This window comes from Arachis ipaensis, chromosome B8 (assembly GCF_059453495.1).
Source record: "Arachis ipaensis isolate K30076 ecotype BB chromosome B8, ASM5945349v1, whole genome shotgun sequence".
In the NCBI taxonomy this organism is placed as follows: Eukaryota; Viridiplantae; Streptophyta; class Magnoliopsida; order Fabales; family Fabaceae; genus Arachis; species Arachis ipaensis.
In genome coordinates this window covers 2,132,888-2,354,705 of record NC_142443.1, presented here as the reverse complement: position 1 = coordinate 2,354,705, position 221,818 = coordinate 2,132,888, and the positions used below count along the sequence as shown (strand labels likewise).

At 33.9% G+C, this 221,818-nt stretch overlaps 26 protein-coding genes, 1 long non-coding RNA gene and 4 pseudogenes across 49 annotated transcripts; 17 read left to right on the top strand and 14 right to left on the bottom strand.

Annotated features, from left to right (window-relative positions):
* Positions 1-5,227: 5,227 nt before the first annotated feature.
* Positions 5,228-6,984, bottom strand: LOC148546991 (protein SHORT-ROOT pseudogene; annotated as a pseudogene). The gene has a single exon (XR_015895728.1). The product of XR_015895728.1 is annotated as a protein SHORT-ROOT pseudogene (transcript).
* Positions 6,985-13,438: 6,454 nt separating this feature from the next.
* LOC107614072 (RNA-binding ASCH domain protein) lies at positions 13,439-16,882 on the bottom strand. The gene is made up of 11 exons (XM_016316298.3): positions 16,630-16,882; positions 16,342-16,541; positions 16,170-16,230; positions 15,948-15,996; positions 15,614-15,668; positions 15,448-15,535; positions 15,107-15,225; positions 14,638-14,763; positions 14,396-14,489; positions 14,035-14,189; positions 13,439-13,765 (listed from the first exon to the last, which is right to left on the bottom strand). Exons 1-11 carry the CDS (start codon positions 16,775-16,777, stop codon positions 13,706-13,708), a joined length of 1,155 nt encoding a protein of 384 aa, XP_016171784.1. The 5' UTR covers positions 16,778-16,882; the 3' UTR covers positions 13,439-13,705.
* A 6,406-nt stretch (positions 16,883-23,288) lies between these two features.
* On the bottom strand, positions 23,289-26,828 carry LOC107614556 (uncharacterized). Its single transcript, XM_016316746.3, has 10 exons — positions 26,316-26,828; positions 25,980-26,104; positions 25,708-25,820; positions 25,424-25,626; positions 25,036-25,320; positions 24,901-24,959; positions 24,697-24,733; positions 24,534-24,605; positions 24,300-24,450; positions 23,289-24,203 (listed from the first exon to the last, which is right to left on the bottom strand). The coding sequence occupies exons 2-10, from the start codon at positions 26,086-26,088 to the stop codon at positions 23,646-23,648; spliced, it is 1,587 nt and encodes a 528-aa protein (XP_016172232.1). The 5' UTR covers positions 26,089-26,104; positions 26,316-26,828; the 3' UTR covers positions 23,289-23,645.
* A 5,506-nt stretch (positions 26,829-32,334) lies between these two features.
* On the bottom strand, positions 32,335-36,051 carry LOC107613975 (uncharacterized). The gene is made up of 7 exons (XM_016316183.3): positions 35,438-36,051; positions 35,011-35,110; positions 34,400-34,465; positions 33,609-33,723; positions 33,356-33,438; positions 32,999-33,060; positions 32,335-32,887 (listed from the first exon to the last, which is right to left on the bottom strand). Exons 1-7 carry the CDS (start codon positions 35,611-35,613, stop codon positions 32,776-32,778), a joined length of 714 nt encoding a protein of 237 aa, XP_016171669.1. The 5' UTR covers positions 35,614-36,051; the 3' UTR covers positions 32,335-32,775.
* Positions 36,052-40,617: 4,566 nt separating this feature from the next.
* Positions 40,618-42,241, top strand: LOC107613420 (Peroxidase superfamily protein). The gene is made up of 4 exons (XM_016315399.3): positions 40,618-40,874; positions 40,954-41,136; positions 41,236-41,395; positions 41,486-42,241. Exons 1-4 carry the CDS (start codon positions 40,638-40,640, stop codon positions 41,917-41,919), a joined length of 1,014 nt encoding a protein of 337 aa, XP_016170885.1. The 5' UTR covers positions 40,618-40,637; the 3' UTR covers positions 41,920-42,241.
* A 701-nt stretch (positions 42,242-42,942) lies between these two features.
* Positions 42,943-47,557, bottom strand: LOC107613421 (Ypt/Rab-GAP domain of gyp1p superfamily protein). Its single transcript, XM_088497172.1, has 10 exons — positions 46,859-47,557; positions 46,429-46,527; positions 46,195-46,298; positions 45,257-46,044; positions 45,007-45,129; positions 44,808-44,896; positions 44,522-44,722; positions 43,811-44,248; positions 43,528-43,611; positions 42,943-43,172 (listed from the first exon to the last, which is right to left on the bottom strand). Exons 1-10 carry the CDS (start codon positions 47,030-47,032, stop codon positions 43,131-43,133), a joined length of 2,142 nt encoding a protein of 713 aa, XP_088353298.1. The 5' UTR covers positions 47,033-47,557; the 3' UTR covers positions 42,943-43,130.
* Positions 47,558-54,693: 7,136 nt separating this feature from the next.
* On the top strand, positions 54,694-60,935 carry LOC107613413 (protein NLP8). 5 transcript variants are annotated; one of them, XM_021108523.2, is made up of 7 exons: positions 54,694-55,260; positions 55,379-55,443; positions 56,145-57,187; positions 57,821-57,865; positions 58,057-58,803; positions 59,318-59,438; positions 59,813-60,935. In XM_021108523.2, exons 3-7 carry the CDS (start codon positions 56,243-56,245, stop codon positions 60,565-60,567), a joined length of 2,613 nt encoding a protein of 870 aa, XP_020964182.1. In that variant the 5' UTR covers positions 54,694-55,260; positions 55,379-55,443; positions 56,145-56,242; the 3' UTR covers positions 60,568-60,935. The 5 variants fall into 5 exon arrangements, with proteins under 5 accessions (XP_020964182.1, XP_016170874.1, XP_016170878.1 ...); XM_016315388.3 differs by having other exon boundaries at positions 55,379-55,482; XM_016315392.3 differs by lacking the exon at positions 55,379-55,443 and having other exon boundaries at positions 54,829-55,260.
* A 780-nt stretch (positions 60,936-61,715) lies between these two features.
* Positions 61,716-64,636, top strand: PEX13 (peroxin 13). 2 transcript variants are annotated; one of them, XR_001613932.3, is made up of 6 exons: positions 61,716-62,073; positions 62,571-62,804; positions 62,912-63,240; positions 63,498-63,590; positions 64,073-64,495; positions 64,563-64,636. XR_001613932.3 is itself a non-coding variant. In XM_016314967.3 (5 exons), exons 1-5 carry the CDS (start codon positions 62,046-62,048, stop codon positions 64,286-64,288), a joined length of 900 nt encoding a protein of 299 aa, XP_016170453.1. In that variant the 5' UTR covers positions 61,733-62,045; the 3' UTR covers positions 64,289-64,636. The 2 variants fall into 2 exon arrangements, 1 of the variants encoding a protein (XP_016170453.1); XM_016314967.3 differs by having other exon boundaries at positions 61,733-62,073; positions 64,073-64,636.
* Positions 64,637-65,420: 784 nt separating this feature from the next.
* Positions 65,421-67,058, bottom strand: LOC107613112 (uncharacterized). Of its 2 annotated transcripts, XR_015895943.1 has the most exons (3): positions 66,558-67,033; positions 65,798-65,940; positions 65,421-65,713 (listed from the first exon to the last, which is right to left on the bottom strand). It is a non-coding gene; the product is annotated as an uncharacterized LOC107613112 (long non-coding RNA). The 2 variants fall into 2 exon arrangements; XR_015895942.1 differs by lacking the exon at positions 65,798-65,940 and having other exon boundaries at positions 66,558-67,058.
* A 4,166-nt stretch (positions 67,059-71,224) lies between these two features.
* On the top strand, positions 71,225-72,569 carry LOC148546990 (protein FAR1-RELATED SEQUENCE 5-like; annotated as a pseudogene).
* A 9,316-nt stretch (positions 72,570-81,885) lies between these two features.
* On the top strand, positions 81,886-86,094 carry LOC107613056 (uncharacterized). 2 transcript variants are annotated; one of them, XM_088496826.1, is made up of 11 exons: positions 81,886-82,092; positions 82,214-82,500; positions 82,865-83,018; positions 83,125-83,308; positions 83,444-83,514; positions 83,861-83,998; positions 84,096-84,187; positions 84,661-84,932; positions 85,098-85,183; positions 85,383-85,484; positions 85,684-86,094. In XM_088496826.1, the coding sequence occupies exons 2-11, from the start codon at positions 82,403-82,405 to the stop codon at positions 85,843-85,845; spliced, it is 1,359 nt and encodes a 452-aa protein (XP_088352952.1). In that variant the 5' UTR covers positions 81,886-82,092; positions 82,214-82,402; the 3' UTR covers positions 85,846-86,094. The 2 variants fall into 2 exon arrangements, with proteins under 2 accessions (XP_088352952.1, XP_016170386.1); XM_016314900.3 differs by lacking the exon at positions 81,886-82,092 and having other exon boundaries at positions 82,177-82,500.
* Positions 86,050-87,410, bottom strand: LOC107613057 (protein THYLAKOID ASSEMBLY 8-like, chloroplastic). Its single transcript, XM_016314901.3, has 3 exons — positions 86,914-87,410; positions 86,430-86,822; positions 86,050-86,346 (listed from the first exon to the last, which is right to left on the bottom strand). Exons 1-3 carry the CDS (start codon positions 87,265-87,267, stop codon positions 86,311-86,313), a joined length of 783 nt encoding a protein of 260 aa, XP_016170387.1. The 5' UTR covers positions 87,268-87,410; the 3' UTR covers positions 86,050-86,310.
* Positions 87,411-87,436: 26 nt separating this feature from the next.
* Positions 87,437-88,051, top strand: LOC107613058 (uncharacterized). The gene has a single exon (XM_016314902.3). The coding sequence runs from the start codon at positions 87,437-87,439 to the stop codon at positions 87,938-87,940; it is 504 nt and encodes a 167-aa protein (XP_016170388.1). The 3' UTR covers positions 87,941-88,051.
* Positions 88,052-97,143: 9,092 nt separating this feature from the next.
* On the bottom strand, positions 97,144-98,172 carry LOC107610275 (uncharacterized). The gene has a single exon (XM_016312342.1). It carries the CDS (start codon positions 98,170-98,172, stop codon positions 97,144-97,146), a length of 1,029 nt encoding a protein of 342 aa, XP_016167828.1.
* An 81-nt stretch (positions 98,173-98,253) lies between these two features.
* Positions 98,254-99,414, bottom strand: LOC107610276 (uncharacterized). Its single transcript, XM_016312343.1, has one exon. The coding sequence runs from the start codon at positions 99,412-99,414 to the stop codon at positions 98,254-98,256; it is 1,161 nt and encodes a 386-aa protein (XP_016167829.1).
* Positions 99,415-100,915: 1,501 nt separating this feature from the next.
* On the bottom strand, positions 100,916-102,288 carry LOC107612867 (endochitinase PR4). Its single transcript, XM_016314633.3, has 2 exons — positions 101,746-102,288; positions 100,916-101,498 (listed from the first exon to the last, which is right to left on the bottom strand). The coding sequence occupies exons 1-2, from the start codon at positions 102,170-102,172 to the stop codon at positions 101,095-101,097; spliced, it is 831 nt and encodes a 276-aa protein (XP_016170119.1). The 5' UTR covers positions 102,173-102,288; the 3' UTR covers positions 100,916-101,094.
* Positions 102,289-106,084: 3,796 nt separating this feature from the next.
* On the top strand, positions 106,085-112,745 carry CID3 (CTC-interacting domain 3). Of its 3 annotated transcripts, none has more exons than XM_016314632.3 (15): positions 106,085-106,348; positions 107,471-107,628; positions 107,728-107,889; positions 108,186-108,322; positions 108,528-108,718; positions 109,238-109,415; positions 109,543-109,776; positions 110,224-110,351; positions 110,479-110,545; positions 110,665-110,698; positions 111,095-111,408; positions 111,526-111,672; positions 112,077-112,172; positions 112,258-112,317; positions 112,428-112,745. In XM_016314632.3, exons 2-15 carry the CDS (start codon positions 107,493-107,495, stop codon positions 112,455-112,457), a joined length of 1,914 nt encoding a protein of 637 aa, XP_016170118.1. In that variant the 5' UTR covers positions 106,085-106,348; positions 107,471-107,492; the 3' UTR covers positions 112,458-112,745. The 3 variants fall into 3 exon arrangements, with proteins under 3 accessions (XP_016170118.1, XP_016170117.1, XP_016170116.1); XM_016314631.3 differs by having other exon boundaries at positions 111,089-111,408; XM_016314630.3 differs by having other exon boundaries at positions 111,080-111,408.
* A 2,418-nt stretch (positions 112,746-115,163) lies between these two features.
* On the top strand, positions 115,164-117,750 carry LOC107613794 (nuclear transcription factor Y subunit A-8). Of its 2 annotated transcripts, none has more exons than XM_016315949.3 (6): positions 115,164-115,575; positions 115,903-116,179; positions 116,270-116,421; positions 116,501-116,575; positions 116,922-117,074; positions 117,357-117,750. In XM_016315949.3, exons 2-6 carry the CDS (start codon positions 115,933-115,935, stop codon positions 117,564-117,566), a joined length of 837 nt encoding a protein of 278 aa, XP_016171435.1. In that variant the 5' UTR covers positions 115,164-115,575; positions 115,903-115,932; the 3' UTR covers positions 117,567-117,750. The 2 variants fall into 2 exon arrangements, with proteins under 2 accessions (XP_016171435.1, XP_088352133.1); XM_088496007.1 differs by having other exon boundaries at positions 115,171-115,601; positions 115,900-116,179.
* Positions 117,751-118,319: 569 nt separating this feature from the next.
* On the top strand, positions 118,320-121,701 carry LOC107612905 (PHD finger protein ALFIN-LIKE 3). The gene is made up of 5 exons (XM_088496006.1): positions 118,320-118,601; positions 118,769-118,801; positions 119,810-120,038; positions 120,346-120,481; positions 121,043-121,701. The coding sequence occupies exons 1-5, from the start codon at positions 118,517-118,519 to the stop codon at positions 121,307-121,309; spliced, it is 750 nt and encodes a 249-aa protein (XP_088352132.1). The 5' UTR covers positions 118,320-118,516; the 3' UTR covers positions 121,310-121,701.
* Positions 121,702-122,697: 996 nt separating this feature from the next.
* On the bottom strand, positions 122,698-124,571 carry LOC107612904 (uncharacterized). Its single transcript, XM_016314687.3, has one exon. The coding sequence runs from the start codon at positions 123,971-123,973 to the stop codon at positions 122,951-122,953; it is 1,023 nt and encodes a 340-aa protein (XP_016170173.1). The 5' UTR covers positions 123,974-124,571; the 3' UTR covers positions 122,698-122,950.
* Positions 124,572-134,345: 9,774 nt separating this feature from the next.
* On the bottom strand, positions 134,346-136,689 carry LOC107613363 (alcohol dehydrogenase 1). Its single transcript, XM_016315329.3, has 10 exons — positions 136,456-136,689; positions 136,241-136,377; positions 136,125-136,174; positions 135,726-136,051; positions 135,484-135,566; positions 135,314-135,389; positions 135,153-135,214; positions 134,958-135,053; positions 134,719-134,880; positions 134,346-134,610 (listed from the first exon to the last, which is right to left on the bottom strand). The coding sequence occupies exons 1-10, from the start codon at positions 136,493-136,495 to the stop codon at positions 134,494-134,496; spliced, it is 1,149 nt and encodes a 382-aa protein (XP_016170815.1). The 5' UTR covers positions 136,496-136,689; the 3' UTR covers positions 134,346-134,493.
* A 6,728-nt stretch (positions 136,690-143,417) lies between these two features.
* LOC107613024 (AT-hook motif nuclear-localized protein 14-like) lies at positions 143,418-144,867 on the top strand. Of its 2 annotated transcripts, XM_021108518.2 has the most exons (5): positions 143,418-143,550; positions 143,913-143,980; positions 144,069-144,197; positions 144,302-144,460; positions 144,542-144,867. In XM_021108518.2, the coding sequence occupies exons 1-5, from the start codon at positions 143,523-143,525 to the stop codon at positions 144,701-144,703; spliced, it is 546 nt and encodes a 181-aa protein (XP_020964177.1). In that variant the 5' UTR covers positions 143,418-143,522; the 3' UTR covers positions 144,704-144,867. The 2 variants fall into 2 exon arrangements, with proteins under 2 accessions (XP_020964177.1, XP_088352131.1); XM_088496005.1 differs by lacking the exon at positions 143,418-143,550 and having other exon boundaries at positions 143,861-143,980.
* A 1,897-nt stretch (positions 144,868-146,764) lies between these two features.
* LOC148546989 (uncharacterized) lies at positions 146,765-147,480 on the top strand. Its single transcript, XM_088496851.1, has 2 exons — positions 146,765-147,088; positions 147,214-147,480. The coding sequence occupies exons 1-2, from the start codon at positions 146,765-146,767 to the stop codon at positions 147,478-147,480; spliced, it is 591 nt and encodes a 196-aa protein (XP_088352977.1).
* Positions 147,481-152,900: 5,420 nt separating this feature from the next.
* Positions 152,901-167,076, top strand: LOC107613022 (disease resistance protein RUN1). 6 transcript variants are annotated; one of them, XM_088497202.1, is made up of 6 exons: positions 154,099-154,693; positions 154,786-154,883; positions 155,535-156,335; positions 156,513-157,605; positions 157,700-157,993; positions 165,816-167,076. In XM_088497202.1, exons 3-6 carry the CDS (start codon positions 155,806-155,808, stop codon positions 166,848-166,850), a joined length of 2,952 nt encoding a protein of 983 aa, XP_088353328.1. In that variant the 5' UTR covers positions 154,099-154,693; positions 154,786-154,883; positions 155,535-155,805; the 3' UTR covers positions 166,851-167,076. The 6 variants fall into 6 exon arrangements, 2 of the variants coding, with proteins under 2 accessions (XP_088353328.1, XP_088353329.1); XM_088497203.1 differs by lacking the exons at positions 154,099-154,693; positions 154,786-154,883 and having other exon boundaries at positions 155,591-155,726; positions 155,825-156,335; XR_015896646.1 differs by lacking the exons at positions 156,513-157,605; positions 157,700-157,993; positions 165,816-167,076 and adding an exon at positions 152,901-153,656 and having other exon boundaries at positions 153,799-154,693; positions 155,535-156,422.
* On the bottom strand, positions 162,314-163,579 carry LOC148546988 (uncharacterized; annotated as a pseudogene).
* Positions 167,077-167,229: 153 nt separating the features above from the next.
* Positions 167,230-172,485, top strand: LOC107613764 (disease resistance protein RML1B-like). 3 transcript variants are annotated; one of them, XR_015895939.1, is made up of 6 exons: positions 167,230-167,854; positions 168,395-169,496; positions 169,594-169,887; positions 169,976-171,428; positions 171,916-171,967; positions 172,054-172,192. XR_015895939.1 is itself a non-coding variant. In XM_088496002.1 (5 exons), exons 1-4 carry the CDS (start codon positions 167,376-167,378, stop codon positions 171,425-171,427), a joined length of 3,327 nt encoding a protein of 1,108 aa, XP_088352128.1. In that variant the 5' UTR covers positions 167,230-167,375; the 3' UTR covers position 171,428; positions 172,361-172,485. The 3 variants fall into 3 exon arrangements, 2 of the variants coding, with proteins under 2 accessions (XP_088352128.1, XP_016171384.1); XM_088496002.1 differs by lacking the exons at positions 171,916-171,967; positions 172,054-172,192 and adding an exon at positions 172,361-172,485; XM_016315898.3 differs by lacking the exons at positions 171,916-171,967; positions 172,054-172,192 and having other exon boundaries at positions 169,976-171,625.
* Positions 171,289-175,802, top strand: LOC107614376 (disease resistance protein RPV1-like). 4 transcript variants are annotated; one of them, XM_021108509.2, is made up of 5 exons: positions 171,289-171,428; positions 172,361-172,874; positions 173,046-174,141; positions 174,230-174,523; positions 174,595-175,802. In XM_021108509.2, exons 2-5 carry the CDS (start codon positions 172,402-172,404, stop codon positions 175,708-175,710), a joined length of 2,979 nt encoding a protein of 992 aa, XP_020964168.2. In that variant the 5' UTR covers positions 171,289-171,428; positions 172,361-172,401; the 3' UTR covers positions 175,711-175,802. The 4 variants fall into 4 exon arrangements, with proteins under 4 accessions (XP_020964168.2, XP_016172068.1, XP_088352130.1 ...); XM_016316582.3 differs by lacking the exon at positions 171,289-171,428 and adding an exon at positions 172,127-172,262; XM_088496004.1 differs by lacking the exon at positions 171,289-171,428 and adding an exon at positions 172,199-172,277 and having other exon boundaries at positions 172,393-172,874.
* A 1,875-nt stretch (positions 175,803-177,677) lies between these two features.
* On the top strand, positions 177,678-180,665 carry LOC107610277 (disease resistance protein RPV1-like). The gene is made up of 7 exons (XM_088496850.1): positions 177,678-178,113; positions 178,261-178,745; positions 178,950-179,233; positions 179,282-179,575; positions 179,652-180,040; positions 180,130-180,423; positions 180,563-180,665. Exons 1-7 carry the CDS (start codon positions 178,111-178,113, stop codon positions 180,650-180,652), a joined length of 1,839 nt encoding a protein of 612 aa, XP_088352976.1. The 5' UTR covers positions 177,678-178,110; the 3' UTR covers positions 180,653-180,665.
* A 10,832-nt stretch (positions 180,666-191,497) lies between these two features.
* LOC148546987 (disease resistance protein Roq1-like) lies at positions 191,498-195,731 on the top strand (annotated as a pseudogene).
* Positions 195,732-200,390: 4,659 nt separating this feature from the next.
* Positions 200,391-202,575, top strand: LOC107610279 (Pyridoxal-5'-phosphate-dependent enzyme family protein). The gene is made up of 2 exons (XM_021108510.2): positions 200,391-201,169; positions 201,303-202,575. Exons 1-2 carry the CDS (start codon positions 200,555-200,557, stop codon positions 202,242-202,244), a joined length of 1,557 nt encoding a protein of 518 aa, XP_020964169.1. The 5' UTR covers positions 200,391-200,554; the 3' UTR covers positions 202,245-202,575.
* Positions 202,576-203,259: 684 nt separating this feature from the next.
* Positions 203,260-205,274, bottom strand: LOC107614319 (hydroxyproline-rich glycoprotein family protein). The gene has a single exon (XM_016316529.3). The coding sequence runs from the start codon at positions 205,061-205,063 to the stop codon at positions 203,411-203,413; it is 1,653 nt and encodes a 550-aa protein (XP_016172015.1). The 5' UTR covers positions 205,064-205,274; the 3' UTR covers positions 203,260-203,410.
* Positions 205,275-221,818: the final 16,544 nt, after the last annotated feature.

Sequence of the window (221,818 nt, the reverse complement as noted above, 5' to 3'; positions counted from 1 at the left end):
ATGAAAATGACATTTAAATCAATATTATATTAGATGCATAAAATTGAAATACATATTCAGATATACAAATATAATTTCCGTTATGGATATACACTCCTCCATTTCTTATTAATATTGGTGTTATTATACTCTACTTCCTTGTGTTTCAATTGCTTAATGCAAATTCCTGTCTCCTTGTAATGAGTAATGGTTTATTTGCTTGTCTTTTACACCCAAAACTCGTTGCACTTGCATAAAATTAGTTATGAATTAGAGGAATAATAATAATAATATATAAGATTTGGTTTGTTATGTTTGCACTGATATGAATGTATATATCTATGAGAACGAAAAGGAGAAACAAAAAATGAAGTGATTGTGGCATGGCAGTGATGATAGACAAGTAACGTATAAAAGAGTACTAATGGTACCAAAACCAACAAGTCCAATCCAAAGCAAGAAAAGGTTTCATTGCTTGCCACTATGTAATGTTGGCCTATTAAACACTAAAGAGCAATGCAAGGCAAAGAGACTCGATTACTTAAAAGCAAATAATCTTTGCTATTCATATCAAATCAATGGACCATAAAAGCCACAGTGCATTCAGTCGGCTACCATCTTTGCTAGCAATCAACCCCTCCCATGGGGCCCTCCATTTATAAACAAAGCTCATTAAGCAGGAAATTCATTTAATTAAATCATGTTCATTTTTTTCATTAGGGGAAAATAATGTGATTTTTGTTCCATAAAGCATATAGTTATACTTAGTTCGATTTTATTAATAATTTATTAAAGATGGTATTTGAAAAAGACTTTTTTTTAATTATAGCACTTATATTTAATAAAATCAAGTTGAAAATAAATTTTAATGTTTAAGTAATAATATTTGTATTTAACAAAATATTTTTAAATTTAAAATATCATAATATACATAAATAGAGAAAAAATTGATTATGAATAAATTTGAAATAAGAAATTTAATTAAAAATAAATCTAAATATTTATTAATATATAAAGTTATTTTTTAATTTTAATAAGTATAAACTAATTTTAAAAAGATTCTTTTAAAAAAACTTAAATTTTCAAAAATATAAATACAAATATATGATCATTTTTATATTTACCAACTACAAAATAAGATATTTTAAAAGAATTTACCAAACGACATCGATCTTATATGTCTCATTAGTTACATATATAGGTTGGATTTGTAATTAAAGTGTTTAGTAGTGATGATGATTCCATATAATATATTATATGAAATGATGATCAAACAACCCAAAATGGGTATGAAAACTTAGTGCATGTTTGGGCGCCATTATTTTGTTAAAAAAAGATCTTTTTTCAATGAAAAAAGATCTTTTTTTTTATTTTTTAACATATTTGGCAAATTTCTAGTAGTAAAAGTAAAAGCACTAGTAAAATCAAAAAAAGATCTTTTTTGAGAAGCTGTAATTTACATCTTTTTTTAAAAGATCTTTTTTCCTTAAAAAAAAGATGTTTTTCATGTAATAAATAAACAAAAAAGTACTTTTATATTGTTATACCCAAACATAATTGATTGATAAAAAGACCTTTTTACATGAGATATCCAAACATAAAATTACTTTTACTTCTCTATAAGATCTTTTAAAAAAAGATAACTCAAAAAAAGATCTTTTTTTAAAAGTTCACCCAAACAAGCCCTTAGTCTTTTTAAAAAGATCAAATTTTTCTATTTGGGTTGCTTTGCATTTGGTTCTTTCAACGAAAGTGTTTTGTTTTAAGCGTTATCTTTTTCGCTTCAGATGTTTGCAGGAGATGCAGGGTAGAGATTAAAACCATAGAAGATTAAAACCTTTCATTCTTTGATTGACTACAAAGTTGCTACTAATGCTAAACCCTTACTCTTTAATGCTAGTATCTTTTTCTGATTTTTGGGTATGCTTGAATTTGGTTGTATATTATTATAAATTCTGATGGTACGTGAGTTTCGGGTATTTAAAAAATATTTTTTCTTGAAATATTTTTAAATGTAAATTGTTTGTGGTTTGGAGAGTTCTTGTTTTGGTTTGAGAAAATGATACTAAGAAAGTTACATGGAAAGCTTATTAATTGCTTAGATGTTTTCTTTTTGCAAAGTCTCCATGGTTTGAACATATGTGAAGGGTATGATTTTGTTTTCAAAATTCAAAAACTCCTCTTTCGACAATCGGATATTTCAATTTGATTGGATTCTGCAGGAAATAAATAGAAAGATAAATTGATTAGCTCATTATGGCATCAAGACTAATTCTAATCATGTAATTCGGTCAGTTTCAACAAACGATATTTTCACTAATTATCTGTTCGAATATTAATATTGTTATTTAAGTTTATTTTGTGTTCATATTTTGGCGCACAAATTAATTAGGTTAAAAAAGAATAAAGTCTAATCAACACTCTAAATAAAACTTAAATCTACATTACTATCTACTCGATTTTATAGAAGTCGGACTCAGCAACATGGGCCTAGCCTTATTTGCTAATTTAAGTATCGGCATCCTTTATAGGTATCACTTCCACCTTTTTACGAGAAATTCAAACAACTTTATTTCTGTTAAAAAAAATGTTGAATCTTTTACCTCAAGGCATTTGAACTTTACATTCAATCTCAAATTACCCTGATTTTAGGTAAGCCTGAGAACACTTTGTGTTTTCCCTTCGGAGATGTTTGGAAAAAAAATGTATGGAAGCAAGGCAGGTGACAATAAGAGATAGATATATAAAGAGAAAGAGAAAGGAATAGAAAACTGTGGAAATTAAAAGTAGCAAGATGGGCCATGAATGAATTGGAGAGGATGATAACTTTTGAAAATTATAGCACATGTACGTTTCCATGTTTCCCACTGAGATCTCACTTTCCACCAAGTTGCCTTTTTAAAGCCTGTACATTGGGTTCACTCATGCTACTCATCTATGTCTTTCTCTTTTGATCCTTTCCCCCAAAACCTACCTTCTTTTGCAATCCAATACAACATATAATACACACAAACATACATACATATATTATTATTATGAATTATTAATGGTCATGCATGGCATCTAATTCATCAAGATGTATTTATTTATTGTCAAACATATTGTGACATTGACTAATCGATTTTTTTTTGTTGACTCGTGAATTTAAAGTTTTACTATATATAATATGAGAATAAATTAAACCCTTGACAACATTTAATTAAGAGGGGATGGCCAATTGTTAAATTTTAAAATGTGTTTTATATTATCAATTATTAAGAAAAAGTATATAGAACCAAGATGTGAACAGCCAAAAATAAACAACTTAATTAATTTATAATTATATTTAATTAATTTTATTTGTTTTTAATTTATAATATTTGATATTAATTGCTTCTCACCCCAAATTAAAATTTTGAACGATACCTTGGAGAAATAGGGGCAGGAATCACGGAACTTCCAACAATTTCGATTCTTAGTATATAAATTTTTTTTAAAATATATAAAAGAATACCCATTTAGTATGAAAAAGAAACATTCTGATACTTAGTAGAAGAAACATCCTAATGCCTAGTATAAGCACCATCCACGTAGAGGTTTTAAATTCACCAAGAGGCATTTGGCTGGTTTTTTGCTGGTACCCTCTTGGTTCCCTAGCATTGTTGAATTATTAATAGGTATATTATATTAGAAATATTTAGTAACCAAAGAAAATCAGCCAAAACTTTTCTTATTTAATATTTATTAATTGTTACGATAATTAATAAATACTAAATAAAATAAATTTTAGCTGTTTTTTTTTGTCTCCCTATCATTACCCATATTATATATGCTAACCCTGAGTCGTGCAATGGGGGAACCATAAATATACCTCAATTGTGATCAATAGAATCCACATCATCGCATATCTTAATTCGATTTTAGTTTATCTTCTTGTTTTGTTCTTTTTTGGAACTGAAAATCAGTAGCTTACTATGCAGTGAGAGTGATGCGTTTTAGTTAGATGACGTAATGATGTCATTAATATTATATAATCCATTCTATTATCTATATTATTCCATTGTTTGAAGCAAAATAAATAAAGAGAATAATGGTGCTTTTCCTTGTCTCTGTTATCTTATTTACCCTAATGCACCATGTTGTTCTTATATATGCTTTATGCTATTTTAATACTGGATAGACACTTATAGAGAGTGACCTAATTGACAATATATAATTAAATTAACGACTATACTAAGTGTATATTAAAATAAGTCATCAAAATCAATCACCAGTATAAAATATATATTAAAAATAAATTAAACCACACATGTATTTATACATAAATACATTAGTCGTAACTTATTTTAATGACTAATTTTAATATACGTATAAAACATTTTTCTTAAACTAAACAAGGGAGAATTAATCTTTACTATGTCAAAAAATCTTTATTCTATTTTATTTTTTACAATATTCTTCTCCAATTTAATAAGTTAAAAAATAATTTGTTGTAGATCTAAATTTTACTTAAAAATTTATTGTCGAATAATAAATTATTGTATATACAATATATGATAAGATTGAAACTTTAAAATATGAAAAGAACTAACTATTCTAACAAATCAAGTTGATTATAAAAAGATAATTAACATGCAAATTGATATCGAAAATGTTGGTAACCAAAGAAAATCAGTTAAAAACAGTCATAATTTGTCTTGTTTAACATTTATTAATTGTTGCGATAATTAATTAATACTAAATAAAGCAAGTTCTGGCTATTTTTTTTGTCTACCTAGCATTACTCAATTGATATAAATGCACGCAAAATGTTCCTCAAAATCCATAGTGCAGATCAACATGGATATGAGAATGCTATATGTGAATCGGATTTGGATCTTCTAAAGTTTAAATTTCACTTTAGAGAGTAAAGTGTGATCTCTCACCATTGATTTCATAGGTGGGACCAAATAATAAATATGAAAAAGAAAATATTCAAGGGTAGAAAATCACATTTTACTCTCTAAAATGAAATTCAAACTTTAGAGGATCCAAATCCATGTGAATTACTTTGAAATCTTGATCTGATCTGACAACATACCACCAATGCACTTAAAGAAAAGAAAGTTGATGAAACAATAATAATCATCCATCGTATTGATGATGGATGCGCAAAAAGGGGGAAAGTAAGCAATCACCATGGAATTCATAAAAAGAGCACAAGTTCAAACACCTTCAAACAAGGAAACCATAATTATATAAATAAATTAAAGAACACCAACCAACCCTATAACAGCACAAATTCCGATGCAATATAAAGCTATAAGAAAACTTACAAACAAATGCATGCAATATAAATCATAATAGAAAGTCAAAAACAAAATCCATCCATATATATACATATATATCCATTGCTAATTAGCCATCCTCATCAATTTTGAGTTTTCTAATTAAGAATTTAGCAACCTCTATATATATATATGAAAACAATTTCAGTGATAATATATAAATACACATTCAATTGAATTATTGAATCATCATAAGCAGCTATATCTAGGGTTTCCATGCTGATGCCCAAACTACAGGTTCCTCCTTCCATGTCAAGTAAATTCCTGAGAGAGTATTATTATTGTAATTACTATTATGTCCTTCTTCTTGTTCTTGTTGTTGTTGTGGCAAAACCAGTGACCAACCTCCACGGTATCTCTTGAGCAATGCTTTAACATCATCAACGACGTCATCGCTGAACTTTGCGGCTGAAAACTCCTTCTTCAGCTTCTCACACCACTGTGTTCCTCTCTCTCTTCTCTCACAACAATCTTCAAACTCTTCTTTATTATTATTATTATTTTGATCATTATTGTTTTGTTCATCACCACCGCCACAAGCCAAAACCCTAACTATGCTTCTAGAACAATCTCTCTCTAACATCAACCGTTCGTTGCTCGTTAATGGAAAACTCTCTTCCAACATCTCGAAGTATAAGCCGTAGAATTTAAGGCACTCTTCGAAGCACTGAACGAAATCGTTTCGATTGCTGCTGAAATCGGCTTCTTCCTCAACGACGGTTACGACCTTCGGATTAAGCGATCTGAACATGCGAATTGCCGATTCTCTTTCTTCAACCTCGATCCTTCTCAACGCTCCGATGCAATTCACGGCGATGGCTTCGTCGTTTGTAATCCCTAACGATTCCTTCGTGAGCTCTCCGAGGCGATCGAGACCGTTGATTACGTTGAATTCAAAGGGAACTCCCATGAGTCTCGCGAACTTCTCCATTCTCTGTCCGACCTCCTTCATCACAGAACTTACTGTGGCGGAGCTGAGCGCCACCACAGTAAGTCTGAGACGAGGAGTTTCGTCGTTCCTGGTGGCCAGCGCTTCGAACAGCGTTGGCCACTGGGTGCAAAGAGTGTTGCTTATGTCAATTATGTGGAGGTTGGACTCGCCTTCCAAGGCCTCGAGTATTGCTCCGTTGGCTGCCACGTGTCCGAAGGTTGTCCAAGGGGAGACTTCTTGGAATTTGAGTATCAATTTTCTGGCGGAGTCGAAGTTGTTGCTCTTTTGAGCGACGGTTGAGAGAGTCTTGTAGCAACGGTGGCCGGATTCCGTGGCCTTGCAGAACAAGGCTTGCAAGAAGTAAGAGGCGAGCTTCTGATCCAAGTCGCCGTAAGGGGAAGCGAGTTCGTTGAGCATCCATAAAAGGTGGTGGATTTTGGTGGAGTCTCTTTGTGAGATGGCGATGGCACACTCCTTGAGGAGCTTGCAAGCCCATTTACCATCCTCACATGGCTCACCGGAATCGGAGGAACACCGGCTGGTTGAGTTGGTGGTGGTGGTGTTGTTATGCATGTCTATGGTTGAAGCATCATCATCATGGATATGATGATGATGATGAAGATGAGGAATGTTGTTATTGAAGTGTGTTTTTTTGTAAGGGCTTAGGTGCATGGTGGTAGGTTCTAGTATTCTAATTCATTATTCTTAGTTTGTGAGGATTTGTGCTAATAAGGAGATATTGTGGTGGAAAATTTAGATTTCACTTTAGACATTGATGATTTGGGAAATTATATATAGGGTCGTTGTCACAGTTTGTCATTGATACAGTACTTTATTTTATAATATTAATAATATTAATAATAATAATAATAAAAATAATAATAAGATGGAAGTACAGGCTAAGGGAGTTTGTGGTGTTAGGGATATACATTGTGTACTTAATGGCCTTCTCTAGCCTGCACGTAGTGGTTGGCACATCCATATACATCTTTGCTGTTTTTTTTTTTGGGATGGTCATTACAATGATCCTTTTCACATATTTCTTTTAGGGTTTAGAACAAAGTATATTTTTTATTTGCTTGTGTTATAGATTATTATTTTTATAAAATTATTGCTGAATTAGTCATATATTTTTTTAAAAATTAATTATTATGGATGAATTTGATGTGAATCAATTTTTTTTAGGATAAAAATAAAATAAAAAATAAAATAAAATAAAATTTATAAATATTTTTAATAATTTAAAAAAAAAATATTTTTTTGTCGTCTTATAACTTATAAGTATAGAATAAATAAGGTATTATTTTTTTTCTTAAGAAGAGAAGATTGAATTACCACGCGAAACTTCAATAGAATTATTTATTTATATTATATTTATGTCCTATTTGAGCATATTGTAGCTCAAATGACATAGTCTTTCCATACTCAATTAAGAGATTGCGGGTTCGAGTCTTATATTTTTTGTAAAAGAAAATTGAGCAGATTGTAGCAGAAAAAAATTTATATAGCGGCTTATACATTTGTTTGTTGCGAAGCAGCAGGAATATAAATTAAACTTGCGTGAAAAATAACATCATCATTCATCAATGCTATGTATATATCTCTTAGTTTAAGCAGAATTAATTATCTAGCTATGAAGTGACAATGACAAAGTTTATATTGCGGCTCCGATCCATGTTTCCGATGATGATTTATATATATTGCTCTGATTCGGAGGTGACACCTAGATTACTTGTAATAGCAGAATATAAATTTGTAGGATTAACAATATGTAAATCGCTGTAGATTAGTATATTCATGGTGATGGATTGTATTTATAAGAGATTTAATTATAAGAATTATGGATAAATAACGTACTTAAAGTCCTTTATTTATAGCGTTTGAAAGTAAAATTTAAAAGATTTAAAAAAAAATATGTAAAATATACCGAAGATCTTAGGTGAATAATATGATTTAGATTTTATTTTTTATGGACTAACATATTTCTAAAACAAGCGTTGTTGAGCTTATCACAGTTTTATAATTAATTTGGGAGAAAAATCATTAAAAGTTTCTACTTATTTTTTATGCTCATAAAACTAATAATTTATGTATCTCTATTAAGATAGAATTAGAGTGTCTATTATGAATTATGATGATTAGAATTGAAGACTCAAATTATATTTTTTGTAAATAATTGTATCTTTTTTATCAGAAAATTAACTAATTGTCAATATAATTAACTAATAAATTTTTTAATAATTATAATACCATCGAAAATTAATTTTTATATTAATAAATTAGATCATAATTATAATAAAATTCTAACACTGATCCGAACGCCCTAGATGCTATACAGTGTGAAAGCCAGGCACATATGTCTTTCTATAATTGATATACTTTATACTTTATGTGATGATACTAATTAATTAAGATGCGTTAGATTAGATAAGACATTTATATATTTGCCAATGAAGATTATTATTAATTATTAGCTAGTTCGTTACCTGTAGTGTGTGGAAAGTGTATAATGTCTCATTATTCGTTACTTCATTTAGCTTTAACTAGACAACTAAGCTATATATAGCATTAATAGTTTAAACCAATTAACAATATGACACAGGAGCATATATAACTCTGAATTGAAAAACGACCCATCATGATGTTGGTATGTAGCTTATTATATATATAATTAATTAATCACAGAATTTGTTGGTTTATTAATGTGGAAGGGATAGAAATCATAGAACATATATTCTCACACACAAAATATGTGGGTGAGGAATCCTCAGTCACTGGATGGCAATCAGATCACGTTAAATGAAAAGTAACAAATAACATATTTCTTTCGGGGATGCAAACAAAGAGATAATGATAAATACATATTATATAATTGATAAATACTATAACGATATTGTAATGTGACTTGATCTTCTTGTATTATTATTATAACTTCATTATTGTTGACTTCAATTCATCACTATCTCAATGATCTATCTTAGCTATTAGCTTACACAAATATTTATTCATATACACTCCATGTTGATACTAATTAATTAATTGATAGTTTAGATTGAAGGGGAAAAAATAGCACATCACCATTTAAAGTTAGGACATACATTTTAAACTTATTAAAATCTTAACAAATCTTCTATATATTAAGTATTAACTAATAGTTGCTAATTAAGGATTGAACTCATCAAATTTTGGCATTACATCAGCGGTAGGCAGATTATATGAATTAACTTTTGGCTGCTGCTGGTGCTAATTATTTGTATCTTGTCTCACTATTTTTTTTTAGGAATCAAAATTAATTTTTTTTTTCAAAAATACTATATATATATATAAATCAGTTATATGAAGTCGGTCAATGTATATATATTTGTATATAAATATATGTGTATTTTAATTTATTTTTAATATATAATTTTTTTAATATATATTTTATATTAGTGACTGAGTTTAGTATATATTTAGTATGAGTATTTTTTTTATAATTTTTTTAATTAAATTAATAAATACTATATAGAGATATATAGTTAGAGAAATATTTTAAGTACATCGGGGAGTACCGGTATACCAATTGTTTTAACTGTTGATTTCAATTAATATATATTATATATATTTTTTTATAATTCAGATCAATGGTTAAAATAATTGGTGCACCAGTATTCTCGGTACACTTGAAATGTTTCCTATAGTTAGTTGGTTACTTAATTATAAATTGAAATTGATTAGTTGATGCTAACTAAAAGACGATGATGATAGATAATAATGAGAGAGAAGCTAAGGGTGAAGATGACCTCTCTCCCTCTGATTGGGCATCTTGAAGGTATATATCATCACCTTGTAGTAATGTAGTGTTTAGAATATAATCAAAATTAAAATTATTAATTTGTTGCATGCATCCAAATTAAATTAGTCTATAAAATACTTCCCACTTCAGGTAATCATTTGATCTTATATATAACACCAAATATATAAGTTACCACATATCACATCCTAATAATATGAAACACTGCCATAATAATATTATTAAAAAATAATGCTAGACTACTAGCAGAATTTGTTATTAGTTAGTAATGTTTAAAATATTAATTAAAAGTATGTTATTAAATGAATAGACTAATGATATTAGATTAATAATTAAAAATACTAGATATAAAATAAAATTATTGATCCTTGAACATTTCTTATTACTAAATATGTATCAAATAGCACAAGACACACAACACCTTTGCAAGCAATATAATAACATGGTTTTTAAAGCTTATTTTAAACTATGCAAATAATATAAGTAGATCTTGATGGAATAAAATATTTTCATTATCCTTTAATTTATGCATAATTTATTAATCAATAGCGCTATATATACGTATACTAAATACTCTCGATAACCTGTATAAAAATATAATTATTATTAATTAATTGTATATTTATTTTTTATTTAACAAAAAAAAAAACACAAATTAATTATTAATAAAATATTGATGTCAAAATAATATCTACAAACGAAAGGATGTATGAGTAGCGAAATTGTCAATTAATTATCCATGTCAAATAATTTGAGATTTAATTATTTTGTTAGTCTCTATAATTTTATTAAATTTTTAATTATATTTTTTTAATTGGATTGTTACACTACTTTTAGTTTTGTAATTAGGTGATTTTCATGTCAAAAACATTAAAATTAACAGAATATTTCTCCTAAAATACGTGCGATCAAAGATCTAATTATGTTTTTAATTATAAATATTTTTAATTTGCAAAAAAATATTCAGTTAACTCTAATATTTTTTATACTAAAAAGGGCCTAATTATAAAATTCAAATCAGTGTAAAAATTCAATTAAAAAAAATATAAAAACTTAATTACAAATATGATAAAACTATAACATCAATAGAATAATTAAACCTTAATTTGGTTTCAATTTCACTGTCCATGTATATATTAAGAAGATGAACTTATCAGCAATGCAAATACTGAAAATTATGTGGTATCAACTGAACTTATTCCATACCAATGATTAGACAAGACGACAAGGTTGAGAAAAATCTTGTACTGTTGGCAACACAACACACCATCTAATCATTGGAGAAAATTATGTCTTTGCCATATCCCCCCCCCCCCCCACCTCACCCATTTCTAAATTATTTTAACTTTAATTTGTTAGAAAGAAGGTTCATATGGGCGATCCTATTGATGGTGGTCCATGTCTTCATCATATATTGCTATCTTTCCTTGTCTACTATACAAATAAAGTTTGTGTCACCACATTTTTATGGGACTATACTTCTTGACATGATTTTTCAACAAAAAATTAGGATGTTGCTTCTAATTATCATCATAATAAATATATAGCTAAATCTGACAATTGCATGCGTAGTATTGACGATATAACTTCGTCAATTTTATTTCATTTTCATTATAAATAAACACACACTACTAACAAAATGAGAAACTGCCTCAGTGGTCACAGAATCCGTTCTTCTAATAAGGCTCGGAAGATACGTTAAAAAAAACTCATCAGTTCATGGCTTCATGCCATTGCCACCCCTTAATCCCACAATAGTTGGTCGCAGTCATGCATGCAAACGGATGAACTACGACTAATCCGTCGCAGATCTAAATTCTATTTAAAGATCTGCCGCTGGAAAATGGATTGCTGCATGCACAAAGCAAGATTCGAACTCTAACACTTGGTTAAACGGATGAGTGAATTAACCACTCGACCAAATCAAGTTGATTCTATTTTATTTGTAATTTCATACTGTAGTTTTGTACTATTATTCATTTATTTGTATTTAGATATATCCACTGGTGGTTGAATATAACGTTGTAGAAAATGAAATGTGCACAGAAATGCAGATACTGAGAGACATGAAGTTTCTTAAACTGAGAAAATGGGACAAGAAATTTGGGGGCACATGCCTTGTTTCACAGATATTAATTAGTAAATGATAATAGAATAGAAACAACCACCAAGTAGCACTCTCAGGCTGACACTACCTGCCACCACTAACTGTCTCTGCCAAGTATAGAAAATTGAGAATTTTCGTAAAATAAATAAAATATAAAATTGTAGCAAAATTTAAATCTTAATAAAACTCTCTAATTAAGTAAAGTTTTATAAATTGATTTAGTCATTTAAAATTGAAATATCAAAAAATTTTAAGAATTAAATTGAGATTCTTTTCTGTTCTTTATCTTAGTAGCACACACATTAAAATAATTCTTACCATTCTAAGCTTCCTCTGTAGTTCTCTTTCCAAGATCACTGGTAGTGGTGTACCTATGTATTCATTCAAGAATTCCTAGAATAATAGCAGGATTTAATAAATGTATATAGTTAACTGACATCATCATGTACTAATAAATAAAAAGACTTTGTTGTTGTTTTCTCTCAGATTTTATATTTGGTATCTCTCTGTTTTTTGTTCACTCCTAGGAATCTACAATTTCAACATGTTGAAATAGAATATATATATAGCAAACAACTCTGCAATCTTTAAAGAATATGAGAATTAATCAGAACAAGGTTTAGTATTCTCCCAAGTTGCCTCCAGATCAGAATACAAACCGTTCAACCCAATAGAACACTACTCATTGCAGTGGCAGGCCAAGGTTCAAGCTAAGCTGTGGTGGTGCTGGCACACATGCATGCATGCTATCATCATCCTCAACCACAACAGCTTGCACCAAAATAGCTAGCTAGCTAGATTATACTACTATATAAATCCAAGAAAACATTATTATTTGTAAATGTAAATGCATTACAACATATGGTGATGCATTGCATTGAGACTATCGCCTCCTTTAGGTATATATTAAAGAAAACAAATGATAGATACCACTGTCGGCTGTGCCCTCTATCAAGATTCATTCACTTTAAAAATATTATAAGGACAAATTATAGGGAAAAGGAAAAAGAGGAGGAAGATGTTAGAACTTATATATAAAGCCAAAGAATCTCATTCTTTGCATGCTTAATTTTAAGGGAAAAAAGGACGTTTCCACTTGTTTTCCTCACACAAGTGTTTGCAAATACACCAAAGAGGTTTGCGTGGTACACCATAATATGAGTTGTATACTATTTTGGGGTTATAGAAAGAAACAAAGAACTAGCTAGGTAGTGATCCATATATTGCATAGGGAAATCCATACTAAGATTTAAGAAAAAGAAAATGACAACAATTAGTGACAAAACAAAATAGGAAGAACCGAACAAGTCAACAAGCAAAAGGATGAGAAATATTTTGTATATTGAATTGACATACACTCTTTTATCATTAGATAGAGTCAGACTCATTATCCCATGTGGTTACCACACATTCCATTGAATGGTAAGAGATATGTGTCTGCTCGGTTTAAAAGACAGAATGAGTATAAGTAACAAATTTATATACACTAAAAAAAACTTTACCATCAGTTAAGGCCCCATATTTGTACTTTCAAATACCCATAACTATCCATCAACACTTTCGATTTCGAAGCTTTAATTGTTGCAGAACTAGTGTTTCCATCCTTTTGAGTGACCATCTTCCATGTAGGGCTCTAAAAATCCAATAAACTGAAAAGGTTGGAGGCACAAAAAAGAAGGGTTGAGAAAAATTATTTCAATGGACAATTCTATTTGTTACCAAGGCTAAAGAAAAATAAATCTTGCAAGTTGAAAACAGAAAAAGCTTTTCTCCAGGCTAAAACCTTATCCGCAGCTAGGGAAGGATGAGTATAAAGAAAGTTAACTTGAGTCTTAAGTTATGCAGAAAAGACACCATACTATGTTTGAACGTGCGACGGAAGCAAATGAAAAACAGAGTTTAACGATTACCCACATACCTTGCTTCCATCTTCTGTCCATCGTGCGCCATATCCTTCAGCAACCCTTATTTCGAACACGGTTCCATGCGGCGGGACAACATGCATATTCACCCAACAACAATGTGCTATTAGGCGCTTAATTACATCCATTGCAAGTCTATTCTTATTAGAATCTGCAACGAGTGGTTACAAATACAAGAATTAGTAAAACCAATGCAATCAACTTGTTAGACACACTATTAATCAATAGCATTTTCGTCAACATATTAAAATAACATGCAGAGAAACATAGAAAGCAAAGCGCAAAACGGAAATTGCAAAGCAATTATTATTGCAAATCTATTGAAAAGTTTCTGAAAAAGGGAAAAATATTCCTTACCACCTCCATCCAGGGACCCCCAATAACCACTGCTACTCCTACAAGCATGTTTGGCCAATGCACGAGCTCCAAGAGTTAAGGAACTACCTTCAACCTTAAGCAGTCAAGCCAACAAAAGGTATAATTTAGTTTCAAAGTACACAGATTTTTCACTGCATCATATTAGCTAAACAAACTCACCATCAAACAGAGACTAATGAAACCTCGAAAAAAAAAAAGTATGAATGAAGTCACTTTCTTACATCTGGATTGCATAGCAAACTAAATGATGCTAATAGAGTTGATCTTGGTGGTGGAAGCGCATCTGGAATTGTCCCTGCTGTATGCATCAACCCTAGAAGGCCTTGAACACCTTCATAACTTAATTCCTATATAAGATGAAAACAGCACAAGGGTCAGGGCACTTATGTAAGTAAATAGCCATTTACCAAAGCAAACATTTATGACTGCATATGATAACTTCAAGGAAAGAAAATGCAGGACACTTAAGAGGGAGAATATGGGGTAAAGCAAAAAATATATATGTGATTTTAATTCCAATAGGAAATAACATAGTTCTTACTTCTTAAGGTCTAACTCCACTTTCATTGCAGTACATTATTATCAAATAAAAGGCAGAACATGCACAGTAACATAATTGTAGAGGGTTCTTAGATGATGATTCTAAGATTGCAGATCAGTTGCAGTGGTTTTACAGGAGAGTGAACTCACAGAGAATAAATTGGCCAAAGGAATGTATGGTTGAAGGGTATGTTTTGAAACACCAATTGCAAGAACACCATTTGACTTTTCCTTCTCTTCTGTGTAAAACCTCCGGTAGATTTCTACTCCTGCAATGCTATGCAAGCTTTATTCTGGGGTTATCAGTATAAAATCTGGAAATGACTTAGACATCAATGTAACTGAGGCTTCTTTCATCTTAAGAACTTTTTGGCTGCATAATTACAGGGAAGGAAGAAATTAGCAACTCAAACTAGCTTAGTTCACTTTGATTCTTCATTTTGAATCAATTAATCATCCTGCTATAGATACTAATACAATATCTCCAGTACCTTTTTCAACACTGTCAACACCTGGAAGAACTTTCCCGAGGTTTTCTGTCTCCAACATGTCAGCAAAGGTAGGATACCAACGTATTCCCTACATATTGATTATGTTAAGAAGCAGAGCAACCGCATTACAGAAAGATCCTCCACTAATAACAAAACTAGTCATTACCTGAACTTCAAACACGACAGATTTGTTTACCAGAATCAGGTTTCCTAGTCCAATCCTGGAAAGGGAAAACCAAATATTCCAAAAATTAAAAGGAAATATGAATAGAAGTGAAATGGGCAACATGTAACTCATAGTAATCCAATAGCCAACTATTAAGAGAAAATACAATCCAAGAATCAAGTAACAAGATACTATGCATCCATGGTAAGACAACTTTTTTGTTACATTGGAAGGACAAGCATAACACCTAAGTTTCTAAGACTTATTGGAATATAAATTTGCATACAACCTCATTGGCATATCACATATCTTTAAAATTGTAAAACATTGAAACCTGCTGTATTTGCCGCCGGCGCACCTCCCTTCAACTGTTTTCAGGCCATCTGCAGTCAATAACTACATCATAATTCCTAAGACTTCATAAAAGAAATAGGACTCTACCGCATTACTTCAAAGCAATTCATTCTAAGCAATAGAGAATTTTTCTACCTATCAACATGGCTTGGGAAAAAAACAAATGCTTTAGCAGTGATTACAGAGTGATAGAACTTTCTACCTTTGAGCTGTGAGAAAAATGGTTCTTGAACATGGATTTCAAAAGAGAGACTCTTCAAAATCTGTTGAAACAAAATGTTAATACACTATTTAAGATCTGTTGCAACTAGCTTCAATCAAAAGACAAATAGAAAGAAGCAAATAGAGGCATCAAATGTTTAAGTTCATTTTACATTCAGTATCTCAGATATCTTATCCAAAATCAATTTGTGCCACTCGGAATGCTTCTTCTGCACGGAAGCATTATCAATTTCATTAGTCACCGATGAATTGCATGATCCTGTCCAGAAAAACGTTTGAGAATCCATGCATTTCAAGAGAACTAATGCTAGACGCTTGTACAATGGATACAGTGGCACTCCTTCCAACAAATCTGCACACAAACACAAGCATGTAGTGTAAGTAGGAGGACAAAAATGGAAACTTTTTTTTTCAATCGAGAGTGATATAAATAGTTGTACCGAGTGAAGAAGATGGTTGTGTGGGATCATCTTTGAGAAGGGTGGAGCAGAATTCAGTGGAAAGGGCAATATGGTAATTCTGAGAGTTGGAGAGAGTGAACTTCACGAGCTCCTCTAAACAATCGCTTCCACACTTCTCCATTTTCATTTCACAATCAAACTTCAAACCCTAATCAAGTCAACGCATCTTAACGATTTTTGCACCTTGGCCCAAAATACCTAAAATATAATTTTGATTAAAGTCAGTGACAATGAGTATGAAAAAGATATAGTTTTAGACTTTGAGTATGGAAATTTATTATCTTTTAAGTTTTTATATAAATTTTATTAACTGTTCATTATTTATTACGTATTTTATCAAAATAGATGAAGTTTCATTCCAAAAGTTATTATCTACTAATTTACATGACAATCTTTTATAAATAAACATATCACAGTAGATAAATAATATATATAAGTATCCATTAATTGATGGAAAGATATCATGTACCATTTACCATCATGGAAAGTCAAATTAATACTTTTTGTTCTTTAAAGCTAATTAGTTCAAGTTCGAGCCAATGAGTAATAGCTCAAATGGTATAGTCTCTCCATACTCAATTAAGAGGTTGTGGGTTCGAGTCTTCTATCTTTGATAAAAAAAAAATTAGTTCAAGTTCGAAATTTTTAAGAGTTTAATCGTCGTTTTATTTTTTTATTATTTTTGTTGTATCTTTATAAAAAAATAAAAAATAGGCAAATAATAAAAATATAAATTATAAGTACCCTGATAATTTATTTGTATATTATTTTTGCCAATTTATGTGTAAATTTGTGTAATATAAATGTAAATTCAATAATACTAGAGAACCAATAATATATCTGCAAAAAATCAGTCAAATATTTTTGGGTTGAGACCCAAAAGCCCAATTCACTTCAGCATCACCCCAAAATTGATCCAGAGTATACAAAAATCACCCTCCTAAAAACCCTACCTTTGCTTTCACCGTTTTACCACACAGAAATTTGAAAATTATCTACACCCGCACCATGCTTCCGGGAACATCGCGCAACCCTCTTCCCTCTCTTCTCCGGACGCTGCGACGCTACTCCGAGCCTCTCCGTGCATTGCGCCTCCACGCACGGTACCAGAGCCACGCGACTCTGGCACTGCATGCGTGTTTTACCGGCGCCACTGAAGCCTCCTGGTGCAGTTGCGCCGTCCGCCAGTGGACCTCCACTTCTCCAGCCTGGAATCCTCCCTTCGTCTCACTAATTGGCAAGTATGGTAAATGTTTTCTCTGATTTCCTATGCATATTTTGAAAAGAGATTTGGACATGGTTTTGTTGTATTGGTTCCGGTGAATTTTAATTGAATGGATGTTTTTTCTATGTTGTATAGCTCAGGTAATATAATCTTGGTGCATCACTGGCCCTTGTCAAAAATATCAGCTGCATGTTTTCCTGTTTTTGGAGTTTCACAAAAGCCTGATCACAGGTAGGTATGTTTTTTGTTTACTAACTGGATTTGGGTATGTTCTAATTATATGAAACTCCAGCGAGAAAGTTTGATTTTATGATTAAGATTTGTACGAGGTTTTACACAAAATTTGTTTGGAGTTTGTAAGTTACCAAGAACATAAAATTAGAACTTTGATAAATTGTGATTTGTAATCTATGCTTAGGTTCAGCAACTATGGTTATAAGATTAGTTATTCACTATTTTCTCATTATAGGTATGCACGTGTTGCAAGACTATATATTGTTAGCGTCCTAATTTGTTAACAATTATGATCAATTACTGTTAATTAATTTTGTACCTGAACTGCATCTAAGAGCTGGTGGAGGTACTCTATAGCTGTTTTATTTATTTTTATTCCTTGATGATTTTGAAGAGCAAAAAAGATATCCCCCAAGTTTAATTTCTCTAAAACTTTTCGAAAACATCTCAATCAAAAGGTAAACTTCACCTATTTTTTATTGTTTTGTTTCTTTGCCGGTTTTGCATTGTTATGGCATGAAGTTGCTTGAGACATGTTGCTATATACGCCTAAATGAAAAACCTTTGGAAGAAGTTATGTTATGACATGTGTTATTATAGACTAATAGGTTATTTTTGCATATTTGCTAATTGGTTGTACTTTAAAAAGGTTTTTAAAGGACTGTCCCTGGGATGTTAATGATAAATTATTAATAGAATTCATTGAAACAAATAGATAAAATTAGTAAAAAGATTGGAGGTTGATTTTCTCACCCAATTATTCTATTTTGCTTTCTCAAATTGGTCCGCTTATTAATAAGTATTCCTTGAAGTAATTAGCAGCGAGTCCTCCTATACAAATATAGTTGCAAATCACTGCCATGCTCTTGGTTAAGCAGTGTTTTTTTTTTTTTCGAATTCACAGGGAGTAAGAGACGTACTTCACCGGTAATTACGATATTTTTCTAATTGAACTGGGTCTAAACTGAATTTGTCAACCTCCAGCAAGAAAATTCGATTTTTTTGGTTAAGATTTGTTGGTGGTTTTACAACATCTATTGGAGTTTATTAGTTACCTAGAACATAAAATTTGAAATTGTTTATTCCTGTGTTGTAATCTATGCTTAGCTTCAAGAACTATGGTTGTAGTCGATGTGGTTTACATTTGCTATTTTGTTGGATGTTGTTTAATTGCTATAACTAGCGAATGGATGATTCTGTAATTAGAAAGCCAAAGAGGTTGTTATTGGAAATTGGGTTTTGCTATATTGACTTCAATTGGTGATTGATTGTTGCTGTTCTCTTAACTGTGTTATGGATTTTGGATGGCGAAATTATAGTAAATGTTGGCTGATTTGTTTCCTATGATGTTTGTTGGCAGTATCCGTTAAAGGATTAGGGGTTGTTTCTTGTGAGACTGCAGCAGGATTGATTTGCAGAAAAGCCAACCAACATGGGGAAAAAGGTAAAATGATATCTACCATTCGCAGATTTAACATTCCACATTATCTTATGTGTGACTTACTGCTAGTGTAACCTCTAACAGAAATTGTTAGAGTCTCGGTGTTCGCCTAGCTACATACATGACATGATGAGCACGCTATCTAAAAACAACTCCGTCGAGAAGCTTGCGGAGATTGATGAGATCGGATTCGGATTCTTGAGGCTTGTTCCAAATTGGTCGGTAAAGCAAGCCATCATGGTTCATCTGGCTGAGTCGTATCAAGTTAAGCAAAGAACTTTTATACTCGACATTGGCAACATCCGCCTCAATGCCGAGTTAATCGGGAAGGTTTTCGGCCTTCCGTCTCGAGGTAAGTTCTGCTATCTTAATTACCTAGTCTTGCATAGGCGTGCTGGCGTAAATATCTTTGGGTATGGATATATGACCATGCAATAACAAATGAACATGTTGTAGTGGATCCATTTCCAGTCCTGGATGACTGTAATCCGTGCCACGTGGCCATCAAAAAGAGGTTCCATAGACGGACAACAACCGAACTCCGGGATTTAGTTTATAGTTGTCCAATGGCCACAGAATCAGATAGGATGGAGTTCAGGAGATATTTCCTACTGGTGGTGATGAAAATGTTCCTGTGCCCCACCACTCAACAGGTACTTTCGCCATGGCACATCTATCCCGTCTTAGATGTTTCTGATCCACGGAGATTCAACTGGCCGTTGGAAACTCTGAAGTGGTTCGACAAGGCAGTCGAGAAGTATAAGCTGAAAGGGAACAAAATGTGTGAAGGCTGCATGTTCGTCATGCTGGTAGGACGCAATGACCATTACTAAATTCAGTATGCCGTTTTTTTATGAAGAACATAACTTGTAGAAAATTAATTTCCTATACGTTAGTTTGGAGAGTTCAGGCTCTAGTACTGTTATTTGTATGATTTATACTGATATGTTGCTGAATTACTTGAATCTTTGTTTACTAATTTTAGATGGTTCAGTGTATGTTTTCATCTGAATGTTTCCTGTCACTAGTTATGTGTCCCTCGATATATACCAGTTGATTGCAAGCCTTATACAATCTTGAACTATATCTGATGCTAACTGTTCAACTTAATAGTATATTCAACTTGATTTTCCGTCATGTATAACAAAACTTGCGCCCATCCTCTGTGTAGATCCTCTATTTTCAGCGGTTGCAATACAGTCTGCTCGACAACTGTCTTGAGCATGAGCCATGGCTCGATGCGTGGGCCTCGGAGAGGCTAGAAAAGAAGGCGTAATATATTCTATCCGAGGTACTCATTTCCCTCTCGTAATCAGTTAATTTATGCAATTATGTAAGTTGAAGCTGCTTATCAAATGACTCAAGATGTTTTTTATGTTTGCTTTTTTGTTGTTTCTAAGTATATTTTTTGTTTGTCAGATGTGCTAGGTAAATGTCGCTGACCCCATGTGTTTGAGATTTTATTTATTTATTATTTATTTTGCTGTTTCTAGTTTCTATTTTGGTGGTGCTTCGGGGTTTTATTAAGATCATTGATTCTCTTCGTTTCTTAAATCAATGGCGCCTTTTGACTAGACAGGGAGAAGGTGAAGACATAAAGGGCCAGTCACCGCAAGCTGCAAGGAGAAAACCGGGAAAAAAAGCACCACAGAAGCGTGGGCAAAAGGATTCGGTGCCGCCAAGGGTAAACACGTTTTAAGGCTTTAGCATGTTAACAAGTTTACTTCGCTATTGTTAATTTGGTTCATGCTATTACTTCAAACAGGGGAGCTCAGTCGGTGGAGAGAGTAGGCAGGTATCAAAGGAAAGACAACCAAGTGGACGCACAACAGCTCCACATCCAACCAGAAGAAGTTCACGGCGCGCCGAAGGATCAAAAACTAGCCCGAGAGTGAGTATACGTTTATTGTTGTGTATGGTTTAAATCATCGACTAGCTTTGCATAAGTTTATTAGGTTCATTTCAATGTACTTGGATATTTCTTTACCCAACATATTCGTTATGCATAAAACAGCCTAGCAAGGGAGCTACGCAAAAAAGGGAGCCTAAAAAGGACCGATCACGTAGGTCCAGCCCAAAACAATCTGAAGAAAAATATCTCCCAATTAGCACAGATGATGATGAGGAGAATGAGCCTCTTGCTAAGAGAATTTGTCGACTGTATAACCAGGGAGTTGACCAACAAAAACCAAGTGCCGATTCACCGAAGGCAACCTCAATCAGGATAACGTTCCCAATGAAACACCTGTCTCTAGAGTTCCCGATGCAGGAGCACTCTCCGTTGCGTTAGTGCAACATGAAGAATGGGAGTTCGACGGGCAAGTCTCTTAGGCAAAACTATTTCATTTTGTGGTCTATTTTGCTTGTTAGTGAATTAGGGATTATATCCGTATACAACTGCCTTTTCTCTAACATCGGTTGAGTTTCTTGCAGTAATCCCAATTTCCTGTCGAACCGAGACCCCGAGAGTGAACGAATATGGCAATACTTTGAGCAACTGCAGAACACGAGGCCACTGCAGACCGTGATGTCAGCCACTCCGTCTTGCATGACTCCTAGCCCACCAAGCAAGAAGATTTCACCAGGCATGACTCGGACGGAACAGCAGTCTACCCAATGTACTCCTATGTCCAGCTTTCGCCCTTTCAGCAGTGGATGCACCTTTATAGGAGTACATTGGGTAGACTGCTGTTCCGTCCGAGTCATGCCCGGTGAAATCTTCTTGCTTGGTGGGCTAGGAGTCATGCAAGACGGAGTGGCTGGCATCACGGTTTGCAGTGGCCTCGTGTTCTGCAGTTGCTCAAAGTATTACCATATTCGTTCACTCTCGGGGTCTCGGTTCGACAGGAAATTGGGATTACTGCAAGAAACTCAACCGATGTTAGAGAAAAGGCAGTTGTATACGGATACAATCCCTAATTCACTAACAAGCAAAATAGACCACAAAATGAAATAGTTTTGCCTAAGAGACTTGCCCATCGAACTCCCATTCTTCATGTTGCACTAACGCAACGGAGAGTGTTCCTGCATCGGGAACTCTAGAGACAGGTGTTTCATTGGGAGCGTTATCCTGATTGAGGTTGCCTTCGGTGGGATCGGCACTTGGTTTTTGTTGGTCAACTCCCTAGTTATACAATCGGGAACAACACTTGATCCGCGATCGGCGTTGTCACCTTCAATTGCGACTTCTGGATAATGGTGGCACGGACTAGTGGAGGCAATCGGGAAGAAGAATAACGATGGTCAACCGCAACCCAACATGTGGTGGCACGGACCGACGGAATCCAAGAAGGGGTCGGTGCTTGGATGGTTGAATGGAAGAGCTGGGCGCCGCTTGGGATAGAGAGCTTGATTCGGGATACAGCCGCTTGGAAGAGATGGTGAAGAATCGGGATTGTTGGAAGCAGAGTTCCGTGATCCCCGTAACTAATTCTCCAACGTATCATTCAAAATTTTAATTTGGGGGTGAGAAGCAATTAATATCAAATATTATAAATTAAAAATAAATAAAATTAATTAAGATAATTATAAATTAATTAAGTTGTTTACTTTTTGGCTTATCATCTCTTGGTTCCATATACTTTTCCATGTAAATTATACAGTAAACTCATGTGCATATGTGTGTTAAAAAGAACTAATATGTGAAGTAATTCTCTAAGCTTGGAAAATAATAAAAATTTGTTAAAAATTAAAGTATTTGATTTGAATTTCGTTGAGACTAATAGAAAAAAGTGCAACTTCTTGAAGCAAAGGAGATTATAATAATCTTGAACTAGTATTATTTGATGAGTTTGGTACATCTGTATGGTGTTGAGGTATATATAGTATGGGGTTGGTTCCCTCTTTTTTATTTATATCATATATTCTAAATGAAATTTTTACAAAAAATATGTCACAATTTAGTGTAACCTAAAATTCATATCACCAAGGTAACTAAATTCTAAACACCTTTGAGGACTAAAAAGACTGTGTGTATCAGTGTATGTACAATTTGGAAGTTGTTTGCACATTTTGCTTTCTGATATCTTTTCTCTGTTTCTAATCTAAGTATAAATTGTCTTACTGTAGTCGTTTAATCCATGTAGTCGACTCTTTCTAGTGGGATACGACTTTGTTGTTATAGTTGTTATTAACAACTTTAGTGGAGCCTAATTCCAAGTTACTGGGTTGTGTTGCACATTGTGGCTCAACAGAACCATATGAAACATGAGCCTTTAGAGTCCACAGTAGAACCAAAACCAGCATGATCACAGCAACAAGAACCATTCCAGACCACACCATCTTTGCATATCTCTTCAATGGATTGCAGTGTTTGACAAGAATTTCAGAGAATGCATCCTTCACAAGCTGGCATTCCAACAAGTTCTCCATGCTTGGATATACATTTAGTAAGTCCTGAATTGAACTTGTGAATGCTTCAACTCTCACATATTCACTTCCACTTATTATGAAACTGCTTCCACTTTCACTGTCACATGTTCCATCAGAACATGTAAAAGGCTTTAGTACCTTTGCAATGTCTCCTATTCTTATGGTGTTGGCAGGGCAGTTCTGTGGCTGGTATAGATACTCCGGCGGCGCCGAGAAAGGGTTGCAAACATGAACAAGATTTGGATATGATGTTGCCTGCATGCCTGATATGTTTTCATTCACCTGCACAATTACCATAACATGTGACACCAATACTAAAATAGTTACATAGGGATTACTATTAGTGTTGAATCAACATTTGATTGATGCAAATTATACCTTATTTACAAGGTTATAGATTCCAGCACTAACACCAGACAGGACTGATTTTGCTGAGAGCAATTCATCACAAGGAAGTATGGAACTTAAGCTGTTATTGTATGGATTTTCTTGAAAGTTGTCAAGTGCTGTGCAAGCATCACCAGAAAATCTGCAATATGGTGGAACTTTTTTTAGTTAGTTAAGGTTGAGAACTATTGAGAATGAGTAATGCAGATTGGAATTGGAGTTTACTTTTCTAAGAAGAAATAGATCCCAAAGAATATCCAGCATATCACTGTCATCAACCAGCAAAGTGTGATTAACCTGTGAAGAACAAAAGGGTAACACAAAATTTAGATTTTTGACAGATAAATAGCATCTAAGCTTCCAAGAAAATGCAGTTCAGCTTGCTTACAAGTAAAGTGCTCGTCGCAACCTCAGTACTCCGGAAACTGTTCACATAAAAATCCAAACATTTATGAGAATCATGTGTCATATACAAAAATTGCTTGAAGCAAGAGCTACAAAGTAGTCTCTTAGGATTTGAAAATGATGAATTCATCCCACACAATTCAAAAACTTGTATAGGAGAACTAATTATAAACCAAGTGGGACATACCTGACAAAACTGTCACTGCAACCAAGTTGAAGCTCATAATCACAATGGTAATCACAAATCTGCAATTAGAAGCATTCCACTATTATTGCAATGTACTGCATTATTCATAAGAGACAGAGAGGAATGAATTCTTACACAAGTTTCAAGCCCTTGTTGATAAGGCGCCTATTCTTGCTAGCTTCCTTTTCAATATTTGCAGATGCATCATCAAGCCTCTCAGTTGTTGAGTCAAGTCTCACAGAAACCACAGCATTATTGACATTGTCTTCCATCAAGTTACTTTCCATGTCTTTTAATGCTCCTGCTGTGTTGTTTATTGTCTCTGATGCCTCATTTGCTGTCTTTATTATAATTCCAACTGAACTTTCTGCTTCAGAATGGAATCTTGCACTCCCAGCAAGAACAAGCCCAGTTGCAACTCTACAAAATCAAACATCCATGCATACATGAATTGTGGAAAGCCATGGAATTTGTCAAGGAGAGTGAGTTGGCTCGATGTCCGAGGACGAAATGAATAACTTACATGGCTAATATGGTGAGCAATATAGCCAAAGGGATAATTGAAACATCAAAACTCTTGTAAGGAAACACATTCTTCACCCTTTTTGGTTTCTCACTTTTGCCATAGAACTTGGTTGTTACTAACAAACAACCTCCATATAATGTTCCACAAAAAAGGAAGAGGATCCCAATTGCATATCCATAAACTCCTGTGAAGATCACTGACTACAAAACATTAAGGAAGTGTTAACAATATTTCATATATATCATTGGTCTATGAAACTTAGAGTTGAGAAAGATTTATACACTCCAATAGTGCTTGTTGGTGATGTCAAATCCTCCTTTGTACTTTCTTAAATTATCTAAAGGATCCACTCTAACAGTATTATCAAGCTGCCAAATCTGTTCTGGTGCATTATCTGCAACAAATATAGACATAATGTTCCTCATTTTTAGACAATTTTGAAAGACATGGAGAATATGCAACATTAATTATTATTAGTCCTTCAAGTAATACAGCTTTCAATGTGAATAAACACAAAGGTATAAAAGAAAATCTGAAAGAAACCATATATTACCTGATGGAGAATCAGCTGGTGGAAGAACTTGAGCAGCAATTTGTGGTAAAATCAACACCATAATCACTAAAACAGAAACTAGGCCTTTGATTGCATTGGCTACAACCATCTCTTTTAAGAATAATCTGCCAATCATTGTTTTCATATCCGTTAGATAATTTGATATGTCTATACAATCATGTCAGAACCATTAGGTAGAAGGAGTAATGGCTTAGGAAAAAGAAAAAAAAAACATTTGAAGGCTTTCCTTTTTACATAGAATAAGTTGGTTACAAGGAAAGAACATTTGTGACTGTTGTTTAGTGCATGAATGTAGTCTTTTTCAAAGTAACTTACCTCAGAAAGAAACTGAGAGAGAGAAAACCGAAAGTTACTGGAAAATTATTAAACTGTTCCCAAAAACCTGCAAGAATCTCTGCCTAAAATTTTCTCTTTGGAGAAAAAACTTGGCTTGTGGCTTAAATGAACCATAAGACACTCAAAAACCCTCTTTAATCTGCAGAGTTTGCATGTGATGTGAAAACACCCATGTAGCTTTTTTCCCTTCTCAATATTCTCCAAAACTAATAAGTAATAGTGTTATAGAAACCTTTCACACTCTGATCTTTCAAAAATCAATAGGGTGCTTAAAAAGTGTGTATATATATATCTACATATATGTATATATAACATATGAAAACACCTGGAAACTCATCAAGACTACTATTCAAGTGCCAAATTGTTTAATAAAAAGTACAAGAATCCAAATCCAACCTCAACTAGAACACTTTTAAGATTTTTCTGATGCTCTAAATCGTCATTTCTTATCAACTAAAAGACCTTGATGGGTTAGTTGGTTAATTAAATATTAACCAAGATTAGATTTTGCATAGTTTTGGCACAACTTTTTTAATTTATAGTCAACCCCTTGTCAGCAAAATTGAATTTTACTGCTTTAAACTTTAATTGGTGATTAAGAAGAAGAAAAAAATTGCTACCTAAAGTGATAGGTAAGGTTTCAAAACTTGTATAGTAACTTTACTGAAAAAATAAGAATCCAAAAACAGTGTGTCAATGAAATAATATTAGTGATAATAAAATAATATACAAAACCGTGTCAAACACTCTAGTCAGAGGGTTATGTTCTCATTTCTCAGTGTCCAAATTTTCAACCTAAACCACTTCTGATCTGATACATAACAACTACAAAGAAGTCAAAAAAATGTCATTTTTAATTTAAAAAATCCTATGTGTATAAGGTCCTACTTTTTTGAAGGTGGTGCATCTGGTATAATTCACAAACAAAACCATAAATTTTCTTCATTTTTTCCCCTCTTAAAGTCAAATGATGACAAAGGGCTTGACTTTCTCGTCAAGGAAACAAACTAGCTAGTGGAATTAATATGTGGGTAGATATTTTTTTTAAATCCTCATTTTTTTTTAAACTTTAGAATTTAGAGTTAGGATTTAGAATTTAGAATTTATTTTTTAAATTTAATATTTAGGAATTAGAATTTAGAGTAAAAGAATAATTTTAAAAAAGTTGATTGATATTAGTTGAAAAATAGTTGATTTTCTAGTTGAATTCATATTATATATGTAAGTTAATTTCTATGCATTACCTAAATAGAATTGCACAAATATATAATGATTTTTCACCCCCTTTTTTTTTGTGTAATAAGCATATAATCTAGCAGTAGGTGTGAAATCTGTTAGATTTAATTATTCTATCAGTCTTTATAGTTTTTTTAAATTTTTAATTAGATATATATATATATATATATATATATATATATATTTTAATTGAATCCCTATATCATATCAAATATTATAATTAAATCCTTACCATGACAAAAATATTAAAATTAATAGAATATTTTGTTAAACAGAACGAATATATCTAATACTTAACTGAATATTTTGTATAATTTAATAGAATATCCGGTTAATTCTAATATTTTTGTCATAGTAAAAATTTAATTGCAAAATCTGATATAATATAAAAATTTAATTAAAAAATATATATAAAAACTTAATTAAAAATTAGATAAAACTATAAAGATCAGCAACATAATTAAATCAATCTGTTATATGATAATATTAATACTATATTATATGGTATGGGTTATTTATGCACGAGGAAATCGAATTAGTTCATTCCATGAATTGCAAATAGCAGCCATTTTCTGCCGCAAAAGTGGAAGGGTATCTATCTAATATATCAAGCAAGTTGCAGCAGCCAGGTTCTATAAAGTAGAAAACTAAAAAAGGCAGACAAATAAATCCCAAAATGATATACATATTATTAAATTAGTTATCCTTTAATAAGGTTCAATGAACAATTACTCATTTTTGGGTCTAATTAATAGTACATATGGTCATGGATCAAACACCTATGCTGACGTGGCATGAGTATTTTGTCAACTTGGACCAACAGGCAACAGTGATTGCCAATTTGACTAGTACGTACGAATCGGTTTGGAACATATTAAATGTCTATTTAATTCATGTTTGTATTAGTATTTTTTTTACTTTTTATTAATTTATATAAAAATTATTAGAAGTTTTAACTTATCTTTTTAATTATTTTTTTATTTTTTAAAGAGATAAAAATTTATATTTTTTATCTTTTTAATGTTTAAAAAAAATTAAATATATTTAAATTTTTATTCATTTAAGTATTAGAAAGATAATTAAAAAAATAAATTAAGTTTTTTAATCATTATTCATATTTTATTATTCTAAAATGATATTATTTGTAGATTTTATTTTTTAATAGATATTTGACTAACTAATTCAAACAATGATTTACAATTAATAGAATTTTAGAAATTAAATATCAATATTTATATAATTTCAAAGAATATAATTTCTTAAACAAAAATACTATTTTTATATCAAAATCAACCACTAAAATGTATAAATATATGTGGTGTTTAACTTATTTTCAATGCATATTTTGTATTTTAACATATATTTTATATTAGTGATTGATTTTAGCATACGCATAATATAGTTGTTTTTTAAAATATTCCGAGAGAAGAGAGATATATGCATACTGGAACCAAAACGCGTTGTGTCAATCTTTTTTGCACTCGAAAAATATAATATAATATAATAATATTATTTGTAGATTTTATTTTTTAATGGATATTTGACTAATTAATTCGATAATACATAAGATGTAAATATTTTATTTAAAAATTATATTAATTAAGGTAGATACACAATAAAAAAAAGATATAAATTAAATTTATTAGGATAATTTAATTTTCATATATTTTTTAAAAAATACTTTCTTAAAATATTACGAGAAGATAGAGGTATACATACACTTTTTAATTTGAATATGGAAGCAAAAGTGGTGTTGGATTCGGATATGGGAAATACAGGTGCTTTACAGCTATGTGGTGTCAGTGGAATAGAACTCGAAAACTATGTGATGTCAATGGAATAGAACTCGGACCATGCGAGTTCTCCATCAGTAAACGGATGGTCCGTTTTCTAGCTTCCAAAATTCATATTTGCCCAACCACAAGTGGGACCATGCGATTTCTTAAGGAAAATTTTAAAATCAAACAACTCGCATGGTCCGATTTGTGTACTCCGAGTTTTTTCAATTTTTAACATAAATCGGACTCTTTGATTTGTGTACTCTGAATTTTTTTCAGCTTTGTAGACACAAATCGAAGGGTCCGATTTGTGTACTCCCACAATTTAAAAAAGAGTGAATACCCCATCCGGCCCCTGACAATTATCTCGAAAGGACAACGAGGCCCCCAAGAAAAAAAAAACACCCAATCCGGCCCCTGATAATTTTTTTGGGGACTGATTAGCCCCTGTGCCAAAATATTTTTTTTGGCACAGGGGCCTCGTTGTCCTTTCGAGGTAATTGTCAGGGGCCGGGTTGGGTTTTTTTTGTCAGGGGCCGGGTTGAGGTTTTTTTTTGTCAGGGGCCTCGTTGTCTTTCGAGGTAATTGTCAGGGGCTGATTTGGGTTTTTCTCTTTAAAAGAACACCAAAAATTACCATATTAAAGTATATCACTCGTTTTGCTTCCATATCAAAATTTTTTAGCCGTATACATACTAGTGTCATAACACTTTATTTCGATATTTTTAACGCAAAAATATTATCTGTAAGATAATATAATGATGTCGGTATCATCGGATTAAATAAATATCATTAAAAGTGATTTTGTTCACTCATGTAGTTTTTTTTAATCAACTATCAAAGATCAATTGTAACTTTTTTTTTTTTAAATGTATTATTTTGAAATAGATAAAAGACTTGTTATAAGATTGCACTTTTATAACCTAGCACACGAATTTTGACCATGCAAGGAAGGTTATTTTTCAAGAAGATAATAAAAGTGATTCCAACCGTGTGCTTTATCAATTTATATTTTGTTCTACTTAAACACCAAGAATTATATAGTTATTGGAATATCTTACTTTAAACGTTTTGATATTTATTAAATGATAACTTTGCCGAAAGCCATAAATTCCATTGCATGTTGCTACGTGAGACCACGCCATTGCTTCCAATTAAACTTCATCTTTCATTAACCGAAAGTAAATGCAAAATAGACTCCATCAAAAGCATTACAAGGAAGGTTCCAACATATTTGAAGTTTAATGTTCAATTGAAAGTGCAAGAAGAGCCGTTGAAAAAGTCAACTAGTTAGAACTTAGAATTAAAACTTTTTACAAGCACCACAAATATGGTGTGTACTACACGTACTCCTGAAATGAAGACTAAATTCCAATCACAATTAACTAGTAATAATCATAATGAAAATGCTTAGTGGGGTAATATCAACCATCAACTCAATATTTGTGGCAAACTTCTTTGTCAAGACAAAGAAAAATAATGGAACAAATCATATTTCACTTGGGAAAACAATGAAATTTAACGTTACCCAGCATATAAAAACAATTATATAGTTCACTATAACTAAAAATTATTTTATCATTATTATTATTAATTGTTTTACAGAAATAGTTAATGTCTTAATGACATAATACCATAACTTCTTGGCTAAGTAACCTAAAACCTAATTCTTATATTTGGCCCCACTCTTAATAATAATATTATTGTATATGTTCATAAAAATATATATACACATGTTGAACAAATAAAAATTTGAAGTCAAATTCCTTTCTTTTACAGAAGTATTTTTAGTATTACTAAACTAATAATTCAATTTGCTAATAAATCATAAATAATATTTATTTTTCGCACAACGATTAAATATTGTGATTGAGTTCAGATTAATGAGGGATTTATGATCCACATAGAATTTGGGTTAATGGGTTTAAACCTGCAAATATGTTTAAAAGTAAAGTATTGTTTTTGTCCCAACATTTGGGATAAGTCTCAAAATTATCCTTAACATTTGAATCGTCCTATTTAAGTTCTTAACGTTTTAAAATTGAAACAATATTGTCCTGCCGTTAGAAATCTGTTAACGGAATTGACGACGAGATAAAATTGAGACGATTTTGAAACGTTAAGGACTTAAATAGAACGAAAACATTGGGGACAAAAATAATATATAAAAAAAATTTTAATTTTAACCTTCACCAATATCAATCTTTTACGGTACATAGTTATTCAATTATTTTTTAATCATATTTAAGTAAATTATACTTAATCACATTACTTTGATTCTAAATAATTTTTTTTTTTATAATTTTACTCTTAAAAGATTTTTACTCATCATGAAATGTTTATAAAATGATTAGAATCACATTATTTTATTGTATATGTATCATTTTTTTCCATAAGTTTATGTACTAGTTATTCTACAAATATTTTATGATGAGTAAACATTTGTAAGACTAAAATTATAAAAAAAAAATTTATTTAGAATAAAATTAATGTGATTAAGTGTAATTTACTTAGATGTGATTAAAAAATAATTGAATAACTATATACAGTAAAAAATTGATTTTATTAAAGGATAAAATTAAAAGTTATTTCTATATATCGTTTTTGTCCCGAACTTGTTTATCCTATTTAAGTCCCTAACGTTTTAAAATCGTCTCAATTTTGTCCCGTCGTCGCCGTCAATTCCGTTAATACGGCAGGACAACATTGAGTCAATTTTAAAACCTTAAGAACTTAAATAGGACGATTCAAACGTTAGGGATAACTTTGAGACTTACCTCCAAACGTTGGGAACAAAAACGATACTTTACTCTGTTTAAAATGAAGTTTAAACTTTAAACTGAATCTTACCCTGTCCAATGCTTACCCTTGTCTAATCTTTAATCAGGTCAAAAAATTATATCTTTATTATCAGTTCAAATGAAAATTGGAAATATGGGATTTGCAGGGGGAGGGGAGAATGCAATCCAATTACACTTGAAGGAAACATACAAGGTAAATACATCTATAATTTAAAACAATATGAACAACATTAAGATCTGCAAACAAAATACCATGGACGATAAATGGAATTATAGCACTACTTATTGATCAATCATCTACTAAATTTAATTGAACTCAATTAATAACAAAAACACTAATAATTCCTATAGTTCCAACTAAGGTTAGAGCCAATAAGAACAAGAGAAAAACAGCCAACATTTGCAAAACAGAATTAACAAAAAAAAATTGAAGACTAGTACAACTTAATTATCAACAATTATTTCATTATATCTCTCCTTTTTCTTTTCTCTTTTTTCCTCCAACTGGTAAATCTTGAGTCAACTTGATTCAGTGATTGGCAGTTATTATCCCGATCAGAGGCAGAATATGAATTGAGTTCCACTGAAGGCAGAAATATGGAAAAAAGGGATGATAAAGTAGCATCATGATTGTGTTGGGAGAGTAGTTCTTGGAAGTATGGAATTCGCTAGATCGTCGTTCACCTTCACAGGAAGAGGCGGCATTTGCTTCATCACTTCTGGCGAATCGTTCAACCTGCCATGAAAATAGAGAAGAAGAAAGCAAGTATTTATACTCGAGTCAAATTAAACTTAAAGAAAATATTAAATAATATAATTTCAAGATATATTAAACAGTATGACTTACTCATTCATGATTTTAAGGATGTTGTCTCTGGTTTGGCAGAAAAGATTGATATTATCTTGTATCTGAAAAGAAAATCGGAAAGAAAAGGAAATTCGAAGTCAGCTGCAAAGAATGGCCTAAGAATGGAAAGGACACCGATAGATGAGAACCCTAGTTTCGTAATAACAAGATATCCCAACTATAGTCATTTCCGCTGTTTTACAAACTCTTAAAAGATTCATGATACTAGATTGTTGAATAAATTAGAACAGTATATGGAAAAAAACAATAACATGAAAGAGAAAATATGCAAATCCTGTTTTTGTTCATGTGGTCATTTTCATAAATTAAAATCGGTCAAAACTGTTATTAACCCACCATAAAAGAAGAAAGATTAGCAGAGATCTGATTCAATGCCTGTGCATTTTGTTCCAATAGCTCGCCAGTGGGACCTCCGATTGCTGCCAAAAGACCAATTCAAATAAGATAAAGCTGCTTGAACATTCAAAAACTACGTAAAGTACATGAGATGCTTCAAAGGTGAAACAAATGCTTATGTTGGAAAGAAGCCTGTAATCACAAACCACACCATCCTAAGCAATGAGACCACTCAGAAGTTACGGAGCCTGACCTGTACAAGGGATACCATCATCATTGTCCATTGTAATCATAGGAGGAGCATACGGGGGAACATTGGAACGAGCAGGAAAGTGAGATGACTTTGCGCCAGCATCTGAAACTCTTTCCTGGAAATAAAGATAGATTTTTGCTAAGCATCTAAATTCCCATTGAGAATGAAAAGGGACATAAAGAAAGAAACTACAGTTGTCCAGTATTCTACAAATGATTTAATATTTGTTAAATTTCTGCTTTGTTTTTTGTACACCAAGTGTTGGAAATTGGGGAATAGTGTTTAGGAAAGTAAAAATTAAGCAGCATTTTTATTCAAGAAGAACAACAGTTTTCTAAAGATGTACTATGAATGAATGTCACAAAGTTTTGGTTGGATAACTATTGCTCATAACATCATGAAGTGAAATTTATTGGTGTTCACCTTAGCATTCTGGAAAACCAATCAATTATTTCACCAGGACTAAAAAATAAAAATTAAGATCATCAGTTCAAAGTTAAAAACTTGATGAAGATGAAGAACCTTGGTACAAGGGTTGAAGATTATTCTTATTTATTTTCCACTTAGGCTAAGGGAAAAGGGGTTTAAAGTCAACTAAGCAATCAACAAGAGAACATAAAAATAGGTCAGCCCTCAATCCACATGGCACAAGCATACACCAATGCAGAAACGAACAGGTAGACACTAAATAGCGCCTTTAAATGCAAGGACAGGGCAGAATATACATACCACAATAAAACTAATATAACGATTGCAAGAATATTGAAATATTAAATAAATGTTAGTAGTACCTTCTTATCTTTACTTTTCCTCGTCAAATTGTGATCATCCTTCCTTCTTTTGCTATTTTCTTTCTTCTGCAAGAAAGCACACCAAACGTGTTACCAATAAGAGTATGAAGTAACCAAGTTTATTAAGGATGGGTTGCAAAAGGAATAAAAGTTCCTAACACAATTTTAATGAAGGAACCAAATCCATAGTTGATGATTCTATTATACATGAGCACAAAATATCTCCATCAAAAAAAAAAAAAATCATGCAACCATGAAGTAGAACCATAAAGCCTCGAACGCTTCAATGACAATTTTCTAATTCGAATAACAGAAAAGCTGCGTGTACAAGTAAAACTAAGCCAAGTTTCTAACCAAGAGACGAAGAAGAAAAACAAAAAACGAATTGCCACTTGTTTTTGGGGCCGCCGCTTGGCTGGAACTTGGTTAAATTCACTTGTACACCTAGCACCGATATTCTAATAAACAACGAGGAAAATCAGAATCAGCTTCCTCATATGACATGTGATCCAAATGGCTCAATGGTCATGCAATCATATGTAATGATAGAAACATGATCAACCCAGAGGAAATAAAATTGTACAGCATTCCATAGCACAAATGAATCTTACATTCATCCACCTAACTCGCAGCGCAACATCTCGGACGGTCTTGCTTTGTAGTTGAAGGGCTATCTTTGCATACCGCACTATATTTGTTTCCGAGGCATACCTACAAGTAACACATTAAAATTCTCATCAATTCAAAAACTATTCATTTTTCTTTTGTTTTCTCTTCTCTTCTCTTTCCCCGGAATTAAACAAACACCATTTGCTATTCAAGAGCCAGTTACTAAACACTACCACAAGTTCACAAATTGATTTTGATGTGCAATCTAAGTATAAAATGCAATTCAAGCTTGAATAATTAACAGCTCAATTAAATATCATTATTAACAAAAAAATAAAAGTATAAAACATCATTATTTAAGCACAACAAGTCACATATCCCAAATTACACAAAACCCCAATAAAACTACATAACAGAAACTGTACTCACTTGCTGAGTCCATCTTCAAGAATGGCCTGTTCTTCGGGGGTCCAATCGAGAGAGATTCCAGGGTTGTGCTTCATGGCGAGAGCTGAAGCAGAAGCCGAAGCCTCAGGGTTGTTGTTGCCGTTGAGCGAAGAAGAAACATGAGTCTGTTCTTGGTGGTTCCCAGAAGGGTTCGCCATCGATGACAAACCGATAAACCCCGTCAACTTGCTCAATTAACGAAAGCAACTTTTTCACCCGAATCCGATTCAAAGCGTTATCCAAAATTAACGGCTTGTTCCCGCCAATTGCCGCCAGCCGCCGCCACCCACCCAAAAATGAATTCAGAGAGAGGTGTTGATAGTGATAGAGACGATGAAAGGATAAAATAACAGACAGAGAGATAGAGAGAGAGAAAGAGAGGGTTTTGATTTTGAGGTTTGAAGTTTGAAGTTTGAAGGAGGTGGAATTGCAGGGTGTGGAAAATTGAAAAGGGAAAAAGGAGGAAAATTTTGCCTTTTTAAGGAATAGGGATTTTCTGGAATTCCAATTTTGCTTTGCCCCAATGGGTCTACTCTGCAGGATGAAAATCAATGACACTGCTTTCATGGCACCCTCCAATTTACCATTTTGTCCTCTCTTTCTTTCTTTGCCTTATTTTTCTTTCTTCTTTCTTTTCTTTCTTTTTCACAACTATCTTGCTAATAGTAATATGTTAAGGTTACTTTAAGGAATTTAATTTATTGTAAATATAAAATAATTTTACACGTATATTTAGTTATGTAATATTATATTATTAAAAATAATTATTTTTTATATTAATAATATGAATTATTATTTAAAAAAATAGATGTAATTATATAATTATGTAAAATATTTTATATTGTATATCAGTATATTAAAATTAAACTATAATTTAAGACATAAATATTAAATTTTTTAAATAAATAAATTTATTAAAAATACATTAAAATTTTAAAATTCTTTCGTTTTTTAACATAAAGGTTTTTGTATTTTTAATTCTATTAAATTATTTAACAAAACTTTTTAGCAATATATATTATTTGAACATAAAAAAATGTGACTATTTATTTGTACAATAACTTTTTATTAATTTAATGTCACAATTAAAGTTTGTAACCAAAATTCCAAAAGAGCAAGATTTCTAACCACCTAAACAATGTCAATTAATCTATTTTCAATTGACAATTTAGAGTAAAACATAATTGGAAATTGCCACCTTTAGTCCTTTACCACTATGAAGAGAAGTTCAAAAATCTTATCATATTGCATGGTTGAGTTGAATGTGTTTTATATTATAATTAATATTTATAAAAAGAATGTAAAGAATAATAATATATTGCACCGAATTACTACCTCATCGAGTTTGATTTTATGAAATTTAATAAACAAAATCAATAACTGTTAAGTTTAAAATGTCATAATCTCTCTATTCTTATTCCTAATTTAAAAAAAAATAATTTCAATCGGATTTTACTCAAACTAATTCGATGACTCAAACCAATCCAAAATCATTTAAATTGCATGGTATAACTATAATTATTGATCCAATACTAATCATCCAGATTATAGGTACCATGTCCATATTGGTACAAAATCTAAAAACCAAAATGATTATTACAGTTTTTTTTTTAATAATTATATAATAATCAAAATTAATCCTTTAGCCCTTGCCAGCACAATGCTTCAAGAAGTGATTTCATACTACAGCTTTGTTATTATGAACTAACTAACTTGGGCTTAAATTAAGCACAGATTTTCAAACTCAACACAATCGAGGCCAGCGAATATATGTGGATGTTTTACGTAGATTCCTTTCCATTCTTGGATAATATATATCAAATGTTTAATGTTCTAAAAGATAATAGTTACGATATTTAGAGATTCATTTTAAATTTTTAATATACTGAAAATATAAAATATTTTATATAATTATTAAATGATATATGTTTTTAATCATTATTTATATTATAGTTATAAAAAAACATTATTTTTAACAAAAAAATATTAAAGAATTATTAGAATTTATTATTTTTAATTATTATTTTTAAATATTAATTTAATTTTTTTAGTCTAATAATACATATAATAATATATTTTATTCTATATTTTTAAATATTAATAATTAATTAATAGTAAAAGACAATAAATTTTAATAGTAGTCTATTATTACTCTTTTAATAATATAGTATTACATAGTTCAATATTAAGATAAATCTCTTTTACATTTATTTAAATTCGTAATAAAATTTAAAAATTTATATTCGTGCTAGGCCAAATGTTCTAAAGATAACAGTTACGATATTTAGAGATTCATTTTAAATTTTTAATATACTGATCATATAAAATATTAGTCATAAAAATAATTATTTTTAATAAAAAAAAAGTTAAAAAATTATTAGAATTTATTGTTTTTAATTATTATTTTTAATCATCAATATAATTTTTTTAGTCTAATAATATAATAATATATATTATTCTATATTTTTAAATATTAATAACTAATTAATAATAAAAGACATAAATTTTGATAATAATCTATTATTGCTCTTTTAATAATATAATATGAGAAAATCTAGAGGTAAGTACTTTTATTAAAATAAAACCAACACTTAACCAATAAAAGAAAAGTGAGTAATCTTACACTATTAAATATAATCCTACATCATTAAAAATACTAATAATAACTAATTGATGGTTACAAATCACAAAATCGGCTGACCCCTAATACTTCTCAAAAGCCTTAACTAATGTCCTAAGAATATATCTATGTATCTATGTATATATAACTATAAACACACACGCTAACGAACTATAGTTCAAATGACATAATTTTTCCATTCTTACTTAAAAATCCCGGATTCAAGTCTCAACAAAAAAAAAACACGCACACATACACGCCCCAAGTCCAACTAGTTAACTTGTACCACCTTGCTTGATTACTACTCTTCTTAAACATGAGTATAAGACTGTTATGTGTACAAATTACAACACATTTAGAAAAAGCCCCTTTAATTAGCTTTGCTTTTGGTGCTTAAAATGCCTTTATTTTAAACTCGTTTTCTAATTTCTGGGTCTATACCCTTTGCTTGGTCTTTATATGTTTTTTTTTTTTTTCATATATTATATCAACTAATAAAAAATTGTTATATAGTTTATCTATCAACCAACATAATAACATATTGCATACTATACTAAATTAATTTCATTTAATTTTTCCATTTTCGAGTTAATTATGTTCGGCGACCTGGCTAGTTTTTTAAATTTAACTTTTTTTTTTCTTTCTAATTTTTGGATTTTAGCCTTTAATTGAAATCCCCACTATGATCCATCTCGAAGCATAGCTCTACTTATTCAACAGTCAAAACCTTTGAAACTAAGTTACCACAAAGCAAAACATATATGCATCTTTACTCTAAACTCTAAAGTGCGTAAAATAAGTAATGACTACAAATATAAACATAATCTATAGACTATTACTTCAAACTTGATCTTTTTTTCCTTCTAATGTGTATAATAATAATAATATATAAAATATATGTATGATTTAATTTATTTTCAATATATATTTGTATTTCAACATCTATTTTATATTGGTAGTTGGTCTTAGTGACTAATTTTAGTGTTGTTCCGTTCTGGCTGAGCCGAAGTATACGACTCCTTTGGTGACTGCTCGATTCTGGGCAGAACTATACGTCGTCCAAGGAGCAGCGTCTTAAATAAACTTCGGTTATGCGAAACATGGCTGCAGGAGCACCTGCAAAAAGTACTCTGACGTTCAAGTCAGTGAAAAATATATAACAGTATAATGAAAAGGATATGAGAACGATTTTGTGATCTGTCTTCTCGTGAGCTATTTGGTTTGATTTTATAGATGAGTGAGGTGTTATCTTTTGTTTGTTTGTTCCGATATTATTGGTTTAGATAATGAATTCTGTTGTTGTTGGTAACGGCTAAGAGATGGTGTTTAACTTGTGCGTAATTGTGGTCAAGTTGTGGTTTCAGTTCTGCTTATTTCCAGATTATATGGTCGGTTTTGATATTGATCTTGTTTCCGAGTATTATGGGGTACACGTCAAGTGTGTACGTAGCATAATCGATAATAATAATATATAAAATATTGCCTATTGACTTATTTCATTTACGAAGGTCGTTGATCAGTAACAACTAACAAATCCAGTTACAATTAATGCATGACTGCACGTATGTAGTTGTAGTTGCATGATGTAAACTGTACAGAGATCCATCTCACACAGCCATGCCCATAATTAATTGTGTACAAGGCACATGCCATATGGTATTAGTCAATAATCACATCATCATGGTATATATATACTTTCTCATAATAATAAAAATTAATTTTTACACTATAATTCGATAACTAATGAACGATTTTTTCTATCATAATTATATTATTCTTAACTCGGTAAATAAATATTTGTAAAACAGTAATATACTCACAAAAAACTTTTAGAAAACACAGAAGTTGTATTTTTTTCTTGCCGACTTAAACCTTGGAGTGCTTTTCGTAGAAACTTGTAATTTATGTTCTTTATATATACATTGGGAGTGGATCATCTCCAGTGAAAAAAAAATTGGATGGTGTCAATTGTGATCTCTCACTCTTCAATGTTCTCTCTCATATTTAATTTTGACCCCACTTATAAAGTTAATGGTAAAAAATCACACTGCATTTTTTCAAATGTTAAAAAAACTGGAGAGGATATCGATGTGCAGAAATTATTGGATCACAAAAAAAGGTTTAGCGTTTCTCGTAGTTAGGGAGGGAATTGAAATTTGAAAAAGGGAACCCAAAATCCCAAGTAGAGATCACATGAGAGCACGTTGCTTAATACAAACTATAATCATGGCTTGTGAATGAAGCATAATAACTCACAAATGCACCTTGGTGCATGTGAACAGCTCCATGCCTCACTCCTCAGCCACACGCTGCCCGTAATCCTTGGAATAATATTCTACACCTTCAAACTTGAGTTGATAGATTAGAGAGCACAAGGTGAACTAATAAATAATCCAATTGGAATCTCGTTTTATTATTCTAAACTCTCTTCTCTCTTCCATTCTTTGGAAGTTGTCGGTTATGCCAACAGGACAATGTGTGTATACTATATAAGGTAAACGTTGTTGGAAGTACTAGACACACAACAAGCTATTAAGGTTACTCTTAGTTGCATAACCCAAAATGAGGAGAATGAAGTGCATGGCTTTGCCCTTAGTAGCACTTGCATTGTTGAGTTTGTTTCTCATAGCAGATGCAGCTGGTGCACCTCCAAAGCCCAGGTTGCAGTGGCATCACTACAGGAACTCGTGTCGTTATGCCGAGGTGTACGTCCGCCACCAAGTCGAGGAGTTTTGGAAGAACGATAAAAGCATTACTCCGAAGCTTGCTCGCTTGGTTTATTCGGATTGTTTCGTCCATGTATGTCCTATTTCCTTCTCTCTCTATTCAAATCATCTTTGTTGTTCTAAACTTATCAAGTCACATTGTTGTTGACTAGGGTTGTGATGCGTCGATATTGCTTGACGAAGGAGCCAATCCGGAGAAGAAGGCGCTACAGAACCAGGGTCTTGGAGGTTTCATATTGATTGACAAGATCAAAACAGTGCTGGAATCGCGATGCCCCGGAGTTGTCTCTTGTGCTGATATACTCCAACTTGCTGCTAGGGATGCTCTGAAACTGGTAACTCTTTTCAACACCCACTTTGTATATTGGAATGGATGAAAAACTAACACAATAGGGGGGCATAAAAGTAATCAACTTGAGGGTTGATGTGAACAGGCAGGTGCACCAGGTTATCCAGTTTTCACAGGAAGAAGGGATGGCATGAAATCAGATGCTGCATCAGTAGACCTACCATCACCATCCATCACATGGCAACAAGCTCTATCATACTTCGAATCAAAGGGCTTGGATGTACTAGACATGACCACACTCCTAGGTAAGACAAGCTCACAATACACAACAAAAATAACATCCTGATAATTGTGTTCTTATTATGAATGTGTGTGTTGTTTTGTTATCAACACAGGTGCACACTCAATGGGAAAAACACATTGTAGATATGTTGTTGATAGGCTGTACAACTACAATGGTAGTGGAAAGCCAGACCCAAGCATGAATGCTACTCTTCTTAACACCTTGAGAAATCTATGTCCACCTAGAAAGAAGGGAGAACATGACCCATCGGTGTATCTAGACCCAGAATCTGGACCCCATTACAGCTTCTCAGAATCATACTACAAGAGGATCTTAAGGCATGAAGCTGTCCTGGAAATTGATCAACAATTACTGTATGGTAATGACACTGTACAGATCACTGAGGAATTTGCTGCTGGAATTGAAGATTTTCGGAGAGCTTTTGCCGAATCAATGTACAAGATGGGGAACATCGATGTTTTAACAGGAAACGAAGGAGAGATACGCCAAAATTGTCGATATACAAACAAGGCCAAAAGCAAATGAGTGCAAAGTGATATATTCTGCTGTTGATCAAGGCATGCCCAGTTCTGAATTTAAACATAATTGTTGTGTTCTCAAGGTAAAGAATAAAACATGAATAAGTAAATGAATTCCAACAGTTCAAGAGAAGTCACTTGAGAAAAAAACAGCTCTCTGTAGCATGTATGAATAATTTCTTCTGCCAATATAACCATTCCAGTTGTTATCATTAACAAGAATGATCTCATCCTTACAAAACCCCTCCCCCCTTTCCTCTCTCTCTCTCTTTACATCTATGGTATGCTTGTGTGCTTTTTCTAAACTTGTTACACCCCCTATATCTATGGCAATAACAGAAACATGTATGATTTTTTTTTTTTTTTCAAATTTAAGAGCTCAACCAAAAGGTTAAAGAAAGAAAATTTGTTCGCATAACATATGCAAGTATTCAACACTGCAAATTGATCAGACCCGGGTGCAACCAGAGTGATGAAAAATCCCCTCCTTCAATCTTCACACTGGCTACATGAAGAGGAAAGAGAAAGAATATAACATAAGCAATGGAAAGAAATATTTAATATGATATTCCTAACAGGAAAACAATCATATTCCTCACATAACATACTTCTCACTAAAGAAAAAGGGGGGTTATTCAGGGATTTTTTTTAAATTAAAGAAAAAATGAGGTGGGAGGATATGTTGTTTCGAATCTATTTAATATTTGTAAACAAAATCTCTAATAAATTGCAAAGCTCGCAGATTCTGCCCTCCAAAAACATTAAATTGGTTTCAAAATCTCATCAGCACTACTGATGAAGTTAGTGAATCGTCCAATTTGGATATTCTCTGGTGCTCTTGGTGACTGGATATTGTTTAACTCAGCAACTTAATGTGCGTAATTCTGAGAAAAATCAGTGTTTTTCTGATACGATAGAAAACTGTACAAATTCCTTATTGGAGTAGATAAACTAATTTCCTAGAATCCCTTATGCAAACAAAATATAAGGCAGAACAAAGTGAAATTACCTTGTAAAAAAGAGTAGATTATAAAGGTACAACAGCTGGATCAGCCTCCAAAAGCAAAAGCACTTTACACTAAAACGTTTCCCATCCAAAGTGGATAAGTAATGCCTAACAAAAACATTATACTCCGATTTGAAAAAGCAGAGTCATTAAAATGATGCTCTGCGATTCAGTGCTTTCGCTGCAAGGATGTATTTTGAAATGATATTACCCTAGTCCTCTTTCTCTGGAACATACTTCCTTTTCCTGATAACCTGCCAAAGGATGAGACTTTAATATCAGCATCAAGGAATGATAAACTCATAAGAGTTGTGTATTTGGTGAAAGCATCACTCAAAACCCACTGCACAGAACTATAACAGAAGAAAGATGATTTGAATTTAAATTTCCCCTTGCATATGAAACATCATAAGGAAACAAGAATTAGATCTTTTAAGCATGTTATACATCTGCTTCATTAGAATGAAATAAAGATGAAAAACACATTGCTGCCGTACTAAAACAAATTGTTTGATAAATAAAAATACTTTTAAAAAAAAAAAAAAAAGCATATCAAACATTCACCAAACCAAAAAATAATGAAAAGTTTGCAAATATTAGGACTCTCACCTTGTTTAAATATTTCTTTCGGAGCTTAATTGCTGTGGTTATGCATCTTTTTACATTGATCTTCAACATGTTGTCATTGAATATCTGTAAATGGAACATAAAATTAGAAAGACAACATAATTCACACGAAGCAAACAGAATAAGGTAACCAAACATAGACATTATTAACATAGAAAGCAAAAATAATGCAACAGCATTTTAGTTATTCCACTAAAATACTAATATGATGTTCATAACAGCAAAACAATTGGGAAAAAAAAAAAAAAAACATCAGTGGACCTGCCTTTATCATATCATCAAAGGAGTGGGTTTCTCGAATGATCTTCTGGCGGTTTAAAACAAGAATTGCTGCAACGCAGAATATGGACAACTCATCATTTCCTCTCCTTTTTGAGGAAATAGTGCCCATTTGAACTCCATGACGACTTGGCCAAATAGACCTCGCCAAACCACAAAAGGCATAAGATGATAGTGACTTTAATTTGACATCAGATACAGAGTGATCAGTATTCACATGATTGGACTGCAGGCTGGCATTTTTGCTATGATTTTGATTGTGCTTAGATTGAGAACCACTCTTCACGCTACCATCACCAGGATCTGCACTTTCTTCTCTCGTATCGTGAATTGAGTCTCTGGGTAGATGTACATCCAATGCTTTCAGACATTTCTCTTTTAAATCATATGACAAGGATTCCTCAAAGTCAGCTGCCCACATCATCTGTCATTATGCCAGAGCACTGAGACTATGTTTTGACAAACTATACCAATAATGTATCAAAAGGATTTATTATAGCAAATAATCTAAAACTAGGATCATATTTCACTTATTTCCAACATCACAAACCGTATCTCCCCACGCAGAGGTGGACAAAGAAGAAAAGTGTTACTCAAAGATTAAACTTTAAGGCTTACATTTTAATTGATTTGTAAGAACTTGAAAACAAATAATGGGATTCTCAGGTGGAGAGAACTGGAAGCATAAAGCACCAACCTCCCACATTGAAAGAGACTCGGTAAAGGACAACTCCCTCCGGAAAAGAACTAGCAACATACGGAACGCAAAATGAAGGCTTTCAGCACCAATTTTTGCCAGGTGCGCAAACATTTCCTTGTCTGTCATTTCAAGGATATGCCATATTGCACGTAACTGCTTCATCACCCTAGTTGGCCCTTCCATTTGAAAATTTTCTCTCTGGATTTATGTGAAAGGAAGCAAGTTAGCCACTGAAAATAAAACGATGGTAACTTTGTTGAATCTAAGCTAAATTTGATAATACCATTCTCCTTAAAAGCATCTCAAAACACCAAAATGCATCTGCATTATCCTCAAAGATAACGACAAAAGGCGACAGCAAATCACTCATACCTGAAATCCAGTGTCAGTGAAAAGAATGTAAGTTTTGGTTTCCAAGGTCAGTGTAACTTAGAGAAAATAGATTCATAATCATGAAAAAATTCCCAGGAAAAAAACACAACCTTGACAATACCCTGTTGCAGGATCAACCCAGGCATAAACAGCAAGAATATCAGACATCCTAGCTAAATTTCTCCTGTCCTCATAAAATTCAAGGTGGCTATCTGTCCTCACAACATCAACAACTGGAAAGGAACAATCTCATTAACTAGAAAGAAGAGCAGTTTTAACATATGATGTCATCAAGAAGAAAACCAATGTCATCTCAAACTAAAGGGAAGACAGGGGAGCCACAACATAAAAGATAGATACCTATCCTGTGCAAGGTCCAAAGCCACTCTGATACCTTGTCTTCATTGGCAGACCATCCCTGAGCAATTGAGGTGTTTATAATTGCTGGCTGTGGTACATCTGATATTTTTAGTTGATTAATCATCCCCGATTCATAAACTGGATTGGAGGACAGAAATTCTGGTTCATCATCTTCAAGTGAAGCAATCTCAATTTCAGAGTCCACAGCGTGCAAGGTAGAAAGTGGTTGTTGACCATTTGATTCAATAACTAAGTCTTCATTGTTGCTTATTTGAAAACTATGCATTCTGCCACCTTCAAAACTTAATTTATGTTGTGCAGAAAATTTGTCTCCATGCTCAATGCCTGACCATTCATCTTTACCACTCTTTTCAAACAGATTAGTGACAGGTAACGGAGGAAAATCAAAACAACTGTCAATCTCATAATGTGATGCATCCGATTCTCTTCCAAAATTTGGGGAACTGCAGTTCTGTTGAACAGAAGAATTATATGTTGCAGTATCTGTGCTTGTTCTCAAACCAACTAGTTCAACACAATTATTGGAGCTCTCCCGTTGGCTTGCATTTGCTGCCTCTGTACAAGTAATGCTCCCATCACTATGTTTTCCTACTTCAATATTATTATTGTTAGAAGTCAATCTTCCTATTTTAGCTTGTGGTTGCCGATCATCTCTAGAAGAAGTCCTCATATCCATAACTTTGGATCCGACAACATATGCCAAAGAACCAGTTCCAACACTTGAATGCATCGCTTGGCATTGTTTAATCAAGTCCCTATAATGTTCCCTGTAAGGAAAGACCATCAGAAATGTCCATAGTAATAATATTAATAATTATATATTCAAAAACTCAGAAAGATGCAACACTGAATGAAACAAGATCAATTTAACATCCAGCAACTGATGAAGAAAATGAGGAGAGTGGATGGACCCTAACCTCCTAGCTGCTCTCAAACTTCTCCGATACTCGGTAGTGCTGCTCAGTGCATAACAACCAAGTAAAAACTCCCAGACTTCAGGTCGTATCGATGGATCTACACCCTAATGTAAATAAGGGATTAAGCAAATGAAACACATTACAAAGATCAGTATATGATTATGATGTCGAAATACAAGAAAAAGAAGAAAAAGAGGGCAAGGGGAGCGAGCCATGAATAGGTAACAGACATACCCCAAGCACAATCAGCTTTAATGCCTTCTGGAATCCAAACAGTTTCCCTTCACTATCAAACATACCTTGCCATTTGTCTGGCTTAAGAACTCTGTGTGCCTGCTTCATATCAAACAATAGACCTTATAACAAGAACAAGACTTCCTTTTTTCTAAAGTAAACAACATTATCCCCTGAATGCTGAGCAGTTCAAATGAGAAACCAAGAGGAATCTCCACTAATACATGTTTAGTTTACATAATAATAATGCTGAAAGTAGCTAATAGTGCGATCATATAGAGAGATAATCTAAAGTGGTTCTAAAATCTCAATATGCATTTCACTGAATCCACAACACAATAGTTCACAGTTGAATTGAAAAACATGCAGGATTCTTCAACAATTATAACAATGGAAATCAACATAAACAGCATAAATTGAAAGAACAAACCTTTACAGGGGAGTGAGATAGGCATGGATCCCCAATGTCCCGAACGATGGAACTCACTTTCCTCAAATTCACACTGCCAGCTCTTCCGCCGCAACTCCATTGCCTCTCTTCTCCACACATCACACTCTTCTCCCTCTCTTCCCTCTTACCCTCCTCCCCAAGCTCCACCACCATCACCGCGCTCAACTACTAACTAAGATAAAAATAAAATAAAAATTTAAAAAGACAAAAACTTCATGCACGTTTCGTTTTTTTTTTTTTTTTTTTTTGTCTTCTTCCTTTTTTATGATGTCAAGACAAATGGTGAAAGCGAACGCAGAATAATTCGTGCTTTGCACAGAGAGAACGCGAGATATAGTTGCCGATTTCTCGGTTCTCGACAATTAGATGAAACAGGGAGGGGAAAAAATGGCGAAAACACGAGAAATTCAAAAATTGAGGAACTTGTTTCAAAAATTGCAAATTAGAAATTAGAATCGAAATGGGAAGAGAAGGATGCGTTGCGATCTATGCTATTGAGAGAGAGAGTGAAGGAGAGAGAGAAATAAATGAAAAAAGGAGGGAAAGGGTTTTTCGGGTTGAGGTAGCGGTGGAGCTCCACGGTGGCTCCGTCGCCATTATTCGCTCTCAAAATAACAATGAGAAAGACCGTTTCTTAATTTCTTATTATTTTTTCTTTTTATTTTTAATTATCTTGATAATGAAAATTTGCTTTGATTGAATGTTACTGCAACGAAAGCGAAATAAGAGTTTCTTCTAGAAGGTCAATATTATTATTAACCATTTTGCCATGCTTGATTAATTTTACTAATTCATATTTTATTGTTAACGTGATTCTGCTTAGATACATATATAGTCCGTAATCAAGGCCACAAATCTTTTCCAAAAGATATCATAATCATAATCATTAAAAATATCTTGTTGCCAAGTGAAGATAATAATAAAAAATTATTTAATATAGCAAGTATTTATGTTTTCGTCAACTAAATCTAATCCGTTGTTTTCGCCTTTGCATCAACAATGTACACAATTTAATGATAATAATAAGAATTTAATTTTGATATATTAATTGTATAAAAGATTGTATATTATTATTTAATTATATTTATATATTTAAATAATTTTTAATTAATAGATTTAAAAATTAGTTACATGATAATACACCATTAATTATCTCTTGTTTATAAAACTTAGCATGAAATTTAATTTGTAATAATAATATATAGAGAAAGTATAATGAATCAATTGTTAGTTTGATTATACTATGTATATATTAATATTAGTTATTAAAATTAGTTATTAGTATAAAAATATATATTGAAATATAAATATATATTAAAAATAAATTAAATCATACATATATTTATACACAAATATATTAGTAGTTAATTTTACTATTTTAGTATACGAAAAATATTTTTGTTTTTTTGTTAAATTACAAAAAAAAAATTATAACTTAAAGTTTAAAATTTAAAATAAATAAAATAATTTTAAAAGAATTGACTAATCTTGACTAAAAAATTAGTTTTCTACTACTAGTCTAATATAATTCCTCATGCTCATAAATTTCGCATCAAATAATTGTAGAAAATCAACATTATAACCATCCATTTTCGTTAATATTATAACAAATTATTAAACAAATTCAATATAAAATTTACTGAAAATAAACTTTTGTTAAGTTTAAATTTTAAATTATTTTTATTTTTTTAAATTTTTTATTTTTTTAAATATTAATTATACAATATTTGCTCCGAAGAAATTCTCCATGGCATGCATACACCATATACAAAGTCAAGATTTAGTCAATGTCTATGCAGCCAATAATCCAATAATAATTAATAAGAATTAATTTAGATTCGTCGAATTGTTAGTGCACTCATTTGTTTAAATAAATGTCGGGATTTAAATTTTATTTTATGTATGTAATAATTTATTGGTCAACGACATACTATTAAATAAAGCACAAATCTGTGACGAATTAATCATTGACCTGTCACTCTGTCAGACTAAAAGATATTGTGGGCAACAACTATAAAAAATAATCATAAACGGGCACGCTACACATCTATATAACCATATAATCAAGTTGGCCCAAATTCAAATAGAGTCACACGCATTAATGACGAGTGAAAACACGCGCTTGAAAATCTTTCGTTACTTCGCGCTCATTATGAAAAAACGTTACTTCTTTCTCAACACGAAACTGCTCTTTCTCTTCGAATCTCTCTCAAATTTCAGTCATGTTTTCTGCGAAAACTACTACTGGAGAAGAATCGCGAGAAGATTTGGCAAGGAACAACCAGAAACGAACGAAAACAACAATAGAGATTCGCCTTCCTCCTCCTCCTCATTCTCCTCCTTCTTTTTCACGTTCCTTCTTCTTTACTTGTTTTCTCCTTATCTTCATTCTTTTGTTGTTATTGCTGCTGTATTTTTTTTTTTTTTTTTGTCTTTTCCTCTTTCTCTCCCTGGTGAAGAAGCAGTAGAAGGTGAGAAGGAAGAGTTTTAAATTGTGCAGAATAGAAATGAACCGAAATGGCCAACTTCACTGAACCGAACATCATTAATGTGCTGAAAAAAATGTTACAAATATTTAATCATAAAAAAATATATTTCTACATGCACAAGGACTCAATTGAACACACTAACAATCAAGTAAATCAAAATGAGCAACTCCACTGAACCGAGTAATATTCATGTGCTGGATAAAACGTTATAAATATTCAATCATCAAGAATAGCATTTTTCCATGTAAAATAAGTCAACTAAACACATAACAATTAGGTGAATCGAAATGACCAACACCAGTGAACCGAACACCAATAATGTGCTGGATAAAACGTGATAAACATTCAATAAGTAAGAAAAATATTTCTGCATGCATAAGGACTCAACTGAATACATTAACAATCAAGTGAATCAAAATGAGCAACTCCACTTAACCGAACAAAATATTGGTGTTGTAAGAAGGATCTGCATGCGCGAAAAAGAAGAACCTACGTGCGCGAATTTGAAAGAAGAAGGAGGAGGAGGAAGAGGGGGAGAAATACTATTCTTGTTGATTGAAAGTTGATCATCATTTATTCAGTATATGAACATTGTTCGGTTTGGTGACCTCTGTGATTTTGATTCACCATTTAAGATTATTGTGATAGCATGCAACAATCATTTCATATCTGTCTCAACGTAATAACCTCATTCAACTTATTTGAAGTTGAATTATTCATTGTTTCCATTCATAAGTATAGATCGAAGAAGAAGAAGAAGAAGAAGAACGACGGAGCTTATTACGTTGAACTCAATGCAGATCAATAACGAAGAATGTGAGCGGAGAAGAAAAACGCGAACAGAGAAGAACGACGAATTTGATTAGATTGAAGAAAAAGAAGAAGAACGCGAACAGAGAAGAAGAAGAATAATGAAAACGCAAGAAGAGAACAAGGTTTACGTTATAAGAAGTGCGTGTATAACAAACGCGTAAGGAGGTTGGGGAGGCGCGTCTGATTGAAGTTACTTGGATAGGTTGGATGACAAAATTACATGGATGTAGAGCTTTTTTGAATAATAAATAATATGATTCAGAAAAAAATACAAGAAACCAATTAGTGGTCCAGGCGTATAGCAACTTGCAGTTAACTAGTGAAAAAAGTTTAATTATAAAAAAACCACAAAATTAACCTAATTTCACTCGCATTTTATTTACAGTAAAAAAAACAATCTCACAAATTCTTATCCCTCTCTTGTCTCTTCCACCACAGTTGCACGCTTTATCCCTCTCCCAGAGTCGTCACACGCCGAACCCCTCTCTCAGAGCCGCCGCCGCACGTCGCGCCCCTTCTCAAAGAGGAAAGCGATGTCACACCATATCCAAAGATACCAAGATTTTCTTGATTTTAGATGATTTCTTTTACTAGTTTTAGAATTTTTTTCTTCTAAATTTTGGATTTTTTTTTATGTTTTGAATGTTTTTTTTTAATATTTTGTTGGAGACCTCATTTTGTTAGGTATTGAAATTAGAAAAAGATTTTAGATATCTTGTTGTTTTTGTTAGGTTTTGAATATTTTTTCGTTACGTTTTAGATATTTTTTATTTAAAAATTTTAAAATAATTTTACAATAATTTTAGATGTTTGTTATTATTTATTTTTTTTATTTTGAATAATTTTTTCATTAGGTTTTGAATTTTTTTATAATTTAAATTAGAAATATTTTTTGAATATCTTATTTTTTGTTAGATTTTGAATATTTTTTTGTCACGTTTTGGATGCTTTATTTTATTAAATTTTTTTAAAATAATTTTATAATAATTTTAAATATTTATTATTATTTGATTTTAGATATTTTTAAGATTTTAAATATTTTTTATTTAATTTTAAATGTTTGTTGTGATAATTTAAATTCACGTTATTTTTAAAACAAAATTTAAAAGATAAATTGTTAATCACCTGCCAATGAGTTATAGTTCAAATGACATAATCTGTTTATACTCAATTAAGAGGTTACAAATTCGAGTCTCCTATCTTTGATAAAAAAAAAAATTGTTAATCACCTAACCAGACTGTATGATTAAAGTTAAACAGCGCAACTATTTTCATTTCGGCTCGTTGGTTGTGTCATACAAGTTTAGTTAAAACTTAAAAGTTGTATGACACTATCGTTTCGTTAGCATAATGGAAGTGAATTTTTATTTTATTTTTTTATAAAGATTCGATTACTAATTTTATTTGCAGTGTAATTTGAATTGGATATTTTTTTTTAAATTCTGATCCAATCTTATTTCAAGTGGTCTGGTTAGAGTGTTAGAGTGGATTTATAATTTTGTAAATTAAAAAAAATTAAATATATATATAATAAGTTTTAACATTAAATTTCAAATAACTAATGACATAATAAATCTCAATAATATCTTATCTTAAAAAACCAAAATAATATAAAAATAAAAATAAAATTATAGATTAGTTAAAATAAATAAATAAATTATATTTTGAATATAAAATATTTATTAAATAATAATAATACATGAATAATATAAAAATATATAACAAATTGAACATATTATAAACATGATTGTAATTATAATAATAAAAGAATAATAATATTATAACATATTGTTTGGTTTAAATTAGATTGGATCGATTATAAAAAATAAATATGAAATTCGATCTGATCCAACTTTAAATTAGTGCGATTTTAATATATTTTCAATTTGAATTAAATTAAATGAACGGTTTAATTTTTTTCAATTTAGATTTGAACACCCTAATCCATACATATATAATCCCTTTTTCACTCATAATTACGTAAAGTGTCATAAGTCTTACCCAATTATGATGGTGATTTTCTTTTAACACATAGTAAAATAAAAGCTAGGAAGTGCAAGGAATTCTGTTAAAGAAATTCCATAGGATACTACTCCGTTCAATATTTATTATGTGTACTTTTTACTCCAATTGTTTTCCGCAAATCGTGGTCGAAGATCGAACAGTTTCAAAGACACCACCATTTGCATCATCAATTCAGATTGACCACAACATCATCCCTTTTAATTTCTGCATAGAATTTATAGTAGTGTCCTTCAACCTTTACGTGAGAACCAACCTTGTGCCATTTAGAACCTTTGACTCGCTAGCTAGCTGTGTCACAGTCTGTCTGCATATAAGTCTTCATTTATTTAGATTGCGTTTGTTTTGAGGTATTGAGACAGAAATTGCAAAATTTAGATTCAGTATCATTTTTGTTGGTACTTGGTATAGAAACTGTTACTAAAATTTTTGTCTCTGTCCTTAAAATTTCAGTATTTCAGTACTTTCAAAAAGTGAGAACAGAGGTAACTAAAATTTTTAGAGATAGAGACTGAAACTTTAATAACATTTTATACCTAAAATACCTTCATTTTAATTAATTAAGTCCAATTTTACTCTTTGTATAAATTAAATTAGAATTTCATTCTTGTTTTAATTTCTGTCTCCCACTTTACACGAAACAGAATACTAATACTGAGATTTATTTTAATTTCTGTCTCTTAGTCTCTGTCTCAGTCTCAATCTTTCTGTCTCTGTCTCTCCACCAAACGCTATATATAGACACAAAAATATAAAATTGTGTTTAATAAATGAGACATGAAAATATTGTACCAAAAATATTGAATTAATATATTTTGTCTTCATCTGACAAAAAATATAAAGACATTAACAAAAGATACAAATTTTTTTTATTTTTTTAATATTTTATAATTATATTTTTTCTCGAATTTTTTAAATAAAAATAATTATTTTTATTTATTACTAAACAAAATACAGTGTCTTTTATTTCTTATTTTGAGTTTCGTGTATTGTTCTTAAAACCAAACACAGGAAGTGTATTTGTGATCCCTTGTCCTATCATTTTTTTATATATTTATATATGTACATTGTACAAGACTACAAGTAAGGTTAGGTAAATAATTATTTCGAAGACCCTGTTTATTTGTTTGTTGAACTAGAAAATGTACTCTGTTTTGTACAGTTGTTTTGACCAATCTGTGTTTTATTTTCTTGCTTCCTGTTGCCACTGTCACACATAGGGTTCCATAATTAACAGCTGCTCGTATATATGAATATGACTCTATCTTGTCACTATTTCGGAGCCTTCATACTTCACTTTGCTAAGTTTAAATTGATTACAGATATTTGGCCTTTCTTTTAACCAAATTATATAAATCACTACAGGATAATAATCATCACTATTTATTCATAAATCATGTTATTCTGCCAAAAATTGTTAAAAATATTCAATTATATTATATATACATGAATTAAAATCCAATTACCAAATCAACCACTTATATATACATATGCTGAAATATAAAATATATATTAAAAATAAATTAATTAAAATATATATTTATATAAAATATATAGTGACTTATTCAGTACTAATTTTTTTGTGGTTATAGCATTTTTGAAAAATATTATAGTGCCATTTTAGTATTTAACGCATAAATCATAAGATGAATGAATAAATATTTTTGGGTCTTAATGCTTTGTTTGCTGAGTTAATCTTTTTGGGTCTGGATTATTGGGCCCATAAGCCTTTTAGTAGGGCCCACAAGTAAAGTTCTTCAAAATTATGGGCCTGATAGTATATCCCCATGGGCTTATATATTAGGCCGTGTGATCCATTTAGCTCTTAATGAAGTCAAACCATCAAGTCATAACGATCACCTCTTATTGTCAACGTTGTTTAGGGTGGTTGGCATAGAAATTAGGCTGCGTTTGTTTACAGAGATAGGATACTAATATAGAAGTACAAAATCATGTTTTATAAATAAGATATAGACAAAAATATTATGTTCGGACACTAAATTAATATATTTTATATCTATATTAAAAAAAATACAAAAACACTAACAAAAAATATAATTTATTTTTTATTTTTTTATTATTTATGTTAATTTTTTATAATTAAAATTTTTATTATAATATTTTTTTAAAATTTTTTAAATAAAAAATAAAAATAAATTAAATTTTTATAATTTATTTTAATTTATTATTAAATAAAATATAAAAACACGAAATTTATATCTCTATCATCGATATCTTGTTCTTAGTATCTTTATTATCTAGTGTTGTGTTTTCCAAAACAAATCCAACCTTAAAAAAACGGAGAAATCCCAAAAATTACAATACAAAACGGAATCTAATTTTTTAGATTCCAAGTCCAACTTGCCTTTGGTTCAAAGGTTCTCTTTCTCTACGTGTTCACGTCTCAATCAATATTTCTTTTGCGTCACCCATTACAAATTTAAATTATTACTATATATACATATATCTTCTTTAAACATAAGATTCACCAACAACTTATTTATACCCGAGAATAGATATTTTTTTATTTAATTGATGAAAATTGAGTTTTCTACTGATTCTTTCTGATCATTTATGGAACATGTCACATGTATCGTTATAGAATTGGAAAATTCTAGGAGAGTATGGGCACCATGGTACTTTCATTCCCAAAGCCTTTTAATATTTATAAATGAAAATGGCAAATGCCTAATGAAAGTTATTTCATTTCATAATGATATGGGTGGCTTAGGAAAGAACACCGTACGTAGTTGAAAACACCGTCGTGCTATTTATAGTAAAAGAAAAACTTGTGTGATAGTTTCCATCGTAAGAGAACTTTTAACTGTTTAGTCTTTCCTTTTATAGAAGCAACCGAAACACTTACCAGTTATTACCTACCTTTTTTATTCACCCTGCCAACTGTTTGATAAAAGTTCAACTTCACTTGAGAGCTAAACCATGTCCTCTGCTGACTTTTATGGACAAAAACATGACGTCATTTTCGAGGATTTTGAGGTCGGCGATTTCTTGGCCATACTATTTCATTGACTATTCCAATCAAAGCCACTTCTCTTGGTATGTAATTGGACCCCCTCAATTACAATTTATGGTTTCTCTGATTTTGTTGTTTCTTTTTTATTTTTTATTCATTTTATATGCGTATTTGTTTTTGTGAACTGTTCCCTGCAATTAGGATTTGGGTCATTAATGTCAAGCTTCCCAATTCCACCTCTGTGCCATTCAGTTACGACTTACGTGGTTAAGTTTACTTCTGAGCTCAAATCCCCATCCTTTCAGGTTCTTGGGAACCCTTATTCCCTTATTTTCTGTGATTATGTTTCAGCTTTTTTTGGAATTGGCTTATGGTTTAAGTAAAATGTTTGAAGTATCTTTTCTTCTTTTAGTTTATATGTTTATTGAATCTCTCTTTGGGGATATTTTATGCACAGCCTTGATGCTTAATTTGGAAACATGCAGGTTTTAGGCTGTTGTTATCCTGGTACTCTCTAGTCGCTAGATTCAGAAGAGAGGACTTTGATGATATATTATTATTTTTTTTATTATTTATTTTTATGTTGAAGGTGGTTTAGAATGAGCTAGAAAGATGACTAATATTTAATGTACAGAGGACTTCAGACCAGCTATAAAGGGCAGTGTAATTATCAAATTTTATATCTTCATACAAGCATTCTAATTTGCTTCCAGGAAAAACTTTGATTGAAGTTTCTTCTTGAGAGGGTCAAGTTTAACATCACCAGAATTTTTTGTAGGCATTCGTTTTCGCCTGATTGCTTGGGTCTGGGGAGTTGAGATTACTTTGATTTCCCCCCTTTTTTCGTGCTTAACTTTGATTTCTATCATGCCCTTATGATAATTACTTATTCAAGAAAATTTATTTCTTGGATTATGCTTAAGCGTCAATTGTTTGCTGATGCTGAATTGTGTATGCTAACTTTCAGGTTTCAAGAGTGCTGTTGAATAGGGGAGCAATGTTTTTTGTGCAAATTTGGGACTCTTAACGTTGGCCAAATTTCAATTTTGATATCCAACTGTCAGTATGGAACCATACCCTTATTCTCCCAAGAGAAGTGGTGCCTCGTATTGGGGATCTTGTAGAGTTCAGTTGGAGGGATCAACATCGTTAGATGGTGATATGAGCAATTCAATTTCAGATGATATGGCTTGTAGCTTCTCCGGGCTCATGAATATTGATCCTTATGCCGGCTTGTACAATAGCCCATCGATAACTGATCAGGTTTTCAGTAATGGCCTTCCATCATCATATCCATCGACCCCTGGGTTCAATCTAGAGGAAAACAATAGTAGCCAATTCTTCATGACAGAAATGAATGGATATTTCAACACTAAACAAGGCTCCCCTGGTTATGGGGAGAAAATTGCGTTTCAACAAATGGACCCCTTACTTGGTTTTTTTGATGGTACAGATGACACACATAGTTTAAGTTCTATGCAAAAAATTAATGGCTCTTCTCAACACCTTGATGCCATTGGCAGTTATATCATGTCCAAGCCAGCTAGTTTGTCACTTGATGAGAGAATGTTGAAAGCCTTGTCCGTCTTTAAGGAATCAGCTGGTGGTGGAATATTGGCACAGGTTTGGGTTCCTATAAAGGATGGTGATCAATTCTTCTTGACCACAAGTGAACAGCCTTATTTACTAGACCAAATTCTTGCCGGATATCGTGAAGTGTCAAGAACATACACATTTTCTACTGAAGGAAAACCGGGTTCTCTCCCAGGACTTCCTGGTCGTGTGTTTATGTCCAAAACTCCTGAGTGGACTTCCAACATTGGTTATTACAATAAGAATGAGTACTTGAGGATGGATGATGCGATTAATCATGAGGTTCGTGGATCAATTGGTTTACCCATATCTGATCTGCACTCTGAACTGCCATGTTGTGCTGTACTGGAACTTGTCACTACAAATGAAAAGCCTGATTTTGAGAAGGAAATGGATATTGTTTGTCATGCACTACAGGTAGGTTTTTCCTTTGCTATTTACTGCTCAACTTCAGTTCTTCACTTTGCCTGCCTTGCTACTTATGTTGAGTCTGACAAAGGTTTTATTCATGTCTGAATTTTGAGCTGTTATGTTTGAGAGTTTGTTTGGCTGTCAAGTGTTACACTATTTAAGACTTATTGTTTTCACAATTCACCAATAGGGACCTGATGTTATCATACAGAACTTTCAATATTCTATGTTGTTCTCAAAGTGCAAAGGAACTCTATGGAGGCAGAGGAATGTCAATGGATGATGTTTTTTGACACGTGTTTCCCGTGATCACATTTTAGGAATCATCCAAAAATTTGAAAAATACATATTTTATCTCTTTATAGTCTATAATTTTCCCTTAGAAGCACTTTATTTTCACTAGGGCAGATACTCTAGTCATTTCAAAGCGCATCTTGTGTTCATTTGACTTTGGCCAAGATCTTAAAAAGAACATGATGTATATCACTTGATTCAGTTATGAAGGCACCCTTCAATTGCTTAGGGAAAGCAAATCTCTCTCTCTCTCTCTCTCTCTCTCTAAAAAATTGTGTTATAAATTTTTACATTATATTACAATTGAAGTAAGTAATGATAAATGCATTATCATGACTTCTGCAGAATGTAGATCTAATGGCTAATATGCCTCCTCGACTTCTTCCTCAGGTATTTACTTGAATTTTTTCATTAGTTTTTTTTCTATAATATGCAAATGAAACATAGGAGCATGAATACCTAAACTAACATGAAAATGCATTTTTTTTTTGTTTTTTTTTTTGTGTGTGTGTGGGGGGGGGGGGGGGATGTCTTTTTATCTTGTTTCATAATTTCTTACAATATTATTTATTTTTCTTCAGTGTCTTTCAAACAGCAAACGTGCTGCTTTAACGGCCATAGTTGATGTCTTACGTTCCGTTTGTCATGCGCATAGATTGCCAATGGCACTGACATGGATTCCTTGTTGTGTCGCTGAGGACGCAGAAGGTAAAGATACAAAGATACACATTAAAGAGGGTCATTCGAGTCCTCGTGAAAAGAACATACTATGCGTTGAAGAATCAGCATGCTATGTAACTGATAAAGCAATGGAAGGATTTGTTCATGCTTGCATTGAACACCATCTTCAGGAAGGGAAAGGTATAGCTGGGAGAGCTCATCAATCAAATCATCCTTTCTTTTGTCCTGATGTGAAGGCCTATAATATTAGTGAATATCCACTTGTTCATCATGCGCGCAAGTACAATCTGAATGCTGCAGTTGCAATTAGGCTGAGGAGTACTTATACTAATGATGATGATTACATACTGGAATTCTTTTTGCCTGTAAACATGAAAGGGAGCTCAGAACAGCAACTTCTCTTAGACAACCTCTCAGGTACCATGCAGAAAGTTTGTAGGAATTTAAGAACAGTTTCAGATGAGGAATTATCAAGAATGAAAAGCTCACAAGTAGGATTTAAAAACAAAAATGTCCCTAGAATTTTTCCTATGTCCAGGAGAAACTCCCAAATACCATTAACAAACAGTAACCATGATTCAGTCCGTAAGATGTCCATCAAGGCATCTAACCAAGGAAACAATGGAATTGAGTCTTCTCATAACCAGGTATGTAAATTATGTCATTTGATCCTAACGCATTTTCACTAGCTTGATATTTGTTATAGCAATTCCTTTGTAACCAGTAAGTCTCTGAAAAACTTCAGTCCAAAAATGATTGACTACCTGAGGCATGTGATCAGCATTTTCAAAGTTCGTAAGATTATCTATATATTCCAACTAATACATTTTCGTAGTCAAGCTTTTCATATTATTAACCATTATGAAAAGAAGAACTTTCTTACCTCTAATCTGTTTTTCAAGACCAACGAATGCAACGCTTTGATGGTTATTTATTTATTCCTGCTGAAATTATGATCTAGTATGTCCACACCTTCATAGTAGGCAATTAAAAATTCATTATTATAATGATGGTGAAATTTCGAGCAAGCATTTGTTAGAATTGAATCAAGTGATCTTTAATCATGGTACAGAACATTGGAGCAAAAATCCTTGATGTATAATTTATGGAACAGCTTTGTAAGTTATTGTCCTTTAACAAATGTTGGAATTTGTCTTGCAGGAAAGAAATCGATCAAGAAGGATGGTTGAGACAAAGAGACCAGCTGAGAAGAAAGTTAGTTTGAGTGTTCTTCAGCAACACTTTTCCGGTACTCTGAAGGATGCTGCTAGGAGCATTGGTGGTTAGATTCCAACATTATTTGTGCTAATTTCTGTATATTTGTTGAACTGTATACGTTTAGGTTGTCAAAGCCATTGTGAATTTCATGCTTGTTGATTTGCTACCAGTACTCACTATTACCAGAGAAATAATGATGAAATTAATTCAATCGAATTTTCTATAATAAAATTGTTTGATTAGTGCTGATTACTCAATGACCAAATTGAAGTGATGTACAGTTCATTAACAAGCTTGTTAATGACAATTTAATTTTTTACCATTTTTACGGCTGGTCTATCTCAAACAAATAATGCATTTCTTTGTCCAAGAAGAAAATGCTTTCTGAAATGTAATTCTAGTTTGTTCTTAACCAAAAAACGTTTCTTCCTTGAGCAGTTTGCCCGACAACTCTGAAAAGGATATGCAGGAAACAAGGGATTTCGAGATGGCCATCCCGCAAGATCAAGAAAGTGAACCGATCGTTAAAGAAAATACAGACCGTGCTCGACACTGTCGAAGGACTGGAAGGAGGGTTGAAGTTTGATCCCTGTATAGGGGCACTTGTATCAAGAGAAGGAGAATCAATCATCCAAGAAATTGATGCACACGATACTCTTTTGCACCCTGAGAATGTTACTGCAAAAGAAAAATGGATTCTGAACAAGGGTGGTTCAAGAGAAGACAAATCAAAACATTCAAGTATCTTGGTTAATAGGGATGATGATGGAGCTGTTGAACATAACCACCCTTCTTCTTCAGGCTTTACAAACTCATCTAATGATTCTGGTTCAAACCAGAGGCAGAACTTGAAAGGCAAATCAACCTTTGCCGATAAAACTGGGTTGAAACTTCAAGCCAAAGCTACCTATGGCGAAGACACGGTTCGTTTCAAGTTTGATCCATCCTGGGGTTGTTTGAAGCTATATGAAGAAGTTGCAACAAGGTTCAAATTACAAAATGGGTCGTTTCAACTCAAATATCTAGATGATGAACAAGAGTTGGTGAGGTTGTTAGATGACTCAGATTTGCAGGAGTGTATTGAAATATTGGATGAAGCTGGGAAAAGTTGTGTCAGGTTTGTTGTTCGCGACATACCATGCAATTTAAGCAGCTCCAGCTGCAGTAGTTGCTACCTAGGATGTGACTCATAGCATAACATACGAGGTTGTGTTGGATATGGATACTTCAATACAAGTATGCAACAATTTATTCAAGTTCTTCGTTTTCAGAGTCTTGTTGATCTCAGATGGAAGCTCAAGCACTGCAATGACACGTTAAAGTTATAGGTTAGAAGCAACATAGAAATTCATTCACATTAGTCTCTAATTAGGACATAGGCAAATAGCTTTGAAGTTCAGTATATCAGTTAATAGTTATAGATTATAGATTATAGATTATTTGCCATGAGATAATAATGTGTAATTACGACAAGAAAATAACGATTGTCGTGTGTGTTTGATGGTTGAATTTCCATTTTGTTAATCCTTCTCTAACCAGTAAACGATAGTGAAGGTAAAAAGCGTAGAGAATGTATTTTGGTGAAGTTTCGTGGAAAAAAGTGTTTGGCGGAGTCAGCGGTCAACACCGTGAAGAAATTAACACGGTCTAAAATCTATTCTATCACGTGTTTAGCATGTTTGTTTCAGAAATTTACACCAGAAATATTGCCTTTGAAGTAAAAAATATATTTTAGTAATTTAAAATTCCACTCTATTTTTATTGAAAGAGGACATCGTTTTATTAGGAGGAAAAAACAGTGAGAACGATGAATTTTTTTCTCAAATCTCAACTAAAATATTATTTTATTGGTTACATTATAATATTTTATCATTAAGTAACATAATTCTATATATTTGAGAATTAATCAATTAAAAGTATAAATTATTAAATTTATATTTTCTAGAATAAAAAATTAATAAAATGATAAGATAAAAAATTGATCATTATTATAATCTAACTATCATAAAATATATATTTTATTATCTTAATTTAATAATGATTAACTTTTATTTTATTGTTTTACTGAATCTTTTATTTTAAAAGATCTCGATCCTAAATTATTATCATATTGTTGTTAAGATAAGAGTTGCTTAATCTTTTTAGATTATATTTAATCTTTTACAGTCAATTTCATTATCTGTATTTTATTTTTTCGTGATAAAAGACAATACGATTTCTTCCCAATAAAAAAAATAAATTTAAAGAGAGAGTAATTTTTTTTGATTTGTTACGGTATCCCTCGATTCGACAAGTCAAGGACTAATTCATCGCAGATCCGAGCTCCATTTAAGGAAGAGAGAGAGAGAGTAATCTGATCTCCTAAAAGGTGGATTGGGCTGAGGTGAGTGGCGAGTGCATTACACACAACCCAAGGTGCGTGGGGGCCACATAGGGACAGAAACAATTTGGAGATGACGATGCTTATGCGGATGAATGAATATGCAACCAAATACCAATAATTCTTCTTCTTCTTCTTCTTCTTCTTCTCGGAGCCCCAAACAGAACGATCGATGAGCTGATATCACGAGACTCACCGCCCACTCAACACACATCACAGAGAGAATAGAATTGTCGTTCGGAGCTTCTGATTTCAACATTCGCTGTTCTTCTTTTCTCTGCAATTACAATCATGGACCAATCTAAGCCTCAACCATCAGGTATCTACCTACCTACCTTACTCTTCCTTCACCATGCTTTAGATTGCCAGATTCTTATACATGTTTGTGTTTGCGCTCGCTCTTCATTTTCTAGGTTAGGTTATGCTCTTCCTTTCCGATTAAATTCAATTGATTTTATCAATCAATCAATTTCCAGCGTTGTTATTCCCCCCTTCTCCCTTCGCCGAACCCTAGAAACGTAGGCATCCTTCCCCCTTCCGTTTTCCCCGTCGTGCTTGTGTGGATATATGTCTGATTCGGCACTATTCATGAATTACATGTCGTGGATTTTTTTTTTCCGGTTGAGTATCACTATGATAATCTGAGCCTTCCCTAAGTGGTTTTCTGCTTTATATTTTTATAGGAATCATGTATAGGTAATAGGTTCTTAGCCTGATTTGATGTTTGAACAGCCGAGATGATAGTTCAATCTTTACAAATTATAGCCATCAGTAATTTCTGAGGGTTTTTGTTGTGTGCTTGAATTTGTGTTGCAGGGAGTGGTCCTCCGCCAAAGCCTTGGGAGCAAGCCGGTTCCTCGGCTGGCCCGTCACCCTTTAAGCCTCCGTCCGCGGGCAACACTAGTAATGTAGTGGAAGCTTCTGGGACTGCAAAACCCGGGGAAATCGTTTCCAACCAGAATGCAACTGCCAACCAGAATGCTGTTGGGAGGCCCCTTCCTTCAAGGCCATGGCAGCAACAGCAGAGTTATGGAAACAGCAGCTACGGAGGTGAGTTTTGTTATCATGTCATCTTGTAGCCCATTGAGTTCTTTCAACATTTTCCTAGTTTTCCTGATTACATTAGATTGATCTTTTTATTTTTGGGGTATCTTCAGGTTATGGTTCTACAATGAATTATGGTTCTGGATATGGCTCAGGACTGTATGGATCTTCTTACGGTTCTTCTTATGGTGGGGTAGGTGGGGGAATGTATGGTGGAGGAATGTATGGTAACAGTATGTATAGGGGAGGATATGGTGGTGGCCTTTACGGGTCATCTGGGATGTATGGAGGTGGGATGTATAGCGGTGGGATGGGTGGTTATGGCATGGGTGGTATGGGTGGTTATGGCATGGGTGGTGGTCCTTATGGAGATCAAGATCCTAATAACCCCTATGGAGCCCCTCCATCCCCTCCAGGATTTTGGATTTCTGTTCTACGTGTGGTGAGCCATTTGTTATATTGCATATTAAGCTTTCCCTCATTCTCTGAGTGCAAACTTATTCCAAATTTCTGATGGGTTGTTGGTTCTGGATTAAACTCACTTTCCTTTCCTGAATAAATTCTATATTGTGCAATTAAAAGAAAAAATTACTTGTCTCTCTCTCCTCCATCCCCTTTGGTTTCATTTGCCATGAACACATTCTTTGTTGTTGAAGACTTAACATTGCATATGCTGAACTGATTTCCTTCTAATGACAGATGCAAGGAGTGGTTAACTTTTTTGGTCGGATATCAATACTCATTGACCAGAATACACAGGCTTTCCATCTGTTCATGACTGCACTCCTACAGGTTTTTGTTCATGATTATCCTATTATACTGTTCTGTTCTGTCTATTTGTAACAGCAGCCAGTAAGACAATCTTGGCCATTATTGTTCTTTTTCTTTCTGGTTTTTGTTTCGAAAGTCGTCTAAATTCTAAAAGGTGCATTTTAAAATTGTCCACTTTTAGAACCCCCCCCCCCCCGGGCCCACTCCCTCCCTCTTCCAAAACAAAAACCCCATCTTCCTCTTCTTCATATATCACTTTCAGCGTGAAAATTTGAAAGCTGTTTCCTACCTGCCTTTCCATTAAACAATCTATTATAAGTGACCAAACAATTTAATTAAAAGCAAACTGGCCTTTGGTGTAGTTTAGACTCGGATACTACTGTCTTACTGGTCTTTTGAACATCGCACATTGTAAAATCTGGGAACCTGCTACATATTCACTTGCATTTTATCAAGTGTGACGAGAGTATTTAAATCTTATATATTTACCTGGTCTCATGCAGCTTTTTGATCGTTCTGGTTTATTGTATGGAGAGCTAGCTAGATTTGTGCTGCGCTTGCTTGGGATTAGAACTAAACCCAAGAAGGTTGACCCACAAGGTCCAAATGGACAGCCATTGCCTGGACCACACCCCCAAAACATGAACTACATTGAGGGACCAAAGGCGGCTCCAAGTGGTGCTTGGGACAATGTATGGGGTAACGACGGCAGCCAATGATGAGGAATAATATATTTTGTTTTGCATGCAGAGCACCTCCGAATACAGTCAAAACAAGAAACATGACAGTAGCATTTCAAATGAACATACTCAGAAGCTGCAGAAAGTCATGTATAGAATTCGCGGATTTTAAGTTCGGTTTGCTGTTTTTCTTTGCTATATTGGATCTTAGAGTTTACTGGAAAGTGGAAATGGGATCTTATAATAATAAGGCACCATCGGTGCACATACCTCATAAGCATTTACTCGGAATCTGCAGTATCCTATTTGCTACATAATGTATTGTTCTGTATTCAAAATGTATACTTTGCTTGCATTAAGACTTAAACTATAAATTATGTTTCTCTACGTGTACTAAGGACTTGGTGTTCATCGATCGTGCTTTCTGAATGGATCTGCCCAACATAATATTTAATAGTTCTATGGATCATGAGTTGGATTTTATTTCCATCTTTTTTAGGTCGAGATTTTATTTCCACTATTAGGATATCAAGAAATATTAGTTCTTAATTTTGGAGGAAATGCATTCTGCAATGATATATACAAGAGATGCTTGTAAACCATAAAGTGTAATTCAAAAGTAGGCTGGTTCTACTATGGGGAAAGAATAATGTGGTCCTCTAAGGACCTGAGAGGTTTTATAAAATAAAAAAGTTATAGGGGTTAATTTATAAATATTAATTTAATTCAAAAGCTGTGTTTAGGAAAGTGTTTAAAGATAAATTTGCTGATGATTTAGATGACTAGTGTAAACACTGGAAACGAACAAAACAACGTCGTGTGTAGAGGCATATACCATCGAACAAGAAAAAACAACAGCTGCAGGGAGAAATGGCTTCGACTGAGCTACAAGAAAGGAGTATCTTCCGCGACTTGATCTGACGGACTAGGGTCGAATCTCAGCACACTCATATCAACATCTCTTTGTTCCGCCTTCCATCCACCAGATCCACGAGGTTAGTGGAATTTTTTGCCGTATGAATGTTTGAGGCAAGGTTCTGAAAATCGGACCGGTCATCAAATCGTTCTACACTGGTTCACTGGTTTACTGGTCCAACCGGTCTAACCGGTGGTTCAACCGGAAAAACCATTTTAGAATAAAATAATAAATAAATAAATAAACATCCTAAAATATCTTCCAAATTTAAAACACTACACAAAAAATCATCAACCAAATTCATATGATCTTATCAAAATACAAACTCAAGTTAAATAGTGAAAAAAATACTCAAAGGATTATCAATTTCAAAAGAATGTTGAGCTAGTTCAGTTAGAAAATGTTGATCATTCTGTGGTATTATGCTAACTGAACATGAACCTGAATCTTGCAAGATGACCTTTTCGGTTTAATCTTAGGCAGCGTTGCGTTGTAAGAGAGCTCCCTTAGCAACAGATTCTTCTTGCTGAGCAAGCCATAAACAGGATCTAGTGTTGTTTCCAAGTTGAGGTATCAACATAACAATTAACAAATAGTCATTGAATAAGAAAGCATAACATATCACCAACTACCTATACACTTTGACTCTCCTTCCACTACCATCATCATCATCATTCATCAGTTTATTTATATATGGCATTGGCAGGCAGCTAAGCTACTCATTCAGCAACAACCAGCATTTGATTTGATTTCCAGTTTTAGCATTCAGCAACAACTATTACAAAACAGCAGCATAACAACAACAGCAGCTTAACAAGTTATTAATCACAAATTCCAAATTCAAAACACTGATCAGTGATCACACAATCGCAGTGCCATAACAAAACGGCAGCATAACAACAACAGCAGCACAATAAGGGGAAAAGAACAATGAAAGTCACAAAAGAAATTAGCAATCCTATTCCTGTTTCGTGCATTTAATTACTCATAAACAAAACTCAACACAGAACAACACAAAGAACAAAAACAGGACTAAAATGAATCAACTAATCAGTAATCATTCAATCCAAAACAGAGCTAATCATTCCATGATTCAAGTTTCAATTAGTAGCACTAACAGAATCCCCCAAAAAAATCAATGTTCTGATCAGAACTAAGAACAGAGAAGGAATATTCATTAAGGTGTCCAAATCCTCATATCAAGTCTTCAGCCACTAGCAAACCCAGAACACAAAAACACAATAAACAAAACTTTTGATTCTAAAACTAATAAATCTCCAAAAAAATCTAGACCGATTTAAATACTCACTATTTTCAACAAAAACTAAGGCATATCAACCCTCAAATTCACATGAAGTTCACCATTTTAGAAACAAGTTCACATTTTGGTACCTATTGGAACAGGTGACAGCAAACTAAGTCCAACCAACTTCATCTCCTTCCCACTTTAGAATCCGGCCATCGGCAACGTCGGTATATGGCCCTCCGCCGTGACAATCGAACACGAGACTCTCAGGACCAAGGGCTCCGGTGACGTGGAGGAGGCGCGCGGCGTGGAGGAGTGAGCAGTTTGGGCAGAGTGTGAGGAAGATCTGTTAGAGTGCGACGGACACGACGACTGACGACGGCAGAAGTGCGGCTGAGAAGACGAAAACCAGACGCGAATGTCGATCTCAACGAAGAAGCTGCAATTGGCGAGACTGTGAGAATGAACAGGGGTTGGAGACCTGGAGCACGACGACAGCGCGATGGACGGCGGTAGTGCCTCACTCCCTGCGCCGGTGGTGGAGGTTAGATGGCTAGGGTTTGTTTGAGGGCAAAACCAAAAAGCTCTGAAGAGAAAACGTGTGAGGAGGGTGTGTTGGACTGTTGGGGGAAGGGGGGTGAGTGAGTGAGTGAAGGGGCTGAACGTGGGTTTTTTCCTTTTTTTTTTAATAAAAACGGTGCGTTTATTGCATAGTTGTAAGAACCGAACCGGTAATCGAACCGGTTAGGTTACTGGTTCACTGGTTTATTGGTTCAACCGATAAACCGTTGGTTGAACCGATAAAACCGGTTTCACATGAATAAAAATAGCAATCCTAAATTCCCTAGTTCCTATTCTCTATTCAGCAAGACAGCAACCTTAAATTCTTAAATAGTTAAATTCCCTATTCAGCAAGACAAGCAAATTCATATTTCATAGATTCAAATCAAGCATATAATCCAACAGTTTCATATTTCCAGTACAAATCAACAAAACATAAATTGATTTACATGAAAAATTTGATTTACATAACATGAAAAATGCAACAGCCAACAGTTTCATATTTCATGTCCTAATCCAACAGTAAATTTACAAGGAAATTCAACAAGCATATTCAACAAGGAAATTCAACAAGCATATTCAAGTGTAATGTATTCAACAGTTTCAAATTTCAACAAGCATATTCAACAAGGAAATTCAGCTTAACAGAACTTACAGTAACAGAACAGAGCAGGGTGTAATGTATTTCACACAACAATCATTAAACTTCAAGTGCAGAACAGAGCAGAAGCAGATTACAGAACTGGAGCAGTGGAGCTTACCTATTGACAGAGTCACAGAGCAGTAGCACTAGAGCAAAAGGGCGATGGGGAGGGCGACTAGGCGAGGGAGACGGCGCTGGAATGGCGAGTTCGACTGCGCGCAACGGCCGACCGGCGAGTTCGCGGGTGGCGGATCTGCTGTTCGGAGAGGATGACGGGCTGAGTTGGTTGAGTTGGTTTCTTCAGAGCTCAGACCGCTGGTGAGACGAAGAGGATGACGGGCTGGGTGAGTGAGGTGAGGGCGGCGGACTGGCGGAGGGCTGGTAGGGTTTCGCCGTTTCGCCGTTAGGGTTGGGGGGAATAGCCAAAAAGGGAGGGAAATTGGAACTGCAAACTGGGATTGGGTGGGGCGTGGGGGTGGTAGCCCGTAGGGCTTTTCTTTTTTTTTTTTTTTTAAATAAACCAAAACGACGTCGTTTTGGAAAAAGAATAAAAAAAAAAATTTCCTGAACCGGTCGGTTAACCAAAAACCGCCGGTTTTCCGGTTTTTATCAAAACCGGCCGGTTCAACTCGGTTCAAAACGGTTCTATTCCTTATCCGGTTACATCACTCAACCGGACCGGTTCTGGATCCGGTTCACCGGTTTTCTGGTCGAACCGGCCAGTCCGGTCCGGTTCTTACAACTATGGTTTATTAAGAACCGGCCGGTTACCGATCCGATCCGATCGACCGATTCTCAGCCGGTTCAGCGATTTTCGAACGGTTTGTAGATGGGCAGTTATTAGTAGCGGATCGGATCATTTTCATTGTCGGTTCTCGGTTTGACCGGTCAACCGGCTAATCCGGTCCAGTTTTTAGAATCATGGTTTGAGGTAGGAATTGGGGAACCCTATAACGACAACCCTTAATTTTTAATGAGTGCCGTATATTTCACCTTGCTAATTTTCTTTCCTTTGTTGGAGCAAAAAGACGTGTCATGGGGTTGTTTTTCACGGTTTTAATGGGTTGTAAAGTAAATTTTGTGTTGAAATGTGATACTGAGTTGAGGTGTTGTAGATTTCTTTGGTTCAGGGGAGGCTTACCCTTTCATAGCAGTGCAAGCTGAGATATTTTGAGCAAACTTTTCAATATTGATAAGTGGTAACTAAGAACTTTATTACACTCTTATGCTTTTTTAAGGAAAATTAAAGGGGGAAAAATAGAGAAGGGTCTATACAAAATATTGGCTTGAGAAAAAAAAAAGTATTTGTTTATTTATTTATACAGCCCTACATCACCAAACTATAGTCCTACTTCTCCTTATTATAGTAGATTATCTGCAGAGTATAGTTCCACATCACCATAGTATAGGTGAGTCATTCTTTGGATTCTTTTGATTGTTGAACTTTGCTAATGGATGCAGAAATGGAACTTGCCAACACTAAAATGAGGATGAGCCTTAACCTTGGTTCTCAATAGTAGCTTTTTGGGTAGTTGAAAATGGTCTAGTGACTTTGGTTATCAACTGCACACTTGTTTTGTTATAGTTCTTCACTCCAAGTAACTATGTGCCATATTATTTTGCAGCCCCTCATTTAGTCCAAGCAGGTAAGTTAAGAACAATAGTACAAATGTTCTCTCTATCTTTCTTTCTTTTCTTTTTTCTTGCTTTCTTATTGGTGCTAAAATTGCAAGAGGTTGCATTTCTTCTATTGTTTGACTAATTCACATTTTTGCATTTTACAAGTCTGGATTTCAGCCTAACTTCTCCACAGTTCAGGTATGCATCTATAGATATCATTATTTTAGTTGCCAAATATCTGGGCATGTCTATTAATTTTGCCATTCTGTTTCATCATTTGTAGTGCTTCAATGGAATACTCGCCAAGTTGACCTGGTTACTCACCGTCATCAACCAGCCAATACACTCCATAGACAAGTGCCAAGGATGAGGATGATAATACAACTATGAGGTAAACTCACACCTGAAAAAAATTAATATCTGTCATGCTTTCTATCTTTATTGGATGGAGTATTTGACAGTAAACATAATTATGAAAATCTTCACTAGGTATATAAGGTGATTCAATATTCACTTGATTCTATTTTGCTCGCATTGATTTAATAAATGTGCATTTCAAAATAAAAAATCTTTAAATAGTCTCTCATTTTTTTCAAAGAAAAAAATAGTACAAGAGGTGTTATTATTTTTAATGTAAAACTACTTTATACTAAAATAATAATTAAAGATATTTATTAAACAAATTTCATGAATAAAAAAATTACTATAATATCAAGTTTATAGCTTTTTAACATAAAACATTTGTACTCTCATTAGTTATCCTATTTTTCTAAAATATTTTCCAAACACAATAATGGCCAGATGTTTGGAAAATTGGAGGATATTTATTGTTGCTAGTATAAGAAATCGAGGGAAAAAGAAAGAAGGTTTTGATGTTGACATTCTTGCACTTTAACTTCCCTTGGGATTCATGGTTGCACAACAATAATAAGTGATAGCATTTGGTCCTAGCATTATTAGTAGAGTAATTAGCTATAAGTAGAAATGAATTAAATAATAGTTAGAAGACTTATGATGGATTATGATAAGAAATGAAATTTAAGTTTTACTTTCTTAAATTCTCTTTCAAATGCTTGGAATTTGTATTGGATTTTTAATTACTATATTTTAGGTGAAACTTATGAGTATGCTGTTAGCATTCAATAAATCATGAGTTTCTAAAGGTGCACAATTTATGAATGCAGACTACACATATTCTATGCCTTGAGTTTCTTAATTTTGTTGCTTATGTATTTCTGATTGCACTGCTAGCGACAGGTTAAGCATAGTCAGAATTTTGTAGTCGTCTTTCATTTTTTTTCTTTTTCATATTTTCCTTTGAAATCAATTAAGATTGGTTAGATCAATTTATGATGTCTTGTCTTTGTTTTCTTATCCTTGGGTTTTTTCGTTTCCGATTTAATAATATCGAATAACCAAGAAGATAGTTCTTAGCGATTTGGGATTTAGCGAGTAACAATGGAGGGGACCGAGGAGGTTTCATCTAATTTTCAGGAGAATGTCACTCCAGAGTAAGCATATCATCGTAATCTTGATGGAAAATGAAGTAAGAGTATTTTTTAGGACAACCTCTTGGCATCAAGTGTGTATTGCTATGGTAATGGATTGTTTCAGGTGGACGAGGACCCGATAGAAAATGAGACCTTTGTTGCAGAAACAGAATCCGTTCTTATTGGTGCTAGTCATTCAGACGATCAAAGAGATGTCATTGTTCTCGACGGAATAGGTTTGTTTGGTGCAATTGATTTTGATGCAATTGATTTTGATGCGTTGCGAGCTGAGGAGATTATGATGATAGAGTTTGTAGATTTGAAAACTGCTTATGACTTCTATAACGAGTACGGTCGAATTAAGGGGTTTTCCATACGGCGGTCGAAGGTAGGGCGCTGCAAGAAGGCAGGATCTGAGGGCGACATTATATGGCAAATTTTTGTATGCTCGCGACAAGGTGAACGAGATGCAAAGCATATTCACAGAAATGATAGGAAGATGGATCCTAGACCAGTAATGCGATGCGGGTGTAATGCGCGGATAAAAGTTCATGTTGACTCAAAGAACGGGAGATGGTACGTTGAGTTCTTCTCGGATGAACATAACCATGAAATGTTGGAGGCAAGGTTTAGGGGAATGATGCGGTCTCACCGGGCAATAAAAACGGGGGATTTACACCAGATTAATACTATGAGAAGCTCTGGCCTTCGAGTTCCGACAATATTTCGGGCTTTTGCAAACCAAAGTGGCGGATTCGAGATGGTTGGGTTTCAGGTGAAAGACATCTATAATGCAATTGATAAGCAAAGAAGAGTTGGAGCCAGCGACACGGATAATGCACTCAAGTATTTACAAATGTTGAAGAGTCGTGACCCCTGTATGTTTTGGAAGTATTCGTTTGATGAACAACGGAGGCTCCACAATATATTTTGGTGTGATGGCGCAAGTCAGTATGATTTCAATGTTTTCGGAGATGTTATGGGGTTTGATGCAACGTACGGGAGGAATAAGTACAAATGTCCCCTTGTGATATTCTCTGGTGTGGATCACCACATGCGCACTGTTGTGTTTGGATGTGCGGTTCTCTCAAAGGAAGGGGAGGAAAGCTATGTGTGGTTGCTTCGGGCATTTCTGGAGGCCATGAAAGGAAAGGCTCCTAAGTCCGTTATTACCGACGGTGATCAAGCCATGAAGAGTACAATCAAAGCTGTATTTCCAGAAGCACATCATAGATTGTGCAGCTGGCACTTGCTACGCAATGCGACCGCTCGAGTAGGTATTCCACGGTTTATGACCAAGTTTCGTCTTTGTTTAATAGGGGATTTGGAGGTCGATGACTTTGAAAATATATGGAATGATGCAGTTGAAGAATTTGGGTTGCAACAAAATTCATGGGTCAATGATATGTATGAAAAAAAATATGTGGTCAAATGCCCACATTAGGGGTAAGTTCTTTGCTGGGCTCAAGACATCATCAAGGTGTGAGGCGCTAAATATGCAAATAGGAAAGTTTATACACAACGGCTACAACTTGAGGGAATTTATTGAGCATTTCCAACAGTATTTAGAGTTCATGCGTAGGAGAGTAGTGGTAGCTGATTACAAATCTGCTTATGGAGATCCGGTTGTGAAAATAAGATTGGAGGAGTTAGAGCGGTTTGCAGCAACAGTATACACACGAGAGGTCTTTCTCTTATTTCGGGAGGTGTTATTATTAGCTAGCAATGTCAGAGTAGTTTCTTCGAAGAAGACAAGCACGTGTACATTGTTTGAGGTGGCCATGCATTGCAATGGTAGATCATGGAATGTTTCGTGGGGGGAGATAGATGATGAATTCAGATAGTCTTATACTGGTTAGAAATATGGTTATTATTCCAGATAGTCTTATACTGGGTCGTTGGACAAAGAAGGCAAAACAACCACCGATAAATAACCATGTTTTTAGTGGAGAGATTCCTGATGCAGCCTATATGAGTATGCATGCGGCAATGCTCGATGACTGTAGAGAATTGGTAAAGCTTTCTTGTAGTTACTTTGAGGATTACTTCGAGGTGAAGACCAAAATAGCTAATGAACGAGACGCGTTAAGAGAAAAGATCCGAAAAAGGTTGGCGACCACTGCTGAGGGCGGGGGCGATGATGCGTCCATACACGATCCTCCGAGAGCCAAACACAAAGGGTGTGGTCGTCATGTTGTGACGACTCATGAGAGGTACCGGCGTGTCCAACGCTGCAGAAAGTGTGGCAAGGCTAGCCGATGCTTTTGGATCATCGCACAACATGGACGAATCACAAGAAGCTGAGGCTTCACAACAGATGGAGTACGATGGTCTGAGCTTCTAAATGAGTTTGAAGAGGTATTACCTTATTTTACATTACTGTTTTATTATTGACTGAATTTCAATCCGTGCTCTGTGGTTGCTCATTCCACAATTATACACACCAAAGCCAAATGAGACAAGTTGCACAAGTCCTACAGCTTTATATTGTTATTAAAAAAATTAGATGAAGGAATTGTTTCATTACTATTGTCATTGAAATTGAAAATTCACTAATATATCAATTCAAAAGCTGATATCTTAGAAAAAATTGGAAAATAAAAGGTTCTTTTTTATCATTCTGTATAAGTATTAATATTTAGTTGGATACTCAATAGTAGGCAACAAGCTTTTATCTATTCCTGCCCAAACATAATGTTCGAAGTGAGAATTAGTACTTGACAGTTGCATGTTATGACTCTTTTGTACTATGATTCCAAATTATATGTTGCGTGAGATGTATTTCGGACATACTAAAGACGTTACGTTTTATAGCAATTGTGGAATATTTCGGGAATTCCCATTTAATTCGCTTAGCCTATCTTAACTTCTCGGGTAGGTTACTATTGTTGAGGTATTGGAGCTTGAGCCTTAATCGCGTTTTTGGATTCGAATCTTATCTTGTATTAGGTGTTATGGTCTATTACACAAATAAAAATAATTTTTTATTATGCTATTTAAAAATAGTATTTTTCCTCAATTTGTATCTCAAAACATAATTACATATTAGTGTGAATAAAATCATATTGATAGTTACAGAATTAAATCAAAATTAATTTTTTCAAACCAATTTAATTTTAATTTTAATTTTTAATGACAACGTTAATATTCTCAACAAATTATAATTTTGGAGACAAATATTTAATTTCAATTATATCAGACTCATGTTATTTCCAACTGTTGTAATCACTTTTTGAATACGATCGATGGACTTCTCCATCATAAAGTGCTGCTGCAAAATCTTCTCCAATAAAAAATACTTTATGGCTTATCCAATTTGTTAAATTATATATTTTGATTATTATGTATTTTTTTAATTCAAAATCCCTTTTTGATTCTCGAACACAATTTCTTAGTAGCATAGTTATTTTTAAATAATATATTTCTTTTTTTCGTATAAAAATATATATTGATTATTTATTATTCTTGCATTAAATTGATGTTATAAAATATTAAAAAAAAAATTCTAAACCCTAAATCCTAAACACTAAAAATTAAAACCTAAACGCTAAATTCTATAACCTAAATCCTAAATCCTAAACTCTAACTATCATTCATATAAACCTTTTTTAAATACATAAGTCATAAATTCTAAATTATAAACCCTACATTTTAGATACTACATATGTCATGAGTAATATAAATAATAAACATAAATTTTAGTAACTACATATGTAATACAAATAATAAAAATGTAGTTTTATTATTTAATTGATCATATTATTATTCGTAAAATTCTATTAATTAGGTAAATATAGTTCAACATTTAAATTTTTAATATATTTAAAAAGGAAAATATTTAAATTTATTTTCTAAAAAATATCAAGTGAACAAATTATTTTAGTAATCAAGTCTAAATGTCTAATCTACTAATTTTTTTTTTATCAATTTTTAAGGTTGCGTTTGTCTACAAACACATGACACTAAAATAGGGACACAAAGACACAAAATCGTATTTCACAGACGAGATATGAATAAAAATATTGTGTCGGGACATCCTGCATTAGTGTATTTTGTGTCTTATTTTAAAAGTCTTGTCTTATCCTCTTTTCAAAACCAAATAAAGCTAAGCCATTAGACCAATTTAATTACACTTAATTACTGAAATATCTTTGTTATATAATATCACGGTTAGATTAATATAGTAACTGAAGACAATTGAACTACACATATATTATTCACAATCTATGAAGCACAGATTCTCTCATGGTGCCGGCGTATCCGTGTCGGACACGAATCCGACGCCAACACGCGGTGGATACTTCAAATGAGTGTATCGGCGACATGTCTTCTTGCGGTGCAAAATTTTGGTGGATATGTCACGAATCCGAACGAGTCCGACTCGAGTCATATGTTCATGAGACGGATCTTTCTGCTGGACTGCAACTCTTCAATTAATTTTGTGATTTTATGGCCGATTAACCAATTTTTTTCTTTCTATTTTTAAAATATTATAAAATTAAAACAAATTAAAATTTAAATTTAAAAATAAGATAATTAATAAATCAAAACCTAAATCTATTTAATCAATAGTAGATTAAAATTTTTTATTTTTTTTAAATAATTGCATAATTTTAAGACTTTTTTATGCAACTATATTTACTCTTATATTTACAATATGATATTTTATTAATTTAATATATTATTTAAATTTTAATTCACAACGTATCCTAAACGTGTCGTATCCAATTTTTTTTATAAAAACAACGTATCGGCATATCTGTATCGTGTCGGGTCTGTGTCGTGTGTCGTATCGGTGCTTCCTAATTCACAATCTAATTTTAGTCATTTCAAAATTAAAAAAATAATACATTAATATTTTTAAAATTATTTTTAAAAAATTGTTATATGTTTTGGCTAAAATAAATGCTTTGATGAAACAATGTATATAATCAAGGATTATTATTATTATTATTATTATTATTATTATTATTATTATTATTATTATTATTATTATTATTATTATTATTATTATTATTATTATTATTATTATTATTATTATTACTTTTACTTGTCAGCTTTTTTTTTTCTTTAAAATTTGCTTTATAAGTTTTTTTCTCATAAAAGCGTAACTAGTAGCGTTAGAATTTTTGTTAATTATTGTCTAATATTAGTTCAAAATATTGGTTCTTTATACAAATGTCCATTAAAGGCCCAACTTACAAAAAGTTCATAAATTTAATCTTTTTTAATTGTATCTAATTAACATTGCTTTCGTTAATAACTGGGCCTTCTTTATAATTAATATAAACTATGGGTAAGAATATAAAAACGCATACTAACATGTATGATTGATCAGCAGCCACACATTTGGAATCAAATTAAAGTGTCCTTTAAGAACCACTTGATACTTTCACCACCATAACCAAAACCTCCAAAAATATCTTTAACACCAGAGTATATTGATCTTTATTCTTGGTTTTTTTTTTTTTTATATATAAATACAATGCAAAGCTTCATTGTTATTGTGAACTACTATTAGTTGAAGTATTTTTTTTATTTTCATTCTTTCATAAATAATGAAGCTGGGAATAAGCATTCCTCTGGAATTCTTCAACTTGGAAGACCCAATACGAGCTCTTTTGGTGTGCATTCTTTACACTTGTATTCAATTTTCGTATTTTAGTATAGTGTTTCCTTGTTTTGTACAGTTTTTTTTTGAATGATTTGGTTGATGCTTTTTTGGACTTAAACACTATTGTATTCAACTAGTGCAGAGTCTGCCCCTTGGGCAAGTCATGTACATAATCTACTTTATTTTATTTATAAATTATTTGCTTACAAAAAGACTAATATATATTTGTGGGAAGAATTAAATTACTTATTATATAGATAAATTAATTAGTTAATTTTTTTGTTATAAAAATTTGGCATAATTATATTTTTTAATACTTTAGTTAATATTAATTTACAAATTTTTTAGAAAATAATTTTTTTATTTTAGTAATTTTAAAAATACATTTTAACTAAATATATAAAAAAATAAATAAATAAAATTACTATTACGTATAATTAAAATTAACTATTGAAATTATTTTTTTATATATTAATAGACTATTAAGTAAAGATATCAACTATTGATAACTTAAATATTAAAAAAATGTTTTAATTAATACAAATTTAAAATTGCATCTAATTTAAAAAAGTGCTCTAATTTAAAAAAGTGCTCTAATTTACTGATAAAATAATGTAGTTATATTTTCTTTGATAACATCCATCAGACATACTTTTTTATGGGCGTGAATAATATTTATTAATATTTTATAAATACACACTATATTTATATTTAGATGATAATAAATATAAAATTATTAGTCCAGTAAAAGAAATTTGTTTTCTATCACTTCTAATTTAAAGTAATTTTTTTTAGCGACTTCTAATTTAAGATAGATAATATATGCTTAATTGATAACTTTTTAACAAAAGAGCAATATATTTTAACAAAAATTATTATTTGAATTTAAATTATCTTTTTTTTTACAAAGTAATTACCTAAAATGTTTCCAACTTTCATATAAAAAAATTACAAATTCGATAGATATTAATGTTTATACATAAAGGTATATTAATTAAAACAGTAAAATAGTAATAAAATCTTTTTAAAAAATATGGGACAATTATAAATGCCCTGAGTATTTTTTTTTTTGTATATATTCACAAGAGGTTGAAAATTATAAATGTCCAACTTTTATAACAAAATATCATGAAAATTAATGTCCCACACTAAATTTATGTTATTTCACAAACTATCATAACTAATCCATTATATAAAATGAATGAGATCTCAAAAAAAAAAAATTTAAAAAGATTTTAGTTTATATACAAATCATTACAATTGCATTTCATTAGTTGACCATACAAAGATAATTAATTACTAATAGAATATATTTTGACTTATTCAATTATTTCTTCCATTACATAAAAGACAACATTATAAACACAATAGTTAACTTGAGTTGTATCTAAATAAAAAAATATAACACTTAACTACTTAAGAACCTCAGCCTCTTTTATGTTATAAATAATGCAGTATTAAAGTTATTCACAAAGTGAAGGCAACAAACATCACACTAATAAGTACAACTTTAAAGTTAAATTCAAACTAAATATAACAATATAGTCATAATAAATTGATAGCTTAAATTAAGTGGATATTTACCAACATCTCTAAAATTTACATCAGGGCTAAAAGCATATTAAACCCACTAAAGTGTTGATTTGAATTGGTTTTTTTAGTTAAAAAAAATATTTAAAAAAAATAAAATACTTTTATATACAAATCATTATTCTCAACTGGTAAATCCTAAATTTTATATCGTTAAGCTAACTACCATAAATAAGATTTACTTCTTAGTATATTTAATTATTAAATATATATTTTTAATAATAAAAAATTAACATTATATACTTATATATTAACTTAATATACAGTAAATACTAATTTATATAATACTAATTTATATAATGTTTGTAAAAAAATATAAATATTAAGTGCACCATAAAAGTTAGATTCGGTGACTTAGTTAAAAATTAGTTAAATATTATCAATGAAGCAAATAATTTATCTAAAAGATATTGAGTGCATAATATTGAAACAATGAAAATTGAATTTTGTAATTTAGTTAAAAAATTAATTAAATTGTATTGACAACACAAATAATTTATCTATAAAATTATTAATATAATAAAAATAATTAGTCTAAATACTTAAACACTTTCATTTAAATCTTAATGAATATGTCGCAAGCGCTAATTCTAATAAGGTGGAAATTCAGGTGCAGTCGACTTCACGTGAAGTTGATAATTGAGAGCGGTTAGATGATTTGACTGATTTAATTAAATTTTTATCTAAGGGTTCTCAACTATCAATTTTACGTAAAGTTGACTACAACTGAGTTTGCACCTTCTAATAATCTATCATCAAACATCTAAACTTAATTTTTTCTCAATTTTTTTTAATTGGTGAACTCAAAAGTTTTCATTCGCTAAACTAACCACCGTAAATACTAATGAAACTTGCTTCTTATTATATATATAATTTTTAATTATATACTCCATTGGTAAAAAATTAACACTTTATATTTATATTTCAAGTTAATGTACAAAAAAAAATACAAATAGTATTTACACTATGAAAATTAGATTTAGTGATTTAGGTAAAAAATTAATTAAATCATATTGACAATACAAAATTTATCTACAAAATTATTAATATAATAAAAATATTATAAATTAATAAAAATCATTTATAACTTTTTCAAAAATATATATTCTAAAAAAACTTCAAAACAAAAAAAAAGGAATAATTTAATATTAAATTATTTAGACAATTTCAATCAACAACAACAACTACAAAGCCTTCTCCCACTAAGTGGGGTCGGCTACATGAATCAAACGACGCCATTGTGCTCTGTCATGTATCATGTCTACAGAGAGACCATTTACATATAGATCTCGTTTGACCACCTCATGGATGGTCTTCTTAGGTCTTTCTCTGCCTTTCGCCCCTTATCCATCTTCCATCTCATCCACCCTCCTGACTGGATGTTCTATCGGTCTTCTTCTCACATGTCCAAACCACCTAAGACGCGATTCAACAATCTTTTCCACAATGGGTGCTACTCAAACTCTCTCCCTTATATCTTCATTCCTTATTTTATCCAATCGCGTATGACCACTCATTCATCTCAACATCTTCATCTCTGCCACACTTAGCTTATGTTTGTGCTCTCTTTTAGCCGTCCAACACTCCGTACCATAAAACATAAATACTAATGGTGCAACCTCATAATCTAGTATTTGTATTTCTTTCTAAAAGGTATATATCTCCAAAAACTATGAGATCCTCGTCAATGCAATTTTTAAAGGTGAACTAAAAGATCATGATCATGGAAAACAAAACAACTTATGACTTATGAGAATACAGCAGAAAAGAATGACACGAAGTGAATCAACAACACCAAAGCCATTCAATTGCCACCAACTCTTCGTTCAAAGATCAATCAAGTCACTTAAAATGGGAAGAAGCACAAATGCATTTGAACCTTTGCCACCCCTGAACCATATTTTGAAATTTGAACCGAAGTAATAACATAACTTTCTAATTTCACAATACAATAAATCCTGTTTCTTATTATAGAGTCAGAAAATGTCCATTGAAAGGAAATTTTCACATAAACATTTTAAAGCATATGTCCAAGTATATGATTTTTATTATCTGGTCATATTACAATCAAACATTAAATTTAAAGGTGTTATTATACTCCTTTTCAACCATTTAAAAAAGGATAAAATATTAAATTGGTCATCTACATTTGAGCGTAATACTGTTTAAAGTTTAAAGTGTTTTATTTAAATCCAAAAAAGTTTTATTTAACTTCAATGTAGTTCCATTGTGAGGTCAAAGTTAAATAATTAACAGAATATCCTACATGACAGCAATATAAGAACAATGTCGATAATTTGAAAGTTCTAGAGACACAAAAAATGCATCAATATATTTATTTATCATTCTTCTTACAATTCAAATAAAATATTTTTCATAGAACTAAAGAAAATGATAAATAAATATATTGATGCATCTACAATTTTGTGTCTCTGAAACTTGTATTTATTCTCCAAATTATTTATCTTGTTCTTGTATTGCTGTTACATAGGATATTCTGTTAATTATTTAACTTTGACAAAATCAACTGGTAAGAATAGATAACCTTAGCTTGTGGCAGGATCATATGCACCTTTAAAAAGTTTGAGAAAAATTGAATTAAAAGGAAAAAAAATGGTAAAAGACTAAGACTAATACTAAAACTGTATCGTCGGGAAGAAACACTTGTAATCTTCAAACTTGATAGGAAGAAATACAATATTTTTGTGAAGTCATAGATTCACACTATGAAATACAGACATTTCGCTAAATTACTGTGTTTGCGTGTCGGACATATTTCAAACACGACATTCGTCTGATACGCATGACTACCCTGTCCAACTGTGTCTTAATAAAAAATTTTAAAAAAAATTTACAGACATATTTGGATACACCTAAATACTATAGTGTGTCCAGATAAATAAAACAGAAAAAAAATGTAAGAGAATTGAACGGTAACAATTGAGACGAATAAATAAAACCGAAAAAAGAATGGAAGAGAATTGAATCGGATATATGCAGGCACGGATCTACGTGTAATGAAGAGGGAGCATTTGCCCCCATAAAATTTTTAAAATTTTTGGCGTTAGCTTGCATATGCAACGATAGAGGCTTGAGTTTCGGCCACCTTTTGCAACGTAGATGTTCTTAACAACTATACTCATGTCCTCTTCTACCCTACTTTTGTTAACGAGGTGACCATTCGGGAGGTCATTGAAGATGCTGGTTTTGAAGCCACTGTAGACGGAGACCAATGAGAGAAATGTTCAGGTACGTCGGATGTACATTAAAAGAATGACTTGCACCTCTTGTTTCTCCATGGTTGAATCTTTTTCCCTGCCTCCATGCATGTGTTACCATTGATTTTTTTTTATTCCGTAAATGTGCTGGATGTTCGCTAAGTATGGAGATGGTTATTTTAATTCTTAATTGGATAGTTATTATGTTCGATTCAGTTAAAGTATATACGATTAACAAATAATGGATGATCATTTCACTAGATAGGTAGATAATTATTTTAATGACTACGTGGATAGTTATTTGATGGTCGGTGGGAGAGTTTCTAACGCCGAAGAGGTGAGATAATTGATGAGGGTTAGATAGTAGACAATTTAGGAAAGGGAGGATGTTTGGATAAATTCCTTTAGTAATTTAGTAATTCAGGGTTGAGATAATTAATTTAATAAAATAACTATTTAGATTTTTTTTTGTATTAGCCCAAATTCAAAACTCATGCTACATTTTGTTAAAATTTTTTATTATCTTCATAGCAGAGTTGCAATAAAAATGATGTTTTCTACAAATTTAGTGACTCTTCACCAAAATAATTCTATTTTTTAATGGTTGTCATTCTATTAAAATTTTAATATCAAGTAAAGCAGACATAATAAATAAATACAATCCATTCAATGATGTATGGTATTATTTTGAGGATTCGACAAATAAATAAATATAATGAAATAGGTAGATGGCTTGCCCAATTATGAGAGAAGTTTAAAACATTTTACTTGCTTGTTTTGAGATACAAGTTGAGCACTCTTCTTTCTTAATGTGTTTCTCTTTTCATTATTTTGTTTCCTTTGGCACACGCAGCAACATCTCTATTGATTGTTGTTCTAATTTGTGCGTGCTAAAAATATAAACAAAATATAACAAAAAAGAAACAAATAACAAAGAGAATTAGAGTGCCATGAAGCAATAGTTCAAATAACATAGTCTCCTCGTACTCAATTAAGAAGTTAGGGGTTCGAATCTCTATATCTTCGATAAAAAAATAAAAAAAAAAAAAGAAAGAAAGAGGAATAGAGGATCACAATTCACAGGAATTGTAATGGGGAGAAGAATCAAACATTATTATTATTATTATTATTATTATTATTAGAAAAAAAAAAAAAAAAAGAGAAGTGAAGGTGGCGCTCATGACTGATGAGTGGTGAGTAGAGAGAGGCTCTCACAGAAACTGTAGAAGCATACACAGAGAGAGAGATCTCAAGCATGAAGAACAGCAACGACGACGACAATAAGCAGCAAAACGAAGACTCTGCTGCCTCCGTAGATTCCCGATTCAACCAGACTCTCAGAAATGTTCAAGGGTATTATTCTCTCTCGATCTCCATAATTTCGCTTCTTCTTCTCGGGATTCAGATCACGATTTCTCATCGATCAAACTCTACGTGATCTGTGCTTAATTTTTGTTCTCACCTCAGAAATTCGTTTAATTCTGTTCTATTATCGAATTTTGTATTCGTAAATGCACTTAGATATCACGGATTTACAGAATTAGGATCTTGTGTTCTTCATTTCCTCGTATATAGTGTGTTGATTTATTGATAGTTTAACTCCTTTTACGTTTTCCTTAGAAAATTTATATATCTGGTTTCACCTACAGGGGAAGCTTATAGGATGTAGCTTAGATACGAATATATTGATGGAAGTTTGTGTTGTTTCTTTGTCAAGGTTACTCAAGGGTCGTAGCATTCCTGGTAAGATATTACTAAGCCAGAGGGTAGACCTGCCAGATACCCCAAATTCATATTCGCCGCCTTCTTATGAAAGGAGCTCACCATTAAGTGATACCGGCACAAGTGATCACACACCTGAGACACTAGAGGTCATTTTTGTGTCTATATTTCATAGTTATATTGCCTCTATCAATTTCACTTCATGGATCATGGATGAGTAGCACTTAACCCGTGAAAGTTCTACTCGAAATATAGGAGGAAGTTCGTAGTACAAGTAAACCAATTGCTTCTCCTAATGAGAATGTGTTAAAATTATCAACTTTACGCATAGAGAACCCGTCTGAAGAAGTGCGGAAATCTTCCGTGAGTGCTAGAGCTACGGATTCTGCAAGAGTGATGAAATTCAATAAGGTGCTCTCCGAGACAATGGTTATATTAGGTATCTTAATTTACATATTTATTTTCTTTCATGCCATTTATTTCTGTTGTCTTTCTTACTCCTGTATATGGGCAAATCCAGTTATGGAAGAATCATCTGTAATTGTAAGCTGCTTACTTTAAATCTATATTGTAGATAAGTTGCGTGAGTTAGCTTGGAGTGGTGTTCCAGATTACATGCGTCCTACAGTATGGAGACTTCTCTTGGTAGGCTTACAATCTTAAGCTCTTTCTTGTGCTCAAGCTCATGCTTTCATGATAGCCATTAGCCATATCAACCATAAGATGCATGATATCAATAAAAGTTTGGTGTTTAGTTCAGAATGTGCTAGGATATGAACGGGGATTTTTATTCATAGCTGAAATTAGTACTAAGATCAAAATTATTTAAAACAAGACCGCACTGAAGCATTTAGAAAAGAAACTTGTGGATTATTTACCCTATATATTAAATTGTTAAGTTAATAGATCAACATTATTTGACCTCCTGTAAGTCTGTAACAATATGCATAGTTTCTCATCTTCTTGGAAATTTAAAGATTACTGACAACAGGGATATGCACCACCTAATTCAGATAGAAGGGATGGGGTTTTGAGGAGGAAGCGCCTAGAGTATCTTGATTGTGTTTCGCAGTATTATGATATTCCTGAGACAGTTCGCTCAGATGATGAGATCAACATGCTCCGCCAGGTATTATCTGTTATAACTTAATAACATATTTCCAACTTGATTATTGGTGAAAATAAGTTTCTTCTTCTTTCTAACACTTTGCTTCGTGTATTTGTAGATTGCGGTAGATTGTCCTAGAACCGTACCTGATGTTCCATTCTTCCAGCAACAGCAAGTCCAGAAGTCACTCGAGCGTATTCTTTACACATGGTTAGATATTTTCAGTACTCTATTTTGTGGCACAGATATTTTCTTACTTTCTGTTTTTTAAAAGAAGAAATACATATAGCTACCCTTCATATATATGTTCCATTTATTATGCAGAATTATAATCTTGATTAACACTGTTATCAGATTCCATTCTAGTGGGAATTAACATGTGAAGAAGCCTATATGTATACTTCAGAAGGTGTTGGGAATACTTGCTCTGTTCCAGAGTACCTTTACTCTGATTATCAGTTCAGAGCAATAGCTTACTTAGGAAAAGTATATAGGAAAAAGAACCTACAACCAGAATAGATCTTTCTGTTTTAGGCTCTTATTTTTCCGATTTTAAGTATATCAAACTTTTTCCCTGGTTGATACTCCGGATCATACTTTGTTTTGACTAATTTTTTAATGCTAATTTTTTTTGTATTATTATTATAGTCATTTACTTATATGACTTATTGTTCTTCTGCCAGGGCTATTCGGCATCCTGCCAGTGGATATGTACAGGGGATAAATGATCTTGTTACACCATTTCTAGTCGTTTTCCTATCAGAACACTTGCAAGGGGGTATCGATAATTGGTCAATGTCTGATCTATCTGCAGAGAAAATTTCTAATATAGAGGCTGATTGCTATTGGTGCTTGTCAAAATTACTGGATGGTATGCAAGACCATTACACATTTGCTCAACCAGGAATTCAGAGGCTTGTTTTTAAGTTGAAGGAATTGGTCAGGAGGATTGATGGTAAGCTTTTCTTCGGACTCATTAATTTTTCCATAATATCTGTGTATAATTACACAAACTTAATGCCTCATCATCGCACGTGGTTTGTATCTGTATTATTTCGCCATGCCTCTAAAATAGTAATACAATCTCATACGTCCTGGTGAAACTTTTGAACCGTGCCAGAGCCTGTTTCAAACCACATGGAGCTTCAGGGACTAGAATTTCTTCAGTTTGCTTTCCGCTGGTTCAACTGCCTGCTAATCCGCGAGGTTTACTCCGAGAACTACTATTTTGTCTTTATAAGTGCTTATTGATTATGAAAAGCTTCGTAAATGAATCTTAAAGTGATTTAATATCAAGTCCCAAGCACTTCGAAGTCTGATGGTGAAAAACTAAAATTAATAAACTACACAAATTTTGCATGATTTAACGATTTTGCCTAATCTGATATCTGATTTATGTAACCAGATACCCTTCCATCTTGTCACACGCCTCTGGGACACGTATCTAGCTGAAGGAGATGCCTTACCAGATTTCCTTGTGTATATATTTGCCAGTTTTCTTCTAACGGTGAGATGCCATGCTTTGGCCTTTTCTTATAAAATCAAATTCTAACTAAATGCGGACCCAGCATAATAATTTATGTCCATCAATTAATTTCTTCGTGCATGTTTATTAGCTTGGTACACCAGCATAATATGCATCCTTTTTCCACATTTTTCATAGTTTAATATGGTTAAGATAATATTCTCTGTTATGGTTTTCTCAGTGGTCAGACAAGCTGAAAAAGCTTGATTTCCAGGAGTTGGTAATGTTCCTTCAACACCTTCCAACTCACAGCTGGTCTCACCAGGAGCTCGAGATGGTGCTTTCCCGTGCATTTATGTGGCACAGCATGTTCAACAACTCTCCGAGCCATTTAGCCACTTGATCAAGCAATTGTGATTTTTCTGTATCTAGTTTTTTCTCCAAGAGTCCTTTTGTCCTTTTTTTGTGTGGTTTGATCTTATTGATGAACTATGTTTATAACCAATTTTTACCTGTATCTTGTAAAGGAGAGAAAAAATAAATAGGAGGCAGAGAGAGACTATTTGTTGTACTAATTTTTTTACATACATACATTCTACTACTAATATTCGGCAACTAATGGCAATTAGAATTCATTTCCGCAGCAGAAAAATTATTCAAGTCACCGATTTCATATTTTAGTATATTAATGGTCACTTATTGATTATAAGACACAGCAGTACAATACATAGAAACTATGAGTTAGTTGATTCTCAGGATTTGATTCAAATTGAACAAATTGAAACCAGCATTTCAACAATGCTGCATTGTTGCACAGCACACTCCAACAAGAAGCAGCCGCCAGCCTTCCATCCAAAGCTGGAAAATTTCATGCTTCTGCGATATGGAGTGATCTCTTTTTTGCCTATAGACAAAAATGCAAAATTAATACAAACACAATTCTATACAACAAAATACGTACGATTGAAGATTGAATATTGATCTTACATGTTTCTGTTTGTGCTCCACTTCTTGAATGAACTTATCAGGATAGTCCACAAACTGAAAACACTCTTCTTTCAAAGCCTCCGCCATCTCTTTATCTCCAACCTTCTCAAGGTTCCTAATTAGTATCATGAATGTCAACCTATCTGGCTTACACCCCAATTCCTTCATGGAACTGTATATCTCCATGGCCTTCTCCATCATCCCCACCTGTATATACGCTCCAATCATCTCCGTATGCATCCTCGTATCCGGTCTCAACCCTCTCTCCATCACTCCACAGAATATCCCCTCAGCCTCCTCAATCATCTTCCTCCTCCCCAAAAACATTATCATATCAGAGTACAATGATAACATCGTACCATACCCTTCCTCCTCACGAATTAACTCAAAAACCTACACAATAGTATTTATCTCAGAAACATTATCCAAACATAACCTAACATAACACAAAAGAGTATAGTACTAGTATATTAGTATTAGTTACCTTGAGGGATAAATCCAAGTAGTTTTGTCGCTGCAACTCAGATAACACATCTAAAACATCGTCCTTTAAAAGCCTAGTGAACCTTTCTTTCAGAATTTGATCTATTTTCTGCGGTGAAGATTTTGCTAGCTTAAGTGCTTGAATCACTTGAATCGCTTCTTTTGATATGACCTTAGAAGGTGGCTTCTTCTTGTAGCTAGCACGAAGACCGCAATTAATCTTAATCCTCCTCTCATTACTCTTTATCCTTACGCTAATCTTCGATAAACACGGTAAAGTTATAGGCTTGAAACGGTGAATCGCAGAACCCTCGAAACTCCATTGAACTAACGAAGGTCTGGCTGTTATTATCATATTCAAACACTGAAAGGGTTCACACCTACACAAAACGAAGATGATAAAATAAAAATGGGCCGTGTTGGGCTTTACATATAGGCCCGTTTTCGATCATAGGCCCAATAACAAAACAACAAGTACGCGAGAGTGGAGAATCGAGTTGAGATTTTTTTTTTTTTTTGAGGGAATGGGGTTATCGGCTTCGAAGCGAGTGAAGAGTTCGTTATCGAACTCGCCCGAGTTTGACTCGGCCTGCGACTCAACGTTCTCGCACTGCCTCGATCTGACTGAGCACGCGTTCCCGGGAGTGTTGCCTTACCAACTCAACAGCGCCGCCGAGCATCTCCACGGCCAGCTGTCCACTCACGCGCTCATCCAGAGGTGGGTCGACGCGCCACCAGATCGTTCCCAGGTTGACTCCGCGCTGCGCCGCGTCACAAACCGATCCTCGTCGAAGTCCGGCGATGAAATTCTTGGACCTGTGATGTTCAAGGATTGGGCTCTGGAGCTGTACACTGATGCTGTGCTGTCCGGCGCCGGAAAAGCGCTTCTGCTGCGGGTTCCCGTCGGCGTAGCTGGTATCGCCGGAGTCGGAGCCGTCACTCACGCCGGAGGACAAGTGGTTGGGACTGCTGTTGGGGCCTACTCGCTTGGTGTTGCAGTCTCTATTTTCCTTGCTTTATCTGCATAATTAAATCATAATTGTATATATTATTATTATTGTAAAATTTTTATTGTGGTTTCTATTGTATGTGAATATTATTGCGCTAAACAATAAAAATATAAATGTGCGCTTACTGCCTTTTCACTTTTTATTTTTTATAGAATAATATCCCAAATAGGTTCTCAAAAAATTTACGATGGAATAAATTTGTTCTTAATAAAATTTAACTAAAATTTTGTCACTAATATTTTTAGTTATAAATTAGATACGTCTTCGTGGTAGTTTGATTTAGTCAAGACGTCCTACGTTAAAATCATAATTGTATATATTATTATTATTGTAAATTTTTTTATTGTAGTTTCTATTGTATTTTGTATGTGAATATTATTGAGCTAAACAATAAAAATATAATGTGCGCTTGTCTTTTCACTTTTTATTTTTTATATTATGGCAAAAATGATTATTCAATAGAATGGTGAATTTAAGCAGTTAAGAATTGATAAATTATTGGGGGTAAAAACTTTATTTTTATAGTGTTTTATACTTTTATGTTTTAAAATTTTCGAACTACATCTATTAAAACATTTAAATTGTTCAGCGGCCAGATATATACTTGCAAATCTTTTTGTTTCATTTTTACTTTCAAAATAATAATAATAATAATAATAATAATAATAAATTTAAAAACAGAAAACTTCATACTTTGTTTGCTACTTGGCCTTCAATGCAACTTAGCTATTTACAGCTCAAAATCAATGAAATATAGTTTTTAAGTAGTGGTGAACACGGATTGGTTTGGTTCGGGTTTAAGGTAAAATAAGAATCGAATCGATTAAATTGTAATTAATTTGGTTTTGTTTGAATTTACGCTTTTTTGTGCATTTACCCGAATCAAACCAAACCGATTAAGAATGAATTGATTCGGTTCGGATAATTGGATACCCGATGACTTTAAAATTCATAAAAAATCAAATTTTTATATTAAAAATTCAACAAATACAATAAACATGTAACATCAATAGAAATAATTCAAATATGTTAAACACTAAATATATTAAAAACTAAACTTATTAAAATTTAAACATATTAATAGTGAATAATCTTTATCTAATGGAAATACAAAATTGCAATAGAAAACTCACTAAAATTCATATATTTAATTAATATATGATCGGGTTCACGGGTCAGTTCGGGTTTCACACCCCCAAAATCGATACCCGAACCAATCACTAGCAAATGTCATCGGTTTGGTTCGAGTTAGACGCAATTACCCGTTGATTTCATAACGAATTTAATTTGTTTGGTTCGGATTCGGACGGGTAATCGGGTACCCGCTACCCGTGCTCGCCCCTATTTTCAAGTGTTCATAGACATTTGGTCATATTTTGTGTTTTAAATAAACTGTCTCTTTAAAGACTTTGTCACATATAACACTAATAAATTACGAGTTAATAGCCAAAATCGTTCTTAAAATATACTTAGATATCTATTTTCATTTCCGAAAGATAATTAATCTGGTCGCGTTAGTCCTTCCGTCATCTCCTGCGTCATTGACATGATCTGTTAACTGCTAGCGTGGCCCTTGCTTAGGTACCATTTTGTTGCTAATAAGATAAGTTTATTAAATCAATTCAAATCGTTCCCTAAGTCGATAAATCCTAATCCCAAATTCAAAGAATCGAACCTTACCTCTATAGCAAATTCCATATTCCCAGGTTGTCTCTGTTACCGCCCGCGTCACTGCTTACACCTTCAACATCGCCATCGTCTGCGCGGTAGATTTATTAGTATTTGTGGTAGGAATTAAGAATTGAGGATTAATTAGTATGTTGGATCTGCGAAACGAAGGCAATTATTGGCCAAATTAGCAATGAGACCTTGAAATCTAAAGATCCAGCAGCAGCAGGAACCCTCGAAACCAGAATCACAATGACAATGTAGAATTAGTAGGTAAGAATTCATAAATTTGAGAAATAAGAAGCGAAGCAATGGTGAAGCATACACAAGTATAGATGGGAATACCAAAGAAGTGATGGCCGCTGATGTTAGTGGCAATCTTGTCTCTCTTCATTGCCATGTTTTCTTCATTAGACCCACTATCGTTGTCGACAACAACCACTTCGTAGACCAAGACAATCAATTTTGCTCCTCTCTCCAACTCATAAACGCTCCCTTTCCCCTTCATTTCATGAAGTTCAAGCTCATTCTCATGGTTTTCCACAAGCTCTCCCTTTCAAGTACGATCTTCGTCTTTTTTAATTTTTTCCCTTCGCCAATTGAATTCAGAGAGGAAAAGAAATGTTTTTTTGTTTTGTTTTTGTTGTTGTTCAGGTGGTCCTTTGTTACTGATGGAGTTGACTTTTCTGCTGAGGGGAGTTGGTATTGATGTTTGGATCATAAATCAAAAGCCTCCAGAACTTGACCAAGTCATTGCCGTTCTGAAGGAGAAAGTTTTTCTTGTTCTTTTTTTTAGATTTGGGATTATGGTTCATGAACTTAGAGACTGATTTAAATTGATCTAATAAATTTATTTTATCAGCAATAAGAAGATGACGAAAGAATTAATGCAACTAAATTAGTTATTATTTTAGGACGAATTTAATTAATTTTATCTTTTGAAAATGAAAATGAAAATCAAAATATTGTTTAGAGACAATTTTAACTATTTACTCAATAAATTACTGGTTTAATTTTTCTTTAGTTTGTAATACATATTTTCCACTCAACACGTAATGCATTACGTGGTAATAGTAAATTAGTAATTGACAAATCACTAGTCAAGGTCCTCTTAATACTATATAAATTAATAAAAATATTTTTTGTACATTAAAATTAGTCATTAAAATCAACTACCAACGTATTTATGTATAAATACATATATAGTTTAATTTATTTTTAATATGTATTTATATTCTAATATGTATTTTATAATGATAACTAATTTTAATAGCTAATTTTAATATACACGTAGCATAATATACTTCCACCACAAGTACCTGCAGTTATGATATATCTATGCCTAATTAGTAATTAGCGTTAATGCAACTAGATAGATAGCTAATAATAATAATGAATTACAGAGACAGATTTTTGAGGATGATTATTATTGTAAAAAATAACAGTAGAAATGATATTTTTTTGTTTTCTATATTTTTTATGTAATTTTAAAATAAAAATATTAAAAATAAAGTTAAAAAAAATACAGACCAAACACGATATAATATCTGTATTTATTTTTATATATGACAAAATACATAATAATTATATTATATTAATATCTATTATATGTTATGATCAATTCCACCCACTTATGAACTTTTCTCTGAAAGCTGTGTAAAAATAATTAGTATATATCTTCTTTTTTCTCATATATATTCATGATCTATGTTCCTGTTGTATTAATAAAAAAATAATATTATATGATTAATAAATATTTTTTTTTATTTAATTAATAATATTTATATTTATATTTAGAGTATTTTATATACAATAAATATATATTTTATATTTAAATTTTTTAAAATTTATACACATAAATTAATAAAAATTCTTTAATAAAAATAATTTAATATTTATATTAACTAAATAATAATTAAAAACACTAAAAGTTGCTATCCTCTAAAAATTTTTCATTAATAAATATGTCAAGGAAAGGAAAGCTCTATAAAAGTTCCGACTTGCTTTATATATAATTGGGCTTTGGCTTGTCAAATTTCTAAACTCTAATAGGTAACTTAATTAGACACGTATTTAAAATTAGGAAAAAAAAAGTTACATTTATTTGTGTGCCTATAAGACGATAAAAAATATTTTAGCAAATAATAAAAATTAATTTAAAATTATCTTATTTTATATTTATTAATTATTATTGAACTAATTAAATAATATTAATTATAATATATATATATATATATATATATATATATATCAAATTATAGATATTAAATTAAATACGATAACTTTTGATTATTGTTTGTCTGATATTATCTTAATACTATATATCCATCGTTATGGACTATTGATGAGTGTTCTTAGTTATGCCATTATTAGATTGAGTAAAAGTTCACTCAATATGGGTGCTTAACAAAACAAAAAGCACCATTTCTTAAATGTTGGAGTTTATTAATTTATTTTAATATATATTATATTTTAATATATAATTTATATTAATAATTAATTTGATTGTATATTTAGTATAATTATATTTTTAAATGATTCAAAGAAGAAGCTCACAAAGAATAGAGAGCAGCAGCCGGAAAAAAAATAAAGAATTAAATTATTAAATTGCCTCCCTGAAAAGCATACAACAAATTTATTAAGAAGAAAGTAAACTTGCATGAAAATAAATAAGCTTACAATAAGATGTAAAATTTAAAATTTTAAATATTGTAGCTCCCACATGAATTGACTGGGCCTTTCGTTTTCCACCAATTTAAATGGTAGCTAAATTATATACAAGTATACAACTCATGTCTTTTCAATCATGAATTAAAAAAAAATGCATTCTATAGAATTCATAAAACTATAGAACCAAATATATATAAAATTGCCAAATACAATAATATTCACGTTTCTTATCCATTACATCTTTTAAGATCACCATAAAACCTTACGTAATTTTTGTCCGCGAAAAAATATAATCATTTATATTATATTATTTTATTAATTAAAATTTTTAGAAAAATATGGTATTATAATATGATTTTTTTTAAATATATCAGATATATCTATATTCTAATAATTTTAACTGTTAATTTTAATTATAAAAATATATATAATATATTAATTATTAAAATTAACCGTTAATAAAATTACTAAAATATTGATATTTTAAGTACATTCAAAAACATTTTTATAATATGATATTAGAGTTCTATACTTAATTAAAAGATATAGAATTTTATTTTTAGTAAATTTAAAAAATAAAAAAGTATAAAACAATTATAAAAAAATAAAGTATATGCAAAAATTAAATAAACCAAAAAATTCTCTTATTAAAAAAAATTTAAAAATATAACTATTTATATTATTTTTGTCTATCAATTTAAATCTTTTTAAAAAAAATAATATCATGACATTTTCAAGTCAAATCTCAATGTTTTCATTTGCCCTTTCCTTCTTTGGTTATCTGAATACTAATAAGAATATATACATATTCAACCTTTTCTCATCATATATATATATATATATATATATATGTATGTTGTCTCATCCTAGCCTCTCTACCTTCCCTTCACCACATGTTGCCTCCTCATAATTAAAATTGTCAAATTCAAAGACAACTTTGATATGTTAATACTAAAAGTTTTTGGTAAATTAAAAGAACTATATTGAATGAAATAATCATGTGAATCAAATAAAAATAACCAGTGCAAGGATCCATAACTTCATAAAGTAGGGTTGGCTTATCTTTTTTTGGTACAAGTTTTTGTTGCCATTGTTGACTTGTTATGCTCCTCATTAATGAGAGTTATTACAGGGTCAATTAATAAATGGATGAGAATTATAGTTATTAGATGAACTGACCTTTTACTATTAGACTTTCTATTTGTGTAATCTTTTGTATCTCATTCGTTGGGAATTATTTTAGGATTCACTACTTATATACAATTATACACTAAGTAAAAATAAATAACTTTAAGATTGTATCTTAATTTTATTTGCGTTTAAACTCTTCAATTAAAATATTATTTTTACAATAAATTTTTCAATTTGATTCAATTCGATTCGATTTGAAAAAAAAAAAACTTTCACTCAAATACATTTAGTTTTTTCACATTTCACAATGTAAAATATTATTTATGTATTATTAATAAATTAAATTATTAATTTAATAACTTTAAATATTTGTAGGGAAAAAAACTGTGTTCAAATCATTATCTCGTTTATTATTGTAACAAAATGATAAAGGAATAACATCGTACCAAAATCAAATTAAGCCATAAAATAATTATGTTATTTATTGTTGGACCACTGTTAAAAAAATTTAAAAAAATGATCAAGTGAATTAATATAAAATCAAAAAACACTATTTTATTTTTATTTATATATAAAAGATACAATCGAGGATTACTAATGAAGAGGGTAATCCATTATTATTATGACTAATTATAGCATCGTTATTAATTTTTTTCTTCCAACCTCATAATCAAATTATATTCCAATTTCCAAAAAGCATAGAACATAAGAGTACTAAAAGAGTACTATAATTAAATACAAAAGGAGTACTAAAAGAGTACTAAATTTTAACACTTAAATTTAATTTTTAAAAAAAAATCATAATCAAAGAATGTTAAAATAATATAATTTTAAATGATATAAATTTTTTTAAGTAATTTTTATCTAAATATAATTTTAAATAATATAATCTAAATAACGTTTATTTTATTATACAAAATTAATAAATATAAATCATGTTAATACCAACTCTCTTCTTATCAAAATCAACGATTCAGTATTGCATTTTTTTTTTGCTGTTGCCCTACCCATCCTCACATTAGATCTTTATTGCTATTGAATGAGTGGGGTGCCGGAAGAAGGGCAATGATGAGTGGGGTGCCGGAAGAAGGGCAATGAAAGATGAAGTGGGTGCTGTAAGAGGAGGTAGGAAGGATAAGATCCTGTTGCGAAAAAAAAAAAAATTATTTGGCAGATAGTGATAGATCGATGGAAGGAAAAGAGTGATATATTTCCGAAGCAGAAAATATGAAATAATCAGAGTAGACAAGCATGCAGGAATTTGGAATTTATGTGAATTTCAATGAGAGTTAATCCGAACGTGATTTTAATAAGATTCAAAACAGGAAGGTCTATGGAATCTGTGATTTTAATAATCACAAATCTAACTAGTGAAAATATGATATTTAAACACTTATAATAATTGTATCGAAAATCTTTAATACGGGTTGTGAGATGGATTAAGAAATGAGGTAGTACATTTATAATAATTATACCGAAAATCTCCAATACAGATTGTGAGATGGATCGAAGAATGAGAGAGTATTGAGGAGGTTTTTGCCAAATCGTCTAAATGGAGCAACAAGAATGATGGCATAAGGGGTAACAGGAATGATGGTATAAGGGGTGAGAAATGAGGAAGTACCTGACGGGGTCTTTGCCTCCCCTTATGTGAATTTAGAAAGGTCTATGAAATTTGTGATTCCAAGGATCACAAACCTAACTAGTGAAAATCTGATATTTAAACACTTATAATAATTGTACCGAAAATCTCCAATACGGATTGTGAGATGGATTGAGAAATGAGGAAGTACCTGAGGAGGTCTTTGCCAAATCGTCTAACTGGAGCAAAAGGGGTGAAAAATGAGGGAGTACCTGAGGGGGTCTTTGTCTCCCCTTATGTGAATTTTAATGGGAGTTAACTCGAACGTGATTTTAACAAGATTCAAAATGGGAAGGTCTATGGAACCTGTGATTCCAAGGATCACAAACCTAACTAGTGAAAATATGATATTTAAACATTTATAATAATTGTACCGAAAATCTCCAATACTGGTTGTGAGATGGATTGAGAAATGAGGAAGTACCTGAGGAGGTCTTTGCCAGATCGTCTAACGGGAGCAACAGGGGTGGTATAAGAGGTGAGAAAATGAGAGAGTACCTGAGGGGGTCTTTGCCTCCCCTTATATAGCTAATGATAATTAGCTCATCTTATCTTATTTGGCTAAAATGAGGGAGGTATTTAAATTCGAATGTTTGTTAGAGATTGTAAAACCGTCATCATCTTATTTTATCTAACTAAGATAAGGGCCCTTATATAGCTAATGATAATTATCTCATCTTATCTTATTTGGCTAAAATGAGGGAGGTATTTAAATTCGAATGTTTGTTAGAGATTGTGAAACCGTCATCATCTTATTTTATCTAACTAAGATAAGAGATGTATTTGAATTCGAATGTTCTGTGTAGGAAATCAATTGATTTTCTAAGAAACACAATTTCAAAATTCTCGACGGATGTAATGGATCGAAATTGGAATTGCAAAAAAGTTATTACGATCAATAAAAGATCTAATTCGTTATTGTTTTTATTTTTGATTATTAATAAACATAATAGATGAATGATAAAATAATAATTTATAAAATAAAAAATAATTTTTGTAATTAAATAAAATATATGGAGTTAATTTGTAATTAAAATTAGAAACGGACTATTTAGCCGTTATTAAAAAACTTAAAAAACATATTTTGTTATAGGACCATTTAATGGTCCAAACGTTCTGTGACCATCGAATTTGGTGCCCTGTCTTTACTCTTTACTATTATTAGACTTTTTATTTGTGCAATCTTTTGTATCTCATTGGTTGAGAATTATTTCAGGATTCACTACTTAGGGCAATTTACGCAAATAAAATGATTGAATAAAACATTTACGCAAATACAACATTGGCAATTTTCAGACGTAAATGCAATAAACGCAACTATATATAATCCGCTACACCCTGTAGCGGAAATTAATTGCACGTAATCTGCTACAGGGTACCGCGGATTACATTGAGGACCTATTTAGTCATAAACTGCTACACCCTGTAGCGGTTTATGCTCAAATGGTGCTACACTCATAATCCGCTACACCCTGTAGCGGATTATGAACAATGTGGATTGATGGGAAGATGCCTATATATACCAGTCTTACAGTAACAACTCGTGATACAAAATGTACGAAGTTATACAAATACAGTGTTCATAAATAATAAGCCATAGAAATATAATAGGCACGAGGTATTAACAGTAACATGGATTAAATTTCTACATTAGGCATAAATCATAAGTCATACAAATAGGTCGGATCCAAGACTAACACAAACACACGAAAGGAACTAACACTAACACACGAAAGGAACTAACACTAACATCCGAAAGCGTAAATTGCTACAAGAGAAAATAAAATTCAAAAAACTAAAAGCACACAGACTATAAGTCCTACGAACTACCGGCAACGGTGGAGCCTCTCTGGGGGCAAGACCTACGCGTGTGCCCAGGCTGTCTGCAGAGCCCGCACCGCTTCGGTCGGTTAGGGTCGGTCTCATCCATGTTGTTCCAGATTCTGGTAGACCTCAGTCGGCCATCACGGCAATGCCTCAAGCTGGGGTCCGGAATAACGGTCGGACCGTCATAAGGTGGCCAAAGTCCCTCCGGTATTGGCGGCACGAAACCCATCTGGTACACCCTGAATACCTTCTGCATGGTGTAGACCTCGTCGACATAGATAGATCAGTCAAGCCGTGACTGGGCACAACATGCAATCGCATGGCAACATGGGTAATGGAGAGCTTGAAAGTATCCACAGTCGCATGTACGGTGCTGGAGGGAAACTCGGTACGTCCCAAGTGAAAATCTCCCGGTGGGCGTCGTCTCGGCAACGGTGTACTCAGACTGCTGTCTATCGAACAGGGTGACAGTGAAACATCTGGAGTCTTTCAAGTTGCGCTCCATCGCCTTCATAAAAGACTGGCAGAACTTGGCACCACTGGCCAATTGAGCCTCTGTCGTCTGACCACGAACCACGAACAACTCCGCTAGCCGACCATATGTGGACTTGACTAGGGCGGTAACCGGAAGATTCCGTGTACCCTTCAGAACAGAATTAACACACTCAGATATATTGGTCGTCATGTGACCGAACCGTCTGCCACCATCCTGGTGCTGAGTCCACTTATCGTATTCTATTCTGTTCGTCCAATCACACATTGCCGGATTCTCAGTCCGTATTATGTCAAACCAATAGTCAAACTCTGCCTCAGTCTTTGCATAAGCAGCGTTCACAAGCAAACGCTTTGCATCTGTGTCCTTGAAACTGAGTGCAAAGTTAGCTGCAACATGCCGAATACAAAATGCTCGGTACGCATGTGGGGGTAACCACCCACTGTTCGGGTTCTCCAGTGCAGCCTTGATGCCATTGTGCCTATCTGAAATGACCAGTATCCCCTGTTGCGGAGTCACATGTTGCCTCAGGTTGGTCAGGAAGAAAGACCAAGACTCGGCATTTTCCCCCTCCACGAGACTGAAAGCAATAGGCAAGATGTTGGAGTTCCCATCTTGAGCGATTGCCAAGAGCAAAGTCCCTCCATACTTACCATACAGATGAGTACCGTCTATGCTTACCAAGGGCTTGCAATGTCGGAAAGCTTCAACACAAGGAGGAAACGTCCAGAAAAGACAGTGAAAGTACACGGTTGAGTCATCCACGTTATCACCGACGCGAACCGGAGATGTCTTCAACAACGTAACTGTCCCCTCCATGGTGGACTGCACACCAAGGATCCAACGAGGTAGCTCGGCGTAGGACTCTTCCCAGTCCCCGTATATCTGTGCTATCGCCTTCTATTTTGCCAACCACGTCTTCCTGTAACTTGGCTTGAACCCGTACGTTCCTTCGGTAGCTTCTTGCAACACCTTTATCGACACCGCCGCATTGGCGCGAACCATAGAAAAGATCTTGGCACAGATCACGTGATAATCTAGTTGTCGGTGGTCGTTGGATATCGATGTAGCCAAACATGTGTGTGGTCCGTTGTACCGCCGAACCTCCCAGGTTCCCTTCCATGCTCGAAGGCTGATGCGAATCATCCATGTGCAACCCTTCCCAAACTCCTTGCATCTCCCATGGTACTTAAGATGATCTGACTCCATCACTCTATACTCAACACCGCGCCGAATGCTGTAATCCTTTACAGTAAGCACAGCTTCCTCCTTACTATGGAAAGATTGGCCAACTTGAAATTCAGCTACAAAATTTTCCTCGTGCAAGCCTCGACCCCCAAAGGTTGGTGCTGGATCTGTTGGTTGGCTGATGGCTCCCAGATCTAGGGTAGAATAATGTGCAGGTTGCTCATGTGTGCCGGCACTTGACGGTGATTGACATGTTCCTGGATTTGTCGGAATTTCATCATCGCTGTCCCCTCCAATGTCAACAGGCTCTTCATCGGAGTCATCCTCTTGCATAGCATTTTCCACCCGATCCGGTTCCCCCTCATGTTCTACATCTGCAGATGGATGAGTTGAGGTGAATGCCCCAACTGGACCGGCTGGCCGATACTCCAACAAACACTCAGGTGCAACGACGGGCATCGAGGTGGAGGCACCACCCATCGTGGTGGACTGGGGGTTTGGAGCGGATGTACCACAACTATCGATCCCATGTTCCAGCTTCGCAAACAACTCATGTATCCTCACTTCTGGAAAACTCCGACGACAATGAAACAACACCCGCATATCTTCATCTGTTCGTAACACGAACGTTTTATATTGCACGCCGGTTGACACAACCGCAATAGGTATCTTGTAGAACAGCTTCTTCACCCACTTTGTGCCACCTACGGCCAACTTCTGCAGTATACTGCTCTTCAGATCCAACAGTGTATCAGACGACCTGACAAAAATACTCAGCGGTTTTCTGTCTGTAAACTTCACACCATGCCTCTTACTCTTTTTTATTTTTCCAGAATGATGCACTAACACCAAAAAGCTCTCTTCACTCTCCATTCCTCAAGTGATGAATGAATGAGAATGACACTCTACACAACTTGTTGGGTATATATAGGCATCTTCCTATCAATCCACATTGTTCATAATCCGCTACAGGGTATAGCGGATTATGAGTGTAGCACCATTTGAGCATAAACCGCTACAGGGTGTAGCGGTTTATGACTAAATAAGTCCTCAACGTAATCTGCGGTACCCTGTAGCGGATTACGTGCAATTAATTTCCGCTACAGGGTGTAGCGGATTATATATAGTTGCGTTTATTGCATTTGCGTCTGAAAATTGCCAATGTTGTATTTGCGTAAACGTTTTCTTCAATCATTTTATTTACGTAAATTGTCCCACTACTTATATATACAATTATACACTAAGTGAAAATAAATAACTTTAGGTTATATCGTAATTTTATTTGCGATTTGAACTCTTCAATTAAAATACACTCAAATTTTACTATCGATAAAAATATCTTTAAATAATTTAAAAATATAATAATAATATTTAATAATAAATATATATTTTTAAAAAAAATTTTAAAAATTAAATTTTGATACAATTTTTTACAAGTATGATTATAAAAATAAGATATTATTATACATAAAAATTGGTAATTTTTCGTTAAGTATATATTTTTTTATAATTTTTTTGTTAACAACCAATAATACTTTTAAAAGATCACAAAATAATATATACTTCACAAAAAATCATCAAATTTTAAGAATAATAATATCTTATTTTTTTAATCATGCTTACAAAAAATTGCATCAAAATCTAATCTCTAATGTATTTTTTGAGAAATACATATTTAATGTTAATTTTTGCAAGATTATCTAACATTAAATATGTATTTCTCAAAAAATACATTAGAGATTGAATTTTGATACAATTTTTTGCAAGCATAATTATAAAAATGAGATATTATTATCCTTAAAATTGGTAATTTTTTGTTGAGTATATATATTTTTTGTAATTTTTTTGTTAATAACTAATAATACTTTTAAAAAATCACAAAAAAATATATATTTAGAAAAAAATTACCAAATTTTAAAAATAATAATATCTCATTTTTTAATTGTGCTTGTAAAAAATCACATCAAAATTCAATTTCTAAGATATTTTTTGAAAATATATATTTACTGTTGGGCATTATTATTGTGTTTTTAAATTATTTAAAGATATTTTTGTCGATAATAAAATTTAAATGCATTTTTGTTAGCGTTTAAATAATTTGAAAGCGTTTTTTTGTGGTTAACCCTAAAATTTTTCAATCTGATTCAATTGGATTCGGGAAAAAAAACTTCTACTCAAATATATTTAGTTTTTTTTTTTAAATCAAATTTGACATTTCTCAATTTAAAATATTATTTTTGTATTATTAATAAATTAAATTACTAATTTAGTAACTTTAAATATTTGTACGAAAAAAAATTTGTGTTCAAATCTTCATTACCTCCTTTATCATTATAACAAAATGACAAAGGAATAACACGGTACCAAAATCAAATTAAGCCAAAAAATAATCCTGGTATTCACTTTATTTTCATTCATATATAAAAGATACAATCGTGGATTACTAGTGAAAGGGTAATCCATTATTATTATTAATTATAACATCATTATTAATATTTCTTCCAACTTCATAATCAAATAGGCCATGTATATGTTAATAACTACTTAATTAACTTAACAAGTAAGATTATCACCAGGAGCAACACCGAAATCTTGACAGTATTGTTTGTATAGGTTCACACGATCGTTCATCTCCGAAGTGTTACCACCATTGCATTCACCACTATTAATGGCCCTAATGGTTGCACCAAACCCCTGGCTCTCAACTGACCTTACATTGTTTATCCAAAACCACAACGCCGCCTTGAATGACACCACGGCATCATTCCCCACCGTCTCCGGCGCATTCAATCCGTCGAAATTGTTCGCGTTTCCGGCCGCTCCGTAGTTGTAGTTCCATGTTAGTTGGAGAGGTCCACGACCAAAGTATTGCTTGTTAGGGTTGCATGGATATTGTGTGTAGCTTGAGTCACAATAGTTGTGTGATGCACCATTTTGCTCATTAATATAGCAAAAATCTACATATATAGGTTACCGTCATTAAATGTTCTGACAGTATAAAATGTTTAATATTTGGTAAAAATTCAGGTCTAGTCAACTTAACGTGAAGTTGATAACTGAGAACTGAACTGTTAGATGATTTGATTGATTTGACTAAATTTTCATCTAACGGCTCTCTACTATTAACTTCACGTCAAATCGACTGCACTTGAATTTCTACCTTAATATTTATAATGTATCAAAATTAAATTTATATATACTCACAGCCAGTTTCGTGTGTAAAATGAGCAAAGGCAGCTGCAATTTCGCGCTTAGAGTCGTCGGTTGAGCTAAGCTGACCAAAAGTACTGTAGGAGTTGAGAGCGCTAAGAAAAGCGTCGCGAGTGTAGAAATTTTTGCCTTCACAATTAGCAGAAGCTTGGTTGATTATAGAATTGAAGAAATCTTGTGTGACTACGTCGGCCACGTTAACACCACCGCTGCCGGAGCTAGGAGTGCTCGGAGTGCTTGGTGAGCTGTAGCAAGGACCCTCTTGGCATCCGTCGCCGCAATAAGCGTCGCCGGTGCCACAGTATCCGTACTTGCTACAACACAAACCCGATGCACATCCACAATTTTGAGCACTAACACTCGCAATCATGACAAGTGCCATGGCCACAAGTATCAATGGTAACTTGTTTCCCATTTTCATTATTTAAGCTATTAGATAGAAAAAAACAGTTTTTGTTATGAGCAAAGGTGGAGGGGGTAAGAGATGTGTATTTATAGTGACACCATAACCATATACGTATAGTGTGGGGTAACGCGTTCAAGAAGAAATATCTGTTTAGCTTTCTATGCATATCGGTGAGGTTATTATCATTGACGTTTAGTTTCATTATCAAAATTCGATGATATTATTCGCCATTATTCTAAGAAAGCCGCCACGGTCTTACATTTTTGCTTTCATTTTTCAACATTGACTTAGCAATTATTCGGTAAAGCTTTTACCTTTTTAAAATAGAGAAATGCTAGAGTCAGTAATTTTTGTGATTTATAGCAATCAAATAGCTATTAATGATGGTTTTAATGGTGTGAAATTTGTGTAAGATTTCATTCAATGGCTATCTTTTCTTTGCTGGTTACATGCTGGTCAAAATTTAACAAAATTATTGATCTCTTAGACTTTTTCTTTTAAAATCCATAACACCTGTTTAATAAATCAAACTAATAAAAATATTTTTTAATAAAAAATAATAGCAATTATATAAACATCTCTTAAAAATTTTACCAAATTAAGTATTTTTTAATGGATTATCTTCTTAATTATTTTCGGTATTAATTAAGTATTAAACGATGGGGACTAACTAAATTAAACCAACTAGACTCTAATTATTCGGGGGAATGTTGTGCTGGATGGAAATTTTCACGTGTCCATTATTTTCTGAAACGGGATCATAATCTGTTTTCGAATCTACACCTTTCGATTTAGACAAGTCTCATTTAATATTGGCTATTTTTTTTTTATCAAATATTTTTGAAAAATGAAACACTGAATAGTTACATATAAAATAAAATAATTTGAGTTGTTTCGTGTCGTATAGGTTATGAATGCTGTCATTTTTGGATTTTTTTTGGCTCCCTATTACCGTGACTTACGGGGACGTGTGTGGTGCGGGTGCCTAACAAAAACAATCCATAACCTGTGTTTGTATATGACTGCTTTTTTTTTTTTTTTTCACGCTATTTTTTTATTCGATAGACCAAAAATTAATATGTTATAGATTTAAATTTTATTTAAAAATTTATTATTGAACAATAAATTATTACATGCGCAAAATTTAAACTTCTAACACTTTTAGAGAGATAAATGAAGGGATTATTTGACTATTTTAAGTTGATTTGACTGTTTTTGTATATGCTTTAAATAAAATTTGAGTTTATTATATATGTGACAAATGAAATAATGAATTAGTGTTATAGAAGTAACGAAGAATAATATAGCCAAGTCTTGTTGTGACCATTTCAAACCAAGTGATTAATAGGAAGACTTAGTTACTCCAGTCCTATTGGAAGACCAATATTTAATTTTTAACTTAATAAATTAAGTAGGGATATAATGGGAGATGTGGTTTTAAATCCTAATGTTGATGAAGAGTGAAGACTCCGCAAACTAAGTTTTGAATAAATATATATAGGGGAGGGCATATTCTATATGACAGAGTCTGAGTTTACCATATATATATATATATATATATATATGTTTATCTTTTAAATTGAACACTTAATTCATAATCATTAGTTTACTCTAAACTTATGGATTTAATTCATTTTTCCTTATCTCATTCATTTGAGGTTTCATTTTCACTCTTATATATGTTTTACTATATTTTTAATGAGTTTTGATAAAGGTGTCTTAAAAGGAGCACTCTTTAGTCACCAAAAAAAAAGGAGCACTCTTTAAGAATATCATGAGTGGAACATTTTAATGGAAAATGTAAATAGTCATACTTATTTTGAATTCTCTATACATTGAATGTTAGGAAATAAATTATTTGTATACATATATTAATTATAATCACAAATTATGCTATTTCAAATTAAATGACTTATATAATGGTGATCTTATTTATCGTTATAAATGCTAAATTGAATAAGTCATTATTACTTTTAATTTAGAATTAAATAAGAATAAAACCGGATATTGTCTTTTGTTCTTTAGATAATTATCTTTTAGATTTTAGATATATTATCTTTTGGACTTTAGATACTATTTTATTTGGGCTTAAGGGTTTAATGAGTGCCATGCTCAAATATAAATAGGCCTACAGGGTTTCCAATATACCAAAGCCGCCTTTGTTGCTCTTTCCCCATCAAAAGAGTTGCAGTTCAGCCACCTAGGAATACAGAAGAAGGCTTTGGTTGAGGAAGATCGAAAGAACCACAAGATCCAAATTCTTCCATCAATTTCTATAAGTAAAGGTACGCTTCCACATTATGTTATATTTTTGGTGATTTAATATGGATGATCTAGCATATTAAAATTTATTTATTCCAACATTGAATGCATTGAAAAAAGAAAGAGAGAGATGCGTCAAGTTTGCATTTTAATTTTAATATTTAGTATTTATATTTTAAAAAATTTGTGAAAAAATAAAAATTAAAACAAAAAATAAAAATGCAGACACACCTTAGCCAATGAATTTAACCTTTAGTTAAATCAATTTCTTTTATACATAATAAAATCAATTTTTAATAACGGAGAGATGAATAGATATCTCATTTTAAATGCTTCTTATTAAGTAAGGAGTATTGCATTCTTTATTAATTAAACAAATATTAATTATTTGTTTATTATATTTTATATCAACGACTCATATTTAGAGTTTATAATTTAGGATTCATAGTTTATGATTTATAATTTAGAATTTAAAATTTATGATTTAGAATTTAACGAATATTGTACTCCTTCCTTTTTTTTTTTTTTTTGAGGTAAAAAGTACTCCTTCCTTTCTCCGGAGCGTCGCCTTAGTTCAGGGCTTCCGCCTTCAGCCTTTTTGACCTTTTTTGTTCAACAAGGCTTTTTATTTTTTTCCCCCTAACAATTGTCTTGGACTGGCCCATGTTTGTTCCTTATCCAATGGAGATTTAAAAATCAAATCTAATGGATCAACCAAATCTTCCCTCAATAGATTGGCCCAATTTTACCGTACTGGCTGAAATGAAAAAAAAAAAAGAGTCAAGAATCACTATAGAAAATATAATAAGTTACTAAAAGTTAATGAAGTTCTCTTTACTATTTACTTATTTAGTCATAATTTTCTAAGACTTGAAATTACGCAAATAATGTTCATGCACTATTCAAGTTGATCAAATAGATGAACATAATAGTTGCCACCTCCAAAAGACAAAGAAAGTGTAGTAAACTAACTAATTATTTGATTTATTTCCCATGCCAAAAAATATTTTGCTATTTTCTGCTTTTGCTCTCAATTAATTTACATATACATTATTTTAAAAGTCACATCACGTACTGGCAATCTAATTAATTTAGTGATTGCACCATTATTTTGATAAATTTTTTTTTTCAATAAAAAAAGATTTTTTTTATTTTTTTAGCGGATTTGACAAATTTTTAATAGTAAAAATAAAAATACTAAAAAAATTAAAAAAGATCTTTTTTGAGAAACTGTAATTTATATCTTTTTTTAAAAGATTTTTTTTCTTAAAAAAAAGATGTTTTTCATCTAATAAATAAACAAAAAAATATTTTTATATCGTTATACCCAAACATAATTGATAGATAAAAAAATCTTTTTACATAAGATACTAAAACATAAAATTACTTTTACTTTTCTATAAAATCTTTTAAAAAAAGATAACTCAAAAAAAAATTTTTTTTTAGAAGCTCACCTAAACAAGCTCATTTCATATGTTATTATCACTTAATTAATAGATGTTACCAGTACCACTCAGCAGTGATTTTAATTTTCAATTAATAACAAACGCACGGCCACGGTAGACCCGAGTACCGCAAATTGATTCTTAATAGTTAATAGTTAATATCTCTTTATTATTATTATTATTATTATTATTATTATTATTATGTTTTAAATTTTTTTAGGGGCAGCTCAGCTTGTTTCATTCATCCCTCTCTGCTTCGTTTCTTTTTCTCGTTCCTTCAAATCAAATCAAATTCATCTCTCTCTCTCTCTCTCTCTCTCTCGATCACACCGATATTTACTCACTCTCTCTCACTACTCCCAACTTCTCCGTTGCCGCACCTCCCCTCTCCGCCCACTGCACCGCCGTGAAATCCCTAACCGACTCCAGCTCATCTGCTCAACCCTTGCTGGAATTGGATTCTCTCTCATCAACCTCACCACAGGTTCGCTGTTCCTCTCTCAGCTCGCTTTCGCGATGTTTTCTCTATCCTGCTCTATCCAATTCTGTATCCGACTATTTACTTATTTATTTATTTATTTATTCACGTTTTTGTTTAAGTTTTGATCCTATTAAAACTGTTAGGTAGATTAGGGCTTAAACTGTAGAAGTACGCATATAATCCTAAGGAGGACTTCAATAAAAACGAGTTTTTGCTGTTTATGGAGCTGTAGAGTAAGATTAAAACTTGTTGATGGCACAGCAATATGCAGTTCCAAGTCCTAGTTCCTCTATTCAAGTAGGCTCCCTATGTTTGGTATGATATGGAGTAATGTAAGTTTTAATAAATGTTATGAGATTGCGAGCAATAAAAACTGCATATATGGTGGCAATGTAGCTTGGATACCTAATATGACTGGGTTGGGGACCTGGAACAGACAAAGTAACTTCCCCAATCTACATGTCTTTTAATTTTTTAATACACCATACTATTCTCAAAAAGATTTGAACATGAAAGAAGCATGCCACCCTGTGAATGGAACAAGGGAGAGGGCAGGCAATATTAGTAACGGTGGGCTGTGGTTTGAATGGGAAGGTGGTGGGGTTAGCCATGTGAATTTTTCCTAATGCCTCGTCTCATTTAATCTCTCAAATTCAGAGACTTAGACTACTTAGGGTTTCGAGCTCCTCTGACTAAAAGTTAGGAACCTGGATGTTACACCCTACATTATTCTATGTTAGCCTCGAATTGTTTGCTGTCATATGGTTACCTGTTAAGAAAAATCCTTCGATTTTCAATAAGACACTCGTCTGTTATCATTTTTATTATTGTTTTTAAAAAGAATAAGATGAGCTTGGGAATGCAATTACTGAGATCCCTATGAAAGTTCGATCCTAACTTCCTGTTATGTAATAAGTAAAATATTTTGGGATTTTTTGTTGTGTGTGTGTATATATGTTTCATTATTCGCGTGTGAATATAACATGATAGGGCACAATAGCTCGTTTGATCCAGGTAACTGATCCATCTAGTAGGAGAAGGCTTTGTTGTTGTTATTGTTGTTATTATTTGTTGTTGTCGTCATGTTTTTTGTTTGTACAGTAAACTGATTTTCTAAGTAATTAGAGGGGAGAGGCTGTAAGTGAGGATGAATTTGCAACAAGCTGGGCAGCCTAAATCTTCTAATGGATATGGGCGTCGAAAATCTGAAAGAGAAGGGGCAACAAAGTCAGAGAATAAAATCCCATCTGGAAAATTAAATTCCGCCAGATTAGCAAGTACAGGTGAACTTTTGAGCTGAATCATGTAGCTACTAGGCCCAAAAAAATATTATTTTTCTTTGTTGCAGTTTTGCCCTTCCTGATATTTGGTGTCTCTTACAGGTGCTGTGACTGGCTGTAAAGGTGGTGGCTATGAGAGTCCTTCACATGATCGTCTAGTATATGTAACAACATGTCTTATTGGGCACCAGGTGGAAGTTCAGGTGAAAAATGGGTCAATGTACTCTGGAATATTTCATGCAACAAACGCTGACAATGATTTTGGTAGGTTCTATTATATTCTTAACAGAATTGATAATATTCCTCATTTTATTTTTCGTGGAATTGAATGTATATCTGGCACAGTTTTTTATCCTGTTAGTTTGGATAGTTATGCTATTTGTCTAATTTGTTAGTTATTGCTTTTTAATCTTTTGGATATTTATTAATAATAACTTCACCTGCACCCCATAATAAAAAATTCTTATATATACTTGCTTCGTGTTTTTCATTATTAGTGAGGTAGATCATGGATAATTTGACTTTCTTTCCTGCTTACATCATCATTACTGTTCATCTAGGAATTGTTTTGAAAATGGCTCGCTTAATTAAGGATGGTTCTTTAAAAGGGCAGAAGTCTAGTGCCGAACCTGTCAGCAAGGCTCCTTCTAAGATCTTAATTATACCTGCCAAAGAACTTGTACAAGTTATAGCAAAGGTTTGCAACTTTTCAAGTATTTACAATTCACTTGGAAAATTGTGTCAGTTACTTAGTGTCAAAATCTGCGATCATATTAGTTTTATTAGAATGTTGTGTAGTCATCAATGGTGGTTGAGAGGTTTCTCAAGGATTAGGTGATATCACTTTTAATACAATGCTAAATTGTTTGCTGATGATATATTTGGCATGTCAATCATGGCAGGGTGTTGCCGTTACTAGGGATGGCCTACCTAGTGAATTGCACCATGATATGCATCAGGAAATCATGGTAGATTCGTTAATATCTCATTCTCGACATGTTGAGTTAGGGAGAGAATTGAAACCCTGGGTACCTGATGAAGATGTTCCACAATGCCCAGAACTGGAAAATACCTTTGATGGTCCTTGGAATAGGTATTTTTCTACTTAATACAATGTTGTGATTGTGTAATCTTCTCTCTCTCTCTCTCTCTCTCTCTCTCTCTCTCTCTCTCTCTCTCTCTCTCTCTCTTGCGCGGGTGCACACACACAAAATCAATTAATCAATCAAGATGTCTGATTTATTCCGCAACCATTCAACTTGTTACAACACTCTCAATTATATGTTTGGGAGCAAAGTTCTGTCTGAGGACTCATAGGTTTTTTATTTGTTTGCATGCACGTTTCAAATATATTGTCACCATTAGTGGAAACTAAGAAATGGTTTGTCAGGAATGATTGAACGGTCATTGGCTCACAATTTGGATATGGATATATTATTGATATAGCAAAAGGAAAAAAGGATTTTTATGGTATATTCATATGCAGCTGTTGCTATAATCTTGTTATTTTAGCTACAGGTTTTCTTTCCCGTTTCTTTGTTTATTCCGATTTCTTCATAGGCTGTCCATTTTGGTTTTAAATTGGCTATTTTCTTTTTCTATACTTTTCAAGGGGATGGGATCAGTTTGAAACAAATGAGGCCTTGTTTGGTGTAAAAAGCACATTCAATGAGGAACTATATACAACAAAGCTTGAAAAGGGGCCTCGGACAAGAGAACTGGAAAAACAAGCCTTAAGAATAGCAAGAGAAATTGAGGGTGAGGAAACCCAAGATCTGCATCTTGCGGAGGTTAGTGTTGTTTCAACTGTTAGGTTCTTTGTCCTATTTGAGTTTTTATATACTGTTTAATATATGTATCCCAAAAAAACCTGTTTAGTCTATTTAAATCCTCAAACCAGATGGATTTTGTCAACAGGAAAGAGGACTTCACTTTCATGAAAACTTTGATATTGATGAAGAAACTAGATTCTCTTCAGTCGCTAGGGGTAAAGGTGTTGATGATAGCGGATATGATGAAAATGAGGACATACTGTCTGATTCACTCAATTCTGAAACCTTTGGTGGTATACTTGGCTCAGTAGGTAAGGGACCTGGTGAAATAACTGGTGGAAAAGGGAATGATGGAGCACTAGCAAATTCGTCCTCTTTGGTATCTCCTCAATCCATTATTTGATTTCTGAAAGTGTGATGATCTCAATCATTTTTCACATTGGATGACCATATCCTTACTTGTGACTTAATGTGTCTTCACATACATGTTTTTTAGTAAAAAATTTCTTTATATCTACTTGATTTGGCAAATATTTGATTACTTAAAGACACTGGTTTTGTCATTTCATGTTCTACTACATTTTAAATTCGTGTTGATTGATGTTAGTGGATTACGGATGCTGCATATCTATATCAGTGTGGATCATTATATAAGTATTTTTCTCCTCTCGTAAACCCATAATTACGAGGGAGATAAACTAATTTGGTGAGATAGATCATTAACATGAGACTTACAGTAAAGATTTCCCTTGTGAAAAACATTGGGTGTTATTCTCTCAATTTGCCATACTTTTTCTCCTCTTAAATAGTAATTATTTGTTTGCAGGATCTTCCACAGTCATCTCAATCAAGCACTGGTGTGGATTTAAGCCGCTCTGGTTCTTATGATCATGCCAAGCAATTGGCATCGGAACTCCCTACTAAAATCTACTCATCTTCAGACGAGGAAAACAGGTTTTTGTTTCCTTTTTTTCATGTTATGATTAGTTGTTTCCACTGTAATCGTTTTTATTGCTTTCCTAATGATGCCATTTCTATACATGAAAGCTTTACTATAATTTTCATATCCTCCACCTTACAGGATTCAGGATCATTTGGCCAGTGATCTACATAGATCCAGTGGTAATAACAAGGAAGAAAATCAGAAAGTAAGTTCAAGTCTTAGCATTAAATCTTAAACTTTTGTTTAAAGTAATATTTCACGTGATATCTGTAGGTTCTACCACTCACAATACTTTACTTTTATGTTTTTCTTTAATTGATGCAGCAATCTGAGGATGTTCAACTGTCAAAATCTGAAGGTTTGTGAATCCTTTTTTATCCTCTTGTATCATGTAAATTGGGCAGTTCTATAGTGTTGTGGCCAACATGATTAAAGATGAAACTCAAGTATTATCATATAATTGATTATTTTGTTTCTGCCTGACTGCACTCTCCCAAGTGTCCTTTTTTTCTTACCGTTGCAAATCTGTGTTTAATAATCCTGATGAAAAGAAAAAGGATATTTAGAGGACTTTAGACTCTGTTAAGATCCTTTTTCAAATCTTCCTCCATTTTATCACGCATGAGAGAAGAGCAGAAGGTTTTTGTCAGTACACAATAGTATTCATGAATGCCGCTCCTAAGTATGCTTGAAACTAATTTTGGTGGCTGCTTCTTACACGTGTTCCTCAAATCTTTAGCAATTTCAGGTGCAGATTTACATGCATCACTCCACTCAAAGAAAGATGGCTCTGATAAAGGGGTATTATCTTCTAATGTCACCTCTTATACCGCTTCATCTCATGTTCCATCAAAGACTCACGAAAAGACTGGCTCACCTGGGGATTTGACTCAGCGTTCACTTGCTGGAAAAATTAATGGGGAAGCAAAGTTTGTAAGTCCACGTGGGACATCATCTGCTTCAGATTCTGTGGGAGGTGTGGCAGCATCCTCTGGTCTTGGTTTGTCTCCAAGTTCATCTGTTGGTTCATTGTCTTCTGAAAAATCAACTCTTAATCCCAATGCCAAGGTGTGCAAGTTCAAGATTGAATTTGAAATAAGCCTTATTTTGCGGATTCTGGTCTTTTGTTTTACTGACTAATGTCTCTTGAGGCTCTTTTTTCTGTTTTCCTTTTTATTTTATAAGGAATTCAAGCTCAATCCTAATGCAAAGAGTTTTGTTCCCTCTCAAACACCTGTTCGGCCTCCTACCCCCGTGTCCGATGGTTCCTTTTATTTTCCACCCAATGTATCTACTGTACCAAATATGCCAGGCATGCCCATGAGTATTGGAGTGAGTATTCCCTTTTCAGAAATTCCTTCCTATTCATTGAGGAAGCTATGTATGATACTCTTTTTTTCGATTTTAATTTTTTACCCTTATTCTTGTATTAACTTTTAATTTAATAGGGCCATAGATCCATACATGAGAGTTTGCTACGAATTTGTTATGCTAGTTAGTACATAGTTTGCTAACTCTTAGAGCATATGTTTTAACATTGCATCAGCCAGTGGTGCAGAAATTTGGTAGGTTTTATCAATAGGGACTCTTTACCTTTAAAATTTAGGACATTTTCTTTCTAGAGCATTGTTAAATAGTTTGTAAAGGAGACTATGCAGGATTATTAGGGTCTACTTTTTAATCCTTTCTGCCTCGAGTTTGTTTCCAAACTTGATTATATTGCATGTTGTTCACAGGTTGGACCTACTTTTACTGGGCCACAACACATGATATATAATCCGCAGGTAGCGCAAATGCCATCTCAACCATATTTTCATCCAAATGGCCCACAGGTAGGATATCCATTATAGTAAACTTTACCGGTGACTGTTAGTGGATATTGGTGCTTTATGCTAATTCCTTAATATTTAATTGCAGTATGGTCAGCTTATTGGTCATCCTAGGCAGGTTTTATACATGCCGAGTTACCTACCTCCTGTAAGGACTCTTGTTTCGCTCAATTTCTTTTCCCCTTTCCGTCAGATTTCTTCATCTTCTTGTGCTTCAGGTTTTCTGGAAACTCAACCGTTTACTTGGTTATTTTACAGGAAATGCCATACAAGGGACGAGATTATTGAGGACTTGGCTGTTTGTGCATTCTTGGCAAGTACATTCCTTGCCTGAAAAGAATAAACTTAGTGGATGATTCGAAAAGTTTTTAATTGGCGATATCCACAGCTGATATAGGAACATCATATACTGGCTTTTATAGGCAAGCAGGATCATTCTGAGATATGTTTTTATGTCCATGTATTAATCCATACATCTTTCGGGATTTCTCAGGTTTTGGTTGTGTAAACTAATAACTTAACTTATATTGATCCCATGTTCTTTTTATTTATTTTTTTTAAATTCTCTTATTACTATGCAACATCTACTTTTAATTTCTACGCATTCATCATCCATGGCTTTACTGCCATGTAAGTTTAGTACATGCTTTCGTTGACTTCATCATTTGACTTTTGGTTTAAACATATAAACAATGAGCAGTCTGCCCAAAAGTACTCTAAGGTACACCTAGTTATCGTTAAAAGAAAATTGTCATGTGTGCTGCCCGTATTATATCCTTAAAAAAAGTATATTTTCCAATCTTAATTAGGATAATTAAGCTTTGCTATTGTTATATTACGTCATTATCATACCGATTACACCCAAAGTAGCAATTCTTGTCTTGTATTGCCTCCTCAAAAATGATTTTAAAAAGATTAATTAGCACAATAATAAAACACTAGATAAGTTCAAGATATCTAATTTGATAGCGCAAAACATTTTAAACATGTTGTACTAGTTAAATAAATTGTGATAGTGTAAGCAAAACTTGCCGAGTGTTACACTTGGTTTCAAAAGTTAGAAACACGCAGGGTAAGTTCATATTAGGCTAGTACAAAGTACGCATTCTCCTTTTAGCACGCACGTACGTACGGAATGTAATTCTGCTTTCCCCTTTTTTTTTTGAGTTCTTTTCAGCTTTTCTAACTTCATAAGCTAATGCTAGCGTAATAAAGAAAAAGTTAAACACAATGAGTATGCCACTCTTTAAAATCACAAAATATAGTGCGGTGGAGTAAATGTCTTTTTCTTAATTAATATTAATCCAACACAATTAGAACTGTTGGTTTTCGCTCACAGCTGTCTGTGACATCGTAGGTGTATGATGTCCGAGATAAACAAAACTAAAATAAAATGGTTTGCTCATATGATGTGATGCTAAAATGAAAATGACAATCACATTCTATAAAATAAATTTGAGAAATACGAATTAAAACTTGTCTAAAATAATTTTTCTTAACATCCTATTATTGTCATGATACCATATATATATATATATATATATAACCTATAGTTATATACACTGTACTTCATAACCACCCAAAACTGATGTATTATTATTTTACATCAATATCATTGCCTACACGATGATTTGATGCTTTCTCTTATATGGACCGTCATTCTTTGATTTTTTAAATTTATCTGTTTGCCATCGTTCCGGAAAGATGCCAAACTTGCAATCCTTTTGATAAATAAACCAAATTTGTACCCTTAATATTTTTGTAATAATTTTGTATTAGTGTTTGGTGAGGTGTGTTTGTCCAACATTACTAAAGCGTACAAAATCGCACTGAGTTGTCATATCAACTAATCTTTCTAAGCTCCTTCTTCATTTCTCGTTAACTAAGTGGAGCCACGTTTCTCCTTTCTCTCTCATATTTGAAGCGGTGTGAATATGAAGCCACATACTAAAACCAATATCAAAGTTTGGTATGGTTTTGCTGGCTATATATATTATATATAATTATTCATCATAGTACTTTGATATATTACACACGTCATCATCCAGCGAAGACAGATTTTAATTAACTAAACTGTCTCATATTTAATGTAACTCCTATTTTCATCGTTTGAAACCATCCACATGTCAAGGAGCATTGTTTTCTTTATCTTTTGACTTTTTGGGATAGAAAGAAACTCAATATTTTCATATTTAATTATTTATAGTTATTATTGAATGGCAAAGCATCATGATTATTTATTTATGGACAGAAAAGAACAAGCAGGATCAGAGGATAAAGAAATAAAAACTGAATTGTATAAGAGGCATATATAATTATTAATTTCTCTAGTATTAACTAGTTTTATATGTATTAACCTATGAAGCACGGACACTTTGCTGAGTTGTCGTGTCTGTGTATCGGACATATTTCGATACTCACCGTTTGACATTCGTGTCTGTTGTGTCTAAACCGTGTCTAAATAAAAAATAAAAAATTCTTCTCCGGACACATTTGGACACACCTAAATACCATCACGTGTCAGCGTGTCCGGTATTATTTTTAATATATATTCTTAAAATAAATTTAGATATAGTATATATTACTATTTAATAAAACAAAAAATATTTTAGATACTTGATATAATTAAAATAAGACATTAAAAATAATTTAAAAAATTAATTTATATTTTAATATCAATAAAATATTAAAATATCATTACGGTTTATCTAAAAAATACTTTATATTTTATATGTATACGTGTCCCGTAAGATTTTAAAATTTGCGTGGCGTGTTCCGTGTCGTGTCGTGTCCCGTGTCCGTGTCAGTGCATCATAGGTATTAATTTGTTTTTTAACCATTTTATTTATTACAACAAAACGACAAAAATGTAATGGCTCCACTGAAAAACGATTTTCTTAGTATTCTTATCAGATAGATATACCAAACAAGATCAGGTGTAAAATAATAACTTATAGATCATAGCTTACTTGTTTTATTATCTTATTTCTTGGTAACATATATCATAATAATAAAAATAATAAGTGAGAAGTGGTGGTGGTGGGGGTGACTATAGTTGGTAGTGTTAATGTATGTATTTGTGTAGAATTATAACTATTAAACATAATCTAAAAACATTATTGTTTTGTTTAGCAGTGATGATGAGTGTCCCTTGAATTGAAGGGTCAAGACTTAAGAAAGAAAGAGTGTCTTAGCACCAAAGCTAAGTGAAACAAATACAAAGACAGACAACACTGAAGAGAGTTTTAAGTGTGTGATTGTGATTATGTAAATGAGAGTGAGAACAAGTGCTTCTTCTAAGCTTACAACCTTCAAAGTTCAAACCCCAGAAAGACACACACAACAGTTTCTGGTTTTACACCAATTCCCACTGCTACTTCCTCTTCAAATTCCCTAAATTTCCAAGGTTTCTTCTTAATTTTCTTTATTTCAGTTCACATTCTTTTCTTCCTCTTTTTGTTTTAATTTTTGATGTAGTTGTGAGTCAACAAAAGGGTAGCATTTGGGGCTTGAAATGATGCAACTAATCTTATAATTTAATCATAAAAAGCAGCAAATTGCATAAAACAACATACTTGCTATTGACTATGTCTTAGATGGAGTTTTTCTTGCTATGTGTATCTTACTATTTGCTGATGGCTGATTCTTCACTCACTCACTCACTCACAGTTATTCTTAGCAATGATTTCTTTTTTGTTGGTTGCTGTGTATGTTATGAACTCTTTATGAGAAGAGTTGAAGTTGGGAGGCATAGTGGAAAACAATGAAGTGTATGTGTGAAAAAGACTCTGCTCTATGTTCTGTTCATGCAACACCAGCCTATGTTCTTGGATGCTCATCATCATGGGGTAATTCTCCTGAATCTGATGTTGTCCAACAATCATCCATGTCTGATAAATTGAACTTAAACATGGGTGTTGTTCTGCCACAACAATGTCACAAGAGTAGGCCACTAAATCTCCAATTTCAAGAGCAGGATTCATCTTCAACTCTTTCCACCAATCAATCTGGTACTTGGGAATTCTATATAATATAGTTCTTGTTTCAAAATTTGTTATTAGCCTTGGATTTGATGGCTTAATTGGTATACTTGAAACCAGGTCAAATTTCTATCCAGCATAGCAATTCTTCAGCTTGTTCATCATCACTTAGCAGAAATATGGAGAAGACTGCTGGAAATCAAATCAGTTCTTCAATGGGGATTCTTGATTTTTCCTTCCCTCCTTCGGAACTCGATCGCGGCCAATCAACTGTAAGTAGTTATATGGTTGTGATTTTTGCGATGAAAGACATGAATGAAGAGATCATTTTAGTTGGAATGTGTGTTTCAGGCTCCAATTGCATTTCATTGTGCATATCCATGCTATGGTGGCATACTAGCTGCTGCATATGGCCAACACTCTAAGGTAATTAATTTAGTAAACTCCATTCATTTGTTCTTATTAGTAAATTCTTGTTTTCTACCACAAAGTTTCTAAAGTTGCATGCTTATTGTTCAACAAGTTTCTCTGTTGTATTTTGTTTCTCTTTGAAAATGTTTCTTAGTTTTCCTTAGCATATTGTTTGATCTTTTCTGTGTATATGTAATATGATTGGTTAAATTAACTATTTGTGGGTGGAAAACTTTCATCTTTTTGACCCAATACTTTCTTTGCTACAAACTTTAAATTACTGAAAATGAGATCATTATATGAGAGCATGATCATTCTTGTTAGCATCAAACATAAGTCATGATTATTCATTAATATGCAGGTAATTGGAAGTGAAGCAGTTCGGATTCCTCTGCCACTTGATCTGAGAGAAGAACCTATATATGTGAATTCAAAGCAGTATCATGCTATATTGAGACGTAGACAGTACCGAGCTAAACTCGAAGCACATAACAAACTCATCAGAGATCGCAAAGTAAGTGCATTTTCTAACTAATATCCATATATCAATCTCTCATAAGTCATAATCTACGCTAACTAATGTGACAATATAATTAGGATCAATTAGATCATGTTAAAAAAGAAAGAGAGAACAGTAGAAAAAAGATTTGTGTGTGTTTAAGTTGTCTGAAATGATATAATATAAAAGAATATTTATAGTATTAAGAAAATCGAAATAATAAATATTCAGATATATTAAATAATAATTGATCTAATTGATTCTAATTATACTCTAACAATTAGTATTGTTCTACAGCCTTATCTTCACGAGTCTCGCCATCTACATGCACTGAAGAGAGCTAGAGGTGCTGGTGGACGCTTTCTCAACACTAAGAACCTCGACCAATCAAAGGTTACTTCTACCACCACCACTTCCTACCAGGCTTACATTGGAAGGGATATCCAGGACTATACGGCAGATACCGGTGGCGCCGCCAGTCACCGCCGTCTGTCTGTTCTTATGTGATCCCCTTGCAGGGCACCACCATGTATTCCATTTGGGAAGTCATCCTTGGCTCATCATATCTATATATATATACAGTTTCTGTCTTTATGTAAAGTTGTTACTGAAGAACTATTAGACGATGATTTAGTCAAACTTATTAATTATCAACTTCACATGAAAATAAATTCACGCGAGTTTCTGTTTTTATTAGTATATATATTACGGAGTTGTCCATCCCCAAGATAAATTTGTGTGGGGAAAGAGTTGGAGAGTACTATGATTTGCGACAAGTGATGTTTTTTCTATGCTCGTGCTTTAGAAAAAGAAAAAATGATACAATGTGAGTTGGCTTGATTTACAAATGTTTAATGTCTCTTAATGTTTAATCTATAGTGATTACTCCGACTAAATTGTTTGAAATAATACAACTCTTTTATTAGATACTACATAAATACAAGGTTAATAAAATGAGTGTTGACACTTTACAGTTTACACAAATTATGATGAATTAAATATTAAACACAAGAAAAGCGCTGACGGAGTGCCAGAGAAGACTAGCGGGTCCCACACATTTTCATCATTGTGAATTATTTTTTTATTCGAAAAAAAACGAAAAAAAAAGTAGGAGTTAAACTTACTACTAATAAGTAAGACTACACGGTAAATTACTAAATTAGTACTAATAAGATAAGATTAAAAAAGATTAAGATCCACGTGGTTGAAAGAGTGCGAGTTAGTGAATGATATTCTGTATCTGTTGTGTTCTCTTGTCTTGTCTTGTCTCGAAGAGAGAGTGTGATTTGATTCATGCAATTACATAATAACTAATAAGTAATAACACGCCTCAAAACGCCACCGTTTTGTTCCCTCATGTAATTAACTCATAACTCCAAACCCTTCTTTTTCGTTTTCTTCTTCTGATAACTGAATAGACGAGAAGAGAAGACAAGAGAAGACAAGAGAAGAGAGCAATGGAAGGAGGAGGTCGAACGGTGGAAGAGATTTACGAGGATTTCAAGGGTCGAAGAGCTGCCATCATCAAAGCCCTCACAACCGGTATCTAATTCTAACCCTTCTTCCTTCATTCCTCTTTCTTCCAATTCACAATTTTCTAATTCTTCTTCTTCTTCGATTTCCATTTTCCCTCTCTTGCATTTCATGCTTTCTTCGATCTGTAACTCGTGATTCGCGCTTCAATTCTTTTCTCCTCTTTGCGTTTGCAGATGTTCAGGATTTCTACAACCAATGCGATCCTGGTTAGTTACTTACTCAATTACTTACTCTCCAAACCACTTTTACTTTCTCTTTGCAATTTCAATTCCTCTTCATTCGCACTCAAATTTGGGAACCCTCTTTTTCTGCTATTTCTCTAATTTTTTTTCCGTGTTACTGCGTTATGCCTTTCAAATGCTTTATGGCTTTTGCATTCAGGGTTTTCAATTTCGGCCAGCTTCTTATGATAACTTAGTATTGCTTCTTTCTCTCTCTTTTTTTTTTTTTTTTTGGGAAGAATAAGGGTTCTTTTATTTTGATGTATTTTCAATTGTCAGTTTGTAACTGTTCTCTATCATAAGACTGCTAGCTCCGGATATTGATTGGGTAATTCTGAACTGCATTCCTTATTCTTGTCTGTCAATGTAGCCATAAATTCTGTTCCTGCACTTGTTGCCTTCTGTGATTTCTTAGAGCACATTTGATGCATGTTCCTGGAACAACCACAAAAGCTCCTTTTCCATTACTAACTAGAAACGATGTTTAAAAATAAAAAATAAAAAAAAAGAAAGTGGTTTCGGATGTGCTGTTAGAACACATTCCTGCAAGTATTTCTCAACATACTTGCTAGCGAATTTAAGCCTATTGTAAACTTTGTAATTCAATACGGATTGGGAGAATAGTACAGGCCACATTGCTTGGTGTTTGCACAGAGTGGAAAGCAGTAACTTCAGTGATTAGTTAATCTGTTATATATTTATGGACTAACCTTCAGGGGAACACATTTGCATCATCATCCTTGGTGTCATTCTCGCATAGGAAATAATTGTAGTGCTACCCTAGATGCTGAGCTGAGTATACTTGGAATCCTTGGAACTTGTCAAAACCCTTTTTGGCAGTAAATTCTATTCGGAGCTAAGTGGAATTTTGGTGGCAATTAAAAAATATGTATTGGTAGAACTAAAAATTGTTTTTATCTTAAATTGTTTTCCACTGTGGCTATTTCATGCCTTGAATTATAAGTTTCGTGTATCATTTGTTTTTACTTTCAGAGAAGGAGAATTTATGCTTATATGGATTACCTAGTGGGCAGTGGGAAGTAAATTTACCTGTTGAAGAAGTTCCACCAGAACTTCCTGAGCCTGTGCTGGGCATTAACTTTGCTAGGGATGGCATGCAAGAAAAGGACTGGTTATCTTTAGTTGCTGTCCATAGCGATACATGGCTGGTTGCTCTTGCCTTCTATTTTGGAGCCAGATTTGGGTTTGATAGAGCTGACAGGTATGCCTTACACTGCATAATTCTTATCCTGAGATAACTATCACCTTCTAAGGGGGTAAAGATGTATGTGATTTGATAACATATTTAGCACCCTTTTCTTGGAAAAAGTAGAAGAACCAGCTTAGCATTTTATTATCTCCTGAGTACTAGACAATCTTTTGAGAGTGCAAAGAAGAAAAAACTAATTTCTAAGTTGAATCCATAATCAATGTTCTTTTGGTGACGCTTAAATAATCTGAGTGTGTTATGAACATTGGTAAGGTTTAGTTTGTTCTCTAATGGATATATTTGACCATTTGTAATGCAGGAAACGACTATTTAATCTGATCAATGAACTACCGACAATATTTGAAGTTGTTACCGGTTCAGCAAAAAAACAAGCTAAAGAGAAGTCCTCAGTCTCAAACAACAGTGGCAGCAAATCTAAGTCCAGCTCCAAAGCGGTAAATAATACTTTTCTCCTCACACCAAGATATGTTGAATAACCATATCTGTTCATACCTACTTGTCCCTTGGAGTTGCTCTGGAAAACGTCGGATGCTTTCCAGGCTTAGGTTATTTGCTGATAGAAATCCTTTCCAAAATTAATTACCAAAAGGTGAAGGATTAAAAACTGTAATATAGTACATATGCTTAAATCTATACAAGATAGATAGTAACATATTGAATAGTATAATCAAAAGTTAGGATTTAATTATTCTGTTTTATCTTTACCAACTACTGGCACTATAGTGTTAATATGCAAGTGCGTGTGCGCGCGTGTATGCCTTTGGAGTGGTCTAAAACAAACTCCAAAAAAATGTTGTTGCTTAAATTTCTGTATTTCTGGTTTTTGCTTGTGCAATGTGGATATTGGATGCTAGTAGAGTAGTAGTATCTTGTTTCTGTTTTCGAACTGCCTGATTGAAGTTGTGGGTGAATGCATTCCTGGGGCTATCATGCTTGTGGTTCTCTACTTCTGCTTTACTTTTATGTTGCTATCTAATTATTGTCTGTTGGAGCAGCGGGCTTCTGAGTCGCAGGGTAGACAGTCAAAGGCATTCCAACCAAAGGATGAGGATGAAGGAGCAGAAGAGCAAGATGATGAGGAACATGGAGAAGCCTTTTGTGGGGCATGCGGCGAGAGTACCGGTACTGATGAGTTCTGGATTTGCTGCGACATCTGCGAGAAGTGGTTCCATGGTAAATGCGTGAAGATTACCCCTGCTAGGGCAGAACATATGAAGCAATACAAGTGTCCATCATGCAGTGGTAACAAGAGAGCTCGCTGAGCAATTTCACAGCATTGAATGGAGAAGCTTTGTTGGAGTCATAACTGATCTGGTTCATGTTTTTATTTTTTTTATTTTATTTTTAACTATCTACAGTTATTGGATAGTCTCCCACCCCTCTCCCCCCTTCTTTTTTTTTTTGATACATGTAGGCTTATTTTGTAGACTACTGTAGGATTTATGGTGTGTCGGTTCCTGCAAGTCATTTGATGCCCTGGGTTTATTTCCCTGTAGTTGAAGCATTGTTGACCTGGGAAGACCGAGTCTTTTTCCAATACGATTGGCATTGGAACCGAACCATAATGTTCTGACCAGCTAGATCTTATGTTTAGACTGCGCCTTTTGACAAGGTACTTCCCTAAATGAATGGGGTGATATCCTACCATCTTAAATTTGAGTCTCTTTTGAATGTCTGAGAGGAGCCATCGTTTACGAGTCTAAGGCTTTCCATTGTGTCAACCTAGATTCATTGGAGATAATTAGACCTAGACTCAAGTTTATGCTTTAGTAAAGTAGTAAACAAACGAATCCGGTAATCACTTTATATCTGCACGTAGCACGTTTTGTCAATGATTTGGATGGTGTCGGCGTCTAGTGCATTAATCCTAAACTGTAGCATGTTGAAACTTGAACGATAATATAGGACCTCTAAGAAAAAGGGGGGGGAAAAAGAAAAAAGAAAAACAATATTCCTAAACTGTTGGTCTCAGTTTACCTTACCCTACTATTTCTCTAAAAAAAAGAAATTCCATCACCGCAGGTTGTAATTTATCCTATAAAAAAGGAAGACGATAAAAACAAAACATAATGAGAACATTTGGAGACTTGGAGCATTAATTCATTCTAGATGTTCAATTTTTATATGGATCTTAAATTAATTCTAGAAATGTCAAGTAAACACGCATGCTGACGGAAATAACGATGATAACCAGGCTAAATTTCTTTTTTTCTTTTTAAATGAGAAATAGTTGTAAAATATTTACATTTTAATCTGTTGAAGATTCCATATGCGAACAATAAGATCCATCATCCATACTACATAACTAGTAGAGTAACTTGTTTTACACTACTCCTGGGACCCCCCACCCAACATGTTGGTAGCCCCCACCATTAATTAAAGTTATCCACTACAAACCAAACCCATTAATAAATGCCTTATAGTTGCTCCCACTTCCCAGTACCTTGCATTCTTCTATCCATTGAAAATGATAAAATCATTAGAAAAATACAAACGATTCCTATCACTAATCAGATGCTGCTATCACCAAACTCATAATTCTGCTTTGGAACCCCTATGTTTGTATGGTAGGCAAGATTCAATTGGAACCCAGAAGTAATAATAAACAGTGTAAAATTTTCAGAAGCATGTACATTACATCAAAATGCAGTTGTGTTAGAACTTGGAAGAAAATTTTTTATTTTCAATATATATATATATATAAGATGCCCTACAACTAAAATGCTTGGATTGATCAAGCAGCCATGCTGCATAAGTGAAGAAAAGGGTTGAAAGAAAACAAGTGGCATAGTTTAGACAAAAGAAACTAAGAGAGGATAATACTTCTTTCTCCTTTTTCTTTGTTTTCTTTTCTCTTCTTTTTTTCTTTTGTTGTTGTTGTTATAATCCTATCTCCATGGTCATCATGTCAAAACATCCTGATTCTTTGTAGAAAGTCGTTTAAGGAACTCATAAGTAGTGATCATTGTTGTTGCAGACAAAGACATTGAAGCCCATCTTGGTCCCAAACCTCTGTAACATGCCATCCAACCACCTTCCTTAACTAAATTCCTCACTGTCTGAACAACCGTTGGTACTCTACGCCCATTCCCATTCTCATCACCATCCAAGACCTGCAGCCTTGTCTTAATTGTATCCAATGGCATGGTGATTAATGCGGACATGCCACCAGCCATTGCTGCACTGACTCCCTGAACTGCCATTACTGTCTTCGAATCCGGCCTCAGTTCATTTGTTGTCTCACCATCATCCTTCTTATTGCTGCACAAGTAGTATCCAACACCACCCCAAACCATTCTCTGTGCAACAGAATATGAAGCCCACCAAACAGCATTTGAAGGTGCATATGTCAAAATTGATATCCCAAAACCTCTGTACAACCCTCTAGGACCATCTGTTCTGAGAATCTTCCTGAATGCATCAATCCCATTGGCATATTGTCTTGCATTGGAACCATCTTGAACCATTAGCCTCTGGCTCACTACGTCGACCGGGGTCCACACAAGCTGAGCTGCCATGGCTGCACTCAGTCCGGCCACCGCATTGGCAATCGTGGCCGCAGTCGGCTCAGCTATCCCAAACCTAACAGTGGCAGTGCCTACATTACTCTTAGTGATCTCTAAAGCAGCCATGTACATGGCTCTAGCAGGGATTGTTCCCATCAAAGAGGTACCAAACCCTCTATACAATGCTCGAAAACCCTCATGGCTAATCACTGAAAATGCAGTCTTGATGCAAGGAACTTGGGACTGAGCAACTTGCTGCCTCGTTTTCAATACCACAACGGGGTACAGTGCTGCTGAAACCCCAGAGAAAAGTGCTGCGCCGAGGAAGAAGAACTTGGATTTATCGAGCTTCTGCCAATCAATATCGGCTGGGACATGAACCTCTGGTGTCGATTCTTCCTTGGCAGCACCCAAGTTCATCTTCGCCACTTTCTTAAACCGACCCAATTCAATTCGCCACAAACCCAGAAAAAACCCTAAACCAAAACCCGATTTTTTCAATAAGATTTTTCCCGGATCCAGACCATCTACTACGACCTAGAAGGCTAGAACCCTAACTGTACAAACTTAAAAGAGAAAAGGAAAGTGGAAATTTTTCTCAAAAAAACGAAGAAACAATTATCCAATATAGGAACTGTACAATTTGCAAGTACAATTAAAGAATCACATATATTACAATAATAGAAAGTGGAATTGAGAATCTAAGAGGGATGAATTAGGGGGAAAAAGTGGGTTTTTTCCTCTTGTGGAACCAGGTCTTGGATCGAACGTGAGGTAGGATGAGTAGATCTAGCATTTGTATTTGTATATTAACAGAGAGAGTCATACCAGCAACATCAGCGTCTTCATCCTGGCCACCGGCGCCGGAAATTTCGAACCTTGCCGGAATGGAAAGGAGAGAGAAAAACTTCAGAACATTTCGAGAGAGAAAAGCAAAGGGGGTGATGGTAAGTTATAGAGAGAGAGTGTGTGTAAAGAGAGAAAGTGATGGATGGGTAACCGGAATAGCAGGGATTTCAGATTTGAGGTTTTTACTTTCCTTTTAGTTTTCTTTTATTAGATAGAAATGGATTTTGATTTTGATTTATGCAAAAAATGGAGTCTTAAATAGATTAGTTAGATGTTTAAAACAGGATTAAAATGAATGAGATTCAACAAGGCTAGATAGACACTAAAATTAGTATTAAAATTAGTTATTAATATAAAATATATATTAAAAATAAATTAAATTATATATATAATAATTAATTTTAATAATTAATTTTAGTATATAAATATAATTTTTAAATGAGATTAGTACAATTTTAACCCAACTATCCAAGGTCTTTTACATTTTTTGTTTTTGCTTTCACCCAATAATAGATTTTGTAGGGAATCAAAATGTATAGCTTGTAACTTGTGAGTTGTGAGGCTTTATTTCTTTTAAAAATATAATTTCTTTTATGCATTAACATTTTTTTACCATTTTTGTAAGGTTTATAATACTATATTAATTTAGAATGCTTGAATAAACATAATAAAAATGTTTAATTTATGGATTAATCTCTACATACAAGTGTTTTGCGCTTACAATACAAGCTTTACAAGCCTGAAGAGAATAAAATCCACTAATTGCGCTGCTTTATGTGCCTCTTTAACAGACTTTTAAATTAATTCAAATCAATTAATGCGCAAATATATAACTTCCATTTTTCAAAAGATTTAGTTTCTTTTTTCGAATTTCTTGTCAAATTTGTTGGATCTCCTTCTTGCTTCGTGTTTTTTTTTCGATTTTCATGGTTTCTGAAATCAAGTTTTGAAATTGTTTTGAAAATAATGGAACTTCAGAAATACACCCAAACAATTACAGAAATATACCCAAACGGTTACAGAAAGGATTACAGAAATATACCTAAAGGATTTAAGAAATACACCCAAAATATGGAGGAGACAGCTTTTAATGTTTTGCTGGTTAAGGATGAGGCACATGGCAAATACATTTTAGAAAAAAAAACCTAGAAGAGCGATAAAATAGTACCTTGAATAATGTTTCTTCGTTTTTTCTGGTGATTTTTTATGAAAATTTGTATCTTTTCTTCTTGATTTCTTCTACTCTTTGCGATGAGTTGGAACGTTTCTGCAGAATCGTAGTTTATTTCGATATCTTGACGGTTTGCGTTTTGATTGAGGAATAAGAGGAAGAGTGCGGCATAATGAACGTGTTGTGGAAGGGTGATTAAGGAATGCGTTGGATGCTCGATTTTGAAGGAGTGTTGCACGTGTTTTTTTTTTTTTGGATTTGGACCAACTTGTATAGCTTGTAAGCCAAAAAAATTTGTATGTATATCAGACCTCTTAATTTATAGGGTAAAAAACTTGATTAAACCAAGGGAGAAGAAAATTTACAGAAATCAGCCAAACTGAATTCCTAGACAGCATTCAACCAGAATCAAATTATTATATAATTCGAATCTATACGTTTCGAATTAAAATCCTATGTAGTTCGATATGACTTAATTCGAATTATATGCAAGCATGAGAAACAAGTAATTCGAAACAACTGGTTTCGAATTATTAAAGAGGAATTCGAATTCAGTTAATTCGAATTACTAAGAAAGGCTTGACGAAACATAAATCGAAACATATTGTTTCGAATTAGTAAGGAATTGTAATTCGAATTTATTTGATTCGAATTATAAATATATAGTGCGAATGTAGTTGATTCGAATTACCATGAACCGGAGCTCTATATATATGCTGTGAACTCAGAGTTTTTCTCATCAAAGAGGTGAGATGGCTAGTGAGGATAGTTTTCTAGTGCTGGTACACCACAGAGGATCGATTAAGAGAAAAACTCGGTCCGGCGTGAAGTTCACTGATAAGGATCCTCTATATATTATCGTGAGGCCAACCACCAGCTACGATGCTCTCGTTAGCTCTGTGCTGGAGAAGCTTGGTCTGGAAGGAGTTAAAAGGGTTAAGAAGTTTTTCTATCGCATCCCAACCACGGTGCTCCATGATACCGTGAAGTATGATTGTTTCACGATCGGGAGTGATGAGGACTTGCAGGTCATGTTTCTTTGTCGTAGGCAGTTTCCCGAGGTAAGGACACCAGCGCTGTTAGCAAAGTTGGTTGATGTGGTATCTAGCTCAGGTGGTTCGAACCGGAATGCCAATACTATAGCCACGGTTGCCGGCTCGAGCTCAAGACCTGCGGTTGCTTCATCCTCCGTTCCTGTGTATGAGCCATCGATACAGCCTGTTGCCTCCCCATCGTTTGCTGTTGATCTCAGCGGCAATGTCGGAGACGTGGTTCGATATGGGGAGCATCTTCCGACCGAAGTGCAGTGTCCTACACCGACTGGTGTTGGGGAGGGATTGTTTGATGATCAAGATGACGATGATGTCGAGCTTGATATGATTGCTGATGACAGCGGCGATGATCTTGGAGCGACTGATCCGAGAAGGGCTACAGGTGGATCTAGTTCTGGCACACAGCAGTACCCACCCCATTTTTCATCGTTGGACCTGGATGCCATGAGGCATGACGAAAATCCTAGGCAGACGGCTGGATTTGGCGCTAGAGATACGGAAGGGTCTGCCGGTATGACAGAGTTCCAGGTTGGGCAACAATTTCAGGATAAGGATGAGGCGCTGTTGAGTGTGAAGACTTACAGCATCCGCCGAGGGGTCCAGTACAAGGTCGTTGAGTCTGACTACCACAGGTATGTTGGAAAGTGTTCTGAGTTTGGGAATGGGTGCACATGGTTGATTCGGTTGAGTCTCCGTCAGCGCAAGGGCATCTGGGAAGTGAAGCGGTACAACGGACTGCATACCTGTCTCGCCACCTCCATCTCCAGCGACCATAGGAGTCTGGACTACCATGTGATAGCGACATTCATTATGCCAATGATTAGGGCTGATGCATCCGTCAACATCAAGGTGCTTCTAAATGCCACGGCCGCACACTTTGGATTCAGGCCTACGTACAGGAGGGTATGGATGGCGAAGCAGAAGGCCGTTGCAGTCATCTATGGGGACTGGGATGAGTCGTACAACGAGCTCCCTCGGTGGGTGTTAGGAGTTCAGTTGACGATGCCTGGCACTGTAGCAGTCCTCAGGACTTGCCCTGTTCGAGTTGGGGGACAGCTGGACGAGTCTCATGCTTATTTTCATAGGCTGTTCTGGACTTTCCCCCCTTGTATCGAGGCCTTTTGTCATTGCAAGCCCTTGGTGAGTATTGACGGCACCCATCTATATGGCAAGTATGGGGGAACGTTGCTTGTCGCGATTGCACAGGACGGGAACTCCAACATACTCCCTGTGGCATTTGCACTAGTTGAGGGTGAGAATGCTGAGTCATGGTCTTTCTTTCTCTCCCACCTTCGTCAGCACGTGACACCTCAGCCGGGTCTGTTAGTTATTTCAGATAGGCATAACGGCATCAAGGCAGCGCTCGAGGCTCCCGATAGGGGATGGTTACCTCCGGCCGCATACAGGGCGTTCTGCATTCGACACGTTGCAGCTAATTTCGCCCTCACCTTCAAGGGAAAAGATTCCCGGAGGCTTCTTGTGAACGCCGCATATGCGAAGACCGAAGTGGAGTTCGACTACTGGTTTGACATTCTGCGCTCTGAGAATCCGGCAATGTGTGACTGGGCGAACCGAATTGAGTATTCGTTGTGGACACAGTACTGTGATGAGGGTCGGAGATTCGGGCACATGACCACCAATATTTCTGAGTGTGTGAATTCAATCCTGAAGGGGGTAAGGAACCTCCCTGTGTGCTCGCTGGTTAAGGCCACATACGGAAGGCTGGCGGAGCTATTTGTCCGTAAGGGGAGGGAGGCCGAGGCTCAGATGGGTACCGGACAACAATTCAGTCAATACCTAGTAAAGTGTATCGAGGCCAACCTGAAGACAGCCAGGTGCTTCACGGTGACTGTTTATGACAGGGATAACTCGGAGTACACGGTGGCAGAGACGACTCCGACAGGTTCATTCTCACTTGGTACCTACAGGGTCTCACTAGGGTCTCAGACTTGTGACTGTGGATACTTCCAAGCACTTCATTTCCCGTGTCCTCACGCATTGGCATGCTGTGCTTATTCACGTCTTAATTGGATGCCTTATGTCCACCAGGTCTATCGCCTTAGTTCCGTTTTCGGTGTCTATCAGATGGGATTTACACCTCCCATTCCGGAGGGATTCTGGCCACCTTATGGCGGGCCTACCGTTATACCGGATCCGAACATGAGGCGTGCGAAGGAGGGTCGTCCGAGGTCCACCCGCATTCGCACCAACATGGATGATGCAGATCCGAACCGGCCAAAGAGATGTGACCTCTGCAGGCAGCCAGGACACACTCGTCGGAGTTGTCTGCAAGCCGGACGACCCACTGGGACAGCTGGGAATGAATAGGAACGTTGGTGTGTCTTTTTTTTTTGTATCAGCAGCTGTATTTTATTTCAGTTAGCAATCAATGTTCTAGGTGGAACTCATTTGTATTTTATAAGTGATGAAAGTTGTAATTCGTACAAGATATGCTTGTTGAATGTCTTTCTAATTATGTAGTTAAGTTAAATGAGTAAAATCATGGAAATGATGGGATGACTGATAATACATAACATAACATCAAAGTAACTGCTGCATGAACAACTAGCTTAATGAAACCATACATAACACTGATAACCAACAAAAAAGATACATAACATAAACATAACAAGACGACATACACCACGATCCCCAAATCATCTAAAGAGGTGTGACCCCGTGAAACAACGGCGTGGAACCCGTGTCCTATGACCTCTCCGTATAAATGGCTCCTCATCCTCAATGGAGTCATCCTCGTCATCCGGAGCTGGCTGTGTCGACGTCCTGGGGGGGACATGCACGGGTCTGGATGATGACGGGCCGGCTACGGAATGTGACCCCAGAGTCTGGGCCGATGCTAGCGTCCCACCCAGGACAAAAGTCTGCACAGGAGGCACCGTGGCAGGCTCGTTCAGATCTACATCTAACGGTGCCTGTGTCCCTGTCGTGTGAACCCGTCCTCGTGCAGCATCATCCTCCTGCATGATGGTCCGGATATCCTCAAAGAAATGCGGTCCACCGAACTTGGCGACAATCCCATCACTAGCAAGGAAGTCTGGAAACATGGAGCCCGGACTCACCCATGGAGTACTCTCCTGAAGTGTCTGGTCGTTACCGGGAACACCGACGAAATAATCTCCAAGAGGTCCACCCCCAAGCCCAGCGTCAGTGTGACTCGTGGGATCTCCCATACCAGATCCATACCACTCACCATCATGCCCCCCTGATGGGGCCTATCAACCCCCGCCCCATCACCTCCTCCAACTGCATCCCCCCCAGGCTGATGGGCATCCTCTCTAGCAGCAGCCCCCCTCCTCCTGCCTCCACGCCCACGTCGTCTCCCGCCACCCCTACCTGCGTCCTCGACATCCTCCATAGCATGATCCAGCCAGTTCCACTCACGCTGGCTACGACATGTCCCGACTCGAGCTCTCCTCTCAAGACGACGTCTGTCAGGAACATCGTCGACTCGGTCCATCTCTGGAACTTGGCCTGCACCCCTCTGCGTCGCCTCATCCGGAATAGGAAGACCTCTCGGATCCCCCAATAATATCTCCGACGACAGGAACCTCTTTCCGTGCTGATGCCACCATGCCAAGAAATCATGCAAGGGACCCGGGTCAGCCACTATGTCGAACTGTAAAATGTGCTCCGCACGATTCTGCCAGTGAAGATGCCAGTCAGGTAAGTGCGACGGGAACCAACGGTCACCTCCTCGCCCGTCCTTCGACATCAAGAAGTCGATGTTCAGGGCGGGATGCGGCGGGGGCTGAACGCCGCCAAACTGCGGTAAAACTCTATCAACCTGATGCCTTTCAACCACCGCAAAATAAATCAGGGACGTCACACAACGCCATAACATCGTATGACGAGGCTCCAAGACCTCCGGATGGACAACCTGGATGACGTCGAGTGCGCTATAGGGCATCCATATGAACTAAAAAGACAAAAAAGAAAAACAATATCACGCTTCTGTTAGACCATATAAACTGAAAGAACGACTATAAATAGATATGGGCTCCGCGTACTTACATCTCGAGGCTGTAACAAGTCGATCTTCAGGCGAGCCATCTGTACACGAGGTCCCTTGTTGCTAATCCCAGGATTGTAACCAGACCATCTGCGCAAGAAAATATACATTTTAACGCGTTCATGACTCATTATACAAGGCACGAAATTGCTTGCACAATTGAAAATTCATAACAATAAGGATACATAATACAAAACAATAACGGTACCTCGAGGCAAGGGGCCAGCTAAACACATCATACCCAATAGGCCTAAAAGAAGGAAACCTCCAGAAGATCCAAGAATGCAGTAACTGTAACGGCCCAGCTAACTTCACGACATGTCTGTTGGCGACTCGGCACATGCACCGGTACAACCAACCTAGTGCCGCCGATCCCCAACTGTAGCCACCCATCTCCTCAAGTCTAGCAACAAAGGGTAGCCATCTGATGTGTATACGATTGCCGGACTTGTCGGCAAACAGCTGCGTGCCCAACAACATCATGATATAGGCACGGGCAAAGCGCCTAACTGTCTCCTCATCAGCCCCTACGGGACACTCTGCAAATGTCTCCTGGAACCAGGTGCAGTTGACTGCGAATTTCTGAACTTGGTTTTCGGGAGGTAAAACACCGAGCAACTCATGGAACCACTGCCAAGCTGGCCTCCCACCCTCAATGTAAAGGTGGAAGTCTGTCAGGCAACCACTGACGTAATGTCCGTCCACTGGCAACCCCAGCTGGTAAGCGACGTCCTGAAGCGTGATGGTGCACTCTCCGAACGGCATGTGGAAGGTGTGCGTCTCAGGCCGCCACCTCTTGACGAATGCGCTGACTAGGGGTTCGTCTAGTCGGAACCATCTGTCGTTCAGTCTCGCAAGATGGTACAATCCGGCCATCTGCAAGTACGGAACGTACCTCTCATCAAGACGCATCCCCTGCTGCCGCCTAACGCTGGATATGCAACGCCGAGGCTGGGCAGTAGATAAACCGCATAATTAGAACAGATGCACAAACCACTAACGTATACAATATATTTCATAAAGAACCAAAAAATAAATCGTGCGACACATCATATATTAAGCCAGCGACCAACCTTGTATACACAAACCGCTAACATAAACCACGTGCAAAAACCATTAACAAAAACAACAATCACTAACAAGTAAAACCGTTAATGAAAACCCCTAGCCTAAACCTCAACCCTAAACCACTACCCTAAACCACTAACAGTCACTGAAACCACTATACAAAACCATTAACAAAAACCACTAAGAAAAAACAATAACAAAAAACCACTAACAAAAACCACTGGCTTATACCACTATCCTAAACCGCTAGCACTAATAGAAACCGCTATCAAAAACCATTAACGAAAACCACTTGCCTACATCACTATCCTAAACCACTATCCTAAACCACTAACCTAAACCAGTAACCTAAACCACTAACAATAACATAAACCATTATAAAAAACCATTAACTACTACCACTATCATAAAACCACTATCATAACCCATGAAGAAATACCGCTATCATAAACCGCTTTCATCAACCACTACCATAAACCACTAACAAAAAACACTATCAACAGCGCAACATCATAAACCACTAACCTCTTCGTTGATTACACCGGCGATATGAGTAACTCCATCCAAACGATAAAGCCTCCCCGGATCATCCCCCATCGCCTGAATATGCCACTCCGGTCTTACTCGGCCCGAATGTTGGTCGTTTTCTCTAGGATTTGGTGGGATATGAGAATGATAAAGTGAATCGAATGAACTTGGTTCGAACTCCTTATATAGCCGAAATCCGTGTAATTCGAATCAATTAGACTCGAATTACTAACACTCACCAAATTCACCTAATTCGAATCAATATGATTCGAAATTCACTCAAGTGCCGTTTTCCAAGTAATTCGAAATGATATGACTCGAACTACTCCAACATAATTCGAAGTAAGTCGTTTCGAATTATTAAGGAATTTTGCATGCATAATTCGTTTCTAATTGATTCGAATTACGTGAGAATATTCTTTGATAGTAATTCGATTTGAATTAATTCGAATTACTTGCAAACTGAATTCGAATCCTTTTGATTCGAATTATATAAAAATCTGTTCTAGTGGATTGACGTATCGAAAGTTGATTTAGCGGATTTATGTTAAACTGAGCTCCCCTTGGCTCATTTGAATTTTTTATCCTAATTTATATGTGTTGTTACTTATATTGGCATTAATTATTTCTTATCATGTGGTAAATGATAACTGGTGACAATATTTTAGATTTTTAGTACTATATATTATATATTATGTGGTTGACTGTTTTTTCTTTTTTATCAAATAGTATTAAAGTTTTTAAAAGAAAATTACAAAATTCAACTTGGTGATGGACTGATGGTAAGTATATAAGATCCAAACAAGGCCATAGGTAACGAAGGGGATTTAAGTGAAGAGACAGGTGTCAGTTATGGATTTTTATGTGTTAGAGTTGTCGGAAGGAACAAGCCAGTGACGTGTTTATCCTTATCCATCAAATCACACTCTCTCAGTCTCTCTCCTACTCTCTGCTTACTAATTAGAAATTACTCCACCACTCATAAAAAAGATTGTGACTGTCAAAAACTCAAAATGAAATGTTAATAGAAACGGAGTAAAATGATATTAAAATAAAGGATAAGATTCTGGAAAGAATATAATATAATTGGTGGACCAGGGAAAAGTGTAGCACAAAATTTGAATGATAATATACCAAATTGCTTTCTTTTTGTTAGATTTCCTTGTAAACTTTTAAGAATTTAATGTTTCGGTATAAAAAAAAATTTACATCTATATTTAATTATATAACATTAAATCAATAATTTTTTTTTTTTTTATGTTGGTCGTATAAATAATCATAAAAAAATAAGATGTAACTGGACTATTGTATATTTGTATTGCATATCAAAATTAAATCATGTTAGTTCTATATATTTTTGGGGGTTGCATTGCATGCTATCTTAATTAATTAGTTTAATGTTCATACTTCATTCAGATTGTTTATGCAAAATTGTGAACTTTATATAGGCATTTGGAATTATACTAAATACTAGTCCACATGCACATGATAACAACAAATCACCAAACTAGTAAATATCCTTATTTTATTATGTCACAAGCAATTGATTTATGTATTTCAAATGAAACTCCAAAAGTAAAAAAAGCAATCTTATTGGTGTGAAAAAATTAAGCAAAGTTATATGGAAGTGTCCATGTAAAATGAAAAGGCAAATAACAATTGCTTGATCCCCATGAAGAAAAAGACAATCTATTAGGTCCATAGAGAATAGAAAAGAAAAGATAAAGGCATTAAAGCATGGGTGTGTGCATGTGATTCAAACATTTTTAATATGTGGGGACTGCATCTGCTCTCAGCATTTGGCATCTCATTCTAAATTTACTTATACTATTAAGATATCAGTACAGTAGTAATTAGTTAAGATCAGTTGTTTCTGTTTTATTGATTGGTTAGATAAAATATAAAGGTGCATGAATTCGGAAACCAAATTGAACTATATTTTAATGTATGTTTGGATACTGTATTACTGTCAACTTGACCAAAAAAAAAAGGAATATCCCCAAATAAACAATTAATAATAAACTAATAATAGGTGAATAGTTTTATAATTAATCTAATGAGCAAAAAATCTACCAAAGACATGGACAATAGATATGCTCAACAGTCAACACTCATGGTCATAAATAATGCTGCTTAAATATGATACAAAAGCCACAACTGCTTATTTTTTAAGAATTTTATTGCTGCTTAAATATATTAAGGGACCCCTCACTCTCAGAATCACTTAATTATATAATTTGTTTCAGCCTTCCATGCAGATGAGGCACCTAATTGACTCTCCTTTCAGCATTAAATCAAATGATTTATTGATCTCAGAGAATGGGATTGAGTGAGTGATGAATTTCTCCAATTCTAGCTCCTGCAGCATCACCAGTGTCAAATTTGCAATACATATTAGAAAAAGTGGACTTTATAAAACATTTGAAGTTCATAGATATGAATATTTTAGATGTAAGGTTAGCCTTACTTTGTTCATGTACTTCTCCACAACAGAGGGAATATCAGAGAGTGGTTTGTAGTTTCCATAGAAGGTACCCTTAACAGTCCTCTCATACAATAAGTTGATGGATTTTGTTTTGAATTCATCTTCACTGCTTGGTAGACCAACAAGCACAGCAACACCCCAACCCTGAATCAAGAAACAATTAAGTTGCAACATTACTTACTTATTACTTGCTTAATAAGTTACCATCTACAATTACATACATCATGAACAGATTCAAATGCTGCAATCGCGACTTCTACGTGTCCAGTGCATTCTAGAGCGCGATCAACTCCTCCATCGGTCATTTCAACAATCACCTATTCAGCAATCAAAATGCAAAGTCTATTAAAAAAAATACCAGAAGAATTTAATTTTTTCATATACTGTCAGTGTTTATATTTTGGAACTAAACTAACCTGTTGCACAGGTTTGTCATGATCTTTTGGGTTCACAAAGTCAGTGATTCCAAAACTTTTGGCTGCCAAGAAATTTTAGAGGCAAAAGTTTAATGAGGAATTTAATTTAACTGCATATGTTACATTGAATGTTAAAAATTGTGAGCAATTATGGAACCTACCTTGTTCCTGTCTGCTAGAAAGTATATCAACTCCAATGATTCTTGATGCACCAGAAAGCCTTGCCCCTTCAGCAGCCTAAACATGAACATCAATCAACAAGGAAAAGAAAAAAAGCTATCAAATCACTCAAATACAATGCTAAGTATAATGGATTAGTAAAGAAACATACAGCAAGACCAACTGCTCCCAATCCAAAGACAGCAACAGTAGAACCGGGCTTTGGTTTTGCCACATTTAAGGTTGCACCAAGTCCTACAAACATCAACAAATCTAACATTAAAAAAAAAAGGTACAATTATCTAGGTTGTTTACTAACTCTATATATTTACATAGCCGATCCTAGCCAGTGGGATAAGACATTGTGCAAGGATCAAAGTTGGTTACTAATTAAGTAGTAATTGTGGTTAGTACCTGTGCAGATTCCACAACTGAGAACACAAACTTTGTCAAGTGGGGCAGCAGGGTTGATCTTTATAACACACTTAGCATGTGAGACAGTGTATTCACTGAATGTGGAAGTTCCAAGGAAGTGGTAAATGGGTTTTCCATCTTTGGAGAATCTTGATTTTCCATCACTTAGCATGACACCAGTATCAGTGTTGAGCCTGAGGACTTCACAGAGGTTGCTCTCTTCAGACTTGCAGCTTCGGCATTCGCCACACTCTCCGGTGAACACAGGTAGCACATGATCTCCTGGCTTCAGATTTGTCACACCCTCCCCTATGCTCTCCACAATCCTGATTATTCAAAATTAATCAAACAAGCAAGAACATATGATTCTGCAAAGAAAGAAAGATATAATAGGCTAACCCTGCAGCTTCATGACCGAGTATGCGAGGAAACAACAAATTCCTACCCCCCTGAATAAGAATAAAACAAGTTATCTTGAATATTAATGAAGAAGTGAAGAAGAGAGTAAAGCATACCTTGCTCTTCCAGAAGTAAAGATCAGAATGACAAAGACTAGTGTAGAGGATCTTCAAGCGAACTTCACCGGCCTCTGGTGGTGCTACCTCTACTTCTTCTATGGCCAGTGGCTTCCCTTCTTCCCATGCAACCGCAGCTATCAATGCAATAATCATTTCATCAATGCATTGAAGAAAAAGAGAGAAAGAAACATAACATGACTAAGTAATAGTACCTCTGCACTTGATGACTCGACCAGCTGTGCTGCTAGACATGGCTTCCTTCTTTGTGATGAATGATAATGGATTGGTGTTTCTTTAGTACTAGCTTTAGTGTTTTATGGTCTTCAATTTTCTTCCTGTGCTTCCTGCTACCAACATCAACTCTAATAATAGCAACAAGCTTAAGATCAGAGTGTGTTTTGTTGGCTTCTGCTTAACATTATTTAGTGTATTTACTGATTAATCATGTTAGTTCCTCCAAAACTTAACTGTTAAAGTAGACTGGTATCAACAGTGTGACAGTGATAGAAGTGGACAACCAGAGCTATCAAATCCTGTGCCGTGTGTCTCTTGAATTCTTCCAGCATGCATTTTCAAATAAGGGACACTTGTCTTAGTAAGAGTACTGCATGATATGATATCTTATGTTATGATTAAGATTGAAGAGTTGTCTATCTCATGCATATTCAAACAACGAGCTAGCTTTGATAAATAAAACCATATCTGTTTAATTATATGAATTATCAATATCTGTGTAATTAAATAGGTAATTAAGATAATCTTTTTATAATTTATACAATTAAATAGACAACTTCAAAAATATTTAAAGTAATAAGTATAATGACAGAAATTAAATAATTAAATATTAGAATATTTATCATAGGAAAATCTTTAAAAGAAAAAAATCTATGAACTTAGATTTGGTTTGATAAAAAAAAATTTCTAAAATTGTTGTTGAAAGTTGTCTTTTAAAAGTTACAGTACCTGCGCTTCAGATCTTTGATAAAATCAAAATAAAAATTATTTTTACCACAATTATATTTGATAAAACATCTTTTAAAAATAAAAAAAGACCGGACATATCTATAATAAAGAATAATTACATTTTTTTTAATTTTAAAATTTTATATAATATAAATATTAAAAAATTATTCCATAAACTCGTACAAAAATTAAAAGATTGAAAACTAAGAAAATTATGAAATTTTATATAAGTATGCCTAAATACTTGTTATGTATTATTTAATAATAAATTTCATAAAGCACTGTTATTATTTAACAAGACTAATAAACATAAAACATTACTCTATTCTAGTAGACCAATAACATTACACGAACCAAATATATTACAAGGGGAACCATAGAATAAATTAATTAATTAACATCACTTGTAAGAAAAAAATGACTAGAAATCATCAATAATTTCTCAATTGCAAAATGTGGCCGCTTTGATATTTTAAAATTAAATTTGTATTCATCAAAATTAAAAAGTTTAATATAATTTTATATAATAAATATTTAAAATTACCTTTATTAATTATTAACATCAAATTTCCTTTATTTTTCTACACATTTTTTATTTGTTGAAGTCCTCATATATTTTTTATTTTTCACCCAAACCTTCATAAATTCTACGCACATCACACACTATGTATGAACTTCTTTTATTTTAGAAGCCAAAAATACTAAAAAAATTAAATACAAGTAGAGGAATTTAAGAGCACCTTAATTTTTAAAAAAAAAATTTTGTTTTACCAAAGATAGGAGACTCGAATCTGCAACCTCTTAATTAAGTATGGAAAGACTATACCATTTAAGATATAACTCATTGACCTTAATTTTTAAAAGTTTAAGTACAAATATATTTTTTTTTATTTATCCAACATAAAATAAAGTATTTAACTCTCCAAAAAATTTTATCAAATCAAATTCTAGTACAACAAAATCTTTGTTCGATCTTGAAAAATACAAACATAATGATGAATACTATAGTAAAAATGGTGATAAGATCATTTTCAGCATGTAGAAATTTTAATGCCCTAAAAGGAGTTTGAAAAAAAAAATATTCAGTCTTCCTTCTTCATTATTACTCTATTAGTCTGATACCTCACATTTTCACTCTGAATCATATCACACTTCCCAACACCTTCAATCTCTGAATTCTCCTCTGTGAGCTTGTGCGAATAGAGTTTTCACAATAATGAGCCGCCCACCATCACCACCACCTTTCAACAGTTTCGAGCGGGAATAAGCGTCCCTTTAGGGTACTTTAATGTGATAATATCCTTACCATTTATCAATGAAGACGATGTTCCGAAATTTGTACTCGGTATCTTTGTAGGAGTGCTGGTTGTTCTATCATTCTAAAGATTATTATTTTAATTTTTAATTTGTTTGTGACAATACATATATTAATTATAATCACAAATGATGTTATTTTAAATTAAATGACTTATATAATGGTGATCTCATTTATTGTTATAAATGTTAAATTGAATAAGTCATTATTACTTTTGATTTTGAATTAAATAAGAATAAAACCAGATATTATCTTTTATCCTTTAGATAATTATCTTTTGAATTTCAGATATATTATCTTTTAGACTTTAGATACTATTTGATTTGGGTTTTAGAGTTTAATAGGTGTTATGCTCAAATATATGTAACATGACTATTTTTTAGGTAATTATCTACTTATATTAAAATATTAACATATATTATATTAGATATCTCAAATTATTCAACTGTTATCAAATATTATTTTCACGTAAAACTAAGTAGTTTTCTTCAATTTATCTATTCTATTATATAAAAATCGGATGTCTGCACTTAATGATGGAGCTGACGTAGCATGCTCTGGAGAGTGTTTCCCGATTTAATTATTTTAACTCATTCAATACAATTTATTACCATGACTTAATTATATCAGCTAATTGATTTGATTAGATATTTAAATATTAATATAATTTATTATAATATATATTACTTAATTAATTTTACTACATTAATTATAATTTGTTATATTAGTTAATTAATTTATTCATTTATAAAGTCTGAAATAAAATAAATAATTTATTGTTTATTCTAATTGAATTTATTAAATTTAATTATACATTATATACGAATTAATAATAATTTGTAAATTACTTTATATTATATATGTATTAACAAAATATTATATATGTCTTAATGTGTTAATTAAATATTATATACGCACAGAAAAATAAATACAAAGATGATTTATATAATATTAATAATATTATATTAGCACGGTGATTTTTTTTTTGTTTTGATATCATATAGTATTAATAATGATAATATTATTATATAGTATTATATAAACTTTCTAATATTAGTATAGAAAATTAGAAAATTATTCCTTATGGCAATCATTCTTAGTAGAATAGTGTGTCCTTTATATAGTATTAATAATTGTTGCTTAATTTAAAGTAATCGTATGTTAGTATCTTAAATTTATTTTCAATAATGTCCTAAATAGATAAATCTAATTGAATTGAATGATTATATAAAATATTCTATATTATTAATATACTAAAATTAAATTTATTTTTTGTACAGAATTTTATAGGTAAATTTTATACAAGATTAAGTAATTTTTTATTTTTTTTATTTGTTTTATTTATGTTAATTTATTTAATTTTAAGTAGCGTCATATTTACAATTACCGCCAGTATGATATTTTATAAAATATGAAAATCAATTTTTTTATAATTTAAATATCAATGTTTGAATAGAAGAACTTAACAGACTCACAATGAGAGAGAGAAGAAAATTTACTTAGAGAAAAGAAACTCGGCATGAGAATGGTGGCGATGGGCTCAACAGCGACGGTAACGGGATGAGCAACGATGATGACATAAGCTGTGAACAGTGACGGACTCAGAAAAATTTAGTAATGGGGACAAAAATATAATAAAATTTAGGTATAGATATTTTTTTTGCTTCCCACGATATTCAACAAGTTAAGGACTAATCCGTCATGAATTTGAATTCCATTTAAGAATCTACAATTGGCCGGCAACGAGTATAGGCCGGCAACGAGTTGCTATACATACGAGACAGAATTCGAACCCTCAATACTTATTTAAGCGGACTCACTTGATCAATCTAAATTGGTTTAGATATATTCAAAATTTAAAATTAGAACTATCTAATACATATTGATAAGAACTAGAAATATACACACAATCATTATTATAATATTTAAAATAATAAAAATATAATTTCATACACATAGTATAACTAATTTTTAACCAAAATAATTACAGTATATTATAATTGTCAAATCTACTTATTATAATTTTTATAGTATAAATAAATTTTTTAACCAAAATAATTACAGTATATTACATAGATAATATATTTTTTTATCTTAGACAATTTTTAAAAAATTACTAATAATTTAAGTTGTATTTAATTAGAAAACTAAGTTTTAATTTAATTATTAATTAATTAACTAATATAATATAATTAATTATCACTAATTTTTTTGTGTATTTATTTATTTTTCATACTAAATCAAATTTAACAATATAATTATTATGTGTTAAGTTTAACAAAATATTTTTTAACATAAAATACAAAAGAACTATTTATATTTTATTTTGAGACAAATATAATATAATAAGTGGTATATATGTATATAAATATTAATTTTTTTCAAAAAAATTTGTGGGGGCAAATGCCCCCTCTATATTAAACGTGGGTTCGTCTCTGGCTGTGAAGGAAGATGGGAGTTGTGAATAGGTAAGCGGCGATGGACTCAGCAGCAACATGACAGGAGCTATGCAGTTTTTTTGTGAAGAAGTCGAGAAGAAGAAGATTTTAGGTGAGGATGATTGAGTTTATCTTGCATGGCTATAGAGTATAGACTGAAGCTATGAATAATGTGTGATGTGAGGCAAATCCTAATTACTAAAAAGTGTTTATATGTATATATTCGGGGCAGGTACACCTTAAACCCGACTATACCTGTCTTAAGCAAAATCTGTCCCGACTCGAGTCAAGTTATTATCCTTTTCATCCGGGTATAGACAGGTCGGGTACCTGCGTATTCGAAAATTCCTGCCAAGTCTAACCACGTAATGATACTCATTTTATTAAGGGTTTATCGCTAGCCAATGGATTGCTATATACACAAAGCGAGATTCTAACTTCTAATAGTTGTTTAAGCGGACGAGTGAGATGATCACTTAACAAACTCAAATTGATTAAGATAAATACTAATTATTTTTAATATTTTAATATTAAAAATTTTAAAAATTTGATTTTAATTATAACTTTATAAAATATTTATAATAATAATTATTATATATATTATTTAATTTTTTAATAAAATTTTTAATATAATTTTATGTATTATCCCGTACCTTGTAGGTACGGGAACAGACACTAGTTATCTTAAAAAGTGCCAAATAAAATTAAAATGAAAGAGTAAAAGATTAACGAGAGCACTTAAAGTGGAAAAAATTTACATACCTGGACACCCTTTTCTTTTAATTTTATTTGGCACTTTAATGTAATAAAAAAAAGTGACTATTTGCATAAAAATGTTTTCAAGTAAAAATAGTTGATAACTATATGATTAAACAGATTAACATAATATATGTCGACAACTTATCAACTATATGATACTATCATGTGAGTAACTACCTAAAACGAATTGTCAACTATATGATATTTGGCACTTTAATGTAATAAAAAACAGATACTATCATGTGAGTAGCTACCTAAAACGAATTAGTCATGTTTGGTCACTAATCAACTACATGATACATATTTTCAGAATATTGTGAATTTAAAGGAAGTATATCTTCAAGCATCTAGGAAGCTAATGGAGCTGCCGGATTTATCTAGAGCCTTAAAGCTTCAAGTATTAAACATTTCTGAGTGTGTGAGTATGCGCCAGGTTCCCTCATCTATTGCATCATGCCACAATCTACTTGAGCTCAATTTAAGTAGATGTTACTGTTAATGTTGCAAATGTGAGGAGTGCATAAAGTTAGTCCCACGTCAAAGAAAGCAAGAAATCCATTAACTTACTACCTTAAGGTTTTGAGTTGGATGTATTGTCTTCTCATCTTTCTATGCTGCCACACAACATAGGCATGCTCTCATCATTGAAGTACTTGTCACTTTGGCGGAGCAACATAACTTGCTTGCCCGAAAGCATCAAGCATCTGTCACTGCTGAAATCACTCAACTTGAGGGGTTGTGAGATGCTTCAGTCCTTGCCGGAGCTTCCATCTTCTATTACAGAACTAGATGTTATTGACTGCACCTCATTAGAGACTACTACTCCATCTGCATTTGCCTGCTCCGACGAGCAGATTGAGACCGAAATCTTTGCTTTTGCCAACTGCATAAAGTTAGACCATCTTACAAAGAAAGGGATTATGGAAGATGCGTGTATGAGAATAGAGAGAGCAGCGAATACTTGTCTAGCAGCAATAAAAGAGAACGAGGACAATGATAGAAGAGCATTACTTGTTAATCCACACTATCACTACAAGGTTCAGGGTTGCTTGCGAGAGAACGAGATGGAGAAGGAGGATGGAAGAGAATATCAATATCATCATAGGGTTCAGTTTTGTTTGCCTGGAAAACAAGTTCCAAGTTGGTTCACTCATAGAAGCAGAAACAAAGAAACCATGATGACTATTGAACTTGTCCTTCTTCCCATGCAACCGCAGCTATGAATGCAATTAATCATTTCATTAATTTTTTTAATTTATTGTTTAAAAAATCATCTAAATACATAAATTTAATTAAAAAATTATATAAAATTGTTTATATCAAAATTAAACTAAAAAAATGTATATGAGAGGTAAATGTGGAAATAGAAAAACTGATATCCGGTTTTGGAGGTTGGTTATTTGTATACCTAAAGAGTCCAATTCGACTAGCTATACATTAAATTCTTTTAGCTTTTTTTTCACATAAATTCAAAAAGAAGAAAAATAATTACAACAAAAGCATACATAAATGGAATGTTTGGTACATCCTTTTTTTAATATTTAAAATACAAATTCAAATATCTTTAAAATCAATTTGTTTAAAACTAAATTTAAAAATCAAAATTATAATCTGAATAAAATCCGAAATAATCTAAACGGATTCAACAATAATTTAAATTATATGAAATTTGAAAATAAAATAAAATAACCATTCCAATTAGAAAACTTGAAGAGCGTAGTATTCAAAACTAACCTTTCTTCTAACCTTGTGCAGAGAAGAAGAAGCAGGGAAGAGAATCGAGAGGTCTTCATCTTCTGCCAAGATGCCAAGAACCCAATTACGCAAAATTGGTCAGTTTCATCTTTTTGTTTTATTTCTGAGAAATATTCATACATGAATGAGGAAATAAATTCTTCTTACCATTTCAATTTTCAAAAGAATTAGATGTAGATAATCAATGAAAATTTTATTGTTTCAGGTTTTTTCTTTCCTGAGTGTGTAAGAATTTTTGTATGGGATAATGTCTATCTATCATGTTCTCTTTTTTTTCTGTTTCAGTTCTTGCTACTTATTACATTAATGATTCAATTTTATGGTGAACTAATATGGTTTGGATTCATTATTATGAGTTCAAAACAATTTCTTTTTATTTGCTTTATAATGTCAATCTTCACTTTTATACTGTGTATTTTGATAAATCTATATTCTGAAGATGGCCTTAGAGAAGTAGAAGATTTCGGAAGGACCGTTCCTTTTGAGTTGACTGTCTATCCTGGAGAGGTACCATCATACACACTTTTAAGGTTTCAATTATATTTTATCGATTAATTATGAATCAAGAATTAGATCCTCTTCAAATTTGGTGCAGGATGTTGTCGCAAAGCTGTGGAAGGTTTGGGAAGCAAGTACTCACTCTAGCTATGCAATTGCAGCCTTCGGTCATATATCAAAAGCCGCAATTGGCAAACCAAACTCAGATTTGTTTCGTATATATGAAGTACAAGCAAACAATCACTTATGTGTACTTATTCATGTGTGTCATTCTTTAATGTTCTTCTCTTATTCCATTTATTTACGTGCTTTTCTGCCATCTGCATGTAGGGAGACTTTGAGATTCTGTCTCTGTCTGGACATTATGTGAATGAAGAGGATGGTTCTGCAGATTGGCGTTTGGGCATCACACTGGCTGATTCTGACAGTGATAGAGAGGCTTTTGGTGGCAGCTCCATCAATACATTGATAGCTTCTGACATTGTATCTGTAAGAAAATTTCACTTATTTTCAACTTACTTTCTTGAATTGTAATGTGATTATACATTCTACTAACTTTGTAACTTTTAGGTACGTATTATAAACTTTGAGAAAGAAGAAGAAAAGAGCGATGAAACTGGAACTTCCTCTACAATTGGTGGGGTGCTGATGTCCCTGCTCCTTGCTCTTGAGAAGAAAATAATGGGATTCTTTTCGGATCCGATGGTCAACGAGAGTGATAAGGAAAACTAATTTGAGAACAATGTGACTAGTTTGATTTCTAAAAGGATTACCTTTTTCGTTTGAGGATAGTTTGATTGTATGTTTCAGGTTTGGTTAAATAATAATAAAGTAGACTATAAAACATTTCAGTACGATACTCAAGAATTGTATTCATCATGAGTCATTTCACTGCATTAAGCTAGCAATTACTAGCTACTTCTCTTTTAATGTCTTCCTCAGTTTTAGAGGTCAATTCCAATGAAGGGGATTATGCCAATCCTTTTCATTATTCTCCTGAATTTAAAGAGAGACTCCAACCCAATGATTTTATGGATTGGGCAAGTCTTTAAACCAAAAGCAAGTTGAGACATATATAAGAAGTAATTATCTACTTATATTAAAATATTAATATATATTATATTAAATATGTCAAATTATTCAATCGTTATCAAATATTATTTTCGCATAAAAATATTTTTACTTAAGTAGTCTTTTTCATTTCATTATCTTAAAATAAACTCGCGCCTTTTATTTTTTACCAAATATAAGAGACTCGAACCCGCAACCTCTTAATTGAGTATGGAGAGACTATGCCTTGCGCGACAATAAAATAGATATAATATTAATTTAAAATTTAATAATTATAAAATTAAATGATGTATTCATAAATTAGATTTTAAATAAAATTACAAAAATACTTAATTTAAATTTATTTATTCAATTTCATATTATTATTTTTATTCTTTTGAATAGTCACTATAATTTATTTTTTTAAAATTATATCTAAATACTATAGTATAAAAAGATTAAAAATAATTTCTATTATGAGGCTATTTTGAACTCTGTTTAATATAGTATAAAAATTCAATTTTTTTTAGAATAGTTATTATATGAATATAAATGAATATTTCAGAATTAGAGATATATATTTAGATTTATATGTATACATATCTATGTTTTTTTTTTTTTGAAATAAAGAGAGCTCAACGCAACACAGTGGAGCAATGAGGAAAAACTACAAGCAGTAACTCACTACCCAACACTAACCCACTCCTAGTCATTTTCGGCATGGCCATCAACAACTAAAGGGGTCACCACCACTCTAATCCTCAGAAACCTTAAACGACCTGGTCTCTACCACACTTGAGGCCTGATCTCGGAAGAGCCCGACATTTTTTTCTAGCCAGATTGTCCAGATAATAGCAAAGAACTCAATGAACCACCTCTTTCTGTCATCCTTCCTTACTGATAATTGCGTCCAGCTTTCAAAGTGTTGTTTTAGCGTACCTTCCAAAGGCACGCAGTCACGCACACCACACCTGCCAAGTGATTTCACACCCAAGAAACAAGTGAAAAGTAGTTTTCACATACTTACAACAGAAAACACACATATTGTCATTCTGGTTAATAACACGTAATCGACACAGTCTATCCTTGGTATTCACTCTGCCTATCAACACAAACCAAAAAAACAGCTCAATTTTCGGTGGAACGAGCCCATTCCAAACAGCACTAGTGAAACTATAATTTGTAATTTCTTCCGATAGAACTTCAGCCTGCACCACCTGCACAAAGAAGTTAGTTGAATAAACACCATCTTTTTATTTATGATTGTTAAAGTAACAATTATAGTTACTGTTAATATATAAAATATAATTGTAAAATTTAATTATCCTTATTAATGTCAATAACACTAATTCATTACATAATAAAATGATTAAAATGATTGAATATAAAAGACAATTGTAAAATTTAATTACCCTTATTAATGTCAATAACACTAATTTATTACATAATAAAAAGATTGAGAAGTATTTTAATTAGAAATGAAAGGATTAAAAGATAATTTTGTCACTTAAGCATTATGGTAGAGAATTATGCTAGAAATTTAGAAAGTTAAGAATGAAGGTAGAGGCTATTTTTAGCTGTGTTTTAAACTTTAACACATAGATAATAGAAGGAAAGAGTAAAAGATTAACCAGAGCAGGGAATGGGAGGAGTACCCGATTTTGGGAAGATAACTGGCTACAAGGTGGCCCATTGAAGGTGGCATTTCCAAGACTATACTCTATTTCGAATCAGCAAGGTTCGATGGTAGGGGATTGTGGATTTTGGGATGGGCTTGAGTGGATATGGAACTTCCAGTGGCGGAGAGAGTTATTCCCATGGGAGCTGGAACTTGTCCACCAACTCCATGAGCGGCTAAGACAGGTGAAATTGACAGATGAAAAAGATGATAATATGGTCTGGAAGTTTGATAGTAAAGGAGTATTCTCTACTAAGTCTGTTGTGCAGGTCCTACAGTCGGAGAATCTGTCATATGAGATAACGAGTTACAGTTTCACAAGTTCTGTTTGGAGAGGAGTAGTACCGCCGAGGATCGAGCTGCTTGGGTGGTTTGTACTTATTGGCAGAGTGAGTACCAAGGAGAGATTGAGTAGAATAGGAATTATTAGGCCGATGATAATCTTTGTGTACTTTGCAAAAAGGAGGTAGAGTCGGTGGAGCATCTATTTCTTCTATGTGAGATAACATGACAGGTGTGGGATAGTTGGTTGAGGTCGTTTGGAGAGGTGTGGCCTATCCCTGGAACCATAAGGAAACTGTTTGAGAGATGGACTGGTAGGTATAAGCGGAAACAAGATCAGAAGAAATGGTTGCCGAGGTTCTTTACAGTTATTTGGAACATTTGGATGGAACGCAATGCTAGGATTTTTAATAATAAGGAAACAGGTGTGGACTTCGTAATAAGAAAGGCGATTCTGAGTTACAACGAATGGACTAAGAGTGATACTTTGGGTGGTTGAGGCATTGCAGAAAGCTTCAAAATTTATGTATTTTCTAAGTCTTGTTGTTTCTTTCGTTGCTTCACATTAGTGTGTTGAGCTTATGTTGATTCAAAAAAAAAGATTAACTAGAGCACTGAAAGTGGAAAAAATTTACATACCTGGACACCATCCCAAAGCTTTTCCAACCCGCTATCTATCACCATAAGTTTGGAAAAATTTTAAGTGTACTAAAACATTAGTGTTTGTTTTAACGATTAATTTTAATTAATATATATTTTATATATTTTTTATAATTTAAATTAACTATTAAAATAACTAAAATACTGGTGTTTTCCGTATACTTGAAACTCTTCTCATAAGTTTAACAAGGTTTTTAGTACAAAAAGATGATGATAAAGATTTCAAATGGCACACGCATTCCATTCAAAAAGTCTCAACTCTTCTGAAAGAGACTCAATACCTTGAGGAACACACAACAGACATTCCCCGTGCCTCGTCCAAGAACTACTAATTCTCAAAAACTGTCCCACTCTTCTTTGCTTCTTCCATAAACTTTTAAAGCCAATGGATTGCCATTAGCATAGTTAACCAGCTTGATGGTTAGCTCAGCATGAGCTTGGTCTCTTTCAATGTCATGGTTTTGTTTGAAGGCATTCAAATTAAAAAGCTTGAGATTCATCATCATTCAATGGCTTAACCTCATGTATGTGATCAACTTGTTTAACAAGAATACATGTTTATCCCTAGTTGTTACTCAAATCCTCTCCCACATAAATCTTGCAATTGGTCTGGATCATTGACATCATCAAGAACAAGAAGAATTCCCTTTCGACTAAGTCTTCGTTTGGCAAAATTGGTTATTCCATCATGTTTTTCCTCTAGTAGTTTAGAAAGAAGCTCTTTCTTCAAATGAGTCATGCCATATCTCTGAACTCTCTCCCTTACATTCTCCAAAAAAATATATACCTTGAAATTCATGCTGAAAATCTTACTTGCAAGAGTTGTTTTACCAATACCTCCCATGCCCCAAAATCCGATAACAAGAACAGCTTTCGATTCCCTGCATAATATTGATTCTAGCTCTGCAATTGGTTCATGAATTCCAACAAATTCTTTTGGATCACATTGGTATGCTTGGTTCAACCTTTGCAACACACAATTCACCAAATTGATTATAAAAAATTTTACAATTCAACTAGGTATTCTTTAAAAGTTGTACAATATTCAGCCTTTTATTACACAATAATTAAAATAAAAAATAAAACAAACATATCTAAAAATTATAAATAAATTTAGTATCTTTTTAAAATTAAATACACATTTAAAATACAAACTAAATAAAAGTAAAATTTAAAATTTAAATTTCAATTTTAAATTTCTAATTCAGATTTAATATATTTAACTATTAATATATTACAGTCACCAAAAAAAACTATTAATATATTACAATTTAAATACACATCCAAAAATTAAATTAGTTAAAATTTAAAATTTCAATTTTAAAATTCTAAAATAACATTTAAATCATCTCATTATTAACTAATACCAAACAAAACCCTGAAGGAAACAGGATAGTCACATTTACCGCACATCATAAACCCAGAGGCCCACGCCATCCGTAGTTTGTCATCCTCCGACACCGTTCGTCCGCGCTACCATCCTCGTCAGTGCTCATCCTCGACGCCGCCTTCCTCATCCTCAACGCTCATCCACAACGTCGGCTTCCTCTTCCTTGGTGCTCATCATCATTGCCGCCTTCCTCCTCTTTGTCGCCGTTCGTCTACATCAGCGTCGCCGTTCGTCTGCGCCGAGAACGTACCTAACGTTTGGATGGGCCTCTATTCATAGAGTTTTTCTTTGCGGATTCTCTGACACCATTGCTTTTGTTATTATTCTGTATATATATATATAAGTTTTTTTACATGAGTTTTGAATGTGTTGATAAAATATTTAGAGTGCATTCTTATAATTTTAGATATGTTTATGTTATTTATTATGTTCTTATGTCCATATATAAGTTTTTTACTTTTTTTACATGAGTTTTAGATGTGTTGATAAAATATTTAGAGTCCATTTTTATAATTTTGAATATGTATTTAAGTTTAATTTTTTCTGAGTTTAATATATAATTTAGAACTACAATGACAATAATTTTGATGTGTTAATACATAATTTTAAATGTGTTTATGTTGTTTATTTAATTTTAGATGTGTTTTTACTTTTTAACATGAATTTTGAATATAAAAAATTGAAATGAGTTTAATTGATTTTGAAAACTTCACTAATTTTTTAAAAATTAGTACACAAAAAGTTGTTACAAATTTTATGGTTTGAATTTGGTTTGCAAAAAATTAATGTATCGCAAGTGGTTACAAATTTTATAGTGATAAGTATTAAAAATAAAAGTAATCCCTTAAAAATAAAAAATATAATTAAATAAAAAATTAAATAATAAAATATTAGATTTAAAAGGGGATAAAAATATACAAGTAGCATTTTTTAAAATTTTATGCTTCATCAAAATTAAACTTTTATGAGAAATGAAGAAAGGAACTGACCCAAAATTTGATGAAGGTAATCCTGACCTGACAAATTGACTGTGAGGAGTGAGTGTGATATTTCAGTTCCTTCCATCAACATGTAATCTACATATGTTTCAATTTGCTTTTGATTTAGAGCCTTAACCAAATGGCTAAGAACACCCCGTCGAGTGTCTGTGCCTCTGAAACTCAAGAACACATCATAAGTAATGGAAGGAAAAGAAGCCATTTTAGTTTCTTCTGCAATGAATAATAATGGTAATTGGATGCTGCAATATCATTATTTCTTAATTTCTCATACAAATTGATAAAAATTATTCCAAATAAGCTCAAATTTAGCACAACATGTTCTTACTAGATACATCTAAATATATCATCATTATAAAATTAATTCATAATTTTATATTATATTTTTGGTATTTTTATTTTTTTTAATTTTTTTTAGTTATTTACAAACAATAAAACAACAAAGATATAGATTTGTACGATTCTAATATAAAAAATTTATGCTTTTTTTAAAACGAATAAATTCAAATTCCTAAAAGTAATAAAATATTTTTTGGTGGATTCCCTGGTGTAGAAAGAGATTTAGCTTCTACACATGTAGAAAATAGGTGGCAAGTTAATATAGTGACAAGTGTCCATTTTAGGGAACAAAATATGAAAGTGATCAGGTTGGGTGCAGGATGAACAGTGATGCCACCACTGTTCACACATGTGGTATAAAAATGTAATGGGATTAAAGATGTTGATTAGCTTGTATTACGGGATTTGTTATGTAGCTAATAATAGGCTTTCTGAAATGAATTTTTTTGGTTCTAGACTGTTTGTAAGAGCAAGAAAAAAAAATGGGTTCAGATAGCTTCTATGAAAACACAAGAAGGATCGACCAAAAAAAAAAAAAAAGAAAACACAAGAAGAGATGTTTCTAGATAAATGAAAATTTTTATGGGTTAATAGTCAAATTCGTCTCTAAAAAATTACTCATTTTTTAAATTAGTTCTCAAAAGATTTTTTTAGTCGTATTAGTTCTTGAAAGATAAAACATAAGACAAATTAGTTCTTCCGTTAGTTAGACGATGATGTGATAGGTTAATGCCACGTGTCACAATATGATTGGTTGACATGTCAAGTCAGTGACACCTAACATGTCACGTGTCACTTAACGTATAAAAAAGTTATTTATAATCAAAATAGTTCCTGAAAGTGTAGAAGTAAGTCATTTTCATCCCTAAAATTTTAAAAATTAATTAAATTAGTCCTTATATTTTTTTATTTTTCTTCATAATATTAAATTTGAAGTATTTTTTATAGTACTAATTTTAATATTATTTTTTAGACCTTAATAAATAAATTTTTTTTACATAAAATAATAAAAATAATTAAATTATTATAAAGTTATTTTGTCATTTGTATTTTAAATTTTATATTTTTAAATTGTAATTTTTTTATAGTAAAATTTTTTTATTTAAACAAATTTATCAAATTATTATTGATTATATATTTAAAAATAACTATTATATTTATTTAGTGAGATATAAAAGATTAAAATATTTAAAATAACTACTATATTTATTTAGTAAAATTCAAAATATTAAAACTCTAATTTTTTAATATTTTAAAATAACTATTATATTTATTTAGTGAAATCCAAAATATTAAAACTTTATTTTGGATTTCACTAAATGAATATAGTAATTATTTTAAATATTTTAATCTTTTATATCTCACTAAATAAATATAGTAGTTATTTTAAAAAGTATATTAAAAATATTAAAATTCAACAAGTAATCTCACAAATCGGTTTTTCAATTATTGAGTTCTACCATATATATATTATACAATAATAAAAATTATAATTTTAAAAAATTTAAAAAATTTAAATTTTAAAATAAATATTATATTATGTAGTAAAATTTAAAATATTAAATTTTTAAATATATAATCAATAATAATTTGATAAATTCGTTTAAATAAAAAAATTTCACTATAAAAAAATTGCAATTTAAAAATATAAAATTTAAAATATAAATGACAAAATAATTTTATAATAATTTAATTATTTTTATTATTTTATGTAAAGTAAATTTTATTTATTAAGGTCTAAAAAATAACATTAAAATTAGTAATATAAAAAATATTTCAAATTTAATATTATGAAGAAAAATAAAAAAATATAAAAAGACTAATTTGATTAATTTTTAAAATTTTAAGGATGAAAATGACTTACTTCTAAACTTTTAAGGACTATTTTGATTATAAATAACTTTTTTACACGTTAAGTGACACATGACATGCTAGGTGTCACTGACCTGACACGTCAACCAATCATGTTGTGACACGTGACATTAACCTATCACGTCATCATCTAACTAACGGAAGAACTAATTTGACTTATGTTTTATCTTTCAAAAACTAATATGACTCAAAAAATCTTTTAAGGATTAATTTAAAAAATGGGTAATTTTTTAGAGACGAATTTGAGTATTAATCCATAAAAATTTTCATTTATCTAGAAACATCCCTTTCTTGTGCTTTCATGGAAGCTATCTGAACCTATTTTTTTTCTTGCTCTTACAAACAGTCTAGAACAAAAAAAATTCATTTTAGAAAGCCCATTATTAGTTACTATAACAAATCCCGTAATACAAGCTAATCAACATCTTTAATCCCATTACATTTTTATACCACATGTGTGAACAGTGGTGGTATTACTATCCATCCTGCACCCAACCTGATCACTTCTCATATTTTGTCCACTGAAATGGACACTTGCCACTATATTAACTTGCCACTTATTTTCTATATGTGTTAGAAGTTAGATCCCTTTCTACACCAAAGAATTCACCTTTTAATAATTATATATTAATTATCAAATTGAATTATCACTCTCCTCTTGTACATAACCTTTGAGCTCTTTTGATTTGGCCAACTAGAGTCAGTTCTTTCTGTGCCTCTGAAAGTGAGGAAGACATCATACATAATTTCAGAGAAGTAGCTAGTAACATTCACATGGAGCATTACTATCTACTAGAGGAAGGGAATCATGGGTGTTATTACTTGTACACACCTAAATTTGGACGCAGGGAAGAAACAGAGCAAGTTAAGGAATGGGGTTGAAAAAAATGATGAGACCAATAGCAACACCACCACACCTACCGTCGCCTCTTCCAAACCCTCCTCTCCCATCTCCGCCGCCAGATCCCTCCCTTCCCCCGCCACCACCAACACTCACACTCACCCCAATCCCCAACTCCCAATACCACCGCCTCCTCAACTTTCTCAAGACCCATCTTTCCCCACCTTTCACCCCGGAATCTCTCCTCCATTTCCTCAAATCCAAGCTCCATCACCACCCTTCCTTTTCCCACTACGACTTTCACGTCTTCACCTGGGCCTCCTTCGTCGACTCTTTCCGCCACACCCACTCCACTTTCCATTGGATGGCCCAAACCCTAGCTCTCTCTCACCGCTTCCACCACCTCCGCGTCCTCCTCGATTTCATCGCCTCCAACCCTTATCCCTGCTCCGACTCCATCTTCTCCTGTCCCCACACCGAATCCATCTTCCGCTTCGCCATCCACGCTTACTGCAAAGCCGGCAAATTGGACGAAGCTGTCTCCTCGTTCCGTTCCATGTGCAGGTTGATCGACGGTAGGCCTAATGTTGCAGTTTGTAATATCATAATTCATGGATTTGTGAAATGGGGTATGCTTGATAGGGCTCTAGAGTTTTATGATGAGATTGTTAGGGTTAGGGTTAGGCCTGATGTGTTCACTTTTAACATCTTGATCAGTGGTTATTGTAGGAATTTGAAGTTTGAGTTGGCATTGGAGATGTTCAAGGAGATGAGAAAGATGGGCTGTGAGCCAAATGTGGTTACCTTCAACACTTTGATTAAGGAGATGTTTAGGGAGGGAAAGGTTGAAGAAGGGATTGGGATGGCTCATGAGATGATTGACTTGGGTTGCGAGTTCTCCAATGTCACTTGTGAGATTCTGGTTCACGGGCTTTCCGAGAAAGGAAAGGTTTCGCAGGCGTGTGAGCTGTTACTTGATTTCTCCAGAAGGGGAGTTTTGCCTAAAGGGTATGATTATTTTGATTTGGTAGATGCTCTGTGTGGGAATGGAGATGTTGATAGAGCATTGGGGCTAATTTATGAGTTGTGGGAGAAAGGATGTGTGCCGAGCTTGATTGCTTGCATTGTGATTATTGATGGGTTGAGAAGCTCAAGGAAGACTAAAGAAGCTTGGAGGTTGGTGGAAAAGATGCTTAAAGAGGGTATGATACCAGATGTTATTACTTTCAATTGTGTGCTTCAGGATATTTGCAAGGTGCGACAAACAGAGGAAGCAAATAAATTAAGATTACTTGCTTTTAGCAAGGGTTTGGAACCGGATGACGTGACATATAAAATTTTGGTTAATGGATACACAGGAGAGGGCCAGAAAATAGAGGGAGAGTCAGTGGTGAATGAGATGTTGGATAGGGGATTCATACCTGATCTTGCTTCATATAATGAATTGATGAATGCGCTATCCACTTGTCAACGACACTCCACCCGCCATCAGGCTAATAAACTTGACCACACATAATACAAGTGTTCAAGGTTTAATTATAATTGAAGCCTAGGATAAGTGATTTATGGATGATTCAGAGCTCAATATGAAAAACCTTCAGATGATTATATTGTAAGATTATAGATTTAAATAGGATTGTGTCAAAATTTGAAGCCTTACTTTCATGAAATATCAGTTGATCTTTGGTTGTTTCTCATGCACAGGTTATTTCGGGGCTTACACTGCAATGTCTAGTGCATCCTCCATGCTGACTTCTTTCAATGGATAAGACCTGGGTGTGGTGAAAATGTAGCTGGATTCTGTAAGCTCCTTGATCAGTCATCTTCCGCTAATATGTTTTTAACATTTTATATATAGAAAGTTAGAAACAAAGCAGAAAAAGTATCGAGATCTATGTATAGTTGTATACTACTAGAATTTTGTTTGTTAAAAGTGTAGTCGCTTCAGTTTGTATAGGGCACCTTCAATGGCTTACAACAAATGTATCAAGTGATATAGGCAAGAGCCAAGGAATGTCTTGCCAATGTAACTTTTGTTTGTACTTAAAACACCTAATATGTGCATATATGTATGTGTTTCCGCATGATCAAGTTACTGACATTTTAGATTGATCAAGTTTTGCAATTTTATTTTATGAAGCTCCTGAAGAATGATGCATGATGAATCAATTTAACTTTATCTTAAACAAACTTGATCAATTATCCCGCAAGTTAAAATAGGACTATTGGTTACTAGTAACAGTTATTGTTAAAATGGGAGAACTGGTTACTGTGAAGTGTGAACATAAAAGATACCGTTATACAAATAACGAGTACATCAGCATGATTTTACTTTGTCAATGTTTTAAAGGGCATGATTTTACTTTGTCAATGTTTTAAAGGGTGTAATGCAATATATCTAAAGTCTAAATAAACATCACTTTAACTTAAACTCCTGGGTTTTTTTTTTTAAGGTTTAATTGGACCGACCATCACAGTAATCACAAGCAAGGTTTTGTGAAAAGTGCAAACAACCTGGTACTATGTATTTGGTTTGCATGCGTTGACCCTATTGTGTATCCTTCACTCTACTCACGCTGCTACAATCTCCTCCAGCCTCAGCCTCTGTTCTGATCTTCATCATTTGTCTCCAACTTAATTAGATTGTACACAATTTTATCGTTACAATTTTCATTCGATTTCTCTTTAGTTTCTTGTCTCACCTAGATCCTGTCATTTATATGTATGTTCATTGATGAAGCAGATACTTGTGTGATCTTCGATAATTTTTGCAAGGAAGAGGATATGGCTGCGCATGCTTCTTCTGAGATTATTAAGTATGATGTCTTCCTTAGCTTCAGAGGCACAGACACTCGCTGTAGTTTTCTCAGCCATCTGCGCAAGGCTTTAGAGGACGCGCACGTCAAGACATACGTGGATTACATGCTCAGAGAAGGAACTGAAATATCACACTCACTCCTTGCAGCCATTGAACAATCAGAAATTGCTTTGATCATATTCTCCCAGGATTATGCTTCTTCCAAATGGTGTTTGGAAGAACTAGCCAAAATAATGGAATGCAGCAAACAAAATGGTCAAATTGTAATACCTATTTTCCATAATGTAGACCCATTATGGGTGCGCCACCAAAAGGAAAGTTATCACCACGCCCTTGCTAATCATGAGGTGAGGTTTGCAGACAGGGTGCAAATCTGGAGAGATGCTCTCAAGGAAGCTGCCAATTTGTCTGGATTCGATTCACAGTCAAGATTCAAGTCAGCAATCTTTTTTTTTCATAGATTATTTTGTTTCTTCTGTTACACTATTAGATTAGGGTATATTTTGATAAATGAGATTTTAGTGGAAGGAATAAATCCATTCTCACACTATTAAACTAAACAATACAACAACAACAACAATACTAATAATTTTGCCACGTATACATTATGCAGGGATGATGCTCACCTTGTTGGTGAAATTGTCAAACGTGTCTTACAAAGGTTAAACCAATCACCCCAAGGTGATTTGCAGGGTCTTGTTGGAATTCATGGACCAATTGAAAAGCTAGTTTCGTTGTGCACGGAATCTGAAGCTGTTATTATTGGCCTTTGGGGCATGGGCGGTGTTGGTAAGACAACTCTTGCGACTGCAGTTTTCAATAGATTGTGTGATGGATTTGAAGGATTTTGCTTTTTGAAAAATGTAAGAGAAAGAGCTGAGAAATATGGTATAGATCATTTGAAGACAGAACTTCTTTCCAAACTGCTAAAGGAAGATGCAACTCCCTTTGTCACGCCTGGTGGGATAACTAATTTTGCCAAGAAAAGACTTAGTCGAACAAAGGTTCTTGTTGTTCTTGATGATGTCAATGATTCAGACCAAATGGAAGATTTATGTGGAGGACATACACGGTTTGGGGCAAGTAGCAGAATCATAGTGACAACAAGAGATAAGCATGTCCTTCTTAGGGCGGATGCTGATCATATTCATCAAGTTAAGACGTTGAATTCTGATGATTCCCTTCAGCTTTTCAGCCTGAATGCCTTCAAGCAAAACTGCATTATAAAAGCAGAACAAGTTGAGTTGTCCAAGAGAGTGCTTAACTATTGCAAAGGCCTTCCTTTAGCAATAAAAATCTTGGGTTCCTTCCTTAAAGGAAAAACTCAACAAGAGTGGGAAAGTGAACTGGCCAAACTTGAAAAGATGCCTGATGAAAAAATCCAAAGTATATTGCGATTGAGTTATAATGAATTAGATCGTAATGATCGGAATATATTTTTGGAACTTGCATGTTTCTTTGATAGAAATACAGAAGAAGAGCAGATAAAATCTCTTCTTGATCGCTGTGGATACACAACTACTATCGGCTTGACAAATCTTTGTAATAAAGCTCTTATTTCCATTTCAAACGATTGTGTGTCAATGCATGACTTAATTCGAGAAATGGGCCGTGAAATTGTTCGCGGAGAATGTCTAGATGATCCAGGAAAACGCAGTAGACTATGGCATTCTTATGATACCTATGAAGTACTGAAATACAATAAGGTAAGCGATTGATGATTACCTAGATTGTAATTTTGTCACATTTATTTTTGTGGAAGTTTGATATATATTTAATTTTGACATACATACTATGCAGGGAACTCAAGCTATTCAAAGTATCACATTAAATATGTCTGAAATTGATATGATAAGGTTGCACCCTGAGACATTTGAAAGAATGCCAGAACTGAAGCTTGTTAGATTTCATTCATCCAATTCCAAAAACAAGTTGTGTGCTCCAGAAGGTATTACATCCCTGCCAAAGAAGTTAAGGTATTTTCATTGGGATGGGTTTCCTTTGAAATCTTTGCCGTCTTCTTTTGGTGCTGAGAGATTTGTTGAAATCATAATGCCCAATAGTGGATTGCAAACGCTTTGGGAAGGTGAACAGGTATGGAAACAATATTGTTTTTCATTTATATTTCCAGCAAGACTGTGAAATTAATTTGATGCCACACACATGCATACCTACTATCACAACCCAATCTGGCCGTGAATGGCGCTTAAGAAAATCTTCCTAAGTAAGCCTCAGAAATTGATATTACAGAAAACAGAATAAATAGAATTTTCAATTATACTAAAAAGCAACACATTCTCATCATCATATTTAAAACACACTCAGCATATTTACATAAAATTCGACTTTAATATTTATAGCAAAACATGGTCTATTAGTTTCATCTACTAGAATATTTACAAAGCAACATACTCAAGTCATTAAAATCGGATCCTGCCTGTGTTACATGGAGCAGTTTATACATGGAGCAGATTAATAAGTTTAAAGAATTTTAAAGCTATTTACACAAAACATCAAGCCCTTGAACAATAAAGGGTTCACTAACACAAACAAAACTAGAGCGGAATTGATGAAGTTGGATTAGGATCAAGGCCCATATCTAAAAAAAATGAAAAAATAACCGAGTGAATTTTGCAACTCAGTGAGTAAACAGAGCATCCAAAACCTTACGAGAGACATTTGTATAAATAATTAATTTTTAGTCAAAATAAATCCACTTTAATAACAGTGACAAAAATATACTCAAACATAATGATAATTACTTATAGACATCAAATAATCAAACTTTCTTATTTTATATAAATTTAAACGGAAGGTTATATAATTCAAAAAAGTCAAAATAACAGACAGAAATCACACTTAGGTTGTTTTTCCTTTGTGTGAATTCTAAAACAGACATGCTCCATTGATTTTGTGGACATTGTTTTTCCTGAATTTAAAACATGAAAATACCTTAAGTTTCGAACAAATACGGATATTTATTGCGCATTATATTCTCAGGTTCCCAGGTTGTTTCTTCCTCTGAATGATTCTTCCAGACTACTTTTACAGAGGCTACTTCTTTAGAAACTTCCTTACTTGTCGATCAATTATAGCAATAGGTTCTTCTTCAAATGATAAATCCTCTTTTAATTCCATTTATTAGGGAGTAAAGTACATTAGATGGATCATGAAGGTATTTACGTAACATAGACACGTGAAATACTAGATAAATCATAGACAAATCAGGTGGTAGTGCCAAGCGTACGCTACTGTGCCTATTCGTTCCAAAATCTCAAAAGGACCAATATAACGAGGACTAAGCTTCCTTTCCTTTTTTGCTAAACCTCATCACACCCTTCATAGGTGACACTCGGAGAAAAATTTGATCACCTACTGAGAATTCTAAGTTACGTCTCCTTGATCACGCGAATTTTCTCAATCGCATCTTATACCAAATCGGGTCCCAACAGTTTGGCCTCACCAACCTCAAACCATCCAACTGGTGATCTACATCGCCTTCTATAAAGAGCTTCAAATGGTGCCATTTGAATACTAGTTTGATAGCTATTATTATAAGAAAACTCAATCAAAAATAGGTAGCTATCCCAATTTCCACCAAAATCTAAAACACATCTCAACATATCTTCTAAAATTTGAATTGTTCTCTCAAATTGTCTGTCTGTCTGTGGATGGAAGATTGTACTAAGATCTACTCTTGTTCCAAGTGCATTCTGAAAGAATTTCCAAAAATGAGAGTTAAATTGTGGCCTACGATCTGAGATAATAGACACGGGGGTTCCATGAAGCTCGAATATCTCATCAACATAAAGCTTAGCATATCGGGCTATAGTATAAGTAGTTTTCACAGGGAGAAAGTGAGCTGATTTCGTCATTCTATCTACTATCACCCAGACTGAATCGTATCCCTTAAAACTACGAGGTAAACCTATTATAAAGTCTATGGTAATTCTCTTTCATTTCCATTCAGGTATCTCAATATGTTGTAGCAACCCTACAGGCCTTTGATGTTCAGCTTTAACTTGTTGACAAGTTAAGCAGTGAGAAATAAAAGTACTTACATCTTTTTTCATGCCTTCCCACCAAAATAATTGCTTCAAATCTTGGTACATCTTATTAGTGCCTGGATGAACGGTGTACTTAGAATTGTGACCCTCCTCCATAATATCTTTTTTTAAGTTATTATTATTTGGCACACATTAACGGTTATCACAATGTAAAATACCTTGATAAAAAAAAATTGAGTTCTTCCCATTGTGAACATCTTCCATTAGCTTTCTTAACTTTGGGTTATCACCTTGCGCAGACTTGATTTGTTCTATTAGAGAGGACCGAGATCGTACATAAGCTAAAAGTGGCCCTAACCCTTTAAGTTTAATGTATACACCGTCTGATTCTAACTTGTGAATATCTTGCACTAAAGGTCTCATTGACAAAGCAATGTGATTTAAACTACACATGGATTTTTACTCAATGCATCAACAATTACATTAGCCTTATTTGGATGGTATAAGATGGTACAATCGTAATCCTTAAGCAACTCCACCCATCTACGTTGTCTGAGGCTAAAATTTTTTGTTGAAAGATGTACTTTAAACTCTTGTGATCTATATAAACTTCACATGTTTCACCATATAGATAGTGTCTTTAGATCTTTAAGGCAAGAATCACTGCTGCCATTTCTAATTCATGAATTGGGTAATTCTGCTCGTGCTTCTTAAGTTGTCTAGATGCATAGGCGATGACTCTACCATGCTACATAAGAACACATTCAAGTCCTACCCACGATGCATCATAATATATCGAATATCCTCCGGATCCTGAAGGTAAAACTAGAACTGGGACAGTAGTCAAACACTTTTTAAACTTTTGAAAGCTTTGTTCACATTTATCAGTCCATTGAAATTTTACATTTTTCTGAGTCTGTTTGGTCAAAGGAGTTGATATCTTTGAGAAATCTTTGACAAAACGTCTGTAGTAGCCTGCCAATCCTGAAAAGCTACAAATCTCTTTTACTGATGTAGGTCTTAGCCACTGTTGGACGACTTCCACTTTCTTTGGATCCACTTTGATTCCATCTTTCGATACAATATGACCTAAGAATGCTACTTGATCCAACCAAAACTCACACTTAAAAAATTTTGCATAAAGTTTGTGATTTCTTAGAGTTTGCAAAACAACTATTAGATGATGCTCATGTTCTTCCTCACTCTTGGAATACACTAGAATGTCATCAATAAAAACAATCACAAAGTGATCTAAACAAAACTTGAATACACGGTTCATCAAATCCATAAAAATAGCTGGGGCATTGGTTAAATCAAAGGACATCACCAAAAATTCATAGTGCCCATATCGAGTTTAAAAAGTTGTTTTTGGAATGTCTTCTCCCTTAATCTTTAACTAATGGTATCCAGAATGAAGATCTATCTTGAAAAAATAAGAAGCTCTTTGGAATTGGTCAAATAAATTATCAATCCTTGGTAAGGGATACTTGTTACAAATAGTTACTTTATTAAGTTGTCGATAATCGACACACAATCGCATTGAACCATCCTTTATCTTTACAACGAGGATTGGAGCTCCCCAAGGAGAAGTACTAGGACGGATAAATCCCTTGTCTAATAGCTCTTGCAACTGAATTTTCAACTCTCACAATTTCGTGGGAGCCATGCGATAAGGAGGGATTGACATAGGAGAAACCCCTAGGGCTAAGTCTATGGAAAACTCTACCTCCCAATCCAGTGGTATGCCTAGTTCCTCTGGAAACACATCTAAAAATTTTCTAACCACAAAAACTTGATCTATACTAGGTACTTTGGCTTCAACATCCCTAACTACTGCAAGAAATCCTTGATTCCTTTTATGCATCAAGCGTAAAGCACTCGTAGAAGAGATAAGATTAGGCAAGGTAGAACAACTCTCACCAAAGAAAACAAAAGGTGGAATGCCCATAATATCAATTTTTACTTTGGAGTAGCAACTTACATCGGCCTGAAAAGAGGATAACCAATCCATGCCCAAGATGACATCAAATTCATCCATCATTTCAAGAAATGATCAAATCAACTAAGTTATCAACAGTGTTCACTCTAACAATGCAAGATCGAAAAACATATTGAACTATTGCAGAAATTTCAAGTGGAGTACCAACATAAAATGGACAGTCTAATACTTGAAATTGCTTATCTAAACGAGATGTAAAATGTGGAGATATATAAGAGTTATGAGAACCCGGATCAAACAATACTTGAGCATCTAAGGAGTAAACTTGTAAGGTACCTGCTATCACTACATTTGAAGCCTGAGCATCCTGACGGGTTAAAGCATGAATCTATGACTAACCTTTTCCATCTTGTGCTGCACCTTTGTTGTTAGACCCTCGACCGACAGATCCCCTACCAACACCCTTAACTAACGGAGCTGAAAATTTTTTTTGGGAGACATAGTTGAGAAAGATGGTGTGGATGTTGCAGGTAATGCTGAATTCTGCATGGAACTTTCCTGAGGATGATGACAATCTCTACAAAGGTGACTAGTCTGTCCACAACAATAACATACTCCAGTAGTCTTGAAGCATGTTTCAGAATGATATTTTCCACAATGTTGACACGGTGACCTAAGAATTTCTGAAGGCTTAGATCTCTGCATGCCTGGTTGAGATACACTCCTAGCTCGACTCCCTAAGGTTGAGGTACCCTTTGAGGCATCTTCAGAATGGTTAACCCCATCTGATTGTGTTTGTGGATGATTCTGATGACCTGATATGCCCCCATAGCTTGATCCTCCAAAAAATGCTCCTTGTATCCTTTTCCTTTTGCCAATTTCTTTGTTCACTCTCTTTTCTTCCAATTCAGCTTCAATACTATAAGCAACATTCATAATTTCTGAATAGGTCATGCTCCGAACCATGGGTGAAAGAGCAGTGAAGTAAGGGTTTGCTAATCCTCGAAAAAATCTCTTGACCCTCATGATATCCGAAGTCACTAAGTGCTTAACATATTTAGAAAGCTCGGTGAAACGATTCTCATACTGCATCACAGACATACCAGAAGTTTTCCTGAACTTCTCAAAATCAGCAGTATTTTTCTCCTTTATACTAGTAGAAAGGAATCTTTCTAAAAAGATCTCAACAAACTCATCTCACAAAAAAGGTGCCATTCGACATGCCTTCTACTTTGAAGAGGTGTTTAATACCAATGATAAGCATGTCCTGTTAAATTGTATGTAGCTAGATCCACTGTTGTGTCATCTGGACATTTGAGGACTCGAAAGACTTTGTTCAAGATGTCAATGAAGAATTGAGGGTCGTTTTCCAGAAGATTTCCAGTGAAAGTAGGCGGATTCAACTTAAGGAAAGATTGGAGTGACAGCTCGTTCCCCAAGGGCTTGTAGACTTTCTTGATTAAGGACATTTGACCCTGCAGAAGGTGGATCTCTAGCTTCTCTTCGATTAGTCAAGGACTCCACAAGATTATTAACAGCTTGATAAAGTCCTCGTATCTCAGCAGCAACATTCACTGGTTTTTTTGTAATAGTCGCACCTCTGCCTCACCTTATTGGTCTTCTACGACCACCATCCCATTGATTGAGTGGGGGAGAAGGTGCTCTATTAGTTTCAACATTAGGAGCATTACGCGCTCCTGCCCGTGGAGTAGGAATACGACATTTAGGTGGCATCTTCCACCTAAGAATAAATGATTATATCAAATACAGATAGGCTCAAACATAGAAAACAATGAAAACACACTTTAAATACCTTATTGAGTAAAGTATTGTTTCTGTCCCCAACGTTTCAATCGTCCTATTTAAGTCCCTAACATTTCAAAACTGACTCAAAAGTTGTCCTGTCGTTAGGGATCTGTTAACAGAATTAACGACAGGACAAAATTGAGACGATTTTGAAACGTTAGGGACTTAAATAGGACGAAAACATTGAGGACAAAAATGATACATATAATTTTACTCTACCTTATTTTTATGAACATTCCTATAAGTCTTTAGTAACATCACAACCTGTGAAAATGGGCCGACTTTCAGTTACACAATCATGATCTTACTACAGAACAACTGCTCTATATACACAGAATAACCTGGTTCTGATACCGATTTGTCACGACCCAATCTGGCCGTGACTGGCGCTTAGAAAAATCTTCCCAAGCAAGCCTTAAAAATCGATATTACAGAAAACAAAACAAATAGAATTTCCAATTATACTAAAAGGCAACACATTCTCATCATCATATTTAAAACATACTCAGCATATTTACATAAAATTTGACTTTAATATTCACAACAAAACATGGTCTATTAGTTTCATCTACTAGAATATTTACAAAGAAGCATACTTAAGTTACTAAAGTCGGATCCTGCCTGTGTCACATAGAGCGGTTTAATAAGTCTAAAGAGTTTTAAAGCTATTTACACAAAATAGCAACCCTTTGAACAGTAAAGGGCTCACCAACACAAACAAAACTAGAGCGGAACTAATGAAGTTGGATTAAGATCAAGGCTCGTATCTGAAAAAAAATGAAAAAACAATAAAGTGAGTTTTGCAACTCAGTGAATAAACATAGCATCCATAACCCCACGAGAGACATTTGTATAAATAATTAACTTTTATTCAAAATAAATCCACTTTAATAACAATAACAAAAATATACTCAAATATAATGATAATTACTTATAGACATCAATAATCAAACTTTATTATTTTATATAAATTTAAATGAAAGGTTATCTAATTCAGAAAAGTCAAAATAACAAACAGAAATCACACTTAGGTTGTTTTTTTCTGTGTAAATTCTGAAACAGACATGCTCCATTGATTTTGTGGACATGGAACAGACAGATATCATTTTTCATTCATATGGACCTGAAAGTACAATTATATGCTGACATGGTGCACTAAGTCTAGTGCTTACTGTCGCTAGCTGCAGTTTCAGTCATAGAATTTTTCAAAATATTTTGACATACAAATCATGATCAAGTTCAAGTTGTCAAATAAATCAATGAGTGCATCATCAATTCAATACTAACTCTACATTCAAAGTGTATATGTAAAATAATATTTACCTTATAATCTAATTCCTCAAATGACAATTTCATTAATTTCAACACAAGATATTATGTCTCAAGTGGAATTTTCTTTGTAAGATATTTAACATAAACATTATATTAACAAATAAAATAGTAATTAACTAAATAATAAATTTTAAAATTATTTTCATAAAATTAATACAATGCTAAAATTTAACTATAGATACAAAGTTCATTTACAGACTAAAATCTAAGAGAGAAATTTCTATTCCACAGGTTCCAACAAACAAAGAGAGTGGTTCATTTGAGAATCTAATATCACAAATATAATAATAATAATTCTAATAAGTTGATCTTAACATCAATTGACATAATAGACCTTATATAAATTTTCGAATTTATTAATACCCATCACTACAAACATGCTAAAATTAAAAATATAGGTAATTATTAAGGTAAAGAGTCACTTTAATATCTTAATAATTAGTAATACTTAAATTAAATGTGATTTTTCTCTTTTTTAAGTTTAGACTACTTTAATAAAATTTTGGAATAAAAATCAATATAAGAGAGTACAATAAATAGGGCATAATAGAGTTAAAATAGAAGAAGAGTAGTAAAATTAATTGAAATAAAAGTATATGAAATTATTCTTGAAGAAGTGATATGAGAGCGAAAAGGAAGACATATTTGACGGTGAGGAAGGGTGAAGTGTTAGCAGTGTTTGTGTGTATATGATGATTCTAGAGTGTGCGTGTGTGCCGTTGGAAGGGAAGGAAATGAAGGAAAAATGATGGGCCAAGCCCATGTTCTCTTTTTTTCTAGTTTTTTGTAGGGCTCTACACCTACCTTTTAATTAGTTAATTCGTTATTTCAGAATCTTGTAAATCTAAGGAAAGTGGATCTTGATGGTTCATCAAGCCTAATGGAGCTCCCAGATTTATCAAAAGCTTCAAATCTTAGAGAAGTGAGTATCTCTGGTTGCAAGAGTCTGCGTCAAGTTCCTCCATCTGCTGTGTGTTCCCAGAAGCTGAAATACCTGAAAGTGAGCAACTGTGAGAGCCTTGAATCCATAGCAGAGCTTCCAGCATCGGTTGTGTGCGTAATTGCTCGCAACTGCCGCTCACTACACACTGTATCTTTATCTGCTTTGGATTCTATGGCCAAAGAACCGATCCAGCAGCAGCAATTTGAGGATATAACCTTCAATTTCACCAACTGCAACAAATTGAGAAGGAATTCAAAAAAGAGCATTATGGAACATGCCTATGGCAGACTAAAGCGACCACTAGCAGCAGCACCAACATGTGCTACAACAGCATGGCTGGATAAGGAGGATAAGCACCCGTTTCGTTATCTTTCAGGCAAGCAGCACAATCATCCCAAGTTAAATGTGTTGTCAGGTGCAGCCCCGGAATGGTTCAGATATAAAAACCCACAAAGAGGGGCTGTTACTCTTGATGTTGCCCCAGGTGATAACTTGTTGGGTTTCATCTTTTGGATCATTTTTCCTGCATACTATGGGAGTCACGAAGTGCAAGCCACTTCAGTGTCATATAAGTATCGCGTTAAAGTGATGCATGGCCCAAGTTTCAGCTATGACGGGTATTGGTTTCTAGGCGAGAATATATGGCTTAACGATAGCTATTTTTGGTACGACGGGCAATGCTGCATTGACATGATCAAGGTAATGGAAGAAAACACCGACACTAATAATAATAATAGCATTCAACTCATGGTTTCATTCCAGTTCTTCTACACTCGTCTTGTTTTGAGTTACCGTTACCCTATTGAGGAAGATGTTAACAAAGAAATAGAAGATTGGGCTGTGCACCCAATATATGCCTCAGACGTTCGAAACTTCAAAGATTGGAGTGTGCATCCAATATATGCCTCAGATGTTCGAAACTGACACGCTTCCATTCAACGAGTTCGAAGCTAAAATGTTATTTACACATTGAAATCAGCTACTAAATTTAGCCAACTATGTATTTGTGTTTAAATACATGTAATCTAATTCATTTTTCATATGTATATTTTTGTATGTATTCTATATTAGTAGCTGATTTTGGTGTACATCTAATATATAAATTTATAAATAAATTAAAAGAAATATATTATACGAGTTTAATTTGAAAGATATTCTCTCAGTTCAAGATGTTTTACACAACATAGTTATTTTTGTCAATTGAATGTATGTATAAAACAGATCTTTGGTAGCTTTTTGGTGCAATTTCTAAAAAAAAAAGTGACTAGTGTACTTAAAATAACAAAAATAAAGATAATTATACGAAGTCAAAGGAACTTTCTATTGCTAGTTGACGGCAAAGACACCACATCACTGTTACCGAAGAAGTTTGATGGAAATTACATCAATTATTGTTGTTGACTTCTTGTTTACTCCTCAGAGCTGTTTGTATGCTCGAAATCGAAGAGAATGGCTTCGTCGTCTTCTCTGTCCGTTGCTTCTGAAAGCAAATATGATATCTTCCTTAGCTTCAGAGGCATAGATACCAGACGTGGTTTTCTCAGCCATCTGATTAAGGCTTTAAACCAAAAACAGATTGAGATCTATGTAGACTATAAGCTCAGAGAAGGAACCCAAATATCACACTCACTCCTTACTGCCATTGAAGAATCAGAGATTTCCTTGATTATATTCTCCCAAGATTATGCTTCATCCAAGTGGTGCTTGGATGAACTCGTCAAAATAATGAAGTGCAGGAAAGAGAAAGGTCAAACAGCAATACCTATATTTTATGATGTAGATCCATCTTGTGTACGACATCAAAGGGGAAGTTATGTCGATGCACTTTCCGGCCATCGGAAAACGTCATCGGCGGGGCAGTTGCTAATATGGAAAGAAGCTCTCAACGAGGCTGCCAATTTGTCTGGACTGCATTCATCCAACTTTGGGCAAGTTCTTTTACTTCTACACTCTGCCTTTGAATTGCAACTGTGTTTTATTTTAATCCCTCAAATTTCAAAACTATTAGTTATATTTTGTATATATTGATCGGGAATTAAATTGATGCTTTTAGAATTTTAGAGGCTAAATTGCTGATTTTTACTTTGTCATAAGTTAGTATTCAAACAGGTTTTAATTAGGAATTTAGATCCTCTAAAGTGAGGAAGTTGGTAAAGTGGTAAAGTGAAGGGTTAATCACCATTAATTTGTAACTTCCATGAAATGTGCACCTCACTATCTTAATTTAATTTAAGAGTGATTAACTCTCACTTTACTACTTTACCAACTTTCTCACTTTAGAGGATCTTGATCCGTTACCAAAATTCATCGAGTGATTAGACAATGTAAGAAGAGAGTTTTTCTAACCCTAAAGGAAGAAATAAGATGGACTATATTAGTTCTAGTGGTAGAAATGGGATATCATTTTGTGATACTTAAGGGAAACCCATTCACTAAGAACAATTTGGATTATACCTTGTTTGGTACAGGAGTGATGCTGCTCTTATTGACGAAATTGTCAAACGCGTGTTACAAAGGTTGAATGAAAAGTGCCAAGGAGATTTACAAGGACTTGTTGGAATGTATGAACCAATTACAGAGCTAGAATCATTATTGTGCAAGGAATCAAAAGCTGTAGTTATTATTGGACTTTGGGGCATGGGTGGTATTGGAAAGACAACTCTTGCTAGTGTTGTTTTCGATAGGGTATGTCATGAATTTGAAGGACTCTGCTTCTTAGATAATGTAAGAGAAAAAGTCCAGAAATATGGCATAAATCATTTGAAGAAAGAACTTGTATCTAAGCTGCTGGACATTAAAGATGTAGAAAAAGATGTAGTCTCTTTCATCATGCCTATTGGGATAACTGATTTTGCCAAGAGAAGACTCCGTCGCAGAAAAGTTCTTCTTGTTCTTGATGATGTGAGTGATTCTAAGCAACTGGAAGATTTATGTGGAGGACATGATTGGTTTGGGCTAACTAGTAGGATCATGGTGACAACTAGAGATAAACATGTGCTGAATAGAGCCGATCATATTCATGAGGTTAAGGCATTAAATCAGGATGAGTCTCTTGAGCTTTTTAAGTTGAATGCCATGAAACAAAACTACATGGACACAGAGCAAGTTGAGCTATCCATGAGGGTTCTTAACTATGCGAAAGGAATTCCATTAGCCTTAAAAGTTATGGGTTCCTTTCTCTGTGGAAAAAGTAAGCAGGAGTGGAAAAGTCAGCTTCTTAAACTTGAAAAAATGCCTCATGTAGAAATTCAAAATATATTGAGATTGAGCTATAACGAACTAGATCGTCATGATCGGAATATTTTTCTATACCTTGCATGTTTCTTCAAGACAGTTTCAGAAGAGCAGGTTACGTTTCTTCTTGATGCATGCGGATACTCAACAGCTATTGGGTTAAAAACTCTTCAAGACAAAGCTCTTATTTCCATTTTAAGCTGTGAAGTGACAATGCACGACTTGCTTCGAGAAATGGGACGTGAAGTAGTTCGGGAAGAGTCTCCCAATGATCCGGGAAAGCGCAGTAGATTATGGGATTCTACTGATATCTATAAAGTATTGAAATATGACACGGTAAGTATAGTATATATCCTTTATCAAATGTAAACTAAAGATGGTTTTAATTAGTTAGTTTTGTAGTATTCCAATATACTTTGACTTGATGCTGCAGGGAACTGAAACTATTGAAAGCATAACATTAGACATGTCAAAAATTGACGTGCTAAGCTTGCATCCTCAGATATTTGCAAGAATGTACAAGCTCAAGTTTTTAAATGTTCATTCATGGGATGGTGAGCATAGGCTCTGTGCTCCTCATGGTATTGAATCCTTGTCAGATGAGCTGAGATTTTTTCAATGGGAAGACTACCCTTCGAAATCTTTACCATTGTCTTTTTGTGCGGAAAATCTTGTGGAAATTATAATGCCTTCTAGTCAGTTGGAGAAGCTTTGGGAAGGTGTCCAGGTATGCAGTGCAACTTCTTTTTCGCTTAAATACATGTATATCGTTTTAAAAAGATTGGCCTCATGCATTTATTTTAATTCTTCTTCAGAATCTTGTAAATCTGAAGCTAGTAGATCTTAATTATTCATCACACCTAGTCGAGCTCCCAGATTTCTCCAAGGCCCCAAATCTTGAAGAAGTAAATGTTTCCACCTGCAAGAGTCTGCAGCAAGTTCCCCAATCTGTTTTGTCTTCTCAAAAGCTGGGTTATCTCTTTCTAAATGATTGTAATGAACTAAGAAGTTTCCAGCACAACATTCATCATCAATCCCTTAAGACACTCTCTTTCCATAGCTGCATTGGTCTCAGAGAGTTCTCTTTGACACAGCTTAACCACGGCACAGACAAATTGGTGTTATCAGCTCCGCTTGAACGGCTAAAACTGGATTACTGTTCCAACCTTTCTCTGCTGCCAGACAATATAAGCATGCTTTCATCATTGAAGGACTTATCAATGAGTCACAGCAGTGTGAGAAGCTTGCCTGAAAGCATTAAGCATCTGTCACGGCTGAAATACCTCAACTTGAGTAATTGCAAGAGGCTTCAATCAATACCAGAGCTTCCATCGTCCATTTTGGGGTTAATTGCTGTTAACTGCACATCATTACATACTGTTTTCATGGCTGAACCAATCAAAGAAGAGAAATTCGGATATAAAACATTTGCATTTACCAATTGTGTTAAGTTGGAGAAGGCTACAATCCAGGCCATTATGGCAAACGCCTATGTCAGAATACAGCAAGCAGCAAACGCATGGCTACCAACAGGACAGAGGAATGAGTACTATTATGCAACCTTTGATAATAACTATGAACTCAGGGTTCATGTTTGCTTACCAGGAAGCCAAGTTCCAGGATGGTTCAGCTATAGAACAACCGAAACTTGCATGACTGTTGAACTTGTCCTACTTGCTTCTAGTATCAGTAGGTTCCGAGGTTTCATCTTCTGTGCTGTTCTTCCTCCTAGAGAGGAAAAAGGCTTAGGCTCGGCAATTTTGAGATGTTCTTACTTCATTGAAACGAGTGATGGTCCAAGCTTGGGCAGTCACAGTTCGTGGGTGATATATGACCGTACAGTTGATAAGGAATCCGACAATGTGTATATGTGGTATGATAGGCAATGCTGCATTGATATGATGAGGAGAACCAAACAAGGCAAAGGAAGTGATGAAGATAATGTTCATAAGTACAAGGTTTTATTTGAATTCCATTACTCCCTTAATTCCACAGGAATAAAAGAGTGTGGTGTCCATCCAATATATGTCTCGGATACTAAATCCAAGAGAAGACCAGAGATAACTCAAGTTGATGAGAACCAAGGTGATCTAGAGCTGCAAGAACCACTTTCTTCCACAAATAAGAACTTTAAAATGGAATACTTTTCTTCAAGGGAGTTTTCTGCTACACAGCTCAGCAGCAAGGATGATCAAGGGCAGAATGGGAAAATTACTCCTTTTCAATTCATGTATAGGAGGAGAGCGAAGAAGAAAATAAAGGAATGAGGTGAGAGGATGATATAAATAGAATTAAGGGAGAGAATTGGCCTCTCCAATGCCAAATATGGTTTCTGTTATTTCTAATATATGCGCTTTTACACACTTACATAATACAATCCTTCACTGCTTCGGGGACTATCACATTGATACTCCCTTTTCTGTGATTCTACATTCTTCTTCTATTTCGATTCTCTTATACCTTAATTATGTTCTTCCTTCTGTTTGCAATTTTATTTTATGAAGCTACTAAAGAATGATGCATGATGAATCAATTTAACTTTATCTTAAACAAACTTGACCAATTATCCAACAAGTTAAAATAGGACTATTGGTTACTAGTAAAAGATATTGTTCAAATGGGAGTATTGGTTACTGTGAAGTGTGAACATACAAGATACTGTTACACAAATAATAAGTACATCAGCATGATTTTACTTTTGTCAATTTCATAAACTGGGCGTAGTTTCTTAGCAAGTTCTTTTGCACGTTTGAAGGTGGTCACTCTTATATTTGACTGACAGAACCAAAGATACGACACGGTTTCCGGTAAGAATCTTTTGAAGGGTGTAACGCAATGTATCTAAAGTGTACACAAACATTAACATAATTTAACTTAAACTCCTTTTTTAAAGCTTTCTTTGGACCGACCACCACAGTAATCACAAGCGAGCTTTCGTGGAAAGTGCAAACAACCTGGTACTATGTGTTTACTGTTTAGTTTGCACGCGTTGACTCCGTTGTGTACCCTTGAGCTTCACTCTACTCACGCTGCCACAATCTCCTCCAGCCTCAGCCTCTGTTCTGATCTTCATCATTTGTCTCCAACTTCCTTAATTAGATTGTACACAATTTTATAGTTACAATGTTCATTCGATTTCTCTTTAGTTTCTTGTCTCACCTGGGTCCTGTCATTTATATGTAAGTTCATTGATGAAGCAGGTACTTCTGTGATCTTCGATAATTTTTGCTAGGAAGAGGATATGGCTGCGCATGCTTCTTCTGAGATTAATAAGTATGATGTCTTCCTCAGCTTCAGAGGCACAGACACTCGCCGTGGTTTTCTCAGCCATCTGCACAAGGCTTTAGAGGACAAGCACATCAAGACATACGTGGATTACATGCTCAGAGAAGGAACTGAAATATCACACTCACTCCTTGCAGCCATTGAACAATCAGAAATTGCTTTGATCATATTCTCCCAGGATTATGCTTCTTCCAAATGGTGTTTGGAAGAACTAGCCAAAATAATGGAATGCAGCAAACAAAATGGTCAAATTGTAATACCTATTTTCCATAATGTAGACCCATCATGGGTGCGCCACCAAAAGGAAAGTTATCACCACGCCCTTGCTAATCATGAGGTGAGGTTTGCAGACAGGGTGCAAATCTGGAGAGATGCTCTCAAGGAAGCTGCCAATTTGTCTGGATTTCATTCACCCTCATCAAGCTTCAGGTCAGTATTTCTTTTCATAGATTATTTTGTTTCTTCTGTTACACTATTACATTAGGGTATAATTTTGATAAATGAGATTTTAGTGGAAGGGATAAATCCATTCTCACACTATTAAACTAAACAATACAACAACAACAATACCAATAAGTTTGCCTCTTATACATTATGCAGGAATGATGCTCACCTTGTTGATGAAATCGTCAAACGTGTCTTACAAAGGTTAAACCAATCACCCCAAGGTGATTTGCAGGGTCTTGTTGGAATTCATGGACCAATTGAAAAGCTAGTATCGTTGTGCACGGAATCTGAAGCTGTTATTATTGGCCTTTGGGGCATGGGCGGTGTTGGTAAGACAACTCTTGCGACTGCAGTTTTCAATAGATTGTGTGATGGATTTGAAGGATTTTGCTTTTTGAACAATGTAAGAGAAAGAGCTGAGAAATCTGGTATAGATAATTTGAAGAAAGAACTTCTTTCCAAGCTGCTAAAGGAAGAAGATGCAAGTCCCTTTGTCACGCCTGGTGGGATAACTAATTTTGCCAAGAAAAGACTTGGTCGAACAAAGGTTCTTGTTGTTCTTGATGATGTCAATGATTCAGATCAAATTGAAGATTTATGTGGAGGACATACATGGTTTGGGGCAAGTAGCAGAATCATAGTGACAACAAGAGACAAGCATGTCCTTGTTAAGGCGGATGCTGATCATATACATGAAGTTGAGACATTGAATTCTGATGATTCTCTTCGGCTTTTCAGCCTGAATGCCTTCAAGCAAAACTGCACTATAGAAGCAGAACAAGTTGAGTTGTCTAAGAGAGTGCTTAACTATTGCAAAGGCCTCCCTTTAGCATTGAAAATCTTGGGTTCATTTCTTAAAGGAAAAACTCAACGAGAGTGGGAAAGTGAACTGCTCAAACTTGAAAAGATGCCTGATGAAAAAATCCAAAGTATATTGCGATTGAGTTATAATGAACTGGATCGTAATGATCGGAATATATTTTTGCATCTTGCATGTTTCTTTTATACAAATTCAGAAGAAGAGCTGATACAATCTGTTCTTGATTCCTGCGGATACGCAACAACTATCGGGTTGACAAATCTTGGTAATAAAGCTCTTATTTCCATTTCAAATGGTTGTGTGTCAATGCATGACTTAATTCGAGAAATGGGTCGTGAAATTGTTCGCGAAGAATCTCCAAATGATCCAGGAAAACGCAGTAGACTGTGGGATCCTCAGGATATCTGTAAAGTATTGAAAGACAATAAGGTAAGCGTAAGATTATCAGATTGTACTTTTTTTCACATTTATTTGGTGAAAGTTTGATACAATATATGTTTCATTTTGACATATGCAGGGAACGGATGCTATTGAAAGTATCGAATTGAACATGTCGGAAATTGACTGGATGAGCTTGCACCCTGAGACATTTGAAAGAATGGCTGGACTGAAGCTTGTTAGATTTCATGCAGCCGATTCCAAAAACAAGTTGTATGCTCCAGAGGGTATTAGATCTATGTCGAACGAGTTAAGGTATTTTCATTGGGATGAGTTTCCTTTGAAATCTTTGCCACCTTCTTTAAGTGTTGAGAAAATTGTTGAAATCATAATGCCCAACAGTGGATTGCAAACGCTTTGGGAAGGTGAACAGGTATGGAAACAATATTCTTTTTCATTTGATACCCATACACATGCTTTAATTAGTTAATTTGTTAATTTCAGAATCTTGTAAATCTAAGGAAAGTGGATCTAGATGGTTCGTCAAGCCTAATGGAGCTCCCAGGTTTATCAAAAGCTTCAAATCTTAGAGAAGTGAGTATCTCTGGTTGCAAGAGTCTGCGTCAAGTTCCTCCATCTGCTGTATGTTCCCAGAAGCTGAAATACCTGAACGTGAGCAACTGTGAGAGCATTGAGTCCATAGCAGAGCTTCCAGCATCGGTTGTGTGCGTAATTGCTCGCGACTGCCGCTCCCTACACACTGTATCTGTATCTGCTTTGGATTCTGTGGCTGAAGAGCCAATCCAGCAGCAGCAATTTGAGGATATAACCTTCAATTTCACCAACTGCCACAAATTGGAAGGGAATGCAAAAAACAGCATTATGGAACATGCCTATGGAAGATTAAAGCGACCATTAGCAGCAGCACCTACATCTGCTACGACAGCATGGCAGGACAAGGAGGATAAGGATAAGTTTCTTTCTCTGTGGAACGACAAGCACAATCATCCCAAGTTAAATGTGTTGTCAGGTGCAGGCTCGGGATGGTTCAGATATATAAACCCACAGAACGGGGCCGTCACTCTTGATGTTGCCCCAGGTGATAGCTTGTTGGGTTTCATCTTTTGGGTCGTTTTTCCTGCATACTATGGGAGTTACCAAGTGAGCGCCACTTCAGTGTCATATACGTATTGTGTTGAAGTGAGGAATGGTCCAAGTTTCAGTTATGATGGGCATTGGATGCCAGGCGAGGATATATGGCTTGACGATAGCTATTTTTGGTACGACGGGCAATGCTGCATTGACATGATCAAGGTAATGGAAGAAAACACCAACACTAATAATAACAATATTCAACTCAAGGTTTCATTCAAGTTCTTCTACAATCGTCTTATTTTGAGTCAGCCTATTGAGGAAGATGATGACCAAGAAGTAGAATATTGGAGTGTACACCCAATATATGCCTCAGATGTTCGTGGTGGCATGAGCATGGATGTACCGTCTATTGAGGAAGGTAATGGTGGTTCCATAGATGACTCAGATGAAGACGACGAAGGTAGTGAAAGAGGTGGTGTTTCGGAGTCGGTTGCACTCGTGCATGGTGGCAGGACGGATCTATAGTTCTATACACTGTAGTGGAGGCAACAATTTAAAATTATTTTGAACATTCTCGTTAAATTATTGAATTGATCCTACGATAATCTTTTACTCAATTTTTTGTTTTTAATAGTTAATTTAAAAATTTTATACTAAATATTTATTTAAAAGAAAAAGTATATGGAACCAAAATATGACCCGCCAAAAAGTAAACAAAACTGTTTAATTAAAATCACTTTTTGAATAATATGTTTGAAAATCGCTCCTGAAATCACGGAGCACAAACCAAAATCCGATTTTTCATAGAACCCAAACACATTTTAGCTGATTTTTGGCTTATATGCTTTTGGTTCTCTAGTTGTTCTCTTATTCTTTTTTAAAATTAGTTTTTGTTTTTCTTATAATAACTATATTAATTGAAAGATTTTTCCTCAGCTATAAATATAATTGAGAGTTGATTTTTGATTGTATGAGAAGTAAATTTTTATTATATTATTTAAAAAAAAAGATTACCCATTTTTTTTTAAATATGAAACCTAAAACATAGAATTCTAAATTATATATTATTATTATTAAAATTACTATTTTAGTATTTTAATTTGTAAATTATATATTTTGAAGATTAATCATATTTTACAATAACAAAATATAATTATAACAATAATTATGATATATGTACATAAAAAGTAACTACCCATATAAAATACATATTAAAATATAAAATACATATTGAAAATAAATTAAACAATAAATATTTTTATACACAAATACATAACGATTAATGAATAATTTGATAGCTAATTTTTATTATAAAACTTATTAGAGTTTATCTATCTTATGTCCTAAAAATACATATTAAGATTACAAATTGAAAATATTTGTATTGAAAATATAAAAAATTTAAGTTTTCAATAGATTTATTTTATAATTATTAAAAGAAAAAATTTTAAAACCTTCAACTAATAATAAGCTTGTCATGCGTCATCAAGACACATGTTAGCTAAACCCAAATAATTATTATGTTATATATACTTACAGGAAAGAGATTCCATAGATGGTCTTTGGGCAATAAAAATAAATTTAGTAAGATAAAGCAAAAAAATTAGTGAGCGATTTCGACAAAATATTAGGCAAAAAGTAAAACTTTTTCCATTGTGCTTCTCTTATTTTGTTTTTTATTTTGGACGGTGGAAATATTGATTGGAGGTCTACAATGGGAGAAATTGACTTCGCAAGAAAGAAAATAAATTTTTCGTTTTTACATAGAACAACAATCTTTGAATAGCAGTTTTTCATTCTTTGACCGTTAGATCAACGTAAAATTTGGACAGCAGATACTTCTCATCTTCTTCTTCATCATGGACAGTGGAGATTATAAAAACACTCCAATCTAAAGAGCAATGAGACATTTTCCTTAGCTTTTTTGGCATTAGAAGTTTGTCTTTTTATTAGTATTAGGAAAAGGTCTAAATTGCTAAGTTAATGAAAATCTAAAATATATATATATACCAACCGAAACAATAACATAAAAAAGAAAAAGAAAAAAAAAAGCAGCAGCAATAATTACAGAAACAGACAATGAAGTTGTTAATTTCTTTTTAACGAAAAAATGAGTAAAATTATATGGGAATAAACCACTCAAGCGAGGCAAGTTGGAGATTCCATTTTAACGAAGTTTGTTACCTAGTTCCTCTTAGGATTTTGCACATTGAAGGTTGGTTAATCTTATATTTAACCAACACAACCAAAGACACTGTTCTAAACAGACATTTTGCATGTTAAATATAATATTTCCCAGGTGCTAGTGGTAGTGGCTATTGGTTACTGTGAAGTGTGAACATACAAGATACTGTATGTAACACAAATAATAAGTACATCAGCATGATTTTACTTTTGTCAATTTCATAAACGTGCGTAGTTTCTTAGCAAGTTCTTTTGCACGTTTGAAGGTGGTGACCAACACAACCAGGGATACGACACCATGTTGGTAAGACAACTCTCGGGACTGCAGTTTTCAATAGATTGTGTGATGGATTTGAAGGATTTTGCTTTTTGAACAATATAAGAGAAAGAGCTGAGAAATATGGTATAGATCATTTGAAGAAAGCACTTCTTTCCAAACTGCTAAAGGAAGAAGATGCAAGTCCCTTTGTCACGCCTGGTGGAATAACTAATTTTGCCAAGAAAAGACTTAGTCGAACAAAGGTTCTTGTTGTTCTTGATGATGTCAATGATTCAGACCAAATGGAAGATTTATGTGGAGGACATACATGATTTGGGGCAAGTAGCAGAATCATAGTGACAACAAGAGATAAGCATGTTCATCGCTTAACTGCCCACACTGCTGATACTGTCTCCTCCAGCCTCAGCCTCTCTTCTGATCTTCATCACTTGTTTCCAACTCCCTTAATTATCTTGTAAACAATGGTATCCTTACATTTTTCGTTTCAGTACATAGTCGTATATTTTCAATTTCTCTTTAATTTGTTGTCTCGCCTAGGTCCTTTCATTTATATGCATGTGTTCATCGATGATCAAGCAGGTAATTGTGTGATCTTCAATAATTTTTGCTAGGAAGAGGATATGGCTGCGCATGCTTCTTCTGAAACTATTAAGTATGATGTCTTCCTCAGCTTCAGAGGCACAGATACTCGCCGCGGTTTTCTCAGCCATCTGCTTAAGGCTTTAGAGGACAAACACATCGACACATATGTGGATTACATGCTCAGAGAAGGAACTGAAATATCACACTCACTCCTTACAGCCATTGAACAATCACAAATTGCTTTGATCATATTCTCCCATGATTATGCTTCTTCCAAGTGGTGTTTGGAAGAACTAGTCAAAATAATGGAATGCAGAAGAAAAAATGGTCAAATTATTGCAATACCCGTTTTTTATAACGTAGATCCATCATGGGTGCGCCATCAAAGGGGAAGCTATCACGATGCACTTGCTAATCATGAGATAAGATCTGCAGACAAGGTGCAAATATGGCGAGATGCTCTCAAGGAAGCTGCCAATTTGTCTGGATTGCATTCACCATCATCAAGCTTCAGGTCAGTTTTTTTCTTTTTTCTCTTTCATTTGTTTCCTAGATTATTTTGTTTCTTCTATGATATAATGTAGACCCATCATGACAATATTAGACTGGGTATCTTTTGATAAAATTAAATGCTTCGCTTTATATATTATATATTTATTAAACTAAACAAGTCAACAACAACAATAACAATATGAAGTTTGCCTCATATGTTATGCAGGAATGATGCTGAACTCATTGATGAAATTGTCAAACGGGTCATACAAAGGTTAAACCAAACATGCCAAGGTGATCTGATGCAGGGTCTTGTTGGAATTCATGAACCAATTGCAGAGCTAGAATCATTGTTGTGCACAGAATCAGAAGCAGTTTCTATTATTGGCCTTTGGGGCATGGACGGTGTTGGTAAGACCACGCTTGCTAGAGTACTTTTCAATATATTGTGTGATGGATTTGAAAGATTTTGCTTTTTGGACAATGTAAGAGAAAGAGTTCAGAAATATGGTATAGAACATTTGAAAAAATAACTTCTTTCCAAACTGCTAAAGGAAGAAGATGCAAGTCCCTTTGTCACGCCTGGTGGGATAACTAATTTTGCCAAGAAAAGACTTAATCGAACAAAGGTTCTTGTTGTTCTTGATGATGTCAATGATTCAGACCAAATGGAAGATTTATGTGGAGGACATACATGGTTTGGGGCAAGTAGCAGAATCATAGTGACAACAAGAAATAAGCATGTCCTTGTTAAGGCGGATGCTGATCATATACATGAGGTTGAGACATTGAATTCTGATGATTCTCTTTGGCTTTTCAGCCTGAATGCCTTCAAGCAAAACTGTAGAACAAGTTTTGTCCAAGAGAGTGCTTAACTATTGCAAAGGCCTTCCTTTAGCATTGAAAATCTTGGGTTCCTTTCTTAAAGGAAAAACTCAACGAGAGTGGGAAAGTGAACTGCTCAAACTTGAAAAGATGCCTGATGAAAAAATCCAAAGTATATTGCGATTGAGTTATAATGAATTAGATCGTAATGATCGGAATATATTTTTGGAACTTGCATGTTTCTTTGATACAAATACAGAAAAAGAGCAGATAAAATCTCTTCTTGATCGCTGTGGATACACAACTACTATTGGATTGACAAATCTTTGTAATAAAGCTCTTATTTCCATTTCCAACGATTGTGTGTCAATGCATGACTTAATTCAAGAAATAGGCCGTGAAATTGTTCGCGAAGAATGTCTAAATGATCCAGGAAAACGCAGTAGACTATGGGATTCTTGTGATACCTATGAAGTACTGAAATACAATAAGGTAAGCATAAGATTACCTAGATTGTATTTTGTCACATTTATTTGGTGGAAGTTTGATATGTATTTAATTTTGACATACATACTATGCAGGGAACTCAAGCTATTGAAAGTATCACATTAAACATGTCTGAAATTGATACGATAAGGTTGCACCCTGAGACATTTGAAAGAATGCCAGAACTGAAGCTTGTTAGATTCCATGCACCCAATTTCAGAAACAAGTTGTGTGCTCCAGAAGGTATTACATCCCTGCCAAAGAAGTTAAGCTACTTTCATTGGGATGAGTTTTCTTTGAAATCTTTGCCGTCTTCTTTTGGTGTTGAGAGAATTGTTGAAATCATAATGCCCAATAGTGGATTGCAAACGCTTTGGGAAGGTGAACAGGTATGGAAAGAGACAACATTGTTTTTCATTTATAATTCCAACAAGATTGTGAAATTATTTTGATGCCATACACATGCAAGTATTTTGATGCCATACACATGCAAGTATACCTACCTACCTTTTAATTAGTTAATTTTAGAATCTTGTAAGTCTAAGGAAAGTGGATCTAGATGGTTCGTCAAGCCTAATCCAGCTCCCAGATTTATCAAAAGCTTCAAATCTTAAGTGAGTATCTCTGGTTGCAAGATTCTGCGTCAAGTTTCTCCATCTGCTGTATGTTCCCAGAAGCTGAAATACCTGAAAGTGAGCAACTGTGAGAGCCTTGAATCCATAGCAGAGCTTCCAGCATCGGTTGTGTATGTAATTGCTCGCAACTGCCGCTCGCTACACACTGTATCTGTATCTGCTTTGGATTGTGTGGCCAAAGAACCGATCCGGCAGCAGCAATTTGAGGATATAACCTTCAATTTCAGCAACTGCGACAAATTGAGAAGGAATTCAAAAAAGAGTATTATGGAACATGCCTATGGCAGACTAAAGCGACCACTAGCAGCAGCACCTACATGTGCTACAACAGCATGGCTGGATAAGGAGGATAAGCACCCGTTTCGTTATCTGTCAGGCAAGCGGCACAATCATCCCAAGTTAAATGTGTTGTCAGGTGCAGCCCCGGAATGGTTCAGACATATAAACCCACAAAGAGGGGACGTTACTCTTGATGTTGCCCCAGGTGATAGCTTGTTGGGTTTCATCTTTTGGATCATTTTTCCTGCATACTATGGGAGTCACGAAGTGCAAGCCACTTCAGTGTCATATAAGTATTGCGTTAAAGTGATTCATGGCCCAAGTTTCAGTTATGACGGGTATTGGTTTCTAGGCGAGAATATATGGCTTAACGACAGCTATTTTTGGTACGACGGGCAATGCTGCATTGACATGATCAAGGGAATGGAAGAAAACACCAACACTAATAATAGCATTCAACTCGTGGTTTCATTCCAGTTCTTCTATGATCGTCTTGTTTTGTTTCACCATTACCCTATTGAGGAAGATGTTGGCAAAGAATTAGAAGATTGGGGTGTGCACCCAATATATGCCTCAGATGTTCGAAACTGACAAGCTTCCATTCAACCACTTCGAAACTAAAATGCTATTTATATATTAAAATGAGCTACTAAATTCATCCACCTTGTATTCCTATTTAAATATGTTCAGTGTCGGGTACCGGACGGTTCAGGTGGGTATCCTGATTAATGAGGGGGTCTCGTTTGGTCGTAGGCCACTGGGTTGGTGTAGACGGGGTCCCGAGTACTTCACGTGAAAAGGGGGGTGTCACCTGCAAAAACACTCCGACGCTCTAGTCAATGACCGTGCAAGCGAAAAAAGGGTAGAGTGATGTGTGACGTACCTTGGGGGAAGGGTAGGTCTTTCCTCATTTATACCGTGTCAGAGGTGGGTCCTGCAAGGACAGGCCCACCTTCGTCGAGACTTTCCTTGCACAGCTGTAGCAAAGCTGTCAAGGACGCGTTATCGGGTCGGCGATCATGGGCCTTGCTCCTAACCGTTCGGGTCGGGTAGTGCCCCTGGTCGGACCGGCCCACAGTCTACTTGGATCAGGTCGTAACAAAATACATATAATTTAACTCATTTTTAATGTGCATAATATTTTATGTATTTTATATTAGTAGTTGATTTTGGTATACATTTAATATATGAATTTAAAAATAAATAAATAAAAATATATTTTAAGAGTTTAATTTAAAAGATATTCTCTCAATTCAAAATGTTTTACACAATATAGTTATTCTTGTCAATTGAATATTTGAATGTATGTATAAAACCGATCTTTGGTAGTTTTCTGGTGCAATTTAAAAAAAAAAAGTGACTAGTGTATTTAAAATAATAAAAATAAAGATAATTATACGAAGTCAATGGAACTTTCTATTGCCAGTTGACAAAGCAAAGACACCACATCACTGTTACCGAAGAAGTTTGATGGAAATTACATCAATTATTGTTGTTGACTTCTTGTTTACTCCTGAGAGCTGTTTGTATGCTCGAAATCAAAGAGAATGGCTTTGTCGTCTTCTCTGTCCGTTGCTTCCGAAAGCAAATATGATATCTTCCTTAGTTTCAGAGGCGTAGATACCAGAGGTGGTTTTCTCAGCCATCTGATTAAGGCTTTGAACCAAAAACAGATTGAGATCTATGTAGACTATAAGCTCAGAGAGAGATAAACCTCAATGTAATCCCTAAAGTTGCACTCAAGTCTTATAGTAGTCTCTGAATTTAAAAGTTCCTCAAAGTCATCCCCGAGCTTGCACTCCAGGACTCAAAGTTGTCCTTCCGGCAATTTCTGGACACCTGGCGCAACCGGAAAGCTGAGCTGGCAGTCTTCGGGACACGTGGGCCTTACTGAAACGACGCCGTTTTGGCTGTGGTGCCAAAATGAGATGAAATGACGTCATTTCATGCTGAAAGCCTCCTTCCTCCTTGCTCCCTCCTCTCAAAACACAAAAAAAACACAACAGAGAGTGAGGTTTCTTCTTCTCCGAGACAGTCACCAATGGCGCATGTGCGATTGCATTAACCGCACCGATTTCAGTTGAAAACTCAGGCCCTGGAGCATCGCTGTTGTCATCTCCTTCATACACAGAGTTGGGAAGGCTACTTTCTCTGACACAGGTAAGCCAAAAATGAAAAAAATATGTTCTTTCTCTGTGTTTTGATGTTGTTGTTAATTTAACATTCACCAAAGTTCAGGCCGTTTCTTTCGAATGTAATCTGTGGCTATGAACGCTTCTGTTTTGGGCTATGTGCTAGGGTTTGATCAGTTACTAGGTTTGTTACGGTGGGAAAAAAAAAAGGACAAATTCAAATCAGAAATGATATCTGATGTTATTTCTCAGTCTTCTGCAGTGCAGCTCATTAAAACTTTCATCAATTTTTCTTTTTCTCGTTTTTATTCTGATTGCTGTTGATTTGTGCTGGTTTTGTTTCTTAATTGTAGAAGTTTACCTGATTCTTTAATCAAATTGATGGTCGTACTTGTTGCTATGTTTTGAAGATTTGTTTAATGGAAAAAATTATTGGTGAAAAACTGTCTGAATTTTACTGATGTTCTCATGCCTTTACTTCGAAAGAGCAATTTGATGGGTTGTCCTGATCAAGCCATTTGTGTATTATTAAGTTCTGTTTAAATCATACAAACGGTTAAATCGAATCCTTAAAGGTCACCAGATGGATGAAATCTTTAGCTTGTATTTACTTACAATGGATATCATTTTTGTTTTTTACTTATCCTCACATTTTTCGTCATCCGCATTGCATTCAAGACATTTTTTAAGTTAGGATTAGCTAGTGATCTCCAATGTGATGTTGATGTATAAGAGTCCTTGATGAACAAGAAAAACAAAGTCATGTTACCTTTTGTGTGTTAATATGTAAACTATCCCTGTGGCATATTTGGGATTGTTTTTCTGGTTCTGTTGAGTGTAGATGTTTATTTATCTAAGGTGGTGCAAAGAAGGTATAAATTTGCTGTGACCATTTCCCAGCGAGACCGGAGTTGATCTGAAACTGAGTAACTATCATAGTGCAGTTACTGTTGAATAGTGCACGAATGTGGAGTAACTGTGTGTAAGTGAATATCTAAGGTGATGCGTTGTATTTCCATACTTCTAGTGCTTCCGATGCTCTTTGTTTTGGTCATCATAAGATTATATTGTTCTCCCTTTGAGCTAATGTTTGTTCTAAAGTAGAGGGTTTCATTCATGTAGCTGATATTCACTTCCATAGACATTCATCAGTTTCTAATACCAGTTAGAAGCAACTGAGTACATTAGCATTGGGTCTTGTTGGATGGCTCTAACTAGGTATGATTACATATAGTTGTAAATGGCACTTCTTCATTCTGGAAATGAAGATATGTAGGTAGATAGCTATTGAAGATACAAAAGCTAACTTTGCTCCGTTGAAAGGCTTTACATTCTATATTCTGTGAAAAGCATGGTTTCCTCAATATCTATGTTTAACACAATGCCATATACTAACATCATTAGGCACCCTTTTAAGAGTTACAGTGAAAAAATAAATAAATTGCTCGAGTGGTTTTCAGCTTTGTTCATCGAAGTTCCTCTGCTACATAATTACATAATTTTTGTATCGTGGTACTATTTCTATCCAATATACACTGCCTAGTTTCATAACAATTGGGTAAATCCTATGCCACAATTGTGTGATATCTATGTACTTATGCCATAGCTCGTGGTTGCCATAACCGTCGGGCTTCAAAGATGGAGAAGACAAGAACACAGAACCGAGGAGAAGAGAACAGAGTGAGCACTGTGGCCTTCAAATTTGGGGATTAGGGTTTTAACTTCAACTGAGGGACCAAATTGATGCGGGAGAGTTTACTCTGCCACATCAACTAGCCGTTGTAAGGCTCACGTGTCACGAAGGCTGCCAGCTCAGCTTTCTGGTTGTGCCAGGTGTCCAGAAATTGCCGGAAGGACAACTTTGAGTCCCGGAGTGCAAGTTCGGGGATGACTTTGAGGAATTTTTAAGTTCAGGGACTACTATGAGGCTCGAGTGCAACTTCACGGACTACATTGAGGCTTATCCCGCTCAAAGAAGGAACCCAAATATCACACTCACTCCTCCTTACTGTTTCTCGAAACGGATCTTTAGCTTAGTCTTCTACTTGATGATGCCAAGAAAAAAAAACCCCTCCCAAAAAAAATAAGTCAAAAAACAAGTGACACTGAAAAAGAGAACCCAAATTGCAAATATGCTGCGCAATAGTTTTGGAATGTGATCATCATAAACCAATTCTGACAATTTGTCAATTGGTTTCAAACTAAACAGAAATGATTATCCATTATGGGTAACTCTGATAAAAAAAGCAATTGGGGGAAGAAGAAATAAGAAACACACCAAAGAAAACTGCTTTAATATTGTGGGTTATCCAGGTTAGTGGAAAAATAATCCCAGTCATCAAGAAATCATAATAAGGAAGCCACTGCTGTGAGGATAGTTCGATATTTGAAGGGAACTCCAATAAGTGGAATCATTTTCAAAAGGAATGACCATTTGAAGGTTGAGGCATACACTGACGCAGATTGGGCGGGCAACCCAAATGATAGAAGATCAACAGCTGGTTACTTTACACTTGTTGGAGGCAACCTGGTAACTTGGAAAAGCAAGAAGCAGAAAGTTGTAGCTCTTTCAAGCGCAGAGGCAGAATTTCGAGAAATCGTTAAAGGCATAACTGAAGTATTGTGGATAAGACAATTGATTATTGAGATTGGGTTTCACCACAATTGCCAAGTCAGTTGAAATATGACAACAAAGCCGGAATCAGTATTTCAGAGAATCCCGTATAACATGATAGAACAAAACATGTTGAGGTGAATCGAAGAAAAAAATTGAGAATGACATTATTGAACTTCCATTTGTGAGATCAGAAGATCAGTTGGCTGATATTCTTACTAAAGCAGTTTCAAGACAAGCCCTTGCTAAAGTTCTAACTAAGCTGACTATTGGTGATCCCACTACTCATCTTCACCTTAAGGGGAGTATTAGAATATCATAATTAGGGAACAAAATCAGGAAAATATCAAAGATGATTAAAAAAAAATCAATGTAATTTATTAGGATATTATTCCATAACGAGCTTACTCTTAGCGTACTCTTGGTCTATATATTGGTAAAAACCTTGTAATCAGTGATGAAAAACATGAATAACAAAAATAATTCTTCGTTCCTTTCCTAAACTCTTTGTACCATGGTAACACTTTCTATTCTTCTTTCTATTCTTCACCGGAGGAGATTTTTCTTTCTTGAGAGGATCTTTTGATTTTTCTTCATACTTCACGTGTTCATCCTTCAGATGATCTTCTTCCGTGCAAAAATTGAATTGAAAAATATATTGGTCTATATATTGGTAAGAACCTTGTAATCACTGATGAAAAATATGAAAAACTAGAACTTTTGTACAACTTATACGAAAACAAAAAAAGAAAGACAAAAAAAACTAACTCAGCACTTTCGATTAGGGTTTTCACTGGAGGTTCCAGTGTCGGTGAGGGGAACCGAACCCGAACCCGAAGCCCCATTACTATTAGAATATCATAATTAGGAACAAAATCAGAAAAATATCAAAGATGATTAGAAAAAAAAATCAATGTAATTTATTAGGATATTATTCCATAACGAGCGTACTCTTAGCATACTCTTGATCTATATATTGATAAGAACCTTGTAATCACTGATGAAAAATATGGAAAACTAGAACTTTTGTACAACTGATACGAAGAAAAAAAAGAAAGGCAAAAAAAACTAACTCAACACTTTCGATTAGGGTTTCCACTGTTTCCGTGTCGGTGAGGGGGAAACAGAACCCGAACTCGAAGTCCTTCGTTATATTAAAATATCATAATTAGGGAACAAAATCAGGAAAATATCAAAGATGATTAGAAAAAAATCAATGTAATTTATTATGATATTATTCCTTACGAGCATACTCTTAGCGTACTGTTGGTCTATATATTGGTAAGAACCTTGTAATCACTGATGAAAAATATGAATAAGAAAAATAATGCTTCGTTTCTACCATGGTAACACTTTCTATTCTTCACCGGAGGAGATTTCTCTTTCTTGAGAGGATCTTTCGATTTTTCTTCATCCTTCACGTGTTCATTCTTCAGATGATCTTCTTTGGTGCATGCAAAAATTGTATTGAAACTCAACATTCTTTCCAATTCATCGGCGGAATAGGCCAACTTGTTGGTAAGAGTGACTTGAACTGCGCCTAGAAAATAACACGTGACACTAACAAAGAGAACCCAAAACCCAAATCCAAGAAAAAAATAACCCCACGAAAGAGAAAAATTAGAACTTTTGTATAACTGATACAAAATAAAAAAAGAAAGACAAAAAAACTAACTCAGCACTTTCGATTAGGGTTTTCACTGTTCCCGTGTTGATGAGGGGAACCCGAACCCGAAGCCCCATTTTTATTAGAATATCATAATTAGGGAACAAATCAAGAAAATATCAAAGATAATTAAAAAAATATCAATGTAATTTATTAGGATATTATTCCATAACATACTCTTAGCGTACTTTTGGTCTATATATTGGTAATAACCTTGTAATCACTTATGAAAAATATGAAAAACTAGAACTTTTGTACAACTGATACGAAAACAAAAAAAAAGAAAGACAAAAAAAACTAACTCAACACTTTCGAGTAGGGTTTCCACTGTTCCCGTGTCGGTGAGGGGGAACACGAACCCGAAGCCAACTTTCTATTAAAATATCATAATTAGGAACAAAATCAGTAAAATATCAAAGATGATTAAAAAAAATCAATGTAATTTATTAGGATATTATTCCATAACGAGCGTACTCTTAGCGTACTCTTGGTCTATATATTGGTAAGAACCTTGTAATCACTGATGAAAAATATGAATAACAAAAATAATTTTTCGTTTCTTTCCTAAACTCTTTGTACCATGATAACACTTTCTATTCTTCACCGGAGGAGATTTCTCTTTCTTGAGAGGATCTTTCGATTTTTTTTCATCCTTCACGTGTTCATTCTTCAGATGATCTTCTTCGGTGCGTGCAAAATTTGAATTGAATCTCAACATGAGTCGATCTTTCCAATTCATCGGCCGAATAGGCCAACTTGTTGGTAAGAGTGGCTTGAACTGCGCCTAGAAAATAACACGTAACATTGAAAAAGAGAACCCATAACCCAAATCCAAGAAAAAAAATAACCCGACGAAAGAGAAAAACTAGAACTTTTGTACAACTGGTATGAAAAAAAAAAGACAAAAAAAATAACTCAACACTTTCGATTAGGGTTTCCACCGTTCCCGTGTCGGTGAGGGGACCCGAACTCGAACCCGAAGCCCCCTTTCTATTCTTCACAGGAGGAGATTTCTCTTTTTTGAGAAGATCTTTCGATTTTTCTTCATCTTTCACGTGTTCATTCTTCAGATGATCTTCTTCGGTGCGTGCAAAAATTGAATTGAACCTCAACATGAATCGATCCTTCTAATTCATTGGCGGAATAGGCCAACTTGTTGGCAAGAGTGGCTTGAACCGGCGCCTAGGAAATAAACACTGAAAAAGAGAACCCAAAACCCAAATCCAAGAAAAAAAAAACCCTGACGAAAGAGAAAAACTTGAACTTTTGTACAACTGATACAAAAAAAAGAAAGACCAAAAAAACTAACTCAACACTTTCGATTAGGGTTTCCACCGTTCTCATGTCAGTGAGGGGGAATCCGAACCCGAAGCCCCTTTCAATTCTTCTTTCTATTCTTCATAGGAAGAGATTTCTCTCTTTTGAGAGGATCTTTCGATTTTTTTTCATCCTTCACGTGTTCATCCTTCAGAGCAAAAATTGAATTGAACCTCAACATGAGTCGATCTTTCCAATTCATCGGCAGAATAGGCCAACTTGTTGGCAAGAGTGGCTTGAACCGGCGCCTTAAGCAATAAGCACCCCAACGAGGACACCTAGTAAAAATTTGGGAACATTGTCTTCCTTGATGAACGGTAAAGATACTATGAGATTGAAGTAGCCTAAAGGAACGCTTATTCCTGCTCGAATGGTGGTGGTGGTGGTGGTGTGCTCATTGTTGTGAAAACTCTGTTTGCGGAGTTTGAGAAGCTCAATTAAACCACTCTTCCACCTTAGCCCATGACAATAATAAAGACGTCTCACGACCCACAAATTCAGCTCAACAGAATACACAAATTAAATTATAATTTAGTCTTTATCTTATCTTATAGTTATCTTTATCTTTATCTTTATCTTATCTTTATCTACTTTTATCTTTCATAGGCCAATACTCTATATATACTTAGTTTTACCTTCATAATTTACAATTCATTCAATCAACAATCAATAAAATTTCATCCTTTCTTTTTCACAATTCTTTTATTTTTCTATTCTTTCACAATTTTATTATGGTATCAGAACTCTTCTTGAGCTCTGCTGACATCCATGGATCAAGGAGAAATGGCACACCAGCAACTTCATCCGGAGCCTCTTTTGGACCTTTCGTCAGCCCAACACTTTTCTTTCATGGCACTTCCTTTCAATGAAGAAGCTCGTCCTTCAAACCAACTTGAGCTTTTACTAAGTCCAACTACTCATTACCTTTGTTCTTTCAATACCTTTTCTACTGTTAACAATTTTTCAAATCAAGATTCATTCTTGAATACTTGGATCATTGATTCTGGTGCCACAGATCACATTGCATCAAATTTGTCTTGGTTTATTTCTTACACACAAATTTCTCCTATTATTGTTCATTTACCAAATGGTTCTCGAACTACTATTTCTTATAAAGGCATCGTTCAATTTTCATCATCCTTGGTTCTTCATGATGTTCTTTATTTACCTCATTTCAACTTTAATATTATCTCTGTTTCAAAAATTACTTCAGCACTCATATGTGAACTCACTTTTTCATCTTCTTCTTGCACTCTACAGAGCAACAATTTGGGGACAATTGATTTGGCCAGAATGAGAGAGGGATTATATGTCTTTAAACCCAATTTCGGTAAAAATTCATCCACTACACACTCCATAAATTTCATCCAATCTCCACCCATTACACCTTCCAATATATGGCATTTTCGTTTAGGACACCTTTATGAGCAAAGACTTAGTGCATGTTTGGGCGCCATTATTTTGTTAAAAAAAGATCTTTTTTCAATGAAAAAAGATCTTTTTTTATTTTTTAATGTGTTTGGCAAATTTCTAGTAGTAAAAGTAAAAGTACTAGTAAAATAAAAAAAAGATCTTTTTTGAGAAGCTGTAATTTACATCTTTTTTTAAAAGATCTTTTTTCCTTAAAAAAAAGATGTTTTCCATGTAATAAATAAACAAAAAAGTACTTTTATATTGTTATACCCAAACATAATTGATTGATAAAAAGACCTTTTTACATGAGATATCCAAACATAAAATTACTTTTACTTCTCTATAAGATCTTTTAAAAAAAGATAAATCGAAAAAAGATCTTTTCTTAGAAGCTCACCCAAACAAGCCCTTAATCATTTACATAAACAATTTCCTTTTATCTCTATGCATCATGACGAGGCTTGTGACATTTGTCATCTTTCTAAACAAAAGAAACTTTCATTTTCTCAAAGTTTTAACAAAGCCAATGCAAGTTTTGATTTATTAGACTTTGATATTTGGGATCCGTTTCCACAAAATTCTATTCATAATCATAAATATTTTTTTACTATTGTTGATGATTTTAGCCGCTTTACATGGGTTACCTTATTAAAATCAAAAGGAGAAGTACAAAATCAAATAAAAAATTTTATTACTTTAATTGAAACACAATTCAACTCCAAAGTCAAAACTATTCGTTCCGATAATGGACCAGAATTTATTTTACCTGATTTTTATGCTTCAAAGGGCATTATTCATCAACGTAGTTATGTTGAAACTCCTCAACAAAATAGAAGGGTAGAACGCAAGCATCAACATATTTTGAATATAGCTCGTGCTCTTATGTTTCAATCTAATTTACCATCATCTTTTTGGTCTTATGCTGTTAGACATGCTGTTTATTCACTTAATAGAGTTCCATCATCCGCAATTAATTTTAAAACATCATTTGAGATTTTATTCAATCATCCACCAAATTATCATGACATTAAAATTTTTGGATGCTTATGTTTAGTTTCTACCCAAATGGCAAACAGATCAAAATTTGATCCAAGAGCCAAAAAGGCTGTATTTATTGGCTTTCAATATGGTTTTAAAGGGTATATTGTTTATGTTTTAGAAGATAAAAGAATTGAGATTTCTAGAAACGTAATTTTTTATGAAAAGATCTTGCCCTTAGTCACAAAAAATGTCCAATTCCAGACACTCAGCCCAACATTGCCAAACACACCTTCTCAAAAACAAGATTCAGTTAGTCTTCCAGTTGAACCCTCACCTATACCCATTGACCCAACTCCACCTAGTTCTTTATTTTCTCCAACAACCTCTCCTTCTTCCTCACTATCGTTTCCTAACCAAGTTGAACCCATGACCACCGAATCACTTTCAACACTAGACACCAGTCCACCATCACCTTCTCATCCCCCGTCACCTTCTTCACCACCTGAGCAACCCCATCCTCGTCATTCCGACCGGCCTCACCGACCTCCAGCATATCTCTCTGATTACTTGTGTAATTTCTCTCTCATCTCTACAAATCAATCTCCCTCAAAGTGCAAGTATCCTTTGTCTTCAGTCATATCTTTTTCTTCTCTTTCATCTTCACATAAAAAGTTTCTTTTATCTCTACATTCTGACATTGAGCCAAAGTCTTTTAAGGACGCCAATCAACACTCTAATTGGCGTAGTGCTATGAAAGATGAGTTGGATGCTCTTGAGCTGAACAAATTTGGCGTCTTGTTGATTGCCCTGCAGGGGTTAAGCCAGTTGGCTGTAAATGGGTCTATCGCATCAAACGTAAGCCTGATGGTTCAGTTGATCAATATAAAGCACGCCTTGTGGCTAAAGGGTTCACTCAAACTGAAGGTATTGATTTCTTGGAAACTTTCTCCCCTGTTGTCAAGCCTGCCACTATCAGATTAGTTTTGGCATTGACCTCTATGAAGCATTGGCCTATACATCAGTTGGATGTCAATAATGCTTTCTTACATGGGGATCTTTCTGAGGATGTTTATATGACTCTGCCACCCGGATTTATATCTCCTCAACCGAATCAATGTTGTAAGCTACTAAAGTCACTGTATGGTTTACGACAATCTAGTCGTATGTGGTATGACAAACTTTCTCACCTTTTGCTATCTCATGGATATCAGCAGACCTCATCTGATTATAGTTTATTTGTCAAATTTATTGGTGATCAAATTTCTATCCTTTTAGTCTATGTTGACGATATTGTTCTCACTGGTAATTCCATTTCTTAACTTGCTGCCATTAAGTCTATTTTGCACCAACACTTCCGAATTAAAGACTTGGGCCCATTAAAATATTTTTTGGGTATTGAAGTTGCTTAATCAGAGAAGGGAATTTGCTTATCTCAGAGAAAATATTGTCTTGATCTTTTGGAGGATTCTGGTTTATTAGGTGCTAAATCTGCCTCTGTTCCAATGGATAGTACCACAAGACTATATCAAGACAAAAGTCCCCTGATATCCGACCCTTTTGTATATCGTCGTTTGGTTGGCCGTCTTATCTATCTCACCACTACTCGACCGGACATCATGTATGCCAGTCAACAATTAAGTCAATTCATGGCATCTCCTACTGAATCTCATCTTCAAGCTGCCAAGCATGTGTTACGATATCTGAAAACTAGTCCCGGCAAATGACTTTTCTTTCCAAGGGAATTAGAAATTCAACTTCTCGGCTTCAATGACTCTGATTGGGCCGGATGTCCTGACACTCGGCGATCTTTAACAGGTTATTGTTTCTTCTTAGGCAGTTCTTTAGTCTCTTGGAAGACCAAGAAACAAACCACCGTTGCCCGCTCTTCCACAGAAGCAGAATATCGTGCACTTGCCAACACAACTTGTGAACTTCAATGGATACTAAATGTGTTACAATTTTTACGCATCTCTCCTATCCGCCCACCAGTTTTATATTGTGATAATCTGAGTGCTCTTCATATTGCTGCTAACCCGATTTTTCATGAACGGACCAAACATTTAGAGGTTGATTGTCACTTGGTTCGACAAAAAGCTCAAGCTGGAGTGATGAAACTTCTCCCAATTCCCTCTTCTGGGCAACTAGCTAACATCTTCACCAAGCCTTTGTCTCCTCAACCCTTCCATCTTAATCTGAATAAGCTTAGTGTTCTTGACATCTTTCATCCTCCAGCTTGCGGGGGCGTATTAAACCACTCTTCCACCTTAGCCCATGACAACAATAAAGACGTCTCACGGCCCACAAATTCAGCCCAACAGAATACACAAATTAAATTATAATTTAGTCTTTATCTTATCTTATAGTTATCTTTATCTTTATCTACTTTTATCTTTCATAGGCCAATACTTTATATATACTTAGTTTTACCTTCATAATTTACAATTCATTCAATCAACAATCAATAAAATTTCATCCTTTCTTTTTCACAATTCTTTTATTTTTCTATTCTTTCACAATTTTATTACTCACAAAGGCGAATTCAGAGATTGAATGTGTTGGTAAGTGTGACATGATTCAGAGTGAAAGTGTGAGGTATCAGACTGACAGAGTAATATTGAAGAAGGAAGACTGAAGTCAGAAGAGTCAGAAACTAGAAACCATGAGAAGAAGAATGTCAAGTATGAAGAAGACTCAAAACTGGTGGAAGAAGTAGAAGAATCTCAAAGCAGGAATGATGACAGAGTAATAGTGCATTCAGGCAGTTAAGGCTCCAGTTGGCATTAAGTTAAAGTCAGTTAGAGATTGTTGTTATGAGTACCAGTCTGAAATTCAGTTAACTAGTTAGTCTCAGTCTGTTAGCTTCCCCAATCAGTTAGTTAGAACACCCCTTCCAACTATCCTTATATATACATGGACTACACTGTAAGCAAGTGACGTTGAATTAGATTCAATAAATCAAATAAAATTAATTATACTAATTGTTTTTATCAACTAATTGATTTGATTAATTCTTAAAAATATTTTTATTTAATTTATTTAAATACATGAATTATAACTAATTAGTTATTTAATTTTATTAGGATAAATATCAAATTCTATTCTTAATATAAAAATACAAAATTTTATTCCTTCCATTTTTATTTTACCACTATAAAAGACCATATATGCTAGAAGAAAATATCATTTGTTTACCAATTACTCTTTCATTCGGTAGCTTTTATAACAATTCTTTTTCTTCTTATGAGGTGTCGCAAGAAAGACAACTATCGTAGACACAAACTACCACACACTCTCCGGGTTTTCATCATTCAGAGCAATATATGATACGTCGTTATCCATGAGACATTTATAAACTATGCTGTTATTATGTATGCATAAAATTCGTATTTAAACTTAAGTCATTTACCTGTTTCAACGTCACTTGCTATCCTTCATCATATCTGTTAAATCGGCCTGTGAGGCTCACACTTGATCGAGATTTTGACATGATGATAACTGGGCAACGCCATAGTTTTCTTGGGAAGTACAAGGTATTGCTAATATCAAATACATTGGTAAAACTAGTGTGGTTCTTTGAACGTCAAAATGTTGCTGTAAAATTTTTTTTCCTCTTTAAGATGTATTTTAGGCAGAAAATGACTATGAACTGTTGTATTAGTACTTTTGATTGCTTCTATCTGGCTTAAATTCTGGGAGATCACTGGTTCTTCTGATTTTAATGTGGTTGAATAGTCAATTAGAGATATTATCTGATTTAGGTCGGATTTACTAATAAGTTTGCCTCTTATACATTATGCAGGAATGATGCTGACCTTGTTGATGAAATTGTCAAACGTGTCTTACAAAGGTTAAACCAATCACCCCAAGGTGATTTGCATGGTCTTGTTGGAATTCATGGACCAATTGAAAAGCTAGTATCATTGTGCACGGAATCTGTTATTCTTGGCCTTTGGGGCATGGGCGGTGTTGGTAAGACAACTCTTGCGACTGCAGTTTTCAATAGACTGTGTGATGGGTTTGAAGGATTTTGCTTTTTGAACAATGTAAGAGAAAGAGCTAAGAAATATGGTATAGATCATTTGAAGACAGAACTTTCTAAACTGCTAAAGGAAGAAGATGCAAGTCCCTTTGTCACGCCTGGTGGGATAACTAATTTTGCCAAGAAAAGACTTGGTAAACAAAGGTTCTTGTTGTTCTTGATGATGTCAATGATTCAGATCAAATTGAAGATTTATGTGGAGGACATACATGGTTTGGGGCAAGTAGCAGAATCATAGTGACAACAAGAGACATGTCCTTGTTAAGGCGGATGCTGATCATATACATGAAGTTGAGGCATTGAATTATGATGATTCTCTTCGGCTTTTCAGCCTGAATGCCTTCAAGCAAAACTGCACTATAGAAGCAGAACAAGTTGAGTTGTCCAAGAGAGTGCTTAACTATTGCAAAGGCCTCCCTTTAGCATTGAAAATCTTGGGTTCCTTTCTTAAAGGAAAAACTCAACAAGAGTGGGAAAGTAAACTGGCCAAACTTGAAAAGATGCCTGATGAAAAAATCCAAAGTATATTGCGACTGAGTTATAATGAATTAGATCGTAATGATCGAAATATGTTTTTGGAACTTGCATGTTTCTTTGATAGAAATACAGAAGAGCAGATAAAATCTCTTCTTGATCGCTGTGGATACACAACTACTATCGGGCTGACAAATCTTTGTAATAAAGCTCTTATTTCCATTTCAAACAATTGTGTGTCAATGCATGACATTAATTCGAGAAATGGGTCGTGAAATTGTTCGCAAAGAATGTCAAGATGATCCAGGAAAACGCAGTAGACTATGGGATTCTTGTGATACCTATGAAGTACTAAAATACAATAAGGTAAGCGTAAGATTACCCAGATTGTAATTTTGTCCCATTTTGATATATATTTAATTTTGACATACATACTATGCAGGGAACTCAAGCTATTCAAAGTATCACTTTAAACATGTATGAAATTGATACGATAAGGTTGCACCCTGAGACATTTGAAAGAATGCCAGAACTGAAGCTTGTTAGATTTCATGCACCCGGTTTCAGAACAAAGTTGTGTGCTCCAGAAGGTATTACATCCCTGCCAAAGAAGTTAAGCTATCTTCATTGGGACGAGTTTCCTTTGAAATCTTTGCCGTCTTCTTTTGGTGCTGAGAGATTTGTTGAAATCATAATGCCCAACAGTGGATTGCAAACGCTTTGGGAAGGTGAACAGGTATGGAAACAAGATTGTGAAATTAATTTGATGCCATACACATGCATACCTACCTTTTAATTAGTTAATTTCAGAATCTTGTAAATCTAAGGAAAGTGGATCTAGATGGTTCGTCAAGCCTAATGGAGCTCCCAGATTTATCAAAAGCTCCAAATCTTAGAGAAGTGAGTATCTCTGGTTGCAAGAGTCTGCGTCAAGTTCCTCCATCTGCTGTATGTTCCCAGAAGCTGAAATACCTGAACGTGAGCAACTGTGAGAGCCTTGAGTCCATAGCAGAGCTTCCAGCATCGGTTGTGTGCATAATTGCTCGCAACTGCTGCTCACTACACACTGTATTTGTATCTGCTTTGGATTCTGTGGCTGAAGAGCCAATCCAGCAGCAGCAATTTGAGGATATAACCTTCAATTTCACCAACTGCTACAAATTGGAAGGGAATGCAAGAAACAACATTACGGAACATGCCTATGGCAGACTAAAGCGACCACTAGCAGTAGCACCTACATGTGCTACAACACCATGGCAGTATACGGGTAAGTTTCTTCCTCTGTGGAACGACAGGCACAATCATCCCAAGTTAAATGTGTTGTCAGGTGCAGACCCGGGATGGTTCAGATATATAAACCCAGAAAGAGGGGCCGTTACTCTAGATGTTGCCTCAGGTGATAACTTGTTGGGATTCATCTTTTGGGTCATGTTTCCTGCATACTATGGGAGTTACCAAGTGGACGCCACTGAAGTGTCATATAAGTATTGCGTTAAAGTGATGCATGGCCCAAGTTTCAGCTATGACGGGTATTGGATGCCAGGCGAGAATATATGGCATAACGGTAACTATTTTTGGTACGACGGGCAATGCTGCATTGACATGATCAAGGTAATGGAAGAAAGCACCAACACTAATAACAGTATTCAACTCGTGGTTTCATTCCAGTTCTTCTATGATCGTCTTATTTTGGGTCAGCCTATTGTGGAAGATGATGGCAAAGAATTAGAATATTGGGGTGTGCACCCAATGTACGCCTCAGATGTTCCAAACTGACATTTTGGTGTTATAACGACTGACTTATATATTCTTATGAGCACAAGTGCTGAGCAAAAACATAAAATAATTAAAAAGTAAAATTCAATCATTATTGTTTAAGCAAAAGTGTTTGATATTGCCAACCAGTTATACTTCAAATAGTATAACTTCTCTATCTTTATCTAGAGATTTCAGAGATGAGTTTTATACTTTTATTTGATATATTATATGGTTTAGATTGTATTGAATAAATTTTCAAAATTTACATTTGAAATCTAATGCTATCTTATGGCCTATTATAAAGGGAGTTTAATTTCTAATCTTTTATTTACATTTCTAATCTTTTAAGAGCAGATATAGGGTTTGTTTGGATAGGTTTTAAAAAAAAAAATTTTTTTTTCGAGTTATCTTTCTTTAAAAGATTTTATAAAAAAATAAAAGTAATTTTATGTTTGGATATCTCATACAAAAAAATCTTTTTATTTATCAATTTTATTTGAGTATAATAATATAAAAATATTTTTCTGTTTATTTATTACATGAAAAACATCTTTTTTTAACAAAAAAGGATTTAAAAAAAATATAAATTACAACTTCTCAAAAAAGTTTTTTTTTTTTATTTTTCTAGTATTTTTACTTTTACTACTAAAAATTTGTCAAATACGCTAAAAAAATTTATTAAAAAAAGATATTTTTTTAAATCAAAATAATGACTCCAAACAAACACATAATTTTTCTAAAAAAATAAACTTTGTTTGAAACTTATCAATGATAATATTGAGAATGAATTGTCAAATAATGTAATAATAAAATTCTTAAGTAAACCGTAATATATAAATCAAAGACTAAACAAGAATAATAATTAAGATAAGATCAAATAAATTTGACTAAATACTGCTTATAAATCTGTAATAAGAATAAACAAGTTGAACATGAACATGAATATGAACGAAATAACAATATACTAGAAAAGAACATAAAGAAAATAACAACAGTAGAAAAAAATTGATTTCAAACACTCACTTATACTGTATTCTATAATATTTTTTGTCATGGTGACAAAGAATCTTACAGAGATTTCAATGTTACTTGAGATGTTTTATTGAATTGAAATCCTTTTGAATGTCTTTGACTCTTTTGTTTATAGAGAAAAATTTATATTGCCTTGAGTAGTTTTGGCCTCTTCTCCCACGTTTTTGTTTTTACTTAATCTCCAAGTTTAATCGTCCATATTTTATCATATCTTGGTAGTCAAATAATAGTTTTCACATTTTTTCCATCAATTATATTTTTCACATGTTATTACTTATTAGTCTTATTCAATCTAATATTCATTTTCGATTCTAGCTAAATTGTGTGAATCAAAAATCATATTTTATATTGTTATTAACTACGGTCAAAACAATTATACTGCATCAAACTTTTGTGCTAACAATAAGATAATAATTAATAACAACAGTTTATATCTGATTGAATATGATAATTATAAGTTTATAACTGTAACACCTCTAAAATCTAAAAATAAACAAAAAAGTATTTTAAGAGTTTAATTTTAAAAATATATTGATAGTATAAAATTATTTAATATTTTAATTATATTTATTTTTTTAAATAATTATTCGTATCATTAATATAAAAGATAAATATTTTTACTGATTTAGCGTATAAAACTATTTACATGTACATTAAAATTGAATTTATATTTTAATTTAAAAATTGAAAATTATTATTTTAAATAATTATACTCTAAAAAAAAAAATTTTTAGTTTTTTTTTTAAATCTTATAAAAAAGTAGAAGTAATTTTATATTTGGATATCTCATGTAAAAAGGTCTTTTTATCTATCAATTATGTTTGGGTATAATAATATAAAAATATTTTTATTTATTTATTACATAAAAAATATCTTTTTTAAAAAAAAATCTTTAAAAAAAAATATAAATTATAACTTTTTTAAAAAAATATGTTTTTTTATTTTTTTAGTATTTTTATTTTTACTATTAAAAATTTATCAAACACATTAAAAAATAAAAAAAATTTATTAAAAAAAGATATTCTTTATGAAAATAATGGCAGTATTAAGAGCTCGTTTGGGAAGTAGCAGAAGCTACTTTTTTTTGACTTTTGGATTATGAAAAGTCATAATCTGCGTGTTTGGCACTATCTTAAAAAAAGCTTTTAACTTCCCGAAAAGTTAATTTACAGCTTTTTGAAGAAGTAAAAATATATGACTTTTCGGCTTTTTGATAAGTCATTCTACCACTTTTTTTTTAAATTAATTTCAAAACAAAAAAAATCTACTCTGTGAAAAATATTGACTCTTTACCACTATTTTCACTCAAGGTCTGCTAGAAACATTGGCCTTCCACCATCATTCCACCATCATTCTCATGCAATGTTCCAAACCTCACCATCATTTTCACGTAATGATTCATCTGATGAAAGTATTGATCCTCTACCACCATTTTCATTTTTCAGACAATATTGCATCTGAAGAACAACCTACTGCATATATTCATTCTAAGTATTTTTTTATCATTTTATCATTCTATTTTTTATTATTAAATTTGTATTTAACTGTGGTATGAAATTTTAGTTTTAATTTTATTTTTTTCACATGTGATTTTATAGCTTGCTATTATTTTCATAATTAATTATAGCAAGTTCTTGACCTCAATAAAGGAGAAGGGAGTTCTAATAGGAGTAAAATAAAAACAGCAACAAAATATACATTGATACATTTTATAGTTATTTTTTATTTTCACCTACCATATCATACATAATATTAGTGATTAGATTAGGTAAAATCAACATTCAATATTAAAAAATATTTGTTATCATCGTTATTTTAATATTCATCCTCTTTTGTAAAAAAAAAATTATTTTTTGAATTATTTATCCAAACACTACAACTTCAAAATAAGTACTTTTATAACTAAAAATCCAAACACAAAATAACTTATTTATAAGCTACTATTAATAAAAGTCATTATGCTTTAAGCTCTTTTTTTAAAAGAACTTATTTAAGTTATTTACCCAAACTGGGCCTAAGTAGTCAAGTGCAGTTGGCAAAACATAAAGAAGAAACGACAGTGTGAAAGGCAAGTTGGCAGTGATCCAGTGAGAGTGGAATCACGGCGGCGGATCGCAAACAGTATTTAAAGCGTTTAGATTCAGAGCTGCTTTCTCATCTTTCACATTCTAAATCCCTCAATGGCTGCTGCTTCTTCTACCTCCCTCTTCCACGCATCTTCCCCTTTTCCCCTCAAAACCCACCAACCCCCCAGGCCCAGGCCCACCCACTTCCCTATCAAGGCCCAATCCCAGCCCACCACTCCTCTCACCTCCCCCAAGCAGCGCCGCCCTGCCGACGAGAACATCCGCGACGAAGCCCGTCGCAACAACATCACCCACGACAACCTCTTCTCAGCCTGCTACGTCCCCTTCAACGCCGACCCTTCCTCCACCGAGTCCTACTCCCTCGATGAGATCGTTTACCGCTCTCAATCCGGCGGCCTCCTCGACGTCCAGCACGACATGGCCGCCCTCAAGAAGTTCGACGGCGAGTACTGGCGCAACCTCTTCGATTCCCGCGTCGGCCGCACCACCTGGCCCTACGGCTCCGGCGTCTGGTCCAAGAAGGAGTGGGTGCTCCCCGAGATCGACAGCGATGACATCGTCAGTGCCTTTGAGGGAAACTCCAATCTCTTCTGGGCCGAGCGTTTCGGCAAACAGTTCCTCGGCATGAACGATCTCTGGGTCAAGCACTGCGGCATCAGCCACACCGGCAGCTTCAAGGATCTCGGCATGACCGTTCTCGTCAGCCAGGTATTCATAATCATATTCCCGTTAGGGTTCTTAGATTCTTAGTTATCAAACTATTATAAAGTTAGTTAGTTAGCATTGCTTATTCTGCAACTTGTAATGTTATTTGGGACTGATTTTGAGTGTTTAATACAAGGTGAACCGCTTGAGGAAGATGAATAGACCTGTGGTTGGTGTTGGTTGTGCTTCAACTGGAGACACCTCTGCTGCTTTGTCTGCTTACTGCGCTTCTGCGGGGATCCCTTCCATTGTGTTCTTGCCTGCTAACAGGATCTCCATTGCGCAGTTGGTGCAGCCGATTGCGAATGGTGCTTTCGTGCTGAGTATTGACACCGATTTTGATGGTTGTATGCAGCTGATTAGGGAGGTTACGGCCGAGCTGCCGATATATTTGGCGAATTCTTTGAACAGTTTGAGGCTTGAGGGGCAGAAGACTGCTGCTATTGAGATTCTGCAGCAGTTTGATTGGCAGGTCCCTGATTGGGTCATTGTCCCCGGCGGCAACCTTGGCAATATTTATGCTTTTTACAAAGGGTTTCATATGTGTAAAGAGTTGGGGCTTGTGGATAAGATTCCCAGGCTCGTTTGTGCCCAGGCTGCGAATGCCAATCCTTTGTACTTGTACTTCAAGTCAGGGTGGAAAGATTTTAAGGCGGTGAAGGCTAATACTACCTTTGCATCTGCCATACAAATTGGTGACCCTGTTTCAATTGACAGGGCTGTTTATGCCTTGAAGAACTCGAATGGGATTGTTGAGGAGGCGACTGAGGAGGAGTTGATGGATGCCATGGCTCAAGCAGACTCCACTGGCATGTTTATTTGCCCTCACACTGGAGTGGCTTTGACTGCATTGTTTAAGTTGAGGAATAGTGGGGTTATAAAGCCTACCGATAGGACTGTGGTGGTGAGCACGGCTCATGGGTTGAAGTTCACTCAGTCCAAAATCGATTATCATTCCAAGGATATCAAGGAGATGGCTTGCAGATATGCTAACCCGCCGGTGCAAGTGAAGGCGGACTTTGGCTCGGTTATGGATGTGTTGAAGAAGTATTTGCTGAGTAAGGCTCCAAAGCATTAGGTCAGCATTGCAAGTTTTGGCCCTGTTTCCCTTCTTCATTGCTGCTTATTTCCTTTAGGCACTCCAATCTATTGTCTTTTTTGTTAGCTTTAAGTATTATAACTTGCATTCTGTATACTGCTTTATGGTAGAATATGCTTACTGATTTTGTTGTAGACTATTTATTTGTTGAGCATGTTTAGCTCTCCCGCACAAATGAGTTTGATAAAGCGAGGAATGCGCCCTCTTTGGTTTGTTACTGGGTTATGAAATCCCATTCATGTTATGCTCTAACCAAACTGTAGGTGCTACCTTACAACTCTGCAATCAAAGGACGATTCTTCAGTTGTAATTTTTGCTACAGAGTTGAGGCCAAATTACTTCTGTTATTTTTGCTTTTGCAGTTGTTGAGTGTTTAATTGTTTATAGAGTTGACAGAAAGTTGAAAGTTTTACATTTTTATGGAATTGGAACAAATTGGAACTGCATGATATGCTTTATATTTGTTGGTACTGTATTTGTTAGCTTCATTCAATAAATTTACCCCACTGGATCATAATTTGGATTGAAGTTTCCAATCCTGTTCATCTCAAGAATTCTTGAACTTTGGGACAAAAGAATCTCGCTTTAGTCTTTGAAGATACTCCCTCCTTTCTCTCTCTATTCTGTAGATTGAAGTTATTTTACTGAAAAGTTTCGCGAAAAGATAGAGTACAGATTAATCCAGCAGTAACAAGTAGTTTTCCCCCTTTCTGAAAAGTTTCTTTGTAACATTTTTTATTCATAATCCTCTTTTCTAAAAGTTTTGTACTGGCCACATTTGAGTTGCTCAAAACATAAGGAAGGAATTTTGAGTGCAAAAGCAGTACCCACAACACCGTTCTCTTGATGCTTATATTGTTAGACAACTGTTACCTTTTAGGCTTTATGCAACACAGAATCTTAGTCACACGTCACCACATCAAAAGTATTTTCATGCTTTTTTAAGGAAAACTAAGATCAAATTAAAAAGGGATAAAATGCAAGAAGAGATCTATTGCAAAGGAAATAAAACTCCTGTTCTTCTATACTGTGTGGTACTATCGAACTTGATCTCAATTGGTACATGATAACAATTTACTGTAACAAAAAAGAAATGAACAAACGAATACAAAGAACAAAACAATCTGATAAACAAAGACAAAATCTCAATTTCGTAACTTCAACTTGGGTCCATTTCTTTCCAAATATGTTGAAGGTCCAAGATTGGATCTCCCTATTCCCTGCTTCTCCCTGGTGGAGTTGATCTTTTCCATCCTCAAACCAGCTCTGAATGTTTCAATGAAAGTACCAGCTTTGGTATCAACATCAGGGCTGGGATAGAACAACATTATTTCAGGTTCTAAATCCCCACCTTGTGGAGAAGAAGGACTATTATCATTATCCCATTGACTTGCCTCACTGCTGGGTGAATCCACAACATCTTCATCCAAATCTGGCGAACCACTACTTGAACTACTAATGCTATCTACTCTAACATAGTCACCCTGCACCAGGAACTTCCACGCCGGCAGTTTAAATGGCGGCGGAGGCGGCGGTGGAGGTATTGGCAGCAAGGGTGACTCGTTACCAGTAATAACGTTTTCTTCCAAAGTTGAGATATTCTCTCTAAGATGGGGCTTAACATTAGCCTTTGCCACAACAACCTGCGGTTTGGTTCTTGATGATGAAACATCTGGGTGACCCTTTTTATGTTTGCTTTTCTTAGAGAAAAGATTCTGAAAAACCGAAGGCGGTGGTGGCATAGGTGGTGGTGGGGGTGGTTGTCGTGGAGGCAGAGTAGGAGGAGGTTCAGAATTCAGAATGCTTTCGAAATTCTCGAAGCTGCGCTGCCTTTGTTTCTTCCTATTTTTTCCCTTCAAAGACGTGAAGAACTCCTTAGTTGCACTCCCTCTCTTGTTCTTATTGTGCACCGCAGGAAGCGGGGGAGGTGGTGGCGGTGAGTGTCGTTGTCTTATGCTTTCAACTCCCGATTCTTCATACTTCGGCTTCTCAATCACTCGGGAATGTCTTGGACGATCTTTACTGGGTAAAGGTGGTGGTGCCGGCGGCGGCGATGGTGCAACTGCTGCTTGTACCGGCGGCGATGGTGGAACCGCTGCTGGTACCGGCGGCGAGCTGGGGACTTTGGTCGTACGAACTTCAAAGGTGTCAACTTCAATGTTCTTAATGATCCCCTGCTCTTCTTCTTTTTGTTCTTCTCCGGCAGCTGGTCTTGACGGCCTGCGACGGAGTTCTCGGTTCTCGTTGTGGTCGATGCCCACCTCGCGGTAACCTCTAACGTGGGTATCATCGTAAAATCTCCATCGTTCTTCGGCGGCGATCCACGACTCTTGGCGGAGATCAGGGTAGGAGTTGAAACTCCTCAACCTGTTATAAGAGGGTGTTCTCTCAGAGTATTCATACCAATGCATTGGTGTTTCTGGGTTTTGTTTAGCATAGTCTTGTGATTGCGTTGCTTCAATGAAGGTTTGATCTTGATAGGAGGAGGAACGTGGGGTGTCGTTGGTGGTAGTGGTGTTGTTCTTGCTGAGGAAGCCACATAGTATGGCAAAGAGAACCAGAACAAAGTTGAGTGAATCCCAGCTTTTCTTCACTGAATGGGGTTTAAGAATGTGTGAACTGAAAGAATGTAATGTAGGTGCTATGATTAAGATGAATGCAGTTGCAGCCACCAGAAGGATAATGAGAACCGCCCCGGAGCTGAATATCATGGAGTATGAGCGGCGGAGGTGGCGGCCGCGGTGGCTGGCGGCACCACTTTGGAGCCAGAAGGGTGTGTCGTCCACTACTTCATCCATAATGGTGGAAAAAGTTGAACTTTCTCTGTAATTGCTAAATGGTTTTTCTATGTTGGCCTTTTTATATGTGTTTCTTTGAGTTGTGATGTCTTGTGTGTGTTTATGAATATTTTGGTTTACTTATATTGTGGATGAATTGATGTGATTGGTGGAGATGTGTAGGGATGTTGAAATGTGTAATAATTAATTAATAAATAAAAAAAATAATGGCAATTCAGTGTTGGCTGTCTTGGAAGAATGACAGTTAGATGGAAAACAATGGTGGTATTTGCATTGCTGCTAAACCATGTGCATCCCCAAATTGAAGCTTGTATGTGTTGTGCTTGCTTGACTTGGCCCCCAATATTATTTCATCATTCTTGCAAGGGACTAATCATTGCCCTACCTTAATTCATGCCATGAATTTTGTTTCTCAATTATCCATCAAACACCATTCAATCTCAATAAAAATTTGTTTATACTAGTAGTGCATTAAAATTAAAATCAATTGGTGTGACAAATGAAATAAATAAAGATATTAGAAAAAATTATTTTTAACATAATATAAATAGTCCAAAATATAAGTTGTTAGATTTGAATAGGCACAAAAAGTTTCTCTATAATAATACACTTACAATAAGTTATCATATGGTCATAATGTGAATGTTACCTGATAATGATATTAATATTATATCTCTTACTCTTACTTGTTAACATGATTTCCACAAAAGATGTTATTAAAATATAAGTAGCTATAAAATGTGAACATTTTATGTTTAAAAAAATGTTATAGGTGCAGTTGTACAAGATATTTGGTTGATGCTGTCATTGGCATTCTTTCCGCGTGAGACAATCAAACATTACTCAAACTCGTTTAATTAGACCCAAAACAAATTTTGAGTAACTTATGTGCATAAACTTAGAAAGAGAAGGATGATAAGGACAAGTAATAGAAAAAGACTAGTTCTAAATAGAGGTTTTTATAAATGTCTTTAAGAAAACCGTGTAGCGTAATGTCTTGTTTGTTTTTGTTTTATGTCATTATCTTCAACAGCGTGTAAGTTTTGTTATATATGCATGCTGTGTTATCAACCAGCAAACCACCCTCAAAGAAAATTGAACACTATTCAATTCTTTCGCCGCAAGCCTTCAGTTTTTGATTGATTATTTATCTGATATCTTTCTTGAGACTGAATGTTTGACTTTGTCTGCTAGTTCAATTTGATGGCTATAATCTTATATTCGAGAAGTAGCTAAGAAACAACCTCTACAATCTCTCTTCAAAATATTTACAATTACTTTAAGGTGAATACTATAGTGTGTTATACTTAAATTATTAAAAAAAATAAATAAATAATATTTAATAAATTTTAAATAATTTATTTTTTATTTTAAATTTTAAATTTTTTATTTTAAAAAAGAAATTAAACAATTTAAACACCACAACAAAGACACTATAAAATTCATCTTACTTTAAAGTTTAAACTAGCTATACATGTATAAATTAAAGTGCATACTAAAGTTGCATGTGGAAGGAAATAATCTTTGTACCATAATGTGTATTTTTTATTATTTATTTATTTTTAATAGTAAAAGTGAAATATGAATTTCATACAAGTGGTCACAGATTGGTCAACCATACATCAAGCTTGCCCCATCTAGAACCAGTAGATTTGATACAAGATGAATAACAGCTATTATTACAACAGCAAGTCATCAATAACAATAAATAATAATTAAAACATATAAAATAAAAATTTAGTTAATATATGTTCTAAGAATATAAGTTACGACTATTATTGGTAAAACAATTTTAGTTTAAACTATTTTTAGGGCACATATTAACTAATTTATAAATTAAAATAGTGTATAAATTACACGATAGAAATTATTCAAAAAGAATTATTATTAATATTTATCATAATTGTAATTATTATCAATTATTTTCATACTTAATTTGTCAACTACAACCACAAATTAAAATAGTCTTTTAAATTTTGATCTTTCCTCCCAACCTGAATTTTTTTAGTTCAAACTTAATAATAATCAATATAAAATTTTAAAATTTATGTGAAAATTTCATTAGATATTATTTACTTTGTTTTATTGTTGTAGTTTTCTTTTTTTTTTAAATGTTGTGTTGTAATCTAATCTCAGTGTCTTTTTAACTTTTTGTGAAAGACTTAATTATCAAACAAAAAAAGTTGTCTTGATTATTTGAGAATTCACCATATCTATGTAAATTTATCATTTTACATTTTCATTTGTGCTCAATCTTTTTCATCCATCTTCCTTTTCCACTAGTACACATATATTCTCACAGAATTTTATAGTCAGGAGTTAATTAGATGAAAATATAGAATGGGTAAAGAATAAGGTTAAAAATGAAAATACTTTTTTTATTCACAAAAGGTGATCAGGCCTTTTTTTTTTAATTCATTTAATGTGTCGTTAGATGGGATATTGTTGTATCATAAATTCATGATTATTAAATTAAAGAGTAATACCTCAAATAGGTATTCAAGAAATTTACGATCGGACAGATTTGTCCCCAATAAAATTCAACTAAGATTTTGATTCTAACGTTTTTAGTTATACATTAAATATGTCTTTATGGCAGTTTGACCTGGTTAGGACTAACGGTGACGTTCTACATAGAGGTTAACGAATTGATGTGTCAGGTTAACTGCGACGTGTCACCTCTAGGACAATTTGGTCCTCATCCAAACTGGACAAAACGACATCATATTGGATCATGAGGCGAATGACGTCGTTTCGTGGAGGACAGATTCGTCCCCACCATAGAAGGCAGAGTTGCAAAATGGCGCCATTTTAAATTGGGACCTATCTATCTGATGATTGTGCTTTTATAGGGACCTATTTGCCTGATAAGTTAATGTTTGGGGACCTATTTATTTAGGGGTATAATAATTGAGACATTGGTAGTTGTAGTTGTATTTTGTATATATGTGGTGGCTGTTTAGGCAAGTTTTAATCTGTGTTGATTATCAAATTGTTGGATTGAAATGTCTCATTATATTTGGATGGATATGCATGAAATCAATTGTGGTGAAATAGTATAAAATAAACACATTGCTTTTGGTTTGTTTCATACATTTATCAAAATGGTTACATAACTGATAATCAAAATATTATAACCACACAAGTAGTTAAGTTTAATAGCAACATAAACCAAATCACACAAAAGAAGGTTTATTTCCGTTAATATAGACTAAACAAAACAAACCAACCCAAGCAACAAAAGATCTATTTTCTCCAACATGACAAAATATGGTGTTGGAATTCTTAAAAGCATCATTTTTTCATAGACTGCTTCAATCCCGGTGTTGGAATAAATTTGAACAATCTAGATGTTGTGCCATTGGTTGCAACTGCTATGGCCGTTTTAGCACTAACACTTTCCTGAGCCTTGGGCCTGATTACTGTTTGGTTTGAACGTCTAAAAGATTGCTGAGCCTGGAATTAACAAAATTATTATGAGGATGCTTCATACACATTTCAATATACACATTAAGTCATTCAAAATTAGCATACTTTGGGATTGTTCGAAACATTTTTTGTGACATGTGAAAGAGAATCTTCAATTTGAGTGTCATGAGAGGGAGGATTAGAATTTTGCAAGCTACTAAGTCCAGATACATATTTTCAATGAAACCAAAAAAGGGCAATGAATATATTTGAGGGTAATGTCACCAACTATAGGTCAGATAAGTCTCCAACATTAGCTTATCAGACAAATAAGTCCCTATAGAAGCACAATCATCAGGCAGATAGGTTCCCATTTAAAACAACGCCATTTCGCAACTCTGTCCTCCACGAAACGACGTCGCCTCATGATCCAATTCGACGTTGTTTTGTCCAGTTTGGATAGGGATCAAATTATCCTAGAGGTGACACGTCGCAGTTAATCTGACACATCAACCCGTTAACCTCCATGTAGGAAGTCACCCTTAACCAGGTCAAACTGCCATAGGTATCTGATAGATAACTAAAAACGTCAAGTCAAAATCTTAATTAAATTTTGTTGAAGATAAATACGTCCGATCATAAATTTTTTAGAGACCTATTTAAGGTATTACTCTAAATTAAAATTTATTTTCTCAGTTTTAAATTGTTTAATGTTTTAACTCTATATTCAATTCTTACATGCATCATTCATGATAAAAGGATTAAACCACAATAATAATAATATACATGCATGCATGTTATTGATGTGAATAGCATATTATTATTTTAAGTTTAGAAGGTAGAGATGCTCAAAACCTTTTAATCAAAAGATAAATAAAAATGACACAAATTTATTAAATTCAAAAGAAAACAGTAATAACTTATCAAATATTAGACACATTTACCTTAAATAAATATACTCTAATAATTTATAAACATCAGAGTACTTAGAGAATACATAAAAAAATACCTAATTAATAAGATAAAATACATATCAAATTTAAATAATTACAAGAATACGATATTAAATAGTATTATAAAAATTAAAATATATAATTATTATAAGTGTCAGATAAATTTTTTTTTTGTATTTTTTCTTTATCGCACTATCTGATGATGTTTTACTGGCTGTTTCATCATCTTCAACAGCAGCAGAAGTTACAACTTCATCAGTTTTTCTTGGTGCTCTTCTCCTTTTCTTTTACAAAATTCATCATAAGAAGATAAAGAAGAAGTAATAAAGATAATAGAATGTATGATCACATTACAATTTAAGAAAGTCCAATTAATTATGGAGGTCGATAACACAATTTTTTCAATTTTATGTTAGATATAAACAATTTTTAATAGTACTAGAAATAATAAAATTATTGGCGTGACATGTTGTATATAATTTACTTGTAATAAACATACTTTAATAATATATATACACTGGAATATTTAAAGAATACGTATAGAATACCTAATTAATAAGATAAAATACATATCAAATTTAAATAACTACAGAATACATTATTAAATAGTATTATAAAAATTAGAATATATAATTATTACAAGAGATTTTTTTTCTTCTTTTTTTTTTATTATCTGATGATACTTTATCAGTTGTTTCATCATCTTCATTAGCAGCAGCAAAAGTTTAAGTTCATTCGCAGTTTTTTCAACGCTCTTTTCCTTTTCTTTTACAAAGTTCATCATAAGAAATCATAGGAGAAATTAAAAACATAATAAGGTGTATGGTCACATTGCAATTCAAGAAAGTCCAATTAATTATAGAGGTCGACAACACAATTTTATCAATTTCATGTTAGATATGAACCATTTTTAATAGTATTAGAAATAATAAAAGATATAAACAATTTTATCAATTTTAAGCTTTTGACATAGTTTTATATAATTTAACTCATTTTTAATATATATTTTATATTAATAACTAATTTTAATGACTGATTTAATAATTGTACTAAATTATACATATATTTATACATAAATATAATTGATTTTAGTGATAATTTTGTATTAATTTTTTAAAATATTAAAAAAATTTAGTGTATTACTCAATTATTGAATTTGGTGATATTTTTTAAAATTAGAGAAAATGATAAATAGGTCCTTAACCTTTTGGTTTGCAGACATTTAAATCCCAACGATTTGAAAATACATGTAAGTCTCTAACCTTCTCAAAATCTGGACAGATGGAATCAAACATGGCTTCCATTGTATTGGCCTGGCCGATATATAGATGTACACGTGAGAGAGTTTTTAAAATGGGACAAATTAGATTCGGGAATCGATATATCCAGATTTTGAGAAAGTCAGAGACTTAAATATATTTTTAAATCCTCAAAGATATAAATGTTCTGCGGGTCAAAAGGTCAATGACCTATTTGTTCTAACTCTTAAAATTATGAAGTGGGACAATATGCCCACGCATATTAACGATACGCTCTCGTCTCCGTAATTTTAAAAAACAACACAAAATCATCCAAGCAATTTTGAGGTGCAAATAATTATTTTTCTATAAAAAAATGTTACAAATAGGGGTGGCAAACGAGGAAGCCCGCCCATCCCGTCAAAAGTCCGCCATCTGGGGGCTAGCCTGTGTCCACCCCGCCTAGTAAAGCAATTCTAAATTCTTTCCCTGTCCCGCCTAATGGTAAACTGGCGCGTCAAAGCCCTATTTTTTTTATAAATCATTAAATATTAATTAAGATATATAATTTCACAACCATTTCAATAAACATATAATTTCTAAAGACATAAAAACTTATAATTTCTAAATTTACAAACATTAAAATGTTTATAATTATAAATATGTAATAAACATAATCATAAACCAAGTTTTTTAAAACAAAATAATAAAACTAACATTGTCCAAAACAAAACAAACATTATCCAAAATACATAATTAAACATCTTCAAGTTTATAATCAATCAAACATAAAACATGATACAAAATATAATTTAGAACATCATCATCTTGTAGATTAATAATATCATAGAAATTTGTAAAAAAATGGTCCTAACAAAAAAATGTTTAGCCCGCCCTGCCCCGGCGAAGCCCGCCAAAACCCACGGATTAGGCGGTGTGGATTAGACGAACTTTTTAAGTTTGATGATTTCAAATTTTCAGCATAACTCACCTTTTGGCGGGTTACACAAACCGATCCTTCGGGTTTCGCGCTGTTTGTCACCCTTAACTACAAGTTCAACAATGACTAACCCCTTATCCATTTCCCATGAATCAAAGCCACGTGTCAAACAACATTCAGGAACTGGATTTTTTTCTGACATAAAATAAAAAAAATCATTATTTCTAAAAACAAATTATCCCAACTTTAAATTCCAAATTTTGTTTTGTTTTTTCTTTTTTGGAAACTCGACCAAGTTCGCCGCACTCTCGATGAACCTTATGATATTACTAAGGTTCACCGCACTCCTGGGCTGTGAAATATATAGAGTTCGACGTATCTTCGACGAAATTTACCTTAAGTTTGCCCAAATATAAAAAAACGTGGGGGACCACTATACTTGTCATTTTCATTTTCATTTCAAAATTTTCTTTTCCAACTCTCTTCATTCTCATCCTCTCTATTGTGAAAGTTATTTCATTGATCGTTGGTGAAGTTTGTGAGCTCTTCAGTTGATTATTTATTTGAGTTCGATAGTATTAAGGAATTCTATTTTATTGTTTATCTTTTTTGTTTGATTTCTTATCATTCATTTTTTGAATATGTCTGTTTATGAAGGTAGATTAAGTTATTAGTTATATTAATTAGTTTCATAAGTCAATGATAGAGTTAATTTACATGATTTAGTTATTTTGAAATAATTTAGTTATTTTTAAATAATTTAGTTGATATTAAATAATTTAGTTAATTTAGTAAATTTTTTATGTAGTTTAGTTGATTTAGTAAATTTAGTTAATTTAATTAATTCATTCAATTTCAACAAAACTTAATCTATTTTGTTCTGTTAAAGTGTAGTCATGGAGCCAGAATTGTTGGGTTATGAGGATACAATGTATAGATTGGACCAAACTGACCACATTGCAAGCAAACTTTACCGAGTGGTACACTTTGTAACTCATGTCGCTTATATATTTGAAATTTGAATTTGTGTTGTAACTTGTTAATTCTTTTTTGTTATAATGATTTATTATATTTGGTAGGCGCCTAAGGTCTTGCATACCAAGAGGAAATTGTTGGGGCGTTCGCCTGAGGTTATTAGGCCATATCTCAGATGAGCAGGATTCGAGCATGTTACCTACATGGTAGAGTGGGAGCATGATTGGCCATTAATATTAGCTCTGATTGAGAGATGGCGACTCGAGTCCCATATGTTTCACTTGCCATGTGGGGAGATGACTATCACCCTGCATGACGTGGCATACCAGTTGGGACTCGTTATTGATGGAGAGCCAGTTAGTGTATGCATTGGTGGATGGGAGTAGTTCTATGAAGAATTGTCCATTGAGGAGATGTGTCAGGAGTATTTAGGAGCTATTATGGGCCCAGATGACAAACAGTCACAGACGAAGTGGACTGTCAAGCTCAACTGGTTCCAGAACACTGTGTGGAGAGTTGGAGGAGGACCCAACTGAACTGCGTCGACTGCATCATACTCGGGGTTATCTCATGCAGATGATCGGGGGCATTCTGTTTACGGATGCCTCAGACACTAGGGTGCACATTAGATGGTTGCTGCTGTTAGCAGACCTTGATCGGTGTGGGAGGTTATCTTGGGGATCAGCAATGCTAGCCTGGCTTTACCGCCAGATATGCCGGGCCACGAACTACTAAAAGCGAAATCTAGGTAGATGCAAAAATCTGCTACTTTCATGGACATATCACTATATACCACTGTTGAGGCCTCAGGGATACGTCACGTGCCATTTTCCACTTGTTGAGAGGTATAATATTTTTTAAGCATATTTATCGTAAGTTACTTAATTGTTTGTCATGTATTAACTATCATGAGATTATAGGTGAGCGGGGTTGCAGTCAGACAATGACAGAGGCAAGACTAAGCTTCATACTTACCGGCGTCTCCACAATGGACTAGGAGTCCTTAATGTAAGTGAATATCATTTGGTTTTAACATCAATGCATTAATTAACGTTTGAAGTTGTATATGATAAGTGTATGTGCGTTTGAACAGGTTGCATGGACACCGTACGCCGACCCAGGGCTGCAACATATCGTTCCACCAGGGATCGCAGAGTCTTAAGCCTCTGCTGCAGTTGTATGCCCTCTCTTGTGCTTTGCTAAAGTCGAGTGGCATCAGGCTGATCGTGTCCTTCGGCAGTTCGGTGGCCTCCAACACATTCCGATGAGATGCATGGCATGATGGGAGGTTCGGCAGGAGCAAGTGGTATCCTGACTTTCTGGGGCCTGGCATAAGTTTTGGGATGCTCACTGAGAGCACATGCTGCTGGTGCATCATTCCATAGATGTTCGCCCATCACGTGCATATTTTACCTGGTACTTCCGATGGGCACACATCGAGCTTGTTGGTCAGGATGACCCACACTTAGTGTCGAGCGGGGGTGGTGTGGGATGACCTCCCCATTCACCATCCAGAGGCTCCAGAGCTCCATCAATCAGAGGATGGCGAGCTTCCACAGGTGCGGCCTCGGGACGGAAGAGGGAGATGTAAGAGGAGAGGGCATCGTGCTGGAGGGAGAGGGAGGCAGAGGGATGCAGTGGCCGAACACGATAGAGACTCTGTAAGCCCACTTCCTAGTGGACATGGGGCACAGATTCCCGATGATGATGGGCAGGTGGTTGGGACGATGTCAGGACCGCTTTTTGAAGACTATTCGAGTCTTGGTCTTCTTGGGAATTCACATTAGTCAGAGGCCGGGAGCAACCAGTAGGGGCAGTGACTAGCGGTAATTTAGATTTTGACTTCGACATCCAGTTCAGTCCATCCGAGCTTCTTGGTATTGATCTATCGTACATCCGGTGTTGACTACACAGGACATGGATGAGGTCACCAAGTCGTGCCAGACTGGTTGTCCCCTTACATGCAGGAAGGTGGTGTAGGGTTCTTCGATGATGTGCCAAATCCACACCCGATACAACCCTTTTCACACGCCACCCCACCACCTTCCGCCTACTAGGGACGTCACCTTGACAATCCGTCCAGTGGTTCATCTCCCACAGCATCCCAGAGGGTGCAGACCTCCTCCATGTGTCACAGGTGGATGTCTGGATGCTGTGCCTCTTAGGCGACATCCAAACCACATGGAGGTAGGCGAGTACGTGGACAGTATGATACTATGTACAGTTATTATGATGTAGTATTTTGTGATATTGTAACCTTTGTAAAAATGTATATTTTTATGCCATGATCAAGCAGTATGTTGTCAGTATCATTACCATTGTCAAATTGTATACTTTATGGGGTAAGTACGATTTTGGTCCCTTAAGTATGGGGCCAGAATCGAATTCGTCCCTCTTCTTATTTTGCCATTAAAATCGTCCTTAATGTTTTTTTTTCGTATTAAAATCGTCCTTTTTATTTTTTTGGACAAAAATGCCCCTCCCCGTCTTCCCTTCCCAGCACCCCTACGTCCCCACCCCCCACCACCACCCCCACCCCCACCCCCACACCCCCACCACCATCCCGCGCCCCCTTTCCCCCCACCACCACCACCACACCGCGTCGTCCTCCCCTTCCCCCCAACTCCACCCCCTCCCCGCCTCCCCTTCCCCCCACCTCCACCCCCACCCCCTCCTCGCCTCCCCTCCCCCTTCCCCTCCCCCTCTTCCCTTCCCCCACTCCCACCCCGCGTCACCCCCCTCCCCTTCTTCCCTTCCCAGCACCCCCACTCCCACCCCGCGTCACCCCCTCCCTGTCTTCCCTTCCCAGCACCCCCACCCCACCCCACGTCACCTCCCTCCCCGCTCTTCCCTTCCCCTCCACCCCCACCACCACCACCACCACAGCAAACAACAAACAGAGATAAATCAACAAATCAAAGATTCAACAAATCAAGAAGCAGAAGACGAAGCAGAAAGAAATCGAAGCAAGAAACAGAGGCGGCGAGCAGCAGTGGCGAGGCGGCGACCAGCAGCGGAGCGCAAGCGACGACGACGAGGAGGTCACGGCGGCGACCTCCCTGTTCCCCCCTTCTTTCCACCTCCACCCCCCGGTAGCGTGGTGAGGACGACGGCGGCAGCGCGGCGAGGACGCGGTGGTGATGAACGCGCGGCGGCTCCAAGCCCGTGACCCCTCTCAATGGGTCTGACGGCGGCTCCAAACGGTGCGATGGTGGCGGCGACTGAAGCACGAACGGCGGCGACAGGGTCTGACGGCAGCAACGCGAGCAGCAGCGAGCTGCTCCCTCCCCGGTGCCAGCCCCCTCCCCCCTTCCCTCCCCTCCCCTCCCCCCCTTCCCTTCCCCTCCCCTCCCCTCCCCACCCACGCGTTTTCTTCCCCCCTTCCCCAAACACCCGTTTTGTTTTTTTTTTATTTTATAATTTTTATTATTAAAATAGGAATAGGGGTAGTTTAGGAATAAAACAAAATTTTTTATTAAAAAGGACGATTTTAATACGAAAAAAAACATTAAGGACGATTTTAATGGCAAAATAAGAAGAGGGACGAATTCGATTCTGGCCCCATACTTAAGGGACCAAAATCGTACTTACCCCATACTTTATTGTTTGTTACTAAGTTACTGTTGGATGGAAAAACATTCATAGAATGTTTCTATTATGTCTACCAAATTTGATAAGGTATTGTGTTGGAGTACATAGAGAAACATCATAAGTAATAACATTTTGACTTAATGAAAATTACGAAAACATACAACGGAAATGTAAAATAATATCTAATGCTGACTTGACGAGGCCCCACCAGTATCAAGAGCAGTACAAGTCGTTCGCATATGAGCGACCTAACAACACAATCCACACCTCTTCTCCCTATTGGATTTAACGTCATCCATGTTGTTATGAATCCTGAAGCTAACAGGCCGACCTTTTTTCGCTCTCATCATCCTAGGATTCGGCCGAATACAGGGTCCATCATATGAAGGCCAGTCATCCTCGTGACCTATGGGTTTGAACTCTGATCTGTAAACCTTAAATACGGTCTCCATGCGATACATGGGATGAACAAAGCGCCTCCAATCTTGTCGTGAATGGGAGCATACGGCTAGAATATGTCGGCATGGGGTATGAAGAGCTTGGAAATACCCATAATCACACTTACCATCATCAAGTAGAACTTGATAATTCTGCTGCCTGGAATTGGGCACTGCTGCCAACTCCTCAATGGTGAACGTGGTCCTCGACCGATCGAACTGATAAATATTTAACGTATTAATGTGCTTCGAGTTGAACTCTATAGTCTTGGATCAACAATTCTGAGAATTCTGTTCCAACTTGAAGCTGTGCATGGGCCTCAGATCCCTTCTTTGCAAAAAGTTCACCCAAATAGAAATAGGTTGACTTAACCAGACTCGTGATGGCCAGATTACGAGAACCTTTCATCACAGCGTTGATACACTCTGAAATGTTTGTTATCATGTTACCAAACCAGCGGCCATCATCTGCATATTGCGTCCACTGTGTACAAGGCATTTTTTTAAGCCATTTGTGATGGCAACATTCTCGCCTCTCAAACAACCAAAATAATGAGCAAACTCCTGTTGTGACTTAGAATACGCCGCATTGATGAGAACCTTCTTCAAGTCCTTGTTCTTGAAGTGAGTCATTAAGTTGGCAGCTATATGTTTTGTACAAAACGCCTGGAAGGTATGCAGGGGTTTCCATAAACTTCCATCGGGATTCAATGCAACATCAATCAACTTGTGGCTATCTGAAATCATTATCAGGCCTCGTTGGGGGAGGGGTGGGGGAGGGGGGTAACATGCTGCCTTAGATACGAAAGAAAAAATGACCAAGCCTCCTTCGTTTCACCCTCGACAATTGCAAATGCAATAGGCAATATGTTTGAATTGCCATCAACAATGTTCCTCCATATTTACCGTACAAGTGGGTGCCGTCAATGAAAATAAGTGGTTTACAGTGCTTAAAAGTCTCAACACACGGAGGAAATGTTAGGAACACCCGGTGAAACATCATAGTATCAGCTGAAGCAGGCCAAGGTTGGGTAACAAGTTGAACCTAGGTACCTAAATAATAACAGATGTTATTACTGAAGAGGTCTAGCTACGTTAAGCATATATAACAAAAGACAATGTAACAGATCTTACCAGATAACTACATCTGCATAGCGAATAACCAACGAGGAAGCTCATTGTATGACTCCTTTGAATCTTCGTATATCCTACCAATGACTCTCTACTTTACAAGCCAAACCTTATAGTATGATGCCTTGCAACCGAAGTGATTCTTCATACCTCCTTGCAGAACACGAATGCTGATGGTTGGATTTGCTTTTACCATGGTGAATATGTACTTAGCAATCAACTTTGAATCCAACCTTCGATGGTCTTGGCCCACCGATGTTTGCAAGCAAGTGTGAGGTCCATTGTATCTCCTCACCTCCCATTTTTCTTGCTTTCGGCGATAAGATATGCGTATGTTCCATCCACAACCGGACCCGAACTGGCTGCACTGTGCAGCATATTTTAATTGATCAATCTCTACTATCTTATACTCCATATCCCTCCTGATGTTATACGTCTTAACTGCCAACATCGCTCCCTCCTTTTTTTCAAACTGTTGTCCAATATCAAAGTCACTTACGGGATCCTCTTCGGGGGCTCATTGAGTGAAGACACAATATGAAGTCATTACATCGAGTTTTAAAGTGGAAAAGTGATCCGACTGGTCGTACGGTCGAAAAATGGTTGGTTGTGTTCAGCATAATTTGTGTGTCACCGTAGTAGTTCATCTCTTCCTCCTCCTCACCTTCATCGGGAATTTCCATTGGTTCAGCCTCAACATCTTCAATGTCATCGGGATTGACTTGATACAGATCTGTCATTGGGTCTCTAATCGCAGAACTCTCATGACTTTCAACATCAGACTGCATCATGTTTTCATTCGAATGTTCAATGTTTGAGCCCTCTTGACTATCTTGAGGTGACATATTTAAGTCAATTATCGTCCTTCTAATATATTTTCCTAACAGCTCCGCTTAAAGGGCTATCAACAACAGTATCTGCAGATAACTTTTGTCTACCTAACTCAACTAGGATAACGAATAATTCCAACAGATGAATATTTGTCCAATGGTTATGCCACACTCTTATAAGACGTATGTCTTCATCATCACGTAGCTGATACTTAAATGAAAAAAAAGATAAAATACTGTCAAAACCTCAACTATAATACAAAAAATACAAAAATAAGAATCACAACATCTACAACATACCTTTTGTAAAACAAAACGTTATCTACTTCGGACGGATATCGGTAGTAAATTTTCTTTACTCTTTTTGTCTGTTGTTGCCCAATAGCATTTAATATTAAATTCTTTAACATGGTTAGACTGTTAACTTCCGGTGCCATGTATGCAATTACTGGTTGAGCATATCTAAATACGATAGAACCTTCTTCATCATACATTATTTCACCATCATAATGAATGGATAACAACGGAATCCTAAACATTGTACAGAGTTTATTAAAATGATGAGCAATATCAGAAAGAAGAATAAGCTACTTGAATTGAGTTTCGACTCCGATCAGGGTGGGTCTTTATAGAAGTAGCTTTAAGTTTGTTGGGGGTACGACGAACTCTATATATTTTATAGCGTGCGCTGGAGGTTAGAGGTGTTGATGGATCGGATCCGATCCGCATATCCGCAGTATTTATTCGGATCGGATTGCGGATTTTTTGTAGGTATCTGCATATCCGTGGATCTGCAAAAATAAATAAATAAATAAATAATATTATTTTATGTTTTATTTCAACTAATATATGTTGACACGTTGTATTATTTTATTTTTATTATTTAAAAAAAGTATGTTTAATGATATTTTAAGAGTAAAAGTAAACATGTTTAAAAGAGTAGAAAAATAGTATTTTATTGATATTTTTAAAATAAAAATAAAATTTTTAAAATATTTATATATTTTGCGGATCGAATCCAAGTTTAAAAATCGCGGATATTTGATTCGATAATTTGAGTGCGGATCGGATCGAAGATTTTGCCATATTCGATCGGATCCGCGTTCACTCCTACAAGGAGGTGCATCGTATCTTAATAGGAAAATGCTACTTGTACAACAAAATTCAACCTTTATTCAACCTTTAAATCTAATATTTTATTATTTTAATTTTTTAATTAATCATATTTCTTATTTTTAAGGAACCACTTTTGTTTTGAATACTTATCATTGTAAAATTTGTAACCACTTGCAATTCAATAATTTTTTGCAAACCAAACCATAAAACTCGTAACAAGTTTTCGTGTACTAATTTTTAAAAAATCAGTGAAGTTTTCAAAATCAATTGAACTCACTTCCAGTGACGGACCCAGAAAAATTTTGTTGTAGGGGTAAAAAAATAATAAAATTTAGGTATAGATATATTTTTTTTTGTTTTTTACTATAATATCTAATAAATTAAGAACTAATCTATCATGACTTTGAGTTTTATTTAAGAGGGACAATTAAGCTAATCACTCGATTAACCCAAATTTATTTAGACATATTTAAAATTTTAAATTAGAACTATCTATACATATTGATAAGAATTACAAACATACACACAATCACTTATTATAGTATTTAAAATAATAAAAAGATAATTTCACTCAATATAATATTTAAAATAATAAAAAATAATTTATAATGACTTTTTTATTTTTAACATAATTAAATATTATTTTTCTATATATGTACTTAAACAATTATTTTATTTTTTATTATCTCATATTTAATTATAAAATCTACTTATTATAGTTTTTATGGTATAAATAAATCTTTTATCCAAAATAATTACTATAATTAAGATCATTTTAATAATAAATATTAATAGAGTATATTAATATATAGATAATATGTTTTTTTATGTTAAATATTTTTTAAAAAGTCACTAATAATTTAAGTTGTATTTAATTAGAAAACTAAATTTTAATTTAATTATTAACTAATTAACTAATATAATAAAATTAATTATCACTATTTTTTGAATTTATTTATTTTTTATTTTTATTCTTATACTAAATCAAATTTAACAATATAATTATTATTAAATGTTTTTTTTTTTACCAAAGATATGAAGACTCGAACCCGCAACTTCTTAGATGAGTATGGGAAGATTATGCCATTTGAGCTATTACTCATTGGCTAATTATTATTAAATGTTAAGTTTAACAAAATATTTTTTTAACATAAAATACAAAAAAGTATTTATATTTTATTTTGGATAAATATAATATAATAAAAGGCATATATATATATATATATATATATATATATATATATATATTAGTTTTTTTTTTAAAAAAATCCTGTGGGGGCAAATGCCCCCACCTCCTTCAATGTAGGTCTGTGCTCACTTTAATTATTTTTTTATTCAAAACATTCAAAACTCATGTTATAAACACATCTAAAATTAAATAAACAACATAACATTTAAAATTATGTATTAACACATCTAAATTATTGTCATTATAGTTCTAAATTACATATTGAACACAGAAAAAATTAAACTTAAATACACATCCAAAATTAAGGTAGCGTTTGGTGGAGAGACAGAGACGAAAAGACTGAGACTGAGAGACAGAGACTAAGAGACAGGGATTGAAATAAATCTCAGTATTCTGTTTGGTGCAAAATGGAAGACATGAATTGAAACAAGAATGAAACTCTAATTTAATTTGCACAAAGGGTAAAATTGGAATTAATTAATTGAAATGAAAGTATTTTAGGTATAAAATGTTATTAAAGTTTCAGTTTCCATCTCTAAAAATTTCAGTCCTATGTGTCCCTACTTTTTGGAGGTACTGAAATACTGAAATTTTAGAGACAGAGACAGAAATTTTAGTACCAGTCTCTGAACTAACAAACACGATACTGAGTCTCAGTCTCTCAGTCTCTGTCTCAGTACCTCAAAACAAACGCTACCTAAAAGAATGCACTCTAAATATTTTATCAACACATCCAAAATTCACATAAAAAAAACTTATATATGTACATAAGAACATAATCAACAACATAAACACACCCAAAATTAAGTATTGACACATCCAAATTAGATTAACATTACAACTTCCAAATCAAACATATGAGTGCAAAAAAAAATTATAATCACAAATACATTTGAAAAAAAAGAAAAAAAATACAGACACTTTCAATATTATACATAAATTTAAAA

Bases quoted from the DNA above. Each gene is read 5' to 3' on its own strand.
- LOC107613058 (XM_016314902.3), top strand. From the start codon at position 87,437: ATGGGGTTATCGGCTTCGAAGCGAGTGAAGAGTTCGTTATCGAACTCG.
- LOC107610276 (XM_016312343.1), bottom strand. From the start codon at position 99,414: ATGGAGAGTGAAGAGAGCTTTTTGGTGTTAGTGCATCATTCTGGAAAA.
- LOC107614376 (XM_021108509.2), top strand. From the start codon at position 172,402: ATGGCTGCGCATGCTTCTTCTGAGATTAATAAGTATGATGTCTTCCTC. The intron at 174,142-174,229 runs GTAAGCGTAAGA...TGACATATGCAG, and splicing joins AAGTATTGAAAGACAATAAG to GGAACGGATGCTATTGAAAG. The intron at 174,524-174,594 runs GTATGGAAACAA...TGTTAATTTCAG, and splicing joins CGCTTTGGGAAGGTGAACAG to AATCTTGTAAATCTAAGGAA.
- LOC107613421 (XM_088497172.1), bottom strand. From the start codon at position 47,032: ATGGTGGTGGAGCTTGGGGAGGAGGGTAAGAGGGAAGAGAGGGAGAAG. The intron at 46,528-46,858 runs GTTTGTTCTTTC...GATATGAAGCAG, and splicing joins TATCTCACTCCCCTGTAAAG to GCACACAGAGTTCTTAAGCC. The intron at 44,249-44,521 runs GTTGGTGCTTTA...GCATAATGACAG, and splicing joins AGTCTCTTTCAATGTGGGAG to ATGATGTGGGCAGCTGACTT.
- LOC107613420 (XM_016315399.3), top strand. From the start codon at position 40,638: ATGAGGAGAATGAAGTGCATGGCTTTGCCCTTAGTAGCACTTGCATTG. The intron at 41,137-41,235 runs GTAACTCTTTTC...TGATGTGAACAG, and splicing joins CTAGGGATGCTCTGAAACTG to GCAGGTGCACCAGGTTATCC. The intron at 41,396-41,485 runs GTAAGACAAGCT...TTATCAACACAG, and splicing joins AGACATGACCACACTCCTAG to GTGCACACTCAATGGGAAAA.
- PEX13 (XM_016314967.3), top strand. From the start codon at position 62,046: ATGGACCAATCTAAGCCTCAACCATCAG. The intron at 62,074-62,570 runs GTATCTACCTAC...TTTGTGTTGCAG, and splicing joins ATCTAAGCCTCAACCATCAG to GGAGTGGTCCTCCGCCAAAG. The intron at 63,591-64,072 runs GTTTTTGTTCAT...GGTCTCATGCAG, and splicing joins TCATGACTGCACTCCTACAG to CTTTTTGATCGTTCTGGTTT.
- LOC107614072 (XM_016316298.3), bottom strand. From the start codon at position 16,777: ATGAAAATGGAGAAGTGTGGAAGCGATTGTTTAGAGGAGCTCGTGAAG. The intron at 15,669-15,947 runs GTTTCAATGTTT...TTCCCTTTCCAG, and splicing joins GCCGGCGGCAAATACAGCAG to GATTGGACTAGGAAACCTGA. The intron at 15,226-15,447 runs GTACTGGAGATA...ATAGCATTGCAG, and splicing joins TGTTGACAGTGTTGAAAAAG to GAGTAGAAATCTACCGGAGG.
- LOC107613057 (XM_016314901.3), bottom strand. From the start codon at position 87,267: ATGATAATAACAGCCAGACCTTCGTTAGTTCAATGGAGTTTCGAGGGT. The intron at 86,823-86,913 runs GTAACTAATACT...ACTATTGTGTAG, and splicing joins ACTTGGATTTATCCCTCAAG to GTTTTTGAGTTAATTCGTGA. The intron at 86,347-86,429 runs GTAAGATCAATA...TTTTGTCTATAG, and splicing joins TGGAGCACAAACAGAAACAT to GCAAAAAAGAGATCACTCCA.
- LOC107613764 (XM_088496002.1), top strand. From the start codon at position 167,376: ATGGCTTCGTCGTCTTCTCTGTCCGTTGCTTCTGAAAGCAAATATGAT. The intron at 167,855-168,394 runs GCAAGTTCTTTT...TGTTTGGTACAG, and splicing joins CTGCATTCATCCAACTTTGG to GAGTGATGCTGCTCTTATTG. The intron at 169,497-169,593 runs GTAAGTATAGTA...TTGATGCTGCAG, and splicing joins AAGTATTGAAATATGACACG to GGAACTGAAACTATTGAAAG.
- LOC107613022 (XM_088497202.1), top strand. From the start codon at position 155,806: ATGTTCATTGATGAAGCAGATACTTGTGTGATCTTCGATAATTTTTGC. The intron at 157,606-157,699 runs GTAAGCGATTGA...CATACTATGCAG, and splicing joins AAGTACTGAAATACAATAAG to GGAACTCAAGCTATTCAAAG. The intron at 157,994-165,815 runs GTATGGAAACAA...TCGTTATTTCAG, and splicing joins CGCTTTGGGAAGGTGAACAG to AATCTTGTAAATCTAAGGAA.
- LOC107612904 (XM_016314687.3), bottom strand. From the start codon at position 123,973: ATGAACTTGGGTGCTGCCAAGGAAGAATCGACACCAGAGGTTCATGTC.
- LOC107610275 (XM_016312342.1), bottom strand. From the start codon at position 98,172: ATGGAGGGGACAGTTACGTTGTTGAAGACATCTCCGGTTCGCGTCGGT.
- LOC107613794 (XM_016315949.3), top strand. From the start codon at position 115,933: ATGAAGTGTATGTGTGAAAAAGACTCTGCTCTATGTTCTGTTCATGCA. The intron at 116,180-116,269 runs GTACTTGGGAAT...ACTTGAAACCAG, and splicing joins TCTTTCCACCAATCAATCTG to GTCAAATTTCTATCCAGCAT. The intron at 117,075-117,356 runs GTAAGTGCATTT...ATTGTTCTACAG, and splicing joins AACTCATCAGAGATCGCAAA to CCTTATCTTCACGAGTCTCG.
- LOC107612867 (XM_016314633.3), bottom strand. From the start codon at position 102,172: ATGAAAATGGGAAACAAGTTACCATTGATACTTGTGGCCATGGCACTT. The intron at 101,499-101,745 runs GTGAGTATATAT...CTATATATGTAG, and splicing joins TTTTACACACGAAACTGGCT to ATTTTTGCTATATTAATGAG.
- LOC107613056 (XM_088496826.1), top strand. From the start codon at position 82,403: ATGAAGAACAGCAACGACGACGACAATAAGCAGCAAAACGAAGACTCT. The intron at 83,019-83,124 runs GTCATTTTTGTG...CTCGAAATATAG, and splicing joins ACACACCTGAGACACTAGAG to GAGGAAGTTCGTAGTACAAG. The intron at 84,188-84,660 runs GTTAGATATTTT...TTCTTCTGCCAG, and splicing joins GAGCGTATTCTTTACACATG to GGCTATTCGGCATCCTGCCA.
- LOC148546989 (XM_088496851.1), top strand. From the start codon at position 146,765: ATGGTAGGGGATTGTGGATTTTGGGATGGGCTTGAGTGGATATGGAAC. The intron at 147,089-147,213 runs GTGAGTACCAAG...ATAACATGACAG, and splicing joins GGTTTGTACTTATTGGCAGA to GTGTGGGATAGTTGGTTGAG.
- LOC107614319 (XM_016316529.3), bottom strand. From the start codon at position 205,063: ATGGATGAAGTAGTGGACGACACACCCTTCTGGCTCCAAAGTGGTGCC.
- LOC107612905 (XM_088496006.1), top strand. From the start codon at position 118,517: ATGGAAGGAGGAGGTCGAACGGTGGAAGAGATTTACGAGGATTTCAAG. The intron at 118,602-118,768 runs GTATCTAATTCT...TTGCGTTTGCAG, and splicing joins CATCAAAGCCCTCACAACCG to ATGTTCAGGATTTCTACAAC. The intron at 118,802-119,809 runs GTTAGTTACTTA...TTTTACTTTCAG, and splicing joins CTACAACCAATGCGATCCTG to AGAAGGAGAATTTATGCTTA.
- LOC107614556 (XM_016316746.3), bottom strand. From the start codon at position 26,088: ATGGTTGTAGCCAATGCAATCAAAGGCCTAGTTTCTGTTTTAGTGATT. The intron at 24,606-24,696 runs GTAAGCAAGCTG...TGTTCTTCACAG, and splicing joins TTGCGACGAGCACTTTACTT to GTTAATCACACTTTGCTGGT. The intron at 24,451-24,533 runs GTAAACTCCAAT...ACCATATTGCAG, and splicing joins ATCTATTTCTTCTTAGAAAA to ATTTTCTGGTGATGCTTGCA.
- LOC107610277 (XM_088496850.1), top strand. The intron at 179,234-179,281 runs GTATAGAACATT...TGCTAAAGGAAG, and splicing joins AGAAAGAGTTCAGAAATATG to AAGATGCAAGTCCCTTTGTC. The intron at 179,576-179,651 runs GTTTTGTCCAAG...CCTTTCTTAAAG, and splicing joins CAAGCAAAACTGTAGAACAA to GAAAAACTCAACGAGAGTGG.
- CID3 (XM_016314630.3), top strand. From the start codon at position 107,493: ATGAATTTGCAACAAGCTGGGCAGCCTAAATCTTCTAATGGATATGGG. The intron at 109,416-109,542 runs GTTAGTGTTGTT...TTTTGTCAACAG, and splicing joins AAGATCTGCATCTTGCGGAG to GAAAGAGGACTTCACTTTCA. The intron at 112,318-112,427 runs GTAAGGACTCTT...GTTATTTTACAG, and splicing joins TGCCGAGTTACCTACCTCCT to GAAATGCCATACAAGGGACG.
- LOC107613363 (XM_016315329.3), bottom strand. From the start codon at position 136,495: ATGTCTAGCAGCACAGCTGGTCGAGTCATCAAGTGCAGAG. The intron at 136,052-136,124 runs GTTAGCCTATTA...TTGAATAATCAG, and splicing joins CTCGGTCATGAAGCTGCAGG to GATTGTGGAGAGCATAGGGG. The intron at 135,567-135,725 runs GTACTAACCACA...TGATGTTTGTAG, and splicing joins CAGTTGTGGAATCTGCACAG to GACTTGGTGCAACCTTAAAT.
- LOC107610279 (XM_021108510.2), top strand. From the start codon at position 200,555: ATGGCTGCTGCTTCTTCTACCTCCCTCTTCCACGCATCTTCCCCTTTT. The intron at 201,170-201,302 runs GTATTCATAATC...GTTTAATACAAG, and splicing joins TGACCGTTCTCGTCAGCCAG to GTGAACCGCTTGAGGAAGAT.
- LOC107613024 (XM_088496005.1), top strand. From the start codon at position 143,861: ATGTCAATCTTCACTTTTATACTGTGTATTTTGATAAATCTATATTCT. The intron at 143,981-144,068 runs GTACCATCATAC...AATTTGGTGCAG, and splicing joins TGACTGTCTATCCTGGAGAG to GATGTTGTCGCAAAGCTGTG. The intron at 144,198-144,301 runs GTACAAGCAAAC...ATCTGCATGTAG, and splicing joins ATTTGTTTCGTATATATGAA to GGAGACTTTGAGATTCTGTC.
- LOC107613413 (XM_021108523.2), top strand. From the start codon at position 56,243: ATGGAACCATACCCTTATTCTCCCAAGAGAAGTGGTGCCTCGTATTGG. The intron at 57,866-58,056 runs GTATTTACTTGA...ATTTTTCTTCAG, and splicing joins CTCCTCGACTTCTTCCTCAG to TGTCTTTCAAACAGCAAACG. The intron at 58,804-59,317 runs GTATGTAAATTA...TTTGTCTTGCAG, and splicing joins TTGAGTCTTCTCATAACCAG to GAAAGAAATCGATCAAGAAG.
- LOC107613975 (XM_016316183.3), bottom strand. From the start codon at position 35,613: ATGGCGAACCCTTCTGGGAACCACCAAGAACAGACTCATGTTTCTTCT. The intron at 34,466-35,010 runs GTAAGATTCATT...GCTTTCTTGCAG, and splicing joins TGCGAGTTAGGTGGATGAAT to AAGAAAGAAAATAGCAAAAG. The intron at 33,724-34,399 runs GTACTACTAACA...CTTTATTTCCAG, and splicing joins GGAAAAGTAAAGATAAGAAG to GAAAGAGTTTCAGATGCTGG.